We start from the raw sequence: 288358 nt of genomic DNA on the forward strand, positions 1-288358 counted from the left end.
CATCCTAGTGTTATGCCATCAATGCCTGAGATGAGCCAACACTGTTAAATAATGGACACAAATAAATGACCAAATCTGCAATGGCTGAGAGTGTTGTTGGAGATGGATCCATTCCTGATTTGGGCAAAAAATAAAGCATTGAATGTTGTGTCAAACTGCCTTGTATGAACAGTGCCTTTAAAGAAACCTGGCATAGAAACAAGGAGGAGTCAAGTTCCTTTCATCTTTGTGTGCTGGCTGAATGAATGAATGGATAAGACATAACTAAAGAATGGCATTTAGCTTACCTGGACTCCAATGGCCAAGTCTTGCGTCATTCCTTTGTATGTGCACTAACACTGGAGGGGGTGAGACAAAATAGGCATCTATTGGAATAAATAAAAGTCTAGTTTTAGTTTTATATTTTGTACCCTTAAACAAGATCAAATATATTTATATGGCCAGTATTAGACGAGCATGTTCACCGTGTGGGAGTGTGAAATTCAGTAGTGGACTCTGCTCTTCTGACCAGACCACATGGCATTATAATGATTTATAATGTTGTGTGTCTCTGCCCGACCTCAACTGTAATGGTTTGTACTCAAATGCCATCAGTACAAATTATTACAGTTTAGGTTAGGCAGAGACACACATCATTATAAATCTTTATAATGCCATGCGGCCAGTCCACTATGGGAATTCACGCTCCCACATGGAACAGTGAACATTCCTTTAAAACTAGTCTAACGCTACTTTCACACTGGAGTTTCTGGGTCTGCTTGTGAGATCCGTTTCAGGGCTCTCACAAGCGGCCCAAAACGGATCAGTTTAACCCCAATGCATTCTGAATGGATAAGGATCCGTTCAGAATGCATCAGTTTGCCTCCGTTCAGCCTCCATTTCGCTCTGGAGGCGGACACCAAAACGCTGCTTGCAGCGTTTTGATGTCCGCCTGAAGATGCGGAGCCAAATGGATCCGTCCTGACTTACAATGTAAGTCAATGGGGACGGATCCGTATTCACTGACACAATATGGTGCAATTGAAAACTGATCGGCCTCCCATTGACTTTCAATGTAAGTCAAAACGGATCCGTTTGCATTATCATGGTAATGCAAACGGATCCGTTCTGAACGGATACAATCGTTTGCATTAAAGGAGTGGATCCATCTGTGCAGATACCAAACGGATCCGCACCTAACGCAGGTGTGAAAGTAGCTTAACACTATATAAGGCCTACAATAGAGCTAAAAACATGGAGAGAGACAGCCTATTCAAGAGGAAGGAAATAAAAAATGAAAAAACAATTCGATGTATGGGTACCTTTGACTCTCAACATCAAAGAATATATGGGATTCTCAAAAAGCATTGGCATATTCTTAGATCAGATAAAGATCTGAAGGAAATAATACCCAGCAATCCATCAATAACTTATAAAAGGGGGAAAAAAAATATAAACAAAAAATAATTTAATAAATTTAAAAGACATTATGGTACACAGCCATTTTCAAAAAAAGAAATGCAAAAAGACCTGGTTATCCACACAGGGATCTTACCCGTGTGGAGGATGTGTATTTTGCAAGTACATGACCCCCAAAAAAAGAATTTGTAAATCCCCATGATGGAAAGATATTCATAATTAAGGATTACATAAATTGTAGGACTACTGGTGTAGTTTATGCGATACAATGTGACTGTCCTAAAATATATGTGGGCAAGACGATACAGGAACTAAGAAGGAGGATCTCCAAACATCTTAGCACCCTCAACACTAATGATGATACACCCCAAGTAAGGCATATTAATAAATATCACAAAGGTATTCCCCTAGGCCTAAAAATCTGGGGAATACAGAAGGTTAAGTCAGGCCCGAGACATAGATATAGATACCAAGCTTCAACAGGAGGAGGCTAAATGGATATACCGGTTGAAATCCCTGTCACCAAATGGAATAAATGAAGGATTTACCTACTCTCCATTCTTGTAATACAATGTAACGAAAAGAAAAATAATGAAAAAGAAAAATATTAGAATATAAAAAAATAGCATATGAAAAATATTGATAGGAAATAGATATAACTAGTGTAGATAATAAAGAGACCAATTAACACTATAAGGCCTCATGCACACGACCGTTGTGTGCATCCGTGGCCGTAGTTCCGTTTTCCGTGATTTTCTGCGGACCCATTGACTTTCAATGGGTCCGTTGAAAACTCGGAAAATGCACCGTTGTTCATCAGCGGCCGTGATCCGTGTGACCTGTCCTATTTTTTTGACGGACAACGGTTCACGGACCCATTCAAGTCAATGGGTCCGTGAAAGAACACGGATGCACACAAGATTGGCATCCGCGTCCGTGATCCGTGGCCGTAGGTTACTTTCATACAGACTGATCCGAAGATCCGTCTGCATAAAAGCTTTTTCAGAGCTGAGTTTTCACTTCGTGAAAACTCATATCCGACAGTATATTCTAACATAGAGGCATTCCCATAGTGATGGGGACGCTTCTAGTTAGAATATACTACGAACTGTGTACATGACTGCCCCCTGCTACCTGGCAGCACCCGATCTCTTACAGGGGGCTGTGATCCGCACAATTAACCCCTCAAGTGCTGCACCTAAAGGGTTAATTGTGCATATCATAGCCCCCTATAAGAGATCAGGGGCTGCCAGGCAGCAGGGGGCAGACCCCCCCTCCCTCCCCAGTTTTCATTTCATTGGTGGCCAGTGCGGCCCCCCCCTCCCTCCCTCTATTGTATTATTTTCATTGGTGGCACAGTGTGCAGCCTCCCCCCCCCCGCCCCCCCTCCCCCTCCCTCTATTGTATTATTTTCATTGGTGGCACAGTGTGCAGCCTCCCCCCTCTTCCCCCCCCCCCCCCTGCTGCGCTGTCTGTGACCGGCCGGGAGCTCTCCTACTGGTAAGTGACAGATCATTAAGCAATGCGCCGCACAGTCCTGTCACTTACCAGTAGGAGGAGCTCCCGGCCGGTCACAGACAGCGCAGCAGGTAAGTATGATGCTTCTAATATTGCTAAGTAACCATGGCAACCAGGACTGCAGTAGCTTCCTGGTTGCCATGGTTACCGATCGGAGCCCCAGCGATTAAAGTGGGACTCCGATCGGAACTCTCCGCTGCCACCAATGATCGGGGGGGGAGGGGAGGCCGCACACTGTGCCATCAATGAAAATAATACAATAGAGGGAAGGGGGGCCGGGGGGGGCCGCACACTGTGCCACCAATGAAAATAATACAATAGAGGGAGGCCGCACACTGGCCACCAATGAAATTAATACAATAGAGGGGAGGGAGGGGGGGCCGAGGGGGGTCTGCCCCCTGCTGCCTGGCAGCCCCTGATCTCTTACATGGGACTATGATACGCACCTGAGGGGTTAATTGTGTGGATCACAACCCCCTGTAAGAGATCGGGGGCTGCCAGGCAGCAGGGGGCAGTCATGTACACAGTTCTTAGTATATTCTAACTTGAAGCGTCCCCATCACCATGAGAGAATATATGTTAGAATATACTGTTGGATCTGAGTTTCACGATCTAACTCATATCCGACAGTATATTCTAACATAGAAGCGTTCCCATGGTGATGGGGACGCTTCAAGTTAAAATATACCATCGGATTGGAGAAAACTCAGATCCGATGGTATAATAGGGACTCCTGACTTTACATTGAAAGTCAATGGGGGACGGATCCGTTTGCAATTGCATCATATTGTGTCAACGTCAAACGAATCCGTCCCCATTGACTTGCATTGTAAGTCAGGACGGATCCGTTTGGGTCCGCACGGCCAGGCGGACACCAAAACAACTTTTTTTTCATGTCCGTGGATCCTCCAAAAATCAAGGAAGACCCACGGATGAAAAAACGGTCACGGATCATGGACCTACGGACCCCGTTTTTGCGGACCTTAAAAAAACGACGGTCGTGTGCATGAGGCCTAACAATGTAGAAGCTATAGGAATTAACACACAGTGTGAAAATAAAATACTTACCATGGCGAGTGATGTGCGTGCTTCATCCTGAACTGTAGGGGCTGTCCTCTCTCTGGGAGGTGAAGGACGAGCTGTTATTCCAGAAGGAAGTCCTGGTAGGAATCTTAATGATAGAGAAGAACCAGTAAGCCCTGTATAATAAAACAACAATCTTTAGATGGCAGTAAGAAAGAAACGATATTGGACTAATATGAAAAAATTCGGAAAATATGCAAGATGAGTGTTAAAATGTAGATAGTGGAATATATCAACATGTAGCAAAAGCATTGCAAAAGCCATAAAAATCGATCTAATATATGGGACTACTCCATAAAAGGAGATAGCTAAGTCCCATAGAGAAATTTCCCAGAGTGTGGAGAAGTACCCAGCAGTGTTAGAAAGATGTAAAACGGGGAAGAAATCATGTACTAAGTGAAGCGCAAAGTGCAATATACAATAATGCGTAATAAAAATGTGCAATCCTCATGCCGGCATAATGGACAAATTATGGCGAATTTGAATCGGCAAGAGACAAGGACACTTGCTATAAAACACAACCAAAAAAACATCTAAGTCCAAAAGCCTGCGCAATAGATCAAGAGATAGATTTTCCGAATAGAACGTCTGTCCTCGCGCATGCGCGAGGGTATAAGAAGTATCGCGAGGGTACGGAGGAAGTGAAAAATCTTCCTAAGTCCTTGCGCATGCGCGAATACAATTTAGAGATCGCGGGAATAGAACCGGGAGGCATTGAAAAATCGCATGCGCGAGGCCTCGAAGGTACGTCGCGATTTGATTACATAAATAGTCTGCACGACTAAGGACCTATCAAGAGGAAGAAGGCGTGGCATTAAGGAATAGGTACATGACGACCTGGCACATCATTGGCAGTTGGTAACATGTGATCAAATACGAAACTTTAAGAGATGGTCTCCGCCCCCAACACTCACACCTGCACTATCCCCTGAAGACGCTGGTTAGCCAGCGAAACATGTCGGGATGCAGGGTGTATGAGTGTTAAATCTTAGGCAGTGGTAGTGAGGGAGCTCCCCAAAGAGGAGCAAATGTACAGCTATATAGGTGATAATAGAATACAGCAATAATGCAAATAGAGGGGAGAAGTAATAGTGGTAACCAAAACAGTGACAATACGGATTAATATTAAAGAGCAGACTGCACCACTGATTCTCCATATAGTGGCAGTGAGGGAATCTCACCAGAGGAGTGAGGAAATAGCTGTATAGGTGATAATAGCTAAGTGTTACAAGCAAATATAAAGCCATAAATGAATGTGGCAAGCAAAAGTAGGTGAGAACTACAAGTGTTAGATAGTAGAAGTAGAGCTGCCCGCACCACTGATAGTATTAATCAGTCTATGTAGTGTCTATGTATAGATAGAGTTAAATCATGAAAACTGTGTTTTAAAAATAAATAAATAAAAGCAACGTTTTAATTTTTGAAAAAACAGTACATGATCCAAAGACGTATTTGGGTCCAACTGGACCATCAATTAGTTCGCTAAAGTAGCCTAAGGGCTCATGCACACGGAAGTATTTTGTTTCCGTCTCTTTTTTTTTTTTTTGCAGAACCATTCACTTCAATGGGGGCCTAAAAAACCCTGAAATGACTGGGTGCATTCCGTTTCAGTATGTCTGTTCCGCAAACAAATAGAACGTCCTATTATTGTCCGTATTACGGACAAGGCTAGGACTGTTCTATTATGGACCAGCTGTTCTGTTCTGCAAAATACGGTTGTGTGCATGAGCCCTAGGACGTTGTCTAAATGGTTGTTATCTAAATGGTGAAAATGCAAAAAACTTTAATGAGATCCCTCATAGGTGTGGCACATAATGAGAAAACACTGTCTGCAATTTCTTCCAGAAACAGCCTAAGCTGCCATACTAAACAGCCCACATACAAGTGAGCCGCTTGTTCTAGAGAAAAAGACCCTAGTTCCCCTTCCAGACGATGCTTGTTCCTTACTTATAGCAGTGACTTACCTTCCATGTTCTTGCGATACGCAGTCTGTACACTTATCCAGTATTCATCATTCATTTTGCAACATAACCAGTTGCCACCAAATCTATTACAAAAGACAGCATCTCACATTCTGGTTCAGTGACTGTCTGAACACTAAAGTCATGGGCACGACTCGCATCCAGCAATTGTCCTGAAGGAATCCACTGTTCTCAGGTTCATCAATGCTTCTTTTCATTGGTTGCCAGAATAAGATTTAGTGAAAGAGACGTAAATCAGCATAACAGTCTATAAACCCAGCAATGAGTAAGAGTACAACCTGTGCCCAGTATATTATAAATGATAGAAATAGACATTGTCTGCACCAGCTTTATCTAGTCAGGTACTTTACCATGAAGACTATTAGTACTATCTTCTACGTAAACAAGGTGTTATACTGTATGTGCTAAACAATTTGTCATTTAATAGGAAGCTTCTGCTTTTATCTAAGTAATGGCGCATTTACATGGGATTATTATACCATCTAAAGGTATGGGTGAATTCATTGTTTATGCTGTGTAAATTTAGACCTGCTGCCCAGATTCTCTATGGGGACAATCAATCACAGTAGTCATTGCTCATCCCCATACAGTGGAGGTGATTGCTGCATGTAAATCCAGCTCTTACCTCCACTGACAAGTAGGCAGTTATCAAGAAGGAATAGTTCCTTCCCAATAATTGCCTGCTTAGTTGGTGCGTGTAAATGTGCCTTAGACCTATGTAGTCTGCAAATATACAATATCATTATCATTGTAGTCTATCTTGTACTTTACCTGTTGCTGTTTTAAATTCTTTTTCAGCATGGTCAAATATTGTTTCTGCAGAACCCCAGACCTGGGGGTAACTGCATCGGTTTGTAATGTATTGCTTTTATAATGTTCCTGTTATTTCACATCTGGCGCTATACACTTAGTACACCAGAGATGTAGTACAGTTGGCTGTGGATGGCAACTGGAATGGGACATGCCATCTCAAACCTCCCCTCTTGGAAGGAGGAGCAGAGCTAGTTAGGGAGGAGAGTGAAGGACCCTGCGATGCAGCTCCCACTCCTCCGGGCCATGAGGACCACAAAGTCAGCTCATCTGGGAGGACCACTGCTCCAGGGTCCCAGGCTACAGCATATTTGTGTCAGCAAAGTGATCAAGCCATCAAGCTATACAGACTCAGGCCTCTTTCACACAACCGTTTTTTTTTTTTTTCCGTTTACGGGCTGTTTTTTCCAGGACATCCCCCATGACAGCACATGGGAGGATGTCCAATCCAATCTCTGTAGGGACAGGAAGTGAAACAGGTTAAAAGCCCCCCCCCCTTCCCTCCGATCTCCAGTGTCTTCCTGTCCCTACAGGGATGGGCAAGTGAAGCAGGATTTCTCTTAGGAGTCGGGGTGCTTACCTAGGCACCGGGGGCCAGGTCGGGTCGGGGGTCTTGCACTCCCCTCTCAGGCCAGGTCGGGCGGTGCCCCGTACGGCCCCGCTAGCTCCCCCTTCGGGGGTTCTCTAGCTTGTCCCGGCCTGCCTTGGACTGCGGCAGGCGGGACGCTGATGGCGCTTCTCCTCCGGGAGCTCTGGGCTAAGCGGCGCGCTCCTGACGGCGACGTCGCACTTCTCGTGACGCGGCTATGACGTCACTTCCAGGTCAGCCGGAAACAAGATGGCGGCGCCCAACACAAGCGCTGGAGCCGTGGAAGCCCGGTCTCGTGCTCAGGGGTTGACTCCCTCCCCCTGGGGGGTTGAGCCCCCCTTATAAGAACGGAGCAGCGCGGCAGCAGAGGTGGAGGTAAGCCCCAGTGGGGAAGTTTTGAGCTGCTGTGTGTTTGCTTAATCACCATGGAGCCCCAAGCGTCAGCCAAATCTGAGATTGTGTCTGACCCCTCTGCTGCAGCCCATGTAAGTGTCCTTATTCGGTATACCTTGGTGTACTCTCCCCAGTCATTGAGCACGGTTTCTCGGATTTTTTTCCTAGGATAAAAAAAGTTCAGGGCAGTCGGCTCTCCAAGATCCCAAAAAGAGACCAAGAAAATGTGCGACTTGCGGGAAGAGGATGCATATATCTTACAAGAAGCAGTTATGTGCCGATTGCATTGCCAGGTTAATGAAGGAGGAGCAGCCGTCCTTTCTCACAGAACTTAGGAATATCGTTCGTGAAGAAGTACAGGCTACGGTTTCTTCTCTAAACCCTCCGCCACCTCCGTCTCAACCTGACTCCCCTCCCCCAAAAAGAAGGAGGACTCAGGTGGACTCTGATTCTGATAATCAGGAAGTCTCGGACGGAGAGATTGAGGAAGACACCATCTCTGCTTCTGGTTCCTCAGACCACCCTAAAAGTTTTTTATTTTCTACTGAAGACCTAGACGCCCTCCTCCATGCGGTTAGAGATACCATGCAAGTAGAGGAAGCTAGCCCCCCCATATCCGTTCAGGACGAGATGTTTGGGGGGTTAGGGGCAAAAAAGACTCGCCTATTTCCAGTAAATTCCCATCTGAAGGAGATAATTCTGGAGGAATGGAGGGAGGCCTAAAAGAAATTGGTTATGCCTAGGGAATTTAAAAATCGGCTGATTTTTAATCCTGAGGATACTAAACTATGGGATGAAGTTCCCAAAATAGACATTCAGGTGGCTAAAGTCACAAAGAAGACCTCCATCCCCTTTGAGGATTCCTCAAATTTAAAGGACCCTATGGATAGGAAGACGGAGGGTCTACTTAAGAAGGCCTGGGAGTGTTCGTCTGCTCTTATTAATGTCAATATTACTGCCACCTCGGTAGCCAGGTCTATGGGGTTATGGCGGAATCAGCTAGAGAACCACCTTAGACTAAAAACCCCAAGGGAGGACATCTTAGAATCCATTCCCCTTCTTAGGATGGCTACGGCCTATCTGGCGGATGCTTCGGCCGAATCCATTAGAATTTCAGCTAGAAACAGCACCCTGGCGAATACTGCTAGAAGGGCCCTTTGGCTAAGAAGTTGGTCAGGGGATGTAGCTTCAAAGAATAAGCTCTGTTCGATCCCTTTCTCAGGTTCACATGTGTTTGGCCCAGTCCTTGATACAATCCTTGAGAGTGCCGCGGACAGGAAAAAAGGCTTTCCGGAGGAGAGATCTAAGAAGACTCAGTCCTTTCGGAAGGATTCAGGCCAGGGACAGACAGAGAACTTTTCAGGTAGAGGGAAAGGCAAGTCGGGCAGGTGGAGCTACCCCAAAGGTGGGAAGGGGAGGGGGTTCCTTCTCAGACCCAACACCTCCTCGTATCAGAATAAATTACGCCAGACCAGTGGGGGGGAGACTTCGGTTTTTCAGTCATCAATGGTCTCTTGTAACTCAGAACCCCTGGGTACTTCAGACTGTGCGAGAGGGGTACAAAATAGAGTTCTGTCGTCCTCCCCCTCAGAGATTCTGTGTTACCACTCCCCAGTCTCCGTCACTAAAGAACCAGATGGTTCAGGACTTGGAGAAACTTTGCGCAATGGAAGCAATAGTTCTTGTTCCAAGACCCCAACAGGGCAGAGGCCACTACTCCAAACTGTTCTGGGTAAAAAAAAACAGACGGTTCACTAAGAACTATCATAAACCTGAAGTTCCTGAACAGATGGATTTAATATTTCAGGTTCAAGATGGAGTCAATACGTTCAACGGTTCCACTGATTCCAGCAGGGGCATTGATGTGCACCATCGATCTCAAAGATGCCTACTATCATGTCCCCATACATCCAAGCCATCATCAGTTCCTCAGGTTCGCGGTGACGTTAGACGGCATAGTTCATCACTTCCAGTTCCAATGTCTTCCATTCGGGATTTCAAGTGCTCCACGCATCTTTACGAAACTAATAGTAGAGATAATGGCTTTCCTGAGACAACAGGGAATAACAATAGTCCCGTACTTAGACAACTTCCTCCTGACAGCATCTTCAGAGGTCCTTCTGCGGAACCATCTGCAAACGACGTTACGGGTTCTACAAGATTTAGGTTGGATAATCAAATTTAGGTTGGAGAAATCAGATCTCTGCATGAGCGAAAGGAAGATCTTTCTAGGCACCCTTCTGGACTCCCAGAGACAAATGTCCTTTCTTCCAGAATTAAAACGCGACACATTTATAGAAGAAGTATCCTCCTTCCAAAGAAGAAACCTCTGCTTTATCAGAGAGGCCATGCGGATACTAGGCTTGATGACATCCTGTATACAGATGGTCCAGTGGTCCCAGATCCACTCGAGGCCACTACAGGGTCTAGTTCTCACCAAGTGGGACAAGGACCAGAGGTCTCTAGACAGGAAAATCAGGATTCCAATGTCCATAAAAGAGTCCTTGAACTGGTGGATAACTCCCGCTAACCTGCAGAAAGGGGTTCACTGGTTGAGAAGACCTTGTTTGACTGTGGTAACCGATGCCAGCATGTCCGGTTAGGGTTCACACATAGAAGATCATTTCTTTCAGGGTTCATGGTCCCCGGCAGAGAGTCAGCGTTCCTCAAACGTAAGGGAATTAATGGCGGTACTAAAGTCTCTCCAAGCAGCAGAACTTCTCTTAAGAGGGAATCACGTTCAAGTTCTATCAGACAATATAACTACAGTCTGCTATATAAGGCATCAAGGCGGAACTCAGAACCCAGGTCTTCAGGAGGTCTCAGAAAAAATCTTTCTTTGGGCACAGGGAAATATCCCATCTATCTCAGCCCTCCATATCAGGGGGAAGGACAACGTTACAGCAGACTACCTGAGCAGAAGAAGATTCCATCCGGGAGAATGGATGCTGAACAGGCAGGTCTTTCATCAGATCTGCAGGAGATGGGGGTACCCCCAGGTGGACCTTCTAGCCTCCAAAGAAAACGCCCAGGCGTCTCAGTTCTTTTCCCTAGATCCCAGCGGAAATCCTCGGGGGATAGATGCCATGTCAAAACCATGGGACATGGATCTAGCATATGTCTTCCCACCAATCCCGCTTATCCCGGCCACCTTAAGGAAGATCAGCGAGAGCTCGGGGAAGTTCATTTTCATAGGGCCAGCCTGGCCGAAGAGGAGCTGGTATCCCCTGTTAGACAGGCTAAGGGTAGAAGAACCAATATCACTCCCTCTGAGGCCAGACCTTCTCACGCAGGGGTCCCTTCTCCACCCGAATCTAGAGAAATGGAATCTGAAAGCCTGGATCCTGAAAGGAGAATGCTGAGCAGGCAGGGCTTGTCACATGCTGTGATCTCCACATTACAAAAAAGTAGGAAACCAGTGACAAATGCTATTTATAGAAAAATCTGGAGCAGATTTAATTCCTGGCTGGCTGATACACATCCGTCCAGAGCAACTCCTTCCATCGCGCAGATTCTTGACTTCCTACAGAGGGGCTTTGACCTAGGATTACACCCTAGCACGATCAAGGTGCAGATATCAGCCTTATCATCCTTCCTGGACTACCCGCTAGCAGAGCATCGTTGGATAAAAAGGTTCGTAAAGGCTATATCCAGACTAAGACCCACTCTGAGACAGACTGTTCCTCCTTGGGACTTATCTATAGTTCTAGATACCCTCTGTAAGGTGCCGTTTGAACCCTTGGTCACCATTCCGTTAAAATTACTCTCCTGGAAGACGGCCTTCTTGGTAGCCATCACTTCAACACGCAGAATTGGTGAACTTCAGGCCTTATCCATGAAGGAACCTTTCTTAAGAGTCTGCCCGGATCGAATAATCCTTCAGCTAGACCCAGGGTTCCTCCCTAAGGTCGTCTCTACTTTCCATAGGGAACAAGAAATATTCTTACCTTCTTTTAACGCCTCTCCTAGAGATCCGGAAGAGGAGAAATTCCATTGCCTGGACGTCCGTCGGGCAGTCCTTGAATACCTTCGCCGAACAGAACCTGATAGGAAGGACTCAAACCTCTTTGTACAATTTGGTAAAGCAGGAAGAGGGAAGAAAGTGACTAAGAGGACTCTGACACAGTGGATCAAGTCAACAATTGTGGAAGCATATCGGCTTCAAGATAGTCCCTGTCCTATCTCTATCAGGGCACATTCTACTAGGGCAGTCGCAGCTTCCTGGGCGGAGAAGGCGAACGCCTCTATAGATCAGATTTGTCAGGCAGCCACCTGGACAAGTTATAACACCTTTTGTAAACATTACAGGTTGAACCTGGCGTCCAATCGTCAACTTTCCTTTGGGCGTAAGGTTCTACAGGCTGTGGTCCCTCCCTGATGGCTAAGTTGGTAACTCTCCCATGTGCTGTCATGGGGGACGTCCTGGAAATCGGTAGTTAGTCTTACCGGTAACGTTCTTTCCAGGAGTCCAACATGACAGCACTCCTAATTCCCTCCCTAATATGTGATTCAGTGTGATGTTAACATTGCTTATCATATTAGTAATAAAATTGTGTTGCATCCATCCGGTGTAGTAATTTAGAAAACACTGGAGATCGGAGGGAAGGGGGGGGGGCTTTTAACCTGTTTCACTTCCTGTCCCTACAGAGATTGGATTGGACATCCTCCCATGTGCTGTCATGTTGGACTCCTGGAAAGAACGTTACCGGTAAGACTAACTACCGATTTTACTGTCCGTAACGGAACCATTCAGTTCAATGGTTCCGCAAAAAAAATGGAATATACTCCGTATGCATTCTGTTTCCATTTTTCCGTTCCGTTGAAAGATAGAACATGTCTTATTATTGTCCGCAAATCACGTTCCGTGGCTCCATTCAAGTCAATGGGTCTGCAAAAAACACGGAACACATACGGAATGTACTCCGTATGTCATCCGTATCTGTTCCGTTTTTGCGGAACCATCTATTGAAAATGTTATGCCCAGCCCAATTTTTTCTATGTAAGTACTGTATACTGTATATGCCATACGAAAAAATGGAACGGAAACGAAAAACGGAACAACGTATCTGTGAAAAACGGACCGCAAAACACAGAAAAAAACCATACGGTCGTGTGAAAGAGGCCTCAAGGTGAGGGGAAGCACATTAAGACACTATCACCGCAATTCAGAAAAGGCATAGCTAGAAGCCTGCTGTCAGTATATGACGGCAATGTAGCATGCACACACAGGGATAGAGTAGCCCTAAAACTCCCCAGACCCACTATCTCTGCCTACTTGCATGTCACCCTACACGGTGACCCCACAATTGGTCGACGGTCCCTATACTTTGTATGTGAAAGAGTGACACACAAACAGGGAATAAAGAAATAGACACAAGAGTAGTCGTACAGTACCAGCAGGTGCGTATAGCTATAGGGGGTGCAGAGGTAGCAGTCGCTACCGGGCCCAGGAGCCTGAGGGGTCCAAAGACCCTTGCGGTACATAAGAAGACACCAGTATTACAGAAAGTGCATGCTGGTCAAGTTACACCTCTGGCTGGAGGGAAGAGGTAAGGTCAAAAATTTGTTATGGGAAGGCTGAGAGGGCTGCATCACAATGTCGTTTTCCCTGGCAACCGGACACCACTGCCAGGAACAGTGACAGTACCCCCCTTCAGGAGGGGCCAATGGACTCTCAATAGGAGCGAGTTTGTCAGAGTGTGACTCATGAAATCTCTTAGTCAACCGATCATTGATAATGTCAATAATCTCAAACGGACCAATAAAGTTTGGTGCAAATTTTTTTTTATGGAGCCTTAAGACTAATGTTTTTAGTGGATAACCACACTTTATCACCCAGCACAAAATTAACTCCTTGAGACCTCTTTCTGCAGTTTTCCATATAACTGTCACGGTCCCGCCCGTGACAGGGACTAAAAGATCGAAGAGACTGGCTGCACGTGATTGACAGCCTCTTTTAGTTTCACTTTTCTGCGTTGTTTCTGGGGATGACCACACCTCTTGTCTCAGGTGTAGCTTAAGTGGTCATTCTTTCTCCTCTATTTAGTCTGGTCTCACCCATCATGCTATGTGGTTGATAGCTCCTTGTTTGTGGAAGTTCTGGTGTCGGTTCTCCTTGGAGTTCCTGCTCGTCCGCATACTTTTGGAAGTTAAGTGTCTTTCCTTCTTTGTTTGTTGTTTTCCCCTTCATCTGGGAAGGAATAGGCCATCCGTGTCCTGACACTATCTGCAGGGCCCTGTTAGGGTGGGATAGGGCTCATATTACTGCGTATGAACATTCCTACCATCTAGGTCTGTTCATACTGATAGCAGTCAGGGCTCGGCATAGGGACTCACTAGGTGGTGACCATCCCCAATCCCTAGTTTCCAAGCCTAGTACCTTTTCCCTTCTATTCTGTGTTCAGTGTGGAGTATATTTACCACACTGCACCGTGACAATAACACCTCAAAAACTATTCAAGGGTCTGATTCAACTTTTTAGTCTGCCCGTTAGTCTCCAGGTGAAAGGCTGAAGAGAACAAGAGAGTGACACCCAAACAATCGCAAAATGATCTTCAAAATTTTGACACAAATTGAACCCCCCTGTCGGACACAATATTTTCTGGCAATGCCATGGATCTTGGTTTAGCAACCAGCCTCTTAGTGCCCTCAATACCCCGGTGTCTGCTCAGAACAGAATCATGAACCCCTCCGGGATGAAAATTGTACGTGGAGGAATACCCTTGGGTACCTGATTCTGATTGGCGGATATCTCTGAGGCCAGAGAAATAGCGGAAACGACAATGCCTGCAGGTAAAATTAAGACCAGCTCAGACCTCGGGGATTGAGTGACGCAGAAGTTTCTGAACTAGTCATCTGTCTTGATATTCTTGGAACCCAGCCTATAAGTGACAACAAAATCAAAACGTGTAAAGAACAAAGCCCAACATGCCTACCTAGAGTTGAGTCTTTTGGCAGACTCTAGAAATGTCAGATTTTTGTGGTCCGTGAGAACCACTACCTGGTGTCTAGCCCCTTCAAGAATATGGTGCCATTTCTCAAGAGCACACTTAATGGCCAGAAGCTTAGGTTGCCTATATCATAATTAGCTTCTACAGAGGAAAATTTTATGGAGAAATACACACAAAGTTTCAAACAAGTAAACATAGACGTACCCTGAGCCAAAACAGCTCCCACTCCTACCTCAGAAGCATCGACCTCCACAATGAAAGGTCTATCCTGATCTGTTTGGGTAAGAATGGGAGCTTCAACCAAACATGTTTTAAAGGCTAATGTAGCTTCAGGTTTCCAATTGACCATGTCAGCACCTTTCCTGGTAAGGTCAGTAAGGGGTTTGGCAATAACGGAAAACATTTTAATACATTTTCTATAAGAATTTGTGAATCCCAAGAACCTTTGCAAGGCCTTGAGAGAATTAGGTTGCACCCAGTCATTAATTGCCTGAACCTTACTTGGATCCATGTGAAGAGTCTAAGAATATGACATACCCCAAGAATGACACCACTTTGACTCCAAACTGACATTTTTCCAATTTCACAGACAGCAAATTATCACGTAGAATCTGTAAGATGGACTTAACATGTCGAACATGAGAATTCAAATTACGAGAGTATACCAGAATATCATCAAGATAATCAAAACTATTCCATCAAATTCTCTAAACAAATCACTAACAACATTTTGGAAGACCGCAGGAGCATTACTAATGGCATTACCAAGTATTTGAAGTGACCCTACAGGATATTAAAACCACTTCCACTCATCCCCCTCTCTGATGCGGATGAGATTATACGCCACCCAGAGGTCTAACTTGGTGAACCATTTGGATCCCTGGATCTGGTTAAAGAGTATCAGGTATCAAGGACAAAGGATAGCGATTCTTGACCGTCATCTTATTAAGCTAAGTCAATACAAAGTCTACAGGCTGCCTGTTAAATACTGACTAGCTGGGGTCATGGGACGTGGCCAGCATCACATGACCCACGCTGCTGAATACAGCTGAGCACCGAGTGCCCAGCTCGGTGCTCAGACCTCCCCTGGTTGCCGAGGGAACTGACGACGCCGGCCGCACTGAGGAGACGTGCGTGGCCGGTCCGTCCCGCCCCCTATCACCTCGCTCCTGCACAGAGGCGGGACGCCGACGGCGCAGAGGAGAGCGAGTGCCTCGTCGGCGTCCCGTGATACAAGTTAGGTGTTTCAGTTGTGGGAATAAAGGACACATTGCAAGGAATTGCCCTTGTGCAAGTAATTGCAATGTTTCCAGTAGTAGTAGCCAAGTAACAAATCGTGCAGTTGGACCTAGTCAGCTTGGCCATAAAGGGGTTACCTCTCAGCAGCATACACCTCACCAGGTGCTGAGGGGTCAAAATGGCCAATCTAGGCTAGAAAAGAATATTTGACACCCCTGTACTATTTGTTAAACCATTTGTTCCCCATGTATGTCCATGTTATGTGTTTTTATCTGTTTGCATGTGTTTTTTTATGTTGATGGCGGTAGTCCTTGTTTATGAATGTGTTTCACCCTGCTGATTTTTGTAGTTTGCATTCCCCGCTGTGAGTCCAGACGCAGTTGTTTTTCTTTTATTCTTGTGTCTTCTTTGGGTAGAACTGTGTTATACTGTAGACTGATGAAGGCGTTGGTTTGCAGACAGAGAACATTGGTACACGGTGCAGTGTAATGTTATGTTGTGCAGCCAATCCATCAGATCCGGACAGGTAGTGGGGTTTTGTTCAAAGTTTTCGGTAGGGCTGTGTTATACTGTGGACCATGGCAGGTAGTGAGTTGCGGACAGGCAACATTGGCACAAGTGCAACGGATGGGGTCCTACCAGGGATCCCTTAAAGTGAAGGTTGACAGCATCTGGGGTATCCCTTGCCCCTTAGGAGGTTTCTACGAAATATGTCCTTCTTATAGAGCAAGTAAACGTGATGCCAGTTGCAGTTAAGCAACAAGGACATGGAGTACCCTTTGTAAATGGTAATGTTGGTACCCAGGGTAGGATTGCCAGAGTGGTGTAGAGTGGCCTACAGTCTCTGTAGATGTTGTATACATGTGTCACGGTGTTCCTATCTGGACATCTGTGGATCCCAGATTTGGTGTGGTCCGAAGCAGTGCAAAAGGGGGTTGTTGAACTTGGATGATGAATAAGTAGAATAAATGGAGTCCAGACTTTGTAGTAACGTTGAACGCAGCTTTACTCGGCATAAACGGTAATCCAGTTTCCAAACGGTATCTTGGTCATCAGCAGGTATTGGCTTAACTTTGGCAGGCAAATACTTCTCTGCAACAATCTCAGCTCCGCTATGCTAGCTGGAGTAAATAGGAACTTTCCTCTTCTGCTGGAACTTAGTTTAACTGTCTGTAGTCTGTTTCTTACTTTAATCCTAAGAACTTCTTGCACTGGCTTTGGAGAACCTCAAGCTCTAGCTTCAGCTTGGATAAAGGCAATGCAAGCCCAGGAGGGGACAAGCAACCATGTAAACTTCAGAGGCAGGTCCTCTGGGCCTTGCAGATCAGGCAGTGCTCTGCTAGCCAGCATACAACCTCTCCCTACAGAGGGTGGACTAGACACTCACTCACTGACTAACTAAACTCCTCCCTCTCTAAAGAGGCTGGGAGGAATCAGAAGGTTCCTCTCCAGAGAAACTATCTATGCCAATGCTGCTGCCATCTGCTGGTGTACCAGGTAATTACATGAACATAACCAGTTACATGAATGAATATGCACATTATTAGATGACAAGAGGTACATTAGATAATATAAATTAGCACATAGAAAACAGTAGCAAGGCGCCAAAAAGAAGTGGTAATGGCACTCCGGGACATTACATTCCCCAATACTTAAGAGGCAAGCCGCCCTCGGCTTGTGCTCGGGTTATTACCAGAATAAATACCAACAGATATATATACTCTCAGGGTACCAGAAATTTTAAATAAAGTGCTGTATAGTCATAAAATTAGTAACATCTACTGCAGGGTCTCTGCCCGAATGAGTAGGGTGTCTGAGAACAGTTTCCCTCTCAGGTATAACCAGAGAGTCAAAATAGTGTGCATTAAGTGATCATTACAGACTAACTATGTGTATTCTGGCCATGAACACCAAAGGAAGCTCAGGGGTGTCTTTACTCTGTAGTCCCACCACTATGTAATGAAAATGCCCGCAGATAGAAGGGTGCCGTTATCATGTATTCCCTTCCGGCAACAAGGTCTAATTATGCTTTACGCTTTGTCACCTTGAAAATTAAAACAGGTAGCAAATATTATTTTTCCTAAGCCTGGTGCACAAGGCCTTAGGGACTAGGAGGATGAGACAACGCACTCTAATCTCTTCAATAAAGACTTCTTTTAGGAGGAGGAACCTTTTCTCCTACAACTCCAGGAAGATATATTAGCAGCAGGTTACCCTTAACGGTGTTTAGTTTGCTTGGAACATAACCACTTGGCTTAAAGGGATTCTGTGATGACATTTTAGGCCTATAACCTAAACATATGGCCAGGTCCGTCCAAATAGCATGAATCCGAAACTGTACTTATTAAATGTGCCTGTGGCTCTATTAGCACATAAAACAGGTTTTTAGAACCTGTCATTCACCTACCTAAGGTGCCCAAGGGGACGTCGCTTCATACAGGGTGCCCGGCTGCAGCCATCTCCGTCTGGTGCCCAGCGCCGCCTTCCCAGTTGAAATCGCCGCCTTCCTCACCTCAGCCCCGCCTCCGCAATCGTCCGGTCCCTCAGGTTATGCCTAGTGCGCACGCACGGGATCTGGCAGAGGGACCGGATGATTGCGGAGGCGGGGCTGAGGTGAGGAAGGCGGCGATTACACCAGACGGAGATGGCTGCAGCCGGGCACCCTGTCTGAAGCGGCGTCCCCTTGGGCACCTTAGGTAGGTGAATGACAGGTTATAAAAACCTGTTTTATGTGCTAATAGAGCGACAAGCACATTTAATAAGTACCGTTTTGGATTCATGCTATTTGGACGGACCTGGCCATATGTTTAGGTTATAGGCTTAAAATGTCATGACAGAATCCCTTTAAGACAATTAGTTCTACATGTACTTTCTTAGCTTAGCACAATACCACTTGGTTTAAGACCATTAGTTTTATTTGTACTCAGAGGCAAACAATTGTAAGTAATGAAATCGACGGAATGAGGCTCAGCCATAATGGAGTGCGGATTGACTTAGGGGGAAGACCGCAGGATAGTAAAGGGTTAATGTCTGGAAGCTTGGCTAGGGGTAGGTTTAAGGGAGGAAGGGGAGGATTAGCAGATTGGCGGGCAGTATATATTGTTAGTAGGAGGGGCTTCGGGCAGTGATAGAGTAGAGCAAGTGCGTTTCCCACCCTCCCACCCTGTTAGCTGGGTTTATTGGATCGCGGTTGGAAGGGGCTGATTGTTATGGGATCCTGGGGAGCAATTCAATGGTTAAGAGATGCGGGACATGTTGGAGCCTGCATCTCATGTGGTTTGTGAATGCCGAGGATGGGGCTCCTGTTTGGGCTAAAAGGCCTACAGGAGGAGATACTTGGATACTTCAAGGATTTGGTGCTCTTGGGTCGGTGAGTGCGGCAAAGGGTAAGCTTGAAGTATAAGGTGAGACGGTTAAGGAAGATGCCGCTTGTTTGGGTTGCCCTCCAGGATCCTTGTTACGGTGCAGTGGGTCATAACGTTGAAGGTTGTGTTAAAGAGCCTGTTGTTATTATTATTGTTATTATTATTATTATATGTGAATAATAAAGTTCGGCCATCATGGTCAATTTTCTCCAAAGCAAGATGGTGTCGGTGTGGTTATTGAAGGGTTCAGGTTAGTGTGAATAGACAGAGGAAATTCTTCCATCCTTTTAAGTCATCAAGGATAGGACGTGCTTGGAACGTACCAGATGCATTCAGAGGCAGTCTATTGCGAGCAATGAAGTAAGGTGCTGGTGAGACGTATAAATTGTACAATAAGTGCATAGTAAAACATACTGTGGCATCTGCAAAGAAATACACACAATAGGCACAATTTACTTAAACGTTGCTGAAAGGAAAAACGTTAGTGCAAAATAGGTAAGGCACATTTTTAATAATGCAATAAGGCAATAAAAAGTCACTTTAGAGTCTCTTCTTGAAGTTTTGAAGGTAAAGTGCACGGAACTGTCACTTTAAGTGCAATAAAAGGTTCTTGTGATCCAAGGGAAAACAATTGTAATCCATGGGAACAATGTCATTAGTTGTAATCCAAATGAGGTAATAAAGGTAATTGTAATCCACATTGGTAAGAGAGTCATTTGTAATCCATATGTGTAGTAGTATAGCAGCACAGGTCATGAGAACCACAAGCAAAAGCTCCCAAATAACCTGAAAGGGGGGAAAAAGAAAATAAAGGAAGGTGGCGCGGTTGAGCGCAACTTAGAGACAATGACCACTGGGGGGAGTCCTTACAAACATGACCATCTGGGTGAGGACTAAAAACAAGGGCAACCTGTGAAATAAAAACATGTTAAATAATGCCAACAGGTCCTCACCCTTCAGGAACAGTCCACGCCGTGGCTCCCAAAGTCAATATTCTTTTAAATGAAGGTAGAGATAGTCCCGCTCCTACGGACGGGTCCGGACTCCATCAGGACCATGGCCAGATTCCGGCAGAGGTGGGTCCTGGTCCATTGGGAGGTCTCCAACTGGGTTCGGTACAACCTGGTCAGGACCTTGGCTCAGCTCCGCGAGGATCTCCTCAGGTATCGGAGTCAGGGTCTGCGGCCAATAGGAGTAATGGTGCGACATATACTCTTTGTGGGCTTTGTGTACGAGGTCGACGTTTTCTTCGTACATCCAGAAGGGTAGATCCATACTTCCCGGTAGCACTTGGGCATTACGAACCAGGCCCTCTTCCTCACTTTGGTGCACCGTCCGCTCTTTAGGTACCAGGTCTTCAGGCACCGGGGCTCTCAATTGGGAGCACCAAGGAACCAACTGACTGGTGGCGCTGATCCTGATGGGATGCACCTCTCTCAACAGGCGCGGGCGTATCGCAGGGCGAGAGTCCGTATGGCGAAAGACACCCTGTATCCCGTTCCTCCTGAGCAGCGGAGGGAGAGCTCCGGCCGCCTCCGCGTACCTGCCGCCCCAGGGGTAGCCTGTGGCTCTTTCCTCCGGTACCGCTTGCGCTGCAGCTTAGGTGCCAGCATATCATTCTCCTTTTTGGCAAGTACTGGAGATGATGAAGGGGCTCTCACTTAAGGGAGCTTATTCTCCCCGCTCGGGTGAGGTGCTGCCATGTTGTCGTCTTGCTCTCGGGTACAAGCAGGAAATGAAGGAGGGAATTCAAGGGCGGAGCCTCCTTCTCCCTCATCACGTAACAGTCTTGCTGTCTGTAGGCTGGGCTAAGTTCAGCAAGGGGCGTTCCTTCAGTTTCGCGCCTCTGTTGAGCATGAAGAAGCTGCGCCATAGACTGTAAAAATGGCGATTTAACTCTTTCGGTGCCTGCGTGCAGAATTTTGCGCCAGTCGCTCCACAACAAAGTCATTAAAGTCCCTTTCAAAGCAGTTTTTGTAAATATGATAGGCAAATAAAGTTGGTAGGCAAGCAATTTTGTTGGTTGACTCCTGTCCTTTAGTGTAATGGTATGCGGCACACAGTATGGGATCCTGTTCGTGACGCCAATTTGAAGCAACAGACAGGGTCCTACCCGGGATCCCTTAAAGTGAAAGGAGTCCCTGGCCTGTTGTGACGCCACTTGCTTTGCAGCAGGCAGTTGACAGTGTCTGGGGTATCCCTTGCCCCTTAGGAGGTTTCTACGAAATATGTCCCTCTTATAGAGCAAGTAAACAAGACGCCATTTGAAGGTAAGCAATGAGGACATGGAGTCCCTTTTGTAGACGGTAATGTTGGTACCCAAAGTAGGATTGCCAGAGTGGTGTAGAGTGGCCTACAGTCTCTGTAGATGTTGTATACACGTGTCACTGTGTTCCTACCTGGATATCCGTGGATCCCAGATGTGGTGTGGTCCGAAGCAGTGCAAAAGGGGATGATGATGAATAAGTAGAATAAATGGAATCCAGACTTTGTAGTAACGTTGAACACCGCTTTACTCAGCATAAACGGTAATTCAAACAGTTTCCAAATGGTATCTTGCTCATCAGCAGGTATTGGCTTAAAGAGGACCTTTCATGGGTCCAAACATTATAAACTAAGTATCAGGATACGTAGGGGATAGTGCAGGGGTCTAACTGCACTTACTATTTTTCCTGGGCACCGCTTCGTTCGCCCCACTGTGGCCCCCGTTGTATTTTCCTGCACTGTATGCTAATTAATAGCATCGGAGCAATGAGGAGGAGACTGAGTCTTTCTCCATGGGCGTCTCCTTCTCACCTGGTTGTAGCGCTGTCCAATCGCAGCGGAGAGCGTCACAGCCAGGCAGAAAAAATAACTCACCTTTTCCCGGGCTGTGACGCTCTCTGCTGCAATTGGACAGCGCTACAGCCAGAGGAGAAAGAGACGCCCACGAAGAAAGATTTAGTCTCCTCCTCATTGCTCTGATGCTATTAATTAGCATACAAGGCGGGATAATACAATGGGGGCCACAGCGGCAAAACGGAGCGGCGCCCAGGAAAAATAGTAAGTGCAGTTAGATCCCTGCACTATTCCCTACGTATCCTGATACTTAGTTTATAATGTTTGGACCCATGAAAGGTCCTCTTTAACTTTGGCAGGCAAATACTTCGCTTCAACAATCTCAGTTCTGCTATGCTAGCTGGAGTAAATAGGAACTTTCCTCTTCTGCTGGAACTTAGTTTAGCTGTTTGTAGTTTGTTTCTTATTTTAATCCTAGGAACTTCTTGTCCTGACTTTGGAGTACCTCAAGCTCTAGCTTCAGCTTGGATGAAGGAAATGCAAGCCCAGGAGGGGACAAGCAACCATGTAGACTTTAGAGGCAGGGCCTCTGGGCCTAGCACACAACCTCTCCCTACGGAGGGTGGACTAGACACTCACTCACTGACTAACTAAATTCTTCCCTCTCTAAAGAGGCTGGGAGGAACCAGAAGGTTTCTCTCCAGGGAAACTATCTCTGCCAATGCTGCCGCCATCTGCTGGTGTATCAGATAATTACATGAACATAACCAGTTACATGAATAAATATGCACATTCAGGGGCGTAACTACCATAGTGGCAGATGATGCGACTGCTATGGGGCCCCAAAAAAGAGGGGGTCCAGTCGTCCTTTCTTCTACTGGGAGTGAAAATTTGGTCAGGATGCTACTCTGTAAAGGAACAAATTTTAGCAAATGAGACAGTCAAAAAAATTGCCCATGGATGATTGAAAGGGGTTTAGGCGGAAACCCTTCTGTCCTGTGTGAGGGGCCTGGTTTAAGCCTTTCTATGGGGCCCTACTTCTCTATGTATGCCACTGTGCACATTATTAGTAGATGACAAGAGGTACATTAGGTAATATAAATTAGCACATAGGAAACAGTAGCAAGGTTCCAAAAAGAAGTGGTAATGGCACTCCGGGACATTATACAAGGTTCTTTGTGATATTGCACTGTGCACTTACTTTCTGGTCCGGACAGATAACACAGCTCTGGTTGAGATTGGACACAGAGTGATTGACAGCAGAGTGTGGCCTGTATTTTTGTGTTGTGGAGTCCTGAAGAGTCAAGGCATGACCTATGCCATGGATTCTACTGGCCTCCACAAGACAGGTTAACTGGGGTAAATCAGCCTGAGTACACATGGGTAAGACAAGGATACAGTGCCATCGAATAACAAGATGGTGCTTCGTCCACAGCTCCCCTCGGATATCCTAACCTATTAGCGTGGCCTTCCTTATCTGTTGGTGCAGAGGGATGTGAAATCAGAGGATGGGATCCTCTGATGGTTGGGTGTTCAGACACCAGTGTTGGGATAACGAGGGATCCTGTGAGATGAAGGTCAGCCCAATACCTTTCTCTACACTGGGGTCAAAGGTATTGGTGCTGGTATTCGGCACAGAAGATGCCACAGAAGAGCATTGATATCCGCCCTGACACTCTCGTGAGGCTCCAGAGGATCCCACTTGGTTTTGTCAGTCAGCTCAAGCGACTCTTGTTAGACTTCAGTGAAGAAGATGAAATTCTCAAAGGTCTTTAAGAGATGGAGAACTAAGCCACAATCCACCTGAAGCATTAAGGACTAAGATAACGGGGATCTCCCATGCTTTGGAGAAAGACTCGGAGGTGTCCTGGTGGGAGAGCTTGTTCGGATACAGCCAAAAAGACCTTGTCTCCTTGAACGTCACAGAACTGCTCGTTTGGACTTTGCAAGAGAGCACCAAACATGGGACATTCAAAGGTGGAAGAAAGTTTTATTCTCTGATGAGAAAAAATTTAACCTTGATGGTCCTGATGGTTTCCAACATTACTGGCATGACAAGCAGATCCCACCTGAGATGTTTTCTACGCGCCATAGTGGAGGGGGCGCCATAATGGCCTGGGGTGCTTTTTAGTTCAGTGGAACAATGGAGCTTCAGGAAGTGCAGGGGCGTCAAACGGCCGCTGGCTATGTCCAGATGTTGCAGAGAGAATTCCTCATGACTGAGGGCCCTCGTCTGTGTGGTAACTGGGTTTTTCAACAGGACAACGCTACAGTACACAATGCCCGCAGGACAAGAGACTTCTTCCAGGAGAATAACATCACTCTTTTGGCCCATCCTGCGTGTTTCCCTGATCTAAATCCAATTGAGAACCTTTGATGATGGATGGCAAGGGAAGTTTACAAAAATGGACAACAGTTCCAGACAGTAGATGGCCTTCGTGCGGCCGTCTTTACCACTTGGAGAAATGTTCCCACTCACTTCATGGAAACGCTTGCATCAAGCATGCCGAAACAAATTTTTAAAGTGATAAACAATAACGGCGGAGCTACTCATTACTGAGTTCATGTTTGGAAGTTGGATTTCTGTTTTGGGGGGGTTTAGTTTTTTTTTTTTTGGAGGTGTGGTCCTAAACTTTTGATCAGCTGAAAAAACAGCCTGTTTCAGTTTATTCGTTGTTTTCATTAAATTGAATGCTCAAAAAATGTTTTGTCTCACTCCCATTTCTTCTTGTTGCATGTTGAAGCTCTACTTGGAACCTTGTTAAGATCCAGCCATGCTAAATATTCATTTTTGCCATTTTTTAAGTGGTCTTAAACTTTTGATCAGGACTGAATATACAAACCGGATTCCAAAAAAGTTGGGGCACTAAACAAATTGTGAATAAAAACTGAATGCAATGATGTGGAGATGGCAAATGTCAATATTTTATTTGTAATAGAACGTAGATGACAGATCAAACGTTTAATCCGAGTAAATGTATCATTTTAAATATTAGAAGTTGGCACCTCCACATCATTGCATTCAGTTTTTATTCACGATTTGTATAGTGTCCTAACTTTTTTGGAATCCGGTTTGTATATATATATATATATATATATATATATATATATATATATATATATATGGAGGCCCTGAATGGCCAGTGGGGATATATGTTTACATTATATATGTATATATATAATTGTATAGGCCCAATAGGTATCTATAAATATATAGATATGCATATATGCCCCTGTAATATATTATATGCATGTCTATATATACTATATATGCCCCCTAATCGAGGGGGCCCCCCCCCCCCCAGCTGATGAATCCTCCTGCAGGCGCATGCCAGGGGGGAGATGCCGCCCGGATAACTGGATAAATATGTCCAGTTGGGGGCACATCAAAAGACACCGGATCAAAGAGATCCTCTGCCTTTTGCTAAACACCTCTGGCAGGGCCGGAGATGTTTTGCATAACAAGGACAGGGGAATATAGGGCTCCCCTGCCCCCTGTATGCCACGACCGAGATACCCAGTCACTTCAAAGGCCGGAGGATCAAAGCGATCCTCCGCCTGGATGCACGAGCTGGTGGGGTCATGTCATATCACCGTGCCAGCCCATTTGCACTTGCCTGCAGGCTCGGGAGCCAGCGCCGCCGAATTTAAATAGTCCGGCGGTGGAGCGCGCATCAGTTGATGAGATCATATCCTTTTAACCCCTGCATTTCTCTATACCACCAACCCCATATCCTTTTATTAACCCTTTCTCTATATACCCCTGCATTACCCTAACCCCTGCATTACCCTATACCACCAACACCCTATCCTTTTAACCCCTGCATTACCCTATACCACAAACCCCATATCCTTTTAACCCCTGCATTACCCGGTCCCTGCATTTGGCCCTGATTGTATTTAACCCTTTCTACCCTGAAGGGACAGCGTGTAGTTAGGTTTGGTAGGGTGCTGCTATTACGTGTGTGTAAGTGTAAATTTAGATCGATTTTTGGGGTGGAATTGTAGATTGTATTGTGTTAGTGTAGTTAGGTGTATTATAGTGCTGTTAGTGTATTACTGTGTGCATCTATATGTACCGGTATATATTGTGGTAAGGTGAACAGAAAAGTGTATGGTAAAGTCCTGGAAGGGGTGTATATCCCACCCAGCTTCCTCAACTGGGCTTCCTCAACTGGGTGAGGTAAATAAAATCCAGGACAGGTTTTCCCCTAGCCTGAGGGATCCCAGCTAAAGCCAGCTGGGTCCATCAAGGGGAAATAAAGCACAGTCCATGCTGTCAGTCTTGGGAGAGGAATGCCTGGAGAAAGCCTGGGAATCTGGCTGCCCTGCTGGCTAGAGAAGCCGAGTTCTCTGTGTGACCTGTGTTCAATAGGTGAGCTAGGATCTTCACTGTATTAGCCAGGGCCCAGACGGGCAGGTGTTTATTTCAGTTTGATTTATGTTTTGTGGTGCTGGACCTTCACCTTACCCAGTGAATTATAACTGGGGTTGCCTGTATTGCCGGAGTGTGATAAATAAAGCAGCATTTGGACTTTAACCCTGTGGTCTGCAAGAGAATCTGTTGTTGCCACCCAGCCTGAGAGTGTAACCCCTTACAATTGGTGTCGGATGCGGGCAAGCATCCCTGCTGAAAAAGGCAACAGTCGGTTGCTAAGGGCAACGGCGTGACAGTAAATGATTTAATGTCCTGGGTGAAAGCTGCTGCAGCTTTGCAAAGTTCACCAAATACCATGGAGGAAATGATGAAGATGTTGTTACAGGCCAATCTGGAGGAAAGGAAAAGACATGCTGAGGATAAAAAGAGACACGAAGAAGCCTTACGTGTCCAACAACAGGCTAATGCACAGCAGCAAGAAACTAATCGTTTGTTGATGGAGCATATTGCTGCAATAAGAGAGACTGCTGTAACTCCAGCCCCACAAGTGGAGGTAAGCCCCCCAGAGACTTTGAATGTGAGGAGGGTTGTGCAGCGGGCCTTGCAAAAACTGACACTTGATGATGATATCGAGGCCTACCTGACCGTATTTGAGAGGGTGGCGGAAAGAGAGAGGCTGCCAATAGCAGAGTGGGCAGAGGTCCTTGCGCCCTTTTTGTCCGGCGAACCACAAAAGGCCTACTATGACCTCAGAGAGCAGGATGTCCGGGACTATGTCAAATTAAAAATAGAGATCCTGGCTCGTTTGGGCGTTACACCAGCGGTTCGTGCCCGGAGGGTCCACACGTGGAGCTACACCATGGACAAGCCTGCCCGATCTCAGATGTTTGACCTCCTCCATCTTGTACGGAAGTGGCTGGAACCTGAGACTTCTACACCAGACCAGATTGTGGAGAAAGTAATGGTGGATCATTACTTTAGAGACCTCCCAGCGGAGCTGCAATGGTGGGTCGGACATGGAGACCCCAAAACTGCGGATCAGCTCGTAACCCTGGTAGAAAGGTTCCTGTCGACTGACGACTACCTCCGTGACGTCCCTACCGCACCAACACCTCCCCGGAGTGCCCGACCTGTGTCATCTGTGGGTAAGAGAGTTCCAGCTGTTGGGGGGGGTGTTGAAGGGTGCAAGAGGGAATAAGGCTCTAGAGGTTGGGCGTGGGCATAAGGCTGAGTCTCCCGGGCAGTCCGGACCCGGAGAGGTTTTCTTACCTAGAAGACCTGGGGCGACCCAGTGCTGGAGGTGCCGTGAGTGGGGACACATTGCTGCCTATTGCCCTCTGACCTCAGAGCCCATGGAGTGTGCCGGGAGCCGGAGACCGTCGCTGTATGCGGTGCCAGTGTGTGCAGCCTCCCTAGGACTAGAGACTGAGCCGCAGATGTGTACCCTGGTGATAAATGACTGCTCTGTCAGGGCTCTGTTGGACTCCGGTAGTCTGGTCACCTTAGTGCATGCCAGCTTCGTGGCTGGTAATTCATCCATCCATGGGGATGCAAAATCATATCCGGTGGCTTGCGTTAAGCTGGAGACTCCGGCTGGGACTGTATCCTATTAAGTCGGGGTCGTAAAAAGACTTATGCATGATATGATATTGGGCAGCGACTTCCCCTTGTTTTGGAAGTTGTGGGAGAAGAGAAACATTCCTGCAGAATCTGTGCCGTCTCCTTTAAATAATCATTGCTATGAGGGGCCCATTGAATCCAATGGTTAAAAGGAAAAGACTAGGGATGAGCGAACCCGAACTGTATAGTTCGGGTTCGTACCGAATTTTGGGGTGTCCGTGACACGGACCCGAACCCGAACATTTTCGTAAAAGTTCGGGTTCGGTGTTCGGCGCTTTCTTGGCGCTTTTTGAAAGGCTGCAAAGCAGCCAATCAACAAGCGTCATACTACTTGCCCCAAGAGGCCATCACAGCCTTGCCTACTATTGGCATGGCTGTGATTGGCCAGTGCAGCATGTGACCCAGCCTCTATATAAGCTTGGGTCACGTAGCGCTGCACGTCACTCTGCTGATACAAGCGTAGGGAGAGGTTGCTGCTGCGACGTTAGGGCGAGATTAGGCAGATTAACTCCTCCAAAAGACTTAATTCAGTGATCGATCTCCAGCTGTGGATCATTGAAGTGCTGATATTGAATTGCTCACTTTTTTTAGGCTGCCCAGAGCGTTTTTATATCACTTTTTTCTGGGGTGATCGGCGGCCATTTTGTGGCTTGTGGTGCGCCAAAACAAGCTACCACCAAGTGCATTTAACCATCAATAGTGTGGTTATTTTTTGCTATATCCTACATCAGCTGCAGGCTGAGCCTGTGTCACCCAAGTGCATTTAACCATCAACAGTGTGGTTATTTTTTGGCCATATACTACATCAGGTGCAGGCTGAGCCTGTGTCACCCAAGTGCATTTAACCATCAACAGTGTGGTTATTTTTTGGCCATATACTACATCAGGTGCAGGCTGAGCCTGTGTCACCCAAGTGCATTTAACCATCAACAGTGTGGTTATTTTTTGGCCATATACTACATCAGGTGCAGGCTGAGGCTGTGTCACCCAAGTGCATTTAACCATCAATAGTGTGGTTATTTTTTGGCCATATACTACATCAGGGGCAAGTTGAGCCTGTCACCCAGCGCCTAAAAAATAGACCTGACATTTATATTCCTCCAAATCAGTGCTGTTTTAGCTGGTCAAGTTATTTGTAGTGACTGTAAAAGCACAGTTTTTGTTCTGGGTTGAAAAACTATTCCCAAATTTGCCATTCTCAAAATTAGTAGTTTCTGCTATATCAGGCCTACTTTAAATCTATCCCAAAAAGGATATCTTAGATTCAAGGTGCTGATAGTGTCATTCTGAAAAACTTAACACACACGCTACCGTGCAGATACAAGTCTAATTCTGTGATTAAAGGTATATCTGTCACACAGCGCGTAAAAAATAGGCCTGACATTTCTATTCCTCCAAATCAGTACAGTTTTAGCTGGTCAAGTTATATTTAGTGACCGTAAAAGCACAGTTTTTGTTCTGGGTTGAAAAACTATTCCCAAATTTGCCATTCTCAAAATTAGTAGTTTCTGCTATATCAGGCCTACTTTAAATCTATCCCAAAAAGGATTTCTTAGATTCAAGGTGCTGATAGTGTCATTCTGAAAAACTTAACACACACGCTACCGTGCAGATACAAGTCTAATTCTGTGATTAAAGGTATATCTGTCACACAGCGCGTAAAAAATAGGCCTCACATTTCTATTCAACCAAATCTGTACTGTTTTAGCTGGTCAATATATTTGTAGTGACCGTAAAAGCACAGTTTTTGTTCTGGGTTGAAAAACTATTCCCAAATTTGCCATTCTCAAAATTAGTAGTTTCTGCTATATCAGGCCTACTTTAAATCTATCCCAAAAAGGATATCTTAGATTCAAGGTGCTGATAGTGTCATTCTGAAAAACTTAACACACACGCTACCGTGCAGATACAAGTCTAATTCTGTGATTAAAGGTATATTGTCACACAGCGCGAAAAAAATAGGCCTCACATTTATATTCAACCAAATCTGTACTGTTTTAGCTGGTCAAATTACAAACCGGATTCCAAGAAAGTTGGGACACTAAACAAATTGTGAATAAAAACTGAATGCAATGATGTGGAGATGGCAAATGTCAATATTTTATTTGTAATAGAATGTAGATGACAGATCAAACGTTTAATCCGAGTAAATGTATCATTGTAAAGGAAAAATACGTTGATTCCAATTTTCACGGTGTCAACAAATCTCCAAAAAGTTGGGACAAGTAGCAATAAGAGGCTGGAAAAAGTAAATTTGAGCCTAACCAAGAGATGGAATACCAATTAACACTAATTAGGTCAATTGGCAACATGATTGGGTATAAAAAGAGCTTCTCAGAGTGGCAGTGTCTCTCAGAAGCCAAGATGGGTAGAGGATCACCAATTCCCACAATGTTGCGCAGAAAGATAGTGGAGCAATATCAGAAAGGTGTTACCCAGCGAAAAATTGCAAAGACTTTGCATCTATCATCATCAACTGTGCATAACATCATCCGAAGATTCTGAGAATCTGGAACAATCTCTGTGCGTAAGGGTCAAGGCCGTAAAACCATACTGGATGCCCGTGATCTCCGGGCCCTTAAACGACACTGCACCACAAACAGGAATGCTACTGTAAAGGAAATCACAGAATGGGCTCAGGAATACTTCCAGAAACCATTGTCAGTGAACACAATCCACCGTGCCATCCGCCGTTGCCAGCTGAAACTCTACAGTGCAAAGAAGAAGCCATTTCTAAGCAAGATCCACAAGCTCAGGCGTTTTCACTGGGCCAGGGATCATTTAAAATGGAGTGTGGCAAAATGGAAGACTGTTCTGTGGTCAGACGAGTCACGATTCGAAGTTCTTTTTGGAAATCTGGGACGCCATGTCATCCGGACCAAAGAGGACAAGGACAACCCAAGTTGTTATCAATGCTCAGTTCAGAAGCCTGCATCTCTGATGGTATGGGGTTGCATGAGTGCGTGTGGCATGGGCAGCTTGCATGTCTGGAAAGGCACCATCAATGCAGAAAAATATATTCAGGTTCTAGAACAACATATGCTCCCATCCAGACGTCATCTCTTTCAGGGAAGACCCTGCATTTTTCAACAAGATAATGCCAGACCACGTTTTGCATCAATCACAACATCATGGCTGCGTAGGAGAAGGATCCGGGTACTGAAATGGCCAGTCTGCAGTCCAGATCTTTCACCCATAGAGAACATTTGGCGCATCATAAAGAGGAAGGTGAAACAAAGAAGGCCCAAGACGATTGAACAGTTAGAGGCCTGTATTAGACAAGAATGGGAGAGCATTCCTATTTCTAAACTTGAGAAACTGGTCTCCTCGGTCCCCAGACGTCGGTTGAGTGTTGTAAGAAGAAGGGGAGATGCCACACAGTGGTGAAAATGGCCTTGTCCCAACTTTTTTGGGAATGGTTGACACCATGAAATTCTGATTCAACATCTTTTTCCCTTAAAATGGTACATTTTCTCAGTTTAAACTTTTGTTCCGTGATTTATGTTCTATTCTGAATAAAATATTAGAAGTTGGCACCTCCACATCATTGCATTCAGTTTTTATTCACGATTTGTATAGTGTCCCAACTTTTTGGAATCCGGTTTGTATTTGTAGTGACCGTAAAAGCACAGTTTTTTGTTCTGGGTTTGAAAAACTATTCCCAAATTTGCCATTCTCAAAATTAGTAGTTTTTGCTATATCAGGCCTACTTTAAATCTATCCCAAAAAGGATATCTTAGATTGAAGGTGCTGATGGTGTCATTCTGAAAAACGTAACACACACGCTACCGTGCAGATACAAGTCTAATTCTGTGATTAAAGGTATATCTGTCACACAGCGCGTAAAAAATAGGCCTCACATTTCTATTCAACCAAATCTGTACTGTTTTAGCTGGTCAAATTATTTGTAGTGACCGTAAAAGCACAGTTTTTGTTCTGGGTTGAAAAACTATTCCCAAATTTGCCATTTTCAAAATTGTGGTGAACGGGAACAATGAGGAAAACATCTAATAAGGGACGCAAACGCGGACGTGGACATAGTCGTGGTGGTGTTAGTGGACCCTCTGGTGCTGGGAGAGGACGTGGCCGTTCTACCACAGCCACACGTCCTAGTGTACCAACTACCTCAGGTCCCAGTAGCCGCCAGAATTTACAGGGTTATTTGGTGGGGCCCAATGCCGTTCTAAGGATGGTAAGGCCTGAGTCAATTGGGTGGCCGACAGTGCATCCAGCACGTTCACATTATCTCCCACCCAGTCTTCTGCAGAAAGCGCACAGATAGCGCATGAAAACCAAGCCTATCAGTCTGTCACATCACCAGAGGCGTATCTAGTGAAAATGGCGCCTATGGCAAGCACTGAAACTGCGCCCCTGTCAAAATATTTTAAACCCATCTTTCAGATAACCTTAACAAAAAAAAAAACACGATAGCTCTTTTGTAGAACCCCCATAAAAACTTACAGTTACTTGACTTGCCCTTGGGGATCTCGGACGCCACTTCAACACTTTGGCCGGGGGCTCGGCGGAGCTGATGTTGTGCTTTAACCTAATGAGAAAGATTTCATAATAAGGATTTGGAGAAAGGTCAGAGGGATAGCAGAGCAGGGAGAGGCTGGTGCTGCTACTAGGGGGTCATACCATGGGGGAGTAATAAAGCCCACCATAATGCCCCCCCAGTAGTAATAATTCTCCTTATAATATGCAAAACATTTGTAATGCCCCCAGTTGAGCTAATGTTCCCATAATGTGCCAATATAAATACCCCTTCTCAGTGCCCCCGTAGATGACCCCATAGTGGCCCCCCCCTTCCCCATAGTACCCACCATAATGTGTCCCAGTATAAAATGCCCCTATACAGAGCCCCCATATAAAATATCTTCTTTTTTAGCCTCAGTAGATGCCCCTATAGTGCCCCCCAATAATCTGCAGTAAGATGTTGCCCCCATAGATGCCCCCAATCATGTGCCAGTAAATAAGAGCCCCCCCACCATCATGTGCCAGTAGCCAAGAGCCCCCCATATCATGTCAGTAGCCAGAGCCCCCCATATCATGTGTCAGGAGCCAGAGCCCCCATATCATGTGCCAGTAGCCAGAGTGCCCCCAATCATGTGCCAGAAATAAGAGCCTCCCCCCACCATCATGTGCCAGTAGCCAGAGCCCCCCATATCATATGCCAGTAGCCAGAGCCCCCCCATATCATGTGCCAGTAGCCCCCCTTATGTGCCAGTAGCCCCCCTATGTGCAAGTAGCCCTCCTTATCATGTGCCAGTAGCCCCCCTTATCATGTGCCAGTAGCCCCCTTATCATGTGCCAGTAGCCCCCCTTATCATGTGCCAGTAGCCCCCCTTATCATGTGCCAGTAGCCCCCCATATCATGTGCCAGTAGCCCCCCATATCATGTGCCAGTAGCCCCCCTTATCATGTGCCAGCCCAGTAGTCCCCCTTATCATGTGCCAGCCCAGTAGTCCCCCCTTATCATGTGCCAGCCCAGTAGTCCCCCCTTATCATGTGCCAGCCCAGTAGCCCCCCTTATCATGTGCCAGCCCAGCCCAGTAGTCCCCCCTTATGTGCCAGCCCAGTAGCCCCCCTTATGTGCCAGCCCAGTAGCCCCCCTTATCATGTGCCAGCCCAGTATTGTACCTATATAAAAAAATAAAAAAAATAATACACTTATACTTACCTCCAGCAATGCGATGCGATGCAGGCCACCTCTTCGTCTGTGTGTCCCTCGCTATACGGCTCAGGCGACGCGATGACGTCATCGCGCCATCACCGGCCTCTGATAGGCTGCCAGCACTAAGCCGGCAGCCTATCAGAGGAACAGGAGGGGACACACCTCTCCCTCCTCTGCCGCAGCACAGACAGGCATCTGTATTTCCGTCCTGAGGACGGCAATACAGATGACTATGGAGATGAGCGCTTCCGCAATGGAGGCGCTCATCTCCTGCTCTGCCCTGCCGCCGGCCGCGGCCGCCCCCACTTGTCACCAGGGCCGCAGCGCTGGGGTGCGGGGCCCGGGCACCCACTGCACCCCGTGTAGGATCGGCCCTGGTCGCCCCCCCCGCTTGGCGCCTATGGCACTAGCCATGGCTGCCATAGCTTGGATACGCCACTGCACATCACCCCCATGCATATCACGGAAACTGTCTGAGCCTCAAGTTATGCAGCAGTCTCTTATGCTGTTTGAAGACTCTGCTGCCAGGGTTTCCCAAGGGCATCCACCTAGCCCTTCCCCAGGGGTGGAAGAGATAGAATGCACTAACGCACAACCACTTATGTTTCCTGATGATGAGGACATGGGAATACCACCTCAGCACGTCTCTGATGATGACGAAACACAGGTGCCAACTGCTGCGTCTTTCTGCAGTGTGCATACTGAACAGGAGGTCAGGGAGGAAGACTCGGTGGAAGACGATGCAGGGGACGATGAGGTCCTAGACCCCACATGGAATGAAGGTCGTGCCACTGACTTTCAGAATTCGGAGGAAGAGGCAGTGGTGAGACCGAGTCAACAGCGTAGCAAAAGACAAAGAGGGAGCAGTGGGCAAAATCAGAACACCCGCCGCCAAGAGACTCCGCCTGCTACTGACCGCCGCCATCTGGGACCGAGCACCCCAAAGGCAGCTTCAAGGAGTTCCCTGGCATAGCACTTCTTTAAACAATGTGCTGACGACAAGACCCGAGTGGTTTGCACGCTGTGCCATCAGACCCTGAAGCGAGGCATTAACGTTCTGAACCTTAGCACAACCTGCATGACCTGGCACCTGCATGCAAAGCATGAACTGCAGTGGAGTAAACACCTTAAAAACAAAGAAGTCACTCAGGCTCCCCCTGCTACCTCTTCTGCTGCTGCCGCCTCGGCCTCTCTGCTGCTGCTGCCGCCGCCTCGGCCTCTTCCTCCGCCTCTGGAGGAACGTTGGCACCTGCCGCCCAGCAAACATGGGATGTACCACCAACACCACCACCTGCGTCACCAAGCCTCTCAACCATGTCACACGGCAGCATTCAGCTCTCCATCTCACAAACATTTGAGAGAAAGCGTAAATTCCCACCTAGCCACCCTCGATCCCTGGCCCTGAATGCCAGCATTTCTAAACTACTGGCCTATGAAATGCTGTCATTTAGGCTGGTGGACACAGACAGCTTCAAACAGCTCATGTCGCTTGCTGTCCCACAGTATGTTGTTCCCAGCCGCCACTACTTCTCCAAGAGAGCCGTGCCTTCCCTGCACAACCAAGTGTCCGATAAAATCAAGTGTGCACTGCGCAACGCCATCTGTGGCAAGGTCCACCTAACCACAGATATGTGGACCAGTAAGCACGGCCAGGGACGCTATATCTCCCTAACTGCACACTGGGTAAATGTAGTGGCGGCTGGGCCCCAGGCGGAGAGCTGTTTGGCGCACGTCCTTCCGCCGCCAAGGATCGCAGGGCAACATTCTTTGCCTCCTGTCTCCTCCTCCTCCTACTCAGCTTCCTCCTCCTCTTCTTCCACCTGTTTATCCAGTCAGCCACACACCTTCACCACCAACTTCAGCACAGCCCGGGGTAAACGTCAGCAGGTCGTTCTGAAACTCATATGTTTGGGGGACAGGCCCCACACCGCACAGGAGTTGTGGTGGGGTATAGAACAACAGACCGACGAGTGGTTGCTGCCGGTGAGCCTCAAGCCCGGCCTGGTGGTGTGCGATAATGGGCGAAATCTCGTTGCAGCTCTGGGACTAGCCGGTTTGACGCACATCCCTTGCCTGGCGCATGTGCTGAATTTGGTGGTGCAGAAGTTCATTCGCAACTACCCCGACATGTCAGAGCTGCTGCATAAAGTGCGGGCCGTCTGTTCGCGCTTCCGGCGTTCACACCCTGCTGCTGCACGCCTGTCTGCGCTACAGCGTAACTTCGGCCTTCCCGCTCACCGCCTCATATGCGATGTGCCCACCAGGTGGAACTCCACCTTGCACATGCTGGACAGACTGTGCGAGCAGCAGCAGGCCAAAGTGGAGTTTCAGCTGCAGCACGCACGGGTCAGTCGCACTGCGGAACAGCACCACTTCACCACCAATGACTGGGCCTCCTTGCGAGACCTGTGTGCCCTGTTGCGCTGTTTCGAGTACTCCACCAACATGGCCAGTGGCGATGACGCCGTTATAAGCGTTACAATACCACTTCTATGTCTCCTTGAGAAAACACTTAGGGCGATGATGGAAGAGGAGGTGGCCCAGGAGGAAGAGGAGGAAGAGGGGTCATTTTTAGCACTTTCAGGCCAGTCTCTTCGAAGTGACTCAGAGGGAGGTTTTTTGCAACAGCAGAGGCCAGGTACAAATGTGGCCAGACAGGGCCCACTACTGGAGGACGAGGAGGACGAGGATGAGGAGGAGGTGGAGGAGGATGAGGATGAAGCATGTTCACAGCGGGGTGGCACCCAAAGCAGCTCGGGCCCATCACTGGTGCGTGGCTGGGGGGAAACACAGGACGATGACGATACGCCTCCCACAGAGGACAGCTTGTCCTTACCTCTGGGCAGCCTGGCACACATGAGCGACTACATGCTGCAGTGCCTGCGCAACGACAGCAGAGTTGCCCACATTTTAACGTGTGCGGACTACTGGGTTGCCACCCTGCTGGATCCCCGGTACAAAGACAATGTGCCCACCTTACTTCCTACACTGGAGCGTGATAGGAAGATGCGCGAGTACAAGCGCACGTTGGTAGACGCGCTACTGAGAGCATTCCCAAGTGTCACAGGGGAACCAGTGGAAGCCCAAGGCGAAGGCAGAGGAGGAGCAAGAGGTCGCCAACGCAGCTGTGTCACGGCCAGCTCCTCTGAGGGCAGGGTTAGCATGCAGAGATGTGGAAAAGTTTTGTCACCACGCCACAGCTAACTGCACCACCACCTGATACGGAAAGTGTTAGCAGGAGGCAACATTTCACTAACATGGTGGAACAGTACCTGTGCACACCCCTCCACGTACTGACTGATGGTTCGGCCCCATTCAACTTCTGGGTCTCCAAATTGTCCACGTGGCCAGAGCTAGCCTTTTATGCCTTGCAGGTGCTGGCCTGCCCGGCGGCCAGCGTTTTGTCTGAACGTGTATTCAGCACGGCAGGGGGCGTCATTACAGACAAACGCAGCCGCCTGTCTACAGCCAATGTGGACAAGCTGACGTTCATAAAAATGAACCAGGCATGGATCCCACAGGACCTGTCATCCCTTGTGCAGATTAGACATTAACTACCTCCCCTTAACAATATATTATTGTACTCCAGGGCACTTCCTCATTCAATCCTATTTTTATTTTCATTTTACCATTATATTGCGGGGCAACCCAAAGTTGAATGAACCTCTCCTCTGTCTGGGTGCTGGGGCCTAAATATGTGACAGTGGCCTGTTCCAGTGGTGGGTGACGTGAAGCCTGATTCTCTGCTATGACATGAAGACTGATTCTGTGCTGACATGAAGCCAGATTCTCTGTTACGCGACCTCTCTTCTCTGCCTGGGTGCCTGGGCCTAAATATGTGACAGTGGCCTGTTCCAGTGGTGGGTGACGTGAAGCCTGATTCTCTGCTATGACATGAAGACTGATTCTGTGCTGACATGAAGCCAGATTCTCTGTTACGGGACCTCTCTCCTCTGTCTGGTGCCGGGGCCTAAATATGTGACAGTGGCCTGTTCCAGTGGTGGGTGACGTGAAGCCTGATTCTCTGCTATGACATGAAGACTGATTCTGTGCTGACATGAAGCCAGATTCTCTGTTACGGGACCTCTCTCCTCTGTCTGGGTGCCGGGGCCTAAATATGTGACAGTGGCCTGTTCCAGTGGTGGGTGATGTGAAGCCTGATTCTCTGCTATGACATGAAGACTGATTCTCTGCTGACATGAAGCCTGAATCTCTGTTATGGGGACCTCTCTCCTCTGCCTGGGTGCCTGGGCCTAAATATGTGACAGTGGCCTGTTCCAGTGGTGGGTGACGTGAAGCCTGATTCTCTGCTATGACATGAAGACTGATTCTCTGCTGACATGAAGCCTGAATCTCTGTTATGGGACCTCTCTCCTCAGCCTGGGTGCCTGGGCCTAAATATGTGACAGTGGCCTGTTACAGTGGTGGGTGACGTGAAGCCAGATTCTCTGCTATGGCATGAAGACTGATTCTCTGCTGATGTGAAGCCAGATTCTCTGCTATGGGACCTCTCTCCAATTGATATTGGTTTATTTGTATATATTTTATTTTAATTTTAATTCATTTCCCTATCCACATTTGTTTGCAGGGGATTTACCTACATGTTGCTGCCTTTTGCAGCCCTCTAGCTCTTTCCTGGGCTGTTTTACAGCCTTTTTAGTGCCGAAAAGTTCGGGTCCCCATTGACTTCAATGGGGTTCGGGACGAAGTTCGGGTCGGGTTCGGATCCCGAACCCGAACATTTCCGGGAAGTTCGGCCAAACTTCTCGAACCCGAACATCCAGGTGTTCGCTCAACTCTAGAAAAGACCATTAAAAACAATGGTGCCGATAAGGTGCAAAATGAAGATGTCATGGTAACTGAAATATCTGATGAAAATATGGGGTTATGTGACGTACCTGATAATGACACTTTTCCATTGCAGGTGTTAGCTGGTGAAGATGAAGCTTCCCCAACTAAGGAAAATGTGTTGGACTTAGGGGTGTCTCGGGGTAACTTTGGTACAGAGCAGTTGAGAGACCCCACTCTCATGATTGCTCACGAAAATGTTATCGTGATAGATGGTGTACCACAGGTACCAGAAGCTGACCAAAAATTTCCGCATTTTGCCATGAATGGAAACCTGCTGCATCGAGTTAATAAATGCAACAATGAAATTGTGGAGCAGCTTCTGGTGCCAATATAGACGTATGGTACAAGAGCTTGCACATAACCACGTACTTGGGGGTCATTTGGGTGTTAGAAAAACACAGGAGAGGGTACTACAAAGATTTTTCTGGCCTGGAGTATACAAGGAAGTGGAAATATACTGCGGGTTCTGCCCAACCTGCCAGATAAGTGCCCCGACCTCACATTTCCGGAGTCCCTTGGTGCCTCTTCCCATCATTGAGGTACCTTTTGAAAGAATTGCCATGGACTTGGTGGGTCCCATTGTTAAGTCAGCGAGGGGGCACCAGTATATTTTGGTTGTGTTGGACTATGCCACACGATACCCGGAAGCGATACCCTTGCGAAACATGGCGTCCAAAAATATTGCCCGGGAATTATTTTTCATGTTCTCCCGCACGGGGATCCCTAAAGAAATTCTCACAGACCAGGGTACCCCCTTTATGTCGAAGGTCATGAAAGAGTTGTGCAAGTTGTTCAAAATCACCCAGATACGTACCTCGGTGTACCACCCACAGACAGATGGGTTGGTCGAGAGGTTTAACAAGACGCTGAAACAGATGTTAAAAAAAGTAGTAGAAAAGGATGGTCGGGACTGGGACTGCCTCCTGCCATACCTTCTGTTAGGGAGGTGCCTCAGGCTTCTACAGGGTTCTCACCATTTGAGTTGCTATATGGCTGTCACCGAAGGGGTTTACTCGATGTAGCTAAAGAAACCTGGGAGGCGGAGGCTACTCCCTATAAGAGCGTCATTGAACATTTGGCTGACATGCAAGACAGGATAGCGACAGTAATGCCCATTGTTAAAGAACATCTGCAAATAGCCCAGGAGGCTCAAAGCTGAATTTATAACAGGTCTGCCAAGGTAAGGGACTTTAATCCTGGTGACAGGGTCCTGATTCTAGTTCCCACTGTAAAAAGTAAGTTTCTGGCAAAGTGGCAGGGTCCCTACGAGGTTGTGGAAAAAGTGGGCGAGGTGAACTATAAGGTGCACCAACAGGAAGGAGAAAACCCTACCAGATTTACCACGTAAATCTGATTAAGCCATGAAAGATCGGGAGTCATTGGTGGCCGCACAGACCATGAGTAAGGAGGTGTCACCACCAATTCCTCCGGTAAAAATTTGTGAGGCATTGTCAGTACCCCAGAAACAAGAAGTAAAGGAGTTTCTACAGAAAAATAGAGGAAGGTTTTCTGACCTACCAGGCCGTACACACCTGATAGAACATTCCGTGAGAACTGAACCCCACAGTAAGGTGAATCTAAAGCCCTACAGGATACCAGAAGCACGCAGAAAAGCGGTATCCTCTGAGGTCAGGCGCATGCTTGAGTTAGGGTCATTGAGGAATCTACCAGTGAGTGGTCAAGCCCTATTGTCTTAATCCCGAAGCCTAATGGGACTTGGAGATTTTGTAATGATTTCCGGAAGCTAAATGAGGTATCAAAATTCGATGCCCAGAATAGACGAACTAATTGAGAGGCTCGGGAAAGCAACGTACATCACGACCCTTGACCTTACAAAAGGGTATTGGCAGATACCATTATCAGATGATGCAAAAGAAAAGACGTCATTCTCCACTCCAGAGGGCTGTTCCAGTACACAGTGATGCCGTTCGGGTTACATGGAGCCCCTGCTACATTTCAGAGGTTGATGGACCTGATCTTGAAGCCACATCGTGACTATGCTGCCGCTTACCTTGATGATGTGGTCATTTTTTCATCTGATTGGAGAAGTCACCTCTGGAAGGTACAGGCCGTTATAGACTCCATTTGTGATGCTGGCCTAACCATAAACCCTAAGAAGTGTGCAGTGGGTCTAGAGGAAGCAAAATATCTGGGCTACATTATTTGTAAAGGGCTGGTTAAACCCCAGATCAATAAAGTAGAGGTGATACAAGACTGACCTAGGCCCTTAACGAAGAAACAAGTCAGGGCCTTCCTTGGCATGACAGGGTACTACCGCCGGTTCGTACCGAATTTTGCCTCGATGGCAGCACCATTGACTGACTTAACGAAAGGCCCTAAGTCAGTAATGGTGAAGTGGACCCCAGAGGCAGAAAAGGCCTTTCAAAGCCTAAAGTCCGCTCTCTGTCAACAGCCGGTGCTCATTTCCCCGGATTTCAGAAAAGAGTTTCTGGTCCAGACTGATACATCTGAGACAGGCCTGGGAGCGGTCCTGTCACAGGTGATAAATGGGGAGGAGCACTCAGTGATGTACCTAAGTAGGAAGTTGACCCCAGCAGAGAAAAATTATGCCATAGTGGAACGAGAGTGTCTAGCCATTAAATGGGCTCTGGAGTCACTTAAATATTACCTGCTGGGTAGGAAATTTCTGTTGGTAACAGATCACGCTCCTTTAACTTGGATGAAACAAAACAGGGAGAAAAACGCAAGAGTGACCAGGTGGTTTCTCTCCCTGCAAAATTTTAATTTCACGGTTGAACATAGGCCGGGGAAATTACAGAGGAACGCAGATGCTTTGTCCAGGATACACTGCTTGTTGGCTAAAAATATCCAGACCTCCGGTCTGGAGAAGAGGGGGGGGGGATATGTGGTAAGGTGAACAGAAAAGTGTATGGTAAAGTCCTGGAAGGGGTGTATATCCCACCCAGCTTCCTCAACTGGGTGAGGTAAATAAAATCCAGGACAGGTTTCCCCTAGCCTGAGGGATCCCAGCTAAAGCCAGCTGGGATCATCAAGGGGAAATAAAAGCACAGTCCATGCTGTCAGTCTTGGGAGAGGAATGCCTGGAGGAAAGCCTGGGAAGCTGGCTGCCCTGCTGGCCTAGAGAAGCCGAGTTCTCTGTGTGACCTATGTTCAATAGGGTGAGCTAGGATCTTCACTGTATTAGCCTGGGCCCAGACGGGGCAGGTGTTTATTTCAGTTTGATTTATGTTTTGTGGTGCTGGACCTTCACCTTACCCAGTGAATTATAACTGGGGTTGCCTGTATTGCCGGAGTGTGATAAATAAAGCAGCATTTGGACTTTAACCCTGTGGTCTGCAAGAGAATCTATCACCGCCCAGCCTGAGAGTGTAACCCCTTACAATATATATTTATGGTATATAACCATTGATATAAATATATATAGATATAGCATAAATAATTGACTGTAGACTTGTAAATGTTTAATAAATACTTTATTGTTCAGGCACAGTTTATAGTCTTTTGTCGCCGTCGCAATTCAACGCACGTAGTTCAGGAAAAGGTAGAGCAACAGGTAGGATAAAGAATAAATAGGCAGAATCAACAAAAGATGATTTACGTCTATTTATAAATATGAATTATTGATATTAATCCTAAATATTAATAGTTAATATTCCCTTTTACAGTGTACATAGCCTTTAAAGTAAATCCATGTAGAACAATCGCTTGGCTCATCTAAGCATAAGAATAATTACACAGTGTCTATCAGGAGTCTTTTTTGTGCGTGAGATAGAGTCTGGCTCTGGGTAAGGGGCACCTCCTCTTTATGGATGGCATTTTGTAATTCTCTCTTTTTAGACCTGTAATAAATTAAAAGATATTATTAGTGGGACACTGTACATGCACAAATACCAGAAGTACAGAGATGTGTTAGAGAGACATAAGAAGTTAAGAACATTACTTACATGCAACCAATAATTAACCACTACAGGACCACCGTACGCAGGATTGCGTCCTGGCGGCGGCCCTGTTATTCCTCCTGGACCCGCCGGGGCGTCATCTCGCGAGAGGCGAGATTTCCTGTGAACGCGCGCACACAGGAGCGCGAGTTCACAGGAACCGAAGGTAAACGAGTGGATCTGCAGCCTGCCAGCGGCGATCGTTCGCTGGCAGGCTGTAGATGCGATTTTTTTAATCCCTTAAAGGTATATTAGACGCTGTTTTGATAACAGCGTCTTATATACCTGTTACCTGGTCCTCTGGTGGTCCCTTTTGCTTGGATCGACCACCAGAGGACACAGGCAGCTCTGTAAAGTAGCACCAAACACCACTACACCCCCCCTGTCACTTATTAACCCCTTATTAACCCCTTTACACCCCATATAGACTCCCTGATAACCCCCTGTCATTGATCACCCTCCCTGTAAGGCTCCATTCAGACGTCCGTATGTGTTTTGCGGATCCGCGGATCCATGAATCCACGGATCCGCAAAACACATACGGATGTCTGAATGGAGCCTTACAGGGGGGTGATCACCCCATATAGACTCCCTGTTCACCCCCCTGTCATTGATAACCCCCCTGTAAGGCTACATTCAGACGTCCGTATGTGTTTTACGGATCCGCAAAACACATACGGACGTCTGAATGGAGCCTTACAGGGGGGTGATTAATGACAGGGGGGTGATCACCCCATATAGACTCCCTGATCACCCCCCTGTCATTGATCACCCCCCCCCGTCATTGATCACCCCCCTGTAAGGCTCCATTCAGACGTCCGTATGTGTTTTGCGGATCCACAAAACACGGACACCGCGGATCTGCAAAACACGGACACCGGCAATGTGCATTCCGCATTTTGCGGATCCGCACATTGCCAGAACTATATAGAAAATGCCTTTTCTTGTCCGCAATTGCGGACAAGAATAGGACATGTTCTATAGGCTCTACAAAAAACGCAGTGTTCGCCCCATCAGGCCTGATCTTGTGCGCACACTTGCGTTCAGTCCGCCCCACCGCAGAGACAGAATTATTTTTTTATGATCACTGCAGAAACACCGTAAAATCGCTGCGGCGCTTTAAAAAGATCACTTTTGAGGAGCATGGCGAGTTCATAGAAGATTTTTTATATTTTTTTTGGCACAAGTTAGCGGAAATTGATTTTTGTTTTTTTTTGTTTTTTGTTTTTTTCTTACAAAGTCTCATATTCCACTAACTTGTGACAAAAAATAAAATCTCACATGAACTCACCATACCTCTCACGGAATCCAAATGCGTAAAAATTTTAGACATTTATATTCCAGACTTCTTCTCACGCTTTAGGGCCCCTAAAATGCCAGGGCAGTATAAATAACCCCACATGTGACACCATTTCGGAAAGAAGACACCCCAAGGTATTTGCTGAGGGGCATATTGAGTCCATGAAAGATTTAACTTTTTGTCACAAGTTAGCGGAAAGGGAGAAAAAACAAAAAAAATATAAATTTCCGCTAACTTGTGCCAAAAAAAAACAACTTCTATGAACTCGCCATGCCCCTCACGGAATACCTTGGGGTATCTTCTTTCCAAAATGGGGTCACATGTGGGGTATTTATACTGCCCTGGCATTTTAGGGGCCGTAAAGCGTGAGAAGAAGTCTGGAATATAATGTCTAAAAATGCCCTCCTAAAAGGAATTTGGGCCCCTTTGCGCACCTAGGCTGCAAAAAAGTGTCACACATGTGGTATCGCCGTACTCAGGAGAAGTAGGGCAATGTGTTTTGGGGGATTTTTACATATACCCATGCTGGGTGAGAGAAATATCTCTCTAAAATGACAACTTTGTATAAAAAAAATGGGAAAAGTTGACTTTTACAGAGATATTTCTCTCACCCAGCATGGGTATATGTAAAAATACACCCCAAAACACATTGCCCTACTTCTTCTGAGTACGGCGATACCACACGTGTGACACTTTTTTGCAGCCTAGGTGCCCAAAGGGGCCCAAATTCTAAAGAGCACCTTTAGGATTTCACAGGGCATTTTTTACGCATTTGGATTCCAAATTACTTCTCACGCTTTAGGTCCCCTAAAATGCCAGGGCAGTATAACTACCCCACAAGTGACCCCATTTTGGAAAGAAGACACCCCAAGGTATTTCGTGATGGGCATAGTGAGTTCATGGAAGTTTTTATTTTTTGTCACAAGTTAGTGGAATATGAGACTTTGTAAGGAAAAAAATTAAAATAAAAATAATCATAATTTTCCGCTAACTTGTGCAAAAAAACCTAAAATTCTAGGAACTCGCCATGCCAATCACGGAATACCTTGGGGTGTCTTCTTTCCAAAATGGGGTCACTTGTGGGGTAGTTATACTGCCCTGGCATTTTAGGGGCCCTAATGCGTGAGAAGTAGTTTGAAATCCAAATGTGTTAAAAATGCCCTGTGAAATCCTAAAGGTGCTCTTTAGAATTTGGGCACCTTTGCCCACCTAGGCTGCAAAAAAGTGTCACACGTGTGGTATCGCCGTACTCAGGAGAAGTAGGGCTATGTGTTTTGGGGTGTCTTTTTACATATACCCATGCTGGGTGAGATAAATATCTCTGTCAAATGACAACTTTGTATAAAAAAAATGGGAAAAGTTGTCTTTTAGAGATATTTCTCTCACCCAGCATGGGTATATGTAAAAAGACACCCCAAAACACATTGCCCAACTTCTCGTGAGTACTGCTATACCACATGTGTGACACTTTTTTGCAGCCTAGGTGGGCAAAGGGGCCCAAATTCTAAAGAGCACCTTTAGGATTTCACAGGACATTTTTTACACATTTGAATTTCAAACTACTTCTTACGCATTAGGGCCCCTAAAATGCCAGGGCAGTATAACTACCCCAAAAGCGACCCCATTTTGGAAGAAGACACCCCAAGGTATTTCGTGATGGGCATAGTGAGTTCATGGAAGTTTTTATTTTTTGTCACAAGTTAGTGAAATATGAGACTTTGTAAGAAAAAAAAAATCATCATTTTCCACTAACTTGTGACAAAAAATAAAAAGTTCTATGAACTCACTATGCCCATCAGCGAATACCTTAGGGTGTGTACTTTCAGAAATGGGGTCATTTGTGGGGTGTTTGTACTGTCTGGGCATTGTAGAACCTCAGGAAACATGACAGGTGCTCAGAAAGTCAGAGCTACTTCAAAATGCGGAAATTCACATTTTTGTACCATAGTTTGTAAACGCTATAACTTTTACCCAAACCAATAAATATACACTTATTGCATTTTTTTTATCAAAGACATGTAGAACAATAAATTTAGAGAAAAATTTATATAGAAATGTATTTTTTTTAAAATTTTACAACTGAAAATGAAAAATGTCATTTTTTTGCAAAAATTTCGGTAAGTTTCGATTAATAACAAAAAAATTAAAATGTCAGCAGCAATGAAATACCACCAAATGAAAGCTCTATTAGTCAGAAGAAAAGGAGGTAAAATTAATTTGGGTGGTAAGTTGTATGACCGAGCAATAAACCGTAAAAGTAGTGTAGTGCAGAATTGTAAAAAGTGGTCTGGTCATTACGGGTGTTTAAGCTAGGGGAGCTGAGGTGGTTAAGACCTGGGCTACACTGCAACTTTTTGTAGTGCGACTGATTAATTTTAACTATTGAACTACAGCTGCAGTCCACAGGATTACATTGAACTGAATGTATCCATTTGGACTGCAGCCGGGCGTGTAGCTAAAGGCTCATGGGCCCTGGTGCAAGAGTTCAGCTTCGGCCCCCTTTCTCTCAGTGCTTTGCAGCCAGGGGCAGGGGAGCACATAGCCTTCATGCTGCCTGAGGCAAACATTTAAACAGCACCCCCTCCTCCATGCCAAATTCTTGACTTAACCCCTTCCCTCCAGCCTGAGGTGTAACTTCACCAGCATGCACATTATAAATTACTGGTGTTTTCTTATGTGGCACAATGGTCTTTGGGCCCCCTCAGGCTCCTGGGCCCAGTAGCGACTGCTACCTCTGCATCCCCTATGGCTACACCCCTGACTACAGCTGTAGTTCCATAGTTAAAAATCAATCAGTCACACAACAAAAAGTGGCAGTATAGCCCTAGCCTAAAAGTGAATCTATTATTACCACGTGCAGCCCACTACTGCTACATATATGGGCCTCTTTAAGATGCTCACAGTAATGTGTTTCAGCTGGTGTTATTTCACCTGCTGAACAGGACCAAAAGCTACAATTTCAGGGGTTGTTAAAAAGCTGGTGCACTTTGCCAACTACAGCTCTTCCCTGCCCGATTAGCAAAGAGGCACCACATGCATGGGCAGATTTGGCCATAGACCCTACAGGGAAATTTCCCGGTGGGCCAATGCCCAAGGTGCCACTTAATCCCTCCTCTTGGCCATCAGCAAGGTAAAGATCTGATTCTCTCAGCATTAATTAATGTAGGAGCATCAGGCACTTATGCATCTGGCCAGTGGCCGCAGGTGCCCTCCTGAATACAATTATATTGCTGTCCTCAGGATGATTATGCAGCTTCAGGGCTCATGCATACGAATATGTGTCGGTTGTTCCGTGCATTGGGGACCGTGCGGTTTCCCCATTCAACTTGAATGGGTCCGTGATCTGTCCACACCACCAAAAAAATAGAACATGTTCTATATTTTTGCGGTGCGGAGGCACGGTCAGAAACCCCATTGAAGCACTCCATTCCACACAGCACCTTCCGGATTGTGGACCCATTCAAGTAAATGGGTCTGCATCCATGATGCAGTGCACAAATGGCCGGAGCCCTCATACTGTGGTACGGACGGCAGTATATTGTGCTGCACTGTGGTATTTGGCTTTGCTGATGCAGTATTTTGTGCTGCACTGTGGTATTTGGTTTTGCTGGGGTGGTATTTTGTCCTCCACTACGGTATTGCCAGCACCATCTACTTCTGTTGTTCAAGAAAGGGGGAGGGTGAGCACTATATCCTTTTCCGCGCCGACACGGGAGAGAGAAGACTCCCAGAAACACTATAACAAATTTGCAGCGGACGCTTGTTCTCTTCAATTCATATGCTTTTTATTCCAGATAAATGTACAAGTATAAGGACCTGTTTCGGCCCATCCAGCCTTCGTCAGCTGACGAAGGCTGGACGGGCCGAAACGCGTCCTTATACTTGTACATTTATATGGAATAAAAAGCATATGAATGATAAGAGCAAGCGTCCGCTGGGAATTTGTTATAGTACGTCTGTTGTTCCACCTTCTGTCAATTTGGACCCGAATACAACATGAGGACAATTTGGGCCACTTTAAGTTCCCAGTTCGCCCCTGACCAGTTTCAGCTATGACTCTCTTTGGCAAATGTGTTGTGGCCCAGCTCTTATATCATCTTTAGCAAACGTACTCAGCTGGAAGCATATTACATTGCGATGTTGCCACTACTGCAGATACATGCAAAATCAATCACAATTAAAAATACAATGGGCATAAAAAGCAAAACAAGACAAAGTTAAAGCTAGGCTATCATTAGCTACATCACTATGCAACAAAGTAGTGCCAGATAGGGTTAGTTCTCCTGATTCCAACTATGCTGTTGCTCTCATCGCACTAAATCTCGGCACCATTCACAGACTGCTGATTGACGGGGCCAGGCAGTAGGTATGTCATCTCGTCTGACCCTGTCAATCAATGGTTAGAGGAAGGGGTTGGGCAGTGAATGGTGCGGAGAGAGCAACGCCGCCACACTCATCACACTCAAGGCATCGGTTGCATATTTTAAAAAAGCCTATTTTATCTGCAAAAGAGCCACGGATTGCTATAAGAATGGCAGAGTTGGGATCAGGTGAGCTACGCCTATCTGGCACTATGCTGGGTTGCACAGAGATGTAGCTGATTAAAGACACCGTCCAATTAATGCCACCATACAGTGCTTACTTAGAACCCCAACACCAAGTACAATTAATGTTAAAATTAATTAATACAATTACGATTACTGTTACCCCTGTCATTCCAGTGCTATTAAAGCCACCATCCATCCTCAGTACAGTTAATGCCGTTATACACAGTAAAATTTAAATGCAATGAATTTAATGGAAATTGAATAAACGTTTGACTGATGGAATGTTGATTTAACCATAATTGTCAGATTCTAGCTTTGTTAGAAAGATATTGCCATGTACTGTATGATGTCTTATTTTATTTTTTTACATTAGTCATGGAATAACTCCTTTAACAGATATGCTTCTTATTCCAGGGTACACATACCCCTTACCCAGGCTTTGACAACGCATTGCGGTATTATGAGACTTTTCCATGATAATACAATGGCGTTTGGACACAACCAGATTATGATGGGAACCTCTGTGTCACCGATACGGTGTGGGTGGGAACCCCCACACCGAGCACAAGAGAAAAGGATACAGGAACTAGGCCTGGAAACTAGGCTAGAGGAGAAGGTCACATCCTAGAACAACCCTAATCCAAGTCCTGACTAACTTTCAGTATGAACTGACCTCGGAGGTAGGAAAGTTCATACACAGGAACCGAGAACACTAACACAGCCTGTAGGGCCCTGGTATAGTGACAGGACTTGAGACAACCTATTCCTCCACCAGAAGGATGAACAGGAGTCTCCCTCAGGCCTAGATCCAAAAGACAGGGAAATACAACAAACAAAATACAAATAGGGAAGACAACTTTTAACTTCACATGAAGCAAAGGCGGCGCCAGGAGCTCAACCGAGATCCAACAACCAGCTAGCACAGAAACTGAAGCTATAAACCACACCCCCAGAAGGGGTAAGCAGTAATAAATAGGGGAAGTTAAATGACCAAACCACCAAGACCTGCAAGAGGTGTGGTCATTACCAAAACAACACAGACACAAATGATCCACTGTCACCGCCAGCTCTGTGAGAAGGTCTGTTAGACGTTCTTCGCTACCTACCTCTTGCATGACGTTCTTTGTTTTGGTTTCACTTTGTCATTGCCTTTCCTTCTCCTAGCTGTCACCTATTTACACTAATCGTCTCCCTTTATATTTCCTCCCATACTGCCTCACTTTGCGGTTTATACTTCTTCCTGGATGAGTTGTTCACTGCTGGATGCTGCTTCTCCTGATTCCTCAGATAAGTCTGTTTCCTTTATTTGTGTTTCCTTGCTGGCTTGATTGTAGGTGACCCTGACTCCGTCCGTATTAAGTGCAGGGAGCCGGTGGTCGTGTCCCCTCACTATTATAGGGTTTTCAGGTGTCACATAGTATAAGGTACGTGGACATGCAATCGTCTACCATAAAGACCTTTGCATGGGCATAGTAGTCAGGGAGAGCTCTAGGGGTTTTATAGGGCTCACCCATATGCTCCTTAGTTTGGGATCAAGCCAGTCGGATGTTTATTTATAAGTTCCAGCTTTCTGCAACACCATCCGTGACATTATAAACCGCCATAACCGTCTTAAGCATGGATCCGGTTTCAGCCTTGATGGACCGCATGCAAGGTCTTTTGCTGGAGGTAGAAGATCTCCGTAAAACTGTGTCTCAGTTTCAGGTGACCGGATACGTTCTCCGGGAGTATTGAGAATTTTGTTCGCTTTAGAGAGGCTTGCAAACTCCATTTTTGCCTATTTCCCCATTCCTCTGGTGATGAGGAGCAGAGAGTGGGGATCATCATCTCGCTGCTCAGGGATAACGCTCAGTCTTGGGCCTTTTCGCTGCCGGTCGAGGCACGGCCCCTCCGATCGGTGGATGAATTTTTTGTAGCCCTGGGGCAGATATATGATGACCCGGATCGTATTGCTCTGGCTGAATCTAAACTGCGTCTTTTATGCCAGGGTAAACAGTCCGCAGAGATATATTGTTCAGAATTTCGGAGATGGGCAGCTGATTCTGGTTGGAATGATCCTGCACTCCGAAGTAAATTTTGCCATGGTCTTTCGGAAAGATTGAAAGATTCATTTGCTTTTCATGAGAGACCAGCCTTGTTAGAATCTGCCATGTCTCTAGCTGTTCGTATTGACAGGCGTCTTAGAGAGAGAGAGGAGACTACTCCTTCCTGTCATATTCAGTCCAAGGACAGTGGGGCTCTCTCATTCAGTGTGCAGGGGTCTCAGTGTCTTTCAATCCCCTCTGAGGAGGAGGCCATGCAGCTGGGTTTGCTTGCCTCTGATAGTAGAGGATTCAGCTCTCAGAGGAGGGTTTGTTTTTTGTTGTGGGGGTATAAATCCTTTGGCTAATGTTTGCCCCTCTAGGAGATTCATGGAGTTTTCTGAGGGTAATAAAAGAAAAACAAAAAGAAAAAGACCCTCTAAAAACTTTCCATTTGCTACTATTGGCAAGGTTGATGCGGAAATTGAAGGTTTGCCATTTACTTGTAGTTCCCGTTTTCTCCTACCTGCCAGGGTGGCGCTAGACAGCAAGAACATTGTTTGTGAGATTTTTGTAGATAGTGGAGCAGCTGTCAATCTCATTGATAATCAATTTGCAATAACGCATGGTTTCCAGGTATGCACTTTGGAAAAGGATATACCTGTTTTTGCTATCGATTCCGCTTCACTTTCTCAAAGATCGTTAAAGGGCATAGTTCACAATATCCGTTTGACTCTGGGTGACGCTCATGTTGAGGATATGTCATGTTTCATCTTAAGCGGATTACCTACTCCTCTAGTGTTGGGGCTACCCTGGCTCACTAAACATAACCCCACCATTGATTGGCAAGCAAGGCAAATAAATGGTTGGAGTGAGTTTTCCAAAGAGAATTGCCTCACGACGTCTCTTTCAGAGGTTTCTATCAAGACTGTGCCATCTTTTCTCTCTGAATTTTCGGATGTGTTTTCCGAGAGTGGTGTCCAGGAGTTGCACCCGCACCGGGAGTACGACTGCCCTATTAATCTCATCCCAGGCGCCAAACTGCCAAAATCACATTTATACAATCTCTCCCAACCTGAAAGAGTCGCTATGCGTTCTTATATCTCTGAGAGCCTGAGAAAGGGACACATCCGACCCTCGAAGTCACCTGTTGCCGCTGGGTTTTTTTTTGTTAAGAAAAAAGATGGTTCTTTAAGACCTTGTCTGGATTTCAGGGAGCTGAACCGTATCACGATTCGTGACCCACATCCGCTTCCTCTGATCCCGGACCTGTTTAACCAGATTGTTGGGGCTAAGGTTTTTTCTAAGTTGGATTTAAGAGGGGCATACAACCTAGTCAGGGTCAGGGAAGGGAACGAATAGAAGACGGCCTTCAATACCCCTGAGGGTCATTTCGAGAATTTGGTTATGCCCTTTGGTTTGATGAATGCTCCGGCCATCTTCCAACATTTTGTGAACAGCATTTTTCATAATTTAATGGGGAAATTTGTACTGGTGTATCTGGATGACATTTTGATTTTTTCTCCTGATTTCAAGACTCATCGAGACCACGTACGTCAGGTCTTGCTGATTCTGCGGGATAATAAATTGCACGCTAAACTGGAAAAATGTGTGTTTGCGGCTCCGGAGATTCAATTTCTTGGTTTTCTTCTCTCTGTTTCTGGTTTTTTGCAGGGACCCTGAGAAGGTCAGCGCTGCGCTTGATTGGCAGCTTCCTGAGAATCAGAAGGCACTGATGCGGTTTTTGGGTTTTGCCAATTATTACAGAAAGTTCATTTTGAATTGTTCCTCTGTTGTTAAGCCACTCACTGATATGACTAAAAAGGGGGTGGATTCTTCGTGGTCGGTAGATGCGCTTAAAGGCTTTTCTAGTATCAAAGAGAGTTTTGCTTCTATTGTTGAGGTGGACGTTTCTGAGGTGGGTGTGGGTGCGGTCTTATCTCAGGGTCCCTCTCCTGCCAAATGGCGACCGTGTGCCTTTTTCTCAAGGAAACTCTCCTCTGCAGAGAGAAATTACGATGTGGGAGATAGGGAGTTGTTGGCCATCAAATTAGCTTTTGAGGAATGGCGCCATTGGTTAGAGGGAGTCAGACACCCTATTACCGTGTTTACAGACCATAAGAATCTGGCCTACTTGGAATCGGCCAAGCGTCTGAACTCGAGACAGGCCAGATGGTCTTTGTTCTTTTCTAGGTTTAATTTTGTTGTTACGTTCCGCCCTGGGGTTTAAAATGTGAAGGCGGATGCCCTGTCACGTTGTTTTCCGGGAGGGAGGAACTTTGAAGACCCGGGTTCCATTTTGGCTGAAGGGGTGGTCGTCTCTGCTCTTTATCCTGATTTGGAGGCAGAGGTTCAGGCAGCCCAGGCAGAGGCTCCTGATCTTTGTCCCCCTGGGAGGTTGTTTGTGCCTCTTCCTTTACGACACAAGGTTTTTAGGAGCACCACGATACTGTCCTTGCTGGGCACCCGGGGTGCAGAGCCACAGTGGATCTCATTGCTCGGAGATTCTGGTGGCCGGCTCTTCATAAGACGGTTGAGGGTTTTGTGGCAGCCTGCGAGATCTGCGCTCGTGCCAAGGTCCGTCATTCACTGCCATCGGGTTCTCTCCTCCCGTTACCCATGCCTTCCCGTCCTTGGACGCATTTGTCCATGGACTTCATTACGGACCTGCCTCGTTCCTCGGGGAAGACTGTGATTCTGGTAGTAGTGGACCGTTTTAGCAAAATGGCGCATTTCATTCCCTGGGTTACCCAATGCTACCCATTGCTCCAGCTTAGGAGTCCCGGCTCTGACTCCATATATGCATATGTCCATATATGGAGTCAGTGTTATGAACATGAAAGGGGTATTCCCAAGCATTGTGTGTATAAATCTAATTTAGACTCTATTTTTGAAATGTGTCTGTGAGGATTTGAACTCACAACATTCTACATTAAGGGCAAGAAACTTAACCACTGGGCTACAGAGCTCAATGCTAAGCAAGTGCTGAAAAACCACATAGAAGTTTCTCTTGCATAATACAAGAGAAACTTCTATGATGTTTTTCAGCACTGATATAGCATTGATCAGTTACGTTTTTTTCCCTTAATGTAGAAGGTTGTGAGTTTGAATCCCGAGAAACATTTTAAAAATAGAGGCTAAATGAAACTTAAAGGGATTCAGTCACCAGGATTAACGATATTTAGATATTTATACACCCACCTAAAGAATTATTAGGAACACCTGTTCTATTTCTCATTAATGCAATTATCTAGTCAACCAATCACAAGGTAGTTGCTTCAATGCATTTAGGGGGGTGCTCCTGGTCAAGACAATCTCCTGAACTCCAAACTGAATGTCAGAATGGGAAAGAAAGGTGATTTAAGCAATTTTGAGCGTGACATGGTTGTTGGTGCCAGACAGGCCGGTCTGAGTATTTCACAATCTGCTCAGTTACTGGGATTTTCACGCACAACCATTTCTAGGGTTTACAAAGAATGGTGTGAAAAGGGAAAAACATCCAGTATGCGGCAGTCCTGTGGGCAAAAATGCCTTGTGGATGCTAGAGGTCAGAGGAGAATGGGCCGACTGATTCAAGCTGATAAAAGAGCAACGTTGACTGAAATAACCACTCGTTACAACCGAGGTATGCAGCAAAGCATTTGTGAAGCCACAACACGCACAACCTTGAGGCGGATGGGCTACAACAGCAGAAGACCCCACCGGGTACCACTCATCTCCACTACAAATAGGAAAAAGAGGCTACAATTTGCACAAGCTCACCAAAATTGGACTGTTGAAGACTGGAAAAATGTTGCCTGGTCTGATGAGTCTCAATTTCTGTTGAGACATTCAAATGGTAGAGTTTGAATTTGGCGTAAACAGAATGAGAACATGTATCCATCATGCCTTGTTACCACTGTGCAGGCTGGTGGTGGTGGTGTAATGGTGTGGGGGATGCTTTCTGGGCACACTTTAGGCCCCTTAGTGCCAATTGGGCATCGTTAAAATGCCACAGGCTACCTGAGCATTGTTTCTGACCATGGCCATCCCTTCATGACCACCATGTACCCATCCTCTGATGGCTACTTCCAGCAGGATAATGCACCATGTCACAAAGCTCAAATCATTTTAAATTGGTTTCTTGAACATGACAATGAGTTCACTGTACTAAAATGGCCCCCACAGTCACCAGATCTCAACCCAATAGAGCATCTTTGGGATGTGGTGGAACTGGAGCTTTGTGCCCTGGATGTGCATCCCTCAAATCTCCATCAACTGCAAGATGCTATCCTATCAATATGGGCCAACATTTCTAAAGAATGCTATCAGCACCTTGTTGAATCAATGCCACGTAGAATTAAGGTAGTTCTGAAGGCAAAAGGGGGTCCAACACTGTATTAGTATAATAATTCTTTAGGTGAGTGTATGTGCCCATTAGTCGTCATGCAGTGTTTACAATGATCCCTCTGTTTATGCTCTGTGTGCCTTATATTCTTATAAAAAGCGATCTTATTCATATGTAAATCACCTCTGTTAGGAGCCCAAGGGGTTGTCCCACGATCTCCTGGAGCCCAGCCGCGCCCATCGTTCCGGAGCCCAGCACCGCCTACCACTTAATTTATTCCACTATCCCTGACGTCAGTTCTTCTCAGTGCTGTAATCTCGCGCAGAGGGAGCCGGCGCATGCGCAGTTGACTCGTCGAAGCCGGTGCCAGTAGTCTGCATGGGCGCAGACTACATTGTTCAGTGCGCCTGCGCGAGACTACGGAGCAGAGATTACATGACGTCAGGATAGTGCAGTGAATAAATGAAGTAGTAGGCGGTGCTGGGCTCTGGATCGATGGGCGCGGCTGGCATCATATAAATATCTACATATCGTTAATCCTGGTGACAGAATCCCTTTAAATACACAGGGTGTCCCCAACAGTGAAAAATTTGATTTTATTGAGAAACAAAATGGAGCAAAACGTAAAATATGATCAAATAACACCCATATTAACCCACACCAACCTTTTTAACTTGTGTAACCAGTATTTTCTGTTGGGAAAGGTGGCAACCCTAACACCCCCCTCACTCAGGACCTCTATAGGCCCGCTCACTGCAGCAAGCTAAGCCTCATCAGGACTCACTTCGTAAAAAATTATTTTTTTCTTTTCATCGCGATATTCATAACTTTTTTTATAGTTATGTCCACGGAGATGTGGGGGGGGCTCATTTTTTGCGGGACGATCTGTCGTTTTTGACAATACCATTTGGGCTGTGTATGCCTTGATCACTATTTATTCAATTTTCCTGGGAGATAAAGTGATGAAAAATACTCGAAACAGCCTTTTTTTTTTCTATTACGCCATTCAACATATGGGCTAACTTTTTTTTATATCTTAATAGTATGGGTGCTTTCGCATGCGGCTATGCCCATAATTCAATTTTTTTTGTTTCTTTTTATTTTGAGGAATGGGGGTGATTTAACCTCTTAAGGACATAGGGCGTACAGGTACGCCCTTGTGCCCTGGTACTTAAGGACACAGGGCGTACATGTACGCCCTGTGTATTTTCGATCACTGCCGTGCGGCTGGCAGTGATCGGAACCCGGTGCCTGCTCAAATCATTGAGCAGGCACCTAGGCTAAATGCGCGGTTTGCTGCGCGGTTTGCTGCGATTTCTGAAGTTTCTGGTCCCCGCGGTCCCTGACCGCGGGGATCAGAAACTTTATATGCCTAAAAAAAAAGTTTTATTCACCCCCCCCTGCACCCCCGAATGATTTTTATGGTGGCGGGAGGTGCAGGGGGAGGGTTGCGGGCGGTGTGGGCGGTGCGGGAGGCGGGCGGTGCGGCAGGCGGGATCGCGATCCCCCGCCCGCCTCCCCTTGTATAATCGTTGGTGTCTAGTGGGGATACCAGGGTGCCAGCACATTGCTGGCACCCTGGTATAAACGGCTGACATCTGCGATGCGATGTCAGCCGTTTAACCCTTTCCATACAGCGGTCCGTACGGACCGCTGTATGGAAAAGGTTAACAGCGCAGGGAGCTCCCTCCCTCTCCCATCGGGGGGCTGCTGTGCCTTTGCAGCCCCCCGATGGGGAGGGAGAGAGCCCCCAGAGAGCTTCCCGAGAGATCCCCTCCTTACCCTTCCCCGTCTGCGAAGTTCTGAGCAGTACTGAGCAGACGGGGAAGGTTCCCATGGCAACAGGACGCCTCTCAGGCGTCCTGCTGTCCATGGTGCTGAACAGATCTGTGCTGAAAGGCATAGATCTGTTCAGTGTAAGTAAAATACAGTACAGAACAATATATATTGTACTGTACTGTATTATACAGACATCAGACCCACTGGATCTTCAAGAACCAAGTGGGTCTGGGTCAAAAAAAAGTGAATAAAAGTGAAAAAAAAGTAAAAATCAAAAAACACATTTATCACTGATAAAAAATGAAAAAAATTAAATTCCCTACACATGTTTGGTATCGCCGCGTCCGTAACGACCTGATCTATAAAACGGTCATGTTACTTTACCCGAACGGTGAACACCATAAAAATAAAAAATAAAAAACTATGATGAAATTGAAATTTTGCCCACCTTACTTCCCAAAAAAGGTAATAAAAGTGATCAAAAAAGTCGCATGTACGCCAAAATTGTAACAATCAAACCGTCATCTCATCCCGCAAAAATCATACCCTACCCAAGATAATCGCCCAAAAACTGAAAAAACTATGGCTCTTAGACTATGGAAACACTAAAACATGATTTTTTTTGTTTCAAAAATGAAATCATTGTGTAAAACTTACATAAATAAAAAAAAAGTATACATATTAGGTATCGCCGCGTCCGTATCGCCCGGCTCTATAAAAATATCACATGATCTAACCCCTCAGATGACCACCGTAAAAAAATAAAAATAAAAACGGTGTAAAAAAAGCCATTTTTTGTCATCTTACGTCACAAAAAGTGTAATAGCAAGCAATCAAAAAGTCATATGCACCCCAAAATAGATGCCAATCAAACCGTCATCTCATCTCGCAAAAAATGAGACCCTACTTAAGATAATCGCCCAAAAACTGAAAAAACTATGGCTCTTAGACTATGGAGACACTAAAACATTTTTTTGGTTTTAAAAATGAAATCATTGTGTAAAACTTACATAAATAAAAAAAATTGTATACATATTAGGTATCTCCGCGTCCGTGACAACCTGCTCTATAAAATTACCACATGATCTAACCTGTCAGATGAATGTTGTAAATAACAAAAAAAAAAAACGGTGCCAAAAAAGCTATTTCTTGTTACCTTGCCGCACAAAAAGTGTAATATAGAGCAACCAAAAATCATATGTACCCTAAACTAGTACCAACAAAACTGCCACCCTATCCCGTAGTTTCTAAAATGGGGTCACTTTTTTGGAGTTTCTACTCTAGGGGTGCATCAGGGGGGCTTCAAATGGGACATGGTGTCAAAAAAACCAGTCCAGCAAAATATGCCTTCCAAAAACCATATGGTGTTCCTTTCCTTCTGCGCCCTGCCGTGTGCCCGTACAGCTGTTTACGACCACATATGGGGTGTTTCTGTAAACTACACAATTAGGGTCATAAATAATGAATTTTGTTTGGCTGTTAACCCTTGCTTTGTAACTGGAAAAAAAATATTAAAATGGAAAATCTGCCAAAAAAGTGAAATTTTGAAATTGTATCTCTATTTTCCATTAAATCTTGTGCAACACCTAAAGGGTTAACAAAGTTTGTAAAATCAGTTTTGAATACCTTGAGGGGTGTAGTTTCTTAGATGGGGTCACTTTTATGGAGTTTATAATCTAGGGGTGCATCAGGGGGGCTTCAAATGGGACATGGTGCCAAAAAAACAGTCCAGCAAAATCAGCCCTCCAAAAACCAAACGGCGCACCTTTCACTCTACGCCCCGCTGTGTGCCCGTACAGTAGTTTACGGCCACATATGGGGTGTTTCTGTAAACAGCAGAGTCAGGGCAATAAAGATACAGTCTTGTTTGGCTGTTAACCCTTGCTTTGTTAGTGGAAAAAATGGGTTAAAATGGAAAATTAGGCAAAAAAATGAAATTCTCAAATTTCATCGCCATTTGCCAATAACTCTTGTGCAACACCTAAAGGGTTAACGACGTATGTAAAATCAGTTTTGAATACCTTGAGGGGTGTAGTTTCTTAGATGGGGTCACTTTTAGGGAGTTTCTCCTCTAGGGGTGCATCAGGGGGCTTCAAATGGGACATGGTGTAAATAAACCAGTCCATAAAAATCAGCCTTCCAAAAACCAAACGGCGCACCTTTCACTCTACGCCCCGCTGTGTGGCCGTACAGTAGTTTACGGCCACATATTGGGTGTTTCTGTAAATGGCAGAGTCAGGGCAATAAAGATACAGTCTTGTTTGGCTGTTAACCCTTGGTTTGTTAGTGGAAAAAATGGGTTAAAATGAAAAATTAGACAAAAAAATGAAATTCTCAAATTTCCTCCCTATTTGCCAATAACTCTTGTGCAACACCTAAAGGGTTAACAACGTATGCAAAATCAGTTTTGAATACCTTGAGGGGTGTAGTTTCTTAGATGGGGTCATTTTTGGGTGGTTTCTATAATGTAAGCCTCGCAAAGTGACTTGAGACCTGAACTGGTCCCTAGAAATTGAGTTTTTGTAAATTTCGGAAAAATTTCAAGATTTGCTTCTAAACTTCTAAGCCTTATAACATCCCCAAAAAATAAAATATCATTCCCAAAACAATTCAAACATGAAGTAGACATATGGGGAATGTAAAGTCATCACAATTTTTGGGGGTATTACTATGTATTACAGAAGTAGAGAAACTGATAAATTTTTGTTAAATTAGGTATTTTTTGGTGCAAAAAAAATTTTTTTTTTGACTCCATTTTACCAGTGTCATGAAGCACAATATGTGACGAAAAAACAATCTCAGAACGGCCTGGATAAGTCAAACCGTTTTAAAGTTATCAGCACTTAAAGGGACTCTGGTCAGATTTTCAAAAAATGGCCTGGTCCTAAGGTGTAAAAAGGCTGTGTCCTTAAGGGGTTAAATATTATTTTTTTTTTTATATTTTCAAAACTTTTTTAATTTTTTTTTTCTTTTTGTTAAGTCCACCAAGTGGACCACAACTTACAATCATCAGATGTAAATCTCCCCATTAGGGTCCATTCACACGTCCATTGAATGGGTCGGGATCCGTTCCGCAACGTTGCAGAATGGATCCGGACCCATTCATTCTCTATGGGGCCGGAAGAGATGCGGACAGCACACAGTGTGCTGTCCGCATCCGCATTTCCGAAGCGCGGCCCCGATCTTCCAGTCCGCAGCTAACGAAAAAAATAGAACATGCCCTATTCTTTTCCGCAATAGTGGACAAGAATAGGCAGTTCTATGGGGGTGCCGGCCAGGTGTATTGCGGATCCGCAATACACTACGGACATGTGAATGGACCCTTATTCTGTATAGAAATCACTTTATCACAGTTCAGTGCTGCCATCTAGGAGCCTGAATTGGGATATACTAACAATGAGCCTGGAAGCCTAGTACATTTTTGCTTTCCCTGATCTCCTTTGTGGGAAAGCGTGCCTGAAGAGGAATCCCGCGCTTCCAGTTTTTAACACTCTCAGATGCCGTGAGTAAGGGGAACTCATTGCTGTGAGGGGAGGGGGCCATGAGGGTGGTATAGTGACAGGACTTGAGACAACCTATTCCTTCACCAGAAGGATGAACAGGAATCTCCCTCATGCCTAGATCCAATCGACAAGGAAATACAACAAACAAAATACAAATAGGGAAGACGACACTTAACTTCACGTGGAGCAAAGGCAGCGCCAGGAGCTCAACCAAGATCCAACAACCAGCTAGCCCAGAGTCCAGAAACTAAAGCTATAAACCGCACCCCCAGAAGGGGTAAGCAGTAATAAATAGTGAAAGTTAAATGACCAAACCAACAACACCTGCAAGAGGTGTGGTCAGTAGTGCACCTACAGGGGGGGTCCAGCGGGTCTGGACCCCCCCTAGAACAACCAGACATATATATATATTTTTTATCCCTCAGGGCCGCACCGCCGATCACCATAGGCGGTGCGGCCCTGGATGTAATTGCGGCAACGGTGGGGGGGGTGGGCGGGGGGGCAGTAGGAGATGAGCGCTTCCATTGTGGAAGCGCTCATCTCCATATCCATTCTGTGCTGCGTCAGGGGAGGGAGAGGTGTGTCCCTCCCCTGTTCTTTTGATAGGCCTATCAGAGGCCGGCTCAGGCGGCGCGATTACGTCATCATCGCGCTGCCTGAGCCGGGCAGCACACAGCAGGGACACAGGCCGGAAGAGCCTGCATCACATCGCTGCTGATGGAGGTAAGTATCAGTGTTTTCTATTTTTTTATTTTTTTTTTTGGAGAGGGGGGGGGGGGAGCTGGCACTATGGGGGCATCTGACAATTCTTACAGCCCAATTTTTTTTGGGGGTGGCACTCTGGGGGCATTTCTTACTGGCACATTATGGGGGGGGGGGGCCACCATGGGGGAGAGGAGCACTATGGGGGGCATCTGGGGGCTCTAAAGGGGCTTTTTTTTTATTGACACATTATGGTAGGCACTATAGGAGAAAACGGCACTATGGGGCATCTGGTGGCACTATAGGGACATCTGGTAGCACTATAGGGGCATTATTTGGGGGCACCATGGAGGAAGTGGGGGTTCTAAAGGGGACTTTTTTTTCTTATTGGCACATTATGGGGGGCATTATGGCATCTGATGGCACTAAGGGGGCATTTTTTACTGGCACATTATGGGGGGGGGGGGCACCATGGGGGAGAAGAGCACTATGGGGGCATCTGGGGGGTCTAAAGGGGCTTTTTTTTTTTATTGACACATTATGGGGGTAACTATAGGGGCATTATTTGGGGGCACTTTGGGGGCATTATTTGGGGGCACTATGGGGAAGAGGGGGCTCTAAAGGGGCCTTTTTTCTTATTGGCACATTATGGGGGGAATTATGGCATCTGGTGGCACTAAGGGGGCATTTTTTACTGGCACTATAGGGGGGAGCGACACTATAGGGCATTATTTGGGGCACTAAGGGGGCATTTTTTACTGGCACATTATGGGGGGGGGGGCACCATAGGGGAGAGGAGCACTATGGGGGCATCTGGGGGGTCTAAAGGGGCTTTTTTTTTATTGACACATTTTGGGGGCACTATAGGGGAGAACGGCACTATGGGGCATCTGGTGGCATTATTGGGGCATTATTTGTGGGCATTATTTGGGGGCACTATGGGGAAGTGGGGGCTCTAAAGGGGCCTTTTTTCTTATTGGCACATTATGGGGGGCATTATGGCATCTGGTGGCACTAAGGGGGCATTTTTTACTGGCACTATAGGGGAGAGCGGCACTATGGGGCATTATTTGGGGGCACTATGGGGGAGTGGAGCACTATTGGGGCATATGGTGGCACTTAGATGGGGCATTTTTTACTGGCATATTATGGGGGACACTATGGGGAAGGGGGAGAGGAGCACTATGAGGGCATTTACTGGGGCACTATATAGGGGTATTTTATACTGGCATACATTATGGGGACATTAGCTCAACTGCGGGCACTAAGCGGGGGTATTTCATGTACTGTCATATTATAGGGAGAATTATTACTACTAGGGGGTATTAGCTTTACTACTACTGGGGGTCTATGAGGAACATGATTACTAGTATGGGTACTATAGGGGCATTATTACTACTAAGTGTGCTCTGGCAGAGAATTATTTCTATTGGTGGGATTTTGGGGAGCACTGTTACTTTGGGGGGCACCCTGGCACAGTATCAGCTTAGCACAATAATTTTTGGGGGACATTATCTTTATACTATTAGTGTCTGGGCGCAGTTATTTTTTAGAGCACTGTGTGCCAATAATTGTTGAAGGGGGCACTATCTGTGTGGTAGTAGTATTCCCAGGGGTACTGTTTCTGCAGTATAGTATTGGGGACATAGCGGGCACAGTATTGGGGCACTATCTGTGTGGTAGCAGTATTTCCAGGGGGAGTTTCTTTGCAGTATAGTATTGGGGGTGGCAGGAAAGGGTGTTCAGAAGATGATGGAAATGTGGGAAACTAATGTCTGTTTGTTAATCTCTGCAGAGACGGGAGATGGCTGAAAAATCATCATGGCTGTCTGGTCTGAACGGAGAAGATAAAGAAAGAGAACGTCTACAACAAAGGTGACATCACTGGATGTAAGAGGTATGGGGCGCTATGTAGGAGAGGAGATGCTCCGGCTCCTCCCCCTGCCATTTGCAGAAGGAGGATTCAGAGCTGGGTGAGGACGGCCAAAGGGGGCAGCAGGCCACGGGCGGGTGGCAGATGGTGGGGGGAACCACAGGCCTTGAGCAGGATCTGGGGAGGGAGGAGAGCGGAGGAGCTTCCTGGCTGTAGCTTGTTGTATAAGCAGGCAGTGCAGCCAGGACAGACCCTCCCCTCTCCTCTGTAGGATATGTAGAGACAGGCCTCAACTATAGAATTTCAGCTGTACAGTGTTTGTTGGGCGTGGCCTATTATATGTAGGTGGGGCTTTTAATTAGGGGGCGGGGCTAAAAAAATGTTCCATTCCTGCAGAGCTTTTAGAAATGGCCAAGTAAAAGAATCAGCGCAACACACTACAGCCACTCCCTCCCCCCCCCCCCCCCCCCCGCACTACACATGCCACTTTTTTTGCATTTCGGACCCCCCCTAGACAAAATTCCTGGGTGCTCCCCTGGGTGTGGTCATTACCAAAACAACACAGACCCAAATGATCCACAAGGAACCTGTCAGATTAACCCACGTGTTGCCAGTTTCTCTGATCTCCTGGCACCTGTCACGGGAGTGTTCGTGACACTCTGTCCCTTCCTCCAGCAATGTAAGCAGGGAACCAAGTCAGGAAAATTGCTCCCTGGCCCACAGAGAGGACAGACTGAAAAAAGAGTTGCCTGGTTTGGTACTTTAAAAAAAATGGTTGTCCTAGATAATTAAAAATCTCGATCTACGCCTACAATGTCAATGAAATAAAAAGAAAAGTATATACTCACCTGTTTCTACAGCGCCTTTCTCTGCGCTATTGGACCAGTACTCCCGCCGCTGTTTGTTTTCACAGTGGTGACATACCGGGATAGGGCACGTGACCTCTGGAGCCAATCACTGTCCTCACACTTGTAATAACATTGCAGAAAATAATATATTACCTGGCTTCCACTTCTTCTATAGTATCTGGCAACTGTTGGTTAGACGTTTCACTTAAAAATATTGCCGCAGTCCCAGATATAATAGCAGCAACACCATAGATAGTGGGGGGTAATATAGGAGAGATCTCTGACAGCATCAGCACCAAAGGGGCAACAAGCGAGCCCAAGCGAGCTTTCATACCAACAACTCCCATGCCACTCTGTCTACATCAGAGAAAGAAGGCAATAATTAGCAGCAGTCTCAATCCAGTTACATATCCCTCAAAACCAGTCATGCCCTATGCCTCACATTACCTGATAACAGTAGGGAACAGCTCACTAGAGTATATGTAAGCACAGCAAAACGATGAAGCCACGGAACCTTTGCCAAGAATGGCCAACACCAACCGCGCCATCCTCATCTCTGAAAAAGAGAAATGAAACCGTATGATTAAAATATGATTAAAATAATATGACTAAACTGATAACCCTGACAATAGTTAAAATGGTTGTATAGGATTAGAAACAGAAGTCTTGTGCCTAGTACTGCAGAATGAAGTGAATTTTCTAGTCCTGGATAACTCATTTAACCTCAGTTTTGGTAAACCATAACCAAGTTATATCAGGTTCATAAAATACTTTTTTTTTTATCCAGGGACTACATAGTTACATAGTTACATAGTTGATACGGTTAAAAAAAAAAGACATAAGTCCATCAAGTTCAACCAAGGGATACGTGCGGACGTGAATCCCAGAAGGACGTGAGACTCAGATTTCTACACGTTTTCATAAGCATTAATGCTGTTTACTTTTAAGAAATCATCCAAACCCTTTTTAAAACTGTCCACTGTTCCTGCTGTGACCACGTCCTGAGGAAGTCTATTCCACAAATTCACAGTTCTTACAGTAAAGAAGCTTTGACGCTTCTGGAGACTGAACTTTTTCTTCTCCAGTCGGAGGCAGTGCCCCCTTGTCTTTTGAGGTCATTTTACATGGAACAGTTTTTCACCGTATTTTTTGTATGGCCCATTTATATATTTGTATAGGTTAATCATGTCCCCCCTTAGACGTCTCTTCTCAAGACTAAATAAATTAAATTATTTTGATCTTTCTTCATAACTAAGACCTCCATGCCCCTTATCAGTTTAGTCGCTCTCCTCTGTACTTTTTCCAGCTGCAGTGCGTCCTGTTTATGGACTGGTGCCCAAAACTAAACTGCATATTCCAGATGAGGCTGCACCAACGCTTTGTAAAGTGGTAATATTTCATCCCTGCCCCGTGAGTTCATGCCTCATTTAATGCATGACAATATCCTGGTGGCTTTAGAAGCAGCTGATTGACACTGTATGCTGTTATTTGATCTACCTGTAGCTGGCCAGCTAAGACCTGTTGTCACGGCCATGGCTATGACCGTGACTCCTCAACCGCATGCCGTTGTCAGCGGTTTAGTTTGATTGTCAATCACAGGTGAGGGCTGTGGTATTTGCCTCACCTGTGGTTGCCGCTGGCAACGGTATGTATGTGGCAGCATAGCACTCTGAGCTGTATTGTGGCAGCTTGCTATGTTGTGCATGCGGTTGCACCTAGCAATCTTTATGTTAGGTGTGTGTGTGTATGTTATGCACGTTGTATGTCTGTGTACACTCTGAGTTATGTGTGCTGTGCACTGACATCTTTCCTGCATTGTGGTTGCCCGTGGCAACGTTTGGTGATGTGTACATTTGGTGGCAGTGTCCCGGCCTTCGGGCTGACTTCCTGGACATGAGTGCCACCCATGTCGTTGCCTGCGGCAACAGCCACAGTGTGTGTGTTGTTTGGACACTTTCCTTTTAAGTGTGTGTTTCCCTTCTTTGGTGCTGGAAGGGTTAACTCCCTTCCCAGTGTGTTTGTGTTTCACTGGGTGTGTCCGACTGTGGGGTGTGGCTTCTTGGCCTATATAGCCTCACTGCTTTCCCAGGGCTGCAGGTTGCTTCAGCCATGCTTAGCTGTAGCAGCCTCCTGTGTTTTATACCTGCCAGTGAGAGCCACCCCTGTGGTCAAAACCATATGTCAACACCATAATGTCACATTTAAGTTTTATGTCTAGCTATGTGTGATGTCTATTTGATGTTTCCTTGTGATTTTGTGCAGCTATGGATCTGGGTCCCTGTGTGGGGATGCGTTGTGTTCTGCACCCTGCCAGCACAGGGATCCAGTCAGCAAGGCTGTGGCAGGTAGGTGGAACTCCTTGTTCACCTGCCATATCCATAGAGCTGTTTATGTTCCCCCTTTTCCAGCAGCTTGGCCATTGAGACTCCTGCTCCTCCGTGCCTAGGAGGAGTGGATTGTCTTACCCTGCTCCTTAGCCCAGGGACCGGACGGAGGGTCAGGGCTCCTAGGTTCCTGCGCATGGGTCCTCCTACCTTTAAGGTCGGCCCATGCAGATAGGAGTTAGGGTCAGGTTAGGGATGCTGTAGGAGGTGACCTGCTCCCTAATCCTGTTGTCCTGGCCTAGCAGCCATAACTTCATCTGGCATCGCACGGCTGAGGATTTCCCCCATCCTCAGCCGTGACACCTGTCCTAGGTTGCTAATATAGCTTATATGTTTATACAGCTAAACCTGCCAATAACCTTAATACAGTTCCTATGTTTGAGTTATTTACAGTGACTTCATGTTTGGATGTCATATAACTGTTATATGTGTTCACAGAAGCATAAAATATAATATGCCTTTAAGATTCATTAATATAATATAATAGATTATATATATATATATATATATATATATATATATAAAAAGAGGGAAAAAAGGCAGCACTCCACTGGATTAAAACAAAACAAACTTCATTTACCCAAATGCTGTAGCGACGTTTCGGCTCTTACACAGGAGCCTTCCTCAAGCAGGCTGCTTGAGGAAGGCTCCTGTGTAAGAGCCGAAACGTCGCTACAGCCTTTGGGTAAATGAAGTTTGTTTTGTTTTAATCCAGTGGAGTGCTGCCCTTTTTCCCTTTTTTTATGTTTGTTGGGTTGGCTTGTATCCACATTTGGGCCTGTGCACCCTTCTCTTCCAAGTTCCATTGTGACGGTGCTGCCATCCCTCTTTTTTTCTTTTTATATATATATATATATATACAGTACAGACCAAAAGTTTGGACACACCTTCTCATTCAAATAGTTTTCTTTATTTTCATGACTATGAAAATTGTAGATTCACACTGAAGGCATCAAAACTATGAATTAACATATGTGGAATTATATACATAACAAACAAGTGTGAAACAACTGAAAATATGTCATATTCTAGGTTCTTCAAAGTAGCCACCTTTTGCTTTGATTACTGCTTTGCACACTCTTGGCATTCTCTTGATGAGCTTCAAGAGGCAGTCCCCTGAAATGTTTTTTACTTCACAGGTGTGCCCTGTCAGGTTTAATAAGTGGGATTTCTTGCCTTATAAATGGGGTTGGGACCATCAGTGGCGTTGAGGAGAAGTCAGGTGGATACACAGCTGATAGTCCTACTGAATAGACTGTTAGAATTTGTATTATGGCAAGAAAAAAGCAGCTAAGTAAAGAAAAACGAGTGGCCATCATTACTTTAAGAAATGAATGTCAGTCAGTCAGCCGAAAAAATTGGGAAAACTTTGAAAGTAAGGACTATTTGACGATGAAGGAGAGTGATAAGGTGCTGCGCCAGATGACCTGGCCTCCACAGTCACCGGACCTGAACCCAATCGAGATGGTTTGGGGTGAGCTGGACCGCAGAGTGAAGGCAAAAGGGCCAACAAGTGCTAAGCATCTCTGGGAACTCCTTCAAGACTGTTGGAAGACCATTTCAGGGGATTACCTCTTGAATCTCATCAAGAGAATGCCAAGAGTGTGCAAAGCAGTAATCAAAGCAAAAGGTGGCTACTTTGAAGAACCTAGAATATGACATATTTTCAGTTGTTTCACACTTGTTTGTTATGTATATAATTCCACATGTGTTAATTCATAGTTTTGATGCCTTCATAGTCATGAAAATAAAGAAAACTCTTTGAATGAGAAGGTGTGTCCAAACTTTTGGTCTGTACTGTATATATATTGTAGGGGATCGTCTCTTATTCGGGGGTCATTCTCACAATGGACTTCATCGACCACAGGGTTAGGGGCCAAACATTGCTTTTATTTGGCACCTCAGCAAAACCAAAACAAACAATACAAATAAAACACCTGCCCGGCTGGGCTCAAACTAAACATGAGGACTCCCTACCTCACTGAAAGCCCCGTTCACACATGGGAAGAACATGCAGCTTTTCCCAGCCTAACAATCCAGCACTTCCAGGCTGTAACAAAGTCCAGTACCTTTTGGGGAATTGTGGCCCAGAAGTCCTCCTGACTCTGGCCTAGCGACCGTCGATTTCAAGACCTCGCGGAGTCCCCCAAAGTTCAGGCTAACACCTAGCCCCGTGGCCCCTCAGCCAGCTCAGCTGAGCCCACTTGTACAGAGCCTTCCCAGGCCTCTGCTGCACACAGACACTGCAGAGTGAGACACACCCAAGATCCAGTAGCAGGATTAAATAGGATCCCTGGACATGAGCATGCCCTAAGTCCTGGACTGGAACCTGGGGAAACAACACCTCAATGTTCACATTGCCACATATCCCCCTCCTCTGTTCAAACCTGTGGGGGTGAACACATGTACCAACTGGATGCTCGTGATGGCATTATACTGCCATCTTCTGGCTCAACGTTCCCCCTGGAAGAGATGGCCAGCGTCACATGCTTCCCTTTATTTTGCCAGACCCAGGCCATCAGAGCTTGGTTTGTCATAAACACTGCCTTCATACCTAGACTACAGTGTCTAAGGGCCTCCTCCGTCTCCTCTTCGCTGGAGAACTTAGCTTTCTGGCTTGCTTCTTTTCTAGATTTCTTCTTAGGCCCACAACCTTTAACTTCCGCAACCTTTACAGCCGCGTTTTCCACAGGGAGCTCACGTCTCCTCCTTTTGTTGGAGATCCGGCTGGTCAGTTTTAAACCACCCTTCAGCCGCTGTAATGTCACCTGGTGTTCCCACTCACTTTGTTTCTTTATTCTATCACCAGATTGCACTCTTTTTTCTTTAGTCCCCACAGGGGTTACCTCAGGTTTGGCTTCAGTATCAGAGTCTTCTGCTTCTTCCACATCAGCTCCATCAACTGGTTCAGCAGATACATCTTCTATCTTCTTTTCTGCCTCAGCCGGCACCATGGCGCCACCATCTCCAGTCCCATTCTTAACAGGCTCTGCCTTAGACTTCTTGACGTCTTTCAGAGGACTCTCCTCTTCAGGTTTCTCATTTTCCACCTGTTGCTCGAGAGCACGCTTAGATTTCTCCAACTCAAAGACGTTCTTCCCGACGTCATCTTTTGAGCTCATGAGATTTTCCATCTCTGCTCCGAGTTGCCTGTTCAGCCTCTCAAATTTATCTCGCTCCTCAAGCACTTTTCCAAGGGCTCTGGCCAAGGAGAGGGCTTTGGTCTCCTTCTCCCGAGCATCAGCCTCCGCTCGGTCACGTTCTTCGGTATATCGAGGCGATATGTATTTCTCTTCAATCAGGAGCTGGTCAAACTTCTTCTGTTTCTTCTCCAATCTAGACACAGTTTGTCTCTGGTGGTCCAGGTCCACCATTCGATCACGCAACTCTTGATCGAGTTGAGCCATCCTGGCTTCCAAATGTCTTTTCTCCTCCAAGAGAGCAGATTTTTCTGAGGCGCTGTTTAAGACCTCATCAGCCAGCTCATCCCTTTCCTGCTCTGCATGACGTCTGGATCGCTCAGAAGCTACAAGTTCCTCTTGAAGTTGGAGAATTTCCGCTTCTATTTGTGACTCTTCTGGAGTTTTCTGCAGTTGCTCTGCGATTACCGCTAGTCCCTTTGTAAGATAGAGAAACAGCCACTGATTCTTGAATGCTGTTTCTGGGACTGTCATTCTATTTTCTGCCACAAGAGGCTGCTGTTTCCCCACACAGCGAAGTTACTGCCGGATCTAGATATGCAAAACAGATGATGACTCATGCTGCTTTGTGCCAGACTGAGCAGAAAATGGTGACATGAGGAGACATGCTTGTGCTGAGTCTGAATACAGGATCCAGTGCCATCCTCAGGTTTGTGGGACTTGGAGTGGTCAAAGTGACTGTCAGAAGTGACCGATGCCTGTCAGCAATGCAGATGTTGCCAAGGGAGAAAGGATCGGTTCCCGGAAGGTCAGTTGGACCGTGGAATGTGGTTACAGACCCTGTGAGGCCTCATGGTGGATGGAAGGACCAGCAAGTTGGTGTAAGTCCCCATCGGATAAGGACCAGGCGAGAGAGAGAGAGAAAGAGAGAGAGAGACAGAGAGAGAGAGAGAGAGAGATTTGATATGTGTGAATAAAGAGCACATTTTATTTTTCAAGGAGTGCTGCGGATCTTTTTTCTTGTCTTCCGTCCTGAATCGAGGGACCACTGCCTGCACCCTGCGACACTGCTGAAGGGAGTGCTGCCAGATTTTCCTTATGGATATATATATATATATATATAATGTAAAGTAAGCTCAATGACACAGCAGAGACAACAGAAAGCATAGAGTTAAACTGTTGTTGCTAGGCAGGAGTCTTGACCAATCAGAGCCAGCCTCACACACAGCAAGAGTTTTGACCAATCACAGCCAGCCTCACACACAGCCAGGAGCTGCTAGAATCATTAAACCAGAGTAGAAAAGCTGAACAGACATTCACTCCACTAAGAGCTGTGTTTTATGGAAGCAGAGAGGCCAAAATAGAATGGCGCTAGAGGAATTACAGAGTAATAGACAGTCTGGTTAGACTAAAAGTCAGAGATATCAAAATTCTTCTAATGCCACAGCGCAAAAGGCACTTCATAGTGCTGCGCCTGCCACAGTGGAACTATTACCCTCAGAGGGCGAAGTGATAGCGCTCCTCAACTTGCACAGTTAAGAGCGCATTAGAGCAGCGGAGTGCCAGCATATACCGCCGCGCAGCAACTGTTCCCTGAGTGAGCAAGCAAAGACACCTCAGGGGAGCTACCATAAAGGCCATAGAACATGGTGTGCATTAGTCAAACTGCAGCCGACTCTTAAAATGGCAGAACGGCAAAGGCAAAATAGTCAGAGAAAGAGCGCCAACCCTCCTGCGATCCCTAGAGAGAGAAAGAGACACATGGTGGGAGGCCAAAGTCCAGAGCTAGAGTGCCTGCACCGCTATTCACGAAGAGGCCACGTTCTGCAGCCAGCTACTTTCCCGCCACTAGGCCCAAAGCCTGCAGCATCGTATCCAAGCAAGCACATCGCAAGTCAGAACAAAGAATAGCAAGTCAGCACAGAACATCACAAACAGCATATCCAAGCCAGCGCATCACAAGTCTGCACAGAGCATCGCAAGTCTGCACAGAGCATCGCAAGTTATCGCAGAGCATCGCAAGTCAGCACATAGCATCGCATTATCAAGAAAACACACGTCTCCTTTAAGACAGACATTTGTTCCTGCTCTTCAGAATAAGGTCAGAGCTTTCCTTATTACTTATTATTGCATATAGGCTTTTGTATAAAGAGACATTTTTTGTGTTCAGAAATAAGAGACTTGATAGTAAAAACAAAGGACAGTTTGTAGTATATAGACTCTAAAGTATTTTAAGTGAAAGTCATTAATTTCTGCATTTTGTCAGTATTGCATTTAAAGTGAAAGGCATCTTATTATTTGTATTGATTGTTATAGCATTTAAAGTAAAATGTCCGAGCCTAGTATTACCATGCCACTGTTAGAGGATACAAAGATAGATAGAGTAGAGGGGGAAGAGCAAGAGAACCTGTCTGAGGTAGAAGAGTCTGATGCAGCATTAGTCTTGCCTCTAACAAATATAGCCCAAGCAGATGAACTAAGATGTTCATCATGTGCCAGAAAACCGACCCCAAAGATGCTGGAAAATTTGGAGCAAGAAGCAGCGCTGAAAGGAAAAAGTTTTCCAGAAAGTATGATAAGTGGAAATTATACAATAAAGACATTTGTAAAAAGCTAAAGCAAGAAAGTATAATAAGGAACTTGAGTGATATGGTAGAGATGGTAGAAGAATCTGAATCAGAGCTTATGGCAGCATATGTCAACCTGCGGTTGTTTACGACACCTTCCCAGGATATTGCAAGGAACATGGACACATGTCCTGTGGTCACTAAAGATTTGGTAAAGCTCATGAGAGAACTATCATCTGCAGAAAACTATGATGAAGTTAAAGCAAGTAGAATAAATTAGCTTTTTATGAGAGACTATGCTAGGTCCTTAGGTGGTACCACAATCTGAAGTGTGACTTCCTTCGCTAGCAGAAGTGCCACCCACATATCAGAGTCCTCAAATACTTTAGCCAAAAGAAAGGGATTAGATGAACAACTTGCTGTCAAGAGAGCAGAGATTGAGATGGAGGCTGCCATCGAGGCGCAGCGCCAACTGATGGCTGAAAAGGAAGCTGAAAAGGAAGCACAATACCATCAGATGGAAGCTGAAATGGAGGCACAGCGCCATAAAATGGAAGCTGAAATAGAGGCACAGCACCATCAAATGGAAGTTGAATTGAAAAGTCTGGAATGGCAAAAAGAAGTTAAGATCATAGAAGCCATACTCAGAGTACATGAGGAGGATATGAGTCAGAGTAGTCATAGGTTCAAATCTGTACTAAGTGAAAAAACAGACTCCTAGTTTCCTTCATAAGCCCAGGATAATGGAAGGAAATCTCCAGCTTGTAGCGAGGAAATAAGTCATTAGCCTTTCATCCCTGCTCAGAAAAACAAAGAGAGGCCTAGTCCAATGTTAGGAAAAAGGTGTGCGAATTTACCCTCTATCTCTACCGGAAAAGATGAAGAAAGGGACTCACCTAATTCAGAACTAAGTGAGAAAATAGAACTGGATGATTTTATTCCTAGATGCCACGGCAATGCTCAGGAGAATGTTACAACCATTGTCCCAGCAAGACCACAGAGAACAGTCCTAGCTAGACTTCCCATTCCGGAACCTACTGTATTTTCGGGAGACAAACTGAAGTTCATAGAGTGGAAGGCAAGTTTTGAGATGATCATTGAGCATCATTGCTTCAGTCCAGTCGACAAGTTATTCTACCTTCAGAGATATGTTGGTGGAGAAGCCAAGGAAGTTCTTGAAGGTCATTTCTATAGAAAAGTCGAAGAAGCCTACAAACAAGCTTGGGAAAAATTGAATGCAAGATATGGTCATCCTTTCTTAGTACAAAGAGCCTTTAGAGAGAAACTGAATAACTGACATAAAATAGGTCCTAAAGAACACTTCAAACTCAAAAAGTATGGTGACTTCCTGCAAGCATGCAGCAATGCCATCCCACATGTACGAGGACTAGAAGTACTGAACGAATCTCTAGAAAACCACAGGATGCTAACTGAGCTACCTGAAGAAGTGGCTTCTACACTGCGTGCAGAATTATTAGGCAAATGAGTATTTTGACCACATCATCCTCTTTATGCATGTTGTCTTACTCCAAGCTGTATAGGCTCGAAAGCCTACTACCAATTAAGCATATTAGGTGATGTGCATCTCTGTAATGAGAAGGGGTGTGGTCTAATGACATCAACACCCTATATTAGGTGTGCATAATTATTAGGCAACTTCCTTTCCTTTGGCAAAATGGGTCAAAAGAAGGACTTGACAGGCTCAGAAAAGTCAAAAATAGTGAGATATCTTGCAGAGGGATGCAGCACTCTTAAAATTGCAAAGCTTCTGAAGCGTGATCATCGAACAATCAAGCGTTTCATTCAAAATAGTCAACAGGGTCGCAAGAAGCGTGTGGAAAAACCAAGGCGCAAAATAACTGCCCATGAACTGAGAAAAGTCAAGCGTGCAGCTGCCAAGATGCCACTTGCCACCAGTTTGGCCATATTTCAGAGCTGCAACATCACTGGAGTGCCCAAAAGCACAAGGTGTGCAATACTCAGAGACATGGCCAAGGTAAGAAAGGCTGAAAGACGACCACCACTGAACAAGACACACAAGCTGAAACGTCAAGACTGGGCCAAGAAATATCTCAAGACTGATTTTTCTAAAGTTTTATGGACTGATGAAATGAGAGTGAGTCTTGATGGGCCAGATGGATGGGCCCGTGGCTGGATTGGTAAAGGGCAGAGAGCTCCAGTCCGACAGACGCCAGCAAGGGGGAGGTGGAGTACTGGTTTGGGCTGGTATCATCAAAGATGAGCTTGTGGGGCCTTTTCGGGTTGAGGATGGAGTCAAGCTCAACTCCCAGTCCTACTGCCAGTTTCTGGAAGACACCTTCTTCAAGCAGTGGTACAGGAAGAAGTCTGCATCCTTCAAGAAAAACATGATTTTCATGCAGGACAATGCTCCATCACACGCGTCCAAGTACTCCACAGCGTGGCTGGCAAGAAAGGGTATAAAAGAAGAAAATCTAATGACATGGCCTCCTTGTTCACCTGATCTGAACCCCATTGAGAACCTGTGGTCCATCATCAAATGTGAGATTTACAAGGAGGGAAAACAGTACACTTCTCTGAACAGTGTCTGGGAGGCTGTGGTTGCTGCTGCACGCAATGTTGATGGTGAACAGATCAAAACACTGACAGAATCCATGGATGGCAGGCTTTTGAGTGTCCTTGCAAAGAAAGGTGGCTCTATTGGTCACTGATTTGTTTTTGTTTTGTTTTTGAATGTCAGAAATGTATATTTGTGAATGTTGAGATGTTATATTGGTTTCACTGGTAAAAATAAATAATTGAAATGGGTATATATTTGTTTTTTGTTAAGTTGCCTAATAATTATGCACAGTAATAGTCACCTGCACACACAGATATCCCCCTAAAATAGCTAAAACTAAAAACAAACTAAAAACTACTTCCAAAAATATTCAGCTTTGATATTAATGAGTTTTTTGGGTTCATTGAGAACATGGTTGTTGTTCAATAATAAAATTAATCCTCAAAAATACAACTTGCCTAATAATTCTGCACTCCCTGTAGATGGAATCGCTATGTGACTGAACAGTTAGATCTAGGTAAGGACTTCCCATGTTTTAAAGAGTTCTCTGAGTTCATCAATAAGGAAGCACGGATAGCATGTAATCCAGTAACAGCATCTTACGTCTTAAAATCCTTAGAAGAAAGGCCTGTGAGAGATATAAGACACGCAAGAGCATCTAGCTTTCCAACCAACACAGCAGCTAAAGGTCCAGATACCTACGAGAACAAGTACAAAGTCACAGTAAAGAGACAGAACTGACAAATCTTCAGACTACCTTCAAATGTATGTTTTGTGGAGAGAACCACTCCATACACAAGTGCTAACAATTGAAGGAGAAGTGCCCAGATGAAAAGAAAAGGTTTGTACTGGATAACCAACTGTGTTTCGGATGCCTAAGAAAAGGCCATGTTACTAATGAGTGTAAGAAAAAGGCCACATGCAGCGTTTGCAAAGGACGCCATCCTACACCACTACATGAAGAATGTCCAAAGAAAGATAAATCCTCAATACCTAAAGATAATGAAGAAGGAAAGAAAGTATCAGTATTTTCTTGCAGAGTGAGGGAAGGAGAAAGCAACGGCACATCAATGGTTGTACCAGTTTGCATTTCAACTCCTAAAAGGAGGAACAAGAAGGTATACGCCTATGCACTACTGGATGCCCAGAGTGACGTTACCTTCATTGATCAAGAAATCTGCAAGAAATTACAAGTGGCTACAGAACCAGTGAAGCTCAAACTCACCACAATGATGAGGAGAGACACATTAGTGAACAGTCAAGTTCAGAGTTAGAGGACTTCATTCAAAAGTCACATTGATTCTACCTCCAGCTTATACAAAAGACAATATACCTCTAGATCAGGCATGTCCAAAGTACGGCCCGCGGGCCAATTGCGGCCCGCGGCCAGGAGCAAAACGGCCCCCCAGAGGTTTGATTGAATCGTTGGTATTCCGGCCCCACAACCCCTCTCACCAGTCTTCAAAATGCGGATCCGTCTTCAAAATGCGTTCAGTGTTACTATGGCACCCAGGACGCTATTAAAGTCCTGGCTGCCATAGTAGTAGTGGGAAGCGCTCCAGAATGACGTCAGAGCGCCCCATGCGCATGGATGACGTGTCCATGCGATCACGTCATCCATGCGAGATCTCTGACGTCACGAGATCTCGGACGTAAGGCCAGAATATCGGTCTTTAAGTTCATCCCCTGTATCTCAGCTCTGATTTTTTTTGGAAGCCAGGGTCACAGAGTTGTGGGTGGCTGATTCATTTACCCACCGTTTTAGTCACACTTTTCATACATCAGGTGCCCTTCTCTTTGTTTATAGGAGTTTTCCTGTACGTTTATATTGGTGGCCTATCCTTGTACCTCCAATGTTGGAAGCAAATGGGAGCAGTGCTACAGCAACTTTACTAGTTCCAACCACTACACAGGAGAAAGAGCTCTGAATTTCCAGCACCATCTGCAGCTATAAAAAGTACTGGAAAACCCTTTTAAAGTGTTGCTGGATTTTTTAAAATATTTTTAAATGTCCCAGCGACATATGAAAGGTTTTCATTAGTGGGGGTCTGAGTGCCCCCACTGATCACTATAACAAGGAGAGTGAGGCACTCACATTAAGTTGCAGTTTGTTGAGGTCTCCTACCTCCACGGTCACATTACCCCCAGAGGACATTTATTCAGTGTGAAGGTCCCAAATGTAGAAGAAAAAATGTATTAAAACGTTTCTGGCTGCGTTCTAGCGCTGAGTTCCAGGTCCAAACATCATAATCAAAGTCATCACCAATTAACGTCGCCTTTCCTTCTCCCTGCACCTCCACACTTACAGCCACAAGGCCAGGGCGACCATAAAGGCTATTGAGCCTATTTGAGTCTATTGAGTCTATTGAGGAAAAAAAACACACACTTGCAGGCTGGGCTGTGAACGAAAGCAGAAAAGGGGGCATAATCCGAATCAGTGGTAGCAAGCTGTCATACCCTTCATTAACCCCTCACTGTACGTCACTGGGCTAGAATCGGATTATCTGATTGTGCTCCTAGTACTCTCTACAAATAACTTCTCCTTATCTGGCCAATTTTTATAATGGCAACTACAAATAAGAAACGAAAAGTTGACAGTGAGGGACGCCGCTTCCAGGACAGGTGGAAAGTGGAATATTTTTTCACTGAAATACGGAATCACTGTGTTTGTCTAATATGCCAAGAGACTGTGGCTGTTAATAAGGAATTTAATGTCAAGAGACACTACCAGTCGAGACACAGCACATACGACAAGCTAACAGGGCGCGACCGCAGTGACAAGGTGAAGCAACTTGAAGCTGTTTTAATGTCACAACAGCGATTTTTTACAAGAGCCTGTGAGTCAAATGAAAATGCCACAAGGGCTAGCTACGAGGTGGCAACGTTAATTGCTAAAAATTGCAAATCTTTTGCTGAGGATGACTTTATTAAAGAATGCGTTATGAAAATGGTGCAGAATATCTGTCCCGAGAAGAAGTCTGAGTTTTCCAACATTTGCCTGGCTCGTAACACTGTAGCACGGAGAGTAGAAGAAATTTCATCAGATATTAAGAGACAGTTAACGTCAAAAGGAGTTGATTTTGACTTCTTTTCAATAGCCTGTGATGAAAGCACGGACCTCTCCGACACAGCTCAGTTGCTGATTTTTCTGAGAGGGGTGGACGATGAAATGAATGTGACTGAAGAGCTACTTGACCTCCAGAGCCTTAAGGACCAAACAAGAGGAACAGATTTATTTGTTTCTGTTAGTTCTGCCATAGATGACATGAAACTGCCTTGGAACAAAGTTACTGGGATAATTACTGATGGGGCACCTGCCATGGCTGGTGAACGAAGTGGATTATCAACCCTAATCTGTAACAAGGTGATCGAAGAAGGAGGCAAAGCTATTAAACTGCATTGTATCATTCATCAACAAGTTCTCTGTGCTAAACATCTCAAATATGACCATGTTATGAAACCGGTGCTAAAGACCATTAATTTTATTCGCTCTAGAGCCCTGTGCCACAGACAGTTTAAACAGTTTCTACTGGATATCCAGGCTGAATACGAAGATGTTTTATATCATAACGATATAAGATGGCTCAGTCGAGGGTCTGCACTGCAGCGTTTCTACTCTCTCAGAAAAGAAATTGGAGAATTCTTGGAAACAAAGGGACAACCGATGCGAGAACTATCTGTTCCTATTTGGCTGGCTGATTTAGGGTTTCTAGTCGACATAACAAAGTATCTGAATGTACTGAACACGAGTCTTCAGGGCAAAGATGCAGCGGTGAACCAGCTTTATTCACACCTCAAAGCCTTTGGAACAAAGCTGCAACTTTTCCAAAAGCATTTGTCACAAACACCGCCCAATACCATTCATTTTTCAGCGTTGCAGGAAATAATGAACAGTTTTCCACAGGATGATATCGGTGTGCAAACTAGCAGGTATGCAGCAGACATCGTATCTCTTGCTGGGGAGTTTAGACGGCGCTTTCAAGATTTTGCAGCTATTGAAAAGGAGATCACCCTTTTCTCCTCTCCATTTTCAGTTGACCCCGACGATGCTCCAGATCAGCTGCAGCTCGAGCTCATTGACCTGCATTGTGACAGTGAGTTACGCAGTCGGCACCAACAGCTCTCTCTTGTGAAATTTTACAGCCAACTGGATAAGAGCCGTTTTAAAGAGATTCGAATATTGGCAAAGAAAATGCTGAGCTTGTTTGGCTCAACATATTTGTGTGAGAAGACATTCTCTGTTATGAACCTTAACAAGAATCGCATGCGGACAAGACTAAGTGACTCTCACTTGCGTGATATTTTGCGCATCAAAAAAGATTTTTTTCAGTTGAGATGAATATATTGTAAAATCTCAGTTAAAGGGAACCTGTCATCAACTTTATGCTGACCTCACTGAGGGCAGCATAAATTAGTGACAGAAAGGTTGATTTCAGCTGTGTGTCACTCATGAGCTAAAAGTAAGTGGTTCCTGAGAACCAGCTTCATAATCATTGCAGCCCAGGCCTTGAAAAGAGTCAAATCTACCTGAGAAGAGTCCTGGTTATTCCTAATCTCCTGCTCTCTCACCCATTTGCTGATGATTGGCAGTTCTCTCCTAGAGAGAAAGGGAGAAAACTACGTAGAAGTCTGTCAGTCATCTGCAGGTGGGGAGAGCAGGAATTCATGGATAACCAGGACTCTTCTCAGGTGGCTGGGACTCTTTTCCAGGCCCAGTCTGCAATGATTGTGATGTTGGTTCTCGGCAACCACTTACTTTTAACTTATAAATGACAGACCGCTGAAATCAATTCACCTGTCTCTACTTTATTCTGCCTTTAGTATAGTATGGGCGGAATAAAGTTGATAACAGGTTCCCTTCAATGTCAGTTGGTCAATAAGTTATAAATATATTTGAACATATGTGTATACTTGGTGTTATGTTCCTGTTCACATTTTTGGAATGTAAAAGTTAACAGACAACCTTGTAACGTACTGTTTCCGACATATTTCTGCCTCCTGTTTTTTATATTGAAGGCAGAGTGATTTAACACCTGTTTAGATTTGTCATCCAAGTCACAAAATGAAAGGTATGCCGTTTGCAATAAAATTTGCATAAAATAGTTAATTTGCATGTAATTTTAATGGTTCAAAGAATGTTGGGCAAAATGGTCGGCACTCGCACATGTTCACTTTATCAAATCTGGCCCTCCTCGAAAAAAGTTTGGACACCCCTGCTCTAGATTGAGATCGCATGCCTACCTGTGAAACAGCCAATAAATGGGAGCACCTATCTCTCATATCTCATGAAATGTCCCCGCTGAAGGAGTTTGGTGTTGGACTGTTGATAGGTTACGACTGTCCCGAAGCCTTGGTACCACGAAAGGTAATCACAGGAGGAAAGGGTGAACCCTACGCTGTTCAAACTGATCTAGGATGGGGTGTTGTTGGAGGAAACAGCAGATCGCAAAGTCAAGACATGTGACAGGATTGCATCATCGAATATCTGTCCAAAAGTTACCAACTGTAAGTCCAGCAAAAGTAATTTAGTTCATTGAATCCGACTTTGCAGACATAAGTTCTAAAGAAAAGAGTGTATCCCAAGAAGACATAAAGTTTGTACACACTCTAGAAAGTATTCAGCAGAATCAACAAGGTCATCTTGAAATGCCCTTACCTTTTAGAGAACGGCCTCATCTGCCAAATAACAGAAATCTTGCCCTAGCAAGATTGAAATGTTTGAAGAAAAGGATGGTAAGAGATACCAAACTCAAGAATGATTATTTGAAATTCATGGAAGGCATCATCAAAGAAGGACATGCAGAGAAAGTTAATAATCAACCTATTGAAGGAGAAGTGTGGTACATCCCACATCAAGGTGTCTTCCACTCAAAGAAACCAGATAGGATTAGAGTGGTATTTGATTGCTCAGCAAAGTACGATGGTGTTGCATTGAACGATTATCTACTAAAAGGACCAGATCTTACAAACACTCTGCCTGGAGTACTCTGTAGATTCAGAAAGTATCCCGTAGTAGTCATGTGTGACTTTGAAAAGATGTTCCACCAGTTTCATGTGAAGAATAAAGATAGAGACTTCCTGAGGTTTCTATGGTGGGAGTATGGAGATACAGATACAGAGCTAGCACAATATAGAATGAAAGTACACATGTTTGGAGCATCGTCTCCAGGTTGCGCCAATTATGGTATGAAGTACCTGGCCAATTAGAATGAAAAAGATTGCCCATCAGCAGCAAATTTTCAGAAGAAAAACGTTTTTGTAGATGATGGTCTCATAAGTCTAAAGTCCACAGAATCTGCAATCAAACTAGTGAAAGAAAGCCCAAGAGTTATGTGCAAGAGGAAACCTGCGCCTTCACAAATTTATCTCAAACAACAGAGAGGTACTGGAATCCATCAGTGACTCTGAACGTGTAGCAACAATGAAGAATGTAGATCTCAATTATGATCATCCTGCAGTTCAGAACGTACTTGGATTGGGATGGAATGTAGAGAATGACAAGTTCTTCTTTGAAGTATCTATTGAAGAGAAAGTTGCAACTAGACATACCATTCTTTCCACAGTGGCTTCTATATATAATCCATTAGGATTCTTGGCCCTAGTGATCCTCAAAGCAAGAGAAATACTGCAAGAATTATGCAGACAGAAGTTAGGATGAGATGAACCCATACCTGAAAATTTGAGGCCAAGGTGGGAGAGTTGGATAAGAGACTTGCAAAACTTGAGAGAAGTTTGGATACCTAGATGTTTTGTACTTCATGATTTTGGAAAGTACAAGAAAATTTAACTTCATCACTTTTCAGATACCAGTAGTTACGGTTATGGTCAGTGCTCCTACATCAGAGTGATAGGAGAAGAAAAGATACACTGTGCCTTGGTTATGGGGAAGGCCAGAGTTGCACCTACCAGTATTCAGACAATACCAAGACTTGAACTGACAGCAGCCGTAGTTTCAGCATCAGTAAGCAAGTTTCTGAGAGAAGAATTGGAATTAAAAATAGATTAAGAATATTTTTGGACAGACTCACAAGTTGTCCTAGGATACATAAACAACGAAGCTCAAAGATTCCATATCTTTGTTGCCAACAGAGTTTAGAAAATTCGGGAAATAACAAATCCAGAACATTGGGATCACATTGACACAAAGCATAACCCAGCAGATCATGCTTCAAAAGGCCTGAATGTAACAGAATTGAAGAATTCAAATGGGTTAACAGGTCCAGAGATCCTTTGCGAAAAGGAAATCACGTCCAGTAAAGGTTACACAGAATTGTCTATGGGTGATCCAGAAGTAAAAGTTGTACAAACATTGAGCACTGCTGCCAAGTGTCAAGATGACATACTTGAAAGGCTAGCCAGATGTTCAAAATGGAATATGGTCATAAATTTAGTAGCTCAAATTCAACGTTTGGCAAAGGGAATCAGAAAGAAGGAATTGTTGAATGTAAAAGAAAGAATGAAATCTGAAGAAACAGTCATAAGACAGAGATTCTACAGTGAAGAGTTGAAGAGACTTAGTCAAGAACCTCAAGGGATTTCAAACAATCACCCATTGTACAAGCTTAATCTTGTTCTGCAGGATGGTATACTGAAGGTGGGAGGGAGACTGGAAAATGCATCGTTACCTAGCAGAGTGAAGCATCCAGCAATTCTACCCAAAAACTCTACCTTCACAAGATTGATTATTGATCACTACCACAACAAATCCTTGCATCAAGGAAGAAGCTTTACCCAAAGCTGTTTGAGAGAAGGTGGTTACTGGATAGTGAATGGAAGCAAAGTTATAGCAAAGTATATAAGTAAATGTGTAGTCTGCAGAAAGGCACGTAGACCTACCGAAGAACAAAGAATGGCAGATTTACCGGCAGATCGTGTAAACCCATCACCACCATTTCTTTATAGCGGAATTGATTGTTTTGGCCCATTCATCACCAAACAAAACTGCAAGGAGTACAAGAAATATGGACTAATATTTACATGTCTAAGCTCCAGAGCAATTCACCTGGAAATGTTAGAAGATGTCAACTGACGCATTTATCCACGCCTTAAGATGTTTCATAGACATTAGAGGTACCGTCAGAGAGCCTAGATCTGACCAAGAATCTAATTTTGTCGGAGCAAAGAATGAATTGAAAAAAACTCTAAAAGAGATTTATAAAGAAAAAGTAACTGAGTATTTGTTAGAGAAACAGTGTGATTTTCACATAAATGCTCCACATGCAAGCCATACAGGAGGAGTTTGGGAAAGACAAATCAGAACAGTAAGAAATATGTTAAGTTCAGTGTTGAAAAAGAACGCCGGAAGAATGGAGGATGCTTCACTTAGGACCCTGTTCTAAAGTAATGTCTATTGTTAACAGTCGTCCACTTACAGTTGATAACATCAACGATCCAACAAGTTTGGACCCTTTAACTCCCAACCATCACCACCAATCACCAAAGAGGATTTATATGCTAAAAGGAGATGGCGAAGAGTTCAATATCAATCAGATCAGTTTTGGAATAGATATAGGAAAGAGTACTTAGCCAATCTTATGCTAAGAAGTGAAAGGCAAACACCCAGAAGAAATTTCCTAGTTGGTGACATAGTGTTAGTGAAAGAATATTTACCTAGAAGTCAATGGAAGTTGGCCAAAGTTCTAGAAGTTCAAAAGGATGAAGACAAACTAGTAAGAAGAGTGTTGTTACAAATAGGAGACTCAAAACTTGACAAAAAGGGAAAACGTCTCACTACTTCACTCAAGTTGGAACGTCCTATACAGAAGTTAGATAAAAGACACTTGGAAGTTGAGAACCTGATGGAAAATTCCTCAAATTCATTTTCAAGTCCTACCACTAAGAACATAGAATTATAGGTAATTTTGGTGGGAGTGTAGCTGGCCAGCTATAGCCTAAGACCTGTGCTAGGTTGCTAATATAGCTTATCTGTTTATACAGCTAAACCTGCCAATAACCTTAATACAGTTCCTATGTTTGTGTGTTAAAGACAAAAGCAGAGTTATTTACAGTGACGTAATGTTTGAATGTCATATAACTGTTATATATATTGTGTTCACAGAAGCAGATAATATAATATGCCTTTAAGATTCCTTATCAGAGACAGCCTCACACACAGCAAGAGTTTTGACTAATCGCAGCCAGCCTCACACACAGCCAGCCTCACACACAGGAGCTGCTAGAATCATTACACCAGAAAAGAGAAGCTGAACAGACATTCACTCCACTAAGAGCTGTGTTTTATGGAAGCAGAGTGGCCAAAATAGAACGGCGCTAGAGGAATTACAGAGTAATAGACAGTCTGGTTAGACTAAAAGTCAGAGATATCAAAATTCTTCTAATGCCACAGCACAAATCCTTCTCTATAAGTGACTCTCCCAGTGTTACGGTACATCACCTAGGACAGTGGTGGCGAACCTATGGCACGGGTGCCAGAGGCGGCACTAAGAGCCCTCTCTGTGGGCACCCGCATCCTGGAAAAAGTCCATGGTGTACCAATATGTAAACGGAAAATGCAAATGTGATCGCACACTGCATCCAGCACTCTGCCCTCCATGCTGGATGAGACATTGGTTTATATTTTGGCCAAAGCAAAGTAAGCCACTCACCGCGTCAAGGTCGTCTCAATTGAATGGTCCCTAACTCTTGTTCCTACCTGTTCATGGGCCATGACAGCCACATAAAATCCAGGGAATGCAGGTCAGCATGCAAGCCAAGTACACTTTGCTTGTAACCCCGTCCGGTGCCATTACAGCTTTCATCGGATCCAGGGATGCAAGTACCAACATGCATGCTGAACCCATGGCATGCATGTTGGTACTTGCATCCCTGGATCCGATGAAAGCTGTAATGGCACCGGACGGGGTTACAAGCAAAGTGTACTTGGCTTGCATGCTGACCTGCATTCCCTGGATTTTATGTGGCTGTCATGGCCCATGAACAGGTAGGAACAAGAGTTAGGGACCACTCAATTGAGACGACCTTGACGCGGTGAGTGGCTTACTATGCTTTGGCCAAAATATAAACCAATGTCTCATCCAGCATGGAGGGCAGAGTGCTGGATGCAGTGTGCGATCACATTTGCATTTTCCGTTTGTATATGTATTTTGCCATAGTGATCTGCACCTGCAGGCAGGTTGTGCTGACTCAACCCCCCACTTTTTTTCTGTGTACCAATATGACTCTTCCTGCCATTCATCAGAGCAGGGCGCACTATGAACAGCACGAGCAGCATATTGAATGTAGTCAGGCTAAATGATAAAGTACATGGAAGATATACTATATCGGACTGTAGTATTCAGGTTTAATTGTCGTTTGGCACTTTGCAATAAATAAGCGGGCTTTGGGTTGCAGTTTGGGCACTCGGTCTCTAAAAGGTTCACCATCACTGACCTAGGACATATGAAGCACGGAGATTATTACTACCAAAATGCATAACTTTACATTTATCCACATTGAACCTCATTTGCCAAGTTGATGCCCAATCACTCAGAGTTTTCAAGACTAACATTAACCCTTCCAGCCGCAGAGGGTTTTTCATTTTTGTGTTTTCATTTTCCACTCCCTCCCTGCTTTCCAGGGCCATAACTTTTGCCTGGGTAATAGGAACAATCCTATTACACCTTGCAGCACTGACTGGAAATCCAAATTGCCATTATACAGTTCCGCGATTTCAGCAAACCGTTCTTATTAGGGTGCAAGTGCTGATTGATACAGGCATTAACAGGGTTTGTTACAAGGAAATATTTCCACGTCTTATTTGCCCTTGTGCGGTGCACTTATATGTTCTAAAGCATTTTTTGGCTTGTATTAGTGGAAAAAAGGGCTTTTAGCCTTTGTGTGGTAAAGTGCTAAAATTACTGCCCTTTTTGTCATGTATTAGTGGAAAAAGCAAAAATATATTTGCCGCTCAGCGGTGCAGTTATCTGTTCTAAAGCCTTTTGTGGCGTGTATTAGTGGAAAAAGAAAAAATATATTTGCCTCTCAGCGGTGCAGTTATCTGTTGTACAGCCTTTTGGGGCGTGTATTAGTTGAAAAATAAAAATATGTTTGCCGCTCAGCGGTGCAGTTATCTGTTGTAAAGCCTTTTGTGGTGTGTATTAGTGGAAAAAGAAAAAATATATTTGCCACTCAGCGGTGCATTTATCTGTTTATCTGTTGTAAAGCCTTTTGTGGCGTGTATTAGTGGAAAAAAATATATATATTTGCCACTCAGCGGTGCAGTTATCTGTTGTAAAGCCTTTTGTGGCGTATATTAGTGGAAAAAGAAAAAATAAATTTTCCGCTCAACGGTGCAGTTATATGCTCTAAAGCCTTTTTTGGCGTGTATTAGTGGCAAAAGAAAAATATATTTGCTGTTCAGCGGTGCAGTTACCGTATTTTTCGCCACATAAGACGCACTTTTTCCTCCCCAAAAATGGGAGGAAAATGCCCCTGCGTCTTATGGGGCGAATGCTGGCAGTTTAACATCGCTGGATGCGATGTACGGGGCCGGAGGAGGGACTGTGAGGAGGAGCTGGGGGCCGGCAATAGCGGTGGGGCGGTGCGGTTACTGTACTATAGTCCTGCCCCACCGCTCCGGTATACTAAAATAAAATGTATTATTGAATTAAAAGTTATTAAACATGCCCCCCTCACTCCTAATAGTACCGTATATCCGAATTTCTTCTGTATAATGCCAGCAGGCAGGACGGGCGGGCGGCAGCGTAACTCCCTTATGTCACGTGCCTGCGCCGCCTGCTTTATGAATGAAGCAGGCGGCGCAGACAAGTGACGTCACCGAGGGACGAGCCGGCCGCCCGGCCTGCCTGCCGGCATTATACAGAAGAAATTCGGATATACGGTACTATTAGGAGTGAGGGGGGCATGTTTAATAACTTTTAATTCAATAATACATTTTATATTTGTATGCGGCGGCGGCGCGGGGGGGGGATCACACAGAATCTGTGGATGGCACAGTTAAGGGGTGGCGGTCTGTGGATGGCACTGTTATGGGCTGGGGGGGCACTGTGGATGGCACTGTTATGGGCTGGGGGAGGCACTGTGGATGGCACTGTTATGGGGTGGGGGGTCTGTGGATGGCACATATATAACAGTGCCATCCACAGATCCCCCCCTGTAACAGTGCCAGCCACAGATCCCCCCCCTGTAACAGTGTCCGTCATCCACAGATCCCCCCATAAGTGTCCATCATCCACAGATCCCCCCCATAAGTGTCCGTCATCCACAGATCCCCCCCATAAGTGTCCGTCATCCACAGATCCCCCCCATAAGTGTCCGTCATCCACAGATCCCCCCCATAAGTGTCTGTCATCCACAGATCCCCCCCATAAGTGTCCATCATCCACAGATCCCCCCCATAAGTGTCCGTCATCCACAGATCCCCCCCATAAGGGTCCGTCATCCACAGATCCCCCCCATAAGTGTCCGTCATCCACAGATCCCCCCCATAAGTGTCCGTCATCCACAGATCCCTCCATAAGTGTCCGTCATCCACAGATCCCCCCCATAAGTGTTTGTCATCCACAGATCCCCCCATAACAGTGTCCGTCATCCACAGATCCCCCCATAACAGTGTCCGTCATCCACAGATCCCCCCATAACAGTGTCTGTCATCCACAGATCCCCCATAACAGTGTCCGTCATCCACAGATCCCCCCATAACAGTGTCCGTCATCCACAGATCCCCCCCATAACAGTGTCCGTCATCCACAGATCCCCCCATAACAGTGTCCGTCATCCACAGATCCCCCCCATAACAGTGTCCGTCATTTACAGATCCCCCCATAACAGTGTCCGTCATCCACAGATCCCCCCATAACAGTGTCCGTCATCCACAGACCACCATTAGTTCCAAACCCACCAAAAGCACACCTTTTGGTTAAAAAATTTTTTTTTCTTATTTTCCTCCCCAAAAACCTAGGTGCGTCTTATGGGCCGGTGCGTCTTATAGGGCGAAAAATACGGTATATGTTCTAAAGCCCTTTTTTGCGTGTATTAGTGGTAAAAAAAAAAAAGGGCTTATTAGACGTTATTTGCTGAAGTGAGAAAATTACAGACTTTTTTGGGTTGTTTTAATTTCCTATTTATTTATCTGATCTAACAGTATGTCAGACAGAGAAGTGCCAGGCCCTGCAGAGGGGAATGGCAGAGGCCTAAATGTTTCTGGCGCAGGCACAGGTCGCAGCAGAGTAAGGGGGTGTGGGAGCAGGGGTCGCAGCGAGAGGCCTGAGCTCCCAGTGTCATCTAGCGGTCGTGTCTTGACCAGCAACCCAGCGGTTCTTGAATGGTTGACTGGGTCATCCACTTTGTCCCAAGTAACATCAGACACCCCCAGCTAAGAGTCGGTGGGTTCCTCCGACACAACGCTTAGGTGGCATGGCCCGGGAGCAGTCCCTGTGCCCCCACCTGTCCTGAACCTTCCTCTGTCATTTTTAGTTCCCTCAGCGCAAGAAGTATTATATGCTGTAGGTTTGGCTCCACTTTTCAGCGATAATGAGCTACTAGAGGACAGTCAGCGGCTACAGCCCAGCCAAGTTCTGGAGGAGACATCCGCCGCTTCCTCCGGTAGACGAGCAAGTAGTGATGAGAAGAGTGGCGTTGCGAGCGGTCAACCCAGGGACGGTTAAGGAGGACATCAGTGACGTGCAGACAGTACTCGACGATGATGATGATGTAGCTGATCGCACTTGGGAGCCGGGTGACGAAGACGCTTCATCATCATCGGGAGAAGAGGGTGGCAGCTTTCCCGTGAGCCAGCAAGTCGCTAGCTGGGCTGGGTGGCAGCAGTGGAAGGTCAGCAGCCAAACGTGCCCGGGGTAGACCACCTGCTTCGTAGGAGCCTACCTGCCCGGGAAGTAGCAGAGCACGAGTTCACGGAGCCATCGGCGGTAGCAGTCTGACAGTGCATAGTGTTGGGGGTAAAATCACCTACTCGTCGGTGTGGCAGTTTTTTGTTAAGCCGCCGGAGGTGGTGAACATGGCCATATGTAGAATCTGTGGGCAGAAGGTGAAGCATGGCCAGGGTTCCAATGTTGGCACCACGGCCCTGCGTCAACATCTGGAACGTCACCATAAAGTGGCCTGGGAGAACAGTGGCTCCTATGTGGTGGTCCAGCCTGCCACAGCAACAGCTGCATCACCCAGTGGCACGCACCCGGTTTCAGGCAGTCAAGGCTCCACCACCCCAACCGAAGGGAGCTGTCTGTTCCTCCCATCATCTGCTGGTCCTGATGCTCCTGCTCCTCGCCCTCCTACTCCTCGTCAGTCATTCCGTCAGCAATTGATCACCGAAGTGATTGCCAAGAGGCAACAGAATGCGTGCACTCATCCAATGGCGCAGAAGCTGAACGTGCTCCTGTCCAAGTTGCTGGTGCTGCAGTCCCTCCCTTTCCAAGTGGTGGACTCTGACCTTTCAGAGAACTGATGGCTTGTGCCGAGCCGAGGTGGAAAGTCCCAAGCTGTCATTTCTTTGCCAAAAAGGCAGTACCAGCCCTGCACACACATGTAGAACAGAAGGGGCCAGTCCTTGAGCCTGTCGGTGTCTGCCAAAGGGCACAGCAGCGCCGACATGTGGAGCTGTAACTACGGTCAGGGACAATACATCTCCAATATGGCCCACTGGGTGAATGTGGTTCCTGCACAGCCACACCAGCAACTTGGCCAGATGCCGGTTCCGCCTCCACACTGCCACGCCATTGGTTTTGCGACAATGTCCACTTCTGCCTCCTCATCCTCCACTGTGTCCTCAGCCTCCACTGCAGGGACAATTCACAGTGCCCCTCCAGCATACCACATGTGCAGGGCACGGCGGTGTCACGCTGTTCTGCACCTCGCTTGCCTGGGCGAATGGAGTCACGCAGGGGAGGAACTGCTCCATATCCTTCATCAAAAAATAGAATCCTAGCTTTCTACGCGACAACTGAAAATCGGGACCATGGTGACCGACAACAAAAAGAACATTGTGTTGGCGCTGCGCAAGGAGGGCTGAGCCATGTGCCCTGCATGGCACACGTGCTCAATCTAGTTGTCAAGCGGTTCCTGAAGTCTTCTACCCATCTGCAAGACATCCTAAAAATGTCCAGGAAACTTTGCATGCACTTCAGCCACTCGTACACCGCAAAGCACACCCTCCTTGAGCTGCAGCAGCAGAAGGGCATCCCCCAACATAGGCTGATATGCGACGTTTCCACCCGTTGGAATTCCACCCTCCATATGTTGGACCGACTGTACGAAAAGAGAAAGGCCATAAACGATTTCTTGATGATCCAAGCGGACAGGAGTACTCCCCTGTGTAACTTCGATGTCAGCCAGTGGCAGCTCATGCGTGACACCTGCCCTTTGAGGAGGCCATGTTATTTGTCAGTGGCCAGGACTACGGGATGAATTATGTCATTCCACTGCTTCATGTCCTGGAACAGATGCTGGTAAATCTGGCTGGTCAGGGGACTGGAGACGTGGGCCTAGATCTCATGGCCACATGAGCCCTGTGGGGGCTGAACTGGAGGAGGAGGAGGAGGACATTGGAGCACAAGCAATGTGTAGAGAAATGGGTGTTTTTTCTACACAGGTGACCAGGGCCAGACTGGCCTACCGGGATACCGGGAAATTTCCCAGTAGGCCACCGGCCTGCCGCAAGTTTTTTTTCAAAGTACGGTGGCGGCTGACGAAAGCCTCAGGCGGCTGCCACACTGCCCGGGCTGGTGCGTCCATGATTGTGCACCGCCCGGGCGCAGACTGAAGGGAGGGACTGACAGGAGGGAAGCGCCTCTAGTGTAGCGTGGCTGAGCTCTGTTCAGTCCGCGGTACAGGAGCTTTTGTTTCCTGTACCCGGCCGGACTGACAGAAAGTGCTCACTTAGTTTGCACTTCCTTTCAGTCCGGCCAGGTACAGGGAACAAATGCTCCTGTACCGTGGACCGAACAGAGCTCGGCCATGCTACACTAGAGGTGGGAGGAGAAGACAGTGACAAGGTAGGGGAAGGGGGAATGAGAGTGACAAGGGAGGGGAATGAGAGTGACAAGGGAGGGGGGAATGAGAGTGACGAGGGAGGGGGGGATGAGAGTGACGAGGGAGGGGGGGAATGAGAGTGACAAGGGAGGGAGGGGGAGAAGAGAGTGACAAGGGAGGGAGGGGGGAAGAAGAGAGTGACAAGGGAGGGAGGGGGGAAGAAGAGAGTGACAAGGGAGGGAGGGGGGAAGAAGAGAGTGACAAGGAAGGGGGGGAGAAGAGAGTGACAAGGGAGGGAGGCGGGGAGAACAGAGTGACAAGGGAGGAGGGGGTGGAGAAGAGAGTGACAAGGGGGGGGGGGGGAGATTGACATCCATCACAATGCACCCCTTGCACACAATGCATCTCTTACACACACTCAATGCACTTCTTACAGACACACACACTGCATCCATTACATACACAGAAACACATCTTGCAGCCCTTACACATACAAACACAGATTCACACAACGCATTCCGTACACACATTCAGAAACACACAATACATACCTTATACACAAACACAAACTTCTTTCTTTCCCTTACATGAAAACACACTGCAATCCACTACACACACACACTGCATCATATACACAAACTGGTATCCCTATACACTACATTCCATAAGCACACAGATTAGATTCTCTAAAGCAACATATAACACATCCCCTACACACTTCACCCACTGTGAACAAACATCCCAGAGTTATGTTACTAAACTCTTGTCTCCTTGCCACACCTCCACACTATGTCACCTTGCCACTCTGTGGCCTCCTCATGCTGCTGCCACCTCCACACTATGTCACCTTGGCACTCTGTGGTCTCCTCATGCTGCTGCCACCTCCACATTATGTCACCTTGCCACTCTGTAGCCTCCTCCTGATGCTGCCGCCACCTCCAGACTCTGTCATTGGGCCACTCTGTGGTCTCATGATGCTTCCACCTCACCACTATGTCATAGGGCCACTCTGTGGACTTCTCATGCTGTTCCCACCCTCCCCACTTCATGACTGGGCCACTACTTTGCCTTTCGGCTTGGCTGACATCATCATTTATTTGACCCTTCTTCTGATTTGTCAGAAGGAAGGAAAAATGAGACGCACAATGAATCCTGTCTGTGTAGCAGCTGTAAGGCCTGTATGGTCCCATCAGAATTGGCTTGTGATTTGGTAGCCAAAAGCAGGAGTGGGTACAAAACACAGAAGACATGCAAAGATTCCATTCACGTGTCATCTGTTTTGGATCCACTCCTGTTTTTTTTGGCATTAGCAATACGGATGGATTACTGACCAAATGCTGACCGAGTGAAGGCGGATGCTCAACAGACTGGATCCGTTTTTTGTGGGTTATTGTTCTGACGGATCAGAGGAAGGGCAAAATAATCAGTGATGTCAACACAAACTTACTGCTGACACACTTTACACTCTGTCGGGGGGGGGGGGGGGAGGTCTCTACTTGTATAAGAGTTTAATAGAACAGGTTCTGTTGACATCTATGTGGAATCAGCTGACGACGGTGTAAAAGGAGTGCGCTTCTTCTTGACGCTAACATCGACCTGTAAGGTTGAGTTTACACTTGAGTTATTTGGTCAGTTTTGGCCCCGTGACTGCCCAAATAAATGAAGTATGCAGTGATTCTAAGAGCGACGCCTGTCAACTGCATGTCATACGGACTCACAGTATTATTTCACTACCAAAGCAGACTTCCTATGCGTGTTACTGCAAGGCACAGTGTTCTACACTCACTATAAAGGCTCTCTGCAGCCAGGAAATAGCATTTTTTTTACGAAAATCGCCACAAATAAATTTGGATTGAACCAATTTTTTTCCCAAAAATTGGGCGAACCAGTGAATTGGACTTTTAAAAAATTCACTCATCTCTAGTTATAACCATGGAAACGAGCAGTGTATAATGTGTATAAAAAATTAATCTAGCCAGCAAAGGAAGCAATATGGATACTCACAATACATTAGTAAGTACCTTGTATTAACTTTCTCTACACGATAAATGCTAAAGTAAGACAGCCCTTTAATGTCAATGACAGATGAGTTCACCTTTAGGTATAAAAGCATTACATAGCACTGCAACACCAGCCAGCATCAGAGAAGCAGCCTGCGTCACTCGTCGCCCAATGCAGCTCATTAGGATGGCACCTGCCAGCTTAGATGGTAAATCAATGCATCCAAAGACAAACTGCAGCAGGAAAATATCAACACCAAAATTCTGCAAGTCCATGCCAAGTCCATAAAATACAAAACTAGTGGAAAACCTGTAGAGAAGCAAAGTCATAGAACATCTGAAATGAATCACAAAAACAATATAAAGGCATACATAGGCATTCATTTTCAATGAAATACTTGTCCTATTAGTGGCACTAGTATAAGAGTCCAGAGACTGCTACAGGTTATCTGTATGAGGGCAAAAATCAGCTTGTGAAAAATAATCAAAGGCGATGGAAGAAGGTCTATTATGCAATGCATAATATATCTATCTATCTATCTATCTATCTATCTATCTATCTATCTATCATATATACACTGTATAGGCCTAGTCTCAAGCAACATGCTCTCTGGGTTCACACATGGTGTATTTGTTTTAGGATTTCACTTGTGGCTCCCAAAAGCCACCATTAAGTACAGCAGAAAATAAGGGGACGGCTATATGGACAGGTTTTTGGTGCAGTTTTTGAAGTCAAAACTAAGGGTGGATTCAAAAGAGAACTCGTATCTGTCCGTAATACCTTTATCCTTAAAGGGGTTGTCCAGAATTTTTCTATTGATGGCCTATTCTCAGGACATCAGTATCAGATTGGTGGGGGTCCGGAATCCGGCACCTCCGCAAATCAACTGTATGAGGAGAGGGCGTGCACAGTGCGCACGTGCCGTCTCCCTTCTCTCTTCCTGTTCACCGCTGCTTTGCCATAGACAGCAGTGGCAGCGCAGCAAGAGAGAAGGGAGACGGCACGTTGCGCACTGTGCGCGCCCTCTCCTCATACAGTTTATCGTCAGGAGTGCTGGGTGTCGGACCCCCGCCGATCTGATATTGATGATGACCTATCCTGAGGATAATAGATTATCTCCTTTTATGATCCACTCCTGATTTTTGCTTCAAACACTGCATAAAAAACCTTAATGTGTGGCTGTACCCTAAGTGAATGGGTTTTAACAAACCCCATTTACTTAGAGAGTATAACATCTGCAGTACATGCTGCAGTTTTCCAGATCTGCCACATGCCCCATCTGTTGGAGAAATGCTGCAGACTTTCACTGTGGATTTCATCCATTACAATGCAATAAACTATAATCCCCAGCATCCTATCCTAGTCTGCAGAATTGAGAAGTCTGAGGAATCTTTATTGCTGAGTGTGTGTGTGTCATATACTTAGTCCATTATTCACAATGCACACAGTAATAAAATGATTATCGTATTTCTATCAAAAATACTAATAATACTATATTGCATAGATATGAACAATGGTGATTAATAACAGCTGTCAGAAATGGCAGTTTCTTTTTGATGAGAAGTTAATGATCTGACCACCAGATGGCACTATCACTCTACACTAGACATACTGTATCTAGCACTGTAGATTGCCCAGATCATGAAGGTCACTATATGATTGGAGAAGTTGAGCTCTACACACGCACACACACACACACGTACTGTATTTTGTGGTTTTCTATTTAAATTTTTTCCTATGCTCTTATAGACAATAGAAAAAATACACAAAATATCCATTCCCTTACGTCCCACCAGCAGCACAGATGGGGTTAATTGCCACCCTAGAGAGTCAGACCAGCAACGGAAGTCTGCGGCCAAGAGGAAACACCTGGCCTGTTATGATTGCAACACGCCTCTTGATGAGAGTTGCCCCTATTCCAGGTGCGACAGCTGCCGTTCTGGCACCGCTACAGAACCGTCTATGCAGGATATGTACCAGTGGGCTAAGACGTACGTGGACGACTCCATCAAGGGTGTCGTACGCCTTCTAAATGAGAAGTTACCGGTTCCCTCTCAGACTCCAATGGAAGTTGTCGCCCCCACTGACAGACCTATGCCCCTTTCTGTGGGGTCATCTTCCTCGGATGAGGAGGAATCAACTTCATGTTTCTTTCCACCCGAAAAGACACAGAAGCTACTAAAGTCCATCAGGTCGGGGGACCATGATGTCGACATAGGGGAGTCTTCCGATCCCGCCTGCCGGACTCAGCGGGTCTTTAAGGCAGATGAGACCCTTCTTTCTGTGATGCGCACAGAATGGAAAAAGCCAGAAAAAGGCCCAGTCCTCACCCGGAAATTTAAGTTAATGTTTCCGATGGCTAAACCCTTAGTGGAATCATGGGGTTCCATACCTAAGGTGGACATGGCGATAGCTAAACTGTCCAGGCGCACTCTGGTTCCTGCAGACGATGGGTCTAGTCTGCAGGACCCTCTAAATAGGAGGGCAGAGTGCACCCTAAGAAGGGGTTACTCGGCGGCCGCAGCTTCGGCCTCAACCTCCATTGCAGCCACAGAGGTCTCTTCTTTCCTTAGAGCCAGCCAGGCTGAACCAAATCTAAACGGATGTCCACCAGAGTGTCTCCCGAGACGACATCCTGACCGCTTTAAAATACGTCAATCTGGCCATGGATTTCCTGTGCGACACGTCCCAGCTACAGCTGAAATTGGCAGCCAAAACAATGGCTCTAGTGTCTGCTGCTAGGAGACCTCTGTGGCTAAAGCCCTGGAATGCCGACAATGCTTCCAAATATAACCTCTGTGGGCTTCCTTTCGAACCAAACCGCTTATTCGGTTCAGAATTAGACTCCATTATGGAGGGTCTCTCGGATAAAAAGGGAAAAAGTCTCCCCCAACAGCCCTTTCGGGGCAGGGGTAGACCAGCTCGCGGGGGCCGACCAGGATAGCAGGTTGGACGTAGAGACTGGGGGGGGCCGTCTAGAAAGTTCCCTAGACGCTCCCGTAAACCCACCAGGGAGGCAAAGCCCTCCTGACTATGGGCCTCTCAGAGGCTCTTGGATAAACCCTGCTACCCCTGTTGTTACGCCTCTAGATTTTCCCGTACCCCTCCCTCACTTTCCTGTAGGGGGGCGTCTTTCCTTTTTCAAACACGTATGGGCCCAGGAAGTCTCAGATCCCTGGGTCCAAAGCATAGTAGCTACGGGCTATTCCATAGACCTCGTTTCTCTCCCCCCAGAAAAATTCATCGCCGCGCGCAGTTTTTTTCTGGCCAGACAAAGGATCCTAGAGTCCTATATCCAGGACTACATTTCCAAGGGAGCCCTGGAGGAGGTCCGGCAGGGGAGAGGGGCCTAGGGATTTATTCTCCAGTATTCCTGGTACCCAAAAAGACAGGAGATCTCCGGATGATCATAGATTTGAGATTCCTTAATCGTTTCGTAAGGAGAACCATGTTCCATATGGAAACCATAAGGTCAGTCAGCCACCTCCTCAGTCCTGGGGACGTGATGGCTACTCTGGACCTCAAGGATGCTTACCTCCACATCCCGATCCATCCCTCCTCACGGAAATTTCTCAGGATCGTGGTCCAGATTTCAGGAGTGCGCAGGCACTATCAATTTGCCGCCCTCCCCTTCGGAATCTCATCTGCCCCCCTTATCTTCACCAAGGTGGTAGTATCGGTGGTAGCAGCTCTGAGACTCCAGGGACTGACCATTGTCCCTTACCTGGACGATTGGCTCCTTCTAGCCTCTTCAGTCCCTTTACTTTCCCATCATCTTCGTGTCGCAATTTCCTTTCTGCTCCGCTTAGGCTGGATTATCAACTGGCAGAAGTCGAACGTGAGCCCTTCAACTTCTATCCATTATCTAGGATTCGTAGTCGACTCTCTGGAGATGTCCCTCCAGTTGACGCCAGAAAGAGGAGCGCGGATTCAGGACCTGGCAAGGTTCCTTTACGTACCATGACGAGTCTCCATACGGACCCTCATGAAGATGTTGGGGCTCATGTCAGCGGCTGCGGATGCAGTCCCTTGGGCTTTATGGCACCTCCGACCTCTTCAGTCGGAGGTCTTAAACAAATGGAACGGCAGCCCGGAGGGGCTAGATTCCCTGTGCTCCCTATCCAACCAAACCCGGAATTCCCTCAGATGGTGGTTCCATCTACCAGCAGGGAAGTCTATGACCCAACCAGTTTGGCTCATGTTGACTACGGACACGTCCCTTGTAGGCTGGGGCGCCCATTTAGACGGATCCCCAGTTCGGGGATCTTGGTCTCCTCAGGAGCGGCATCTTTCCTCAAATCTCCACGAGATGCGTGCTATCCGGCTAGCCCTCCTTCACTTCGCCCCTCAGATTCGGGGCAAAGCTGTGAAAGTCCAGTCAGACAACATGACTGCCGTGCTTTACATAAACAAGCAGGGAAGCACAAGATCCTTACCCCTTCTTTCAGAAATTGGGGTAATTCTACGGTGGGCAGAGCTGAACCTATCCCATCTATCTGCCACTCATATTCGAGGCTCCCTCAACTTCATTGCAGATCGCCTAAGTCGCGGCTTACCGACCATGGAGTGGTCACTGCACCCGGAGATCTTCAAGCAGCTAGTCCTCAAATGGGGTATGCCAGAAGTGGATCTTATGGCAACCAGGTTCAATACCAAGGTACAGAGGTTCTGTTCCCTATACAGGGAGGACAACCCCCTGGCGATAGATGCTCTGACAATACCGTGGAGGTTCAGGCTGGCTTACATCTTCCCTCCCTTTTCCATGATTCCGAGGGTATTGATGAAAATCCGTCAGGATCAGGCCTCGGTAATAGCCATCATACCATTTTGGCCCAGGAGATCCTGGTTTACCCAGCTCATTCAGATGAGTCGGGGACAATATTGGAAACTCCCCCCGGAGCAGACCCTGGTGTCGTGGGACATGCATCTCTGCCCAGATCTGCACAGATTCAACCTGACAGCCTGGAGGTTGATCAGTCCCTTCCCAGAGTGGATGGGCTCTCTGAGTCGGTCCTGAGGACTTTGTCGCATTCTAGAGCAGAGTCTACCAAAAAGGCCTACTCCCGGATCATGAGGATCTTCACCTCATGGTGTAGTTCCAACCACGTGGCGTCTGCAGATCCGCCCCTCTCTGCGATCTTACAATTCCTCCAGGATGGGTTGGAAAGTGGTCTCTCCCCTTCTACCCTGAAGGTCCAAGTTTTTGCCATCTCGGCCTGTCTCAACAAGCCATATTCTCGGGACCCGCTCATCAAACGCTTCCTTAAGGGAGCAGAAAGATTGAAGCCTACGATACTGAAACCCGTTCCCCAATGGGACTTATCAGTAGTTCTCAAGGGGTTAGCATCTCCCCCCTTTGAACCTTTGGAGGAGGCAAGCTTTAAATTTCTAACACTCAAGGTGGTCTTTCTTCTGGCTATTATCTCAGCCAAAAGAATTTCGGAGCTACAAGCTTTCTCCGCTTTACACCCATACATCATTTTCTTACAGGACAGAGTCCTTTTAAAATTTCTACCTTATTTTAGACCTAAGGTTCCAACTTTTCAAAATATCAATCAGGTAATTTCTCTACCTGTATTATTCTCCGCCTCCTCCTCTGATGTTCCAGTCCGACATCCACTGGACATATCGAGATGCCTCCAGATCTATGTGGATAGATCCAGAGAATTCAGGATAGATGAGAACCTCTTCATCCTGTTTGCCGGTAAGTCTAAAGGCCACAAGGCGTCTAAAACTACTATTAGTCGCTGGATCAAGGAAGCCATTAGGGAAGCTTTCACCTCCCAATCCTTAGATCCTCCGGAGTTTGTGAGGGCCCATTCTACTAGGGCCGTAGCTACCTCTGTCGCGGAGAGAAGTCTTCTCCCCCTAGAGTTGATCTGTAAGGCGGCTTCCTGGAGCTCTGAATCAACCTTCATCTCTCATTATAGAATAGATGCTAAGGTAGCAGAGTTTTCGGCTTTTGGGCAGACAGTTCTTACTTCTGCCGGGCATGAGGACCCTACCTAGGGGATTCTTCTTGCTATCTCCCCATCTGTGCTGCTGGTGGGACGTAAGGGAATCGTTAATTTCTAACGATAATTTGTTTTCCCTTAGTCCCAACAGCAGCACACAAATTTTCCCGCCCTAAGTACCTTTTCTTGATATAAACACGCTGGGCTGGGGGGCGAACCCTTCCCTTTAAGGGAGCTGGAGTTCTTCTATTGGTTATTCTTTAGGCTCATTAAAAATTCCGCCGGTCCTACCAGTCCATGGGGGGCAGTTAACCCCATCTGTGCTGCTGTTGGGACGAAGGGAAAACAAATTATCGTTAGAAATTAACGAATGTGAACTCAGCCCAACAAAGGTTACTCACCAGACCAACATAAGACAAATGGTGACTTTGCGCATCCCGGCGGTGCGGAATAAGTCCAGAGGTGAATGCGCCTGCTTCATATTATTTAACTCAGACTGCATGTGAGAAATAAGAACCTGCACAAAAAGTCAATAGAATCATGTGGATACTGTTCTTCTGTAGTGAATCACTTATATGATTTAAGCAGTTACCCATCACTTAAACAAACTGGGGCAGATTTATCAATGTAATTAGTCTAGTTTTTATGAAGCTTTTCTAACACTTTTTTCTGACAAATACAAAGGTGTCAGAAAAAATAAGGGTTCAGAAGTGCATTGAGAAATTTACGGAAGATTGAAACAACACAAAGTTATGCATCCTGTTGATTATTCTGTTAGACAATGTGGGGGGTGGACAGTAAGGGACACATTTGCCCCTTAAAGTATGTTTAGGTATTGTCAACTGTTATTGCTTGCATTGTGTTTTGCACTGCAAACGAATATAATCCAATGTATTTCATGCACAACTGCAATGTTACTAGCTGCCACAAGATGTCACAACAACATCATATACAAATGGGGCTGAAAACAGGAAGCAGAGCAGTTTGTGGCTGGGACCACATGTAGTGCCTAGGGAGTCTGTGTAGCTGAGATGGCAGACTGTAGGCCACAGAAAGCTGAATCAAACAACGCAAGTCAAACTTCCTCCACAGTTACCAGCAAAGGACTCTAGTTCCCATTTTCCAATAAAGCTGTGGCTTTTTTTTCTTGATTTACCCCTCCTTTGTTGAATTGACTTCTGGTTTTGGCTCTACTTGTCTACTAATCCTTACACCCCTATCATTTTGGTAGGTCTGCTTCTAGCAAGTTTGCACCAGTTCTTCTTGCTTCTAGCAAGTCTTCAACCTTACTCCACACACATAACCTGAGTTTTCCAGGACAAGTAATGTCTTCTCTGGCTTCCCATTACTCAGCGAATCCAATACAAAACATTAACTAATACATGAAAGGTCGTCAACACCCTGCCCTCTCCATGCATCTGTGACCTGATCTCCTGGTGTCAGGGTTCCCCCAGCAACTGGATGCTGCTGCCGTACAGAGGCAGCAGTCGCGGGAACCAGGAGTGCGGCCCGCCCTTCACTGATGTCGGAGCCCTGGGCCAAAGAGGAAGGTGGCTGGGGCTCTCAAACGTCAAGGTGCAGCAGCTTCACCCAACATGCAGGCACGCTAACATCAGCTGCTTTTCCCTGAGTATAAAGGCCGATACTTGTGTGAGATGGGGAAACAGCTATCATTGTTGAACACAACAGCTATCATTATGTGAATTAAATTAAATGTTCTGGACTGACGTTATGCTGTTTGGCCAAAAGATGTCGCCGTTTCCCAGGCACAGCTACTGGATATATAGATATTTACATATTCATGAGAGGTGGAGTTGCCAGGATGAAGGAGAAAGAGGGAGGACACAGAGAGGAGTGAATCTAGTCACATCCAAGCATGGAATCAACATTTTGCGACCACAGCTACAGTCAAGTTAAGCTAATCGCTGTTCAGGACCCGGATTCTGCCCAGGGGACAGAGGACTTCTCCCAGGAGTGCTGATGAGAGCTGAAGAACAAACTACTGCTCTGCGGTACCGCATGTTTGTTGAAGAGACTGCTTGTTTGGTTCGGAGTCATCAGCGGAGACAGAGCAGACCCGGGTCGGTAAGATTGTTCACGCAACTCATTGCAATATTGGCGCCTAGAGATTAGACCAGGCCTGTAGTTAGCTAGTTAGGGCCTCTGCTTCATGTGTCAGACCAAAAAGTATTTCTACGGTTCACAAAAGGACATTGCACAGTTGAGAACTGATAGACGTCTCACCGGCTCAATCCAGCTCAACATGTTGTGCAGGAGTAATACGCAGGCACGTGCCCAAGGACCAGTTACAGTTGCATTGGGGGCTCTAGAGGGTGGCATCAGACAGACAGTGATGGTAAGGCACGAAACCAAGAGAGACACCCTAGAGAAAATATTCTCCCTGCTGGAGAGAGCCCAAGGGGGGCGTGCTAAAGTAGTGCAGTTGCGGAGCCACTTCTTCAACCGACCAAAGCGAGAGGGCGAGACCCTGATGCAGTACTCCAATGCCCTACAGGAGACACTACATGAAATACAGCAGCGAGACCCAGAGGCCATGGGAGCATTCTGGGAGGTGGACCGGCTACTGAGAGACCAGTTCATAGTAGGGCTCTCCAACAAGTTCTTACAAGACAAATTGCAAGAGATGACCTGGACGACAGCCGACATGACATTCTACAGCATCTACCTAGCCGCCGCGGAGAGAGAGGAAGAGCACATGCCTGTGGCGGCGAGAGTAATGACTAGCACCCATGCTACAGGGGACCGGTTGGGGTCTGAAGACTCAGTCCTTAACAGAATTGAGAGAACTTCGGCTGGAAGTGTCCCAGATGAAGGAATCTCCCCTGCCTCCGGGAATGACCTCAGCACTCCGAGCCACTCTACCCAGGATAACTCATGTGCGAGGACACGTCAAAAGAGGACCCCTCTGCTGGGCTTGCCAACAGTACGGCCATATGGCCAGAGATTGCCCCGAACAGATGAAGTCCAAGCCAACGTTAAACTTCTGACTGCCGCAGTAGCTGGGCGTCTTAAGGCGGTACACCAGAAGCTAAGCCCTATGCATGAGGAACATGACCTGTATGCCAGTTATGGAAGCCGAGTTGGAAGGCCAGAAGGTACGCTGCCTAGTTGATACAGGGTCGGAGTGCAGCTGTCACGGGTAGTACGGGGAAGGAAAGAAAACCAAAGGGAACAACAACAAAACAACTACAAACTAGGCCCCAAGCCTAGGGAATAAAGAGGTCACCTCCTAGCAAACCCTGACTCTCTCCCTAAGCTGCTAACCACATGTGCAAATCTCAAAGGTAGAAATGCACATGCACTGGAACCTGAGGCTACTGACACACTGCACCAAACCCTCAGCTTAGGGAACAGGGAAAGAGGCAACTGGCTCCTTCAAACCTGAAGGAGCCAGTGTCTTCCTGAGGCCTAGTCAGGACAGACACAACAAGAAAAGGGAAAGGACTTAGCTTGAGAAGCAACTGGAACAGGAGAATCACCACACAAGCAGAGCACTCCTCAGAAGAACTATTAGCCGCAGGGAAACCAGTGAAAGGCGGAACATATAAAGGGGCCACCTGACTGATAATGAGCAACACCTGTGAAGGGGTGGAAACCTGTCAGCAACAATGAAAACAATAGAGATCTGTCAGATCGACTCCTGAGTCTTCCGTCTATCTGAACTTCTATCTCTGCCAGAGCTGGTGGTGATAGTACCCCCCCTTCTACGGATGACCTCCGGGCACCCAGGACCAACTTTATCAGGGTGGGCTCTGTGAAAAGCCCTCAGCAGCCGACTGGCATTCACATCAGTCGCCGGGACCCACATTCTCTCCTCCGGACCGTAACCCATCCAATGAACGAGGTATTGAAGGGAACCCCGAAGGACACGAGAGTCAACAACTTTGGAAATTTAAAACTCCAGATTCCCGTCAACCATGACAGGTGGAGGTGGCAAGGGAGATGGTACAGCAGGTTCCACATAACTCTTTAACAAAGATTTATGGAAGACATTATGGATCTTCCAAGCCTGCGGAAGTTCAAGGCGAAAAGAAACCGGATTAATAATGGCAGAGATCTTGTATGGACCAATAAATCTTGGACCTAACTTCCAGGATGGCAGCTTCAACTTAATGTTCTCAGTGGTCAACCACACCAAATCACGCACATTCAGGTCCGGACCAGACACATGTTTCTTGTCAGCCATACGTTTATACCTATCGCCCATCTTTTTTAAATTGATTAGATTTTTCCGCCAGATAGATGACAAGGAAGAAGCAAATCTCTCCTCATCAGGAATACCAGAGAACGTACCAAACTGAGGGTGAAACCCATATGCACCAAAAAATGGTGACTTATCAGTATACCCCTAACGACGGTTATTCAAAGCAAATTCAGCCAACGACAAAAATGAGGACCACTTCTCCTCAAATATGTCGCCAGATTCTGGTTAGTGCATTCAGTTTGTCCGTTCGACTGAGGGTGAAAAGCCGAAGAGAAGGACAAACAAATCCCCAGGCAATTACAGAAAGCTATCCAGAATCTGGAAACAAATTGAGTCCCTCTATCAGACACCACATCAGAGGGAATGCTGTGTAATTTCACAATGTTATCAACAAATGCCCGAGCAAGAGTTTTGGCATTGGGTAGACCAGAAAATGGAATAAAGTGTGCCATCTTACTGAAGCGGTCGACCACCACCAAAATCACCGTCATCCCAGAAGAACTGGGCAAATCGGTAATAAAGTCCATGGACAAGTGCGTCCTTGGATGGGATAGAATGGACAAAGGAAGAAGAGATCCTGAGGGCCGAGTATGGTCACTTTGGCACGTGCACAGGTCTCACAAGCTGCCACATAGCCCTCAACACTCTTACGTAAACCCGGCCACCAGAATCTCCGAGAAATATGATCAACAGTGGATCTGCTCCCAGGGTGTCCAGCAAGGACAGTATCATGATGTTCCTTAAACACCTTGTGACGAAGCTCAGAAGGAACAAACAACTTGCTGGGGGACAGGATTCAGGTGCCTCTCCGTGAACTTCTAACACCTCCGCCTCCAGTTCAGGATAGAGGGCGGATACAACCACCCCATCAGCCAAAATTGGACCAGGATCCTCAGTATCACCCCCCCCCCCCCCCAGGGAAGCTACGCGACAAAGCATCCGCCTTGACATTTTTGACCCCAGGGCGAAAGGTGACAATGAAATTGAATCTGGAAAAAAAGAAAGACCATCTGGCCTGCCTTGGGTTCAAACGTTTAGCCGACTCCAGGTAGGCCAGATTTTTATGATCGGTAAATACAGTAATGGGATGAATCGCTCCCTCTAACCAATGACGCCTTTCCTCAAAGGCCAACTTAATGGCCAGCAGCTCTCTATTGCCAACATTATTATTTCTCTCGGCAGAAGAGAGTTTTTTCGAAAAAGAAAGCACAAGGGCGCCATTTGTCAGGAGAAGGACCCTGCGACAGAACTGCACCAACTCCCACTTCTAAAGTGTCCACCTCAACAATAAATGGCTGAGACACATAAGGCTGCATCAAAATGGGAGCAGAAGAAAAACATTTCTTTATAATGGAAAAAGCATGTAACGCCTCTTCTGACCAGACAGAGAAATCCACCCTTTTCTTAGTCATGTCAGTCAGAGGTTTGACAACAGTGGAATTATTCAAGATACATTTTTTGTAGTAATTGGTAAACCCCAAAAACCTCATAAGCGCTTTCTGATTCTCGGGCAGATCCCATTCCAAGACCGCACAAACTTTTTCGGGATCCATGCGAAAGCCCGAAGCGGAAAGCAGGTAACCCAAAAAAGGAATCTCTTGGACAGCAAACACACATTTTTCTATCTTGGCATATAACTTATTCTCCCGGAGGATCAGCAAGACTTGTCTCAAATGATCCTGATGACTCCATGTCAGGCGAATAAATCAATATGTAATCCAGGTATACGACAACAATCCTTCCCTACCAAATGATGAAAAATGTAATTGATGAAATGTTGAAATACTGCCGGGGCATTGGTCAAACCAAAAGGCATGACGAAGTTCTCAAAATTACCCTCTGGGGTATTAAACGCAGTCTTCTATCCATCCCTTTCCTTGATCCTGACCAGATTATCTGCCCCTCTAAGGTCTAATTTAGAAAACACCTTAGCTTCAACAATCTGGTTGAACAAATCTGGGATCAGGGGAAGGGGATAAGGATCACGAATAGTGATGTGATTCAACTCTCGGAAATCTAGACACGGTCTCAATGTCCCAAAAAAGAACCCTGCCGCCATAGGTGACTTAGATGGTCTGATGTGTCCCTTTGCCAAACTCTCAGTAATATACTTTCGCATAGCAACTCTTTCGGGTTCAGACAGGTTATACAACCGAGACTTTGGCAACTTAGGTCTGGGAATCAGATTGACAGGGTAATCATATTCTCTATGAGGGGTTAAGTCCTGATTCACACCCTCAGCGAACACATCAGAGAAATCAGAGAGAAACGGGGGCAACATCTTAATGGATATCCCAGCAAGAGATGTGACGAGACAGTTGTCCATACAGTAATCACTCCAGCCCTTGATCTGTCTCGCTTGCCAATCAATGACAGAATTATGTTTGGACAACCATGGCAACCCTAGCGCCAGAGGGGCCGGCAGACCCTTCATTATAAAACAAGAAATACCCTCAACATGAGAATCCCTCACCCTTAACTGGATATCCTGCACCATGTGAGTCAAAGATGTTTGACAAAGGGGAGCCGAATCAATAGAGAACACTGAGATCTCTTTGTCCAGTGTACTAGATTTAAAACCATGCATCAGGACTAACTGGTAATCCACAAGGTTAACCCCTGCCCCACTGTCCAAAAATACCTCCACATCAATATTTTTGGAATCTAGTGTCACCCTGGCAGGCAGGAGAAAACGGGTACTATCGGTAAAAGAAAAGAGCATGTTCTCAGATTCACCAACTACTCTGCCAAGAGTTAGAGAACAAAACTTATGGGTAACTCCCTCTTTTTTTTATTCTCGCCTACATATTTTACATAGGGACAAACATTAACAAAATGACCCCCTTTACCACAAAAAAACAGAGTCTCTTTCTAGCCCTGAAGTTCTTATCACCAAGGTCTGGAGAGACCCGTCCCAAATGCATAGGTTCCTCTCCAGACATGGTCTCAGGTGTCTCAGTACCCCGAGTGTCAGAGGGGACCGACCTCCCTTCAGGTAATACGTCTCGAGAGAACGGAGTCTTGCACCTTTCCCTCAGACGTCTATCAATTTGTACCGCAAGAGACATGGCAGCCACTAATGAAACAGGATTTTCATGGAGTGCTAGGGAATTTTTTAGTCTCTCAGAAAGCCCCTGACAGAACTGACTCCGGAGGGCAGGGTTATTCCACTCAGAATCAGTTGCCCACCTCCTGAATTCAGAGCAATAGGACTCAGCAGACCGATTTCCCTGATGTAAGCCGCGCAACATAGATTCAGCCAGAGAAACTCTATCTGGGTCGTCATAAATAAGTCCCAGGCCTCCTGAATTCAGAGCAATAGGACTCAGCCGACCGATTTCCCTGATGCAAGCTGCGCAACATAGATTCAGCCAGAGAAACTCAATCTGGGTCATCATAAATAAGTCCCAGGGCTCTGAAAAAACTATCCACCGACCGGAGGGATTGGGATCCGGTCGGCAAAGAAAAGGCCCAGGATTGAGCGTCACCTTTCAATAAAGAAATAACGATCCCCACCTTTTGACTCTCGTCACCAGAGGAGTGATGGCGTAAGCAAAAATAAAGTTTACATGACTCCCTGAACCAAACGAAGTTGTCACTTCCTCCGGCAAATTGGTCCGGGACGGCGATCTTAGATTCAGAGCAGGTCTGGACTCCACTGGCGGAGACAGACACCTGACACCTTGCAACAGTTTCATGGAGGTCTGCTACCTCCATTGACAACCCCTGCATGCGATCCACCAGTGCAGAGACAGGATCCATGACAACACAGAGCAGGGGAAACAGTAACAGTATTTGGCAGCTAATAATGTCACGGGTAGTACGGGGAAGGAAAGACAACCAAAGGGAACAACAACAAAACAACTACAGACTAGCCCCCAAGCCTAGGGAATAAAGAGGCCACCTTCTAGCAAACCCTGACTCTCTCCCTAAGCTGCTAACCATATGTGCAAATCTCAAAGATAAAAAATGCACATGCACTGGAACCTGAGGCTACTGACACACTGCACCAAACCCTCAGCTTAGGGAACAGGGAAAGAGGCAACCGGCTCCTACCAACCTGAAGGAGCCAATGTCTCCCTGAGGCCTAGTCAGGACAGACACAACAAGAAAAAGGCAAGGACTTAGCTTGAGAAGCAACTGGAACAGGAGAATCACCACACAAGCAGAGCACTCCTCAGAAGAACTATTAGCCGCAGGGAAACCAGTGAAAGGCGGAACATATAAAGGGGCCATCTGACTCATAATGAGCAACACCTGCGAAGGGGTGGAAACCTGTCAGCAACAATGAAAACAATAGAGATCTGTCAGATTGACTCCTGAGTCTTCCGTCTATCTGAACTTCAAAGATCTCTCCCAGAGCCAGCGGTGACAGCACCCTTATGCCTTTGGAGTTCTTTGAAAGACACTTTGGACATATGATGGAGCCGGAAGATGGGAGCGTCATCAGGCTGCCGGCTGCCAATAACAGAGAATTGGACGTCCAAGGGATAGTCTGGATGCGGGTCCAACTGTTTATGCAAGACATCGGCAAGAAGGGGGTGGTGCTGGTGGACCATTCGTCTCGGAAAGGAATGGACGTGACACCAATTATAGCTTGCTGCATTTTTAAAGTGCTGCTTTTATAAGTCACACCACACAAAAACAAAAGTTTTAGATTTTAGAAAAACTGACTTTTCTAAAATTAGATTAGTGGTATACGAGTCCCTATCAGATTGAAACTGTTTTAATGGAGTCCAGGAGAAATGGGACTACTTAAAAGTAGCACTAGTGAAGGCAACAGATAATTGCATTAGGCTTGTCAGTAAAAGCAAAAAAAGGAAGAGACCACTGTGGTACTCAGCAGAAGTGGCCAAAATCATTAAAAACAAAAAGATAGCATTTAGTAATTATAAAATAAAAACGAGGATGACAGGGAAATTTATAAGATTAGGCAGAGAGAGGCCAAACAAGTTATAAGAGCTTTTAAAGCACAGGCAGAAGAGAAATTAGCTCAGTCAGTGAAAAAAGGCGATAAGACATTCTTCAGATACATAAATAAAATTAAAAGGAAACTAAAACAAGGAATTAACTAATTAAAAACAAAAGAAGGAAGGTATATGGAAGAAGATGAAGAACTAGCTGACTGCCTCAATGAATACTTCTGTTCAGTTTTTACAAAGGAAAATGAAGGAAAAGGACCTCAGTTAGGAAGGAAGACTAATAAATCTTTTGATGCATGTGTCTTTACAGAGGAAGAGGTTCTAAGTCAGCTGTCTAAAATAATACAAATAAGTCACAGGGGCCTGATGAGATACACCCAAAGCTATTAAAAAAGAGCTAGTGCATGCATGGAATAGCCTTCCTGCAGAAGTGGTAGCTGCAAATACAGTGAAGGAGTTTAAGCATGCATGGGATAGGCATACGGCCATCCTTCATATAAGATAGGGCCAAGGACTATTCATAGAATTCAGTATATTGGGCAGACTAGATGGGCCAAATGGTTCTTATCTGCAGACACATTCTATGTTTCTAGGCATGAATGTGCTGAGAGACCTAGATCATCAACTCTATGCCAAAGAAGGGCTGAAGTATGGCAACAGGCCACCACACACAGGGCAACCGAGAAGGTTCTACAGCAGATGGTGAGGAGCTGTAGTCTGCGAAAGAGCAACCTGTCCGGTCGTCCCATTGGACACGTGAAGGTGCCGCGGAGGACCCCGGTGAAGATCCCACCTTGACAAGAACAAATATTGACACTACCAGGGGGGTGCTGGGCGACAGCTGAATGGATTGGAGGTTCTGATCGAGCTCGCTTACCAAGAGGAAACGCAGACTCGCCCACTGGTAGCCCGGGACCTCTCTATTGTGAAGGATGGATGTGTGCCTGTACGCTGCCTCAACGTTGAGTTAACCATTCCTGGGAATACCTTGCTGGCCAAAGTTTATATGTCCGAAAGGGACATCCTTCGACAAGGGGGCTTCAGCCAGCCTGGACCTATGCTGTAGAGTTTCATCAAAGGACCCCAACAGCGGAGTGGAACGGTCCAGTGATCATGGCCCGGATGGGGGTGGACTGCAAGGCCCTGACTCCAGAACAACAGGAGTTGCTGGAAGACACCCTTTGGGAATTTCAGGAGGCGTTCTCAATACATGATGAGGACTTTGGGTGTGCTTCCGCCATCGAGCACAAAATCCCCACCGGCGTTGCTGCGCCAATCAGGGAACGTTACCGACAAACCCTGCCTAGAATGTACCAGGAGGTGAAAGACATGGTGGCCAGCATGTTGGAGGACTAGGTGATCCAGGAGAGTCAAAGTCCTTGGCCTGCTTCGGTAGTCTTGGTGCAGAAGAAAGACGGGAGTCTCCAGTCCTGCGTGGATTATCTGTCACATCTGTGACAGGTCTCAGAAGGTCTGAAAGATTATCTATGCATTAGTGATCTGACAGCCTCTTTCGGTTTCACTTTGTCTGTGTGTTGCTGGTATGTCCACACGTCCTTTTCAGGTGTGGATCATGTGACTACCTCACCCTATTTAGTCTGACTTTTCCCATCGCTCCTTGCTTGGGATAGCTTCCAAGACCATACCGCTATTTTTGTTCTGATCTGTGCAGCTATGGATACTATGTCTGCACTGGTCGAACAGCTGCAGAAACTGACTTTGAAGGTAGCAGACCTCCGCGCAACTGTCTTGCAGATTCAGAGTCCACAGGCTGCTGGTTCCGGTGGTGGGTCCCAGGCCTGTCCTGAACCGAAAGTGGCTCTCCCGGACAGGTTTTCCGGGGGTAGTGACAATTTTATCTGGTTCAGGGATTCATGTAAATTATACTTTAAGCTGCGTCCATACTCTTCTGAAGATGAGTGTCAACGTGTGGGTATGATTATTTCATTGCTTAAAGAGGATGCCCAATCTTGGGTTTTTTCTCTGCCGACCGGATCACCGTCCCTCCGGTCGGTAGATGAATTCTTCAGAGCCTTGGGTCTCATCTACGATGACCCGGATCGGATCTCTCAGGCCGAGACCAAGTTACGGAGTTTGCAGCAGGGAGAACGTTCTGCGGAGACCTATTGCTCTGAATTTAGGAGATGGGCTACCGATACTGTGTGGAACAATCCTGCTCTCCGTAGCCAATTCTGTCAGGGTCTCTCTGAGAGACTGCAGGACGCGTTGGCCTTTCATGAAAATCCTGTGTCATTGGAGGCAGCTACACTCACCTAAAGAATTATTAGGAACACCTGTTCTATTTCTCATTAATGCAATTATCTAGTCAACCAATCACATGGCAGTTGCTTCAATGCATTTAGGGGTATGGTCCTGGTCAAGACAATCTCCTGAACTCCAAACTGAATGTCAGAATGGGAAAGAAAGGTGATTTAAGCAATTTTGAGCGTGGCATGGTTGTTGGTGCCAGACGGGCCGGTCTGAGTATTTCACAATCTGCTCAGTTACTGGGATTTTCACGCACAACCATTTCTAGGGTTTACAAAGAATGGTGTGAAAAGGGAAAAACATCCAGTATGCGGCAGTCCTGTGGGCAAAAATGCCATGTGGATGCTAGAGGTCAGAGGAGAATGGGCCGACTGATTCAAGCTGATAGAAGAGAAACGTTGACTGAAATACCCACTCGTTACAACCGAGGTATGCAGCAAAGCGTTTGTGAAGCCACAACACGCACAACCTTGAGGCGGATGGGCTACAACAGCATAAGACCCCACCGGGTACCACTCATCTCCACTACAAATAGGAAAAAGAGGCCACAATTTGCACGAGCTCACCAAAATTGGACTGTTGAAGACTGGAAAAATGTTGCCTGGTCTGATGAGTCTCGATTTCTGTTGAGACATTCAAATGGTAGAGTCCGAATTTGGCGTAAACAGAATGAGAACATGTATCCATCCTCTGATGGCTACTTCCAGCAGGATAATGCACCATGTTACAAAGCTCGAATAATTTCAAATTGATTTCTTGAACATGACAATGAGTTCACTGTACTAAAATGGCCCCCACAGTCACCAGATCTCAACCAAATAGAGCATCTTTGGGATGTGGTGGAACTGGAGCTTCGTGCCCTGGATGTGCATCCCTCAAATCTCCATCAACTGCAAGATGCTATTCTATCAATATGGGCCAACATTTCTAAAGAATGCTATCAGCACCTTGTTGAATCAATGCCACGTAGAATTAAGGCAGTTCTGAAGGCAAAAGGGGGTCCAACACCGTATTAGTATGGTGTTCCTAATAATTCTTTAGGTGAGTGTATGTCCCTTGCTGTACGCCTGAGGGAGAGATCTAGGGGTCCTCACCTTCAGAACGTACTGTCCAATAAGGGTACTGCTTCCTTTGACACATATGGTGGAGAGACACTGGTAGTTGCGCCTTGTGATGAGCCTTTGCAGTTAGGAGGAGCTACTCCTGGCAAAAGCTTGGGTCATGTGAAAGGAGTCTGCTTTTATTGTGGCAAGAAGGGACATTTTGTGAATATTTGTCCGTACTTGCAGCATCAAGGTGTAAACAAAAAGAAAAAAACTTTTAATCCTCAAATTACTATTGGTGGTGTGGATGGGGAGCAAGAAAACCTACTTTTGTCTTTTACTGGTACTACCCGTTTTCTCCTGTCTGCCGAGGTGGCGCTAGAGTCCAAAACTGTGAAAATCGAAGCATTTATCGACAGTGGGGCAGGAGTTAACTTGATTGATGGAGAGTTTGTACGCATTTATGGGTTGACTACTAATGCATTAGAGAAAAGTATTTCTGTATTTGCAATTGACTCAGCACCTCTCACCCAAAAATGCCTGTCGCAGGTAGTGAATGACATTCATTTAAGAGTGGGTGATTTGCATCAGGAATCTATCTCCTGTTATGTATTGGAGGATCTGCCTGCTCCGTTGGTGTTGGGCTTACCATGTTTAAGCAAACATAACCCTAACATCGACTGGCAAGCGAGACAGATTCTCGATTGGAGTGATTTTTGCAAGGACAACTATCTTAATGCATCATTCTCTATGGTGACCACTAAAACTGTACCCTCATTCATTTCAGAATTTTCTGATGTTTTCTCTGAGAGTGGTAATCAGGAGTTGCCTCCGCACCGGGAGTATGACTGTCCCGTCAATCTTATTCCCGGAGCTAAATTGCCCAAATCTCGGTTGTATAATCTTTCGGAACCCGAAAGAAAGGCCATGCGAGAGTATATTACCGAGAGTTTAGCAAAGGGACATATTAGACCATCCAAGTCCCCAGTGGCTGCTAGGTTTTTCTTTGTAAAGAAAAAAGATGGTACCCTGAGACCATGCCTGGACTTCCGAGAGCTCAATCGTATTACTGTCCGTGATCCTTACCCCCTTCCTTTAATTCCGGATTTTTTTAGTCAGATTGTCGGTGCCAAGGTGTTCTCTAAGTTGGATCTGAGGGGGGCATATAATCTGGTAAGGATCAAGGAGTGGAATGAGTGGAAGACCGCATTTAATACCCCTGAGGGTCATTTTGAAAACCTGGTCATGCCCTTTGGGTTAACCAATGCTCCTGCGGTTTTTCAACACTTTGTCAATGACATCTTTCATCATCTGGTGGGGAGGTTTGTCGTTGTGTACCTTGATGACATACTAATTTATTCGCCTAATATGGAGACTCATCAGGATCATGTGAGACAGGTGTTACAGATCCTAAGAGAGAATAAGTTGTATGCTAAGATGGAAAAGTGTGTATTTGCTGTACAGGAAGTGCAATTTCTGGGTTACCTGCTCTCATCCTCTGGGTTTCGTATGGATCCCGAGAAGGTCCGTGCCGTGTTGGACTGGGATCGACCCGAAAACCTGAAAGCGCTTATGCGGTTTTTGGGGTTTACCAACTACTACCGTAAATTTATCTTGAACTATTCATCGGTAGTTAAACCTTTAACAGACATGACTAGGAAGGGTGCGAATATTTCTGTCTGGTCTGATGCGGCATTACAGGCCTTTTCTGCTGTGAAAAAATGTTTTGTTTCGGCCCCTATTCTGATGCAACCGGGCGTGACTCAGCCATTTTTTTGTTGAGGTTGACGCGTCCGAGGTATGGGTAGGAGCAATCTTGTTGCAAGGTCCTTCACCTAGTAAATGGCGCCCATGTACATTTTTCTCTAAAAAACTCTCTACCGCTGAAAGGAATTATGATGTGGGGAATAGGGAATTGCTGGCCATTAAGTTGGCGTTCGAGGAATGGCGGCATTTGTTGGAAGGAGCAAGTCACCCTATTACGGTAATTACGGATCACAAGAATCTGGCCTGCCTGGAGTCGGCTAAGCGACTGAACCCCAGGCAGGGCAGATGGTCATTGTTTTTCACCAGATTTAACTTCATCGTCACTTACCGCCCTGGGGTTAAGAACGTCACGGCGGATGCTTTGTCCCGTAGCTTTCCTGGGGGGTGGGGTGAGTCTAATGACCCTAGTCCCATTTTATCTGAAGGGGTAGCCATATCCGCTCTTTATCCTGATCTTCAGGCCAGGGTGTTGGAGGCACAGGAAGATGCTCCAGACTCTTGTCCTCTGGGGAAGTTGTTTGTTTCCTCCGAATTACGTCACAAGGTGTTTGAGGAACATCACTGTACGGTGCTTGCTGGGCACCCTGGCAGCAGATCGACTGTTGATCTCATCTCTCGCAGATTTTGGTGGCCGGGGTTGCGTAAGTGTGTTGAGGACTATGTGTTAGCCTGTGGTACCTGTGCACGTGCTAAGGTGACACATATTCGGCCTTCCGGATCTCTGCTTCCATTGCCCATCCCATCCAGACCTTGGACCCATTTGTCAATGGATTTTATCACGGATTTACTGAATTCTTCGGGGAAAACTGTGATTCTGGTGGTTGTAGATCGTTTTAGTAAAATGGCACACTTTATTGCATTACCTAGTCTACCAAATGCTAAAACTCTTGCACAGGTGTTTGTCGACAACATCGTAAAACTACATGGCTTTCCCTCTGATGTGGTGTCCGATAGAGGGACTCAGTTTGTTTCCAGATTCTGGAAAGCGTTCTGTACTCGTCTGGGTGTAAAATTGTCCTTCTTTTCGGCTTTTCATCCTCAGTCGAACGGACAGACAGAGCGCACTAATCAGAATCTGGAGACTTACTTGAAATGTTTTGTTTCAGAGAATCAGGAAGAGTGGTCTTCATTTTTATCGTTAGCTGAGTTTGCTATAAATAACCGTAGACAGGAATCCACTGATAAGTCGACGTTTTTAGGGGCATATGGGTTCCATCCACAGTTTGGTACATTTTCTGGTGCTCAAAATTCCGGCATTCCTGAGGAGGAACGATTTTCCTCTTCTTTGTCTTCTATTTGGCGGAAAATCCCAAATAACCTGAAAAAGATGGGCAACAGGTATAAGCGTGTGGCTGACAGGAGACGTATGAGTGGTCCGGACCTAAGAGTGGGTGATTCTGTGTGGTTGTCTACAAGAAACATTAAACTTAAGGTACCTTCTTGGAAGTTGGGCCCAAGATTTATTGGTCCATATAAGATCACTGCCATTTTTAATCCTGTAGCCTCTTGAACTTCCTCAGGCATTGAAAATCCATAACATATTTCATAAATCGTTGCTAAAGAAATGTGTCGAACCTGTTGAGCCGTCCTCCTTGCCTCCCGCTCCTGTCATGGTGGACGGCAATTTAGAATTTCAGATCAGCAGGATTGTGGATTCCCGAGTTCTTGTCACGGAACCATGAACCAGACGTACAACAAGGGATAAGTGAAAATAAGAAGGCTTTATTGAAAATAAAGCTGTAAAGCAAAAGTCCAAACGGATGGCGAAACCGAAGCAGAGTCTTTGCGAAGCCAGAGGTCAGGAACCAAAAGGGTAGTCAGACGAAGCCAGGATCAGGAACCAGCAGGGTAGTCAGACGAAGCCAGGATCAGGAACCAGCAGGGTAGTCGGACGAAACCAGGATCAGGAACCAGCAGGGTAGTCGGACGAAACCAGGATCAGGAACCAGAAGCAGCAGCAGTCTAGAAGCATGTGAACACAGGAGGACCAAGCAAGGAACTGAAGCCACAGACCTCCTATATATATGAGCTAGGCATCCAGCTCCTCCCAGTGGGAAGGAGGAGCCGCAGGGTGGGAGGCTTCAAGAAACCCAGAAACCAAGATGGCCGCCAGCACATGTCAAACGAAGGAGAACAGCAAGAAAGTAAGACCATGACAGTACCTCCCCCTCAAGGGCCCCTCCTCCGCGGAGTAAAGAACGGTTTCTGAGGGAAGCGTGCGTGGAAGGCTCGGAGCAAGGCAGGAGCATGGACATCTGCGGAGGGAACCCAGGAACGCTCCTCTGGACCATAACCACGCCAATGGACCAAAAACTGCACCCGACTGCGGACCAGGCGTGAGTCCAGGATATTGCTCACCTCATACTCCTCACGATTACCCACTTGGACCGGACGAGGCCGAGGAACCGAGGAAGTGAAACGATTACACACCAGTGGCTTCAACAGGGAGACATGAAACACGTTGGAGATCCGCATGCCAGGAGGAAGCGCAAGGGCATAGGCTACCGGGTTTACCCTGCGAAGCACTCGGAAGGGACCAACAAAGCGAGGCGCCAGCTTGGGAGTGGGCACTCGAAGGTTGAGGTTGCGGGTGAACAACCATACACGGTCTCCGACCTGGTAGGAAGGAGCAGGCGCTCGTCTGCGATCAGCCTGGAGTCTCTGGCGCTGCACAGAGACCTCAAGGGACTTCTGGATCAGTACCCAAGAAGCACGTAGGACGGAAAGGTGATCCTCCACAGCCGGAATATCCTGGGGAGAGAATACCTCCGGTAACACGGCAGGTTGGAACCCATAATTGGCCATGAAGGGAGACGTCCCAGAGGAAGAGTTCACCGCCGTGTTCCTGGCAAACTCAGCCCAAGGCAGGAGGTCAACCCAATTGTCTTGGTGATCGGAGACATAGCAACGAAGGAATTGCTCCAAGGCCTGATTGGATCGTTCTGCGGCCCCATTGGACTGAGGGTGGTAGGCCGAGGAGAAGGAGAGATGAATCCCCAACTGGGAGCAAAAGGCGCGCCAGAACCTGGACACAAACTGACTCCCCCAATCCGACACAATCTCCTTGGGCAAACCGTGCAACCGGAAGACCTCCCTGGCAAAAATCGTGGCCAACTCTTGTGCAGAGGGTAACTTCTTGAGAGGAACACAGTGGCACATTTTGGAAAACCGATCCACAATCATGAGAATGACCGTATGGCCTCGGGATGCAGGGAGGTCCACAATGAAATCCATCCCCAGGTGTGACCATGGGCGCTCCCCGGTGGCTATGGGTTGCAGAAGGCCCAACGGAAGGTGCCGAGGGGACTTACTCTGGGCACAAACGGAGCATGCCGCTACATATGCGGCGATGTCGGAACGTAGGGAAGGCCACCAGAACAGACGTGAAACAGCCCAGGACAGCTGATTCTTTCCAGGATGCCCCGCGGTCTTGGAGTTATGGTAGGTTCGCAACAACCGAGTGCGCAACTCCTCAGGCACAAAACATCTGCCGTTGGGTCTCCCAGAGGGAGCACCAGATTGAGCCGCCAAAATCTGCTCACCCAGGGGAGAGGTCAGGCTGGTGCGAATGGCGGCCAAGATCTGATTCGGAGGTATGACCGAAGTCGGAATCGACTCCTCCCTGGACAGCTCGGAGTACTGCCGTGATAAGGCATCCGCCCTGATGTTCTTGGAACCGGGTAGGTAGGAGACCACGTAATTAAAACGTGACAAGAACAGAGCCCATCTGGCCTGACGTGGTGTCAATCTCTTGGCCTCAGAAAGGTAGGTCAGATTCTTGTGGTCCGTCAGGATGAGGACCGGAACCACCGAACCCTCGAGCAAGTGCCTCCATTCTTTAAGGGCCTGCACGATGGCCAATAACTCCCTGTCACCAATCTGATAGTTGCACTCCACGGAAGACAGTTTCCGGGAGTAAAACCCACAAGGAAGCAGAGGACCCTCTGGTGTTCTACGCTGAGACAGAAGGGCGCCTACTCCCGTCTCAGACGCGTCCACCTCGAGGACAAAGGGCAACCCAGGGTTGGGATGCGACAGAATCGGAGCCGACACAAAGGCGGACTTTAGAGCCTCAAAAGCTCGGATGGCCTCGAGCGGCCAGACCTGGGAATTACTGCCCTTCCTGGTCAGATCCGTGAGAGGCTTGGCTAGCATGGAAAAGTCCCTGATGAACTTCCGATAATAATTGGCGAAGCCCAAAAAGCGCTGCAGGGAACGAAGACCACTGGGCTGGGGCCACTGTAAGACAGCCGAAACCTTCTCAGGATCCATGGAGAACCCCTCAGCGGAAATGATGTAACCTAAGAAGGTTACCTGGGATCGGTGAAATTCGCATTTCTCAAGCTTACCGAACAGCTTGTTCTCTCGTAACCGTTGCAACACTCGTCTGACATCCAGAATGTGGGCCTCCATGGATTCAGAATATACCAAGATGTCATCCAAATAGACCACCACACACTGCTGCAACAGGTCACGGAAAACATCGTTGATGAATTCCTGAAAGACTGCGGGCGCATTGCACAACCCAAAGGGCATAACCAAGGATTCATAATGACCGGTCCTGGTGTTAAACGCGGTCTTCCACTCATCGCCCGCCTTGATCCTTACCAGGTTATATGCCGCCCTCAGGTCGAGTTTGGTAAAGACCGTGGCCCCTTTAAGGCGATCGAACAGCTCGGAAATCAAGGGTATCGGGTAAGCGTTCTTGATCGTGATGCGATTGAGACCCCTGTAATCGATGCAAGGCCTCAACTCACCGCCCTTCTTTTTCACAAAGAAAAATCCAGCCCCTGCCGGGGACGAGGATTTGCGAATGTGTCCGCGTGAAAGCGCCTCCCTCACGTACTCCTCCATGGCCTCATTCTCCGCTACCGACAGTGGATAGACTTTGCCACGAGGAGGAACGGCACCAGATTGTAACTCTATGGCACAATCGTATGGGCGGTGCGGAGGTAGGGCAACCGCGCGCACCTTATCGAATACATCCCGGTACTCCTCGTATTCAGGAGGCAACAGAGAGTCCGAGGAAGTACACAGCAACTTGACAGACCCATGGATGCAACTAGCCCCACACTGCGGTGACCACGAGAGGATCTCGGCCGATCTCCAATCGAAAGTCGGATTATGCTTCCGGAGCCAGGGGTACCCCAAGACCACCGAGTAGTGTGGAGACGAAATAACCTGGAGGCAGACCGACTCTCTGTGAACGGCACCAATGGCTATCCCCACTGGAAGGGTCTCATGAGTCACGTGTGGCGGCAGAAGGGGTCTGCCGTCTATCGCCTCAAGAGCCAGTGGGGAACCTCGAGCCTGCAGAGGAATGGAATTGGCGGCAGCGAACACATTATCAATGAACAAACCACCGGCACCAGAGTCCACCAACGCCTGGGTCGTCACCGAGCCCCCGACCCAGGAGAGGACAACAGTGATCAGTGGTTTGTCAACACGGGAAACCGGGGACGAGGAGACTCCACCCAAGATCTGCCCCCGACAGGATCTCAGGTGCGAGCGTTTCCCGGACGGTTCGGACATGCCAACCGAAAATGCCCACCGAGACCACAGTACATGCATCGGCCCTCGCGTCTCCGGAGTACCCTCTCCCCCTCGGACAGGCGAGCAAACCCCAGCTGCATGGGTTCACCCCCAGACAAGTCATCCCCAGGAGGCGTGGGAGGAGAGGGAGGCACGGGTGGGACAACAAACGTAGGCGCCAATCTGTTAGAAAACCTCCGCAGGCTCTCCTTAAAGGAAGGTCTCTCCCTGAGTCTGGTGTCAATCAAAATCAGGAAAGAAATAAGAGACTCAAGCTCCACTGGTAGGTCCTTAGCTGCAACCTCATCCTTCAAGGCATCCGAGAGACCATGAGAGAAAGCAGCGACCAGAGCCTCATTATTCCAGCCCACCTCTGCTGCCAGGGTACGAAACTCAATGGCGTATTCAGCTACGGATCGTGAACCCTGTCTGATGGACATAAGGAGCTTCGCAGCAGAGGCAGCACGAGCCGGCACATCGAATACCTTCCGAAGAGAAGCAACAAAACCGGAAAACTCGGCAACCACCGGATTGTTGTTCTCCCATAAAGGGCTGGCCCAGGCCAAGGCCTTGTCCGAGAGCAGCGAGATCAAGAAGCCCACCTTTGATCTCTCAGTGGGAAAGGCATGTGGCAGCAACTCGAAATAAATGCCCACCTGGTTAAGGAAACCTCGGCACTGAATTGGCTCTCCCCCAAAGCGCTGTGGAAGAGGGGCAGAACCGGTCATACCCCGAAACACCGCAGGTGCAACAACAGGTGTCGGGGTAGACTCTGGCGCAACAACCGGAGCGGCAGTAGGAGCGGGCCCAGGAGCGACAACCGACCCATCGGCAACGGGAGCGAAATGAGCCGTGCGTTCAAGCAGGGTTTGCAACGCCACAGCGAACCGACCCAACAGATGATCCTGCTGATCAAGTCTGGCAACCAGCGTGGGTAGCGAGGATGGCCCTGTACCGTCAGAATTCATGGCTTGGTCCTAATGTCACGGAACCATGAACCAGACGTACAACAAGGGATAAGTGAAAATAAGAAGGCTTTATTGAAAATAAAGCTGTAAAGCAAAAGTCCAAACGGATGGCGAAACCGAAGCAGAGTCTTTGCGAAGCCAGAGGTCAGGAACCAGAAGGGTAGTCAGACGAAGCCAGGATCAGGAACCAGCAGGGTAGTCAGACGAAGCCAGGATCAGGAACCAGCAGGGTAGTCGGATGAAACCAGGATCAGGAACCAGCAGGGTAGTCGGACGAAACCAGGATCAGGAACCAGAAGCAGCAGCAGTCTAGAAGCATGTGAACACAGGAGGACCAAGCAAGGAACTGAAGCCACAGACCTCCTATATATATGAGCTAGGCATCCAGCTCCTCCCAGTGGGAAGGAGGAGCCGCAGGGTGGGAGGCTTCAAGAAACCCAGAAACCAAGATGGCCGCCAGCACATGTCAAACGAAGGAGAACAGCAAGAAAGTAAGACCATGACAGTTCTCCGGAGATCCCTCCAGTATCTTGTTCATTGGAGAGGGTAAGGACCAGAGGAGAGGATGTGGGTTCCAGCGACCGATGTTAATGCTAGTCGTCTGGTGAGAGCATTCCACAGAGCTCATCCTGATAAGGTCGGTCCTGCGTGCCCGGAGGTCACCCATAGAAGGGGGGGTCTCAGAAGGTCTGAAAGATTATCTACGCATTAGTGATCTGACAGCCTCTTTCGGTTTCTGTCACGGAACCATGAACCAGACGTACAACAAGAGATAAGTGAAAATAAGAAGGCTTTATTGAAAATAAAGCTGTAAAGCAAAAGTCCAAACGGATGGTGAAACCGAGCAGAGTCTTTGCGAAGCCAGAGGTCAGGAACCAGAAGGGTAGTCAGACGAAGCCAGGATCAGGAACCAGCAGGGTAGTCAGACGAAGCCAGGATCAGGAACCAGCAGGGTAGTCAGACGAAACCAGGATCAGGAACCAGCAGGGTAGTCAGACGAAGCCAGGATCAGGAACCAGAAGGGTAGTCAGACGAAGCCAGGATCAGGAACCAGAAGCAGCAGCAGTCTTAGAAGCATGTGAACACAAGAGGACCAAGCAAGGAACTGAAGCCACAGACCTCCTATATATATGAGCTAGGCATCCAGCTCCTCCCAGGGGAAGGAGGAGCCGCAGGGTGGAAGGCTACAAGAAACCCAGAAACCAAGATGGCCGCCAGCACATGTCAAACGAAGGAGAGCAGCAAGCAGGTAAGACCATGACAGTTTCACTTTGTCTGTGTGTTGCTGGTATGTCCACACCTCCTGTTCAGGTGTGGTTCATGTGACTACCTCACCCTATTTAGTCTGACTTTTCCCATCACTCCTTGCTTGGGATAGCTTCATTTGGTCTTGGAAGAGCTGGAGTGTGGTTCGTGTTGAAGTCCTGTTCATCCTTTATCCTCTGAAGTTAAGTGTTCAGATTGTCGTGTTTTGTATATCCCCCCCCCCCCCCCCGGTTGTTTACTAGGCCTCAGTGAGACGCTTGTTCCTTCACCAGGGAAGGAACGGGTAGTCTCTGCCCTGTCATTATCTTTAGGGCATCTGAGGGTCACCAGGGTTTTCTAGGTTCCCGTGTATGAGTATCTCTACCATCGAGAGGTGTCCATGCGGATAGGAGTTAGGGCCAGGAGCAGGGTTTTATAGATGGTGACCCTTTTCCTTCCCTAGCGGTGAGGCCTAGTGTCTTTCCCCTTCTTTCTTGATTGTCTTTTGGTGTTCTCCCTTACTACATCCGTGACATTATCGGAAGCTGAATGCCAAGACAGTCCGGGATTCCTACCCCCTTCTGTGAATTGAAGAGTCATTGTCTTCCCTGAGTCATGCAATGTTCTTCTCGACTCTTGAGCTGGCCAGTGGGTATTGACAGGTACCGGTGGCCAAGAAGGACAAAGCGAAGATGGCCTTCATCCTACCTATGGGACTCTACGAGTTCAACCAAATGCCATTCGGCCTTTCCAATGCCCCGGGAACATTCCAGCAGTTGATGGAGCACTGTCTGGGAGATCTCAACTTCGAGTCAGTATTAATCTACCTGGACAACATAGTAGTGTTTTGGGCCTCCTTCGAGGATCACCTCCAAAATCTGTGACAGGTCCTAAGACGGCTGCGAGACCACGGGCTCAAGATCAAGCCCAAGAAGTGCCAACTGTTTCAACATCAGATAGAGTATTTGGGACAATTGTTCACCCAGGAGGGGGTAAAGCCGGCCCCCAGCAAGGTGGAGGCCGTCCAGAAGTGGCCCCAGCTAAGTACACTACGAGAGGTGCGGGCGTTCGTGGGACTGGCTGGCTAATTCACTTATTAGGTGGGCCTGTTAAATGAGTTTTTAAGGGGCACTGCAGGGGGCCTGAAGAATCATCCCATCGAGTGGGGACCCCGGCAACAAGAGGACTTTGAAGCAGTGAAGGAGGCACTGACCAGTGCACGATTCTGGCTTATGCACGGTTCGATACCCCATTCCTGCTGTACACTGACGGAAATCTGCATGGTCTGGCGGTTGTGTTATTCCAAGTCCAGGATGGACGTGAGAGAGTCATTGCCTATGGCAGCTGGTCTCTGAGGGAGTCAGAGCGCAACCCTGACAACTATAGCTCCTTTAAACTAGAACTACTGGCACTGGTGTGGACCATGACCGAAAGGTTCGCGGAGTACCTGACAGGTGCAGAGGTGACCGTGATGATGGACAACAACCCGTTGGCACATCTGGAGAATTCCAAGCGCGGTGCGTTCGAGCAGAGGTAGTTGGCTCACCTTTCTAAGTACCAATACTGCATCAAGTTCCGATCAGGTAGGGAGAACGGCAATGCCGATGCACTCTCCCAAGTCCCTGTAGGGTTGTCGACTAAGAGTGCCGATGAAGAGCTAGAGGACACTGAAACTCCTGACCTTGGTCGATTACCCATGTTCCAGCACTTTCAAGTGGGGTGGCATCCAGGATGTCCGTGGTGTTGGGAAAGACATTGGCTAATTCGGAGAGAGTCCAGAATAGCTGTCTGGACCTGTTGAAAGTGAAATAATGGGTCCGGACCAAGATCTGGCCTTAGCCAAAAGAGCGGGCCCGTTTGACTACAGAGGGCCAAAAGTTGTTGAGGCAGTGGGATAAGCTGACTGTTACCCAGGGCCTCCTGTGTTGGACCATATACTTGCAATCAGAGTTGCAGTACCAGCGACAGATTTTCATCCCCATGTCATTGGGACCGGAGGCTGCCCAGGAAGCCCATGAGAGGGGTGCCCATTTTGGGAGCGGTAAAAGTTTAAGTGGCTCCAATGGCTGGTATACTGTCCAGATTTGGCAGACATGGTGGCCGAGGCATTTCTTAAGTGTCGGCCCTGCGGACTGAGTAAGAGTACCGAACAGCGAGCTCCTGTCCAGGCCCTCCGGACCTCAGAACCCTTTGATTGATTACGTACAGATTGGGTACTTTACCTCGGGACATTCATACTGTTTAGTCATTACAGACCCTTTCATAAAGTATGCGGTGGCTGTGCCCACCGGAGACCAAATGGCAGAGTCGGCCGCTGAAGCCGTCTGCAAACACTTTATACAGGTGTTCGGGTGTCAACGGAGGATACATTCAGACCAGGTTGCATGTTTTCAGGGTACTCTCATGAATTAGCTGTACCAGCTGTATGGGATAGAACGTTCTCACATCACCCCGTAATCACCCCCAGGTAAACGGGGCGTGCGAACGGTTCAACCGTACCTTGCTCCAGATGCTGCTGACTCTGGAGGACAGTCAAAAGGCTTGGTGGCTCAAGTATCTACCTGAACTGATGTAAGCCTATAACAACAGGGTACACAGCACCACCGGGTACTCCCCACATATGCTCATGTTTGGGAGAGCCAGACGGGAGATTGAGGATCTCCACATGCTCGATCCGATGGAGCCACCACCGAGAAATACCACCGCATCGGTGCAAGAGCACCGCCGCTGGCTGAGAGCGATCCACAAGGTTGTGTGGGAGCGCCTGGGACAAGCGGTACAGCCTAACTCAAGACCAGTGCAGTGTGATGGTCAAGCCAAATGGCCGTCTGGAAAGTTGGATGGGCGGTGGACCGGAGGGGTCCTCACAAAACTTGCACAGTAACATGTTAAGACGTTGTAATTTTGATCAGCCAGTGTGTGCAGATGAGATGCCTTCTCCTGTTCAGACTACAGAGGAAATTCCCTTAGAGGCGGAGGAGGAGAAATGGTGTTTTGCCCCTGCCCCGGTATCCACAGAGGCTCCAGCCGTGGCAAGCTTGCCACCCAGGAAAAGTGTTGATCGGTCAGCAGCCCCTCTCCCATTAAATGTGCCTGACTTCTCCAGTGCTTCTGAGCCTACCACTCTAGGTAGGTCAACGAGACCCAATGCTGGTGTGCCCCCACAGCGTTATGCCCAGGATTAGTTTATAAGGGGAGGGTTGCCGAGGGCAACAATCTCTAGTGGGGTGGTATGTGAGATGGGGAAACAGCTATCAATGTTGAACACTGTTTATGTGAATTAAATTAAATGTTCTGGACTGACGTTATGCTGTTTGGCCACAAGATGTCGCCCTTTCCCAGGCACAGCTATTGACTGGATATACACATTTCCATATTAATGAGAGGTGGAGTTGCCAGGCTGAAGGAGAAAGAGGAAGTTGCCATTTTGAGAGGACACAGAGAGGAGAGAATCCAGTCACATCCAAGAGTGGGATCAACATTTTGCGACCACAGCTACAGTCATGTGGCCATTTTATTTGTCCCCGCCAATAGGCAAACTGTGCGATTCTTTCTGGTAGCCATTGTAGGGCACCGTGCTGTGCAACACGAGGGTCTCAGCCTGCAGTTTATGTAAATCCATTTTGTGTTTCCAGAGGTTGGGGTTTGCGTTCAGTGTCATATTGCAGTAAAAAGCTGGTTTCAGAGTTGCTTTTCTCGTTCGTGACTTCGCTGTATCCTGGGGAGCCCACCCCGGTACACGGCTTACACCTGCAGTGTGCAGGTGCCAGTAAATTTCTTGTGATCTGGCTCCTCCTACTGTTCCCAGCAATTGTGAAGACTCACCTGGCTGTGATTTTTTGGATTTCAATTTGGCTCCTGGCGTTCTGGTATCGTATTTGATCTCCTGGTTCTGACTCTTTGGCGTGTTTTGGTTTTCTCGTTTGCTTCTGGCATACTTGTACTGTGTTGATCATCTGGCTTTTGACTCTTTTTCCATACAACTACTCTTATTGTGTTTGTGTGTCGGCCTTCACATATTGCAGTATAGGGACTGTTGACCAGTTGTGGGTCACTGTCTAGGGTCATTGTGCAAGTAGGTAGGGATAGTGGGTCCAGGCAGTTTAGGGCTACACTATCCCTGTTTGCATCTGACAGTAGTCGTTATCCTGACACCTGGTACCTTCCCACACAGAATCTCCAGTCTTTACAAGACCTCCTTCTTTACTCTCCTCTTATCTGCTTTTCAAGATTATGCATCCTCCATATGAGAACACCCTACCAAAACATATCCGACTCTCACATACCATGGAACCCTTCAAAAGAAACCTGAAACCCACCTTTTCAGACAAGCCTACAACCTACAGATTAGGTAACCCTTGTTTTAGATAATTCTATGCTAAAAATCAGAAGAAATAAAAGTAATGGATTGTTACCTTCTCTGAAAGCTTTTCCCCCTCTTCTCTCTTTCCATTAATCCAAGCTACTCTTTGCAGATTTCTAAGTGCCTGATGGGTACGGCCACTTATGATCAGCCAGCGGGCAGATTCGGGAACACACCTGCAGCACACACACAATAATTTTTAACTCAGGATCAATGTGACGAAGAGGATATGGTTAAGAGATAATCTGGAACATCGGGAAGATCATCAACTCTTTAGTGGTGTAATGTACTGTATATTAAAAAGAAATGTTTAAAATATCATCTTAAGGCTCTGTTCACATCTGCATTGTGTTTTCCTTTACATATGAAAAATATGATGAACTGTCACATCCCTTGTACAGCAGAAAACAGCGATGCTTGACTTATAACGGACGTGTCTGCTTCTGCCGCGGTTTGTCACTTTATTGGAAAAAATAACAATGCATGCTTGAACATAGCCTAAGTATTATCCCCAAGAGTAACCTCACAATGACAACTCCTTAGCTGTATATGGGCATATAGATGCCTAAGGGTGCACTCACACGTTGGCAAAGCGTGAACCATTTTTTTGTGGACCCATTGTAACAATGCCTATTCTTGTCTGCAAACCAGACAAGAATAGGCATTGGAACAGACATACAGATGTGGACAGCACAGTGTGCTGTCCACATTTTTGTGGCCTCATTAAAATGAATGGGTCCGCATCTGATATTCAAAAAATGTGGATCGGATGCAGATCAAAAATACGGTCATATGAATGAGACTTTACAGTGGGATTAGGAGCCTCCGTCACAGATTTCATAGTTTTCACAGAATAAGCTCTGCATCGTCCAGGTTTTTTTCCCCCATTGAAATCAATAAACACTTCAGTGGATAACAATGGACCCCATTTTAAGTCACTATAGTCCATTGGTTGCCATTAGTGTCCACTGTGTGGTCAGGGAGAAAAATGTTCCTTTGTTATTTAACATATTTATGGGAAAACAGAATAGTTTTATTACAACTTGGACAACCCCTTTAATCTTGGTGGCTAAAAAGAAAATGTGGTAATATCCCATTTTATCCATTCAAGTGAATCGGCTACTATGTAATACATGACTAAGTTGATTAATCTAAAGTGGAAGCTACACATTCTTCTCACCTTCTTGTTTGCACATCTCTACTAGGAAAAATGACAGCCTCCCATTTACTGAATATACTACCTTACCATGAGGTTAAGAAGAAGATGTAGTATGGTGCAGAAACACTAAACTGAAGCCATCGCCAGTCTCGAATCCCATATGCAATTCCTGCCAAAATCAGCTGTCCGCATGTAAAACCATAAGCAAACAGCGTACCAACCAAAGTTCGTCCTTTGGGTGCTGTCCATTCTAGATCTGCAATAGAGAATAAACCGGTTATACTTAATTTCCTACTTATATACAGTGGAGAAAATAAGTATTAGATACAAAAGAAAAACAGAACTTAATATTAGGCACAGAAACCTTTCTTTGCAATTACAGAGGTCAGACGTTTCCTGTAGTTTTTGATCAAGTTTGCACACACTGCAGCAGGCATTTTGGCCCACTCCTTAATACCGGTCTTCTCCAGATCTTTCAGGTTTGGGGGCTGTTACTGGGCTACATTGAGTTTTAGCACCCTACAAAGATTTTCAATTGGGTTCAGGTCTGGAGACTGGATAGACCACTCTAAGATCTTGAAATGCTTCTTACGAAGCCACTCCTTAGTTGTCTTGTCTGTGTGTTTCGGGCAGGGGCGTAGCTAGAAATGACTGGGCCCCATAGCAAAAAAAAATTATGCCCCCCCCCTCCCGGATCTCCCACCCCAACATCCCCACACCACACTATTAAAAGGGATTCTGTCATCAGATTCAACCCCTCTAACCTAAACATATGCTCATGTCCAGACTAATAAGAAGAATCCTAAGCTGGCCTTATTAAACCTCACTGTGGCTCTATTTGCCCAAAAAACAGGTTTTTATAACCTGTCAATCACTTACTTAAGGTGCCCAAGGTGAGGTCCGCTAATACAGGGTGCCCGGCCGCACCCCTTGTTGTCCGTTGCCCAGCGCCGCCTTCCCTGTCTTCAGTGCCGCCTTCTACAGCTCCGTGCCGCCTCCGCAATCCTCCCAGTCCCTCTGCCAGATCCCGAGCCTGCCGCTGCCAGGAGTCCGCACGGGCGCATCAGGCTGAGCCTAGTGCGCAGGCGCGGGATCTGGCAGAGGGACGGGGAGGATTGCGGAGGCGGCGGTGAGCTGTAGAAGGCGGCGCTGAAGACAGGGAAGGCGGAGCTGCGCACCAGACGGCAAGGGGTGTGGTCGGGCACCCTGTATTAACGGACCTCCCCTTGGGCACCTTAAGTAAGTGATTGACAGGTTATAAAAGCCTGTGTTTTGGGCAAATAGAGTTAGAGGGGTTAAATCTGACAGAATCCCTTTAAATAATGCAGCTGCGCCTCCCAGGCTTGAGCAGGTATATGTGCGAATATGGATTAGGGAAGATGCTGAGATCTGGCTGTACCTCACTTTGAGGTACAGCCGGATCTCAGCATCTTCCCTATTCACACATATACCTGCTCAAGCCTGGCAGGCGCAACTGCGCCCGCATTATTTAATAGTGTGGTGTGGTAATGGTTAATGGCATTTTGGCGAAGACACAGCCACCTAATCACAGACCCCTCAGATAGGATTAGGTGGCTGTGTCTTCGCCAATGCCATTAACCATTACCACACCACACTATTAAATAATGCGGGCGCAGTTGCGCCTGCCAGGCTTGAGCAGGTATATGTGTGAATAGGGAAGATGCTGAGATCCGGCGGTAGCTCACACACACAGCTGAAATAACTCCAGTCTCCTCCACTTGTCCACTACACTAGTCTCCAGAGTGACTCCAGTTACAGTACTCCAGTCTCCACATCTCTCCACTGACTGACTCTGCCGCTTCGGTCGGAGACTTAGTCAGACTCAGTCCCACTCCCCAGCCAGCCCTCACCTCAGCCACTTGAAGTTGAACCAACCGAACTGTACCCCGTACTGCGCATGCGCCGCCCGCCGAGCCAGCCAGCCACCGACACTCCAGCAGCTCAACTCGCAGCTTCCCAGTACGTGCCGCTCCTAGTCTGCGACCCCGCCTCCTCCACTTCCGGCGACTGCCTCTCTACCTCCGCCGGCTCCGAGTCCGACCGCCCCCTATCCAGTGCTCCAGACTAAAAAAAATACCTAGTAGCCATTGGCTCCTGAACTGAAAAATTTAGGAGCCAAATTAAATTTTTAGTCGCCGAATCAAAATTTTGGTATCGTAACAACGCTACGCCGATCAGATTGGCGTAGGGTTGTTTCGATACCAAAGTTTTGATTCGCTTTCGTCACCATAAAAAAGTATTGCGATACTCAATACCGTGCAAAAAAAAACACCAAAAAAAGCTGCGTGCATTTTGCATTTTATGAAACGTTCGGCCCATAATAGAACAGTCCTATCCTATTTTTTGGGGTGACAAGGTGACAAAAAATGGCGAATGCTCACCGCATAGGAGAATTTTTTTTTAAATTTAATAGTTTGGACTTTTCGGACACAGCGCTATGTAATATGTTTATTTATTGTTTATACATTTTATATGTAAAATTGGGAAAGGGGGGATTTAAACTTAATATTTTAGGGTACTTTCACACTAGCGTTTTTCATTTCCGGCATAGAGTTCCGTCACAGGGGCTCTATACCAGAAAAGATGTCTTCAGGTCAGTCTTTTTGACTGATCAGGCAAAAGATAAAACCGCAGCATGCTACGGTTTTATCTCTGGCGAAAAAAACGTAAGATTTGCCTGAATGCCGGATTCGGCATTTTTCCCCATAGGAATGTATTAGTGCCGTATCCGGCATTCAAAATACCGGATCCATCCTTCCGGTTGAACCGTGCGATTTTCACGCATGGTTGCTAGGATGAAAGTCTATTCACTGTATTACTTTCCCTTATAACAACATGGTTATAAGGGAAAATAATAGCATTCTTTAATGCAGAATGCGTAGTAGAAGGTCAATATAATAAACATTATATACACCCCAATATAATAAACATTGGTGGAGCAGTGCGCCCCCCCATGTAATAATTATTGGTGGCGCAGTGCGCCCCCCAACACCCCAGTATTATAAACATTGGTGGCGCAGTGCGCCCCCCCAATATAATAAACATTGGTGGCACTGTGCGCCCCCCCAACACCCCAGTATAATAAACATTGGTGGCGCAGTGCGCCCCCCCCAACATAATAAACATTGGTGGCGCTGTGCGCCCCCCCTCCCTAGTATAATAAACATATAAACATTGGTGGTGCAGTGCGCCCCCCCCAACACCCCAGTATAATAAACATTGGTGGCGCAGTGCGCCTTCCCCCCCTCCCTAGTATAATAAACATTAGTGGGCAGTGCCATTGAGGGTTAAAAAAATAATCGCGTAGCAGCCAATCTCCTGTACTTTCTTCAGGACCTGTCAAAGGACCTGTGGTGATGTCACTGAGCTCATCACATGATACATCACATGATCCATCACCATGGTAATGGACCATGTGATGGAGGCTGGAGCTCAGTGACGTCACCACAGGTCCTGAAGAAAGAACAGGAGACCGGCAGCAGCTACGCGATCAATTGGAGGAGGTGAGTTAATTTTTTTTTTTTTTTTTTTAACCCTCATTGGCACTGCCCACCAATGTTTATATGTTTATTATACTGGGGGGGGACGCACTCAATGTTTATTATACTGGGGGGGGGGGCGCACTCAATGTTTATTATACTGGGGGGGCGCACTCAATGTTTATTATACTGGGGTGTTGGGGAGGGGCCGCACTGCGCCACCAATGAAGATAACTGACCTGTTAATACAAATGCAGGAGGCGGGTGCCGGAATCAAATAGCCGACACCCGACCTCTATGACAGGGAGCTGCGATCAGCGGCAGTTAACCCCTCAGGTGCCGCTCCCTGTCATAGAGGTTGGGTGCCACTATTTGATTCCGGCACCCGCCTCCTGCATTTGTATTAACAGGTCAGTTATCTTCATTGGTGGCGCAGTGGCCACAGCCCCTCCCCCTGTCCCTCTTCTTATTGGCTGGGGCGGCAGCAGCACAGGGGGGAGGGAGAGACCATCTGGAGCCCTGCCCCTATCACAGCGCCACGCCTGGCCCACTCGCCACATTTTTTTTATTATTTTATTTTTTTATCCTCAGTCGCGGCGGGCCCCCAGTGGCGTAGGGCCCCATAGCCATTGCTATGGCTGCTATGGCGATCCCTACGCCACTGGTTTCGGGTCATTGTCATGCTGGAAGACCCAGCCTCGACCCATCTTCCATGCTCTTTTATACATCCCACCACTAGATGGAGATAGTACTACTCTGGGATATCCAGCCCAGCTCAGGTCTTATCTGGGGTCAGTTGTTTGTTAGTTTTGAGAGAGTGCAGATCTAGCACTTCTGCTCAGGAGAAAAGTAAAGAAAAGAAAGACTAAAAACCAAAGGATAATAGCCACTATCCAGGCATCAAAGACCTTTGGGAATCCAGGTGAAGGATACTTTAGCCACGGGCAACCTCACCAAATTACTCTGGTTTACAAGGGACCTGAAGCAAAAGTCACCTACCAGAAATACTTATACAGGACCACAGCCTGAGTCAAAAACCCAGCCAAACCTATTAACAGTGGATCAACAGAATTCCTCTAAAGAACAAAAGACTGTATTCTGTCTGGATGTATATGCCGCAACTGGAACCAACTTCAGTAAAAGTTGTGAGTTGTATCCTACCACTTTCTACTTCATTCTTCAATTTAATTACAACTGGTTGTACCACCATTAACGGTACTGGCGTCATGACAAATACCACCAAGGGACCCAGCCGCCACAAGCACCCTAAACACCACTGCCATCAAGGGCACCTCAACCTCCATCTAGGCTGGTGCTTCCCTACCACAGAGCGTGCCCCGGAGGATTTTGTGCTGTCTTCCTCAATAGAGATGTCCCGAACTATTCGCTGGTGAACAGTTCCCGGCGAACATCGCTTATTCGCATTCACCGCGGCGGGCGAACATATGCGATGTTCGGTCCGCCCCCTATACGTCATCATTGAGCAAACTTTGACCCTGTACCTCACAGTCAGCAGACACATTCCAGCCAATCAGCATACCCTCCCTCCCAGACCCTCCCACCTCCTATAAAAAGCAAGGACGGCAGCCCTCTTAGATTCATTCTGAAGCTGCAGTGTCAGTTAGAGCAGGGAGAGTGCTGTTGCTGCTGAATTAATAGGGAAAGCGTTAGCTAGGCCAGTGTTCTGTGTCCACTCCAGTCCTCAAAGACTCATCTGCTGTAAGGACAGCGTCAGCCCTTTTTAGGGCTGGTACATTAGTCTGCTTTTTTTTCTCCTTTTTCTATATATATATATATATTGCAGTTGCCTGCCCGTGTGTGAGAGGCCACAGGCCCACAGACTGTACTGTGTGCACACCACTCATATAGGGTGGCACAGTACCTTGCAGATAAAAAAAGTCATAAAATTTTTCCTCTGTAATATAATTGCAGTTGCCTGCCAGTGAGTGTCAGGCCCACAGACTGTACTGTGCCCACTGTACACCACTCATATAGGGTGCACAGTACCTTGCTGATAAAAAAGTCATTAAAATTTTCCTCTGTAATATAATTGCAGTTGCCTGCCAGTGAGTGTCAGGCCCACAGACTGTACTGTGCCCACGGCCCACCACTCATATAGGGTGGCACAGTACCTTGCAGATAAAAAAGTAATTTAATTTTTCCTCTGTATTATAATTGCAGTTGCCTGCCAGTGAGTGTCAGGCCCACTGACTGTACTGTGCCCACTGACCACCACTCATATAGGGTGGCACAGTACCTTGCAGATAAAAAAGTCATTAAATTTTTTCTCTGTAATATAATTGTAGTTGCCTGCCAGTGTGTGTCAGGCCCACAGACTGTACTGTTCCCACTGCCCACCACTCATATAGGGTGGCACAGTATCTTGCAGATAAAAAAGTAATTTAATTTTTTCTCTGTAATATAATTTCAGTTGCCTGCCAGTGAGTGTCAGGCCCACTGACTGTACTGTGCCCACTGCCCACCACTCATATAGGGTGGCACAATACCTTGCAGATAAAAAAGTCATTTAATTTTTCCTCTGTAATATAATTCCAGTTGCCTGCCAGTGAGTGTCAGGCCCACTGACTGTACTGTGCCCACTGCCCACCACTCATATAGGGTGGCACAGTACCTTGCACGCATAGTACCACTAATCTAAAAAATAATGACAGGCAGAGGCCGTCGGGGTCGTGGTGCTGTGATTTCCTTTGGCCCTAGAATAATGCCCAGTTTTCAGAGGCCACGTACCCTGAACTCGAAAAATTCTGAGGACATAGTTGACTGGCTTACACAGGACACCCAATCTTCTACAGCTTCCGCTCGGAATCTTGACGCACCATCCTCCTCCAGCTCAGCTTCAGGCACCTCTCAAGTTACCACTCGCCCGCCCGCCCGCCGCCACCACCAACACTAGCACCACAGCCGCTTCACTTGATCTGTCAGAGGAGTTATTTACACATCAGTTGGAAGAAATGAGTGATACGCAACCATTATTGCCAGAGGATGTAGATAACAGGGATATGTCTCAGTCAGGCAGCATTACACACATGGACGTACAGTGTGATGATGATGATGTTGTACCCGCTGCGGCTTCCTTTGCTGAGTTGTCAGATACAAGTGAAGCGGTTGATGATGACGATGTGTCCGTGGATGTCACGTGGGTGCCCGCTTGAAGAGAAGAAGAACAGGGGGAAAGTTCAGATGGGGAGACAGAGAGGAGGAGGAGACGAGTTAGAAGCAGGGGGAGGTCGTCGCAAGGAGCTAGTGGCACAGTCAGACAGCATGCATCGGCACCCGGGGTCAGCCAGACAGCACGCCAATCAACGCATGCTGTTGCCACCACCAGAATGCCGTCATTGCAAAGCTCAGCAGTGTGCCATTTTTTTTGTGTGTCTGCCTCTGATAACAGCGATGCCATTTGCAACCTGTGCCAAAAGAAACTGAGTCGTGGGAAGTCCAACACCCACCTAGGTACAACTGCTTTGCGAAGGCACATGATCTCACATCACAAACGCCTATGGGATCAACACATGAGTACAAGCAGCACACAAACTCAAAGCCACCATCCTCCTCCTGGTCCAGCATCTTCAGCCACGTCAACCACTGCTGTCCTCCTTGCCCCCTCTCAACCACCCGCCACTCCGCCTCTCACCTTCAGCAGTTCCTGCTCATCTGCCCACAGTCAGGTGTCTGTCAAGGAAATGTTTGAGCGTAAGAAGCCAATGTCACAGAGTCACCCCCTTGCCCGGCGTCTGACAGCTGGCTTGTCGGAACTCTTAGCCCGCCAGCTTTTACCATACAAGCTGGTGGAGTCTGAGGCCTTCAAAAAATTTGTAGCTATTGGGACACCACAGTGGAAGGTACCCGGCCGAATTTTTTTTTCATAGAAGGCAATCCCCAACCTGTACTCTATTGTGGAAAAGGAAGTCATGGCATGTCTGGCACACAGTGTTGGGGCAAGGGTCCATCTGACCACTGATACCTGGTCTGCAAAGCACGGTCAGGGCAGGCTTATCACGTACACTGCGCATTGGGTAAACCTGCTGACGGCTGCCAAGCATGGAATGCGTGGCTCTGCAGCGGAGTTGGTGACACCGCCACGACTTGCAGGCAGGCCTGCTGCCACCTCCTCTACTCCTCCTACTCCATCCTCTTCGCTAACCTCCTTGGCTGAGTCCTCTTCTGCTGCTGCATCTTGCTCCACATCAACTGCACCCCCCCCAGCTCCCAAGGGGCTATTCCACATCCCGGTTACGGCAGTGTCACGCCGTCTTGGGGTTGACTTGCCTGAAAGCAGAGAGTCACAGCGGACCAGCACTCCTGTCCGCCCTGAATGCACAGGTGGATCAGTGGCTGACCCCGCACCAACCGGAGATCGGCAAAGTGGTGTGTGACAACGGAAGCAATCTGTTGGCGGCATCGAAGTTGGGCAAGTTGACACATGTGCCGTGCCTGGCACATGTGTTGAATCTGATCGTACAACGCTATGTGTATAAGTTCCCGGGCTTACAGGACGTCCTCAAGCAGGCCTGGAAGGTGTGTGGCCATTTCAGTCGTTCCTACACGGCCATTGCGCACTTTTCCGATATTCAGCGGCGAAACATGCCAGTGAGGCGCTTGATTTGCGACAGCCCGACACGTTGGAATTCAACACTCCTAATGTTCGACCGCCTGCTCCAACAAGAAAAAGCCGTCAATGAGTATTTGTATGACGGGGGTGCTAGGACAGCCTCTGCGGAGCTGGGTATTTTTTTTCCACATTACTGGACACTCATGCGCAATGCCTGTAGGCTCATGCGTCCTTTTGAGGAGGTGACAAACCTAGTCAGTCGCACCGAAGGCACCATAAGCGACCTCATCCCATTTGTTTTCTTCCTAGAGCGTGCCCTGCGAAGAGTGCTGGATCAGGCCGTAGATGAGCGTGAAGAGGAAGAGGAAGAGTTGTGGTCACCATCACCACCAGAAACAGCCTTATCATCATCGCTTGCTGGACCTGCGGCAACGCTGGAAGAGGAGTCTGAGGAAGAGGAGTCAGAGGAGGAATGTGGCTTTGAGGAGGAGGAAGACCAACCACAGCAGGCATCCCAGGGTGCTCGTTGTCACCTATCTGGGACCCGTGGTGTTGTACGTGGCTGGGGGGGAAGAACAGACCTTCAATGAGATCAGTGAGGACGAGGAACGGGACATGAGTAGCTTGGCATCCAACCTTGTGCAAATGGGGTTTTTCATGCTGTCATGCCTGTTGAGGGACCCTCGTATAAAAAGGCTGAAGGGGAACGACCTGTACTGGGTGGCTACGCTACTAGACCCCCGGTATAAGCAGAAAGTGGCTGAAATGTTACCAAATTACCGGAAGTCGGAAAGGATGCAGCAGTTCCAAAACAAGTTAAAAAGTATGCTTTACACAGCGTATAAGGGTGATGTCACAGCACAACGGGAATCTAACAGGGGAAGAGGTGAAAGTAATCCTCCTCCTACCATGACCACGCCGGCAAGGACAGGACGCTTCAGACGTGTTGTTGATGGAAGACATGCAGAGCTTTTTAAGTCCTACGCATCGCCACAGCCCTTCGGGGTCCACCCTCAGAGAACGACTCGACCGACAGGTAGCAGACTACCTCGCCTTAACTGCAGATATCGACACTCTGAGGAGCGATGAACCCCTTGACTACTGGGTGTGCAGGCTTGACCTGTGGCCTGAGCTATCCCAATTTGCGATAGAACTTTTGGCCTGCCCCGCTTCAAGTGTCCTGTCAGAAAGGACCTTCAGCGGAGCAGGAGGTATTGTCACTGAGAAGAGAAGTCGCCTAGTTCAAAAAAGTCTAGATTACCTCACCTTTATTAATATGAATGAGGCATGGATCCCGAAGGGACTGACAGTGGGGGATGCATTTGACAAAAAAAAGCCTGATGAGATGCCTTGGGCTAAAAATGGTCCCCACGCTGCTGTATTTAATCTCTGCATGCCAGATGACTTGCGTGACTTCTCCGCCACCAACTAGGGTTCAAGCCGCAATGTTTTAGTACAGGTTCTGCCTGGAAAACATAAATTTTTCCGGCCGCTGCTACAGCAGCAGCTGCAACAATATCTGTTTTTTCAGGCATGTGTACATGCCTAATTTTTCTGGCCTCTGGTGCTGCACTGTGGCTGCAAAAACAAAAGAAAGGCACATACATGTGTCAATTCCCCTTCGTGATCGTTACCTTGTTGTGGTGAAGGGGCTTGCGTATCACAATGAAGCGATCACCTCTATGAGTGTGTTGGCAATGTTGGCACACCCCAGATGATAAGGTCGTTTGCTTCATTGTGAACAGACCAAAAGCGATTGGCTGGATAATTTTTCATAGAAAAAACATAAATTTTCTTTGTGATCATCTAAGGTCATCATTAAAGTCTACTAGGCCAACAATGGGCCCACACTGCAGAATCATTGTTTTCTGGGTCACATAACTGTCACTGAACTACCTCAGCACGACCATAGGCTTTGAAAAACCGCCATCGTCTACAATCTCCCAAACGTGCGCACGAGCACAGTCACAACTACACCAAGATTGACGCATAGAGGAATAAAATTTATGTCATGAGTGTGTCAACTATTGACAACTCTTTGCGGTTGTTTAACAGAACAAAGAGAAAACACAGTCGGCACTACTATGCGGTATGGTATAGATGGTTATCTCTCAGCGTCCATGCAAAAAAATCAAGTTGTCCTCTGCCTAAATGGATAGCCGAATGTCGTCAACAGTAGAGGAAATGAAGAAAACAAGGCGGCACTCGACAAAGCGCTGTTGGAGCGCGAAACGGCTGTTGCCTTTCTTTCTGCTTTGTGACCCGCACCTGCTATGTTTTTGACCGAATAAAACTACGATTTAACGAAGATTAAGGTGAGTGCCGCCTTGTTTTCTTATTTTCCTCTACTGTTGATATCTTTGCGGTTGTTTGCGGTGCGTTAAACAGGGATTTTGATCTGTCAGAGTTTGGTCTGTCACTGTGAAGCGGGTGTAACCCTTACACTACCTGAACGATACAACATCATACCTGATCGTATACGCACACTGGATGTTTTAAAGCATGTTATTCCAAACAATTTAGGAATGCTAGGTGATTTATGCCCTTTATGGATTAAAAACCGACTCTGCGTCAACTACATAATTTTCCATGGGAGTTTTGCCATGGATCCCCCTCCGGCATGCCACAGTCCAAGTGTTAGTCCCCTTGAAACAACTTTTCCATCACTATTGTGGCCAGAAAGAGTCCCTGTGAGTTTTAAAATTCGCCTGCCTATTGAAGTCTATGGCGGTTCGCCCGGTTTGCCTGTTCGCGAACATTTGCGTAAATTCACGGAAAATTTTATGTTCGCGACATCTCTATTCCTCAACACTGTGCTGCCAGCCCAGGGAGGCGTTCTGATAACTGTGAGTAAACCGATGAACTGTACTATTATTTCTCTCATCGGCCCACCGTGCACCTCACGTGTCGCCCCTGCCGTTCTGGCTGGCTGCACATGGCCCCATCCATCCTCCCTTCAATACGGTGCAGTCATACTGTCCCCTTTGCAGAAAAGCACCCCCAAATTTTGATGTTTCCACCCCCATGCTTCACGTTGTGGACGGTGTTGTTGTGTTGTACTAATTCTTCTTCTTCCTCCAAACACGGCGAGTAGAGTTGATACCAAAACATTCTATTTTGGTCTCATCTGACCACATGACTGTCAGGATTTGAACCCAGTAATGCTTCAGTGCCTGGCTGCAGCTCTGTCTACTGAGCCACCTTCACTACTGACTTATTACCTTGTCGGATCTCTTGTACTAGATACATTGCTTCCCAGTTCATTGCTGAACTCTGAACTCTTGGCTCCTCCCATGTACTTCCTTTAAAAGCCATGTCCTGGCTCTGTTTCATTGCCAGATTATTGTGTTCTCTGCCAATATCTTGCTCCTCGCTGTTTCCTGTGAAATCGACGTTATCATCCGCGTACCGACCCATGGCTTGTATCATCCTACTATGCTTGCTCGTGCTCCTTCACTTATCTGTCATCCTCAGCTATAGACCCACGCTTGTCCTGACTTCCATCTGCTTGCTGCCTCTCATCTACCTCTGCATTGCTGCTTCCAGCTACTGGACTCCGAGCCTGAACCTACATCGTTACAGAATAATCTGGCCTAAACATGGAGTCTGCTGTCGCAGCTGCCGTGGCCCCTCTTGTGCAGCAAATTGCTGAGCTCCAAAAGTTTGGTGTCACTTATCAAGACAGGTTCGCAGGTCTACACAACATGGTGAAAGAACAACAAGATGAGATCAATGATTTGCAGAGGCAAATACTGGACTTGCGCTCCCGGGATAGCATCGCTACAGACTCTAGTGCACGCATGCCTTTACCGCAAAAATTCAATGGGGATCGCAGGCAATACAGAGGTTTCCTTAATCAGTGCCGGATCTATTTCCAAATGCAATCCACTGCGTTTCTTTCTGGACGGAAAAAGGTACTGTTTATTATCAACCTCCTGACTGATGAAGCCCTAGCTTGGGCCTCCCCTTATGTGGAACAGGACAGTGACATCCTAAACAATTTTGATGAGTTTATAACTGCTATGAAGCAAGTGTTTGATGATCCTAACCGCTGCGCTACCGCTGAAGCTAAGCTGCACAACTTGCGTCAGGGGAAATGCTCAGTGGCTGAATATACTGCCGAGTTTTGCCGTTGGGTGGCTGACACTACATGGAACCCAGCAGCGCAAAAGAGCTAATTTCGTCGTGGTCTGTCTGAACAGGTGAAAGATGAGCTTGCCAGAGTAGACATCCCTAATGATCTGGAGGCCTTCATCCAGCTATGTATCCGTATTGATCAAAGACTCACCGAAAGAAGGAAAGAGAGACTTGGACAGCTTGGTAATAATGGTGGGGGGCGTTTCTCTGTTAGTCCACCTGTACAGAGGAGTTTTTCTGACACACCTGAACTCATGCAGATAGACAGAATCAGGAAATCTATCTCTATTCAAGAGAAAGAGAGACGGCGTGCTGAGAACCTTTGCCTTTATTGCGGGGATTCTGGGCATGACGCAGTCAACTGCCCTAATAACTTAAAGAGAACTATTGCTGCCACTGATCTAAAAGTGTCCGAACAAATAAACTCCGTCGCTCAGACTGTCTCACCAGTAATTCCCGATGGAAATAAGGTTTGCTCTCAATCCTCTCATTTTGGCATTCCTATCCGTATTCTGCTGCAAGGACGTGACATTACTTGTTCTGCCATGTTAGACTCTGGAGCTGGTGGAAACTTTATGGACATTAAATTTGCTCATAATCACAATATAAAACTGATTAACAAGAGGGCACCGGTTGAGATGGAGACTGTCGATGGCTCACCTTTATCATCTGGGCCGGTGACACATGAGACTGTTCCTCTTGAACTTCACATTGAATCCAATCACCAGGAGACCATCAGTTTTCAGCTAATAGCGTCACCAAAGTTTCCTGTCATTCTGGGCATTCCTTGGTTTGCTGCCCACAGCCCTTCTATCAACTGGGGGTCACTCACTATAACATTCATTTCGGACTTTTGCAACAAACATTGTCTACGGAGTTAGTTCATCACCCAGGAAGCTGAAGTTGAGGAAGTGGCTCCTATGCAATTTGCCAATTTGCCTCCCAATACAGGCAATTTCAAGATGTCTGCGATAAAGAGAATTCTGATCAATTGCCTCCACATCGCCCATATGACTGTCCCAGGACAGGAGGGGCAGCTCTGTTCTTTGTTGAAAAGAAAGACCATAGCCTGCGACCATGCATCGACTATAGGGAACTGAACAAGATTACAGTTAAGAATCATTATCCACTTCCCTTAATCCCTGAGCTGCTTGAAAGACTTCGATCAGCTAAAATATTTACTAAATTAGATCTAAGGGGAGCTTACAACCTCATCCGTGTCCGTGAGGGTGATGAATGGAAAACCGCCTTCAGAACCAGATATGGACATTATGAATACCTGGTTATGCCCTTTGGCCTGTGCAATGCTCCTGCTACCTTCCAGCATTTCATAAATGATGTCTTTAGAGATCTATTGGACGTTTTTGTCGTTGTTTATTTGGACGATATCCTGATCTTTTCAGATGTAGAAGAACACCGCAAACATGTTTGTACAGTGTTTGAACGACTGAGAGACAACAAACTGTACATCAAATTGGAAAAATGTGAGTTTGAACAAACCCAAATTATGTTTTTAGGCTATATAATTTCTCCAGAAGGGCTGAGTATGGACCCTGCCAAGATTAAAGCAGTAGTAGAGTGGCCCACACCAACTAATATTAAAGAGGTTCAAAGATTTGTGGGATTTGCAAACTTCTACAGGAGATTTATTAGAGATTTCTCTAAAGTCATTGCACCAATCACTCAGTTGACAAAGAAAGGCAAACCCTTCTCCTGGTCATCTGAAGCACAGGCTGCGTTCTCCAAATTAAAAACCCTTTTTACTTCTGCACCCATCCTGGTACATCCGGATCCCACACTACCTTTTATTGTAGAAGTAGATGCCTCGGATTACGCTGTGGGAGAAATTCTTTCTCAGAGGACTGGAGATAAGATGCAGCTTCATCCTTGTGCCTATTATTCTCGTCTAATGTCTGCTGCTGAAAAGAATTACGATGTTGGCAATAAAGAACTGCTGGCTATCAAAGATGCATTTTCCGAATGTAGACACCTTCTGGAAGGGGCCAATCATCCTGTGACTGTACTAACTGATCACAAGAATTTAGAATTTCTCCGTTCCGCTAAGAGGCTATCATCTCGACAAGCATGCTGGGCTTTGTTTTTTTACCAGGTTCAACTTTGTGATCTCCTACAGACCTGGATCAAGGAATGACAAGGCCGATGCCCTATCTAGAACTTTGTCCAATCCCTTTGAAGAAAACCAGCCAGACTGTACCATTTTACCTCAAAAGAACTTCCTGGGGGCTACTACACCCAAAGAGTTCCTAACACTTCTTAAAGATGGTTACAGTAGTGACCCACTCCTTTGTAATCCATCAACGGATATTAGTCTAACTTTTCAGAATGGATTATGGACGCATTCTAATTGCATATATGTTCCCGAATGTGCTAGAGTTGAAGTACTTAGGCTAGTACATGATTCTAAACTGGCAGGGCATTTTGGGGCCACGAAGACTGAAGATTAGGGATGAGCGAACCCGAACTCTATAGTTCGGGTTCGTACCGAATTTTGGGGTGTCCGTGACACGGACCCGAACATTTTCGTAAAAGTCCGGGTTCGGGTTCGGTGTTCGGCGCTTTCTTGGTGCTTTTTGAAAGGCTGCAAAGCAGCCAATCAACAAGCGTCATACTACTTGGCCCAAGAGGCCATCACAGCCATGCCTACTATTGGCATGGCTGTGATTGGCCAGTGCACCATGTGACCCAGCCTCTATTTAAGCTGGAGTCACGTAGCGCCGCACGTCACTCTGCTATGATCAGTATAGGGAGAGGTTGCAGCTGCGACGTTAGGGCGAGATTAGGCAGATTAACTCCTCCAAAAGACTTCATTCTGTGATCGATCTGCAGCTGTGGATCATTGAAGTGCTATTATTGACTTGCTCACTTTTTTGAGGCTGCCCAGAGCGTTTTTAGATCACTTTTTTTCTGGGGTGATCGGCGGCCATTTTGTGACTTGTGGTGCGCCAGCACGAGCTATCACCAAGTGTATTTAACCATCGATAGTGTGGTTATTTTGTGCTATATCCTACATCAGCTGCAGGCTGAGCCTGTGTCACCGAAGTGCATTTAACCATCAACAGTCTGGTTATTTTTTGGCCATATACTACATCAGCTGCAGGCTGAGCCAGTTTCACCCAAGTGCATTTAACCATCAACAGTCTGATTATTTTTTGGCCATATACTACATCAGCTGCAGGCTGAGCCTGTGTCACCGAAGTGCATTTAACCATCAACAGTCTGGTTATTTTTTGGCCATATATTACATCAGGGGCAAGTTGAGCCTGTCACCCAGCGCCTAAAAAATAGACCTGACATTTCTATTCAACCAAATCTGCACAGTTTTAGCTGGTCAAGTTATTTGTAGTGACCGTCAAAGCAGACTTTTTGTTCTGGGTTGAAAAAGCATTCCCAAATTTGCCATTCTGAAAATAACTAGTTTGTGGTATTTCAGGCCTACTTGAAATCTATCCCAAAAAGAAAATCTTACATTGAAGTTATTGATAGTATCATTCAGAAAAACCTAAGACACACACTAGCGTGCTGATAGAAGTGTCATTCTGTGATTAAACCTATAACTGTCACACAGCGCAAAAAAAAACAGGTCTCACATCTCTATTCAACCAAATCTGCACAGTTTTAGCTGGTCAAGTTATTTGTAGTGACCGTCAAAGCAGACTTTTTGTTCTGGGTTGAAAAAGCATTCCCAAATTTGCCATTCTGAAAATAACTAGTTTGTGGTATTTCAGGCCTACTTGAAATCTATCCCAAAAAGAAAATCTTACATTGAAGTTATTGATAGTATCATTCAGAAAAACCTAAGACACACGCTAGCGTGCTGATAGAAGTGTCATTCTGTGATTAAACCTATAACTGTCACACAGCGCAAAAAAAAACAGGTCTCACATCTCTATTCAACCAAATCTGCACAGTTTTAGCTGGTCAAGTTATTTGTAGTGACCGTCAAAGCAGACTTTTTGTTCTGGGTTGAAAAAGCATTCCCAAATTTGCCATTCTGAAAATAACTAGTTTGTGGTATTTCAGGCCTACTTGAAATCTATCCCAAAAAGAAAATCTTACATTGAAGTTATTGATAGTATCATTCAGAAAAACCTAAGACACACGCTAGCGTGCTGATAGAAGTGTCATTCTGTGATTAAACCTATAACTGTCACACAGCGCAAAAAAAAACAGGTCTCACATCTCTATTCAACCAAATCTGCACAGTTTTAGCTGGTCAAGTTATTTGTAGTGACCGTAAAAGCAGACTTTTTGTTCTGGGTTGAAAAAGCATTCCCAAATTTGCCATTCTCAAAATTGTGGTGAACGGGAACAATGAGGAAAACATCTAATAAGGGACGCGGACGCGAACGTGGACATGGTCGTGGTGGTGTTAGTGGACCCTCTGGTGAGGACGTGGCCGTTCTGCCACAGCCACACGTCCTAGTGAACCAACTACCTCAGGTCCCAGTAGCCAGCAGAATTTACAGTGATATTTGGTGGGGCCCAATGCCGTTCTAAGGATGGTAAGGCCTGAGCAGGTACAGGCATTAGTCAATTGGGTGGCCGACAGTGGATCCAGCACGTTCACATTATCTCCCACCCAGTCTTCTGCAGAAAGCGCACAGATGGCACATGAAAACCAAGCCCATCGGTCTGTCACATCACCCCCATGCATATCAGGGAAACTGTCTGAGCCTCAAGTTATGCAGCAGTCTCTTATGCTGTTTGAAGACTCTGCTGCCAGGGTTTCCCAAGGGCATCCACCTAGCCCTTCCCCAGGGGTGGAAGAGATAGAATGCACTAACGCACAACCACTTATTTTTCCTGATGATGAGGACATGGGAATACCACCTCAGCACGTCTCTGATGATGACGAAACACAGGTGCCAACTGCTGCGTCTTTCTGCAGTGTGCAGACTGAACAGGAGGTCAGGGATCAAGACTGGGTGGAAGACGATGCAGGGGACGATGAGGTCCTAGACCCCACATGGAATGAAGGTCGTGCCACTGACTTTCACAGTTCGGAGGAAGAGGCAGTGGTGAGACCGAGCCAACAGCGTAGCAAAAGAGGGAGCAGTGGGAAAAATTAGAACACCCGCCGCCAAGAGACTCCGCCTGCTACTGACCGCCGCCATCTGGGACCGAGCACCCCAAAGGCAGCTTCAAGGAGTTCCCTGGCATGGCACTTCTTCAAACAATGTGCTGACGACAAGACCCGAGTGGTTTGCACGCTGTGCCATCAGAGCCTGAAGCGAGGCATTAACGTTCTGAACCTTAGCACAACCTGCATGACCAGGCACCTGCATGCAAAGCATGAACTGCAGTGGAGTAAACACCTTAAAAACAAGGAAGTCACTCAGGCTCCCCCTGCTACATCTTCTGCTGCTGCTGCCTCGGCCTCTTCTGCTGCTGCTGCCGCCGCCTCGGCCTCTTCCTCCGCCTCTGGAGGAACGTTGGCACCTGCCGCCCAGCAAACATGGGATCTACCACCAACACCACCACCTGCGTCACCAAGCATCTCAACCATGTCACACAGCAGCGTTCAGCTCTTCATCTCACAAACATTTGAGAGAAAGCGTAAATTCTCACCTAGCCACCCTCGATTCCTGGCCCTGAATGCCAGCATTTCTAAACTACTGGCCTATGAAATGCTGTCATTTAGGCTGGTGGACACACACAGCTTCAAACAGCTCATGTCACTTGCTGTCCCACAGTATGTTGTTCCCAGCCGCCACTACTTCTCTAAGAGAGCCGTGCCTTCCCTGCACAAACAAGTGTCCGATAAAATCAAGTGTGCACTGCGCAACGCCATCTGTGGCAAGGTCCACCTAACCACAGATACGTGGACCAGTAAGCACGGCCAGGGACGCTATATCTCCCTAACTGCACACTGGGTAAATGTAGTGGCGGCTGGGCCCCAGGCGGAGAGCTATTTGGCGCACGTCCTTCCGCCGCCAAGGATCGCAGGGCAACATTCTTTGCCTCCTGTCTCCTCCTCCTCCTACTCAGCTTCCTCCTCCTCTTCTTCCACCTGCTCATCCAGTCAGCCACACACCTTCACCACCAACTTCAGCACAGCACGGGGTAAACGTCAGCAGGCCATTCTGAAACTCATATGTTTGGGGGACAGGGCCCACACCGCACAGGAGTTGTGGCGGGGTATAGAACAACAGACCGATGAGTGGTTGCTGCCGGTGAGCCTCAAGCCCGGCCTGGTGGTGTGCGATAATGGGCGAAATCTCGTTGCAGCTCTGGGACTAGCCGGTTTGACGCACATCCCTTGCCTGGCGCATGTGCTGAATTTGGTGGTGCAGAAGTTCATTCGCAACTACCCCGACATGTCAGAGCTGCTGCATAAAGTGCGGGCCGTCTGTTCGCGCTTCTGGCGTTCACACCCTGCCGCTGCTCGCCTGTCTGCGCTACAGCGTAACTTCGGCCTTCCCGCTCACCGCCTCATATGCGACGTGCCCACCAGGTGGAACTCCACCTTGCATATGCTGGACAGACTGTGCGAGCAGCAGCAGGCCATAGTGGAGTTTCAGCTGCAGCACGCACGGGTCAGTCGCACTGCGGATCAGACCCACTTCACCACCAATGACTGGGCCTCCATGCGAGACCTGTGTGCCCTGTTGCGCTGTTTCGAGTACTCCACCAACATGGCCAGTGGCGATGACGCCGTTATCAGCGTTACAATACCACTTCTATGTCTCCTTGAGAAAACACTTAGGGCGATGATGGAAGAGGAGGTGGCCCAGGAGGAAGAGGAGGAAGAGGGGTCATTTTTAGCACTTTCAGGCCAGTCTCTTCAAAGTGACTCAGAGGGAGGTTTTTTGCAACACCAGAGGCCAGGTACAAATGTGGCCAGACAGGGCCCACTACTGGAGGACGAGGAGGACGAGAATGAGGAGGAGGTGGAGGAGGATAAGGATGAAGCATGTTCACAGCGGGGTGGCACCCAAAGCAGCTCGGGCCCATCACTGGTAAGTGGCTGGGGGGAAACACAGGACGATGACGATACGCCTCCCACAGAGGACAGCTTGTCCTTACCTCTGGGCAGCCTGGCACACATGAGCGACTACATGCTGCAGTGCCTGCGCAACGACAGCAGAGTTGCCCACATTTTAACGTGTGCAGACTTCTGGGTTGCCACCCTGCTGGATCCCCGGTACAAAGACAATGTGCCCACCTTACTTCCTACACTGGAGCGTGATAGGAAGATGCGCGAGTACAAGCGCACGTTGGTAGACGCGCTACTGAGAGCATTCCCAAATGTCACAGGGGAACCAGTGGAAGCCCAAGGCGAAGGCAGAGGAGGAGCAAGAGGTCGCCAACGCAGCTGTGTCACGGCCAGCTCCTCTGAGGGCAGGGTTAGCATGGCAGAGATGTGGAAAAGTTTTGTCACCACGCCACAGCTAACTGCACCACCTCCTGATACGGAACGTGTTAGCAGGAGGCAACATTTCACTAACATGGTGGAACAGTACCTGTGCACACCCCTCCACGTACTGACTGATGGTTCGGCCCTATTCAACTTCTGGGTCTCCAAATTGTCCACGTGGCCAGAGCTAGCCTTTTATGCCTTGGAGGTGCTGGCCTGCCCGGCGGCCAGCGTTTTGTCTGAACGTGTATTCAGCACGGCAGGGGGCGTCATTACAGACAAACGCAGCCGCCTGTCTACATGTGGCCTGTTCCAGTGGTGGCTGACGTGAAGCCTGATTCTCTGCTATGACATGAAGACAGATTCTGCGCTGACATAAGGCCAGATTCTCTGTTACGGGACCGCTCTCCTCTGTCTGGGTGCCGGGGCCTAAATGTGTGACAGTGGCCTGTTCCAGTGGTGGGTGACGTGAAGCCTGATTCTCTGCTATGACATGAATACAGATTCTGCGCTGACATAAGGCCAGATTCTCTGTTACGGGACCTCTCTCCTCTGCCTGGGTGCCTGGGCCTAAATGTGTGACAGTGGCCTGTTCCAGTGGTGGGTGACGTGAAGCCTGATTCTCTGCTATGACATGAATACAGATTCTGCGCTGACATAAGGCCAGATTCTCTGTTACGGGACCTCTCTCCTCTGCCTGGGTGCCTGGGCCTAAATGTGTGACAGTGGCCTGTTCCAGTGGTGGGTGACGTGAAGCCTGATTCTCTGCTATGACATTAAGACAGATTCTGTGCTGACATAAGGCCAGATTCTCTGTTACGGGACCTCTCTCCTCTGCCTGGCTGCCTGGGCCTAAATGTGTGACAGTGGCCTGTTCCAGTGGTGGGTGACGTGATGCCTGATTCTCTGCTATGACATGAAGACAGATTCTGTGCTGACATAAGGCCAGATTCTCTGTTACAGGACCTCTCTCCTCTGTCTGGGTGCCGGGGCCTAAATGTGTGACAGTGGCCTGTTCCAGTGGTGGGTGACGTGAAGCTTGATTCTCTGCTATGACATGAAGACTGATTCTGCGCTGACATAAGGCCAGATTCTCTGTTACGGGACCTCTCTCCTCTGCCTGGGTGCCTGGGCCTAAATGTGTGACAGTGGCCTGTTCCAGTGGTGGGTGACGTGATGCCTGATTCTCTGCTATGACATGAAGACAGATTCTGTGCTGACATAAGGCCAGATTCTCTGTTACGGGACCGCTCTCCTCTGTCTCGGTGCCGGGGCCTAAATGTGTGACAGTGGCCTGTTCCAGTGGTGGGTGACGTGAAGCCTGATTCTCGGCTATGACATGAAGACTGATTCTGCGCTGACATGAAGCCAGATTCTCTGTTACGGGACCTCTCTCCTCTGCCTGGGTGCCTGGGCCTAAATGTGTGACAGTGGCCTGTTCCAGTGGTGGGTGACGTGATGCCTGATTCTCTGCTATGACATGAAGACAGATTCTGCGCTGACATAAGGCCAGATTCTCTGTTACGGGACCTCTCTCCTCTGCCTGGGTGCCTGGGCCTAAATGTGTGACAGTGGCCTGTTCCAGTGGTGGGTGACGTGAAGCCTGATTCTCTGCTATGACATTAAGACAGATTCTGTGCTGACATAAGGCCAGATTCTCTGTTACGGGACCTCTCTCCTCTGCCTGGGTGCCTGGGCCTAAATGTGTGACAGTGGCCTGTTCCAGTGGTGGGTGACGTGATGCCTGATTCTCTGCTATGACATGAAGACAGATTTTGTGCTGACATCAGTGGCGTTGCGAGGGGGGTGCGGGCCGCACCGGGTGACACCAGTCTGATGGGGTGTCACCCGCCGGCCGCCGGAGTTCTCCTTACTTCTCGCAAGCGCGTCTGCCCGGCCGTCACGTGGTGAAGGGGGTGTGACTGCCTGGTGAGTGGCGCCGCGGCGGATGCACTGCAGGAGCAGCCAGCAGGCCTAGGACTCGAGTCTGGAGCTAATGGATTGGGTGGTGAGTCACGTGACAGCAGTGACTCACTCACACAGCCAGCCAGACCTGCCACTGCCGCGCCTGAGGGAGGAGGAGGTGTGGTAAGTAGCGCAGAGAGCGCATATTGACTTTATATTTATATAAATACCCCATTATAGTATTTATTACATTTAGGGGGGGGGGGGGTTTGGCCTCCAGGTCCAGCCAGGTTAAAGCTTGAACAGAAGGTGGAAATGCACTTTAATGCTCTATGACTCATGGAGCATTAAAGTGCATTTCCTGGAAATGCAGCAAACTACATAATGGAGGGCAGTGTGGGGGCAAATTACATAATGGAGGGCAGTGTGGGGGCAAACTACATAATGGAGGGCAGTGTGGGGGCAAATTACATAATGGAGGGCAGTGTGGGGGCAAATTACATAATGGAGGGCAGTGTGGGGGCAAATTACATAATGGAGGGCAGTGTGGGGGCAAATTACATAATGGAGGGCAGTGTCGGGGCAAATTACATAATGGAGGGCAGTGTGGGGGCAAACTACATAATGGAGGGCAGTGTGGGGGCAAATTACATAATGGAGGGCAGTGTGGGGGCAAATTACATAATGGAGGGCAGTGTGGGGGCAAATTACTTAGTGGGGGGGTGCAAATTACATAATGGAGGGCAGTGTGGGGGGCAAATTACTTAATGTGAGGCAGTGTGGGGGGGCATATTACTTAAAGGGATTCTGCACTTTGTTTTAACTGATGATCTATCCTCTGGATAGATCATGAGCATCTGATCAGCGAGGGTCCGACACCCGGGACCCCCGCCGTTCAGCTGTTTGAGAAGGCAGCGGCGCTATAGCAGCGGCGCGGCTTTCTCGCTGTTTACCGCTGGCCCAGTGACATCACGACTAGTATCAACTGGCCTGGGCGGGGCTAAGCTCTATTCAAGTGAACAGAGCTCAGCCCCGCCCAGGCCAGTGATACTAGTCATGACGTCACTGGACCAGCGGTAAACAGCGAGAAATCCGCGGCTCGCTGCCTTCTCAAACAGCTGAGCGGCGGGGGTCCCAGGCGTCGGACCCTCGCTGATCAGATGCTCATGATCTATCCAGAGGATAGATCATCAGTTAAAAAAAGTGCAGAACCCCTTTAATGTGGGGCAGTGTGGGGGGGCATATTACTTAATGTGGGGCAGTGTAGGGGGCAGTATTACTAATTATGGAACTCTAGAAGGGAATTACTATGGGTGGGACTATGAGGAGCACAATTACTATGGGGGCACTATTATTTCTTCAGGATAGTTTTTGGGGGTATTGGGGAGCACAGCGAGCCGCAGGATAACACTGTGGGGACTCCAGGTTGGGGGATGATGATAGAAAAGTGAGGACACTAAGATGTCTGTGTGTCACACTCTGCAGAGACGAGGCGGCTGAAAGAAGTGTCTGGACCAAACGGAGAAGATGATGACAGAGAAGATCTACATCGGAGGAGACATCACCTGGGAGGCCCTGGATGTGAGAGGTATGTGCTGCTGTATAGTATAGTGTATTTATGTATGTGTACCATGTATATGGTGTATTTATATGTGTGTGTTGGATATATATGGTGTACGTGTCCCGACGCCACGCGCCCGCCGTAGTAGGGAACCTGTTCTCAAAAATTTTAATCCGACCCCCCCAGTTGTCGATCTGCCTGCTAGCACCCCCAACCCCCCTTCCTGTTGGCAATCTGTCTGCTTAGCCCCCCCTCCCACGTCAGCGGTCTGTTTACTATCCAAACCCTCCCCCCCGCATTACCGCTTGGGTCAGTCGGCAGGCTCAGTGAAGGACGTAAGGGGTGTCAGCGGCACCGCGGCGGAGCTTGAAGGACGTCCCCTACGTGACTCATCCTGGGGGGGTGACACCATTTTCTACCGCACCGGGTGACACCAGCCTTAGCAACGCCACTGGCTGACATAAGGCCAGATTCTCTGTTACAGGACCTCTCTCCTCTGTCTGGGTGCCGGGGCCTAAATGTGTGACAGTGGCCTGTTCCAGTGGTGGGTGACGTGAAGCTTGATTCTCTGCTATGACATGAAGACAGATTCTGCGCTGACATAAGGCCAGATTCTCTGTTACGGGACCGCTCTCCTCTGTCTGGGTGCCGGGGCCTAAATGTGTGACAGTGGCCTGTTCCAGTGGTGGGTGACGTGAAGCCTGATTCTCTGCTATGACATGAAGACTGATTCTGCGCTGACATGAAGCCAGATTCTCTGCTATGGCATGGAGAGACTGATTCTCTGCTGACATGAAGCCAGATTCTTTGCTATGGCATGAAGAGACTGATTCTCTGCTGACGTGAAGCCAGATTCTCTGCTATGGGACCTCTGTCCAATTGATATTGGTTCATTTTTATTTTTTTAATTTTAATTTTAATTCATTTCCCTATCCACATTTGTTTGCAGGTGATTTACCTACATGTTGCTGCCTTTTGCAGCCCTCTAGCTCTTTCCTGGGCTGTTTTACAGCCTTTTTAGTGCCCAAAAGTTCGGGTCCCCATTGACTTCAATGGGGTTCGGGTTCGGGACGAAGTTCGGGTCGGGTTCGGATCCCGAACCCGAACATTTCCGGGAAGTTCGGCCGAACTTCTCGAACCCGAACATCCAGGTGTTCGCTCAACTCTACTGAAGATCTTTTATCCCGATCCTTCTGGTGGCCTAGTTATAAAAAAGATGTGAAGAAATATGTTGCCTCTTGTCTGACCTGTGCCAGATAAAAGACTCCCCGATCTGCTCCTCTGGGATTATTACAGCCACTCCCAGTTCCATAACGACCTTGGGGGTCCATTTCCATGGATTTTGTGGTGGATCTACCGCCTTCACACAATATGACCACTATCTTAGTAGTAGTGGACCGTCTCACCAAGATGGCTCACTTTATCCCAGCCAGAGGTGTACCCACAGCGGAACAGACTGCTAATCTGAGGGTTCGCGAAATATTTTGATTGCACGGAATTCCGGATAATGTGGTGTCTGACAGGGGGGTTCAGTTTACCTCGGGATTTTGGAGTAACTTCTGTAAAGCTCTAGATGTTTCTATCAATCTGTCTTCTGCTTTTCATCCCCAGACTAACGGACAGACAGAAAGAACCAATCAGACTCTGGAGCAATACTTGCGGTATTTTGTCAGTTACCTTCAAGACGATTGGATGGATTACCTCCCCACTGCCGAGTTCGCTTATAATAACTCTAAGCACAGCTCCACTGCCCAGATCCCATTTTTCTTGAACTCTGGTTATTATCCGGTTTTTACCCCTAACCTGCCAGTCTCAAACCCTATACCAGCTGTTTCTACTAGAATAACAGCTCTAAAGGAAATTCAGGAAAAGTTGATTGAGACTTTACGGGAAGCTCAGGAACGATACAAAAAGACTGCTGATATACATCGCAGAGCAGCCCCTTCTTTTCAAACTGGTGACAAAGTCTGGCTGTCTACTCAGCATTTGAAGACACATGTTCCTTCCTCTAAATTAGGACAAAAGTATTTGGGACCTTTTCCAATTAACGCTCAGATTAGTCCAGTAACTTTCCGGCTGCAACTCCCTAACGGTATGAGGATTCATCCCGTCTTCCATGTCTCCCTGCTCAAGGCCTTTTGTGAAAACCCATTTCCTGGAAGAATTCTGCCACCCCCACCACCAGTTGATATACAGGATGAAGAGGAATTTATTGTGGACCATATTCTGGATTCTCGTATTCATAGGAACAAGCTTCAATATCTTGTTAAATGGCAAGGATATGGTCCAGAGGAAAATTCTTGGGAACTCGAAGAAAATGTGCACGCCCCCAGGCTAACAAGGGAATTCCATCACAGGTTTCCTCACAAACTAGGTCCTCAGACGTCCAGTGGCCGTCATGGAAGGAGGGGGGTAATGTCAGGATTTGAACCCAGTAATGCTTCAGTGCCTGGCTGCAGCTCTGTCTGCTGAGCCACCTTCACTCCTGACTTGTTACCTTGTCGGATCTCTTGTACTAGATACATTGCTGAACTCTGCTTGCTCGTGCTCCTTCACTTATCTGTCATCCTCGGCTATAGACCCACGCTTGTCCTGACTTCCATCTGCTTGCTGCCTCTCATCTACCTCTGCTTGTGCATTGATGCTTCCAGCTACTGGACTCCGAGCCTGAACCTAGATCGTTACAATGACCTTCTCCCATTCCTTCTCTGGATCATCCAGATGGTCATTGTGAACTTCAAACGGGCCTGGACATGTGCTGGCGTGAGCAGGGGGAACTTGCGTGCCCTGCAGGATTTTAATCCATGACGGCGTAGTGTGTTACTAACAGTAATTTTTGTGAATGTGGTCCAAACCATCTTAAGGTAATTGACCAGGTCCTCCCGTGTGGTTTTGGCTGATTCCTGACCTTTCTCAGAATCATCCTTACCCCACGAGGCAAGATCTTGCATAGAGCCCCAGACCGAGGAAGATTGACAGTCATCTTGTGTTTCTTCCATTTTCTAATAATTAGGCCAACAGTTGTTGCCTTCTTACCAAGCTGCTTTTGGATTGGTTTAGTCAAAGTCCTAATTTAAACCTCAAAAGAGAACAGGACATGAAATGATGAGTGATAAGTTACGGGACAAGCTACCTTAGTATCCAGGGTAGCAGCAATGACAGGGGAGACTCCCCAACCGAAAGGAGCAGTTACAGACATGCTTGAACGCCAGTTACAGTAAAGCCTTATTCACACTAGAGTGAATCAGTATACTGTCCGTGTTTATTCAGATGTCCAGAGAGATCCACAATATCAGTCCATTTAGTGGACTAAATACGCTCATTCAGGTCTATCAGTCTGTGAAAGCTAAAGACCGAACATAGATACCATCCATCCAATGTGTGAGAGAGAATCTAAATCGCACATCCTCACTACTATGCTTTTGATACAACAACTGTTTTAAATTTAAGCAAGATAAACAATGGCTATACAGCACTCTTATCATGAATTTGCTATGCACTATTAGGAGGCATTAGTATACAGTTTGATCAAAGAGCATAGGCCCACTTACCACGACAAGGTCGCCTCCTTTTAAGTGGGGACCTACTCTAACTCTGGCGCGGCGCAGTGCGGCGACCATCGCGCCCCCACACCGCTCCAGTAGCCACACAGCACCCACTGTGCAGAAAAGCCACCAAGGCCCTGGGTCCCATTACTGCACCAGCACGGCACAAAAGCAGTGACGGCCACCGTCCAGCACCGCATGTGAACTGGTGCAAAGAGCTCACCTGTTCACAGCCTCTAAGGAACACCAACTGAGATTTGGTAGGAATTTTAAACCCTATGCAGACTTCTGCAGATTAAAAGTACCTGAGCCGAATGGGGAGGAGTGCTGATCCAGAGAGGGGGAAAAGCAAAGTCTATACAAAGTATCCAATGTGTGAGAGAGAATCTAAATCGCACATCCTCACTACTATGCTTTTGATACAACAACTGTTTTAAATTTAAGCAAGATAAACAATGGCTATACAGCACTCTTATCATGAATTTGCTATGCACTATTACGAGGCATTAGTATACAGTTTGATCAAAGAGCATAGGCCCACTTACCACGACAAGGTCGCCTCCTTTTAAGTGGGGACCTACTCTAACTATGGCGCGGCGCAGTGCGGTGACCATCGCGCCCCCACACCGCTCCAGTAGCCACACAGCACCCACTGTGCAGAAAAGCCACCAAGGCCCTGGGTCCCATTACTCCACCAGCACGGCACAAAAGCAGCGACGGCCACCGTCCAGCACCGCATGTGAACTGGTGCAAAGAGCTCACCTGTTCACAGCCTCTCAGCGTAAGTCTGCATAGGGTTTAAAATTCCTACCAAATCTCAGTTGGTGTTCCTGAGAGGCTGTGAACAGGTGAGCTCTTTGCACCAGTTCACATGCGGTGCTGGACGGTGGCCGTCGCTGCTTTTGTGCCGTGCTGGTGGAGTAATGGGACCCAGGGCCTTGGTGGCTTTTCTGCACAGTGGGTGCTGTGTGGCTACTGGGTCCCATTGCCTGCTGGAGCGGTGTGGGGGCGCGATGGTCGCCGCACTGCGCCGCCCATAGTTAGAGTAGGTCCCCACTTAAAAAGAGGCGACCTTGTCGTGGTAAGTGGGCCTATGCTCTTTGATCAAACTGTATACTAATGCCTCCTAATAGTGCATAGCAAATTCATGATAAGAGTGCTGTATAGCCATTGTTTATCTTGCTTAAATTTAAAACAGTTGTTGTATCAAAAGCATAGTAGTGAGGATGTGCGATTTAGATTCTCTCTCACACATTGGATAGATACCATCCATGTTCTGTCCATTTTTAATGTTAAATTTTTTTTTTTTTTTACTAACCATGGTGAAAAAACATGTTGATACATCCTGAACTCAATCTTTGCAGATGAAAAGAAGTTCAAGTATATGCAAATACAAAAAACACACAAAAAAAAAGTGGAAGTGTCACCATAGATCTTTTAATGACCTCTTGCGGGACAAAATACAAATAAAAGGAAAAAAAAAACGCCCACGCCAAGCAAAACAAAAACATAAAAATAAAAAGCACTAGTTGTCACTTAAAAAAGACATACCGTATAAACAAGTATTAAGGCTGATTTCAGCCTGTATTTGTGGGCAGGGCGTTAGCTCCCTATATATACCTGCCAATTCCTTCCCTCAGGTGGTGTGTCTCACTTGCATCTGTAGAAAGAGCCACACCTAGCTGCCCAGCAAGCTTCACGTCTGTTTTTTCTCTTCAGTACGATTCTCTGCACAGTGCGACATTCCTGAGAGAAGTTTTCGTTCTCAAGAGGAGCCACATCCAGCTGCCGGCACGTGCAAGCATCACGGTTGTTTCAAAAGTTTCGGTTCGCTACACGGTATAGTGCAATACTTAAACTGTTTTTCCGGTCTGTCACCAGGTAAGTACTTGTCCAATGGAGCGTGCCGTATACTTGCGGCCACGGGTCGGTCTCCCCTTCTCGCGGATGGCGTGCGGTTCACGGTGAAACGCACACGTGACCGCCGGGCCTCCACAGGCATGTTCAGCTGAGCGCCGAAGAAATGACCCTCCTGTACACGTCCACCGCTCGCTCTGCCTTCCGGAGCTCCTACGGTGGCAGGAAATGGGCAGTCGGGGGTAGCTATGTTTAGTTAGGGAAAGAGTACAAGTCTAGGTTCCCCTTGAAAGGCACACACGTCCGTCCACTCCAGGCTCGCACTTGGGGACCGCACATCCCAGTCCTAGCAGGGTCGCAGGCACGGGGGTCCCCCTTCCCCTCCCTGCAGCGGCCATGAGCGCGCCACATGTCCATTCGGAAATATCCGCCCCAGTTTAAAAAAAAAAAAAGGGATAATTAAATCATTGCCCCAGCAGAGACGCTATATAGCAGAGGCGGCACAGGTGGGAAGCAGTGGGCATTGTTGCCGGCGTTACGCCAAGCTGCGGCAGCCCAGCTTCCAGCCTGTGTCAGGGGCAATTTTGGTGTGCGTATTTACATATATTAATCAACAGCACATGGGCCAGTAAGCTACTTGGTCCCTGCAGGTCAGAATTGTGTCTCGGCATGGAGGCAGGGATTCTCTGCCAGCAGGTGCCAGGGGTACAAAATTGCGCGTGGCAGGCTCCCCGTTTTCCAAACGCAGATTTGGCTGGGAAGATTCGTCAGTGGCGCGCGATCAGTTTAGTTACCACATATACTGCGTACTTAAATTATCTGTCGCCTGGACCACTCAGGCCAAGATCAATGTTGTACGTCACCTGGATCGTCCAGGCCGTGTTTAATGTTGTATGTCACCTTGATCGTCCAGGCCAACTTTAGCGTTGTATGTCACCTGGATCGTCCAGGCCGAGTTTAACGTTGTATGTCACCTGGATCGTCCAGGCCAACTTTAACGTTGTATGTCACCTGGATCGTCCAGGCCAACTTTAACGTTGTATGTCACCTGGATCGTCCAGGCCGAGTTCAGTGTTGTATGTCACCTGGATCGTCCAGGCCGAGTTCAGTGTTGTATGTCACCTGGATCGTCCAGGCCGAGTTCAGTGTTGTATGTCACCTGGATCGTCCAGGCCGAGTTCAATGTTGTATGTCACCTGGATCGTCCAGGCCGAGTTCAATGTTGTATGTCACCTGGATCGTCCAGGCCAACTTTAACGTTGTATGTCACCTGGATCGTCCAGGCCGAGTTCAGTGTTGTATGTCACCTGGATCGTCCAGGCCGAGTTCAATGTTGTATGTCACCTGGATCGTCCAGGCCGAGTTCAATGTTGTATGTCACCTGGATCGTCCAGGCCGAGTTCAATGTTGTATGTCACCTGGATCGTCCAGGCCGAGTTCAATGTTGTATGTCACCTGGATCGTCCAGGCCGAGTTCAGTGTTGTATGTCACCTGGATCGTCCAGGCCGAGTTCAGTGTTGTATGTCACCTGGATCGTCCAGGCCGAGTTCAGTGTTGTATGTCACCTAGATCGTCCAGGTTCAGCTACCACTGATACCATGTCACATCATTTATCTTGCCTCTGGGTCCCGCCAGGATGAGCCAAATGCTGGGCGACAACTGGACCTTCAATTTAGCCATTGTTGTTTCCACGCCATATGTCATATTGAGTCCGCCACACCCCACTCCAGGCCATCCGGGCTCGGTTCTTAGTTAGGAGTCTCCCGGATGGTCAAGGGGTCTCACGGTCCTTATCCTATCCCCACGGGTACGTTATTCAGTTTACTTTATGTTTCCCCCAGATTCCTAGAAGCGTCTCCGGCCATTATCATTCTAAAAGCAGGCAAAGCCCCGCAAGGAGATGCCCGACGCGGACCCCACGGGTGCCACAATCCCAGCATACAACACCCCAGTGATGGATTAGAATCTCTGATCTCAACAGCAAAACACCTCATAACACAATCATTAGCCCCAAATATGTCCAGGAATTATAAAGCGGGGTTGAAAGCGTTTGAGAGATTTAGACTTCTCTATTCTCAGGGCGGCCGCGACGAAATATCTTACTTACTGGCGTTCATAGCCTTCTGCCATTCCCAACAAAAGCTCTCATATAATACTATCAAATTATACCTAGCAGGCCTTCAACTCCATTTTATGCTCAGTAATCCGGGTTGTTCTTCTATCTTGTCCAACCAGGTCATCAAGGCGGCCCTCAGGGGAATACAGGAAAATGCAAAACAGGCTGCCACCCGCAGACAGCCGGTGTTCGGCAAGCTGTTCAGGGATTTGTCTTCTGCCCTGGACGGCGATCCTTTTTGGCCCTTGACCAGCACGGTAATCCAAGCGGCCATGTTCTAAGTTTTTACGGCTTCCTCCTGCCAGGAGAGTTCACTGGCAGCTCTCCGAGACCCGGAGGTCTTCGCAAAGAACAACTGTCGTGGCACTATAACTATTATGTACTCAGCATTCCATCAACCAAAACAAACCAGACAGGGCCATCCACGGAAATTAAATATTTCCCTACCCGGAATAATTGGTGTCCAGTCCAGATCCTCAATAAATTATTGTCCCTGTTGCAGACAGCGCCTCCTGACAGTCTGCTCCTGCCCTTCAAGAACAAACCCCTCACTTCAAACCAATTCACGTCCCACATCCGCTCTCTGGCGGCAGGTCTGGGGTACGACCCAGGAGCCATTTCGGGTCACTCGTTCCGTATTGGGACGGCATCGTCAGCTTCGAAACACCAAGTCCCCGCTCACGTTATTCGATCCATGGGGCGCTGGAGGTCATCTTGCTTCAACAGATACATTCCGAATCCACACCGGGAAATTTCTCAAGCTTTTCAGTCGTTGGCGTTATAGGTCATGCGGGCTGGAAGAATATGAATAAACCAGTGTAGACAACATAGCGTACTTGTCTTTTTGCCCTCTCCAGGCTTACCCACGCCCGTGGCTTCCGGCACAACTCAGCCATAGTTCAGGTTCGGCATGCCTTACCCACGTCCAAGACGCATTTAGCCCTGCTCATAAGTATTAAGGCTGATTTCAGCCTGTATTTGTGGGCAGGGCGTTAGCTCCCTATATATACCTGCCAATTCCTTCCCTCAGGTGGTGTGTCTCACTTGCCCCTCCCTCCCACCCCTTTTTTCACACACTCCAATAGGGTACGCCCTCTCCAGGCTTACCCACGCCCGTGGCTTCCGGCACAACTCAGCCATAGTTCAGGTTCGGCATGCCTTACCCACGTCCAAGACGCATTTAGCCCTGCCCATAAATAAAAAAGTTAGGACCGATAAACCACCAAGTGCTTTAAATCATGAAGAAGTATCTGGTCATTAAGGCCTTTTCAGAGTTACGGTAATACTTAGCTCCGTTTCCCTGCTTTACACATGCAAACCACCACTGTAAGGGTGCCTGCACACGGCATGGATTACATGCAGAAAAAAACTAAGCATAATACAGCACCAGCAAAGTATAGGAGATTAGACAAATCAAATCTGCAGCATGTCAATAGTTTTTTTTTGTTCAGATTTCAGCCTTTACAGAGGAAGGGTGAGATCTGCAGGAAATCCACATCAAATCTGCACCACAACTAGGATAAATAGTGTGGATTTATGTGCATTTTATGTGCGGTTTTGGTGTAGATTTCTTGCAGATTTTTTGCACCGTGTGCAGGCACCCTTTCCGTTATGTGTGCACTCTCAGGATGAAAATGATCAAACTTGCATTATGAAAATTTGGCATCTCCATAATAATACTGATCCAAATAATATGTTTGGTGTGCCATTTGTACTTCATACAGAATACCTTAAAAATGAATTCAATGAAAATGGAATTGCACATTTTTTCCCCCTATTCCTCTCCACTTTTTATTTTTCAGTTTCACAATAAAATATATGCAGCTTAAAATTGTGCCGTAAAAAGTACAATTGGTCTTACAAAAAACAAGCCATTATATGGCTATACTGTACCTGTTCCTATATCCTGTAGAAGAGATTCTCCCTGTCTCCCTACCTTATTAACAGTGAGCGCTTACTACCTGCTGTCATGTATCTCCCAGTGGCTGGTTGGTTATTCAGTGCAGGGGATACAGCAGGATTGTTCACTGTCAGCACTGGCCACGTGTGAATATAGCAGGGATGTCAGAAGGTATATTTGGTGTACATATGGTAATTAGGCCTGAGTGAATCGAGCTCCAGATCATAGGTCCGAAGTTGATTCGTTCTAACACTTCGCTTTAATGATGTATGGAGCATACAGCATTAAAATGTATTGCTTCCGTGAAGGCAAAAGTCGCAAGAGACATCGGTATTCATTTCTACATCTTTAAAAACATTTCAAATTCGGAATCAGAAGTCGGGTTTGCTACCTTGGTACCAAACCCGACATTGGATTGCTAATTTGAGACAGGTCTCCGTACATCATGAAAATGAACTGTTATGATCTGAAGCTCGATTCGCTCAACACTAATGGTAATGTTCATGGTATATGAGGGAGAAGTGAGGGCAGTTGCTCAGAGCCCAGCTGCCTTCATGGTCAATACTTAATCTGCGTGAGAGACTTATAGGCCATACATGCTCTTATAGGCCATACATGGATATAAATGAGCTCTTAACAAGCTCTGCCTCTAATGCCACCTCACGGAGAGATTAAGGCGGTCTCTCCCCAAGGAGAGATATTACCCCCCAAATCTTCACTTAGGCCTCTCACCCAGTTAAGCCAGTACTCTCTGCTCTGCACTGATGAGGGGCAATCACCCCGAAACAGCTGTCTGCAGATGAGATGCTGGCTTAATTACTATCCAAGTCATGTCTCAAGGCCTATTTAAAGGGTTGAGTATTGACTTATATAAGAGCTGCCTTAGATCTGGTGGCATTGAAGAAGAAAAAATGGCAGTTAAGCTTTAATAAATGAATGCTGCATAAAATATAATAATGACAATCTTCAAATATAGAAAATTGCTGGCACTTAAAACGTTTCCATGTGGTATGACAGGCAAGAAAGCTGTTCACATACTCAAAGAGATGGTATTGAGAACAATTCCAGAGAAAGCCATCCCGCTCATGCACCGGAAGACACAGTAAGTCACAAAACCGGGAAGAAAGGCTGCACATGTGCCAGATACAGCCATCATCAGGCACGAACTGGTCAAAATGGATTTACGTCCAAACCTAATAAAGACAAAATCAATATGTACATATTATATCAATGTATCAACAGGACAAACTTCTCTTTCATCTGTGCTTTGCCACAACGACTTTATTCTTATTTATTGGTTTATTTCTAATTCAGTGCGATTATCGCTAGATACAGTGCTTAGTTGTTGGTACCTATAGTCTCCATAAGACCACATTCACACTCCCATATGTTCTAGCTTCAAGAAGACAGTCCCAGATTGTGCCACTGTCCAAGGATGGTCGGCTGCTGTTCCTGCAGAAGTCATTTGTCACAGAACCCTTCTTTTGGTAACTTTCCTCTTGTGCTAAACATAGGGATATAGTGGAGGTATTCTGGGCATGTAGACTGTCACAGAAGCTCAGTGCCAGTCTTATGGCAAAATGTTTGATATATCTGTCCGTGGCACTAAAATATTTTTTTAAGTCTCAACCTTTTTGCTGGTACTGTACACTGCTGCATATTTGCCATAAGCATATCCGTAGTGTTTACTCCATCTATGGACAGCCCAGAAGAATGTTTTAGTTCTATAGCTACTCACAAATAGTTTCAGTCAGCTAAAGCTAGTTTCACACTAGCGCTTTTATATCCAGTAGGGTGTTCCGGTAGGGAACAGCCTGCCGGATCTCTCTGCATTCCGGGATTGCTGAAAGCTACAGCTGTGCGGTCCGGCCTCATTAACTATAATGGGGACTGGCTGAGATCTGGCCGCAACCCGGCAAAGATGCTGAGAATCGGTCAGACGAAAACCACTGCGCAATTTTCTGTGTTGTGGCCGAATCTCCACTGGTCCCCACTTGGAAAAGAGCCCATGTACAGTTATTTTTTTTTGCACAGTTCCCTTCTGATGTTGTTAGGCTACTTTCACACTTGGGTTAACTCACTAATATTGTAAAGGGTAGGCGACAACCCAAATACTACGTTTCACTATCCAAATGTTGTCGCTAAAATATAACTTTTATTAATACATCATATAAAAAGGATTTCTTCACTAAACATGTAAACACAAAATGTGCACAGGACGTCCTAGGTGGCGTTGTTGCCGGGTATGAGTATGTTGTGTGACACTCACCCCTACACCTACGTCTGTGTGCAGTAAAGGGAGCAGTGGACTAACTGGATATTAGGGGGGAGGTGTGTTGATCGCACAGTAAGCTTCTCCACCTACACTCGCACAACCTCCAACTCCAGTGACTCAGAGTCACTAGCACTGCTGCCCTATGTTAAAGATAAAAATCGCTACAATAGTGTCCCTTCCTATAAGAGCTGCCCCCTCTCTTTCAGGGTGACTAGCCCAGCTTGACGCGTTTCTCTGGCTGCCTCTTTACTGTGCAACCACTTCATCAGGAAGTTTTAGGACACACAAATACAAACAGTGTACTGCATGCTTCCATATACCGCGTGCAGACACGTAGCCTGTGGCTCTGGGACGGCCAGCGCTGCCACTAAAGAAGAGAAAGCCACGCCCGCTAGGCCTGCCAAAGCCACGCGGGAGCCAATGGAACAGCGGCATCGCCGGAGAGCAGGCGCGCCCCTGCCCCGCCTACTTATATCGCTTCAGAGGGCGAAAGGGGAGGTATACATTACAGGAGTGATACAATTTGGAGATCCTTACATAATCCAGTGACAAAATTAGCTCATAAAGCATCCCAGGAGGTCAATCGCCGAGACAGCATCTCAATAAAGGTACCCATAACCGAATATTGTTCATATCACAAAGGGGGCATACAGTATGGCAATAAACAAACCAATGCGGCCACTGCACAGTATGAGAGACTCACATACGCAGTGGCCATCACTGTTGCCAAACTGCTCCATGTCCCTGCATGAGCCGACAACAGTGTCGTGGTCATCACAGATAAAGAATCAGATGCTCATAATGCCACTGCTACTATGACTCGTATAGATCTCTGTGGGCACACATGCTATGCATAAAATATCAGAGAGAGATATGTGGAAAAAGATATATGTGAAGTTCCCAGAGAACAGGGTCTATCTCTGGACCCTGTAGGGTAAAAGTCCATTGAGCTTCTTTACAAAGAAGGAGATTGTCAACATCCCCTCCTCGTGCAGATGTTCTAATATGCTCAATCCCCTGGAAGCTCATGCAGTTGGTCGCATTGGGGTGGTATGTCGCAACATGCTGAGCAATCGGTGTATCAGCTTCGTTGACAATGTCGCGTAAATGTTCACCAATACGGCGTCTAAATTCGCGTTTTGTTTTGCCGACATATTGTAGCCCGCAAAAGCACGTTGCTACATATACCACCCCCGTCGTTCTGCAATTAATGAAAGACCGGATGTCATACACCCTTTTTGTGCTCGTACTTATCACCGTTCTCCCCTTCTTTATGGCTTTGCATGCCACATAGCCACTGCAGCTAATAGTACCCGGTGATCTCTTGGGTAACCAAGTTTCCAGTGCTGGGGTAGAAAAGGCACTGTGTACTAGTTTGTCCCTAAGATTGCCACCTCTGCGATATGTGACAAGCGGGTAATCACCCACTAGATGTCCCACTACCGGATCTGATTGCAGGAGGCCCCAGTTGTCTTTAAGGACCCTCCGTATCTCCTTATGTGCTGTATCAAATGTGCCAATGATTCTAGCTTTGGAATCAGCACTGACAATTTTAGGATGTAATAGACTTTCTCTGTCACATGCAGCCGCATGATGGTATGCCTTTCTGAGTGGTTCTGCTGGGTACCCCCTCCGATTAAATATGGTCCTCAAATCATTTGCAGCAATTCTAAAATCAGCCCATTCGGAACAATTACGCCTTGCCAGTAAATATTGTCCCTTTGGAATACCGCGCTTCAATGGGAACGGGTGACTACTTTCCTATTGAAGCAATGTATTTGTAGACGTAGGTTTCCTGTACATGTTAGTCGTGATTGACCTATCCAGTCCTATCTTAATTGAGAGGTCCAGGAAGGACAATTTGGTATCATGGATTTCACTAGTGAAGTACAGGCCTACATTATTATGATTAAGGGCAGAAACAAATTCCGTGAAGGCAGATGTGGTGTTATCCCATAGTATGAACACGTCATCGATGAACCTCAACCAAAGTGTAATGGACGAGGTCCATCGACTCATACTGTCACCGAAAACAATCTTTCTCTCCCACCAGCCCAGGTAGAGATTGGCAAAGGTTGGGGCAAAGGGACTGCCCATCGCCACTCCCGTGAGCTGGTGGAAGACTTGTCTGTCAAAAAGGAAGATGTTATTCTCAAGGATGAAGGTCAGCAATCTAATGACAAAGTCATTATGTGATCCCTGATGTGCCCCTCTTTCTGCCAAGAAAGCACTCACAGCCTTTATCATGTGGGATGGAGCTGTATAGTGCTTCCACAGCTAAACTGGCTAGGAGCGTGCCCCTTTCGCATACTACGTCATTGAGACGTCTGAGAACGTCCATCGAGTCCCTTACATAGGATGGTAAGCTCACCACGAATGGGCGCAGGATCACATCTACATAGTTGCTGACCTTCTCTGTGAGGCTTCCCACCCCAGACACTATCGGCCTGCCTTTTAGGGGATTCACCCCTTTGTGTATTTTCGGCAGTGTGCGTAAAACACCAGTGTAATGGGGTTTTCTGGTGACAAATAGTTGAATTCAGTCCATTGATTAGTCCTTGTTTCTTAGCCTCACTCAATATCCCTGCCAAATCACTCTTAAGGACATTGGCGGGGTTTGAGCGAAGCTTGGCGTAACATGATTTTTCACTCAAAATACGGAGGCACATTTCCCTATATGTTTCCCATCCCATGACTACTACATTACTGCCTTTATCCGACGGCTTTATCACAATCTCCATGTCACTTTGTAGTGCCATTAGAGCTTCAGATTCATCCGGGGTCAGATTATTTAGCCCCTGTTCATATACACATATTGTCCTTAGTTGCTCCGTCACTGTTGCTAGGAAGGCATCTATGGGAGAGTAGTCACTGACGGGTGGATTTTTTCTAGATACTGGCTTCAAACTGGTGAAGGGACCGGTTCCTATTGGTCTTTGCCCCATATCCCATAAATCTGCCAGCAGGCGCACGTCCGCTAATTCTTCCTCATCTATGCTCAATTTGCGACATTGGTCCCGGTCATGGGTGAGGAAGAATTTTCTCCATTTGAGCTTTCTAATAAAAAGGTTCAAGTCTTTGACCCAGTTAAATGGATTATGTTTACAAACCGGGACAAAAGACAGCCCCTTTCGCAGAAGCTCTCATTCAAGAGCGACTTGACAGATTTATTATTTGCAAGTCCTCCATGTTTCTAAGTGAAGCTATTGGTTCTGTCTGCTTCTCAGAGGGAATTCCGTGCCCAATCCTAAAAAAACACCTCTATCACCCCTGCCAGATCTACCCCTGCCTCGGTTTCTATTTGGTCACCAGCCACGTCCTCTACTTCTGTTTCTGACGTTCGTGTATGGCGCTGATGTACTCTCTGCGTCAATTTCCCCCTCAGACAAGGAGATGTCCGTCTCGCTCTCAGTATTAAGTTGATTCTTTCTACCTGTATAGCTAAAGACGGTAGCTTCCTTAAAATCACGGGTGTCACAAACAAAAAGATTATGTTTCCTTTCCCTGATATAGCCAGTGAATTTTTCAACTGACTGCTGCAGTATTGTTTCTCTTCTTTCAAAATCAGAGGATTGGGTAAACTTTTTCGCTGTCTCTATCTGTCCCTGCAATTCAGTAGTGGTCTTGACCAGAATGTTTTTTTCCTCCTCTAATGAAAGTCTCATGAGACGGAGGGAGGATTCAATGGATTCTTTCTCCCATTTTCTCATGAGATCCTCTGACTTGACCCTCGCATTAGGTAATACCAGGTTACGAAGCCCCCTAGGAACTATTTTGTTCTTTCAATATGTCTCTAGGGTCTGCACCTCCCACCATGAGCGGATGTGATCTTTATAAATTCTCGTCAAGTTTTTAAACACAGAGGAGATACTAGCCGACTGTGTTGCTACGGGTAGTTCCTGTTCAGAAAATGCTTCTCTGGGATTACCCAACCAATTGCTGGAGCTGATGTCACTGGATAAAAAACCTGCCATCACTCATACAAATTATAATGTGACCAACTGCATGAGCTTCCAGGGGATTGAGCATATTAGAACATCTGCACGAGGAGGGGATGTTGACAATCTCCTTCTTCGTAAAGAAGCTCAATGGACTTTTACTCTACAGACTGTTAAGCCCCATGGACTAAATGACTTTATCTCCTATGTTAGTTTTATATAGGTAGATAGAGTATCTGCATGCCATTACTACACATGTTCTCTGGGAACTACACATATATCTTTTTCCACATATCTCTCTCTGATATTTTATGCATAGCATGTGTGCCCACAGAGATCTATACGAGTCATAGTAGCAGTGGCATTATGAGCATCTGATTCTTTATCTGTGATGACCACGACACTGTTGTCGGCTCATGCAGGGACATGGAGCAGTTTGGCAACAGTGATGGCCACTGCGTATGTGAGTCTCTCATACTGTGCAGTGGCCGCATTGGTTTGTTTATTGCCATACTGTATGCCCCCTTTGTGATATGAACAATATTCGGTTATGGGTACCTTTATTGAGATGCTGTCTCGGCGATTGACCTCCTGGGATGCTTTATGAGCTAATTTTGTCACTGGATTATGTAAGGATCTCCAAATTGTATCACTCCTGTATTGTATACCTCCCCTTTCGCCCTCTGAAGCGATATAAGTAGGCAGGGCAGGGGCGCGCCTGCTCTCCGGCGATGCCGTTGTTCCATTGGCTCCCGCATGGCTTGGGCTGGCCTAGGGGGTGTGGCTTTCTCTTCTTTAGTGGCAGCACTGGTCGGCCGCGCTACTGTTTGTGTTTGTGTGCCCTAAAAGCTCCTGATGAAGTGGTTGCACAATAAAGAGGCAGACAGAGAAACGCGTCGAGCTGGGCTAGTCACCCTGACAGAGAGGGGGCAGCTCTTATAGGAAGGGACACTATTGTAGCGATTTTTATCTTTAACATAGGGCAGCAGTGCTAGTGGCTCTGAGTCACTGGAGTTAGGTTGTGCGAGTGTAGGTGGAGAAGCTTATTGTGCGATCAATACACCTCCCCCCTAATATACAGTTAGTCCACTGCTCTCTTCACTGCACACAGACTTAGGTGTAGGGGTGAGTGTCACACAACATACTCATACCAGGCAACAACGCCACCTAGGACGTCCTGTGCACATTTTGTGTTTACATGTTAAGTGGAGAAATCCTTTGTATATGATGTATTAATAAAAGTTATATTTTAGCGACAACATTTGGATACTGAAACGTACTTTCACACTTGCATTGTTAATTCCGGTATTGAGATCCGACAGAGGACCTCAATACTGGAATTAAACAGATCGGTTTGGATTTTGCACATCAGGATGCATCCGTTCCTCTAGGATGCGGTTGTATGAAATCAAAACGAAAAAAACAAACAAAACTGATCCATCACTAAATACATTGAAAGTCAATTCGTGACGGATCTGTTTTTTAAAACATTATTTTCAGGGAGGAATAATTTTTTTCCATTTTTATGACTGGACACAAATCCACAGATTGCAGCAGTTTTGTGTCCGGTCACAAAACGTAAGGTTGACAGAACAGAAAACATCCTGAAATATCCTGAATAGATCTCTTTCCATTCAGAATGCATGAGTGTAGCTGGCCAGCTAAGACATGTCCTAGGTTGCTAACATAGCTTATATGTTTATACAGCTAGACCTTCCAATTACCTTAATACAGTTCCTATGTTTGTTTGTTAAAGACAAAAGCAGAGTTATTTACAGTGACTTCATGATTGGATGTCATATAACTGTGATATATATTGTGTTCACAGAAGCAGAAAAGATAATATGCCTTTAAGATTCATTATATTGATGTGAGGTAAGCTCAATGACACAGCAGAAACAACAGAAAGCATAGAGTTAAACTGTTGTTGCTGGAGAGGAGTCTAGACCAATTACAGCCAACCTCACACACAGCAGGAGTCTTGGCCAATCGCAGCCAGCCTCACACACAGCCTGTGTCTGAAATTACCTAGTAGGAGCTGCTAGAAATTATTATTCACCAGAGAGAGAAGCTGAACAGACATTCACTCCACTAAAAGCTGTGTTTTATGGAAGCAGAGAGGCCAAAATAGGTATTTAAAACCGTTATATAATGTTCCTACTGTTAATATAGTGATTAGAACTGTATACTGAACCAGTTATATGTGTGTTTACTTACAGTTCCACCAATTGCAAACTAAAAAGTTCACAATCCAAATTCAAAATCCATATTGCAATCCAAATTACATACAATACCAGATCATACTTAACCAATCTGCAAATAGTTACTGCTAACTGCATATTTCAAATTGTGACCAAATTCAGCAAGTGAACTTTTAGTTAGACCTCAGATATACCTCTCAGAGAGATCATAAAGTGTTTAAATAACTTAAAGTGAGAGTACAGATACTGAAGAGAGAAATATATCCACCATGTTATGTTGAATGACAAGATTGAACAGTTAAACCACAATCTTATGCATACTGCCATTATGTGATATATTTTCAACACGTGTTATGTACATGGACTATCTGCTGCTGATACCAAAATTCTTCTAATGCCACAGCGCAAAAGGCACTTCATAGTGCTGCGCCTGCCACAGTGGAACTATTACCCTCGGAGGGCAAAGCGATAGCGCTCCTCAACTTGCACAGGAAAGAGCACATTAGAGCAGTGGAGCGCCAGCATATACTGCTGCGCAGCAACTAATCCCTGAGTGAGCAAGCAAAGACACCTCAGCGGAGCTATCATAGAGGCCATAGAACGTGTGCATTATTCAAACTGCAGCCGAATCTTAAAGTGGCAGAACGGCAAAGGCAAAATAGTCAGAGAAAGAGCGCTAACCCTCCTGCGATCCCTAGAGAGAGAAAGAGACACATGGTGGGAGGCCAAAGTCCAGAGCTAGAGTGCCCGCACCACTATCCACGAAGAGGTCACGTACTGCAGCCAGCTAGTTCCCGACACTAGGCCCAAAGCCTGCAGCATCGTATCCAAGCCAGCGCATCGCAAGTCAGCGTATCCAAGCCAGCTTATTGCACGATAGCGTATCTAAGAACAGATTATCGCAAGTCAGCACAGATCATCGCAAGTCAGCACGGTGCATCGCAAGTCAGCACAGAACATTGCATCACATCAAGAAAAGACAAGTCTCCTTTAAGACAGACATTTGTTCCAGCAAACTTCAGATCACAGTATCCTGCTCTTCAGAATAAGGTCTGAGCTTTCCTTTCATTACTTATCATTGCATATAGGCTTTGGCATAAAGAGACATTTTTGTGTTTATAAATAAAGTATAACAAAAGACAGTTTGTATTACACGGACTCTAAAGTATTTAAAGTGAAAGTAATTTATTGCCTGCATCTATTGCTATTGCATTTAAAGTGAAAAGTAATTTATTTCTGCATTTGTCAGTATTGCATTTAAAGTGAAAGGTTCTTTAATATTCGTATTGATTGTTATAGCATTTAAAGTAAAATGTCTGAACCTGATATTACTATGCCACTGTTAGAGGATGCAAAGATAGATAGAGTAGAGGGGGAAGAGCAAGAGAACCTGTCTGAGTTAGAAGAGTCTGATGCAGCATTAGTCTTGCCTCAAACAAATATAGCCCAAACAGATGAACTAAGACGTTAATCATATGCCAGAAAACTGACCACAAAGATGCTGGAAAATTTGGAGCAAGAAGCAGCATTTAAAAGGAAAAAAGTTCGCCAGAATGTATGAGAAGTGGAAATTATACATTAGAGGCATTCGTGGAAAGCTAAAACAAGAAAGTATAAAAGGGAACTTGAGTGATATGGTAGAAGAATCTGAATCAGAGCTTATGGCAGCATATGTCAACCTGCGGTCACTTTCGCCACCTTCCCAGGAAATTGTAAGGAACATGAACACATGTACTGCGGTCACTAAAGATTTAGTAAAGCTTATGAAAGAATTATCATCTGCAGAAAACTATAATGAAGTTAAAGCATGAAGGAGAATGAACAAGCTCTTTATGAGAGACTGTGCTAGGTCCTTAGGTGGAAGCACAATTACAAGTGGGACTTCCTTCGCTAGTAGAAGTGCCGCCCCAGTATCAGAGTCCTCAAGTACTTCAGCCAAAAGAAAGGAATTAGCTTAACAACTTGCCGTCAAGAGAGCAGAAATTGAGATGGAAGCTGCCATTGAGGCGCAGTGCCAACTGGTGGCTGAAAAGGAAGCTGAAATTGAGGCACAGCGCCAACTGATGAAAAGTCTGGAAAGGCAAAAAGAGGTTAAGATCATAGAAGCCAGACTTAGAGTACACAAAGCGTATATGAATCAGAGTAGTCTTAGGTTCAAATCTGTACTAAGTGAAGAAACAGACTCCTATTTTCCTCCATACGCCCAAGAGAATGGAAGGAAATCTCCAGTTCTTAGTGAGGAAATAAGTCATTATCCTTCCATCCCTGCTCAGAAAGACAAAGAGAGACCTAGTCCAGTGTTAGGAAAAAGGTGTGTGAACTTACCTTCTATCTCTAATGGAAAAAATGAAGAAGAGGACTCCGCTAATTCAGAACTAAATGAGAAAATAGAACTGGATGATACTATTCCTAGATGTCACTGCAACGGTCAGGAGAATGTTACAACCATTGTCCCAGCAAGACCACAGAGAACAGTCCTCGCTAGACTTCCCGTTCTGGAACCTACTGTATTTTTAGGAGACGTACTGAAGTTCATAGAGTGGAAGGCAAGCTTTGAAATGATCATTGAGCATCATTGCCTCAGTCCAGTCGACAAGTTATTCTACCTTAAGAGATATGTTGGTGGAGAAGCCAAGGAAGTTCTTGAAGGTAACTTCTATAGAAGAGACGAAGAAGCCTACAAGCAAGCTTGGGAAAAATTGAATGCAAGATATGGTCATCCTTTCTTAGTACAAAGAGCCTTTAGAGAGAAACTGAATAACTGGCCTAAAATAGGTCCTAAAGAACATTTCAGACTCCGAAAGTATGGTGAATTCCTGCAAGCATGCAGCCATGCCATCCCACATGTTCAAGGACTGGAAGTACTGAACGACTATCTAGAAAACCAAAGGATGCTAACTAAGCTACCTGAAGAAGTGGCTTCTAGATGGAATCGCTATGTGACTAAACAGTTAGATCTAGGTAAGGACTTCCCAAGTTTTAAAGAGTTCTCTGAGTTCATCAATGAGGAAGCACAGATAGCATGTAATCCAGTAACATCATCTTAGGTCTTAAAATCCTTAGAAGAAAGGCCTGCAACAGAGATAAGACGTGCAAGAGCAACTAGCTTTGCAACCAACACAGCAGCTAAAGGTCCAGATACCTACGAGAGCAAGTTCAAAGTCACTACAGTCACTACTGGTATCAGTAGAGAGACAGAATCGACAAATCTTCTGACTATCTTCAAATGTGTGTTCTGTGGAGAGAACCACTCCATACACAAGTGCCAACAATTGAAGGAGAAGTCCCCAGAAGAAAAGAAAAAATTTGTACTAGATAACCAACTGTGTTTCGGATATCTAAGAAAAGGCCATGTTACTAAGGACTGTAAGAAAAAGTCCACATGCAGCGTTTGCAAAGGACACCATCCTACGCCACTACATGAAGAACGTCCAAAGAAAGATAAATCCTCAATACCTAAAGATAATTAGGAAGGAAAGAAAGTATCGGTATTCTCTTGCAGAGTGAGGGAAGGAGAAAGAAACGACACATCAATGGTTGTAAAAGTGTGCATTTCAAATAATAAAAGGAGGAACAAGAAGGTATATGCATATGCGCTACTGGATGCCCAGAATGACGTCACCTTCATTGATCAAGAAATCTGCAAGAAATTACAAGTGGCTACAGAACCAGTGAAGCTCAAACTGATGGTGAGAGACACATTAGTGAACAGTTAAAGGGTCAAAGGACTGAGAGTTAGAGGACTTTATTCAAACTTCACATTAGATCTACCTCCAGCTTATACAAAAGACGATATACCTCGAGATCCAGATCGCATACCTACCTGTGAAACAGCCAATAAATGGGAACACCTATCTGTCATATCTCATAAAATGTCCCCGCTGAAGGAGTTTGGTGTTGGACTGTTTATAGGCTACCATTGTCCCGAAGCCTTGGTACCACGAAAGGTAATCACAGGAGAAAAGGGTGAACCCTACACTGTTAAAACTGATCTAGGATGGGGTGTTGTTGGAATAAAACAGCAGATCGCAAACTCAAGACAGGTAACAGGATTGTGTCATCGAATATCTGTCCAATAGTTACCAACTGTAAGTCCAGCAAAAGTAATCAAGATCCTTGAATCCAACTTTGCAGACATAAGATCTAAAGAAAAGAGTGTATCCCAAGAAGATATCAAGTTTGTACACACTCTAGAAGAAAGTATTCAGCAGAATCAACAAGGTCATCATGAAATGCCCTTACCTTTTAGAGAACGACCTCGTCTGCCAAATAACAGAAATCTTGCCCTAGCAAGATTGAAATGTTTAAAGAAAAGGATGGTGAGAGATCCCAAACTGAAGAATGATTATTTGAAATTCATGGAAGGCATCCTTGAAGAAGGACATGCAGAGAAAGTAAATAATCAGTCTAAAGAAGGAGAAGTGTGGTACATCCCACATGAAGGTGTTAACCACTCAAAGAAATCAGATAAGATTAGAGTGGTATTTGATTGCTCAGCAAAGTACGAAGGTGTTGCATTGAACGATCATCTACTAAAAGGACCAGATCTTACAAACACTCTGCCTGGGGTACTCTGTAGATTCAGAAAGTATCCTGTAGCAGTCATGTGTGACGTTGAAAAGATGTTCCACCAGTTTCATGTGAAGAATGAAGATAGAGACTTCCTAAGGTTCCTATGGTGGGAGGACGGAGATACAGATTCAGAGCCAGCAGAATACAGAATGAAAGTATACCTGTTTGGAACAGCATCATCTCCAGGTTGCGCCAATTAAGGTATGAGGTACCTGGCCAATCCAGAATGAAAACGATTGTCCCTCACCAGCAAATTTTCTGAAGAAAAACTTATATTTAGATGATGGTCTCATAAGTCTAGAGTCCACAGAATCTGCACTCAAACTAGTGAAAGAAAGCCAAGAGTTATGCGCAAGGGGAAACCTGCGCCTTCATAAATTTATCTCAAACAACAGAGAGGTACTGGAATCCATCAGTGACTCTGAACATGCATCAACAATGAAAAATTTAGATCTCAATTATGATCATCTTCCAGTCCAGAATGTACTTGGGTTGGGATGGAATGTAGAGAATGACAAGTTCTTCTTTGAAGTATCTATTGAAGAGAAAGTTGCAACTGGACATACCATTCTTTCCGCAGTGGCTTCTATATTTGATCCATTGGGATTCTTGGCCCCAGTAATCCTCAGAGCAAAAGAAATACTACAAGAATTATGCAGACAGAAGTTGGGATGGGACGAGCCCATACCTGAAAATTTGAGGCCAAGGTGGGAGAATTTGTTAAGAGACTTGCAAAACATGAGAGAAGTTCGGATACCCAGATGTTTTGTACCTCATGATTTCGGAAAGTACAAGAAAATAGAACTTCATCACTTTTCAGATGCCAGTAGTTATGGTTATGGTCAGTGCTCCTACATCAGAGTGATAGGAGAAGAAAAGATACACTGTGCCCTGGTTATGGAGAGGGTCAGAGTTGCACCTACCAGTATTCAGACAATACCAAGACTTGAACTGACAGCAGCCGTAGTTTCAGCATCAGTAAGCAAGTTTCTGAGAGAAGAATTGGAGTTGAAAATAGATGTAGAATATTTTTGGACAGACTCACAAGTTGTCCTAGGATACATAAACAACGAAGCTCGAAGATTCCATATCTTTGTCGCCAACAGAGTTGAGACAAATCTGGAAATAACAAGTCCAGAACATTGGCATCACATTGACACAAAGCATAACCCAGCAGATCATGCTTCAAGAGGCCTGAATGTAACAGAATTAAAAAATTTAAATTGGTTCACAGGCCCAGAGTTCCTTTGGGAAAAGGAAATCATGCCCAGTAAAGGTTACACAGAATTGTCTATGGGTGATCCAGAAGTAAAAGTTGTACAAACATTGAGCACTGCTGCCAAGTGTCAAGATGACATACTTGAAAGACTAGCCAGATGTTCAAAATGGAATATGGTCAAAAAATGTAGTAGCTCGAATTCAACGTTTGGCAAAGGGAATCAGAAAGAAGGAATTGTTGAATGTAGAGGAAAGAATGAAAGCTGAAGAAACAGTCATAAGACTCATTTGACAGAGATTCTACAGTGAAGAGTTGAAGAGACTTAGTCAAGAACCTAAAAGGCTTCCAAACAACCACCCATTGTACAAGCTTAATCTTGTTCTGCAGGATGGTATACTGAAGGTGGGAGGGAGACTGGAAAATTCATCGTTACCTAGCAGAGTGAAGCATCCAGCAATTCTACCCAAAAATTCTACCTTCACAAGATTTATTATTGATCACTACCACAACAAATACTTGCATCAAGGAAGAAGCTTTACCCAAAGCTGTTTGAGAGAAGGTGGTTACTGGATAGTGAAAGGAAGCAAAGTTATAGCAAAGTATATAAGTAAATGTGTAGTCTGTAGAAAGGCATGTAGACCTACCGAAGAACAAAGAATGGCAGATTCACCGGCAGATCGTGTGGACCCATCACCACCATTTCTTTATAGCGGAATGGATTGTTTTGGCCCATTCATCACCAAACAGAACCGCAAGGAGTACAAGAGATATGGAGTAATATTTACATGTCTGAGCTCCAGAGCAATTCCCCTGGAAATGTTAGAGGATATGTCAACTGAGGCATTCATCAACGCCTTGAGATGTTTTACAGCCATTTGAGGTACTGTCAGAGAGCTTAGATCTGACCAAGGATCTAATTTTGTCAAAGCAAAGAATGAATTGAAGAAAGCTCTAAAAGAGATTGATAAAGAAAAAGTAACTGAGTATTTGTTAGATAAACAGTGTGAGTTTCACATGAATGCTCCACATGCAAGCCATACAGGAGGAATTTAGGAAAGACAAATCAGAACTGTAAGAAATATGTTAAGTTCAGTGTTGAAAAGGAACGCTGGAAGAATAGATGATGCTTCACTTAGGACCCTATTCTCTGAAGTAATTTCTATTGTTAACACTAAACTGTGTAAAGTAATTAACACTGAAGAGGACAGTATACTACTACAGAGGGACCTGGATAGATTGGAGGCTTGGGCAGATAAGTGGCAGATGAGGTTTAACACTGACAAATGTAAAGTTATGCACATGGGAAGGGATAATGCAAGTCACCCGTACATACTAAATGGTAAAACACTCGGTAACACTGACATGGAAAAGGATCTAGGAATTTTAATAAACAGCAAACTAAGCTGAAAAAAACAGTGTCAGGCAGCTGCTGCCAAGGCCAGTAAGATAATGGTTTGCATCAGAAGGGGCATAGATGCCCGTGATGAGAACATAGTCCTACCACTTTGGAAATCGCTAGTCAGACCACACATGGAGTACTGTGTACAGTTCTGGGCTCCTGTGAACGAGGCAGACATAGCAGAGCTGGAGAGGGTCCAGAGGAGGGCAACTAAAGTAATAACTGGAATGGGGCAACTACAGTAGCCTGAAAGATTATCAAAATTAGGGTTATTCACTTTAGAAAAAAGACGACGGAGGGGAGATCTAATTAATATGTATAAATATATCAGGGGTCAGTACAGAGATCTATCCCATCTATTTATCCCCAGGACTGTGACTGTGAAGAGGGGACATCCTCTGCGTCTGGAGAAAAGAAGGTTTGTACACAAAAATAGAAACTGATTCTTTGCGGTAAGAGCAGTGAGACTATGGAACTCTCTGCCTGAGGAGGTGGTGATGGTGAGTGCAATAAAGGAATTCAAGAGGGGCCTGGATGTATTTCTGGAGCGTAATAATATTACAGGCTATAGCTACTAGAGAGGGGTAGTTGATACAGGGAGTTAGTCTGATTGCCTGATTGGAGTCGGGAAGGAATTTTTTATTCCCCTAAAGTGGGGAAAATTGGCTTCTACCTCACAGGGTTTTTATTTGCCTTTCTCTGGATCAACTTGCAGGATAACAGGCTGAACTGGATGGACAAATGTCTTTTTTCGGCCTTATGTACTATGTTACTATGTTACTAACATCAACGATCCAAGTTTGGACCCTTTAACTCCCAACCATCTACTTCACCTTAAAGGGCTTCTGTCACCCCCAAAACACATTTTTTATTTTTGGGCTTGTTAAAATCCTTATTGAACGAATATTCCCTATATAGGGCTCTTACCTTTTGTCTGTGGCTTCGTTTCCTTAAAAATCGATCTTTTAAAATATGCAAATAACTTCACTTCCAGCAAGTAGGGCGTCTACTTGCTTGTAGCCGCCGCAAAAAACTGCCCCCTCCTCCTGTTGATTGACAGGGCCAGCGAGCGCTCTCCTTCTCCGGCTGGCCCTGTCAGCATTTCAAATCCCGCGCCTGTCGCCTGTCTTCATTCGGCGCAGGCACTCTGAGAGAAGGACGCTCGCCTCCTCAGTGCGCCTTCTCTTTCGGTGATGTCATCGCCGCAGGCGCACTGAGGGAGTGCTGAGGAGGCGAGCGTCCTTCTCTCAGAGCGCCTGCGCCGAATGAAGACAGGCGCGGGATTTGAAATGCTGACAGGGCCAGCCGGAGGAGGAGAGCGCTCGATGGCCCTGTCAATCAACAGGAGGAGGGGGCGGTTTTTTGCGGCGGCTACCAGCAGTGAAGTCATTTGCATATTTTAAAAGATCGATTTTTAAGGAAACGAAGCCACAGACAAAGGTAAGAGCCCTATATAGGGAATATTCGTTCAATAAGGATTTTAACAAGCCCAAAAATAAAAAATGTTGTTACAAATAGGAGACTCAAAACTTGACAAAAAAGGAAAACGTCTCACTACTCCACTCAAGTTGGAACGTTCTATACAGAAGTTAGTTGTTCTACTTGAGAGTGATAAAAGACACTTGAGAGTTGAGAGCATGATGGAAAATTCCTCAAATTCATGTTTAAGTCCTACTACTGAAAACATAGAATTACAGGGAGTGCAGAATTATTAGGCAAGTTGTATTTTTGAGGATTAATTTTATTATTGAACAACAACCATGTTCTCAATGAACCCAAAAAACTCATTAATATCAAAGCTGAATATTTTTGGAAGTAGTTTTTAGTTTGTTTTTAGTTTTAGCTATTTTAGGGGGATATCTGTGTGTGCAGGTGACTATTACTGTGCATAATTATTAGGCAACTTAACAAAAAACAAATATATACCCATTTCAATTATTTATTTTTACCAGTGAAACCAATATAACATCTCAACATTCACAAATATACATTTCTGACATTCAAAAACAAAACAAAAACAAATCAGTGACCAATATAGCCACCTTTCTTTGCAAGGACACTCAAAAGCCTGCCATCCATGGATTCTGTCAGTGTTTTGATCTGTTCACCATCAACATTGCGTGCAGCAGCAACCACAGCCTCCCAGACACTGTTCAGAGAAGTGTACTGTTTTCCCTCCTTGTAAATCTCACATTTGATGATGGACCACAGGTTCTCAATGGGGTTCAGATCAGGTGAACAAGGAGGCCATGTCATTAGATTTTCTTCTTTTATACCCTTTCTTGCCAGCCACGCTGTGGAGTACTTGGACGCGTGTGATGGAGCATTGTCCTGCATGAAAATCATGTTTTTCTTGAAGGATGCAGACTTCTTCCTGTACCACTGCTTGAAGAAGGTGTCTTCCAGAAACTGGCAGTAGGACTGGGAGTTGAGCTTGACTCCATCCTCAACCCGAAAAGGCCCCACAAGCTCATCTTTGATGATACCAGCCCAAACCAGTACTCCACCTCCACCTTGATGGCGTCTGAGTCGGACTGGAGCTCTCTGCCCTTTACCAATCCAGCCACGGGCCCATCCATCTGGCCCATCAAGACTCACTCTCATTTCATCAGTCCATAAAACCTTAGAAAAATCAGTCTTGAGATATTTCTTGGCCCAGTCTTGACGTTTCAGCTTGTGTGTCTTGTTCAGTGCTGGTCGTCTTTCAGTCTTTCTTACCTTGGCCATGTCTCTGAGTATTGCACACCTTGTGCTTTTGGGCACTCCAGTGATGTTGCAGCTCTGAAATATGGCCAAACTGGTGGCAAGTGGCATCTTGGCAGCTGCACGCTTGACTTTTCTCAGTTCATGGGCAGTTATTTTGCACCTTGGTTTTTCCACATGCTTCTTGCGACCCTGTTGACTATTTTGAATGAAACGCTTGATTGTTCGATGATCACGCTTCAGAAGCTTTGCAATTTTAAGAGTGCTGCATCCCTCTGCAAGATATCTCACTATTTTTGACTTTTCTGAGCCTGTCAAGTCCTTCTTTTGACCCATTTTGCCAAAGGAAAGGAAGTTGCCTAATAATTATGCACACCTAATATAGGGTGTTGATGTCATTAGACCACACCCCTTCTCATTACAGAGATGCACATCACCTAATATGCTTAATTGGTAGTAGGCTTTCGAGCCTATACAGCTTGGAGTAAGACAACATGCATAAAGAGGATGATGTGGTCAAAATACTCATTTGCCTAATAATTCTGCACGCAGTGTATAGGTAATTTGGTGTGGAGTGTAGCTGGCCAGCTAAGACCTGTCCTAGGTTGCTAACATTGCTTAGATGTTTATACAGCTAGACCTGCCAATAACCTTAACCCCTTCTACCCCGGGCCAGTTTTCACCTTTCTGCCCAGGCTATTTTTTGCAAATCTGACATGTGTCACTTTATGTGGTAATAGCTTTGGAACACTTTTACTTATCCAAGCCATTCTGAGATTGTTTTCTTGTGACACATTGTACTTCATGATAGTCATAAATTTTAGTCAATATATTTCACCTTTATTTGTGAAAAAATCCTAAATTTACCGAAGATTTTGAAAAATTCCCAAATTTTCAAATTTCAATTTCTCTACTTTTATAATAGATAGTAATATAGTTATTACTTTACATTTCCCATATGTCTACTTCATGTTTGGATCATTTTGAAAATGACATTTTAGTTTTTTGAGGAAGTTAGAAGGCTTAGAAGTTTGTAAGCAAATCTTGGAATATTTAGGAATATTTTCAAAACCCACTTTTTATGGACCAGTTGAGGTCTGAAGTCACTTTGTGAGGCTTATATTATAGAAACCACCCAAAAATGACCCCATTTTAGAAACCGCACCTCTCAAGGTATACAAAACTGATTTTACAAACTTTGTTAACCCTTTAGGTGTTCCACAAGAATTAATGGAAAATGGAGATGAAATTTCTGAATTTCACTTTTTTGGCAGATTTTACATTTTAATAAAAAAAATTCCAGTAGCAAGGCAAGGTTTAACAGCCAAACAAAACTCAATATTTATTACCCTGATTCTGCAGTTTAAAGAAACACCCCACATGTGATCGTAAACTGATGAAAGGGCGCAATGCAGGGCGCAGTAGGAAAGGAACGCCGTATGGTTTTTGGAAGGCAGATTTAGCTGAACTGGCTTTTAGATGTCATGTCCCATTTGAAGCCCCCGTGATGCATCCCTACAGTAGAAACTCAAAAAAGTGACCACATTTTGGAAACTACTGGATAAGGTGCCAGTTTTATTGGTACTATTTTGGGGTACATATGATTTTTAATTGCTTTATATTACGTTTTTTGTGAGGCAAGGTAACACAAAAATGTATGTTTTGGCACCGTTTCTATTTTTAACAACATTCATCGGACAGGTTAGATCATGTGCAATTTTTATAGAGCAGGTTGTTACGGACACAATGATATCAAATATGTCTACTTTCTATGATGTTTGTTTCATTTTTACATAATAAAGCATTTTTGAAAACAAAAATTAGGTTTTTGTATCTCCATTTTCTGAACTCCCTATTTTTTTTATTTTTCTGCCAATCGTCTTTTGCAGGAAGAGTTGATGTTTTTATTAGTACCATTTTTGGGTACATATGATTTTTTGATCATTCATTATTACACTTTATGGGGCAAGGTGACCAAAAAATTGGTTGTTTTGGCTCAGTTTTTTATTTATTTATTTTTACAGCATTTACCTGACGGATTAGGTCATGTGACTTTTTTATAGATCAGATCGTTATGGACGTGACAATACCTAATATGTCTACTTTTTCTTATTTATTTAAGTTTTACACAATAATAGCATTTTTTAAACCAAAATAATGATAGTTTAGTGTATCCATAGTCTGAGAGCCATAACTTTTTAATTTTTTGACCAATTGTCTTAGGTAAGGACTCAATTTTTGCGGGATGAGGTGACGGTTTGATTGGTACTATTTTTGGGGGTATATGCCTTTTTGATCGCTTGGTGTTGCATTTTTTGTGATGTAAGGTGACAAAAATGGCTTTTTTTTTTTGCACAGTTTATTTTTTTTTTACGGTGTTCACCTAAGGGGTTAGGTCATGTGATATTTTTATCGAGATGGTTGTTACGGACGTGGCTATACCTAATATGTATACTTTTTTAATTAAATTCCCTTTAGCAAAATAATAGCAGTTTTGAAGTAAAAAATAATCATATTTTAGTGTCTCCATTGTCTGGGAGTGATAGCTTTTAAATTTTTTGACCGATTCTCTTAGGTAGGATCTCATTTTTTGTGGGATGAGGTGACGGCTTGATTGGTACTATTTTGGGGGGCATACGCATTTTTGATCACTTGCTGTTGCAATTTTGTGATGTAATATGCCAAAAATTGCATTTTTTTTAATTTTTTTTTTACGGTGTTCACCTGAGAGGTTAGGTCATGTGATATTTTTATAAAGCTGGTTGTTACAAGGTTGTTATTTTTTTTATGTATTTCACTTTAACACAATAATAGCAGTTTTGAAACAAAAAAATGATGTTTTACTGTCTCCATGTTTTGAGAGCTATTTTTTTTATTTTTTTTGGGCGATTATCTTAGGTAGGGGCTCATTTTTTGCGGCGGTTTTATTGATACCATTTTGTGGGAACTGTTGTTAAACTGTTATTGCTGGGCAGGAGCCTAGACCAATCACAGCCAGCCTCACACACAGCCTGTGTGGGAAATTCACTAGCAGGAGCTGCTAGAAATTATTATTCACCGGAGAGAGAAGCTGAACAGACATTCACTCCACTAAGAGCTGTGTTTTATGGAAGCAGAGAGGCCAAAATAGGTATTTAAAACAGCTACCGTATTTTTCGCCCTATAAGACGCACCGGCCCATAAGACGCACCTAGGTTTTTGGGGAGGAAAATAAGAAAAAAAATATTTTTAACCAAAAGGTGTGCTGTGTGTTTGGTGGGTTTGGAACTAATGGTGGTCTGTGGATGGCTCTATTACTGGGGATCTGTGGATGACTGACACTGTTATGGGGGGATCTGTGGATGACGGACACTGTTATGGGGGGATCTGTGGATGACGGACACTGTTATGGGGGGATCTGTGGATGACGGACACTGTTATGGGGGATCTGTGGATGACGGACACTGTTATGGGGGGATCTGTGGATGACGGACACTGTTATGGGGGATCTGTGGATGACGGACACTGTTATGGGGGAATCTGTGGATGACGGACACTGTTATGGGGGGATCTGTGGATGACGGATACTGTTATGGGGGGATCTGTGGATGACGGACACTGTTATGGGGGGGATCTGTGGATGACGGACACTGTTATGGGGGGGATCTGTGGATGACGGACACTGTTATGGGGTGGATCTGTGGATGACGGACACTGTTATGGGGGGGGATCTGTGACAGACACTGTTATGTGGGGATCTGTGGCTTGCACTGTTACAGGGGGGGATCTGTGGATGGCACTGTTACAGGGTGAGATCTGTGGATGGCACTGTTATGGGCTGGGGGATCTGTGGATGGCACTGTTAGAGGGGGGATCTGTGGGTGGCACTGTTATATATGTGCCATCCACAGACCCCCCAGCCCATAACAGTGCCATCCACAGACCCCCCCAGCCCATAACAGTGCCATCCACAGACCCCCGCCAGCCCATAACTGTGCCATCCACAGATCCCCCCCCCCCGCCGCTGCTGCTCCAGTATACAAATATAAGATGTATTTTTCAATTAATAGTTATTAAACATGCCCCCTCACTCCTAATAGTACCTTACATCCTAACCGCTTCAGTAGAACCCAGGCAGGCAGGCCAGGCAGGCAGGCCAGGCGGCCGGCGCGTTCCTCACTAACGTCACTTGCCTGCGCCGCCTGCTTCCTTCATAAAGTAGGCGGCCCAGGCACGTGACATCAGGGAGTTACGCTGCCGCCCGCCCGGCCTGCCTGCCTGCATTCTACAGAAGCGATTAGGATGTAAGGTACTATTAGGAGTGAGGGGGCATGTTTAATAACTATTAATTGAATAAGACATCTTATATTAGTATACCGGAGCGGCGGGGCTATACTACACTGACTGCACCGCCCCGCTGCTATTGCCGGCCCCCAGATCCTCCTCCCAGTCCCTCCCCGAGTCCCCGCTCGCTCGTACATCGCAGCTTGCGATGTAAAACTGCAAGCATTCGCCCCATAAGACGCAGGGGCATTTCTCCCCCATTTTGGGGGGAGAAAAAGTGTGTCTTATGGGGCGAAAAATATGGTATATAATGTTCCTACTGTTAATATAGTGATTAGAACTGTATACTGAACCAGTTATTTGTGTGTTTACTTACAGTTCCACCAATTGCAAACTACAAAGTTCACAATCCAAATTAAAATTCAATATTGCAATCCAAATTGCATACAACCATACCAGATCATTCTCAACCAATCTGCAAATAGTTATTGCTAACTGCATATTGCAAATTGCGACCAAATTCAGCAAGTGAACTATTAGTTATACCTCTCAGAGAGATCATAAAGTGCTTAAATAATTTAATGTGAGAGTACAGATACTGAAGAGAGAAATATATCCACCATTTTATGTTGAATGACAAGATTGAACAGGTAAACCACCATCTTATGCATACCGCCATTTTGTGATATCTTTTCAACACGTATTATCTACTTGTACTATCTGCTGCGGAGGCGGCAGTGATATATATGAAGAAGAGTTAATATAGAAGTTATTTCAAGCATTTGGTGTGCTCTTTAAACCTACTGTTTCCATAGAACGGCGCTAGAGGAATTACAGAATAATAAACAGTGTGGTTAGACTAAAAGTCAGAGATATCAAAATTCTTCTAATGCCACAGCGCAAAAGGCACTTCATAGTGCTGCATCTGCCACAATGAGGACTAAACGGAAACGTTTTTTTCCGGTATTGAGATCCTCTGCCGGATCTCAATACCGGAAAACAACGACGCAAGTGTGAAAGTAGCCTTATCTGCCCCTGTGTATTTTGTTCACATCACATGAGACCCTTGTTATAGGTATGTCAAGAGGATTTCATACTCTATACCTGTGTTGCATGGCTCTGACGTATTTCACTATATAGGCAAACTTTGCCCATATGCTTCCATGTTAGGGAAAAACATTTACAGCTCAGTATATATATTTTTTCGGGGGATGTCATGGTCTACTATGCTACCCTATGCAGAGAAATAATACATACTGGAGAATAATAGCCTGACAGATACCAAAAGGATGTGGATTCCTATGGATTCATCACACGTAGGGTTCTAAAATGATGTGAAGAGAGCCTTATCTTCAAAGGGGTTGCTCTAGATGTTATTAAAAAAGACAAAAAGCATGGACACTATTGAAATAATAATAATAATAATAATAAAAATTAAACCTACTGTCCCGAGCCCCCTCTGTCCATGCTCCACCCCTCTTATCCTCGCTGCTGCTACAGCTGTGATACGGCAGAAGACCAACCTGATTTGTTTTATTGAGGAGGTGAGTAGAAGCCTGGACAGAGGGGCGGCTGTGGATGTAGTGTTTCTGGCTTTCTGTTGCAAAGCCATCTGGTACTGTCCATCATAGGTAAAATAAGGTATATAGGCTTGGAAAGTATAGTTTGTAATTCGATTAAAAAAGGGCTGTGTCCATAGAGTTATGGTCAATGATTCCCATTCAGAATGGTCCTGGGTGTTGGAACCAATAAAATTGATCTATAATACAGCGTTGATGCAAAGATGTTCCTTGATGTCTTGAACTGAATCAGCCAGGGTCTGTTTGATATGCAAATTAGGACCATCAAAGGGTTCTTGGGGCGGGACATTGATGAAAGGAAGATCTGCGAGGGCTGTCATGTCCTGGGGAAAGCCCAACCCCCTGCTGGTATTTACTGCCCACACCTGTGTCAGCAAGGACATATATGCTGGGATGGGGCAGGGGTATATGATAGAACTTTCTTCCTGTGTAATTATCTTCACTAACCTAGCTCAAAAGTAGGAGCAATGGTGACCTTGGTGACCTCTGGGACAAGACAAGTCTTTCTGGACTCTACAATCAAGAATGTGATTCGCTGAGACCTGCTGGAGAGGAGTGTTCTGAGTACAGAGGAAAACCCATGGCATGTGTGACTGAGAGAGAGAGAGAATGGTGTAGCTAGTTCAAGGATCCTGACCCCATCTAAACCCCATCTACCATTCCCTTAATTGTATTTAGAATCTAGGTATATCCCTATTTGTAAATCCAACACTGAGTTAAGATACAGTTGTTCTTCATTAATTTAAGGCACCCGCAAAGCAGAGCAAATTCTACACTGGGTTATAAGTGGTGTACCCCAAGGTTCAGTGCTGGGTCCTCTATTATTAAATTTATTTATTAATAGCACTGTTTCTATTTTTGAAGATGATACCAAAGTATGTATGTCTATAAACTACAAGCTGACTTGGACACTAAGGGAATAATTTATTAAGACCTGCATTTTAGACGCCGGTCCTGTGCCAAATTTATGTAGAGGCGCCGGCATCTTCATAACTTCGGCGCATCCACCGTCTGACTAAATCTATGCCAGCTCTATGCCAGCTCTGGTGTAGATTTAGACAATTTTCTACACCTAAAACGTAGAAAATGATAGGCGTAGAAAATGATAAATGAGACGGCCTATCCTTTAATCTCACTTTATATTATTTTGTGTATAGTTTTTGTACAAGAGACCTTTACTTCCAGGCTTACTTTGAGCGGCTCTTCTGAAAACTGACAGAACAACACATTTTCAGTCTGGGTCTGATATAATGCCTCAAGGAGGCACGAAACACTGTGCCTATAGGGCTGTGATACAGAACTGTAGGGATTCTGTGTGTTCCCATACAAGGTGCATACTGGTAGGGGTGGGTTCACATCAGCGTTATGGATTCTGTTATGGCTTTCCATTATAACATGATTATAATAATGGAATATAATGGAATCCAACCTGAGGGGTTAACTGTGCGGATCACAGCCCCCTGTAAGAGATCGGGTGCTGCCAGGCAGCAGGGGGCAGTTATGTACACAGTTCTTAGTAAATTCTAACTTGAAGCGTCCCCATCACCATGGGAACGCCTCTGTGTTAGAATATACTGTCGGATCTGAGTTTTCACGATCTAACTCAAATCCGATGGTATATTCTAACATAGAGGCGTTCCCATGGTGATGGGGACGCTTCAAGTTAAAATATACTATCGGATTGGGGAAAACTCAGATCCGATGGTATAATAGGGACTCCTGACTTTACATTGAAAGTCAATGGGGGACGGATCCATTTGCAATTGCACCATATTGTGTCAACGTCAAATGGATCCGTCCCCGTTGACTTGCATTGTAAGTCAGGACGGATCCGTTTGGCTCCGCACGGCCTGGCGGACACCAAAATGACTTTTTTTTTCATGTCCGTGGATCCTCCAAAAATCAAGGAAGACCCACGGAAGAAAAAACGGTCACGGATCACGGAACAACGGAAATCCGTTTTGCGGACCGCAAAAAAACGGTCGTGTGCATGAGGCCTTAGTTAGAGACTCATTCGATTTTTTGAGTTAAAAGAACCGTGAGTCACTCAAACAGTTTACACTGAGGCTGATGACCAGGCTGCAGCAGTGATAAGGTTAAGGGACAGACTGGCAGTCAGCAGAGAGATAAGAGAAGTGACAGGTCAGAGTTTAGATTACAGGTTGAATTAACCATTTAGGGTCAAATTGGCTTCTCAAGGAGAGATATACAGTACAGACCAAAAGTTTGGACACACCTTCTCATTCAAAGAGTTTTCTTTATTTTCATGACTATGAAGGCATCAAAACTATGAATTAACACATGTGGAATTATATACATAACAAACAAGTGTGAAACAACTGAAAATATGTTATATTCTAGGTTCTTCAAAGTAGCCACCTTTTGCTTTGATTACTGCTTTGCACACCCTTGGCATTCTCTTGATGAGCTTCAAGAGGTAGTCCCCTGAAATGGTCTTCCAACAGTCTTGAAAGAGTTCCCAGAGATGCTTAGCACTTGTTGGCCCTTTTGCCTTCACTCTGCGGTCCAGCTCACCCCAAACAATCTCGATTGGGTTCAGGTCCGGTGACTGTGGAGGCCAGGTCATCTGGCACAGCACCCCATCACTCTCCTTCATGGTCAAATAGCCCTTACTTTCAAAGTTTTCCCAATTTTTCGGCTGACTGACTGACCTTCATTTCTTAAAGTAATGATGGCCACTCGTTTTTCTTTACTTAGCTGCTTTTTTCTTGCCATAATACAAATTCTAACAGTCTATTCAGTAGGACTATCAGCTGTGTATCCACCTGACTTCTCCTCAACGCAACTGATGGTCCCAACCCCATTTATAAGGCAAAAAATCCCACTTATTAAACCTGACAGGGCACACATGTGAAGTGAAAACCATTTCAGGGGACTACCTCTTGAAGCTCATCAAGAGAATGCCAAGAGTGTGCAAAGCAGTAATCAAAGCAAAAGGTGGCTACTTTGAAGAACCTAGAATATGACATATTTTCAGTTGTTTCACACTTGTTTGTTATGTATATAATTCCACATGTGTTAATTCATAGTTTTGATGCCTTCAGTGTGAATCTGCAATTTTCATAGTCATGAAAATAAAGAAAACTCTTTGAATGAGAAGGTGTGTCCAAACCTTTGGTCTGTACTGTATGTTAAAGGCATCCCTTCTTCTGTCTCATTCAGTAGCTATATAACTATTGAGAGAGATGTATTTTTTTTAAATACATTTACACATTTAACCCTCCATTTTAATTATATTATTTACCCCAGTGTTAAATTCACACCCCCTGGATGCTTTAATCATATACATAAATATGATAATTCGGGTCAGGGTAATGAGCCCAGTCATCCACACCATAGAGCAAAGTGTGCAGATACTGCATATGTTTGGAAAATGTAATAAAAAGTTTGTGAAAGAAAAAAAAAAGAAAACCTCCCTGAAATGAGAAGTGCACCTCCCTGAAATGAGTTTTTGCAGGTTGGGATGTCTGGATACGACAGTATATTCTATAGTGATGGGGACGCTTCAAGTTAGAATATACTAAGAACTGTGTACATAACTGCCCCCTGCTGCATGGCAGCACCCGGTCTTTTACAGGGGGCTGTGATCCGCACAATTAACCTGAGGGGTTAATTGTGCGAATCTCAGCCCCTGATCGGGTGCTGCCAGGCAGCAGGGGCCAGATCCCCCTCCCTCCCCAGTATTAAAGCATTGGTGGCCAGTGCGGCCCCCCTCCCTCCCTCCCCAGTATTAAAGGCCATTGGTGGCCAATGCGGCAGATCTGGGTTGAAAACCCAGATCTGAAAAAGCTGTTATGCAGACGGATCCGTTCTGAACGGATGCAAGCGTTTGCATTATAGGTGCGGATCCGTCTGTGCAGATACCAGACGGATCCGCACCTAACGCAAGTGTGAAAGTAGCCTAACTAGTCATTAGTTCATAAAGCACAACATTTCAATGAGCGGTGGGACTAGAAGGGTGTGCTGCTGTGATTTATGCACACTATGTGAGATTACCTGTCAGACAAACTCCCAAGCACGAAAGCTCCAGCCAACACCCCGGCCATGTAAATTGATTGGGCGATCTGTCTCATTTTACGATGGTTACAGACTAGATCCCACTGCAGGAGAGAGAAGAAACTTTATGTCTTATCATACAGACCTAGAATGACTAAATTAGGTAAATAAGCTTGATGGCAATATGGTCTTATAAAGTTAAAAGAAAAAGGTTGTGGAATTTTACAGTATGCCATAGTTTACCTTTAGCCAAAAATAACCCAACAGCTCTCAAAGCTCTTCAATTAAAGGGGTATTCTCATCACATACAATGGGGGAATATCGCTTGGATATGCCCCCATTGTCTGATAGGTTGGGTCCCACCTCTGGGACCCGCACCTACAACGAGAACGGAGTGGGGAGAGCTGTGGTTGGAGTACCCCGGATTTTCCGGGGTCCATCCACTACCAAGCGCTGCTCCCCGCTGCTCCCATAGAAGTGAATGGGAGCACACCGCACACGTGCGACCTCTGCTCCCATTCATTTCTATGAGCAGACAGAAATAGCCGAGCCAGCGCTTGGCTATTTTCGGCGGCCCCATAGAAATGAATGGAGGGTGGCTGCGCATGTGCAGTGCGCCCTCTGTTCATTTCCCCACTCTGTTCTCATTGTAGGAGAGGGTCCCAGAGGTGGTACCCACACCTATCAGACAATGGGGGTATGTCCTAGCTATATGCACCCATTGTCTGAGATGGCAAAACTCCTTTAAATACTTGTATTTACCATGAAATAACAATTTTGGAGCATCTTTACTGAAAACTGTGCATTGACCCTCTGTTATTCCTCCTGAAAAAGCATGTGTTACTGTTGTTTTCATTTGGTACTTGCACTTGTTGATTACAGTTTGTAATATAGTTCACAGCTGTTTACATGGCTGAAATATTCCAGCATTTCTTAATTGAGTCAATATCTAAAAATGTCATCTTTGCACCATGCACTGTACAGTAATCTGATGCAGGAAACTCAACTATCCCATTGCATAGTATGAGTTCAGAGATGTCTGGCAACAAAATTGTTGATTGTTTCCAATGAGACCAGCAGAACTGTGAATGCAGCTCTGGGATATACTACAGGTTGCATCTCATGACCAGTGTGAAATAAGCACTGTCTGATCTCTGGCGTACTCCATCATTTCTTGGGCACTGTAATAGTCTGTGAAGCTTTTCTGCCTATTAACTCAGCACTCAACAGCCAATAGCCTTCTGTACTGTCTACTGTATACAGGTGTAGAGGGCCACATATGTGTGTATGGTCCACTCCAAATTGTTGTGTATTATGATGTTATTTTGCACTATTTCTTTGTCTATACTGCTGAATCCATATTATAGGCTGGTAACATGCACTACATACTTTCACCACTAGAGGTCTCTATCACACCACTTATACACTCACCTAAAGAATTATTAGGAACACCATACTAATACGGTGTTGGACCCCCTTTTGCCTTCAGAACTGCCTTAATTCTACGTGGCATTGATTCAACAAGGTGCTGATAGCATTCTTTAGAAATGTTGGCCCATATTGATAGGATAGCATCTTGAAGTTGATGGAGATTTGAGGGATGCACATCCAGAGCACGAAGCTCCCGTTCCACCACATCCCAAAGATGCTCTATTGGGTTGAGATCTGGTGACTGTGGGGGCCATTTTAGTACAGTGAACTCATTGTCATGTTCAAGAAACCAATTTGAAATGATTCGAGCTTTGTGACATGGTGCATTATCCTGCTGGAAGTAGCCATCAGAGGATGGGTACATGGTGGTCATGAAGGGATGGACATGGTCAGAAACAATGCTCAGGTAGCCTGTGGCATTTAAACGATGGCCAATTGGCACTAAAGGGCCTAAAGTGTGCCCAGAAAACATCCCCCACACCATTACACCACCACCACCAGCCTGCACAGTGGTAACAAGGCATGATGGATACATGTTCTCATTCTGTTTACGCCAAATTCGGACTGTACCATTTGAATGTCTCAACAGAAATCGAGACTCATCAGACCAGGCAACATTTTTCCAGTCTTCAACAGTCCAATTTTGGTGAGCTTGTACAAATTGTAGCCTCTTTTTCCTATTTGTAGTGGAGATGAGTGGTACCCGGTGGGGTCCTCTGCTGTTGTAGCCCATCCGCCCATAAGGTTGTGCGTGTTGTGGCTTCACAAATGCTTTGCTGCATACCTCGGTTGTAACGAGTGGTTATTTCAGTCAACGTTGCTCTTCTATCAGCTTGAATCAGTCGGCCCATTCTCCTCTGACCTCTAGCATCAACAAGGCATTTTCGCCCACAGGACTGCCGCATACTGGATGTTTTTCCCTTTTCACACCATTCTTTCTAAACCCTAGAAATGGTTGTGCGTGAAAATCCCAGTAACTGAGCAGATTGTGAAATACTCAGACCAGCCTGTCTGGCACCAACAACCATGCCACGCTCAAAATTGCTTAAATCACCTTTCTTTCCCATTCTGACATTCAGTTTGGAGTTCAGGAGATTGTCTTGACCAGGACCACAACCCTACATGCATTGAAGCAACTGTCATGTGATTGGTTGTCTAGATAATCGCATTAATGAGAAATAAAACAGGTGTTCCTAATAATTCTTTAGGTGAGTGTATACTGTAGTGCAGACACCGGAAGTTAGAGTGAGTTGAAAGGAGTTGAGATTAGGAGTGGAGGAGTTAGGAGGAAGGAGAGGAGACAGGCTTGTCTCCGTCCTCCTGGGCCTAGCCCAGGGGAACCAAGTTGCCTCAACCATTGATTGAGTCCAAGATTGGGACGGCATGATCCTACACCAGTGGCGTAACTACCGGGGAAGCAAGGGAAGCAGCTGCTTCGGGGCCTGGGCTGCCAAGGGGGCCCGGCGTCCCGGCAGCGTGTGTGACAGTTTATTTTCAAGTTAGTTAAATATCGATGTCTTAATGTCAGGGCCCCTTCACAGCGGCTGACCAGGCCCCCTCGCTAATGTGATCTAATCTTACTGTCTCCTAAAGTCTTCTGATGTGTCTGGGATTCGAACCCACAACCTCCAATGTATCAGTGTATCAGAGGCAAAGCATTTACCCTCACAACCATAAAGGCTGCATTACAACTGATTGAAAAAATATGAGACTTCTACTGTTATAGCTGGCTAAGTGTACATCTATACACATGACAGCTGCCCCAACACACCCAGCACTGCTATATCTCTATATGACAGCTGTCCCAGCACACTCAGCTCTGCTATATCTCTATATATGAACAGCTGTCATGTGTATAGATGTACACTTAGCCAGCTATAACAGTAGAAGTCTCATATTTTTTCAGTCAGCAGCAAGGCAGCTTTTATGGTCTTGTGGTTAAGTGCTTTGCCTCTGATACAGAAGGTCGTGGGTTCGAATCCCAGCAGAAACTTTTCTGAAATACAAGCACTGACTCCATATATGGACATACAGGGCGGGACACAGGAAGAGGCTGCATCACATCGCTGACATGGAGGTAAGTAGAAGTGTTTATTATTATTTTTTAATACCCGACTGTTACTGCCATGGGGGGAGCGGGGAGCACTTGATACTGGCACATAGGGGGGGTTGGCACCTGATACTGGCACATGGGGGGAGGCACCTGATACTGGCACCTGGGGGGGAGGGTTGGCACCTGGTTGGCACCTGATACTGGCACATGGGGGGGAGAGAGGCACCTGATACTGGCACATGGGGGGAGGCACCTGATACTGGCAACTGGGGGGGAGGGGGGGGGGTTGGCACCTTATACTGGCACATGGGGGGGGGAGAGAGGCACCTGATACTGGCACATGGGGGGGAGAGGGGTTGGCACCTGATACTGGCACATGGGGGGGGGGGGAGAGGCACCTGATACTGGCACATGGGGGGGAGAGGGGTTGGCACCTGATACTGGCACATGGGCGGGGAGAGAGGCACCTGATACTGGCACATGGGGGCGGGAGAGGGGTTGGCACCTGATACTGGCACCTGGGGGGGGGAAGGGGGGGGTTGGCACCTGATACTGGCACATGGGGGGGGAGAGAGGCACCTGATACTGGCACATGGGGCGGGAGAGGGGTTGGCACCTGATACTGGCACCTGGGGGGGGAGGGGAGAGAGGCACCTGATACTGGCACATGGGGGGAGGCACCTGATACTGGCACATGGGGGGGGGAGGCACCTGATACTGGCACATGGGGGGAGAGGGGTTGGCACCTGATACTGGCACCTGGGGGGGGGGGGGGGGTTGGCACCTGATACTGGCACATGGGGGCGGGAGAGAGGCACCTGATACTGGCACATGGGGGCGGGAGAGGGGTTGGCACCTGATACTGGCACCTGATACTGGCACCTGGGGGGGAAGGGGGGGGTTGGCACCTGATACTGGCACAGGGGGGGGGAGAGAGGCACCTGATACTGGCACATGGGGCGGGAGAGGGGTTGGCACCTGATACTGGCACCTGGGGGGGGGGAGGGGAGAGAGGCACCTGATACTGGCACATGGGGGGAGGCACCTGATACTGGCACCTGGGGGGGTTGGCACCTGATACTGGCACATGGGGGGGAGAGAGGCACCTGATACTGGCACATGGGGGCGGGAGAGGGGTTGGCACCTGATACTGGCACATGGGGGGGAGAGAGGCACCTGATACTGGCACATGGGGGGAGGCACCTGATACTGGCACCTGGGGGGGAGGGGGGGGGGGTTGGCACCTGATCCTGGCACATGGGGGGGAGAGAGGCACCTGATACTGGCACATGGGGGGAGGCACCTGATACTGGCACCTGGCGGGGAGGGGGGTTGGCACCTGATACTGGCACATGGGGGGGGAGAGAGGCACCTGATACTGGCACATGGGGGGGGGGAGGGGTTGGCACCTGATACTGGCACCTGGGGGGAGGGGGGGGGGGTTGGCACCTGATACTGGCACATAGGGGGGAGGGAGAGAGGCACCTTGATACTGGCACTTTTTTTGTGTGGGGGGGGAGATGGCACTATGATACTGGGACATGTGGGGGGAGGAGAGAGGCACTTGATACTGGCACATGATGGGGGGGCATCTATGGGGACACTTACTGGCACATTATTGGGGGGCATTATGGGGGACACTAGGCCGGCAGCCTATCAGAGGCCGGACACTGAGGGGCATCTACTGGGGCACTATATATGGGGAATTTTATACTGGTACATTATGGGGGGCACTAGCAGGAAGGGGGGAGAGGAGCACTATGGGGGCATTTACTGGGGGCACTATATAGGGGTATTTTATACTGGGACATTATAGGGGCACTATGGGGACATTAGCTCAACTGGGGGCATTACAAGGGGGTATTTTTGCACTGTCACATTATAAGGAGAATTATTACTACTGGGGGGGGGGGTGCATTATGGTGGGCTTTATTACTCCCCCATGGTATGACCCCCTAGTAGCAGCACCAGCCTCTCCCTGCTCTGCTATCCCTCTGCCCCTTCTCCAAATCCTTATTATGAAATCTTTCTCATTAGGATAAAGCACAACATCAGCTCCGCCGAGCCCCCCGGCCAAAGTGTTGAAGTGGTGTCCGAGATCCCCAAGGGCCAAGTAACTGTAAGTTTTCATGTGAAATATGTTTATGTTATACACATATAGCCTACACTGTGCCACACAATAAACAGTATACCGCTACACTGTGCCACACAATATACAGTATACCACTACACTGTGCCACACAATATACAGTATACCGCTACACTGTGCCACACAATATACAGTATACTTCTACACTGTGCCACACAATATACAGTATACCGCTACACTGTGCCAAAGGAGTGGGGTTTACACAGGAGGAAGGAGGTGCGAAGCGCGCTGGGGAGGGCCCTTACAAATATTTGCTGTGGGGCCCAGTCACTTCTAGTTACGCCCCTGTCCTACACTGTAGATTACCCTTCCAGGGTATCTAGTGAATTATTACTCTGAAGACCACAACCTATTCAAATAATGAAGCAGAGTGTTTGCCGTAAGGGAGATCGTCCTGGGGTTGTTTGATCATTGAACTAAAGAATATAGGCGAAGGAAGATAATTGTCGTTTACCAGGTTTTAGTCACCTTTGCATTTGGTGGAGAGATTCTAAGCTACAAGCTACCCATCATAACTAAAGACAGAAAGGCCATCTGTCAGAATACTTATTTACAAAGGATATGAACTACTACTGAAAGGTTGAGAAATAAAAGCAGGATCAGGAACCAAGTACAAGTAAGAACATTACCTTTACTAAAGTGAGCTGGAATTAACCTCTAGCTGGAATTTACCATAAGGCGCCTGCTAATTTGGATTTGCAGCTTTAGGTCCCCTGCACACGAAAGTGTGCACCCCGTGGTCGTGCTGCGGCCCGCAAATTGCGAGCCGCAATGCACGAACACAGTCCGTGGGGCAGCCGCAGCGGATCGCGGACCCATTCACTTTAATGGGTCCGCGATCCGGCCGTTCCGCAAAAAGATAGGACATGTTCTATCCTTTTGCGGAACGGAAGTATGGGACGAAACCCCACGGAAGCACTTCGTAGTGCTTCCATAGGGTTCCGTTCCATGCTTCCGCTCCGCACCATTCCGCATCTCCGTATTTGCAGACCTATTTAAGTGAATGGGTCCGCATCCGTGATGCGGAATGCCCACGGAACGGCACCCGGGTATTGCGGATCCGCAAATGCGGTCCGCAATACGGCAACGGGAAGCACACGTTCGTATGCAGGGGGCCTTACCTTTTTGCCATCTGACAAGTAAAGTTCCTGTTTGGTTTAACTACTGCCTCATTCTTCTGCTCCATTTCTTAATTGCACCTTACGATGCTGGCGTCACGAACTAGGGGCCCAGCCACCAAAGCACCTTAAGCATACCTACTACCATCAAGGGCACCTCAACAAACATCTGGCTGGTGTTCCCTGCAACCGAAAGTGCCCTGGGGGATTTAGTGCTGTCTTCCCATCCACTGCACTGCCCACCCAGGGGACAACTGAACTGTGACTACTACTATCCTCGGCACCTCATCACTAGTACACTCACATACCTATCCCCTGGCATGTTGCACAGGCAATAAAGGAAGAGTGTGTATTTAATATAATCACTTCCATAGAATCCATAGAAGTTTGTAATAATAAATTGCTAGAATTTAATGTTTTTGCAGTTTTTTTCTGCACATTTGAATTATTGTTTTTTGCACCTGCTTTTTTCACAGTTTTTTTTTTGTGTGTGTGGTAAAAATATCAGCTCCATATTAGAAGGTCAATAGGGAATCTGAAATGTAGGACAAAAAAGTGTTATTTTGCTTCTGTCGTTCATTAGGTAGCATAATTTGTCTCTCTGCATTCATTCAAAAACGCAGCATGCTGGAGGTCTGGCATTTTTTCTGGTGTTTTATACATTTCTTTCTCTATAGGGAAAAAGCCATAAAAATTGCAGGTCACTCACTTATATAGAAAAACACGCCACAAAAAAAGGGCAGAAAAGTGTCAGCAAAAAAACGCACCACAAGCTGACCAGGCCTATTTTCATTATTACATTTGTGATTTTTCCTTCCCATGTTCCATTATTTTTCCGTTCACATAGCAATATGAGGGCTTATTTTTGCAGGACAAGATGCATTTTTTAATGCCTTCGTTTAACTTACCATGTATTGTATTGAAAAACAGGCAAAAAATTATTTGTGGGGTAAAATAAAAAAAATAAAAACACCATTCAGCCAAGGTTTTTGGCCTTTTGAAATCACAGCGTTCACTGTGCGCTAAAAATGACATGACGTCCTTATTCTGTGGCTTAATAGGATTGTGGCGATACCAAACTTGTATAGTTAATATTCTGTTTAAAGGGACACTGACAGGCCCGATAAACATATTTAGTTATTCCTATGCAGTCATAGGTCTATTAAAGTGTATTACAATGATATAAGAGTACCCCCTGTCCACATTTTACCATGTAAAAACAACTTTATAATCATCTGTCAATCACCTTCCTTTAAGCCCAAGGGGCGGTTTTTCACATCTCTTTATGCCCAAGGGGCGTTTTTACTCCTACCTTTGTGCCCAGCCGCGCCTCAACTGTCGCTTCCTAGCGCCGCCCAGCTCATTATTATTCACTGGCTGGGCGGCTTTTACAGTCCCCGATCCTCCCGAGCCGACGCAGGCGCAGCAGGAGTCGCTGGCATTGAATAAGGGACGCAGGCGCACTGCGAGTGAGGGTGCCGGGCAAGTTATCCGGCGCACGCACAGAAGGTACAAGTGAGTTCAATGCAGCAGGAGACCCTGGCATTGAACTCACTTTAAAAAAAAATAAAACTTTTGAAAAAAAAATCTACATTTTCTTTACATCTCAATATTCTGACAGCCATAACTTTTTATATTTTGGTCTACAGAGTTGTATGAGGGTTTATTTTTTGCTTAACCTCTTGCGGACACATGACGTACCGGTACGGCATGAGGTCCTGGTACTTAAGGACACATGACGTACCGGTACGTCATGTGTATTTCCAAACACAGCCGCCCGGCGGGAAAATAATAGCATTCTTAATACAGAATGCTTAGTACAATAGGGCTGGAGGGGTTAAAAAAAATAAAAAATAATTTAACTCACCTTAATCCACTTGCTCACGCAGCCCGGCTTCTCTTCTGTCTTCTTCTTTGAGGAATATTATGGTGATGGATCATGTGACGGACCATGTGCTGACCGCAGTGACGTCACCACAGGTCCTTTTCCTGTGCACAGCAAAGATGAAGACAGAAGAGAAGCCGGGCTGCACGAGCAAGTAGATTAAGGTGAGTTAAATTATTTAAAATAATTTTTTATCCCTCCAGCCCTATTGTACTATGCATTCTGTATTAAGAATGCTATTATTTTCCCTTATAACCATGTTATAAGGGAAAATAATAATGATCGGGTCCCCATCCAGATTGTCTCCTAGCAACCGTGCGTGAAAATCGCCAAGCATCCACACTTGCTTGCGGATGCTTGCGATTTTCACGCAACCCCATTCACTTCTATGGGGCCTGAGTTGCATGGAAAACGCACAAAGAGGAGCATGCTGCGATTTTCACGCAACGCACAAGTGATGCGTGAAAATCACCGCTCATGTGCACAGCCCCATAGAAATGAATAGGTCCGGATTCAGTGCGGGTGCAATGAGTTCACCTCATGCATTGCACCCACGTGGAAATCTCGCCCGTGTGAAAGGGGCCTTAGGCATCGGCGCTGCCTTCCGGTGACGAGCCTGTGAGATCCAGCCCCCTAGATCTCACAGGCGGGAAGCTGTATGAGTAATACACACTGTATTACTCATACAGCCAATGCATTCCAATACAGAAGTATTGGAATGCATTGTAAAGGGGATTAGACCCCAAAAAGTTGAAGTCCCAAAGTGGGACAAAAAATAAAGTGAAAAAAAGTTGCAAAAAAAAAGTTTTACGCCCCAAAAATTTTAAGTTTCAAGTAAAAATAAACAAAAACGTCATTTTCCCCAAATAAAGTTAAAAAAAATGGGTAAAAAAATGGGGGAAAAAGACATTAGGTATCGCCGCGTCCATATCGACCGGCTCTGTAAACATATCACATGACCTAACCCCTCAGATGAACACCGTAAAAAAACTGTGCTAAATAAACCATTTTTTTTGTCACCTTACATCACAAAAAGTGCGACAGCAAGCAACCAAAAAGGCGTATGCCCACCAAAATAGAACGAATCTAACGTCACCTCATCCCGCAAAAAATTAACCCCCCACCTGAGACAATCGCCCAAAAAATAAAAAAAAATATGGCTCAGAATATGGAGACACTAAAACATAATTTTTTTTGTTTTAAAAAAGCTGTTGTGTAAAACTTACAAAAATAAAAATAAAAACTGTGCTAAATAAACAATTTTTTTGTCACCTTCCATCTCAAAAAGTGTAATAGCAAGCGATCAAAAAGTCATATGCACCCCAAAATAGTGCCAATCAAACTGTCATCTCATCCCCCAAAAAATGAGACCCTACTTAAGATAATCGCCCAAAAACTGAAAAAACTATGGCTCTCAGAATATAGAAACACTAAAACATGATTTTTTTGGTTTCAAAAATGAAATCATTGTGTAAAACTTACATAAATAAAAAAAAGTATACATATTAGGTATTGCCACATCCGTAATAACTTGCTCTCTAAAAATATCACATGACCTAACCCCTCAGGTAAATACCGTAAAAAATAAATAAAAAAACGTTGTAAAAAATTCCATTTTTTGTCAACTTACATCACAAAAAGTGTAATAGCAAGCGATCAAAAAGTCATACGCACCCAAAAATAGTTCCAATAGAACCATCATCTCATCCCACAAAAATCTTACCTTACCCAAGATAATCGCCTAATTAAAAAAAAAATATGGCTCTCAGACTATTGACATTTGTTTCAAAAATGAAATAATTGTGTAAAACTTACAAAAAAAAAAAAAAAAGTATACATATTTGGTATCGCCATGTCCGTGACAACCTGATCTATAAAAATACCACATGATCTAACCTGTCAGATGAATGTTGTAAATAACAAAAAATAAAAACTGTGCCAAAACAGCTATTTCTTGTTACCTTGCCTCACAAAAAGTGTAATATAGAGCAACCAAAAATCATATGTACCCTAAACTAGTACCAACAAAACTTCCACCCTATCCCGTAGGTTCTAAAATGGGGTAACTTTTTGGAGTTTCTACTCTACTTTTTGGAGTTTCTGCCAAAAAAGTGAAATTTTAAAATTGTATCTCTATTTTCCATAAATTCTTGTGAAACACCTAAAGGGTTAACAAAGTTTATAAAATCGGTTTTTTAATTCCTTGAGGAGTGTAGATTCTAAAATGGGGTCACTTTTTGGAGTTTCTACTCTAGGGGTGCATCATGGGGGCTTCAAATGGGACATGGTGTCAAAAAACCAGTCCAGCAAAATCTGCCTTCCAAAAACCGTATGGCATTCCTTTCCTTCTGCGCCCTGCCGTGTGCCCGTACAGCGGTTTACGACCACATATGGGGTGTTTCTGTAAACTACAGAATCAGAGCCATAAATATTGAGTTTTGTTTGGCTGTTAACCCTTGCTTTGTAACTGGAAAAAAATTATTAAAATGGAAAATCTGCCAAAAATTTGAAATTTTAAAATTGTATCTCTATTTTCCATTAATTCTTGTGGAACACCTAAAGGGTTAACAAAGTTTATAAAATCGGTTTTGAATACCTTGAGGAGTGTAGTTTCTAAAATGGGGTCACTTTTTGGAGTTTCTACTCTAGGGGTGCATCATGGGGGCTTCAAATGGGACATGGTGTCAAAAAACCAGTCCAGCAAAATCTGCCTTCCAAAAACCGTATGGCATTCCTTTCCTTTTGCGCCCTGCCGTGTGCCCGTACAGCGGTTTACGACCACATATGGGGTGTTTCTGTAAACTACAGAATCATGGCCATAAATATTGAGTTTTGTTTGGCTGTTAACCCTTGCTTTGTAACTGGAAAAAAATTATTAAAATGGAAAATCTGCCAAAAAAGTGCAATTTTGAAATTGTATCTCTATTTTCCATTAATTCTTGTGGAATACCTAAAGGGTTAACAAAGTTTGTAAAATCAGTTTTGAATACCTTGAGGGGTGTAGTTTCGAGAATGGGGTCATTTTTCGGTGGTTTCTATTATGTAAGCCTCACAAAGTGCCTTGTAACATCCCCCAAAAATAAAATTTCATCCCCAAAATGATCCTAACATGAAGTAGACATATGGGAATGTAAAGTAATAACTATTTTTGTAGGTATGATTATGTATTATATCGAAGTAGAGAAATTGAAACTTGAAAATTTGCAAATGTTTCAAAACTTTTGGCAAATTTGGTATTTTTTTATAAATAAAAATGAATTTTTTTTACTCCATTTCAACCGGGTCATGAAGTTCAATGTGTGACGAAAAAACAATCTCAGAATGGCCTGGATAAGTTAAAGCGTATTAAAGTTATCACCACATAAATTCCCCTTCAGGGACCCTTGGACCCGGGATTTAAATTATTTCTGGTTCAGATAGCCAAATGGCTAATGGATTCCCGTTTGCGGTCTATTTTAAAATCTAACGTTTATTTACTGTTCTTTAAAAATATATACGGGAAGACAAAAAAAGAAAAAAGAAAATGTCTTAAAATTAGAGTGCACTTGTGCTTGGCAGCAATCAGTATTTCATTTCTTAATGATGACTGCTTGTATTTGCAGTCTCTCTTTCTTCATGTAACTACCACTCCATCCTAAGGAATAATTCCTAATCTACTTCCCTATTCCGGTTTGCTGGAAATATAACCAGATGACAGTTCCCTGTCAATCCTACACCGGAGAACTCTAGTATAAGTAACTATGTTCCTTTGTTCAGCTTAGATGGATAGAGTGTTGCTGTTTGTATCGGCTACACCGGCATTTTCTTTTTTCTTTTTTTGTCTTCCCGTATATTTTTAAAGAACAGTAAATAAACGTTATATTTTAAAATAGACCGCACCACATAAATTGACACTGGTCAGATTTGCAAAAATTGCTTGGTCCTTAAGGTGAAAATGAGCCCGGTCCTTAAGGAGTTAAAGGGGTTGTCCCATGAAAAATATTCTACAGTTTTCAAACCAGCACCTGGATCTGAATACTTTTGTACTTGCATGTAATTAAAATTTTTGCAAAGCCACTGAGTTATTCAATAAAATGTATCTGTATCGCGCCACCTGCTGTTTGTTTTTTATGTTATTTCTTTGTCTGGCTTACTGAGATGGCCGCACATGCTCAGTTCCATCCTTTGACTGCCTCCTGAGCTGTGATAGGGAGAACATGGACACACCCCCTCAGCTGCAGCAGAAGAGACACTCTCCTTGAGCTAAATAGTAGTGTAGAAGCAGCACTGTGCGGTCTCAGGATAATGCGTCTGTATCAATGCAGCAGCCTAACCGTAGGCCCTTGATCCATCAGGCCAAATAGTATACGTGTAGAGAAAGAGATGGCTTCGGCAGCATTCCGCAATATCAAAAATACTTTAATCGTACCTCCAGACACAAATGGCAACGAACGTTTCGACTGTACACCAGTCTTTGTCATGCCTAATGACATAAATTCTGCTAGGCATATATATACCCCCCTCACATAAAATACACACCCCGTTACATCATTAGTGCAAATCACTGCATAATAGGGTACACATGTTCATACTTCAACTTACAGCTAACGACATGTCCATCGAGCTCGTGTAGTTCGCCTCGGCGTTCCCTTATCTGCAATGCGCAGCCGCGTCTCAATCCATTTACAACAAAAGTTCTTTAGACGTTTGAGATTAAAGGCCTTTTTTTCAGTTAGAAATATTGATGTACCTGTCAGTCAACTTGATGTGTCCACTGATACCTTAATGTGTAAAAACTTCGAATTACGCATGTAACACGCCATAGCTTTTTGTGCAATGATGATGTTTAATGCTAAACCTTTTCTTTTCTTTCCCTCATTAGTTGCAGTGCACAGTTATGCCCACTAGGGGTGTACTTAGAAAAGATTGCTGTGTCACACTAGGAACCAAGTTTGGAGAGGACAGTTCCTGAGGGGGAGGGTTTTGTTGGATGTGTGAGGAAGGTTGGAAAAGGATGCTGTGGATGCAGTTCAAGAGAGAGTTACTGGATTGTCTGGCCAGACAGAAGATCAAGCTGTATACTGCACTGGGACCAGAGAGAGAGTGGATTGTTTCTTGGAAGGAGAAAGACTAAATGGTAGTGAGTTGCTGGCATTTTCTGCTCTCAGAGGTAACAGATCTGCACACCATACTAAAGTATTATGAACATTGCATCCAGGAGAGTGTGAGATCAACACAAACTAATACCCTGCATTCACCTCCAGCTGCATTGATATAAGCTGTGTGTCTGGAAGACACTGTGTGGACTCTCCTAATGTATATTTTTTCATGCTGATATTGAAATCTTCACAAGGCAAATGCTTAAGAGCCTAAGGACCCCGTTCTGAATCATATAGCTTAGTAAAGTGCAGGGAATCATAGGTTCTGGACTTGGACACCAGTTAAGGATTTTCCTACACAAGTGAGCTACACTGTCCACCATTGCTATAAATATTTAACCGAGAAGACGGGCCCCAACGCATGCAGCTGCCAACTATTTTCCTTTTTCTTTTCTGCTAACGCTGGGACTATATTTGTGTTTCCTTTGGGTATATTTAAGCGTTGGAAGCCTTCTACAGGGTTTAATATACTCAGCTGTTGTATTTTCATTTGATTAGAGTCAATATCTAACATTTGTTTTACTCTCATCATTTGCAGTGAAACTTGTTATAGAGACACCCTGTGGAGAAAAGTGTAATTGATTGAGATTTTTGTGTAAGAAGCTGTTTGACCGCGCATTGCATGTAATACTGCAGTAATTTTATAACTAGTAATATTCTGTGCAAGTTTGACTGCTTACCATTATTTTGTTTAGGGTCACATTGTTGAAAATAAACGGGCCCATTGTTCATATAAACTGTGTCTGAGTATTGGGGAAGAAAAAGGGAGTTCACCAGAGCAAAGAGAGATCTGAACCTACTATTCCACTTCTAAGGTACACCCACGGGTGCGCTACACGCAATAAAAGTCACTTTGTACCACCGCAAAACAACCATGTGGTTGAAACCTATATCGTTTTTGTCAGGAAACGGATCGATCAATTGAGGGTGGAGGGTACCCACCAGTTCAAACACAACCTATCTCAAGATGAAAGACGGGCTGTTCTTGAACTGGAACATAATAAACAATTGACGATCAAGCCAGCTGACAAGGGGGGCGCCGTGGTCGTGATGAACACCTGTAAATATATTGATGAGATCAAAAGACAGGTAGGAGATAATAATGTTTATGAGATGTTGAGTAAAGATCCGAGGTGGGACATAGCAGATATCATAGGGGTGTTATTGGATGAGGCTCTCAGTCAAGGAATCATTGATGATGAACTAAATAGCTTTCTGCGTGTGAGCCATCCGATCACCCCTGTGATATATGTATTACCAAAGATCCACAAGAGTCTTGTGGATCCCCCTGGCCGACCTATAGTGTCAGGCAGGGGTTCCATCTTTAATCCTGTATCCATCTTTTTGGACAAAGTGTTGCGGATCCACGCGACCACGGCCCCTCCTATATCAGTGATACTGGCCATTTCTTGACAAAGCTGAATTCACTTGACTTGCCGGCGGAGTTTTTGCTTGTGAGTTTTGATGTTGTATCCCTGTATACATCCATTGATCACTCTTATGGTTTAAATGTCGTCGATGTGGCCCTGGCCGGCACAGGGCTCTCTCCTGGGGCGCGCCGGCTGATCCTCGCCCTCCTGGAGGTGGTCCTGAGGAGAAATTATTTTCTCTTTGGGGACACCTTCTACCAGCAAAAGCGGGGTGTGGCGATGGGGTCCAATGTGGCCCCCACCTATGCAAACATCTTCATGGCGGAGGTCGAGGATCGGCTGGTGTATCGCTCCACATTTTTTGAGAGAGTCCTGTGCTGGTGGCGCTACATCGACGACATTTTCCTGTTTTGGATGGGGACTGTACCTGAGTTGGATGAGTTCCATGCGCACCTGAATTCTGGGGTCCGGGACCTGCAGTTCACCGTGATGCATTCTGCCCGTGAGCTGCAGTTCCTTGACGTCCGAATTCAGGTGCACAATGGAAGGATCTGTACTGATCTCTTCCAAAAACCTACAGACAAGAACACCTTGTTAATGTATGATAGCAGTCACCCTCAGAATATGGTAAGCTCCCTTCCGTGGAGTCAATTACTTAGGGTACGTCGCATCGTATCAGATGACACTCTCTTTGAATTTAGGGTGGATGAGATGTGCGATAAGTTCAGTAAGAGAGGTTATCCCACCAAATTGATCAACCGTACCAAGCATAGGATTACATCTATGGAACGTAGTTCCACTTTGGTAAGGAAACCACAAAAACAGGAGACCCCCCGAATTCCATTTGTATCCATCTTTGGGAGTGATAGCGGCAATATAGCCACCATCCTACGACAGGAATGGCAGATCCTGCAGAAAGGATTGCCTGCAGTCACTGAATTTTCAGTTCCCCCAATGATGGCATACAAACGGAGCCCCAACCTACGGGATAGATTGGTGAAGGCGGATATAGGGGGTAAGGACATCGAAAGACAGAAAAGACTAGCACCACTGAGGAATGGTAATTTCCCTTGCCTTTCCTGTTGCAACTGCGGTGGCATCATGAAAGGTGACGGTTTTACACATCCTTACAGTGGTAAACGGTTTAAGATCAAAGGTCACTACACTTGTAAGTCCACAGATGTGGTTTACATGATACAGTGCCCGTGTAGTTTGATCTACGTGGGGGAGACCACGATGGAATTGAGGGAAAGAATTAACAAACACAAAAGCACAATAAGAACAGGTGCACTCGACAAACCAGTTGCAAAACACTTCATTGATTGCAAACATTCCATCAATCAATTGAGATTTCGGGCTATCGATAGCGTGGGATATTTGAGAAGGGGTGGGGACAGGAAGGGAATCCTGAGGAAAAAGGAACTTAAATGGATCCATACCCTTAGGTCCCTTCAACCTTTTGGTTTGAATCTAGAGTTTAATGTCTCATCCATCGATTGATATTTGTCATTGTTTTGTCCTCTTAGTATAGGGACATCATGATTTTAACATACATGTAGCGCATCCCCGGGGGATCAGTCCCCAATCTATATGTCAAAGTGCTATGATGATGGTCCATATGTGATGTATACATGGGATACACTGTTCATATTGCTATGTGTGGTTGCTGGGCACCACACTTGTTATGATATGTATTTTCTCTATGTCTGTTATGATTATGAATATGTACAGTCCGGTCTGATGTCCCTCTATAATCAGGCAATCATCGGTGTGGTCCATATAGTGCACAGACCTGTCCACTTGGGATACGGATAGCACTTATTTAGTTCATAGTAAGCAGCGTTGACCGTGGCGTCATCGTTGTCATGGCGCCGGTGCTTGCGCTGTGTTATCATTGGCTGCGTACCTCATGTGACCCACGCCATTGACGCACGGGCGTGCGCACTTGGGTGAGTGTCGCGGGGTGGACGCGCAGTTTGTGACGTCAGTGGGGGCCTCTGGCAGCTCATTGGCTAGATACACGTGCGCCGCCGGGTGCCATGGCGACGCATGATACTTCCGGGTTGTAAATGGATTGAGACGCGGCTGCGCATTGCAGATAAGGGAACGCCGAGGCGAACTACACGAGCTCGATGGACATGTCGTTAGCTGTAAGTTGAAGTATGAACATGTGTACCCTATTATGCAGTGATTTGCACTAATGATGTAACGGGGTGTGTATTTTATGTGAGGGGGGTATATATATGCCTATCAGAATTTATGTCATTAGGCTTGACAAAGACTGGTGTACAGTCGAAACGTTCGTTGCCATTTGTGTCTGGAGGTACGATTAAAGTATTTTTGATATTGCGGAATGCTGCCGAAGCCATCTCTTTCTCTACACTCTCCTTGAGCTGTCAGCGTGATATAAATCTAGCACAGCAAAGAATGGGGAGATCTCTGGACCCATGTGAGGTACAGGGCTGGTTCTATCTTTGTTAGAAAGACATTGTCATGTACTATATGATGTCTGATTTAAATTTTTTACATTAGTCCTGGGATAATTCCTTTAACAAACTGTACATTTGATTGGTACCATTTTTGGTATGTACGGTATGTCTTTTTGATCACTGATATGAAATTTATTGGAAGGGACAAGATGACTTAAAAATTGCGAATCCCATGTTTTTTATTTTTTTTTCCCGTTATGGCGTTCACAGCACAGGATTTTTTTATATTTTAATAGTTCAGACATTTTTGGACGCAAAAAATATTTTTATATGTATATGTAAAATTGGGAAGGGGGGGGGGGGATTTTAAACGTAACTTTATTTTTCCCCCCAACTTTTTTAAACTTTTTTTTATTAACTATTAGCCCTCTTAGGGGGCTAGAACCTGGGATCTTTTGATCCCTTGTCCCATTCATCCTAATAGAAATCTATTAGGGTAAATAGGATTTTTACACTGTCCCTGCTGCACTGTGCATCGTGCACAGAGCAGCAGGGAACTTACCATGGCAGCTAGGGATGAGCGAATCGACTTCGGATGTATTCTAACAAAGTTTTATGCAAATCGACTTTGGATGTTTCATCTGAAGTCAATTCGCTCATCCCTAATGGCAGTGTCAAGGCAGTGTCCAGGCTGCCGTGGTAACTGATCAGAGCTCCGCAATTTCACTGCGGGGGCTCAGTAACTCCACAGATGCTATGATCAGCATTGATTGTGGCATCTGAAGAGTTAAACGACGGGGTTCAGCAGGATCGTCATTCCCTGTCATTGCAGCTCGGTGCACAGCAGCAGCTGCTTCCATAAAATTGGTCGCTCATAATGCCGTACATGTACGGCATTATACGTTAAGAGGTTAAAGGGGTTGTGCAATAGCATAATATTAATGGCCTATTCTCAGGACTGCTCATCAATATTCAGGAGATAAGGACGAGCAGTTGTAATGACATTGTACCACCGCTACAATGTAGACGGCCCTTCAAACAGCTAATTGGCGGGGGTGCCGAGTTAGACCCTTGCAGATCTGCGATATTGATCACCTATCCTTAGAGTAGGTAATCAATATGATGCCACTGCACGGTCCCTTTAACTTCCACCTATTTGTAATGTTGTATATGTAACACCCAGAGTGGTGTTACTACTACTGCACCCTGCTACTGTCTTTATTGGTCTAACCTCATGTCATCTAATGCATTTACTTCCAGGTCCTCCACACTTCCTAATAATGTTGTTATGTAACTGTTAATGTAAAATACCTGGTTCACCAGCAGGTGGCAGCAAATACGGCAGAGCTGTACTTAGATAGAATGGAACTTTCCATTCCATTCTAACCCCCCTGCCCCCTCCCTCTGTAGTGGAGTGGGCTATTTCCTGCAGGAAGGGTGGGGACCAGTTAGTTGCAGTCTGGTCTTTCCTAGACAGGGGAAGGGTGTGCAGGGGCATGTCTCTGCTGGACGTGCCCACGCCAGCCAGAGCACCTTAAGCAATGCTGGCCATGGAGGCCAAAGCTTGAAGCCTCAGGAGCCAGGAGGAAAGTTCCCTGGCATAACCTAGAGTCAGACTACAAAGAAGAAGTGCAGTATACAGAAGAAGCTGAGTTATACAGCTAGCCTGTCAGTACAGCAGAGTCAGAGAGAAACAGTTATAGCAGAGTTGAGTTTGGCTGCCAGTTTAATGCTAAAGCCTGCTGGAACCAAGACAAAGTCTGAAACTGTTTGAAGAAACGTTTATTCAAAGTAAAGCTGCCATTGAACTTCATCTCAAGGTCTGGACTCAAGTTATTCTTTCCAATTCCTCAATTATTCCCCCCTTTTATTGCTTCGGAGCCAAAGTCTGGGGTCCAGCTGTATCCAGGTAGGAGCACCGTGACACATAAAGAGACATTTAGGCCGCACTATACCACTCATCACCTGGGACGCGATATAGGAGGGCCCTGGGGGGAGGCACCCATTGCATATGCAGGATTATTCCATCTGACATATCCCTGCATGTGACATGGAGGGTAAAAACATTACAGTTTTTTTCACTGAATAAGCATATAGAGAATGTGCAGGATCCAGGTATCAGAATAGTTTCTTTCTTTACCCTGAGGTGCAACTATTTTGTTAATGAGATTCACTGGTGACTCTTCCCCCATCTGTTAGAGATTTAGACCTGGGGCTTGTGCCCTGATCTTTTAATGTGACAAATCTCCTTTTCCTTTCATGCCAAAGGCAAATACACCATATATTCAACCTGTGTGGCTACACAAGGGCCCACATTGAAGCAGCTTAGTATCATCTATTAGGGTGCATTCACGTGACAGTATGTATTTTGCGGTCCACAAAATGTGGATCCGCAAAAATCTGGATGACGTCCGTGTTGCTTCCACTTTTTTTAAGGACCCATTTTAACAACACCTATTTTTGTATGCAAAACAGACAAGAATAGGACATGTTCTTTTTTGTGGGGCTGAGGAATGGACATATGGATGCTGTCCCCATTTTTTTGGGCCTCATTGAAATGAATGGGTCCACATCAGATCCACAATTACTAGTGGTTTGTTAGAGAGCTATAAGGGGGGGGGGGGGGGGGCTAAATACTGTTCTTGCTGGCGGGCCACCTTCAGCCGGTCTGTGAATCTGCCTGCATTTTAGTCTGACTCAATGATAGTGCTTACTGCCACATGAGAACTAAAAAAAACATATTTTAAAGGATGATTAACCATAAAAAAGTATTTACGGTATGTATCTGCGTGGAATTTACATGAAAGGAATACTGGCAATATGGGAAGGAAAGGAACCCAGGCTCACATACCTCAGTGACGATAGTAGAAGAGAAGACACTCCTATCATAGACCCAGCCATCTTTACAAACTTCTTTGTCCTTCTTGAAAGTACCGTTTGTCCAGAAAGAAGGCTCCAAATTTGTGAACCGCATGCAGCTCTTGGCATTTTGATCCTCATCCAGTGGTATGAAGGCAGCCAATTGACTTTGGTTATAAGTAATTGTAGAATTATCCACACCTGGTATCCAACAGCGGTGGGTCGGTATTGCAGCAGAAAAATTTTGGAGAAAGTTATGACAGGCCATAAATAACATGGGGATCAGAAGCACAGTAGTGTTGATCACCTGAAATCTCCCTAGCCCCCCAACAATTTCTAGGAGGTCATTAAACCCCATTCTAGTTCCCTTTCTATATTATATTCTGGACAGTAAAGAAAAAAGAACCTTATGTGCCAGAGCAGTCTTAGCTCCTTCTTCCTAAGAATTCCCACACTGATGCTCTCTACCAATACTGGCACTGTGTAAGAGGTATAAGACGGTGCTGATTGTCCTTGTGAAATTCTGCTCTAATATAATGGGAACTAATCACCCCTCACACTACATCGTCATCTCTGTAAACTTTAATTTTAGGCTGGTTAAAACATTACTAGTTGAAAATGTGACACTAGATTTTCTTTTTCCTTTGGAAAATTCTTCTTTGTATTGAACAATAATATTTCCATAAAAAATAAATACAAAATTATAATTTACATTTCCTTAACCCCCCCATTCACTCTTAAACTCCCACCCCTTTGCGATGTGATCTCCCATCTCCCCTGACAAAAAAGGACGGAACTGAGATAGTAAGAAAGTTGAGGCAGGGAAAATTAAGAATTCCATTCTCCCCATACCTAAAACAGGGCCGGCGCTTCCATAGAGGCAAGGGGGGCAATTGCCCCTGGGCCCCCGAGTCCTTAGGGGCCCCCCGCGCCAGCCCGCAACTAACTTTAGGCAGGCAGGACAGTCAGTATCAGACGGAGATGAGCGCTTCCATTGTGGAAGCGCTCATCTCCAGTCATCTGTATCGCCGTCCTCAGGACAGCGATACAGATGGCTGTGCGGCAGGGGAGGGAGAGGTGTGTCCCTTTCCCTTCCTCTGATAGGCTGCAGGCACTAGACCGGCAGCCTATCAGAGGCCGGCGCAGGCGACGCGATGACGTCATCGCGCCACCTGAGCCCTGAGCCGTACACAGCGCAGGACACAGGCCGGAAAAGGCCTGCATCGCATCGCTGCCAAGGAGGTAAGTATAAGTGTTTTTTTTTTTTTTTTTTTTCTGTACAATACTGGTGGCTACTGGCAAATGATAGGGGGGGCCCTATGGCTAGTGGCACATGATAGGGGGGGCACTATGGCTAGTGGCACATGATAGGGGGGCCCTATGGCTACTGGCACATGATAGGGGGGGGCCGCCTATGGCTACTGGCACATGATAGGGGGGGCCACCTATAGCTACTTGGCACATGATAGGGGGGGCGCCTATGGCTACTGGCACATGATGGGGGGGCCGCCTATGGTTACTGGCACATAAAAGGGGGTGGCCGCCTATGGCTACTGGCACATGATAGGGGGGGCCGCCTATGGTTACTGGCACATGATAGGGGGGGCCGCCTATGGCTACTGGCACATGTTGATGGGGGGCTTAGGCTACTGGCACATGATAGGGGGGCCCAATGGCTACTGGCACATGATAGGGGGGGCCGCCTATGGCTACTCTCCAGTCGCTCATCTCCAGTCATCTGTATCGCCGTCCTCAGGACAGCGATACAGATGGCTGTGCGGCAAGGGAGGGAGAGGTGTGTCCCTTTCCCTTCCTCTGATAGGCTGCAGGCACTAGACCGGCAGCCTATCAGAGGCCGGCGCAGGTGACGCGATGACGTCATCGCGCCACCTGAGCCCTGAGCCGTACACAGCGCAGGACACAGGCCGGAAAAGGCCTGCATCGCATCGCTGCCAAGGAGGTAAGTATAAGTGGTTTTTTTTGTTTTTTTTTCTGTACAATACTGGTGGCTACTGGCAAATGATAGGGGGGGCCCTATGGCTAGTGGCACAGGATAGGGGGGCCCTATGGCTACTGGCACATGATAGGGGGGGCCGCCTATGGCTACTGGCACATGATAGGGGGGCCACCTATAGCTACTTGGCACATGATAGGGGGGGCGCCTATGGCTACTGGCACATGATAGGGGGGGCCGCCTATGGTTACTGGCACATAAAAGGGGGCGGCCGCCTATGGCTACTGGCACATGTTGATGGGGGGCTCAGGCTACTGGCACATGATAGGGGGGCCCTATGGCTACCCGGCACATGATAGGGGGGGCCGCCTATGGCTACTGGCACATGATAGGGGGGCCGCCTATGGCTACTGGCACATATTGATGGGGGGCTCAGGCTACTGGCACATGATAGGGGGGGCCCTATGGCTACTGGCACATGATAGGGGGGCCCTATGGCTACTGGCACATGATAGGGGGGGGCCGCCTATGGCTACTGGCACATGATAGGGGGGGGCCGCCTATGGTTACTGGCACATGATAGGGGGGGCCGCCTATGGCTACTGGCACATGTTGATGGGGGGCTCAGGCTACTGGCACATGATAGGGGGGCCCTATGGCTACTGGCACATGATAGGGGGGCCCTATGGCTACTGGCACATGATAGCGGGGGGCCGCCTATGGCTACTGGCACATGATAGGGGGGGGCCGCCTATGGTTACTGGCACATGATAGGGGGGGCCGCCTATAGCTACTTGGCACATGATAGGGGGGGCGCCTATGGCTACTGGCACATGATGGGGGGGCCGCCTATGGTTACTGGCACATAAAAGGGGGCGGCCGCCTATGGCTACTGGCACATGATAGGGGGGGCCGCCTATGGTTACTGGCACATGATAGGGGGGGGCCGCCTATGGCTACTGGCACATGTTGATGGGGGGCTCAGGCTACTGGCACATGATAGGGGGGCCCTATGGCTACTGGCACATGATAGGGGGGGCCGCCTATGGCTACTCTCCAGTCGCTCATCTCCAGTCATCTGTATCGCCGTCCTCAGGACAGCGATACAGATGGCTGTGCGGCAGGGGAGGGAGAGGTGTGTCCCTTTCCCTTCCTCTGATAGGCTGCAGGCACTAGACCGGCAGCCTATCAGAGGCCGGCGCAGGCGACGCGATGACGTCATCGCGCCACCTGAGCCTTGAGCCGTACACAGCGCAGGACACAGGCCGGAAAAGGCCTGCATCGCATCGCTGCCAAGGAGGTAAGTATAAGTGTTTTTTTTTTTTTTTTTTCTGTACAATACTGGTGGCTACTGGCAAATGATAGGGGGGGCCCTATGGCTAGTGGCACATGATAGGGGGGGCACAATGGCTAGTGGCACATGATAGGGGGGCCCTATGGCTACTGGCACATGATAGGGGGGGGCCGCCTATGGCTACTGGCACATGATAGGGGGGCCCGCCTATAGCTACTTGGCACATGATAGGGGGGCGCCTATGGCTACTGGCACATGATAGGGGGGGCCGCCTATGGTTACTGGCACATAAAAGGGGGCGGCCGCCTATGGCTACTGGCACATGTTGATGGGGGGCTCAGGCTACTGGCACATGATAGGGGGGCCCTATGGCTACTGGCACATGATAGGGGGGGCCGCCTATGGCTACTGGCACATGATAGGGGGGCCGCCTATGGCTACTGGCACATGTTGATGGGGGGCTCAGGCTACTGGCACATGATAGGGGGGCCCTATGGCAACTGGCACATGATAGGGGGGCCCTATGGCTACTGGCACATGATAGGGGGGGGGCCGCCTATGGCTACTGGCACATGATAGGGGGGGGCCGCCTATGGTTACTGGCACATGATAGGGGGGGGGGCGCCTATGGCTACTGGCACATGTTGATGGGGGGCTCAGGCTACTGGCACATGATAGGGGGGCCCTATGGCTACTGGCACATGATAGGGGGGGCCGCCTATGGCTACTGGCACATGTTGATGGGGGCTCAGGCTACTGGCACATGATTGCGGGGCATCTATGAGGGCACATTTTACTGGCACATTATTGGCGGACATCTATGGGGGCACTTCTTACTGGCACATTATTGGTGGCACTATAGGGACATCTACTGAGGCCACAAAGAACGGTTATTTTATATGGGGGCTCTGTATAGGGTCATTTTATACTGGGACACATTGTGGTGGGTACTATGGGGAAGGGGGGAGAGGAGCACTATGGGGTCATCTACGGGGGCACTGAGAAGGGGTATTTTATGCTTACAAATTATGAGGGACACTGAGGGCATCTACTGGGGCACTATATATCGGGCATTTTATACTGGTACATTATGGGGGGCACTATTGGGGAGAGGAGCACTATGGGGGCATTTACTGGGGTCACTATATAGGGGTATATTATACTGGCACATTATGGGGGCACTATGGGGACATTAGCTCAACTGGGGGCATTACAAGGGGGTATTTTTTGCACTGTCACATTATAAGGAGAATTATTTCTACTGGGGGGGCATTATGGTGGGCGCTATTACTCCCCCATGGTATGACCCCCTAGTAGCAGCACCAGCCTCTCCCTGCTCTGCTATCCCTCTGCCCCTTCTCCAAATTCTTATTATGAAATCTTTCTCATTAGGATAAAGCACAACATCAGCTCCGCCGAGCCCCCAGCCAAAGTGTTGAAGTGGTGTCCGAGATCCCCAAGGGCCAAGCCAAGTAATTGTAAGTTTTCATGTGAAATATGTTTATGTTATACACATATAGCCTACACTGTGCCACACAATGTACAGTATACCGCTGCACTGTGCCCCAAAATATACAGTTTCTTCTGTAAAAGTCATCAAGTGTCATGGGGGGGACCCCTTATTGTTTTTCGCCCCAGGGCCCCATTTCACCTAGAACCGGCCCTGACCTAAAACCATTTATCCTCAGAATTTCTTTGTTTGTATAAGATGTTTTCATACCTTTTAGTCTTATTAACGAGATTTAACCAAGTATTCATACTTGGAGCATTAACTGAGAACCAAGCCCGTGCAATCAGAAGCCTTGCCAAAAACATAATTTTAACCAGAAGAGTCCGTTTGTACTTATGGCACCCCACCTTAGAAAGATCACTCAAAATCCAAGACTCTACCGTAAATGGGATCACCACTTATAGTTTTTGGGTAAAATAATTATGTATTGCCACCCAATATTCTTTTAGTACAAGTCCAAAACATATATAAATGATCAGAATCAGGTGAATCACACCGTGGACAATTAGAAGTGTTTCTCAAACCCCGTTTATTAAGCCATAAAGGTGTAATGTAAATTCTGTATAAAATATTAAATTGAACCAATATATGGTTAATATGAGACTCTAATCCCACATTCACCAATATTTTATCCCAATCGTCCAGTTGAATCATTGGGCAATGCCTTCTCCAGGCCTTTTACCCAGGAGAATGCCCATTAGTAAATTGTGCTTTGAGTAAATATTTATAATATTGAGAAATCTTAACCCTCTGTGCTGGCTTGACTGTTAAATCATGCAAAAATGTGGAGGTATATAAAAAAGGATTTATCTTTTTTACTAGCTAGTGCCGAGCATAACTGAAAATAACGAAACCAAGATAGATTAGATATATTTTCTCTTTGTGCTAACTCCAAAATAAAATAAAAAGCCCTTTCCCGACCACCTGTGCAAGATAAAAAATATTGTTCTTTTGCCAATACTGATCCCCAACCAATTTGTCTAAGGCATGTAAATAAAGGTTATGCCAGAGGGGCGTACAACAAAGGGATCCCTTTATTCCCAACCAGTCTCTAATAGTACTCAAGGACTTAATAAATAGCTTCGCAGCAATTCTATATTCTTGTTGGGGGTTAAATAATTGGCCGGATTCCAATAAGGCAAAGATATTATCATGTGAAAAATTCTTCACCAGAGCCCACAAAGTGGGCTCTTCTCCCATTCATAATACAGCCATAGCTGTGATGTTATAAAATAACCCTTGAATCAGGGAAGATTTAATCCTCCCTGTTCCATTGGTTTACTGTATAAGAATGCTCACTCGCTTTCTCCCCCAAAGTAGATCATTAATGATTCTCTCTATCAGTTTAAAAAATGTATCATCAATCCACACTAGGGAGTTCCTGAGGATATACAGTAGTTGGGGCAAAATCGCAATTTTCACCAGATATTCTGTCGGCTCTAGATAAGGGGCGTTGGAGCCAGTGGCGGATCCAGAGCCTGGTCTCGGGAGGGGCACTTCCAGATTATTTTCTGTCCGCCGCCACAAAACAATGGTGCTTATAGAACAGACTACACAGTGTAGAGGTATACTGTACATTGTGTGGCACAGTGTATGCTATATATGTGTATAACAAACATATTTCACATGAAAACTTACAATTACTTGGCTTGGCCCTTGGGGATCTCGGACACCACTTCAACACTTTGGCTGGGGGGCTCGGTGGAGCTGATGTGTTTTATCCTAATTAGAAAGATTTCATAATAAGGATTTGGAGAAGGGGCAGTGAGGTCGCAGAGCAGGGAGAGGCTGGTGCTGCTACTAGGGGGCTCATAACATGGGGGAGTAATAAAGCCCACCATAATGCCCCCCCCAGTAGAAATAATTCTCCTTATAATGTGACAGTGCAAAAAATACCCCCTTGTATAGCCCCCAGGTGAGCTAATGTCCCCATAGTGCCCCCATAATGTGCCAGTATAAAATACCCCTATATAGTGCCCCCAGTAAATACCCCCATAGTGCTCCTCTCTCCCCTTCCTCCTAGTGCCCCCCATAATGTACCAGTATAAAATGCCCCATATATAGTGCCCCAGTAGATGCCCTCAGTGTTCCCCATAATTTGCAAGTATAAAATACCCCTTCTTAGTGCCTCCTGTAGATGACCCCATAGTACTCCTCTCCCCCCTTCCCCATAGTACCCACCATAATGTGTCCCAGTATAAAATGCTACTGTACAGAGCTCCCCATATAAAATACTCCTTCTTTGTGGCCTCAGTAGATGCCCCAATAGTGCCCACCAATAATGTGCAAGTAAGAAGTGCCCCCATAGATGCCCTCCAATCATGTGCCAGTAATAAGAGCAGCCCCATCATGTGCCAGTAATAAGCACCCCCATCATCTGCCAGTAATAAGAGCCCCCCCATCATGTGCCAGTAATAAGCACCCCCCATCATGTGCCAGTAATAAGAGCCCCCCATCATGTGCCAGTAATAAGCACCCCCATCATGTGCCAGTAATAAGCACCCCCCATCATGTGCCAGTAATAAGCACCCCCCATTATGTGCCAGTAATAAGAGGCTCCCCCTTCATTTGCCAGTAACAAGAGCCCCCCCATGTGCCAGTAACAAGAGCCCCCCAATGTGCCAGTAACAAGAGCCCCCCAATGTGCCAGTAACAAGAGCCCCCCCAATGTGCCAGTAACAAGAGGGCCCCCAATGTGCCAGTAACAAGAGGCCCCCCAATGTGCCAGTAACAAGAAGCCCCCCCCAATGTGCCAGTAACAAGAGGCCGCTCCAATGTGCCAGTAACAAGAGCCCACCCAATGTGCCAGTAACAAGAGCCCCCCCCCCCCCCAATGTGCCAGTAAAACTATTGTACATATTTAAAAAAATAAACACTTATACTTACCTCCTTGGCAGCGATGTGATGCAGGCCTCTTCCGGCCTGTGTCCCGCGCTGTACGGCTCAGGCGGCACGATGACGTCATCGCGCCGCCTGTGCCGCCTCTGATAGGCTGCCAGCCCAGTGCCTGCAGCCTATCAGAGGAAGGGGAACAGACACGCCTCTCCCTCCCCTGCCCCACAGCATAGGCATTTGTATCGCTGTCCTGAGGACGGCGATACAGATGACTATGGAGATGAGCGCTTTAATGGAAGCGCTCATCTCCCTGTGCCCCGCCGCCGCCACCCCCCCCACTTCTGAGCAGCTCCTGGATCCGCCAGTGGTTGGAGCCATGTCTTTATTTTATTTAAAATCTCAATTTAGTTATCAATGAGGTCAAATTAAGATGTTAAAGTCTTCAATCTTAGAAGAAATAGTAATCCCCAAATATTCAAGTGAGTCAGGGATCCTCAAATTACTAAGCAACTCCTCAGTAAAAGTTTCTAATCTATCTAAGGGCAGAGGAATAGTTTTAGACCAGTTAATGTCAAGACCTGAAACTTCACCAAAAGAGTTAATAACTCGAATAACCCTCAAAAGTATAGTGTTAGTATGTTGTATGTAAAATAAGACATCATCAGCATATAAAGAAATACGATCTTCTGTTCCCAGTGTACCGAACCCTTGAATCCCAGGATCCTGCCTGACCCTAACAGCAAGGGGCGCAATATAAATATCAAATAACAGTGGAGAGAGCGGACATCCTTGACGATTATCTCTCTCCAAAGAGATACACCTTGCAAGTATCTTATTAATGTTTAACCTTGCCTTAGGGATTTGTACAAAAGCCTAACCATATTTATAAACTTAATACCAAATCCCATCTGCTCTAACACCCTCCAGAGGAATCTCCACTCCACCCTGTCAAAGGCCTTAGAAGCATCCAAGGACAGGATGGAGCGAGAGACCCCCCCAGAGGACTGAATATTAGAAAAAAGGCAATGCAAATGGTAATGAGTACCATTATTATGGATAAACTCATTTTGGTCAGGAGGTAAAATAGATGTAATAACTTTAGACAACCTAGTAGTAAGAATCCTTGAGAAGAGCTTAAGATCTGTATTTAGTAAAGAGATAGGCCTATATGAACCCATATCTAAAGGATCTTTGCCTTTTTTAAGTATTAATACTATTACAGCCTCTGTCTTGGATTACACATGCTGTCCTTTATTGCCCCAGTAAATACCTTCAGGAGACGGGGTAGAACAACCTCCCTATATTTGCAATAAAATTCATATGGGAATCCATCAGATACTGGAGAAGAGTTTCCCGTACAGGCCTCTAGCTCTTGCAAAGAGAGGTCCGAATCAAGGGATTCTCTTTGAATATCTGTAAGGACTGGAAAAGAGATAGGATCCAGATATGAATCAATCGCTTCATCTGAAACACTATTTTCTGATTTACTCTATATATCTGACAAAAAATATTTCACAAAGGTCTCTTTAATGCTTTCCTGATCTTGAATTATTATGCCTTCAGAAGAGCGAATACTAACTACCCGTATTTTTCACCCTATAAGACGCACCGGCCCTAGGTTTTTGAGGAGTGTGAATGACACTATTATGGGGGTCTGTGGATGGCACTGTTATGGGGGTCTGTGGATGGCACTGTTATGGAGGTCTGTGGATGGCACTGTTATGGGGGTCTGTGGCTGACACTGTTATGGGGGTCTGTGGCTGACACTGTTATGGGGGTCTGTGGCTGACACTGTTATGGGGGCATCTGTGGATGGCACTGTTATGGGGGCATCTGTGGATGGCATGACACTGCTATGGGGGGGATCTGTGGAGGACAGATAAATAGCATCTTATGCTATTTGACATCCATAGATCCCCCCATAACAGTGCCAGACACTGTGAATGACCCCCAATACAGGGGCTGGGGGCTGGCATCTACACTAGTTTTTAAATGGCAGTGGGGGCCCAGTGCAGTCATTGTATTCCATTGCACCGGGCCCCGCTCACTGTACTAATGGTATCTACTGTAACTGCAGGCAGGCAATGGTTAACTATAGATATGTTCGATCCAGCACTGATCAGCCTGTACTTACGATCATAGCAGGCTGGAGGCAGGAGGCAGGGCGGGCGGGCACTGGCAGCGTAACTTCCTACGTCACGTGCCTGCGCCGCCTGCTTCATTCATAAAGTGGGTGGAGCATGCATGTGACGTAGGAAGTTACACTGCCAGTGCCTGCCCGCCCTCCCGCCCAGCCTCCTGCCTCCTGCCTCCAGCCTGCTATGATCGTAAGTACAGGCTGCTCAGCGCTGGATCGAACATATCTATAGTTAACCATTGCATGCCTGCAGTTACAGTAGATACCATTAGTACAGTGAGTGGGGCCCGATGCAATAGAATACAGTGACTGCAGCAGGCCCTGCTGCCATTACAAAACTAAAGGCCGGCCCCCAGCCCCTCCTCCCTCCTCGCTGTGCAGCTTGCGGTCGGCGGTGTATCAGTGTAAAAATGTCAGCTTTTGCCCCATAAGACGCACTGCCATTTTCTTCCCACTTTTGGGGGGGGGGGAGTGCGTCTTATAGGGCGAAAAATACGGTATCTTTTTTTTAATACTGATTCGAGATCTACCTAGCTACCATTTTCCCTGGGCAACCTGATTCAGAGAAATACTTTTGCCCTCTAAAAAAAAGCCTTTGCTGGGCCTTATCCAGAAGAAAGTCAGAAAAAGCCTGACTTGTCCTCTGCATCATTTCCGTAGTTTGTTCTGTGTTTTTACTGGAGAACTCATCCATACTAGCTGCCGCTGCTTCTTGTAAATCTCTCTCTTTCTTAGCATAGCTCTTTCTTAGGTTAGAGATGTTACTAATGAACATCCCCCTCATGAAGGCCTTAAATGCATCCCATACCAAATAGGTCCTTGCTGAATTATAATTGGTATCCCAAAAAAATTCTATCTCCTGTTTATTGAATTCATGGTTATCCATTATAAAGATCCAGTGAGGATTTAGTATAAATGGAGGTCTAACACTATATCTATTATCCATCATACATAACTCAATGGAGAGAGGTAAATGATCGGATAAAGACCTAGCCTCATATTTCATACATTTTATATATTTCAGATAGTTTTTATTTATCAGGGCTAAATCTATTCTAGACATCGACCTCCCAGATTTACTAACACAGGAATATAATCGTTTCCCCTTCCCTAGATATCCGTTCCACCACAAAAAAAGGGTATATGGTTCAATCTTCCTTTTCTCGTCCTCCTCCTCCATCATGTCAACATGCTCTGGGGTGGGGAGAGCTTATAGCACCGGGGTGGGGTAGAGCTGATGGCACTTGGGTGAGGGAAAGCTGATGGCACTGGGGTGGGGGAGAGCTGATGGCACTGAGTGGGGAGAGCTGAAGGCACTGGGGGAGTGGAGCTGATGACACTGGGGTGGGGGAGAGCTGATGGCACTTGGGTGGGAGAGAGCTGATGGCACTAGGGTGGGAGAGAGCTGATGGCACTGGGGTGGGAGAGAGCTGATGGCACTGGGGTGGGAGAGAGCTGACGGCACTGGGGTGGGGGAGAGCTGAAGGGACTGGGGGAACAGAGCTGATGGCACTGGGGGAAAGCTGATGGCACTAGGGGATCATGGAGCTGATGGCAGTGGGGGGAATGGAGCTGATGGCACTGGGGCGAACTGATGCACTTGGGCTGATCGACAGGGGGGAACGAAGGGTCTTGGGGACTAATGGCAGGGGGTCTAATGAGTTTTTATAAAGGAAAACGGTCTATTAATTAATTTTTTCTTATTAGAGTACTCTATTAATTGCAAAAATAATCAGTAGAATACTCGATTGCTACAATAATCGTTTGCTGCAGCCCTACCTGTAACGATGCAGAATGTACAGTGGATATAAAAAGTTTAAAAAAATGAGACAAAGATAAATCATTTCAGAAATTTTTCCACCTTTAATGTGACCTATAAACTGTACAGCTCAATTGAAGAAAAAAGTAAAATAATATGGTTGCATCAGTGTGCACACCCTTAAAGGGAGTCTGTCACCAAAATATGATGTTATACACCACTTACATGGCTCTCTAGAACACCTATACATGATTCTAATGGTACCTTTGTAATTTTTTTCTGAGTTTCACCCGCAGGAAAAACGCAGTTTAATCCATATGCAAATGAGGGCTCGCAAGTGCCCGGGGCGGCGTTCTGTGTGTAGGAGCCCAGGCTGCTCTGCCTTCTTTTTACATTACTCCCCAGCCTCTTCCTTGGCCTGCCCTGCAAGTCCCTTGCGTCATCCACAGGACCGGCCGATATTCCGCGCGTGCGCAGTGCACCGCCGGTGAGAGCATGCGCACTGTGATGCCAATTGTGGGCACGGCATCGCTACATGTAGTGCGCATGCGCCAGCACAGGCATGAAACCAGTGACTAGGGGGCGGACCAGAAGCAAACAGGAGGACTGGAGGCCGGCGCATTGCGCACGCGCGGGATATTGGCCGGTCCTGTGGATGACGCAAGGGACTTGCAGGGCAGGCCAAGGAAGAGGCTGGGGAGGAGTAATGTAAAAAGAAGGCAGAGCAGCCTGGGCTCCTACACACAGAATGCCGCCCCTGGGCACTTGTGAGTGCTCATTTGCATATAGATTAAACTGCGTTTTTCCTGCGGGTGAAACTCAGAAGAAAATGACAAAGGTACCATTAGAATCATGGATAGGTGTTCTAGAGAGCCATGTAAGTGGTGTATAACATCATATTTTGGTGACAGACTCCCTTTAAACTAATACTTTGTTGAAGCACCTTTTGATTTTATTACAGCACTCAGTCTTTTTGGGTATCAGCATGGCACATGGCACATTTTGACTTGGCAAGATTTGCCCACTCTTCTTTGCAAAAACACTCCAAATCTGTCAGATTGCGAGGGCATCTCCTGTGCACAGCCCTCTTCAGATCACCCCACAGATTTTCAATCGGATTCAGGTCTGGGCTCTGGCTGGGCCATTCCAAAACTTTAATCGTCTTCTGGTGAAGCCATTCCTTTGTTGATTTGGATGTATGCTTTGGGTTGTTGTCATGCTGAAAGATGAAGTTCCTCTTCATGTTCAGCTTTCTAGCAGAAGCCTGAAGGTTTTGTGCCAATATTGACTGGTATTTGGAACTGTTCATAATTCCCTTTAGCTTAACTAAGGCCCCAGTTACATCTGAAGAAAAACAGCCCCTTGGCATGATGCTGCCACCACCATTCTTCACTGTGGGTATGGTGTTCTTTTGGTGATGTGCAGTGTTGTTTTTGCGCCAAACATATCTTTTGGAATTATGGCCAAAAAGTTCAACCTTGGTTTCATTGGACCATAACACTTTTTCCACATGCTTTTGGGAGACTTCAGATGTGTTTTTGCAAAATGTAGATTGGCTTGGATGTTTTTCTTCGTAAGAAAAGGCTTTTGTTTTTCTACTCTACCCCATAGCCCAGACATATGAAGAATACGGGAGATTGTTGTCACATGTACCACACAGCCAGTACTTGCCAGATATTCCTGCAGCTCCTTTAATGTTGCTGTAGGCCTCTTGGTAGCCTCCCAGACCAGTTTTCTTCTCGTCTTTTCATCAATTTTGGAGGGACGTCCAGTTTTTGGTAATGTCACTGTTGTGCCATATTTTCTCCACTTGATGATGACTGTCTTCACTGTGTTCCATGGTATATCTAATGCCTTGGAAATTCTTTTGTACCCTTCTCCTGACTGATACCTTTTAACAATGAGATCCCTATGATGCTTTGGAAGCTCTCTGTGGACCATGGCTTTTGCTGTGGGATGCGACTAAGAAAATTTTAGAAAAGACCAACTAAAGCAGCTGAACTTTATTTGGGGTTAATGAGAGGTCCTTTAAATGATGGCAGGTGTATGCTGAATCCTATTTAACATGATTTTGAATGTGATTGCTTAATTCTGGACACAGCTACATCCCCAGTTATAAGCGGGTGTGCACACTTATGCAACCACATTATTTTAGTTTTTTTGTTTTCTTCCCTCCACCTAAAAGATTTCAGTTTGTTTTTCAATTGAATGGTTCAGTTTATAGGTCACATTAAAGGTGGAAAAAGTTCTGAAATGATTTATCTTTGTCTCATTTTCTTACATCACAGAAACCTGACATTTTAACAGGGGTGTGTAGACTGTAGGTGCCGCTGTACATGTACCACAGCATCTTAGGGAGTGACTCAGTGCCCCAATAAAAAGCGTAAATTCCCATCTGAAATGCTTTGGTTATATGCCAAAAGTGGCAGAGCTAAGCCTGTGTCCAGTTTACCACTGCCAATTTATCAGAAGGCCAGGTGATTTGAGTGCAAGCTACTGATTAACCGCTTGCCTATCGCACGTTGACTACATACACCCAGATGGTCGGCACTTATCTTTGCACAGACATTTCTAAACGTCCTTGCAGAGATTGCAGCTACTCTATTAGCCTACAGCTAATAAGTGGTAGCCTGCTGTCAGTGACAGAGAAGGCATGGACGGCGTTTCACGGTCCCTGTCTTCCCACCGCTGTATACACAGAGCTTATGTGATCCCTGGGGCTGGGCATCTGCACAAACTGCTGGGTCTCAGCAGACCCAAATCAGCTCTCCAGTGAGGGCATACAGTCTCTCTGAGGGCTGGGTTCCCCCTGTAATTGGAGAGCTTATGTCAGCCCCTGTTACAGAAATATATATATATAAAAAAACAACAACACACTGCTAGACTAGAGCTTCTAGCCCCACCCCAGTGGCCATAACCTGTACACCTGTGCACCCAATCAGTAGCAGGTTCGGCAGTCACTGACAGCCGATCCCCTGCTGTATACGCTGGCATCGGTGAAAACACAGATGCGGGCGCTTTAACCCTCTGTATGCCGCGGTCAGTGCTGACCGCGGCATGCATGGGGTTAGTGGAGGGAAGGCAACCCAATGCCTTCCTCAGGCATCAGGGCTGCCTTCTACGGAAGCCTGTCAGACCCAACCCCCTGGGTCTCACAGGCAAGCAGGCCATCAGTGTGTTACACTGGTAATACACTGACAGCTAGGGATGAGCGAATCAACTTCGGATGTTTTGCATAAAACTTTGTTCCAATACTGTAAGGAGCAGGAGCGCCATACAGTATTAAAATGTATTGGCTCCAATAAGCCAACGTTATTGCTTCGCAAAGTCTCGCGAGACTTCGGGTAATAACTTCATAAATTAATTTGTACTGTAAAAACATTTCCCGAAGCCTGCGCATCATCAGTGTTGCACTTCTGGCATCAGAGGCGTGCAGCGTTCTCTTTGTGTCTACAGAATAACTGCACGCTAAGTATATGGGAGGGCAGTGTTTATGTAACCTTGTGTTCTGCTCTCTTTGCTCATGAGGACATGCCAATATAAGTGAGGGTGGCATTAGAAACGCGTCGAGCAGACGCAGTATCATACAAGGATTTTTGTGGAATTAATACAGTGGCGATTAGGAGTTATTGGGGCTAGTGGTTAGCAGTGGTGTAGGCTTTGCGAGCTAAAAAAATAGGCATAACGATTTAGCAATGGCTCCTTTAGATCTAAGCAAATACAAAAAAGTACACCGCAGCACTCTCATGTCTTCATGAGAGTGCAGCGGTATACTTTTTTGTATTTGCTGTATTGGGGGTGCTACGGACTGGCGCCTGACACCGCATTAACCACCACTGAAGGATCCATTTTGATGTGCTGCTGCACTCTTTTTTTGGTTTTTCCTTTAGATCTAAGGCTACTTTAACATTAGCATTTTTTGCGGATCCGTCATGGATTTTTTTTGTGGTGGGAAAAAAACATCCATTTTTTTAAAATTTTTTAATAGTTTATGCATTTCGACCCTAAGCTGCTCTATTGCACTGCTTTGTAGAAGTTTCAATTAGAGAACATGGTGCACACATAACGCAGTGCGCGCTGTGCTTTCATCAGTGGCCGCACATGGAGAAGGACGTAGTGTCTCTCCCTTCTCACTGTGATGAGGCCGACCACTGCCACCAAACCAAATGTAGAGCTGGCTGAGGAAGGAGAATGGTGGGAACAGAGGGTTGTGTCACTGTGTCACAGCTCCCGGCATTCCTCACCATACAGAGGATGCCGATTCTTCAGGTCACTGTTAGGCTACGGAGCACCATCCTTAGGCCTCTTGCACAAGAAACTTATTTTTTCTGTTTCCGTTCCGTTTTTTGCGTTCTGTATACGGAACCATTCATTTCAATGGGTCTGCAAAAAAAACTGAATGTACTCCGTATGCATTCCGTTTCCTTATTTCTTTTCAAAGATAGGACATGTCCTATTTTCAGTTTCAGTTCAAAGATAGGACATGTCCTATTTTTGTCCGCATTACCGACAAGGATAGTACTGTCTTATTGGGGGCTAGCTGTTACGTTCCGCAAAAAACGGAATGCACACGGAATACAAAATACTGAAAAAGCCACACGGTCGTGTGCAATAGGCCTTAAGAATGTGTCTCTGCCCTTCCCAGGACAACCTGTGCCATGGTTCTTTCAAGAGTCGACGCTTAGGAATGGTGTCATGGGCCATCCCCTCTGCCTGCCGGTTCTCTCCTTACAGTGCACCAGAGAGAAGTAATGTGTGCTTTGCTCTGAAAGTTACCATCTTGTCAGGTGGTGTAGTTTCATATTAGAGCCACAGCCGCAGACCATTGATTTACATCATGTGTGCTAATGCATAAAAAGTGTAATCAGGAAGAATGGTGGTAGTAGTTACAGAGTAAATAGTATAGAGTGCCCCGTAAGGAAGGGAGGAGAATGGTGCGAGTGGAGGTTTCCCTTTTCTTCTAATGTAACTATTATTTACCCCAGTATTGCCATTATGAGACATGTGAGGCACATGGTGTTAATACTTTAGTACCTCCATGTGCCTCACATAAATAGTAAGTACCTTCAAGTACCTCCTCACATATTGGGCAATATGGGGTTATGGTAAGTTACATGATAAAGTTATTTACTATTAATATAAGGCGCATGGAGGTCCAAATTGATGAAACCACATGCTTGACATTAATTGCGGATCTGTAAAACATGGACACTGGCCGTATGTACCCTGCATTGTAGTGCGGACACCCCCCAAAAATACACACTAACCCCATGTTGCCCGGGAATATGGTGTTAATGTGTGGGTATTTAAATTTTTTATTTTTTTGTATGGTATCGAGTATCGCAGTACTTTTCTTTTTTATCGAACTTAAAATTCTGTTATCACAACTGTAATTGCAGTTGATATTGACTAATGCAGCATCAGAGGGATCCGAGCCTGTTCTATCAGGTTTCTGTTGGGAGACTCCTACCATATGAACCTTTGACGTGTATCGGAGCTCAGATGTACTTACTCATTTGGATTTGTAGTGTTTATTCAGCCCTTCTACCCACTTCACACATCGCCACCTTCACGTTATCTTCCTCTGGTCATGTGTTGGCGTATAAAGGTTTTATTTATGTTTCTCGGTAGCAATAACCATTTTGGAATGTTTTAGCTTTAAATTAACCAATATGTTGTATTTTCTTTAGGTTACGGACATTGATTTGCATCAGCAGTAGTTACTGTCTTACAGGATATACAGTGTTTCTGAGAGAATATTTAATGGGGATGTCTGAGTTGAGGAAATGTAGTCAAACAATGACCAGCTTTATCATTTTCCCCACCGTTCTAGCGCCTCCACTCGGGTCTCACCAATCCCTATTTACTTGACTGCAAAGGTAATGTGCTTGTATATACACATGGCTGTGACGGCCCAACTAGGATAATGTGTTCTATATGACGCCCTAATAGAGTTTTACTGGTAGATACACCCTCTAAACCAGGGATTTACAACCTGCGGCCCTCAATACCATTTTGTGTGATCCCCTACTATCTGGTAAAAGACAGGTATGTCTATGTCTTGTGGCTGCTCACATTTCCAGTGTATTGTCCCATTAGATCAGAGTCCTGAAAATATAACCAGACATTTGTGGTATGTGCTGTTCAATATGCAATAAATACACCATTTCAATTAGTAATATTCCTTTAAGTTTATTTTCAACCCCTGGCATTGGTTCAGTCTGACAATGTTGCCACTAACCACAAAAGCGTGTTCCAGTGGTCTAAGAGGGTCAATTACTACAGTTTTCTGGCATGTAGTTAAGGCTGCCGTGCAGCCTGTATTTGTGGGAGGGGCAGAGGCCACGCCTCTTGGCTATATTAACCCCACGCAGGTCAGGGGACGGGACGTGCGGCCAGGTACTTCCGGGTGACGTACGCATGCCTGGTTCCCTGCACGTCCCGTACCGAGGTAAGAGGAGCCTGCCCGGGCTCTGCGCTGGCGGCGGTAGCAGCGGCTCTCCCGGCACGCTACAGGCACTCACCATGTCGGAAGCAGGAGGAGCGGGGGTCGGGGCCGCAGCGTGTCGGGATTCTGGGGGCGGGCTGGATGCCTCAGGCCCGCCGCAGCAAGTCGCGTACACGATGGTCAGCGGTCGGCCGCATGTTACGGTGCTGGGCACGCACGGCGGCTCCGCCCCCTCAGGTCCGCATCACGGGACGGTACGGCTGTACTTCAGCATGGGTACTTGGGCACAGCAGTTTGCTGGTGGCATTCCCTACGCCGGGCGGCTCGTGGCAGGTACCCCCATTGCTGACAAGGAGACGCTAGACCCGAGGTGTTCGTAAATTGGAAGCAAACCTTAAAAAAAAATAAAAAAAAAAGTCATTTATTTCCTATGTAGAGGGGTGTGTTCTGTACATGCCAGCAGAGTATGTATGTTATGCAGAATGTGGGTTCTTGACATGCTTGCAGTGTTGCGGGTTCATGGTGCTGTGGATGGTTTGCGTTCTGCTGGGTACGCATCATGCAGCGCGGTATGGGTGTTATTACGTGCCAGCAGTGTGTGTGTATTATAGAGGGTAGGTTCTTCACGTACGGGAATCGGGCCTGTACTGCAGGTACCGGTGGTATGATGGTGGTCCTCGGGTCAGTACAGTCCCACACCCCTGGTTGGGGTCGTAACGGCGGTGCTATCAGGGCGGTGTTGGTGTATGAGCCGGTGGAAGCTTCTTCATGCATGTTCTGTTCAGATCAGTTGATCCCGCTTATCCTTTTGTACATTGTATATCGCAATCCCTGCCTCTGTTTGTATTTGCTTTACTCACCGATGACATTAACAAATCACAGCTAATATTACGCGTCCTTAGAAACATCTTCTAGCAAAGTTCAGAAGTAAACACTACATTGGCCGTACGTGCTTTAAAACAAAACTTGTCTTTCTGCATGCCGCTGATAACTCACACACGGTCCTGGACACCTTAATCCCTGGTCCCAAGAGCTACCAGGAAATGTTCGCAAGTAAGACACAAAGGGAATCTGCAGTCCAGAAAGACAAGTGTAAAGCAATGTATTAAAGTGTAATAGCGCCAGCTTTCCACCATAGCTGGAGTCTCACACATATACTAACAATAGATGTGTTGTTATTTTTATTTTTTCGTCTAATGGTATTTTATATATATATAGATATATAAGGTGTATCAATTAATACCTTGTTTTTATGTACCCACTATTTCCATCAGGCACGTGGCTGATCGTCATTGGGGAACATTCTGTTGTTCCCCACTCACTGTCCCAGTCTCGCTTCAAGGGTGGCCAAATGTGTGACATTTGCAGGCCTACGTGGTGGTCCTGGTGCTCGCACTGTATTGGTAACCCCGCCGCCGGCCGGGAGTCTGTGGGCGCATGTACAGAGGCGCAGGTACACCAGCACGGGCACATTACTAGGCACGGGGCTGGTTTCATGGGAGCTGTCACCCAGTTACCCTGTTCCCAGTGTTCCACAGATGTGTATTATTGTTATAAATGCTCTACATTACTGAACACAACCTCTTTTAATCTAATGGGACATGATATCGTGTCGGGGATTTTAGCTTATTCACGTGCACATTCGCTCAAACGTATGCCACTGTATACCTACATACCACATAGATTGGCTATTTGGTTCCCATTGGGTAATGTTGTGCAGTCAAGACACAGGTAATATTCAGTATACTTCCTAAACACCACATTTAGTTGTATTGGCGGGTCGGAGAAATACGACACACGGCGGGGAACCTAGACATGAGTTCATGGTGGCACAGTTCTCATTCGGATCATGTGCTTACATTCACGGTAGGATCAGACTTGGTTCCACGGTCCGTGACTTGTAGCGCTCTGGGGCGAAGGGAGTTGGGCTCCATGACCAGACGGTCGTGGTTAGGATGGTTACTTTCAAGCTACAGCCGTGTGTATGCATTTACATTTTTGTCCTATACGCCATTCACTTCTAGAGCAGCGTTCGCGGTTGCATTACATTAATACTCTGTTCCCTTCAGCTTGCATTCATACAGCTGCGTTATACCATGCTCCTCATGCTCATACTCAGAGCTGTGCCCGTACCATGTTTTAGGCACCTCTCACATCCAGAGCTGCATTTACCCACTTGTTCTTGCATCATGGGTTCTACTCTGCTTCCACGTTAAGCGGCATTTCTTTAAGTTCTACATCATGGTTACTCAGTATTCTTGCTAGGGCTATCAGCGCACCGCTCTAATTCTGCTCTTCCGTTAAACATAGCTGCTTCTTTTCAGGCTTAAGTTTCTTTCCTCGGTGGTGGGTTACGCAGGCTGATCTCCTTTACTTCTGGTTCGCATTCACGCAGTTGATCTCCCGCCCCAGTTAACCAAATAGCTCCCTAGCGGACAGTGGGCCGAGAGGAGTAAGTTCCTACTATGTTTTACAGTTGTTCATTTGTTTGTCACGACAAGGGTCTTTTCTTAGCTAACTGCAATGCCTCTGGCTCTGGTTTTTCTCCCATCTGTTTCAATTTCACGGTTGGTTAATGTTTCATTCATGCAAGTGGTTCGGATCACTAATGTCTATGCATTTGCCTTTAGGTCGGGCTCACGTTTAATTGCGTATCATCACGGTAAGGTCTTCTAGGTCGATCCCTTGGCTTCGGGGGGCCTCAGGGCTTCGGGTGCCCGGTGACCGTTTTTTATGTTGTTCGTTAGGGGGCAATATGGTTGTAGGCTGGTTAGCGTCCTAGGTTATTGTCGGAGAGGATCATGGTTATGCGAGTCCCCAAGTCATACTGGTGCTGCATAGTGGTTGTTAATTAATTAAGAGGGACATTAAGCCGCCATATGACTCCGCCATTAGAGTCTCTCATGCATGGCTTCTCCCTTTTAGTGTTACGTATGACTCCGCCATTAGAGTCTCTCACGCATGGCTTAGCCATCTGAGTCTCTCACGCATGGCTTCCCTCTTTTTAGTGTCACTTATGACTCCGCCATTTGAGTCTCACGTATGGCTTCTCCCTTTTAGTGTTACATATGACTCCGCCATTAGAGTCTCTCACGCATGGCTTTTCCATTAGAGTCTCTCACGTATGGCTTCCCCCCCTTTTAGTGTTACATATAACTCCGCCATTAGAGTCTCTCACGCATGGCTGTGCCATTAGAGTCTCTCACGTATGGCTTCTCCCTTTTTAGTGTCACTTATGACTCCGCCATTAGAGTCTCTCACGTATGGCTTCTCCCTTTTAGTGTTACATATGCCTCCACCATTAGAGTCTCTCACGTGTGGCTTTTCCTTTTAGTGTTGCATATGACTCCGCTATTAGAGTCTCTCACGCATGGCTTTGCCATTTGAGTCTCTCACGTATGGTTTACCCCCTTCAGTGTCACATAGGACTCCGCCATTGGAGTCTCACGCATGCCTTCTCCGTTTTAGTCTTCACGTATGACTCTGCCATTAGTCTCTCATGCATGGCTTCTCCATTCTAGTGTTACACATATGAATCCGCCATTAGTCTCTCACGCAGGGCTTCTCCCTTTTAGGGTTACACATGTCTGCCATTAGGGTCTCTCACGCATGGCTTCTCCATTTAGTCTTACACGTATGACTCCGCCATTAGTCTCCCACGCATGGCTTCTTCGTTTTTAGTGTTACACATATGTCTCCGCCATTAGTCTCTCACGCATGGCTTCTCCGTTTTAGGGTTGCACAGGTCTCTGCCATTGGAGTCTTTCTCGCATGGCTTCTCCATTTAGTCTTACACGCATGACTCCGCCGTTAGTCTCACACGCATGGCTTCATTTTAGTGTTGCACATATGTCTCCGCCATTAGTGTCCACGCATGGCTTCTCCGTTTTAGGTTACACATATGACTCCGCCATTAGTCTCTCACGCTTGGCTTCCCCCTTTTAGGGTTACACATGTGTTTTGCCATGAGTCTCTCACGCATGGCTCCGCCACTTGAGTCTCACGTATGGCTTCTCAAAAAAAAAAAAAAAAAATAAAAATACACACACAACAACGCCGGTCGAGGCCGGCTGCGTGGTCCCACAACAAGTAAGTTCCATGTCTTTTCTGTCCTCAGACCCGCTCGCATGGCTCGGTCATCTGTGGCTCGCAATACAATTTCTTGGGGTGGCTCGCACGTGTGGCTTGTGCCATTAGAGTCCCACTCACGTTATTGTTTTCTCTGACTCTTTTATTTTCTAGGTTGTTGGGTTTCATTGTTTTATTTATAAGCAGTCATTTCAAGCCGGCCTTTTGCGGACATCATCTTCTCCCAGGCATGCTTACTTCATCTACAAACTCGGGCTGAGGGTGTTGGTGTCCGGCCTAAGTCCAGGGTATCGGTCCATCTTCCAGTAGGAGGTACAGTAATAAGGCGCAGGTGTACGAAGTCTGTCGTGTCGCCTGACACGGCAAGGCCTATCACGATTACAGGCGCAGCATACATAGTTTATCACGTCCTTAAGCATTTTCTGTCACAACTGCAGGTATTGGGGTATGTCCTGTTCTTAGTACAGGCACATTAGCTCATCAATCGTAATAGCCATGTATTCCTGGGGATGGTTCCCCAGGCCTGGTGGGTTTACACTTCACCGAGTTTGCTACTACGGTAGGACGGCAGGCACCATGTTCTGACTTTTGGCCCTTATTAGGAAGTGTGGCCTGGGGAATAAGTAGAGGTAAGTATTTTGCCACCAGGAACAGTTGGTGCCCGTTCGGGGCCCTTGGTGGATGGTTGGGGTTCATCTGGGCCGGGGGTCGTGGGCTGCGGCCCTCCGGCTGTTGCGGGGCTGTTTCTCCCGCGGTGCCCGGACAGCCGGCAGGTATCTGTCTGCGGCGGGGCGTTGTGGGGGTTGTGGTTGCGGCAGCTGAGGGGTCGCGGCTTGGGATGCCTGATTAGGCACTTCCAACAGTTTCACCATTGTTTGTTTCAGTCTGCAGCTCTCAGGATTCAGACCTTCTCGTATATGGTCATCTGTTAGTCAACATAGGAGTAAATCGTTCCTGGTTCCAGACACTCTTTCAATTGCATCAGCAGTTAACCATCTCCAAGAACGGTGTGGCGGTACACATGACAAGGAGGTAAGGTAGATGGAAATCAATGTGATTTAAGACGGTATATCCCGCACCTCCATCGTGAAGGGTCTTTTCGTTCAAACGGGTGTCGTAACGGTATGTGTATATTTACTCTAAACAGGGTCTGCTTCACTCCTTTCGTATTGGGGCGGTGTCTAAGCACCAGATGCCTCCTCAGGTTATCAGGTGCATGGGTTGTTGGAGGTAGTCGTGTTTTTTCCAGAGATAATCCAAATCCTCCGATCGGGATCCGTGAGGCTTTCTGTTCACTTGCCCTGTAACGGTGCAATGAGTGTTTGACGGCATGGTTGAGTCTCCTTTTTGGCCCCTTTTAGGCCTATCCTCGCTACGGGCTCCCGGCATTTCCCAGCCAGAGGTTAGCTCTAGTTCCTACGTCCAGGGGCCGTCGCCCTGACCACAAGTAGTTAAGGCTGCCGTGCAGCCTGTATTTGTGGGGGGGGCAGAGGCCACGCCCCTTGGCTATATTAACCCCACGCAGGTCAGGGGACGGGACGTGCGGCCAGGTACCCCTCCCTCCCTTCCCTTTTCTTAGCTCTTCCTTTAGGATAGGCCCCCTTTTAGGCCTATCCTCGCTACGGGCTCCCGGCATTTCCCAGCCAGAGGTTAGCTCTAGTTCCTACGTCCAGGGGCCGTCGCCCTGACCACAAATATCTGTTGCAGATATACGCCAGGTCTAAAAAAAAAAGGGGGGGAGAGCAGGGGCGGATTAAGTGCATGATAGGCCCGGGGCTGTCTAACCAACTTGGGCCCCCCCCCCCATTTTAGTTTAGTTATTTTTTTTGTATAAAGAGGCTGCGGTGCTTCATGAGCGCCACAGTCTCTTCTTAGGCCATATGACATCTTCAGACAAAAAAAAAATACCCCAAATTGGGTCCTAAACTGAAAAATTTGGTCGCCAAATTTAAAATACATATAATTGTAATAAAAAAGACATAGAGGAGAATACAGCACCACATACCTCTTACATCCAGTGACATCTCCTGTCATGTAGACCTTCTCTTTCCTCTTCACCTCCATTTGACCCAGACCACCATGGCAAATTCTTTCAGCCGCATCTCGTCTCTACAGTTTGTAGCACAGACACGTTAGATTTCTCAATTCCTCCTCATCCTGGTGTCCCCACAGTGTCATCCTGCTGCCACTCCCAATACTGTGCCCGTTGTGCTCCCCAATGCCCCAGGTACTATACTGCTGAAAAAATAGTGACCCTAATAGACATAATTGGAGTCATTTATCAAACTGGTGTAAAGTAGAACTGGATTTCCAAAAGAGCTGTCAAATATGAAAGGTGGAATCTGATTGGTTGCTATGGGCAACTAAGCCAGTTCTACTTTACACCAGTTTGATAAATTACCCCAAATGTCCCTATAGTGTCCACAGCAATTATAATGTCCCCGAGAGTGCCCCAGTAATAATACCACCCTCTATTGTGCTCCAGGCAATAATCCCTGTATAGTGTCCCCAAAAATAATAGAATTGCCCCTACAGTGCCTCCCCAATAGCAACACCCCCATATAGTAATTTCCACCACACTGCCCCCACATAGTAATTCCCCCATAGTAATTTGCCCCCACACAGTAATTTGCCCCAAACTGCCCCCATATAGTACTTTGCCCCCACACAGTAATTTGCCCCACACTGCCCCTACATAGTAATTTCCCCCACATAGTAATTTGCCCCTACACTGCCCCCACATAGAAATTACCCCCACACAATAGTTTCCCCCCACACTGCCCCCACATAGTAATTTGCCCCTACATAGTAATTTGCCCCCACATTGTAATTTCCACTACACTGCCCCCACATAGAAATTACCCCACACTGCCCCCACATAGCAATTACCCCACACTGCCCCCACACAATAGTTTCCCCCACATAGTAATTTGTCCCCACATAGCAATTTCCCCACACTGCCCCCCACATAGAAATTACCCCACACTGCCCCCCACATAGCAATTTCCCCCACACTGTCCCCACACAATAGTTTCCCCCACATAGTAGTCCCTCCCATAATAATTTGGCCCCACACAGCCCCAAATAGTAATTTTCCCCCACACTGCCCCCACATAGTAATTACCCCACACAATAGTTTCCACCACACTGCCCCATATAGTAATTTGCCCCCACATAGTAGTCCCTCCCATAATAATTTGCCCCCACACTGCCCCCACATAGTAATTTGCCCCCACACTGCCCCATATAGTAATTTGCCCCCACATAGTAATTTGCCCCCACACTGCCCCATATAGTAATTTGCCCCCACATAGTAGTCCGGCTCCCATAATAATTTGCCCCCACATAGTAGTCCCTCCCATAAAAATTTAGCCCCACACAGCCCCACATTCTCCCTCCCATGTACTCGAGGTCCCTTCCCTAATATGTCCTCCTCTGTGTCTCGTCCCCCACATGTCCCCCAAAGTAGGCACATGAAATAAAAAAATTAAAATCGGGAAAAAAAATGAAAAGCTAAATACTTACCGTCCAGGGCCAGGCACTTGATCGCAGACGAAGGCGGGATGAGGCAAGCACACGTCAATGTGCTGTGTCCCGGCACAGGCGCGTGATGATGTCATCACGCACGCCTGCGCCGGGATTTCACTTCACTACCGCATAGGCCTCAGGCCTACTAGGCCTGAAGCCTATGGCGGTGATAGGCGACGGGACAGGGAGCTATGCGCAGGGCCGGACTGGGGATAAAAACCAGCCCTGGAAAAAGTTGCATACCAGCCCCACAGCATTGTGTCCTTATTTACTTGTTTATAAAAGGCGAAAGCATTCATTTTAAAACACGTGTGTAAACACGAATATGAATTTTGCCCCACAATAGCTCTTTTGTAGAACCCCCAGTGTTTATATTATCACAGTAGACCAGCTTTTCCCAAACAGGATGCGATAACGATATGTGATGCGATATTTTAAGGGAATTGTGGTAGAGGTCTATTTGCAGTGTTATGGGGGATCTGTGGATGGCGCTGTTATGGGGGATCTGTGGATGGCGCTGTTATGGGGGATCTGTGGATGACACTGTTATCGAGGGGATCTGTGGATGACACTGTTATGGAGGGGATCTATGGATGACACTGTTATGGAGGGGATCTGTGGATGGCACTGTTATGGAGGGGATCTATGGATGGCACTGTTATCGAGGGGATCTGTGGATGACACTGTTATGGAGGGGATCTATGGATGACACTGTTATGGAGGGGATCTGTGGATGGCACTGTTATGGACGGGATCTATGGATGGCACTGTTATGGAGGGGATCTGTGGATGATACTGTTATGGAGGGGATCTGTGGATGGCACTGTTATGGAGGGGGAAATGGGGATGACACTGTTATGGGGGATCTGTGGATGGCACTGTTATGGGGGATCTGTGGATGGCACTGTTATTGGGGATCTGTGGATGGCACTGTTATGGGGGATCTGTGGATGGCACTGTTATGGAGATCTGTGGATGGCACTGTTATGGGGGACCTATGGATGATGCACTGTTATAGGGGATGTGTGCTATGACACATAAGGCCATGAGGGGGGCCTGCATAAGATGCTATATGTGTGAATGACACACATATAGCATATTATACTGGCCCCTCTCATGGCCCTATGTGTCACAGCATTACTTTATTAATGTCCCCTCATGTGTCCTAAACCCCGCACATAACTGTCTTTGTATGCAAAGTCTTTCTTTACTGCTGAAACAATCGCTCTCCTATTGAAACTCCTATTGATATTGAAAATCACCAGCCTCTCTGTATTCAGCCTCCTACCTGACACACAGCCCTAAACAGCCGGATGACAGCTCTGCACAAGCAGCAGCTAGCAGGCTAAAGGACCTTCCGTGATGTCATGATCATGTGATCAGTCACATGTGTGGGAGGAGTCAGGCTCCGGGCAATGTCTGTGCTGGAGCCTGCTGTTGGGGGCGGGGCCGGGGGATGGGCCCCTCTCTCTGTCAGTCACTCTGTGTAATATACTACACCAGCCAAGGAGCCTCCTCGCTGTCGGCACGGCCGGCAGTATGTGGGCGTTCGGGTCGGCGCTGGGCCCGGGGCTGCCGACCCGAACGTCCCTATTGTAATCCGCCACTGGGGGAGAGGATTAAGAAGGGGACGGGCAGGCAGGCCCATCTCATTTATCACTTTCTATGCCCGTTTTAGGTGTAGAAAATGGTCTAAATTTAAGCCAGCAAGTAAGCTGGCGTAGGTTAGACTGGCGGTGGACGCCGATGCCTCTTCATAACTTCGGCTTAATAAATGACCCTCTAAGTTTTTATCGAACATTATATCAGACCTCACAAAGTGGCTGACCTGCAGTGGTGATCATATTGGCGTTTGGTCTCTCTCCACGGCCTGCCCAACTCGCTCGTGCTCGGATATCAATATCCTGTTGACAGGAGGCACGTGACCTCTGCGGCCAATCTCTGGCCACAACAGTGACCTGCTCCGCTTGCATCTCGTGACCATTTGTCATGAGGGGCAGATCACTGACTGCAGTGGTCATATGCCCCCTTTGTCACGGCACCACACTGTCGTGCATTTTCATAAGTGTACAGTCTTAGGCTACTTTCACACTTGCGTTCGGAGCGGATCCGTCTGGTGTCTGTACAGACAGATCCACTCCTATAATGCAAATCTCTCCCTCCCCTGTATTTAACTCATTGGTGGCCAGTGCGGCCGGCCCCCCCTCCCTCCCCTGTATTTAACTCATTGGTGGCCAGTGCGGCCGGCCCTCCCTCCCTCCCTTGTATTTAACTCATTGGTGGCCAGTGCAGCCGGCCCCCCCTCCCTCCCCTGTATTTGACTCATTGATGGCCAGTGCGGCCGGCCCCCCCTCCCTCCCCTGTATTTAACACATTGGTGGCCAGTGCGGCCAGCCCCCCCTCCCTCCCCTGTATTTAACTTATTGGTGGCCAGTGCGGCCGGCCCCCCCTCTCTCCCCCCCCCCTAATTAAAATGACCGACCCCCCATCATTGGTGGCAGCGGAGAGTTCTGATCGGAGTCCCAGTTTAATCGCTGGGACTCCGATCGGTAACCATGCCAACCAGGACGCTACTGCAGTCCTGGCTGCCATGGTTACTTATTAATTTTAGAAGCATTATACTTACCTGCGAGCTGCTATGTCTGTGACCGGCCGGGCGCTCCTCCTACTGGTAAGTGAAAGGTCTGTGCGGCGCATTGCTTATAGCACAGACCTGCAGTAGCGTCCTGGTTGCCATGGTTACTGATCGGAGTCCCAGCGATTAAACTGGGACTCCGATTGGAACTCTCCGCTGCCACCAATGATGGGGGGTCGGTCATTTTAATTAGGGGGGGGAGGGAGGGGGGCCGGTCGCACTGGCCACCAATGAGTTAAATACAGGGGGGGGAGGGAGGGGGGGCCGGCCGCACTGGCCACCAATGAGTTAAATACAAGGGAGGGAGGGAGGGGGGCCGGCCGCACTTGCCACCAATGAGTTAAATACAGGGGAGGGGGGGCCAGCCGCACTGGCCACCAATGAGTTAAATACAAGGGAGGTAGGGAGGGGGGGCCGGCCGCACCTGCCAGGCACCAGGGGGCAGTTATGTACACAGTTCTTTTAGTATATTCTAACTTGAAGCGTCCCCATCACCATGGGAACGCCTCTGTGTTAGAATATACTGTCGGATCTGAGTTTCACGATCTAACTCAAATTCGATGGTATATTCTAACATAGAGGCGTTCCCATGGTGATGGGGATGCTTCAAGTTAAAATATACCATCGGATTGGAGAAAACTCCGATCTGATGGTATATTAATAGGGACTCCTGACTTTACATAGAAAGTCAATGGGGGACGGATCTGTTTGCAATTGCACCATATTGTGTCAACGTCAAACGGATCCATCCCCATTGACTTGCATTGTAAGTCTGGACGGATCCGTTTGGCTCCGCACGGCCAGGCGGACACCAAAACGCTGCAAGCTGTGTTGGGGTGTCCGCCTGCTGAGCGGAACGGAGGCCAAACGGTGCCAACCTGATGCATTCTGAGCGGATCCGCATCCTCTCAGAATGCATTGGGGCTGTACCGATCCGTTCAGGGCCGCTTGTGAGAGCCTTCAAACGGAACTTACAAGCGGAACCCCGAACGCAAGTGTGAAAGTAGCCTTATATGAAGATATTATAGTCTAAATGTCAATGCCCATTGCCTTTAAGTGTAATCACAGATTGAACCAGAGTCTGATATTTCTCTATAGGATTGAAACAGGCCGAGATGAGGTTATGCTGAGTTCAGTTTAGGTAACATGTTTGTAGGGACATAGAGTGTATTGTCTTTTTAAATTATTGTGAGCAGATGTAGTGTATCTGTTAATACTATAATGGGTCCTACAGACATGTATCTGTGAGAGACAACCATTTGAATAGCAATGTATTATTTTACTTCATTATAAAGTCATTATTGGAGTCTACTTTATAAAAAGCATTGGGTGTGTAAATGTCCCATTCATGTCTTCATAATTATATTCTATATATTCCTGTGTGGTATATTTAAATTTGCAACATATCTTAACCAATGAATTATATAATATGTCATCTACGTGTAACAGCGTGTCTATATATATATATATATATACACTGCTCAATAATAAATAAAGGGAACACTTAAACAACACAATGTAACTCCAAGTCAATCACACTTCTGTGAAATCATACTGTCCACTTGGGAAGCAACACTGAGTGACAATCAAGTTCACATGCTGTTGTGCAAATGGGATAGACAACAGGTGGAAATTATAGGCAATTAGCAAGACACCCCCAATAAAGGAATGGTTCTGCAGGTGGTGACCACAGACCACTTCTCAGTTCCTATGCTTCCTGGCTGATGTTTTGGTCACTTTTGAATGATGGCGGTGCTTTCACTCTACACTGCGTGCAGAATTATTAGGCAAATGAGTATTTTGACCACATCATCCTCTTTATGCATGTTGTCTTACTCCAAGCTGTATAGGCTCGAAAGCCTACTACCAATTAAGCATATTAGGTGATGTGCATCTCTGTAATGAAAAGAGGTGTAGTCTAATGACATCAACACCCTATATTAGGTGTGCATAATTATTAGGCAACTTCCTTTCCTTTGGCAAAATGGGTCAAAAGAAGGACTTGACAGGCTCAGAAAAGTCAAAAATAGTGAGATATCTTGCAGAGGGATGCAGCACTCTTAAAATTGCAAAGCTTCTGAAGCGTGATAATCGAACAATCAAGCGTTTCATTTAAAATAGTCAACAGGGTCGCAAGAAGCGTGTGGAAAAACCAAGGCGCAAAATAACTGCCCATGAACTGAGAAAAGTCAAGCGTGCAGCTGCCAAGATGCCACTTGCCACCAGTTTGGCCATATTTCAGAGCTGCAACATCACTGGAGTGCCCAAAAGCACAAGGTGTGCAATACTCAGAGACATGGCCAAGGTAAGAAAGGCTGAAAGACGACCACCACTGAACAAGACACACAAGCTGAAACATCAAGACTGGGCCAAGAAATATCTCAAGACTGATTTTTCTAAGGTTTTATGGACTGATGAAATGAGAGTGAGTCTTGATGGGCCAGATGGATGGGCCCGTGGCTGGATTGGTAAAGGGCAGAGAGCTCCAGTCCGACTCAGACGCCAGCAAGGTGGAGGTGGAGTACTGGTTTGGGCTGGTATCATCAAAGATGAGCTTGTGGGGCCTTTTCGGATTGAGGATGGAGTCAAGCTCAACTCCCAGTCCTACTGACAGTTTCTGGAAGACACCTTCTTCAAGCAGTGGTACAGGAAGAAGTCTGCATCCTTCAAGAAAAACATGATTTTCATGCAGGACAATGCTCCATCACACGCGTCCAAGTACTCCACAGCGTGGCTGGCAAGAAAGGGTATAAAAGAAGAAAATCTAATGACATGGCCTCCTTGTTCACCTGATCTGAACCCCATTGAGAACCTGTGGTCCATCATCAAATGTGAGATTTACAAGGAGGGAAAACAGTACACCTCTCTGAACAGTGTCTGGGAGGCTGTGGTTGCTGCTGCACGCAATGTTGATGGTGAACAGATCGAAACACTGACAGAATCCATGGATGGCAGGCTTTTGAGTGTCCTTGCAAAGAAAGGTGGCTATATTGGTCACTGATTTGTTTTTGTTTTGTTTTTGAATGTCAGAAATGTATATTTGTGAATGTTGAGATGTTATATTGATTTCACTGGTAAAAATAAATAATTGAAATGGGTATATAGTTGTTTTTTGTTAAGTTGCCTAATAATTATACACAGTAATAGTCACCTGCACACACAAATATCCCCCTAAAATAGCTAAAACTTAAAACAAACTAAAAACTACTTCCAAAAATATTCACCTTTGATATTAATGAGTTTTTTGGGTTCATTGAGAACATGGTTGTTGTTCAATAATAAAATTAATCCTCAAAAATACAACTTGCCTAATAGTTCTGCACTCCCTGTAGTGGCAGCATGAGACGGAGTCTACAACCCACACAAGTGGCTCAGGTAGTGCAGCTTATCCAGGATGGCACATCAATGCGACCTGTGGCAAGAAGGTTTGCTGTGTCTGTCAGCGTAGTGTCCAGAGCATGGAGGCGCTACCAGGAGACAGGCCAGTACATCAGGAGACGTGGAGGAGGCCGTAGGAGGGCAACAACCCAGCAGCAGGACCGCTACCTCCACCTTTGTGCAAGGAGGAGCAGGAGGAGCACTGCCAGAGCCCTGCAAAATGACCTCCAGCAGGCCACAAATGTGCATGTGTCTGCTCAAACGGTCAGAAAAAGACTCCATGAGGGTGATATGAGGGCCCGACGTCCACAGGTGGGGCTTGTGCTTACAGCCCAACACCGTGCAGGACGTTTGGCATTTGCCAGAGAACACCAAGATTGGCAAATTTGCCACTGACGCCCTGTGCACTTCACAGATGAAAGCAGGTTCACACTGAGCACATGTGACAGACGTGACAGAGTCTGGAGACGCCGTGGAGAACGTTCTGCTGCCTGCAACATCCTCCAGCATGACCGGTTTGGCATTGGGTCAGTAATGGTGTGGGGTGGCATTTCTTTGGAGGGCCGCACAGCCCTCCATGTGCTCGCCAGAGGTAGCCTGACTGCCATTAGGTACCGAGATGAGATCCTCAGACCCCTTGTGATACCATATGCTGGTGCGGTTGGCCCTGGGTTCCTCCTAATGCAAGACAATGCTAGACCTCATGTGGCTGGAGTGTGTCAGCAGTTCCTGCAAGACGAAGGCATTGATGCTATGGACTGGCCCGCCCGTTCCCCAGACCTGAATCCAATTGAGCACATCTGGGACATCATGTCTCGCTCTATCCACCAACGTCACGTTGCACCACAGACTGCCCAGGAGTTGGCAGATGCTTTAGTCCAGGTCTGGGAGGAGATCCCTCAGGAGACCGTCCGCCACCTCATCAGGAGCATGCACAGGCGTTGTAGGGAGGTCATACAGGCACGTCGAGGCCACACACACACTACTGAGCCTCATTTTGACTTGTTTTAAGGACATTACATCAAAGTTGGATCAGCCTGTAGTGTGTTTTTCCACTTTAATTTTGAGTGTGACTCCAAATCCAGACCTCCATGGGTTGAAAAATTTGATTTCCATTTTTTTATTTTTGTGTGATTTTGTTGTCAGCACATTCAACTATGTAAAGAACAAAGTATTTCAGAAGAATATTTAATTAACTCAGATCTAGGATGTGTTATTTTTGTGTTCCCTTTATCTTTTTGAGCAGTGTATATATATATATACACTCAGTGCAGTTTCTAGGTAAAATTTCTCTCAGGGCGAGTGTCAAAAAAACTCCCCCCCCCCCAAAAAAAACCGCTCGATAAAATCATATCAGAAGAGTACTTGCAACCGTCTCACCATATATATATATATATTATTTTTTTATGCAAATTGCGGGTCCACAACACACCCGCCCGACACCCCTATAGAAATGCCTATTCTTGTCCGCAGCTGCGGACAAGAATAGGACATGCTCTATCTTTTGCGGAGCTGTGGACCCGAAGATCGGGGACGCGCTCCGCAATTGCGGATGCAGACAGCACACTGTGTGCTGTCCGCATCCATTTCGTCCCCATAGAGAATGAATGGGTCCGCACCCGTTCCGTAAAATTGCGGAACGGATGCGGACCCATTTTGCGGACGTGTGAAATGGAGCTTAACCCCTACACAGTGTAGAGGTATACTGTATATTGTGTGGCACAGTGTAGGCTATGTGTGTATAACATAAATATATTTCACATGAAAACTTACAGTTACTTGGCTTGGCCCTTGGGGATCTCGGACGCCACTTCCACACTTTGGCCGGGGGCTTGGCGGAGCTGATGGGTTTTATCCTAATGAGAAAGATTTCATAATAAGGATTAAGGGGCAGAGGGATAGCAGAGCAGGGAGAGGCTGGTGCTGCTACTAGGGGGTCATACCATGGGGGAGTAATAAAGCCCACCATAATGCCCCCCCAGTAGTAATAATTCTCCTTATAATGTGCAAAACATACCCCCTTGTAATGCCCCCAGTTGAGCTAATGTTCCCATAATGTGCCAATATAAAATACCCCTTCTCAGTGCCCCCGTAGATGACCCCATAGTGCTCCTCCCCCCCTTCCCCATAGTACCCACCATAATGTGTCCCAGTATAAAATGCCCCTATACAGAGCCCCCATATAAAATACCCCTTCTTTTCAGCCTATGTAGATGTCCCTATAGTGCCACCCAATAATGTGCCAGTAATAAGTGCCCCAATAGATGCCCCCCAATCATGTACCAGTAAGATGTGCCCCCAAATCATGTGCCAGTAAGATGTGCCCCCATAGATGCCCCCCAATCATGTGCCAGTAATAAGAGCCCCCCACCATCATGTGCCAGTAGCCTGAGTGCCCCCCTATCATGTGCCAGTAGCCTGAGTGCCCCCCTATCATGTGCCAGTAGCCCCCCTATCATGTGCCAGTAGCCCCCCTATCATGTGCCAGTAGCCCCCTTATCATGTGCCAGTAGCCCCCCTATCAAGTGCCAGTAGCCCCCCTATCATGTGCCAGTAGCCCCCTATCATGGGCCAGTAGCCCCCCTATCAAGGGCCAGTAGCCCCCCTATCATGTGCCAGTAGCCCCCCTATCAAGGACAAGTAGCCACCCTTATGTGTCAGTAGCCTCCTATCATGTGCCAGTGGCCCCCCTTATGTGCCAGTAGCCCCCCTTATGTGCCAGTAGCCCCCCTTATCCCTTATTTGCCAGTAGCCCCCCTTATGTGCCAGTAGCCAGTAGCCCCCCTTATGTGCCAGCAGCCCCCCTTATGTCTGTGCCAGCAGCCTCCTGTCTGTGCCAGAAGCCCCCCTTATTTGCCAGTAGCCCCCCTTATGTGCCAGTAGCCAGTAGCCCCCCTTATGTGCCAGCAGCCCCCCTTATGTCTGTGCCAGCAGCCTCCTGTCTGTGCCAGAAGCCCCCCTTATTTGCCAGTAGCCCCCCTTATGTGCCAGTAGCCAGTAGCCCCCCATATGTGCCAGCAGCCCCCCTTATGTCTGTTCCAGCCGAGCAGCCCCCCTTATGTGCCAGCAGCCCCCCTTATGTGCCAGTAGCCAGTATCCCCCCTTATGTGCCAGCAGCCCCCCTTATGTCTGTGCCAGCCCAGCAGCCCCCCTTATGTGCCAGGATTGTGATTTTTACATATAAAAAAATAATAATAAACTTATACTTACCTTCTCCAGGATGCGATGCAGGCCTCTTCCGGGATGTGTCCCTCGCTGGCTCTGGCGGCGCGATGACGTCATCGCCGCCGCGACCGGCCTCTGATAGGCTGCTGGCCTTGTGCTGGCAGCCTATCAGAGGAACAGGGAGGGGACACACCTCTCCCTGCCCTGCCGCATTACAGACATTTGTATCGCCGTCCTGAGGACGGCGATACAGATGAGATGACTTTGGAGATGAGTGAGCGCTTCCACAATGGAAGCGCAGCGCTCATCTCCTGCTGTGCCCCGCCGGCGCCCCCCTTCTGACAGCGCCCCGGGCGGCTGCCCCAAGAAACGGCCCTGTATACACTCACCTAAAGAATTATTAGGAACACCTGTTCTATTTCTCATTAATGCAATTATCTAGTCAACCAATCACATGGCAGTTGCTTCAATGCATTTAGGGGTGTGGTCCTGGTCAAGACAATCTCCTGAACTCCAAACTGAATGTCAGAATGGGAAAGAAAGGTGATTTAAGCAATTTTGAGCGTGGCATGGTTGTTGGTGCCAGACGGGCCGGTCTGAGTATTTCACAATCTGCTCAGTTACTGGGATTTTCACGCACAACCATTTCTAGGGTTTATAAAGAATGGTGTGAAAAGGGAAAAACATCCAGTATGCGGCAGTCCTGTGGGCAAAAATGCATTGTGGATGCTAGGGGTCAGAGGAGAATGGGCCGACTGATTCAAGCTGATAGAAGAGCAACGTTGACTGAAATAACCACTCGTTACAACCGAGGTATGCAGCAAAGCATTTGTGAAGCCACAACACGCACAACCTTGAGGCGGATGGGCTACAACAGCAGAAGACCCCACCGGGTACCACTCATCTCCACTACAAATAGGAAAAAGAGGCTACAATTTGCACGAGCTCACCAAAATTGGACTGTTGAAGACTGGAAAAATGTTGCCTGGTCTGATGAGTCTCGATTTCTGTTGAGACATTCAAATGGTAGAGTCCGAATTTGCCGTAAACAGAATGAGAACATGTATCCATCATGCCTTGTTACCACTGTGCAGGCTGGTGGTGGTGGTGTAATGGTGTGGGGGATGTTTTCTGGGCACACTTTAGGCCCCTTAGTGCCAATTGGGCATTGTTTAAATGCCACGGGCTACCTGAGCATTGTTTCTGACCATGTCCATCCCTTCATGACCACCATGTATCCATCCTCTGATGGCTACTTCCAGCAGGATAATGCACCATGTCACAAGGCTTGAATCATTTAAAATTGGTTTCTTGAACATGACAATGAGTTCACTGTACTAAAATGGCCCCCACAGTCACCAGATCTCAACCCAATAGAGCATCTTTGGGATGTGGTGGAACGGGAGCTTTGTGCCCTGGATGTGCATCCCTCAAATCTCCATCAACTGCAAGATGCTATCCTATCAATATGGGCAACATTTCTAAAGAATGATATCAGCACCTTGTTGAATCAATGCCACGTAGAATTAAGGCAGTTCTGAAGGCAAAAGGGGGTCCAACACCGTATTAGTATGGTGTTCCTAATAATTCTTTAGGTGAGTGTATATATGAAAAAAGGTTGTAGAAATCCAGCTCCACTTTGATAAAGGAAAATAAATTTATTTTGCTTGCGGTAAAATCTCATCAGTTACAAAAATAGCAGTCTTGTCTACGCGTTTCGGGCTACCAAAGACAAATTTCAGCCCTTCCTCATGACACAGTAAGGCCTCCTGCACACGACCGTTTTTTTTTTAAGGTCCGCAAAAACGGGGTCCGTAGGTCCGTGATCCGTGACCGTTTTTTCGTCCGTGGGTCTTCCTTGATTTTTGGAGGATCCACGGACATGAAAAAAAAGTCGTTTTGGTGTCCGCCTGGCCGTGCGGAGCCAAACGGATCTGTCCTGAATTACAATGCAAGTCAATGGGGACGGATCCGTTTGACGTTGACACAATATGGTGCAATTGCAAACGGATCCGTCCCCCATTGACTTTCAATGTAAAGTCAGGAGTCCCTTTTATACCATCGGATCGGAGTTTTCTCCAATCTGATTGTATATTTTAACTTGAAGCGTCCCCATCACCATGGGAACGCCTCTATGTTAGAATATACCATCGGATTTGAGTTAGATCGTGAAACTCAGATCCGACAGTATATTCTAACACAGAGGCGTTCCCATGGTGATGGGGACGCTTCAAGTAAGAATATACTAAAAGAACTGTGTACATGACTGCCCCTCCCCCCGTGTATTTAACACATTGGCGGCCCCCCTCCCTCCCTTGTATTTAACACATTGGTGGCCAGTGCGGCCGGCCCCCCTCCCTTCCCTGTAGTTAACACATTGGTGGCCAGTGCGGCCGGCCCCCCCTACCTCCCCTGTAGTTAACACATTGGTGGCCAGTGCGGCCGGCCCCCCCATCCCTCCCCTGTAGTTAACACATTGGTGGCCATTGAAAAAAAACGGAAAACGGCACAACGGCCACGGGTGCACACAACGGTCGTGTGCAGGATGCCTAAGACATTAAAAATGAGACCTTTTAAAGGGGAGGGTGCACCTGTCTTCACTAATTGTTTCACAGGCCTGTAACCGCCCCCAGGAAAAGGTGCCACACCTTCAAATAAATCTTCTAAAAATAAAAGAAAAAACACAAAAAAAACATTGAACCATACATATACATAGTAGAAAATTACTATGCAAAGAAAAAAATATATGAGGGGATGCACATAATATTTATGCGAATGCACACAACATTATGTTACTGAAAAATAATGGAGTGTAGTAAAAGTCATGTTGCAAACAGGGAAAAAAGATTTCCTAGAAATATTCTCAGAAAGAGACATGAAATTGTCGCACACAGAAAATAAAGTGTGAATTATTGCTGAAAGGATCAGATCTAGACGTTTATTTAGGCCGTCTGGTTGGCGTGTATTTAAAGAAAAAATCCAGAAAGATTCTCTATTTAGTAATTTCCTTCTATGATCTCCTCCCCGTTTAGGCAAGAAAACTTTTTCTATGCCCTGTACCACCATGTCTGATGTATCCCCACCATGGCAAATAGCAAAGTGCAGACTAGCTGCAGATACATTGCGATTGCCATGGTGGGGCACATCGGAGATGTGTTTCTGTATTCTGGACTTAATTGCATTGATGGTACAACCCACGTTACGTATCGAATGTTAAATTTTTTGCATGTAATTAAATAGACAGCATGGGTTGTATTACAATTAAGATATGCTTTCACTGGGAAAACTCTATTATTTGAGGCTGAGACAAAGGTCTTGGATATTAACATGTGTGTACAGCAAATACACCTGTGGTGTCCACACCTGAAACTCCCCTTGGTCCTAAGCCAGACTGGTTGCAATTTTTTCTCCTCCTGATACAGGCTAGGGCTGACATAGTTTGCGATGGTGGGCGCTCTTCTGGCTGCACATTTAACCCCATCTGCAACTATGTCAGTCCATTCTTTGTCATATGCCAGGACAGGGAAATGTTTTTTTATTATATGGCATATCTGCAAATACTCCGTGCTATATTGAGTCACAAAGAATTTTTTGTTTTTATTTGTCCTGCCACTGGCATTGATATTATCATTTACATTTTTATTTTAATTTTTGTTTATTAATCTTTTTACCTGTATTGCATGGAAAACCCTCTTCTTGTGAGGAATTTTCTTGTCTAGGATAAAGGAGGGATCCCCTTTCAATGGTTGAGACCTGTTGTATAGCCTCCTTTACATGTATGATGCCATAAGCTCTTTTACCCAGTCTATTGGAGATATTTTTTGCTTCATCCCAAAAACTTTTTTCTTTCGTGCAATTCCTTCTTGCACGTATTAATTCCCCCCTGGGTATATTGGCAGTTACGTGTTTTGGATGACAAGATGTCGCATATAGTGTGGTATTCCCTGCCATAGGTTTTCTATAGGTGCCGGTGGAGACCCGACTGGTGGAGGGATCCCCCCTCAGACGCAAGTCCAAAAAAGAAACCACCTGTGTGTCATGGTGGACACTAAAAGAAATAGTGTCCACACAGGAGTTAATGTAACCACAGAAAGATGGTATGGCCGCCACATCGCCCGTCCAAACTAGGATCAGGTCATCGATGTAACGGCCATACCACCTGACGTGGTGCCAGAAGGGGTGGGTGTCGATGAAGAGAAAACACCTCTCCCACCATGCCATGAAAATATTGGCGATGGAGGGAGAGAATTTGGCCCCCATCGACACCCCCGATACCTGGAGATAAAATTTGTTGTTAAACATAAAGAAATTGCGCCTGAGGAGGAAGTCCACCACCATCAGGACATATTCCTGCAAACCTGCAGTAATGTTCCCATATATTTTGAGGAACCAGGTTAGGGATTTTATGGCCAATTCATGGGGAATGTTTGTGTACAAAGACACTACGTCTGCTGTGATCCAAATATAATTGGAGGACCATTCCATATTTTCAATTGTCTGCAAAACAGACGTGGTGTCCTTGAGGAAACCAGGTATTAATGGTATAAGCGGCTGGAGTATGGAATCAACCCATTGTGACATGCGTTCGGAGAAGGATCCAATGCCTGCTACAATTGGCCTAAGGGGAGGTGGAAAAATATCTTTGTGTGTTTTAGGGAGTGCGTGGAACACTGGAATAACAGGGGACATAATATAAATATACTCTGATTCCTTTTGAGTTAAGAAACCTGATTTGGTCCCCAAATCCAGGATATCCCTCAATTCCTTCTGAAAGGAAGGGAAGGGGTTGTCGCATAAAGTGACATATACTGTGGTGTCACTCAGCATGGATTCAATAAGGGTCCTATAAAGACCGCTGTCCAAAACAACAACCCCACCCCCTTTGTCAGATTGTTTTATCACAATGTCCACCCTCGATATATATATAATCAATTAGAATATATATTTTATGCCGTGTGTATCCCACTGATCATATAGACTTTTAAGGTTTAGAAAGTATTGAAGTTGTCTTCCTACTAATTGGATTTCATGAGGAGAGCTGAATGTTATTAGTAGCCATGTGGGCAAGTTAATGAACCCGGATGTCAAGTAAAAGGATTCATTGTCCATTGTCCCTAAGAAGACAGTAGGAGATGGTGACTCCAACATGTCTAGATTAGGGGTAATTAAAGTATCAGGAAGAAACCCTTAACCCCTTAAGGATGCAGGGCGTACCGGTACGCCCTATTTCCCGAGTCTTTAAGGACTCAGGGCGTACCGGTAGGTCCTAACTTTAAATCGGGATTCCGGCGCCGCAGGGGTTAATCGGAACGGGATGCCGGCTGAAATCATTCAACCGGCATCCTGCAACAACGCAGGGGGGGTCATTTGACCCCCCCGTATCGGCGATCGCAGAAAACCGCAGGTGAATTCAGACCTGAAGTTTTCTGCGTTTCTGGTCCATTCGGGTCTCCGGTGACCCGATGAACCGGAAAAAGACTGCGATCGGTGGCGTAATTATACACCACCAATCACAGTCCGTGCATTTGGAGAGGCGGTGCTGGCCCTGGTGCTGAACGCTGCTGTCCAGGGTGCTGATTGGTGCAGTGGAGAGAGGCGCGAGATTCAAACTTCCTGCGCTCCTCTCTCCCCTCCTCTTCCTGTTCTGCACGAGCACCCGGCAGCACTGTCCAGCACCAGCTCCTGCGCCCCCCTAATCGCCATCCATCACCCTCCTGCACCCATCGCCATCCAGGTAGGTTAGGGTCAGTGAGGGAGAGGCACCGTTAGGCAGGGAAAGAAGGGAAAAGTTAGTTTAGAAAAAAAAAAAAGAACTTTTATCTAAAACTTTCTGCGTTCCATCTTTCAGACCCCAGACCCCCCCTGCCACTTGCCCCCACCACCAGCCCCCCTCCCACCACCACCAGCCCCCCACTTCTTTTTTTTTTTCTGCGTGCGCTGACAGGCCGACACTCTTTAGCGTCCGTCCGCTGTTAGCGCATCGCCCGCCCCACCGCTGATCAGCGTTGTACCGCTGATCAGCAAGTTTGAACTTTTTTTTTTTTTTTCCTAAGCCCATATTTTTTGCCTGGACTTTTTAGTACACGAACACCCGTTGCCCCCACACACACGCACATATAAAAAAGGTTTCCACACACGCACATACACACGCACACACACACCCATGGCCCGCCGGATGTTCTCGGCTGAGGAGGCATACGCCCAAATTGCCTCCGACTCCGAGAGCCCCAGTGAGGATGAGGATGACCCCACATTTCTTTTGTCATCCGCATCCTCCTCATCATCATCGGATGACGATGAGCCACCAGGGCGGCGGAGACGCCGCCAGGCGGAGCCAGGGGCCCCACATGCTAGGGATCCTGTGGCCCACCCTAGTACGAGCCGCCCTGGGGTTCGTACTGGTTTCCCGCCCCACCAAATAAGCCCACCAGCGCCCCCTGCCGATGAACTTAGTTGGTGTCCCCCAGTGGACTTTGAGCCCGATATTCCGGATTTTGCTGGCAATCCTGGAATCCAGATTCCCACAGAGGGGTTTACTGAAATTGACTTTTTTAGTTTTTTTTTCAGTAACCCACTGGTGAATCTGATGGTGGAGCAGACGAATCTGTACGCCCAACAGTTCGTCGCTCAAAACCCGGGCTCATTTTTGGCTAGACCCGGTGGCTGGACGCCGGTCAGTGCAGCCGAGATGAGGACATTTTAGGGCCTCGTGCTGCATATGGGTCTAGTCCAAAAACCCAGTGTCAGGCAATACTAGAGTGGGGACGTCCTATACCAGACCCCACTGTACAGTATGGTCATGACACGTCCCCGGTTTGAGGCCATCCGGAAATGTCTGCATTATTCCGATAATGCAGCATGTCCCCCCCGAGGTGATCCTGCCCATGACCGTCTGTATAAGATACGGCCGGTCATCGATCACTTTGGGGCCAAATTTATGGAGGCCTACGTACCTGGAAGGGAGGTCGCGGTTGATGAGTCTCTCGTTGCGTTCAAGGGGAGACTCAGTTTCCGCCAATATATTCCCACAAAGCGGGCGAGGTATGGCGTGAAGCTATGCAAAATTTGTGAGAGTACCTCAGGGTACACTTACAAATTTCATGTGTACGAGGGGCGAGATTCCCGTATTCAACCCCCAGAATGTCCCCCCACTCTGGGTGTTAGCGGGAAACTCGTGTGGGACCTTATGTACCCACTGCTGGATCACGGTTACCACTTGTATGTGGATAACTTTTATACCAGCATTCCCTTGTTCAGGTCCCTTGCCGCCAGATCCACGTTCGCTTGTGGGACCGTGCGGAAAAATCAACGTGGCATCCCTGCCTACCCCCTCCAGGTACCTATCCCCAGGGGTGAGACCCGTGCCCTTACCAGTGGAAAACTGTTGCTGGTCAGGTATAAGGACAAGAGGGATGTCCTTGTACTGTCCACAATCCACGGTAACAGCACCACCCCTGTCCCTGTGCGAGGTACCGCGGCAACGGTCCTCAAGCCCGATTGTATCGTCGACTACAATCGGTATATGGGAGGAGTTGATCTCTCTGATCAAGTCCTCAAGCCATATAACGCCATGCGCAAAACCCGGGCATGGTACAAAAAAGTTGCGGTCTACTTGGTGCAGGTTGCCATGTACAACTCTTTTGTACTATCCCAAAGTGCTGGCAGCACAGGGACATTCCTCCAGATCTATGAGGCAGTCCTCAAGGCCCTGATCTTTTCGGACCGGGAAAGAGCAGGCCGGAGTACCTCGGGAACTGGAGGAGCCCGGATCGTCCCTGGCCAACACTTTCCAGGTGTGGTCCCCCATACTGGAAGGAAGGGACGAACCCCAAAAAAGTGCAGAGTGTGTCGCAGGAGGGGGATACGGAAGAACACCACCACTCAGTGCGACACGTGCCCCGATCATCCGGGCCTCTGCATTATCGATTGCTTCAGGGAGTATCACACTTCCATGGAGTACTAAATTTTTATAATCCCCAACAGTCCACTAGAGAACATAAAAAACTATGGCTCTCAGACTTTGGAGACACGGAAACAATTTTTTTTCCCCAAAAAAATATTAGTTTTAGTGCAGGCATCATCAAACTCCAGATGTTGTAAAACTATAACTCCCAGCATGCCCAGACAACCTACAGCCATCAGCAGGGCATGGTGGGAATTGTAGTTTTACAACAGTTTTAGGATGCCTGCTTAGTGTCTCCAAAGTCTGAGAGCCATACATATTGGGCATCGTTGCGTGCGTAAAAGTCGTCGCTATAAAAATAACTTTTGACCAAACCCCTCGGATGAACAGTGTTAAAAATATAAAATAAAAACGGTGCCAAAATGTTTTCCATTTGAATCCTTTTTTCCGGTAATAAAGCAAGGGTTAACAGCCAAACAAAACTAAATATTTATTGCCCTGATTCTGTAGTTTGCAGAAACACCCCATATGTGGTCGTAAATGGCTATATAGCCGCACGGCAGGGCATAGAACGAAGGGAACTCCATATGGTTTCTGGAAGGCAGATTTTGATGGACTGTTTTTTTTTTTTACACCATGTCCCATTAGAAGCCCCCCCTGATGTAGCCTAGACTAGAAACTCCAAAAAAGTGACCCCATCTAAGAAACTACACCCCTCAAGGTATTCAAAAGTTACTTTACAAACTATGTTAACCCTTTAGGTGTTCCACAAAACTAAATAGCGAATGTAGAACCAATTTTTGAATTAAAATTTTTTGTTACCTTGCCTCAAAAAAGAGTAATATAGAGCAACCAAAAATCATATTTACCCCTAAAATAGTCCCAAAACAACAACCACCTTATCCCGTAGTCTCCTAGATGGGGTCACTTTTATGGAGTTTCTACTCTAGGGGTGCATCAGATGGCTTGAAGGGGTACATGGTGTAAATAAACCAGTCCAGCAAAATCTGCCTTCCAAAAACCATATGACGTTCCCCTTCTTCTATGTCCTGCCGTTTAGCCAAACAGTAGTTTACAACCACATATGGGGTGTTTCTGCAAACTACAGAATCAGGGCAACCCATTTTAAGTTTTGTTTGGCTGTTAACCCATTTTTTCCAGTAATAAAGTAAGGGTTAAAATGGAAAATTTTCCAAAAAATAGAAATTTCAAAATTGTTTCTCCATCTGCCATTAACTCTTGTGGAACACCTAAAAGGTTAACAAAGTTTGTAAACCCAGTTTTGAATACCTTGAGGGGTGTACTTTCTTAGATGAGTCACTTTTTTGAAATTTCTATTCTAGGGGTGCAACAGGGGGCTTCAAATGGGACATGGTATAAACAAAACCAGTCCTGCAAAATCTGCCTTCCAAAACCCATATGGTGTTCCCCTCCTTCTATGTGCTCCCGTTTGGCCAAACAGTAGTTTACGACCACATATGGGGTGTTTTTGCAAACTACAGAATCAGGGCAACCCATATTGAGTTTTGTTTGGCAGTTAACCCTTGTTTTACTCCTGGAAAAAATTTATTATATTGGAAAATTTTCCAAAAAATTGAAATTTCGAAATTGTTTCTCCATCTGCCATTAACTCTTGTGGAACACCTAAAGGGTTAACAAAGTTTGTAAACCCAGTTTTGAATACCTTGAGGGGTGTACTTTCTTAGATGGAGTCACTTTTTTGAAATTTCTATTCTAGGGGTGCAACAGGGGGCTTTAAATGAGACATGGTATAAACACAACCAGTCCTGCAAAATCTGCCTTGCAAAACCCATATGGTGTTCCCCTCATTCTATGTCCTCCCGTTTGGCCAAACAGTAGTTTACGACCACATATGGGGTGTTTCTGCAAACTACAGAATCAGGGCAACCCATTTTGAGTTTTGTTTGGCTGTTAACCCTTGTTTTTTTCCAGGAAAAAATTGATTATATTGGAAAAATGTTCAAAAAATCAAAATTCATAAAATTTATGTCCATTTGCCATGAAGTCTTGTGGAAGACTTAAAGGGTTAACAAAGTTTGTAAAAGCAGTTTTGAAAACCTTGAGGGGTGTAGTTTCTAGAATGGGGTCGTTTTTGGGTGGTTTCTATTATGTAAGCCTCATAAAGTGACTTCAAACCTGAACTGGTCCATAAAAAGTGGTATTTTGAAGATTTCTGAAAAATTTCAAAATTTGCTTCTAAACTTCTAAAAACAGAAGGTGCGGGGACCGCGCTCTAAATAAACAGTTTATGTCAGTTATTGAATCCTACAAAGACAGAGAACTGAAGTCTCATCCAGCTACCAGAGGTAGTATTCGCAGAGACGTATTGTTCATACGAAAGAGTTGTAATCCACCTCCTACTGGTCCGCAGATCTCGTCATGAGTCACCAGCCACTGATTCCAAACACCACACCGAATACCTTCAAGAAGGAACAGAACAGATGGTGCAATACCCTCAGTATCTTTAAAGGTAAGGGGTTTAATTTTTAAGTTACAAGCATGCACATAGAATTGCCCGACCCGGGTTTCGCTATTAGCTTCTTCAGGGGCTGCGGTACAAACGTCTCTGCAAGCCACGAGTAAAAGATCACTTCTACCCCGGAACTAAAACGGACTTCCGTTGTCCAATATCGTGTCAATCAAGCAAAAGATGTCGGATGTCAGACATATACAAAATTTGCAATATAAACAAACACATAAAATCACATAGAATATACAATAACATATAAATATCATATAATACACATATGCAAAATGTATAAATATATATATATATATAAAATATAAAAAATGTAAATATAAAATTTATGAAAATATGTAAAAAACGGTAATAGTATCAGACGAGTCAAGCCATGCAGACTGCTTTTATATCCCACTCGATATTTAATCCTTGTGGCTGTAAAGTGTCCATCTCAAATATCCATTGCGCTTCTTTCTTATTGATTTGTATGGCGGGATTACCTCCTCGCCAATGCCTTTTAACTAATTCTATGCCGCAAAATTTCAAACCACTAGGATCTTTTTGATGAACTCTCTTAAAATGGGCTGAGACACTATGCGTCTCGAGCCCCTTCTTAATATTTCTAATATGCTCTGCCACCCGGACTTTCAGCTTCCTTAGAGTTCTACCTATATATTGGAGCCCACAAGGGCACTCCAACATATAGATGACTCCCATAGACTCGCTTGAGATATTTCCCTTTATCTTTAGTGTAGATGTTCTGGAGGTGGACACAATCTCCTCTATTCTAGATTTTTTCTTTTCTTCCCTGGAGCGGTTTCTGCAGCAGGGGCAGAAACCGCACCAGGTGAAGACACTGCGGGGTTTAGGTTTAATAGGGTCATCTTTCACATAGCTGTGTACAATACTGTTCCTAACAGTAGGGGCTCTTTTAAAAATAAACAGGGTTTTTTTTGGGATGAGGTCTCCAATGATCCAGTCATTTTTCAGGACATTCCAGTTTTGGTGAATAATCTTCCTAATTTGGGGGCAGATAGTGGAATAAGAAGTAGAAAAGGCAAATTGGTATTTGTCCCTTATCTGTTCTGTATGTTCACTAGAATCCTTATTTTTGTTTTTATTTTTAGTTTTATAATTATCTAGCTTCACTTCTTCCCTCTGTTCATACAGTGTTTCCCTTTCATATCCCTTTTCAATGAACCGATCTATAATGATGTTACTCTGTTTCTCATAATCTTCTATGTTGGTACAATTCCTTCTGATACGTTGTAGCTGTCCTTTCGGTACATTGCATAACCAAGGCTTGTAATGGCAACTACTCCTCTCCAGGGACGTGCACAGACATTTTGAAGGGCAGGGGCTTAAAAAAAAAAAAAGGGCACTTGACAAAAATCGAAAAAGTGTTTGTACCACAAAGCTTAGTTGCTTTCTAAAAGTCTTTCCTTGTTCTCCATAAATGTATAGATACAGTAATAATGCATATTCCTTTATTTTTTGTCAATTCTTTTTATTTATTTTTTTGTATATGCAAAAAGAAAAAGGTACATACAGATATGAAATCACAATGTGCAGTCCAATACAATTGAGGCGACTCAGAGTATGCAAATATCACGGTCCAAGCAAGGTAACAATATTATCAGGATCTGCTGATCTAACTTATCACGCCAAGAGAATCTTGTGTCCCAAATCTTGGCCAGGTTCTCTGGGTGTCGGATAACCCCCTGACCAAGGTCCACCGAACTGCTCGTCGGGGTTGGTGCCATACTGGAGGGAGCACAGTATGGGTAATGGTCTGTAATTTAGTTCTATGTGTTTTAGCACTTTATATGCGATTCATATATGGAATGATCTGCTGTTGCCCACTGTGTTTTACGTCCATGTTGAGTTCGCCTTTTCCCTGTACTACTTATTTTTTAATTTATTTTATGTATTGTTCTTGGTAAATAAAGGATTTATGTGAGTGGTCTGGTACTTATTATTTTTTTTTTTTTGTGTAAGGTGTGTCAGATAACAAACTGATGACCATTAATAGTGGTCATAAGAAGTCCCAATGGTAAAAGCCACCTCATAGATAGTCTTCTTGCACTGAGTTCCCTCAGCGCACCGGTGTTCTTGTAAGATCTGCTGCCCATACAGATGACGTGCTCTCGTCAATTCCAGTCTGTCCGTCACACCTGTAATGGAGGTGTGTCTCCATGCTAGCTTACTCATCCGCTGTGAGGAGAGGGTTTGGCAGTGGGTGTGGTCACAGACAAGTTGGCACATTTTCACATGCAGTGAGCGGCTGGCACACGCAGGTGCCGGATTCAAATGGTCTCAAAACGTGCTTCAGCCACAGACATCGCTCAGGTGTGTGAGCAGCTGTATGTAAGCCACAGACATAGCTTAGGTGTATGCGCAGCTATATAGGAAAGACTGTATGGGGCTACAAAGGGGATCGCATACACAACTGTATTGTCAGGGATTGCACTGCCTGTATGGGACTAAAGGGGATGCGCAGGGCCAGCTCATGATAACGGGGATAGCACTGGCTGTTAAAATGGGCTGCCCCTGCACGTCCCCTTCAGCCCCATACAGCCAGTGCTATCTCCGTTATGATGAGATGCCTGCATGGTTAAAACCAGGTACCAAACAACAAGATACAACACATTACCCAGATGTTGAAAGTTTTACACCTGAGAGCACGGTAGAGATCCTTCAAGCAACAAATTAATTACAGAAGAGGTCGTACAGCAGGAGAATTATAGGTAAGCAATTAGAAAAAGGCACGTGAGAAAATAAAAGAACATGCAGAGTCAGAGCATGGTGTGATGGAACACATACAAAAAGATAGCTTTACAATCAGCTTTTGACGTATCTGATGCTTTAGGCAAGGCAAAAAGGGAGAGAGAGAAGCAACAAAACAGAGAACTCTTGACCCGATTAATTGATATAACCCTATATCTTGCACGGCAGGGGAAGGCTTTTAGGGGTGATGACGAGTCTGACACAAGTAGAAACCAGGGCAACTTCCTTGAACTTGTAAAAATGTTTAGCCAGTACGATAGCGTACTTAAGCTCCATTTGGAAAATTTAAAATGCCAGAAAATAGGTAAAAATAGGTGTCAGGTTTCACTCCTCTCAAATAGGACACAAAATGATCTTATCAAAGCACTGGCCACATTCACAAAACGAGAGATTAGGAAAGAAATAGAGGAGGCCACTATATATTCAGTTCTTATAGATGAAACTACTGACGTATCTCACTGTGAGCAGGTGTCTATTGTGGTGCGTTATGTGTACCAAATGGAAATCAAAGAGCGCTTCCTCCAGGTCTGTAATGTGGCAAAAACTACAGGTGAGGAGATGGAGAAAACTGTTCTTGACTTGCTAAAGAACAACAATCTACAGATAGAAAACATGCATGGTCAAGGCTATGACGGTGCTGCCAATATGAGTGGTCAATACAAAGGTCTGCAGTCTAGAATATTGCAACACAACAACAAGGCTCTATATGTTCACTGCCAAGCCCACTTCCTAAATTTGGTCCTAGTTGAAGCTGCCAAATCAAGCATCCACTTCATTACCTTTTTCAACCTGGTACAGAAGCTTTATGTGTTTCTCACCAGCTCTACAAAACGGCACACTGCATTTGTGAAATGTCAAGAAGCCTTGCACCCTGGAGAGCGTGTAATTCAACTGCAAAAGCTCTCAGACACGCGTTGGGCATGTAGAGAAAAAGCCCTAAAGGCCCTCCTTAAAGTTATAAGTTCAGTGGTCAAAGTCCTGACTGATATTACACAGCAGGAGCCTCCTGATACTGCTGCTGGAGATGCCAGAATGTACCTTAAAGCCATAGACTTTGAGTTTTTGCTTTGCCTTGAAATAGCCAGTCCAGTCTTTGAAGTCACTGCACTTGCCTCTGATGCTCTACAGAATTCTGATATAGATCTGTCCACACAGCATATGCTGTTGTCAATGGAGTCAAGGACACCTTGTCCAACCTCAGGACAGAACAGCAGTTTGGAAAATTGTTTAAGAGTGCCTGTGAAAAGGCAGAAGCCGCTGGGATCAGTATTCCCATTGCCCCACCAGGACAGCAAAGACAGAGGAGGGTGCCTGCAAAATATTCCCATAGTACCCACACAGCCATAGAGAGCCACTCCTTCCAGTCCCTAGAAGACTACTATAGAGTGAAGGTATACTATACATTCATTGATGTTCTTTCTCAGGAGCTAGAGAGAAGATTTAGGGGAGATGGCGAGACACAGTCTAATAAAATACTAAGTGCACTTCACAGTTTGACAAAGCCCAACAAATGGATAGGCAAAGAGATAATAGGGCCTGACTCTCTTGAGGCCATTCACACACTATGTGAATTCTATGGAGGTGAAGAGCAAAAGTTAAAAACAGAGCTCAGGGTCTTTTATGCCTCTTTCCAGGACACATCCACTGTGAAGGATATCTTAAAAACTCTTAGAGACAACAATGGTCAGGATATCTTTCCAACTCTGGTGAAAATGATAACAACCTATGCAACAATTCCTGTGTCAACAGCAACAGTGGAGAGGTCCTTCTCCAAGCTCAAGCTGGTAAAAGATACACTGAGAAACCTTTGTTCAGAGGAGAGGCTTTCTGACCTCCTACTCCTGGCTATTGAGAAAGACATTCCCTTAAACCACAGTGAAGTTGTCAACATATACAGGGATATGGCCCCCCGAAGGTTGCTGCTGTAAGGGAGAAATTACTAGAGAATGCAAGTGATGGTGAGTAGGAAATGGGATATGGGTCTACACAGGGGAATCGGGGATAGCATACTGGTGTATTGTTGGGGATATGGGTCTACACAGGGGAATCGGGGATAGCATACTGGTGTATTGTTGGGGATATGGGTCTACACAGGGGAATCGGGGATAGCATACTGGTGTATTGTTGGGGAATGGGGATATGGGTCTACACAGGGGATCGCATACAGGTGTATTGTCGGGGATATGTGGCTACACAGGCAATCACACTGGCTGTATGGGGTTGAAGGGGACGCACAGTGGCAGCTTATGATAATGGGGATAGCACTGGCTTCCAAAATGAGCTGCCCCTGCAAGCCCCCTTAAGCCCCATACAGCCAGTGCGATCCCCGACAATACAGTTGTATGCGATCCCCTTTGTAGCCCCATACAGTCTTTCCTATATAGCTGCGCATACACCTAAGCTATGTCTGTGGCTTACATACAGCTGCTCATACACCTGAGCGATGTCTGTGGCCGAAGCGCTTTTTGAGACCGTTTGAATCTGGCGCCTGCGTGTGCCAGCCGCTCACTGCATGTGAAAACGTGCCAACTTGTCTGTGACCACACCCACTGCCAAACCCTCTCCTCACAGCGGATGAGTAAGCTAGCATGGAGACACACCTCCATTACAGGTGTGACGGACAGACTGGAATTGACGAGAGCACGTCATCTGTATGGGCAGCAGATCTTACAAGAACACCGGCACTACAGCACTGCCGGCTACAGACAACTCCCCCTGACGTCACTGGCCTGTCCCCGCATTCCCAGCCTTACAAAGCGCGCGCTCACACAAGGGGTGAGCCACGCTACAGCCAGCTGTACCAGTCAGCAGTTTTATCGGTATCCTGTCCCTCCAGTCAAGTCCCTCCCACAAATTTTTAGTTTATTATGATATCATTAAAAGTTTTACACCCTGGTATTTCTCAAATAGCCCCGCTAGGAAATCCTTTTTTTTTTATATTCACAATAAATATTTTTAACATTAGTCCTGAAATATTGTTGTTTAAACACAGAAATCTTTTATATATGTACTATATGTTCTTTTTCGTTTGTTTTAACCAGCCATCTGGCCACTCTTGTCGTTGTTGGCGTCCATAAGTTAAACTTTTCTAAGCAAATTAACCTATGTATGCAATGAACTATATATGCATAAATAAATATATAAAATAAGCACAGAGCTCACACGTCCTCCAACATGCTCTGCTCCCATGTATATTCCTTTCAATACAAGTTTGGAACTAACAAAATTTCCTATGAAAAAAAATAAATAAATAAAAATAAAAAATTGTGGTATTGTTCAAGAAAACACTTCTCATTCGCACACACACAACTGTTTCCTACTCACCATCACTTGCATTCTCTGGTCATTTCCCCTGTAAAGCAGCAACCGTCGGGGAACCATGTCCCTGTGATCTGATTCATTGAGCAGTGAGCTTTGTTGCAATACGTGTGAGCTCTGAGCGCCTCAACATGATATGCTCCAATATATATTCCTTGAAATCAAACTTTGGAACTGTCAAAATATTAAACTTTCCTGTGGAAAAACTGACAATAAAAAAGAATTAGTTGTATTGTTCAAGAAAACACTTCTCATTCGCACACACACAACTGTTTCCTACTCACCATCGCTTGCATTCTCTGGTCATTTCTCCCTTACAGCAGCAACCTTCGGGGGGCCATATCCCTGTATATGTTGACAACTTCACTGTGGTTTATGGGAATGTCTTTCTCAATAGCCAGGAGTAGGAGGTCAGAAAGCCTCTCCTCTGAACAAAGGTTTCTCAGTGTATCTTTTACCAGCTTGAGCTTGGAGAAGGACCTCTCCACTGTTGCTGTTGACACAGGAATTGTTGCATAGGTTGTTATCATTTTCACCAGTGTTGGAAAGATATCCTGACCATTGTTGTCTCTAAGAGTTTTTAAGATATCCTTCACAGTGGATGTGTCCTGGAAAGAGGCATAAAAGACCCTGAGCTCTGTTTTTAACTTTTGCTCTTCACCTCCATAGAATTCACATGTGTGTGAATGGCCTCGAGAGAGTCAGGCCCTATTATATCTTTGCCTATCCATTTGTTGGGCTTAGTCAAACTGTGAAGTGCACTTAATATTTTATTAGACTGTGTCTCGCCATCTCCCCTAAATCTTCTCTCTAGCTCCTGAGAAAGAACATCAATGAATGTATAGTATACCTTCACTCTATAGTAGTCTTCTAGGGACTGGAAGGAGTGGCTCTCTATGGCTGTGTGGGTACTATGGGAATATTTTGCAGGCACCCTCCTCTGTCTTTGCTGTCCTGGGGGGGCAATGGGAATACTGATCCCAGCGGCTTCTGCCTTTTCACAGGCACTCTTAAACAATTTTCCAAACTGCTGTTCTGTCCTGAGGTTGGACAAGGTGTCCTTAACTCCATTGACAACAGCATATGCTGTGGACAGATCTATATCAGAATTCTGTAGAGCATCAGAGGCAAGTGCAGTGACTTCAAAGACTGGACTGGCTATTTCAAGGCAAAGCAAAAACTCAAAGTCTATGGCTTTAAGGTACATTCTGGCATCTCCAGCAGCAGTATCAGGAGGCTCCTGCTGTGTAATATCAGTCAGGACTTTGACCACAGAACTTATAACTTTAAGGAGGGCCTTTAGGGCTTTTTCTCTACATGCCCAACGCGTGTCTGAGAGCTTTTGTAGTTGAATTACACGCTCTCCAGGGTGCAAGGCTTCTTGACATTTCACAAATGCAGTGTGCCGTTTTGTAGAGCTGGTGAGAAACACATAAAGCTTCTGTACCAGGTTGAAAAAGGTAATGAAGTGGATGCTTGATTTGGCAGCTTCAACTAGGACCAAATTTAGGCAGTGGGCTTGGCAGTGAACATATAGAGCCTTGTTGTTGTGTTGCAATATTCTAGACTGCAGACCTTTGTATTGACCACTCATATTGGCAGCACCGTCATAGCCTTGACCATGCATGTTTTCTATCTGTAGATTGTTGTTCTTTAGCAAGTCAAGAACAGTTTTCTCCATCTCCTCACCTGTAGTTTTTGCCACATTACAGACCTGGAGGAAGCGCTCTTTGATTTCCATTTGGTACACATAACGCACCACTATAGACACCTGCTCACAGTGAGATACGTCAGTAGTTTCATCTATAAGAACTGAATATATAGTGGCCTCCTCTATTTCTTTCCTAATCTATCGTTTTGTGAATGTGGCCAGTGCTTTGATAAGATCATTTTGTGTCCTATTTGAGAGGAGTGAAACCTGACACCTATTTTTACCTATTTTCTGGCATTTTAAATTTTCCAAATGGAGCTTAAGTACGCTATCGTACTGGCTAAACATTTTTACAAGTTCAAGGAAGTTGCCCTGGTTTCTACTTGTGTCAGACTCGTCATCACCCCTAAAAGCCTTCCCCTGCCGTGCAAGATATAGGGTTATATCAATTAATCGGGTCAAGAGTTCTCTGTTTTGTTGCTTCTCTCTCTCCCTTTTTGCCTTGCCTAAAGCATCAGATACGTCAAAAGCTGATTGTAAAGCACTCTTTTTGTATGTGTTCCATCGCACCATGCTTGTTAAGTGGGCCTCTGACTCTGCATGTTCTTTTATTTTCTCACGTGCCTTTTTCCAATTGCTTACCCCAGCCACTCTCCATGAACTCTTGCTATACTTCTGCTCATTTAGAAAAAGCCGACAGCTGAAGCAGTACATACTGTCTTTGTTAGGTGAATACTCTAACCACAGGTTATTTTCATACCACACTTTCTGAAATGACCTTCCTTCATCATTTTTGGGAAATCTGAGTACAGGTTGACATGGTCCTCTACCAACACACATTTTTACATAACTGGCATTACATGTCAGATAAAAATCTTGATTATGGGCTGGATCGGTTGGATATTTTAAGGATGAAATTTTTGACAAGGCATCTTCTACACTACTCACATCTTCCTCTGCTACATCCTCTTCCATTAATTCATCTGGCCCACCATTAGCCACTGTTTGCCCTATTGTAGCCTTTTCAACACTAACATCGACTTCATTATCATCTTTGTCAGGTGTAGCCTCCAAAGACCTCTCCTGTAATTAATTTGTAGCTTGAAGGATCTCTAACGTGCTCTCTGTTGGGACACTCTCAACATCTTGTAGATGTGTTGTATCTTGTGGTTTGGTACCTGGTTTTTTAAACCATGCATTCAATGATCTACTAATATGGGCTGCTTTCTGGCGTTCTCTCTCCTTCATTTTCCGTATTCTCTCTGTTTTCGGCATTGTGCTGCAGGCATGATTAAAATTAATGGTTGTATCACAACCTACCTGAGAACCTTCTGCATTACACAGTCACAAACATATTTCAGATGAAAACTTACAATTCCTTGGCTGGGCTGTTGGGGAGATCTCAGGCGGTCGGCAGACACTTTTCCGGCGGGGTGACGTGCTCAATGGACTGGAGAAGCAAGCTGATGTGTTTTGTCCTAATAAGAGAGAGATTTCATAATGATCATTTGCAGGAGGGGCAGAGGGATAGCAGAGCAGGGAGAGACTGGTGCTGCTTCTAAAGGGATCAGACCATGATGGAGCAGGCATGAAGCCCAGGAGCCCACCCTAATCCGCCCACCTCACCCCCGTAGTAAAAATTCACATTATATTATTGGACAATAAAAACAATACCCCTTTGTAATGCCCCCAGTTGAGCTAATGTCCTTATAGTGCCCCCATAATGTACCAGTATAAAATACCCCTATACGGCAACCCCAGTAAATGCCCCACAGTGCTCCTCTTCCCCCTTCCTCCTAGTGCCCCCATAATGTACCGGTATAAAAATGCCCCTACATAGTGCCCCAGAAGATGCCCTCAATGTCCCCTATAAGTTTCAAACTAGGGATAGACCGATTATCGGCCGATATTCCTGATTTTGTAAAGTATGGGTATCGGCATATAAACTGCCGATACCACCGATATTGCGTCCACCACACCCGCGCACCTGTCCGAAATGTCAGAGTCACCGCTGTGCCTTTGCGCTGCCAGTGCCAAGTATTGCGGGAGTACAGTAGAGAGGGTATGTGTGTGGGCCTGCCTGAAACACCCCTAAACGGGACTACGTACATAGGCTACGCTGTTACTGCTCCGGCTGGTGGAGGGAAAGTGCGTCATAAACTCATATTCCACAAGTGCACATCCTATTGTATAATCATACATATACAGCTGTGCCATCTGCCATGTACCTACCTACTACATCAGACATACACACATTAATATGTAATTTAAATGTGTGTATGATGTAGTTGTGTTGTAGTATGAGGGTATATAACACACTATATATGTATAAGAGTAAGTATGAGCCCCTTAGCGGTATAATGCAAGTAATGTGTATTGGTATATAAACTAGATTTGTGTTGAAATTTTTTTTTTTTATAAATTAAAATGCACAGAATATCGGCAGAAAAGAACAGCCTGAAAGTTCACAGGATATCGGTATCGGCAATAAAAAAAATCAATAGCGGTCGATCCCTATTGCAAACATCAAATACACATTCTTAGTGCCCCCGGTAGATGACCCCCATTACTGCTCTCCCCCTTTCCCATAGTACCAAGCAATGCAAGCATAGCGTGTCCCAGTATAAAATGCCATTGTACAGAACCCCCCATATAACATATACCCCTATTTTGTGGCCTCAGTAGATGCCCCTATATAGTGCCCACTGGCCACTGCCCACCAATAATGTGCCACTGTACCAGCAAGAAGTGGCCCCACAGACTGCAGGGGTGATTCATGGGCCTGGGACCTGGGTTTGCACTGCAGGCAGCCTGGCAGCACATATCATACCCCCCCCCCCCCCGGTACATTTTTCCCGCCACTACCAGCCTCCATGATGGCAGTGGCAGGCAGCACAAGTAGCCAAAAAGCAGGGGTGCTGGCCTGCTGGGCCATAAAGGCATGATTGTAAACTGAAGCATGGGTGTGCTGTGCAGTGGGTGGGTTTTGCAGGCAGGTAGAGCATCTCCTCTCCTATACACCCTCCCCCCTCCCTGTTTTTTCCCGCCAGCCGCCACTAATGGCCTACCTCCATGACAGTGAGTGTGGCAGGCTCAGTCAGCAGGCCAGGCAGCAGCACAGTAGCCAGAGCACAGAGCGGGGGGCGATCACAGACAGACACATCACACTCACACACTCACACAGACAGTGACTCAGACCGACAGACAAGACAAACACAAGACAACAACCCAGTCACTCAGCACAAGCAAGCACACACAGGAGGAATTAAACTGAGTGAGCAGGGCAGGGCCGCAGGGCAGTGGTATGTCATCAATCATTTTCTTTTTCTTCACTCACCCACACTTGAATCCGGATTCCTGACGGGAGGGGCGGGCGGTGAGGCTCTGAGGCGGCTTGTCAGCAGGGGCAGGACGGGCGGGAGCACACACAGCCAGGCAGCTCTTCTTCTCTGCTCAGAAGACTGCCTGTGCGCGCCGCCCGTACCACGTGACTTGCCGGCGGGTCTGGTCTTGATAATTAACAAAGATTAATGCGCAGCGCACGTGACAGTGAGTGCCAGCATCTGCGCATTATGAAAAAAAAAAAAAGTTCCAATAAAATAAAATTTCTGTAAGAGCGGAGGGCATTTAAGGGGCCGGTGATGAAAAGGGCAGGGGCTCAAGCCCCCTTTCATCCCTATGTGTGCACGTCCCTGCTCCTCTCTATATACCCATTACGGTCAGTCGGCTTGAAATAAGTTTTAGTTATAATTTTACCTTGTTCTAGCCTGATCTCAAGGTCCAAAAAATGGATGGTGTTTCTACTGATATCTTCGGTGAATTTTATATTCCATGCATTAGAATTTATGCATGAAATAAAATCTAACAATCCTTTTTCGGTACCATGCCAGATACCGATGCAGTCATCGATATATCTTTTCCAGAATCGCAGACTACCATTCTCGGTATCTCTCTTTAGGGCAGGGGAGATAGTAAAATGCTCCCAATATGCCATAAAGAGGTTGGCGAAACTGGGTGCGAATTTCGCACCCATCGCCACACCAGAAACTTGTAAAAAATAATAGTCATCGTACCAAAAGATATATCGATGACTGCAATGTATCAGAAGGAATTGTACCAACATAGAAGATTATGAGAAACAGAGTAACATCATTATAGATCGGTTCATTGAAAAGGGATATGAAAGGGAAACACTGTATGAACAGAGGGAAGAAGTGAAGCTAGATAATTATAAAACTAAAAATAAAAACAAAAATAAGGATTCTAGTGAACATACAGAACAGATAAGGGACAAATACCAATTTGCCTTTTCTACTTCTTATTCCACTATCTGCCCCCAAATTAGGAAGATTATTCACCAAAACTGGAATGTCCTGAAAAATGACCGGATCATTGGAGACCTCATCCCAAAAAAAACCCTGTTTATTTTTAAAAGAGCCCCTACTGTTAGGAACCGTATTGTACACAGCTATATGAAAGATGACCCTATTACACCTAAACCCCGCAGTGTCTTCACCTGGTGCGGTTTCTGCCCCTGCTGCAGAAACCGCTCCAGGGAAGAAAATAAAAAATCTAGAATAGAGGAGATTGTGTCCACCTCCAGAACATCTACACTAAAGATAAAGGGAAATATCTCATGCGAGTCTATGGGAGTCATCTATATGTTGGAGTGCCCTTGTGGGCTCCAATATATAGGTAGAACTCTAAGGAAGCTGAAAGTCCGGGGGGCAGAGCATATTAGAAATATTAAGAAGGGGCTCGAGACGCATAGTGTCTCAGCCCATTTTAAGAGAGTTCATCAAAAAGATCCTAGTGGTTTGAAATTTTGCGGCATAGAATTAGTTAAAAGGCATTGGCGAGGAGGTAATCCCGCCATACAAATCAATAAGAAAGAAGCGCAATGGATATTTGAGATGGACACTTTACAGCCACAAGGATTAAATATCGAGTGGGATATAAAAGCAGTCTGCATGGCTTGACTCGTCTGATACTATTACCATTTTTTACATATTTTCATAAATTTTATATTTACATTTTTTATATTTTATATATATATATATTTATACATTTTGCATATGTGTATTATATGATATTTATATGTTATTGTATATTCTATGTGATTTTATGTGTTTGTTTATATTGCAAATTTTGTATATGTCTGACATCCGACATCTTTTGCTTGATTGACACGATATTGGACAACGGAAGTCCGTTTTAGTTCCGGGGTAGAAGTGATCTTTTACTTGTGGCTTGCAGAGACGTTTGTACCGCAGCCCCTGAAGAAGCTAATAGCGAAACCCGGGTCGGGCAATTCTATGTGCATGCTTGTAACTTAAAAATTGTGAGTACAATAAACCCCTTACCTTTAAAGATACCGAGGGTATTGCACCATCTGTTCTGTTCCTTCTTGAAGGTATTCGGGTCCTGTGTTTGGAATCAGTGGCTGGTGACTCATGACGAGATCTGCGGACCAGTAGGAGGTGGATTACAACTCTTTCGTATGAACAATACGTCTCTGCGAATACTACCTCTGGTAGCTGGATGAGACTTCAGTTCTCTGTCTTTGTAGGATTCAGTAACTGACATAAACTGTTTATTTATAGCGCGGTCCCCGCACCTTCTGTTTTTAGCTATTTAGGAGACCGAACCTACTCCCTTAAGGGTACCACTGCTGTGGTCCATTACTTTCACACCAGATAACGTCTATATATTTTCCCTTTCTAAACTTCTAAGCCTTGTAACATCCCCAAAAAATAAAATATCATTCCCAAAATGCTACAAACATGAAGTAGACATATGGGGAATGTAAAGTCATCACAATTTTTGGGGGTATTACTATGTATTACAGAAGTAGAGAAACTGAAACTTTGAAATTTGCTAATTTTTCCAATTTTTTTGTAAATATGGTATTTTTTTATGCAAAAAAATTAACTTTTTTGACCCAATTTTAGCAGTGTCATGAAGTACAATATGTGACGAAAAAACAATCTCAGAACAGCCTGGGTAAGTCAAAGCGTTTTAAAGTTATCAGCATTTAAAGGGACACTGGTCAGATTTAAAAAAAATGGCCAAGTCCTTAAAGGATAACTGTCACATTTAGACCCTAATTTCAATTTTCATATATGTAGTTACTAATAACATGATATTCCAGAATCCGTTACTATTAGACTGACTTACCCCATATTTAATAAGATTCAGCCCTTAGCAACCAGTCTGCATAAAAATGTAATTTCACTATTCAGTTAAGATGGCCGCCACTGCCCTCACCCTGAGGCTAATCCCGCCTGCCCTCACTAGCCAGTAACAATAGCCCCCCAAAAATGTCAGTAACCAGAGCCCTCCCCCTAAAGGGTTAATCTCCTGCAGCACAGAGGGGTCCTCTTACCATATGTTGCTCTCATTTATATACTGAGCAGATGGCAGATCTCCCTTCCCTGCTCTGCGCTGATTCGGCTCTGCATCCTCCAGCTCTGCTGAGTGAGGGAGCGTCTGCCAAGTGCAGGGACAGGGAGAAGTGCACACAGCCCAGGCACTGTTATCAGCTGCTGGGGAGGACCTGGCTTTAATCATTTACCTACAGTCCCTGGCTGTCTGTAATCTGAAATTGCAGGCTGCGTGCTTCTGCGTCCTCCGTCCTTCAACACAGAGGACGGACCTGCATAGCAACCTGATTTTAAGCAGAGGTAAAAGTAGGCAGTAGAGGGAACTAAACTGTTGAATTAAGGGGTAATTGAATACACAGTGAAAAGTTTAAATAGGGCCACCAAGGAGATATTAATCACCACAATCCAATATTCCCAAAAAAAAAATGACAGTTATCCTTTAAGGTGAAATAGGGCTGAGTCCTTAAGGAGTTAATACTGATGTATATTCGAAAGGTTGATAAGGTCATGTTAATATATTATTAGTAGGGATGACCGAACCCGAACATTTTCGTAAAAGTCCGGGTTCGGGTTCGGTGTTCGGCGCTTTCTTGGCGCTTTTTGAAAGGCTGCAAAGCAGCCAATCAACAAGCGTCATACTACTTGCCCCAAGAGGCCATCACAGCCATGCCTACTATTGGCATGGCTGTGATTGGCCAGTGCAGCATGTGACCCAGCCTCTATATAAGCTTGGGTCACGTAGCGCTGCACGTCACTCTGCTGTTACAAGTGTAGGGAGAGGTTGCAGCTGCGACGTTAGGGCGAGATTAGGCAGTGATTAACTCCTCCAAAACACTTAAGACAGTGATCGATCTACAGCTGTGGATCATTGAACTGCTGCTATTCAATTGCTCACTGTTTTTAGGCTGCCCAGAGCGTTTTTCAGTCACTTTTTTCTGGAATGATCGGTGGCTATTTTGTGGCTTGTGGTGCGCCAGCACAAGCTGCCACCAAGTCCATTTAACCATCAATAGTGTGGTTATTTTTTGCTATATCCTACATCAGGGGCAAGCTGCCACCAAGTCCATTTAACCATCAATAGTGTGGTTATTTTTTGGCTATATCCTACATCAGGAGCAAGCTGCCACCAAGTCAATTTAACCATCAATAGTGTGGTTATTTAAATCTATCCGTAAAAGGGTATATTAGATTCAAGGTGCTGATAGGGTCATTCTCAATAACTTCACACACACGCTACTGTGCATATCCAAGTCTAATTCTGTCCGTAAACGTATACCTGTCACCCAGCGCCTAAATAATAGGCCTCAAATTTATATTCAGCTAAATCTCTGGCTATTGCTGTAGCTGGTGAAGTTATATTGTGTCCGTCAAAGCACAGTTTTTGTTCTGGTTTGAAATACAATTCCCAACCTAGCAATTTCCTAAATTAGTGGTTTCTGCTGTATCAGGCCTACTTTAAATCTATCCCTAAAAGGGTATATTAGATTCAAGGTGCTGATAGGGTCATTCTCAATAACTTCACACACACGCTACTATTGCATATCCAAGTCTAATTCTGTCCGTAAACGTATACCTGTCAGCCAGCGCCTAAATAATAGGCCTCAAATTTATATTCAGCTAAATCTCTGGCTATTGCTGTAGCTGGTGAAGTTATATTGTATCCGTCAAAGCACAGTTTTTGTTCTGGTTTGAAATACAATTTCCAACCTAGCAATTTCCTAAATCAGTGGTTTCTGCTGTATAAGGCCTACTTTAAATCTATCCCTAAAAGGGTATATTAGATTCAAGGTGCTGATAGGGTCATTCTCAATAACTTCACACACACGCTACTGTGCATATCCAAGTCTAATTCTGTCCGTAAACGTATACCTGTCACCCAGCGCCTAAATAATAGGCCTCAAATTTATATTCAGCTAAATCTGTCATTACTGCTGTGCCTGTATTAGTGTAATACGGTACCTAAATAGATAGCCAGATAGTGTTAGGTGTCTGTAAAAAAAGGCCTGAATTTGAATTCAATACATTGGGCCAAATAATATTTTTCTTATTGTGGTGAACGGTAACAATGAGGAAAACATCTAGTATGGGACGCGGACGCGGACATGGTCGTGGTGGTGTTAGTGGACCCTCTGGTGCTGGGAGAGGACGTGGCCGTTCTGCCACAGCCACACGTCCTAGTGTACCAACTACCTCAGGTCCCAGTAGCCGCCAGAATTTACAGGGATATTTGGTGGGGCCCAATGCCGTTCTAAGGATGGTAAGGCCTGAGCAGGTACAGGCATTAGTCAATTGGGTGGCCGACAGTGGATCCAGCACGTTCACATTATCTCCCACCCAGTCTTCTGCAGAAAGCGCACAGATGGCGCATGAAAACCAAGCCCATCAGTCTGTCACATCACCCCCATGCATATCAGGGAAACTGTCTGAGCCTCAAGTTATGCAGCAGTCTCTTATGCTGTTTGAAGACTCTGCTGGCAGGGTTTCCCAAGGGCATCCACCTAGCCCTTCCCCAGCGGTGGAAGACATAGAATGAACTAACGCACAACCACTTATGTTTCCTGATGATGAGTACATGGGAATACCACCTCAGCACGTCTCTTATGATGACGAAACACAGGTGCCAACTGCTGCGTCTTTCTGCAGTGTGCAGACTGAACAGGAGGTCAGGGATGAAGACGATGCAGGGGACGATGAGGTCCTAGACCCCACATGGAATGAAGGTCGTGCCACTGACTTTCACAGTTCGGAGGAAGAGGCAGTGGTGAGACCAAGCCAACAGCGTAGCAAAAGACAAAGAGGGAGCAGTGGGCAAAAGCAGAACACCCGCCGCCAAGAGACTCCGCCTGCTACTGACCGCCGCCATCTGGGACCGAGCACTCCAAAGGCAGCTTCAAGGAGTTCCCTGGCATGGCACTTCTTCAAACAATGTGCTGACGACAAGACCCGAGTGGTTTGCATGCTGTGCCATCAGAGCCTGAAGGGAGGCATTAACGTTCTGAACCTTAGCACAACCTGCATGACCAGGCACCTGCATGCAAAGCATGAACTGCAGTGGAGTAAACACCTTAAAAACAAGGAAGTCACTCAGGTTCCCCCTGCTACCTCTTCTGCTGCTGCCGCCTCGGCCTCTTCCTCCGCCTCTGGAGGAACGTTGGCACCTGCCACCCAGCAAACATGGGATATACCACCAACAACACCACCTGCGTCACCAAGCATCTCAACCATGTCACACGGCAGCGTTCAGCTCTCCATCTCACAAACATTTAAGAGAAAGCGTAAATTCCCACCTAGCCACCCTCGATTCCTGGCCCTGAATGCCAGCATTTCTAAACTACTGACCTATGAAATGCTGTCATTTAGGCTGGTGGACACAGACAGCTTCAAACAGCTCATGTCGCTTGCTGTCCCACAGTATGTTGTTCCCAGCCGGCACTACTTCTCCAAGAGAGCCGTGCCTTCCCTGCACAACCAAGTATCCGATAAAATCAAGTGTGCACTGCGCAACGCCATCTGTGGCAAGGTCCACCTAACCACAGATACGTGGACCAGTGAGCACGGCCAGGGACGCTATATCTCCCTAACTGCACACTGGGTAAATGTAGTGGCGGCTGGGCCCCAGGCGGAGAGCTGTTTGGAGCACGTCCTTCCGCCGCCAAGGATCGCAGGGCAACATTCTTTGCCTCCTGTTGCCTCCTCCTCCTACTCAGCTTCCTCCTCCTCTTCTTCCACCTGCTCATCCAGTCAGCCACACACCTTCACCACCAACTTTAGCACAGCCCGGGGTAAACGTCAGCAGGCCATTCTGAAACTCATATGTTTGGGGGACAGGCCCCACACCGCACAGGATTTGTGGCGGGGTATAGAACAACAGACCAACGAGTGGTTGCTGCCGGTGAGCCTCAAGCCCGGCCTGGTGGTGTGCGATAATGGGCAAAATCTCGTTGCAGCTCTGGGACTAGCCGGTTTGACGCACATCCCTTGCCTGGCGCATGTGCTGAATTTGGTGGTGCAGAAGTTCATTCGCAACTACCCCGACATGTCAGAGCTGCTGCATAAAGTGCGGGCCGTCTGTTCGCGCTTCCGGCGTTCACATCCTGCCGCTGCTCGCCTGTCTGCGCTACAGCGTAACTTCGGCCTTCCCGCTCACCGCCTCATATGCGATGTGCCCACCAGGTGGAACTCCACCTTGCACATGCTGGACAGACTGTGCGAGCAGCAGCAGGCCATAGTGGAGTTTCAGCTGCAGCACGCACGGGTCAGTCGCACTGCGGAACAGCACCACTTCACCACCAATGACTGGGCCTCCATGCGAGACCTGTGTGCCCTGTTGCGCTGTTTCAAGTACTCCACCAACATGGCCAGTGGCGATGACGCCATTATCAGCGTTACAATACCACTTCTATGTCTCCTTGAGAAAACACTTAGGGCGATGATGGAAGAGGAGGTGGCCCAGGAGGAGGAGGAGGAGGAAGAGGGGTCATTTTTAGCACTTTCAGGCCAGTCTCTTCGAAGTGACTCAGAGGGAGGTTTTTTGCAACAGCAGAGGCCAGGTACAAATGTGGCCAGACAGGGCCCTCTACTGGAGGACGAGGAGGACGAGGATGAGGAGGAGGTGGAGGAGGATGAGGATGAAGCATGTTCACAGCGGGGTGGCACCCAACGCAGCTCGGGCCCATCACTGGTGCGTGGCTGGGGGGAAACGCAGGACGATGACGATACACCTCCCACAGAGGACAGCTTGTCCTTACCTCTGGGCAGCCTGGCACACATGAGCGACTACATGCTGCAGTGCCTGCGCAACGACAGCAGAGTTGCCCACATTTTAACGTGTGCGGACTACTGGGATGCCACCCTGCTGGATCCCCGGTACAAAGACAATGTGCCCACCTTACTTCCTGCACTGGAGCGTGATAGGAAGATGCGCGAGTACAAGCGCACGTTGGTAGACGCGCTACTGAGAGCATTCCCAAATGTCACAGGGGAACAAGTTGAAGCCCAAGGCGAAGGCAGAGGAGGAGCAAGAGGTCGCCAACGCAGCTGTGTCACGGCCAGCTCCTCTGAGGGCAGGGTTAGCATGGCAGAGATGTGGAAAAGTTTTGTCACCACGCCACAGCTAACTGCACCACCACCTGATACGGAACGTGTTAGCAGGAGGCAACATTTCACTAACATGGTGGAACAGTACGTGTGCACACCCCTCCACGTACTGACTGATGGTTCGGCCCCATTCAACTTCTGGGTCTCCAAATTGTCCACGTGGCCAGAGCTAGCCGTTTATGCCTTGAAGGTGCTGGCCTGCCCGGCGGCCAGCGTTTTGTCTGAACTTGTATTCAGCACGGCAGGGGGCGTCATTACAGACAAACGCAGCCGCCTGTCTACAGCCAATGTGGACAAGCTGACGTTCATAAAAATGAACCAGGCATGGATCCCACAGGACATGTCCATCCCTTGTGCAGATTAGACATTAACTACCTCCCCTTAACCATATATTATTGTACTCCAGGGCACTTCCTCATTCAATCCTATTTTTATTTTCATTTTACCATTATATTGCGGGGCAACCCAAAGTTGAATGAACCTCTCCTCTGTCTGGGTGTCGGGGCGTAAAAATATCTGACAGTGGCCTGTTCCAGTGGTGGGTGACATGAAGCCTGATTCTCTGCTATGACATGAAGACTGATTCTCTGCTGAGTCGCTGACATGAAGCCAGATTCTCTGCTATGGGACCTCTCTCCTCTGCCTGGGTGCCTGGGCCTAAATATCTGACAATGGACTGTTCCAGTGGTGGGTGACGTGAAGCCTGATTCTCTGCTATGTTACCTCTCTCCTCTGCCTGGGTGCCTGGGCCTAAATATCTGACAATGGACTGTTCCAGTGGTGGGTGACGTGAAGCATGATTCTCTGCTATGACATGAAGACTGATTCTCTGCTGACATGAAGCCAGATTCTCTGCTATGGGACCTCTCTCCTCTGCCTGGGTGCCTGGGCCTAAATATCTGACAATGGACTGTTACAGTGGTGGGTGACGTGAAGCATGATTCTCTGCTATGACATGAAGACTGATTCTCTGCTGACATGAAGTTAGATTCTATGTTATGGGACCTCTCTCCTCTGTCTGGGTGCCGGGGCCTAAATTATATGACAATGGACTTGTCACTACCAGAGTTTTGAGACGTTCTCACAACTCTGTTTCTCCACCCCTGTGATGATGCCACTACTAGAGCTTGGAGGAGTCCTCCCAGCTGTTCCTCCTGCGTTTGATTTCCCTGCCTTTAAATCACCCCTCCTCCTTTCTAGGGTGTGGATTATAGTTCTCATTTGAGTTGTAGCTCTTGCTTGAGTATCTTCACTTGTTAGCTATCATTTCACTGGACCTGTGTTCTGCTGCAGCAAGCACTCCGGATATTGCCAGCTGTCTTTGGATCCGTCTTCTCTGCGGCTGCAGCTCCTTCAGCTATGTGTGCAGACATTGTTGTGTACCTGTTTATTTTCTGACTGGATCTGAGGCGGCCACGGTTCCCTCCATATACTGAGCAGGGCACCGGTGGCCGTGCCCCTTCCACTATTGTAGGGGTTACAGTGGTCATCAGTCTTAGGTACGTGGGAATGCCCCGTTCCACCATTTGGATCCGGGCATGTGCTTTAGCAGCATAGGGAGAGCTTTGAGGGTCTGACAGGGGTCACCCTTTATCCTCCCTAGTTTGGGTCCGGTCAGTAGCTCTATTAACTGTGTATGCTCTTGTTGCTCACATACAGCCGTGACATTATAATCCACCAAAACCGTCCTTTTTGACATGGATCCGCTTTCTGGCCTGGTTGACCGCATGCAGGGTCTTTCTTTGGAAGTAGCGGATCTCCGTCAATCTATGTCTCAGCTTCAAGCATTGGGCTCTGCTCCGGCTCATGGAGTCTGTTGCGAGCCAAAGGTCTTACTTCCGGAAACGTTCTCCGGGGGCAGTGAGAATTTTGTTCGCTTCAGAGAGGCACGCAAACTCCATTTTTGCTTGTGTCCCCACTCCTCTGGTAAGGAGGAGCAGAGGGTGAGGATTGTCATCTCCCTGCTCAGGGGTAATGCTCAGACTTGGGCTTTTTCGCTGCCATCAGGGGATCCCTCCCTTCGATCCGTGGAAAGATTTTTTGTGGCCCTGGGGCAGATATATGATGACTTGGATCGTGTTGCTCTGGCCGAATCTAACTTACGTGTTTTATGCCAGAACAAACTGTCTGCGGAGCTTTATTGTTCTGAATTTCGGAGATGGGCAGCTGATTCAGGTTGGAATGATGCTGCACTCCGGAGTCAGTTCTGTCATGGTCTCTCAGAGAGATTGAAAGATGCGTTTGCTTTCCATGAGAGACCAACGTCCTTAGAGTCTGCCATGTCATTGGCGGTACGCCTTGACAGGCGTCTAAGAGAAAGAAACGAGACCTCTCTGTCCAGCCATTGTCAGTCTAGGGGCAGTAGTGCGGACTCATTCAGTGTGCAGGGGCCTCATCCTGTCTCGCTCCCCTCTGAGGAGGAGCCCATGCAGCTAGGTCGACTTGCCCCTGATAAAAGAGGATTTAGTCCTCAGAGTATGGTGTGTTTTTGTTGTGGGGGCATAGCTCATTTGGCAAATGTTTGTCCGTCTAGGAGATTCTTGAACTGTACTAAGAGCAATAATAAGAGAAATACCTCAAAAGGTAAATCATCAAATTCTGCTTCATCTGCTACTTTGGGCAAAGTTGATGTAGGAATTGATGCTTTTCCTCTGACCTGCAGTTCCCGTTTTCTCCTGTCTGCAAGGGTGGCGCTAGAGAGCAAAGTCATTTCTTGAGAGATTTTTGTCGATAGTGGAGCGGCCGTCAATCTTATTGACACTCAATTCGTAGCCATGCATGGTTTTCAGGTTTGCACATTAGAAAAGGATATACCTGTTTTTGCTATTGACTCTGCTCCACTCTCACAGAGATCCCTGAAGGGCATTGTTCACAATATCCGGCTAGCTGTAGGTGACACTCATGTGGAGGATATATCTTGTTTTGTCCTTAACGGATTGCCTTCTCCTCTAGTTTTGGGGTTACCCTGGCTCACTAGACATAACCCCACTATTGATTGGCAAGGAAGGCAAATAAATGAGTGGAGTGACTTTTGTAGAGAGAATTGTCTCACAGCGACTTTTGCAGAGGTGTCTACTAAAACTGTGCCATCATTTCTCTCTGATTTCTCGGACGTGTTTTCCGAGAGCGGTGTTCAGGAGCTACCTCCTCACCGGGAGTTTGACTGTCCCATTAACCTCATTCCCGGCGCCAAGCTGACAAAAGCACGCCTCTACAATCTCTCACAACCGGAAAGAATCGCAATGCGAACCTATATCTCCGAGAGTCTCGATAAGGGGCATATTCGTCCCTCAAAATCACCTGTTGCCGCAGGGGTTTTTTTTGTTAAAAAAAAAGATGGCTCTCTGAGACCTTGCCTAGATTTTAGGGAGCTGAACCGTATCACGATTCGCGATCCCTATCCCCTTCCTCTGATCCCGGACCTCTTCAACCAAATTGTTGGGGCCAAGGTTTTTTCCAAATTGGATTTGAGAGGCGCGTACAACCTGGTCAGGGTCAGAGAGGGGGATGAATGGAAAACGGCCTTTAATACTCCTAACGGGCATTTCGAGAATCTCGTTATGACTTTCGGCCAGATGAATGCTCCGGCCGTCTTTCAGCATTTTGTTAATAGTATTTTCTACCATTTAATGGGGAAATTTGTATTGGTGTATCTTGATGATATTTTGATTTTTTCCCCTGATGTTCAGACCCATCAGGATCATCTTTTTCAGGTTCTGCAGATTCTGCGGGAAAATAAATTGTACGCCAAGCTGGAGAAATGTCTTTTTATGGTATCGGAGATTCAATTTCTGGGTTTTCTCCTCTCTGCTTCTGGTTTTCGCATGGATCCGGAGAAGGTCCGTGCTGTACTTGAGTGGGAGCTTCCTGAGAATCAGAAGGCATTGATGCGCTTTCTGGATTTTGCGAACTATTACAGAAAGTTCATTTTGAATTATTCGTCTGTTGTCAAACCCCTTACTGACATGACAAAAAAGGGGGCGGATTTTTCCTCTTGGTCGGAGGAGGCGCTTGCAGCTTGTTCTAAGATTAAAGAGAGTTTTGCGTCTGCTCCCGTCTTGGTGCATCCCGATGTTTCCTTACCTTTTATTGTTGAGGTGGATGCTTCCGAGGTGGGTGTGGGTGCGGTTTTGTCCCAGGGCCCTTCTCCTGCCAAATGGCGACCCTGTGCCTTTTTCTCTAAAAAACTCTCCCCGGCAGAGAGAAACTATGATGTGGGAGATAGGGAGTTGTTGGCCATCAAGTTGGCTTTCGAGGAATGGCACCATTGGTTGGAGGGGGCCAGGCACCCTATCACCGTTTTTACCGACCATAAGAATCTGGCATACTTGGAGTCGGCCAGGCGTATGAATCCGAGACAGGCCAGATGGTCTCTGTTCTTCTCCAGATTCAATTTTGTCGTTACATTCCGCCCTGGGATCAAAAATGTGAAGGCTGATGCTCTCTCTCGCTGTTTTCCGGGAGGAGGAAACTCCGAGGACCCGGGTCCCATTTTGGCGGAGGGGGTAGTTGTTTCTGCTCTATATTCCGATTTGGAGGCCGAGGTCCAGGCTGCCCAGACTGAGGCACCTGCCCGTTGTCCTTCTGGGAAGTTGTTTGTGCCTCCTGAGCTACGTCACAAACTCTTCAAGGAGCATCATGATACTGTTCTTGCTGGTCACCCCGGGAGTAGAGCCACGGTAGATCTCATTGCTCGGAGATTTTGGTGGCCGGCTCTTCGTAAGTCGGTGGAGGGTTTTGTGGCTGCTTGTGAGACGTGCGCTCGCGCTAAGGTCCCTCGTTCACGGCCTTCAGGTTCCCTTCTCCCGTTACCCATACCTTCCCGTCCTTGGACACACCTGTCCATGGACTTTATCACGGATCTTCCTCGTTCCTCAGGGAAGTCGGTGATCCTGGTGGTGGTGGACCGTTTTAGCAAGATGGCTCATTTCGTGCCTTTCCCTGGTTTACCCAATGCTAAAACGTTGGCGCAAGCTTTTGTCGACCATATTGTTAAATTGCACGGCATTCCCTCTGATATTGTTTCCGATAGAGGCACGCAGTTTGTGTCCAGGTTCTGGAAGGCTTTCTGTTCTCGCCTGGGGGTTCGGCTGTCCTTCTCTTCTGCTTTTCACCCGCAGTCGAATGGTCAGACTGAGCGCCTCAATCAGAATCTGGAGACATATTTGCGCTGTTTTGTGGCAGAGAACCAGGAGGATTGGTGTTCATTTCTCCCTCTTGCTGAGTTTGCTCTGAACAACCATCGTCAGGAATCTTCTGATAAGTCACCATTCTTTGGTGCATATGGGTTCCATCCGCAGTTTGGGACATTCTCGGGAGGGGCTCTTTCTGGTTTACCTGAGGAGGAGAGATTTTCCTCGTCTTTGTCTACCATTTGGCAAAAGATTCAGAGTAATCTTAGAAAGATGAGTGAGAAGTATAAGCGTGTGGCTGATAAGAGACGTGTGCCTGGTCCGGACCTGAATGTGGGTGTTCTGGTGTGGTTGTCTACAAGAAAATATTAAACTGAAGGTTCCCTCCTGGAAATTGGGTCCCAAGTTTATTGGGCCTTATAAAATCTTGTCAGTCATCAATCCTGTTGCCTTCCGTCTTGATCTTCCACGGGTTTGGAAGATACATAATGTATTTCACAGATCTCTCTTAAAACCATATGTCCAGCCCACGGTACCCTCCTCTTTGCCTCCTCCTCCGATTTTGGTTGATGGCAATCTGGAGTTTGAGGTTTCCAGAATTGTGGACTCTCGCATTGTCCGCGGTTCTCTTCAGTACCTCGTTCATTGGAAGGGTTATGGTCCTGAGGAGAGGATGTGGGTTCCGGTGTCGGACATTAAAGCCACTCGCCTCATCAGGGCATTTCATAGGGCTCATCCTGAGAAGGTGGGTCCTGGGTGTCCGGAGTCCACCCGTAGAGGGGGGGTACTGTCACTACCAGAGTTTTGAGACGTTCTCACAGCTCTGTTTCTCCACCCCTGTGATGATATCACTACTAGAGCTTGGAGGAGTCCTCCCAGCTGTTCCTCCTGCGTTTGATTTCCCTGCCTTTAAATCACCCCTCCTCCTTTCTAGGGTGTGGATTATAGTTCTCATTTGAGTTGTAGCTCTTGCTTGAGTATCTTCACTTGTTAGCTATCATTTCACTGGACCTGTGTTCTGCTGCAGCAAGCACTCCGGATATTGCCAGCTGTCTTTGGATCCGTCTTCTCTGCGGCTGCAGCTCCTTCAGCTAAGTGTGCAGACATTGTTGTGTACCTGTTTATTTTCTGACTGGATCTGAGGCGGCCACGGTTCCCTCCATATACTGAGCAGGGCACCGGTGGCCGTGCCCCTTCCACTATTGTAGGGGTTACAGTGGTCATCAGTCTTAGGTACGTGGGCATGCCCCGTTCCACCATTTGGATCCGGGCATGTGCTTTAGCAGCATAGGGAGAGCTTTGAGGGTCTGACAGGGGTCACCCTTTATCCTCCCTAGTTTGGGTCCGGTCAGTAGCTCTATTAACTGTGTATGCTCTTGTTGCTCACATACAGCCGTGACAGGACTGTTCCAATGTTGGGTGACGTGAAGCATGATTCTCTGCTATGACATGAAGACTGATTCTCTGCTGACATGAAGCCAGATTCTCTGCTATGGGACCTCTCTCCTCTGCCTGGGTGCCTGGGCCTAAATATCTGACAATGGACTGTTCCAGTGGTGGGTGACGTGAAGCCTGATTCTCTGCTATGGGACCTCTCTCTTCTGCCTGGGTGCCTGGGCCTAAATATCTGACAATGGACTGTTCCAGTGGTGAATGACGTGAAGCCTGATTCTCTGCTATGACATGAAGACTGATTCTCTGCTGACATGAAGCCAGATTCTCTGCTATGGGACCTCTCTCCTCTGCCTGGGTGCCTGGGCCTAAATATCTGACAATGGACTGTTCCAGTGGTGGGTGACGTGAAGCCTTATTCTCTGCTATGGGACCTCTCTCCTCTGCCTGGGTGCCTGGGCCTAAGTATCTGACAATGGACTGTTCCAGTAGTGGGTGACGTGAAACCTGATTCTCTGCTATGACATGAAGACTGATTCTCTGCTGACATGAAGCCAGATTCTCTGCTATGGGACCTCTCTCCTCTGCCTGGGTGCCTGGGCCTAAATATCTGACAATGGACTGTTACAGTGGTGGGTGACGTGAAGCATGATTCTATGCTATGACATGAAGACTGATTCTCTGCTGACATGAAGCCAGATTCTATGTTATGGGACCTCTCTCCTCTGTCTGGGTGCCGGGGCCTAAATTATATGACAATGGACTGTTCCAATGTTGGGTGACGTGAAGCATGATTCTCTGCTATGACATGAAGACTGATTCTCTGCTGACATGAAGCCAGATTCTCTGCTATGGGACCTCTCTCCAATTGATATTGGTTAATTTTTATATATTTTATTTTTATTTTAATTCATTTCCCTACCAACATTTGTTTGCAGGGGATTTAACTACATTTTGCTGCCTTCAGCCCTTTCCTGGGCTGTTTTACAGCCTTTTTAGTGCCGAAAAGTTCGGGTCCCCATTGACTTCAATGGGGTTCGGGTTCGGGACGAAGTTCGGGTCGGGTTCGGATCCCGAACCCGAACATTTCTGGGAAGTTCGGCCGAACTTCTCGAACTTGAACATCCAGGTGTTCGCTTAACTCTAATTATTAGGTATTTAGAATTAATGTTGAAGTTGTTATGTGGTACAACAGTGCCATCTAGAGGTAGATGGACGATATTATATTATTTTATAACTTGTTTTCTCCAGCATATCAAGGGTTAAGATTACATCATAAAAGTATTAACATATGTTACACCCTCCTCAATTGATTGGGAGATCATAATCCAGGAGATGGTAATGTAAAATATCAGGGAGGATAAATATTGCTGGAGAGGAACATAGAGGGAGATCAAACCAAAAGATCAAAACCATCAGATCAAAACCATCAGATCAAACCATCAGATCAAAACTATCAGATCATAAGAAAGGATATCAAAAGAAACTTGAATTATATTTTGACTACTAAAGAACTCCTGAGAACTGGTCCCATCCGAAACTCTGTCCATCCTTGACTTGGTAACGTATGTTATATTTTTGCTTGTGATATTATTAAGATATTCCTCTCAGCATATAGTCAAGAGTTCCCATACTGTGGGAACGTATAGTGTTAAACACCTCCCTAAATGCTAGTTGTCCTCTTAGCAAAGATGCATATTGCTAATGGGAGATTAGACATTGTCTGAGTAGAGGAAAAACTCTGGGAAATTATATTTCCATAGTCTGATTGCTGAGTGGGATATAATATCATATTAATGTCATTTATATTTTTGATTGTCATAGGCTGAGACAGAGTCAAGGGACAACATTTATTGTTCTTGTATTAATCTGTATTTTGTCATGTTATAACCTGTTGGTAAACAGAAAATCCTGAGCTTCTCTTGATGTATTAATTATTGGTCTGTTTGATAAAGATATAGCATTTATTTCTTATCATAGGTAACTTTTAATAATTCTGTGCTGGTGAGAAAGTGATAGTGGGTTACACCACCATCTAGTGGTGGTTTGTTGGTACTGCATCGATTTGTCTATCCATTGATCTTGTGTCTGTTTTATATTGGATTTTTACTCATTTATAAATAAATTATTACATATATTTTACATAATTGATTGCCCCTTTGTTTTCATTAATTGCATAAATTAAATTTTGAGTCTCAAGATAAAAGAAAAGGCGTTATGTCCGCCTAGTGGATTTCCTGACTGATTTCCCTATTTTATTATTTTTTTAATTTATTTTTTTATATAAAATATTTATATTTTATATAAAAGATATACCTTGACATATATGGAGGCCCCAGCGAGAACTTGAGATTTTTCTATAAATTATTTATGAAAATAGTGAAAAATTCTACACTTCTTCTTAGCTTGTCAGATTGTTATTGTTATCTGTATTGATTATTGATTATTGATCAGAATCATGAGTGTAACAGGCAGCGACCCAGGTAATAGCCAGGCTATAGCAGATAGTCCATCTGACCCAGGACAGATAATCTCTAAGGTTATTAAATATGTTTATTCCCGTTTGAAGTTAGATAAAAATATAGATGAATGGACTAATGAGCTGCAGGAAAGAGCCTATGAAGAACGTGGGGATATATGGAAGTTAGGTGGCATGGTTGATAGATACCTGACATATATGGATTTGGCAAATGATAATACCAAGAGGGACCAACACCTCTTATGTGCATTGCCACCAGTTTTGTATGCATTATTGGCGGTCAGTACTCTTTCTAAAGATAGGTATGAGTCTACACTGCGTGCAGAATTATTAGGCAAATGAGTATTTTGACCACATCATCCTCTTTATGCATGTTGTCTTATTCCAAGCTGTATAGGCTCGAAAGCCTACTACCAATTAAGCATATTAGGTGATGTGCATCTCTGTAATGTGAAGGGGTGTGGTCTAATGACATCAACACCCTATATTAGGTGTGCATAATTATTAGGCAACTTCCTTTCCTTTGGCAAAATGGGTCAAAAGAAGGACTTGACAGGCTCAGAAAAGTCAAAAATAGTGAGATATCTTGCAGAGGGATGCAGCACTCTTAAAATTGCAAAGCTTCTGAAGCGTGATCATCGAACAATCAAGCGTTTCATTCAAAATAGTCAACAGGGTCGCAAGAAGCGTGTGGAAAAACCAAGGCGCAAAATAACTGCCCATGAACTGAGAAAAGTCAAGCGTGCAGCTGCCAAGATGCCACTTGCCACCAGTTTGGCCATATTTCACAGCTGCAACATCACTGGAGTGCCCAAAAGCACAAGGTGTGCAATACTCAGAGACATGGCCAAGGTAAGAAAGGCTGAAAGACGACCACCACTGAACAAGACACACAAGCTGAAACGTCAAGACTGGGCCAAGAAATATCTCAAGACTGATTTTTCTAAGGTTTTATGGACTGATGAAATGAGAGTGAGTCTTGATGGGCCAGATGGATGGGCCCGTGGCTGGATTGGTAAAGGGCAGAGAGCTCCAGTCCGACTCAGACGCCAGCAAGGTGGAGGTGGAGTACTGGTTTGGGCTGGTATCATCAAAGATGAGCTTGTGGGGCCTTTTCGGGTTGAGGATGGAGTCAAGCTCAACTCCCAGTCCTACTGCCAGTTTCTGGAAGACACCTTCTTCAAGCAGTGGTACAGGAAGAAGTCTGCATCCTTCAAGAAAAACATGATTTTCATGCAGGACAATGCTCCATCACACGCGTCCAAGTACTCCACAGCGTGGCTGGCAAGAAAGGGTATAAAAGAAGAAAATCTAATGACATGGCCTCCTTGTTCACCTGATCTGAACCCCATTGAGAACCTGTGGTCCATCATCAAATGTGATATTTACAAGGAGGGAAAACAGTACACCTCTCTGAACAGTGTCTGGGAGGCTGTGGTTGCTGCTGCACGCAATGTTGATGGTGAACAGATCAAAACACTGACAGAATCCATGGATGGCAGACTTTTGAGTGTCCTTGCAAAGAAAGGTGGCTATATTGGTCACTGATTTGTTTTTGTTTTGCTTTTGAATGTCAGAAATGGATATTTGTGAATGTTGAGATGTTATATTGGTTTCACTGGTAAAAATAAATCATTGAAATGGGTATATATTTGTTTTTTGTTAAGTTGCCTAATAATTATGCACAGTAATAGTCACCTGCACACACAGATATCCCCCTAAAATAGCTAAAACTAAAAACAAACTAAAAACTACTTCCAAAAATATTCAGCTTTGATATTAATGAGTTTTTTGGGTTCATTGAGAACATGGTTGTTGTTCAATAATAAAATTAATCCTCAAAAATACAACTTGCCTAATAAATCTGCACTCCCTGTATAATGGGTACAAAAATATATGTATCCAAGATGGAATCAGAACTAAAATCCGCAGAAGCAATGATCAAAGACTTAGAGTACAACCTTAGTCACAGCCATGATGCATACCAAAAGGCAAAAAGTGATTTAGAGGATTTATATTTTCAGTATTCCAAAATTAAACAGACAGACGGATCAGCCCATAATATAGTCAATGCTGAAAGGGATCCATCTAACACTGTGAGATCTCTTGACCCTCCATTTCTTACTCCCCAATATCCAGACATGTCATCACATGCTCTTAAAGCAGACCCCATCCAAGACACTCAGCAACCTGAAAGTGTTGGCGTAATTACACAGACAGGAGGCATTAACCCAATTAAGTCGGGCATTCCAAACTGTAACCACCTTACTAGGTGCCAGTAATATGGAAGCCCCTAGAAGTGTGTCTCCTCATATTCCCCTGGATAGACATGTTAGGGTTAGGGTTAAATCACCTGTGCAATATGTGTCTTATGAAAGTGGGGAAAGCGCATGTGAGTCTGATAGTGATGTGGGAAAGCGTGTGTCTTACTCCCTGCCACGCAGGCAGGTGTTTGCTCACAAAGAGGATCAGGGTCCCAGGCGACCATCATATGCTGAGGTGGTCTCTAGGAAGAAAAATTACCAGTATTCAGAAAAGGATCAAAGTTCATCCAGCATAATTAAGTTTTTAAATACCACTGTGTCCAAGTTCTCTAAGAAAGGTTCTTCTCAGATAGCGAATCACCTAGAACTGTATGAATCCACTATGGATTCTTTAAAATTTTACTCTGATGCTGACAGGATCAGATTCCTTCCATGGGCGTTTGATGATAAGTATCGTCATTACTTTACCTCTTTTAGGGAGAGAGGAATTCAAGATTGGCCAAGTATTTTGCATGAAGTTAAACTGGAATTCGGACCTTACCGAACCATTACTGCTGCAAAACGGGACATATATAAGCTTACATGTAGGCCCAATCAAAGTCCCCGTGAATTCCTTTCTGTCCTTAAAAATGCCTATGGGTTAGCATATAGGTCCCCAAACTGGGAATCTGAAGAGTTTAAGCAGTTGTTCTATGATGCTATGCCAACCCAGATCAAACTTAGCCTAACCAGAGATCTGGATATTGAAGCTCCTTTGGATAGGTTGGTGACGGCTGGAACCACGCTGTATAATATCAGTAAATGCCATGAAACAGGTGAGAGAAGATTTAAAAAGTCCCCAGAGCAAAATATAGCTGAAGCTAAGGTAAACCCTGGCTTGGGATTTGAAACACAGCCACGTAAGTTCCTTCAGTCTACAGGACCTGTCCAACAAACCCAGCAACAACAGGTAAGACCCAAGCAAACCAAGCCCCAAAATCCCAACGCGTCAGAGGGGGATAATTCTGGTGCTGGGAGGTCTAACTACCGTCCATATTACAATAATGGTCCCAAGGGATATAGGTCCTATTACAATAGGGATTCCCAGGGGTACAGGTGCTGGAATAACAGGCCCAGACAGAGGGAAGATAGGCAGGATCCCTCAAATTCACCTAGGAGTAGGTCACCCACCAATAATCAGGGCGCCCCACAAAACCAAAATATACGCAAACCAAACAGGTTTGATCAGCTGGCAGAACAAGTGGCCCAATTGAATGACATTGTGAGAAAGTTGTCCCAGGTATCCCCAGGAAAACAGCCTGAACCTTTTTTAGGGGCAACTCCAGGTCCCAGCTCAACATCATAAAGCAGATTGGGCCAGGTCAGAACCCAGGCCACTGCAAGGCTATTAAGATGGATGTGAAAGAATCTGACGTGATTACTAATACCATTTCTCCTTGCAGTACCTCTGACCCTGAGATTGGGGCCAGGGAGGAGGTGTCTAATATTTTATTTGTCTTGCAGTCTAATCGTGTCGATCCCTGCCACCATGCGTCTATTCCAGAGTGTGTTCCCATCATTCCAGCCTCTAGTCATGAATCAGCTGTAAACTGTGATATAATCCAATTTTCCCCAACGGTGGGGGCTGACGCTGCTCCTCCAACTTCTCCTGTGAGACACAGGAATGCAGAGGTCACGAAGCTGCAGAGAGGTCAAACCCTCCAGAGGAATCATATGAGTAAACATTCTAATTTCTTGTGTGATTTATTTCAGATTGAAGGACGATATTTTGTGGAGTCATATCTCCAAAATGAACTTATCGGACCAATCAATAGTTTACTCAACACCGGATCACAGGCCACTATCTTATCATATAGTTATTTCCAAAAGATTCTGGATTTAACAACAAAGAAGCCAAGATTAAGATCATTTGATGGCTCTTTGAGAAGTGTAGGTGGAGACGCTTTACAGGTAAAAGGTACATCATGGTTGACATTTAGAATTGGCAAAAAGACCATTAGACACCCCACATTGATTGTGGATCTTCCATATGATCGGCTGATCATAGGAATTGACCTTAAGAAAAGGTTGAGTACCATAATAGACTTCATTAATAAAGCAGTCTGGAGACCTTGCCCATTGCCTATGAATTCTCTTGCAATGCACAAGCACAACGCAGTTGTCACGTGATTGAAGAGAGGCCTAACTCGATTGAAGTTCATTTCAGGAATAATCAAACGCCGGATGTCACGATCCTGAAAAATGGTAAGCCCGAGGAAGTTGTCAACGGTGCCGCTCACATCATTACCATCCAGAGGGACAGAATCGAAAAGGTAACCTTGGATGATGATGTATTGACTATTTCTCTTGAAGGAGGAAATCACAAAGTCGCGGACCTGACCAAACATACTCAATCCATGGTACGGATTGAAAGGGTCAATGATAATTTATTGATTCCCATACAGGTGAACAATATAGCCCGGGTGAAATATGCCAAATTGGATCTGAAATCCGAAGCCAGCTACATAAGCTTAGGATTCTTAAAACAGGTCACTAATCCTAAAATGATTAAAAGTTTCTCTCCACAGGAACAATGGGTTCATGATCTGGATGGAGATTCCGAAAATCATAATGTGGTTGCAAGATGTCTTTTGTCTATCTCCCTAGGAAGTAAGACCACGGAACACGTTTTCATTGTGATAAATGAACCACGATACCAAATGTATATAGGTAACGACCTTCTACACCGATTTGCTGTACAGATTGATCTGGTGAATAAAACCTTATGGTCCAGATTACCAGGAAACCCAGAGGGATTCCAGAATGTAGAGCAGGCTTTGAGAGGGGGACAACAGATGCCCTATGCCGTAAGTATTGAGGTTGCTGAAGAGGTTGAAATCCCTGAAGGATGCAAACCGTTTCTTCTCCCCATTTAAGTGAAGAAGGGACAGAAACTGAAGAATGCAGCCTTGATCTGTTTATCCAACCGGATGCAACAACTCGGCCTAAAGGTAAAGCCTACTCCCATGATAAACGTCCATCAGGTTCCATTACAGATGGTAGTCCATAACATTACTCCCCATAGCATATCCCTACACAAGGACACCATAATTGGTCTAGCTATGGATTCAAAATACTTGACCTTTGGATTCCAGAATGATGTCATTGGACTTATTCCTGATGAATACCTAACAGAAGAACAGGTAGTAGAACAAAGTTTTTCTTCAACCCCTGAGGGCTTATCCAATATACACTCTGTTTATACGGATGGAGTAGAGTTAACACTCCTGTTTTCTGAGATTTCTGAGTTGTGTTATCTAATCTAAGCAAACACCTTCAATTGCTTTTCAATGGCTTTTGTCTCAAGATAACGCGATGAGTTAAGAAATTTGAGTTAAGAGCTGGAGTGCTATCCCTGCTACATCTCTACTTTCAGCTCCGAAGAAGGTACATGCCACATCGAGGAAACATCATTGGTTTTCAACCATGAAATCGATGAGAAGGAGTACGAGTCCTGCCAACAAGGAAAGGATAAGGTACGCTATACCCAGAATGACTTAACCAGTGAGCTTGAAGAAGCTTATGAGTTAAGTCAGCCTGAAATCTTTTCAGAATTTCAGTGGCGTGTGGAAGAACAAGTCTCTATAGCTGATGCATGCTCCGATGAGTCAGAGCGTCAACAGATAAAGGAGCTCTTCACAGAGTTCCAGGACATGTTCGCCAAGGATTCTTATGACTGTGGAGAAACAGACATACAGTACATGTTGCAAGAATCCAGACAGATCCCGATGCACCCCCTGTTTTTGTCAAACAATACCGACTTCCGCTGGCGGCTTACGAGTCACTATCTGAAATCGTCAAGAATCTAGAAAGGAGGGGCATTATCCGTCCAATACATAGCTCATTCAATCATCCTATACTTGGAGTCCTCAAACCCAATGGTCAATTTAGTCTCTGCTCGGACCTAAGACAATTAAACAAACGTGTTTACATGTCCGGATGGCCCGTGCCGTATATTGACCAATGTTTGGCACAAATTCAAGGATCGAAAATTTTCACCGCCCTTGACTGTGCACAAGGATATTGGACTATTAAAATTGACGAGAGGGATCAGTACAAACTGGCCTTCACATTTGGAAAGCAACAATATGCATGGACCCGACTGCCCTTCGGGTACATAAATGCAGGCCATGAATTTGCTGTGTTCATGCATAAGGCAATGCCTGATGCCACTGAAAGAGGTACCTTATCCTATGTGGATGACATCCTAATCAAAAGCACGACTTTTGAGAAACACATTGTAGAACTGAGGCATATACTAACCCAGCTGAGGAAAGCTGGTGTGAAACTTTCTTTTCAGAAGGCTCAATGGTGTCGTGCCAAGTTTAATTTCCTAGGTCACGAAATCACTGCTGATGGAATCAACCCACAGAAGAAGAAGGTGGAAGCAGTGATCAACACCAAGTCACCTACAAATCTCAAGGAATTGAGATCATTCTTGGGCATGATGAACTATTCACGTAAGTTTATAGATAATTATGCCGAAATTACAAAGCCTCTTTTGCAGTTACTAAAGAAAGGAGTAAAATGGGAATAAAGTGAGCGTCATGAGCAAGCTGTGAATGAACTCAAGGCCAAACTTATCCAGGCTCCATGCCTTGCCTATCCAGAAGGGGGAAAACCTTTCTTCGTGGAAACAGGTTTCACTGACAAAAGCATGAGTGCAGTCCTTTTCCAAAAACTGGAAAACCGGAACAAAATCATTGCCTATGCCAGCAAGTCCTTGTCACCAGTAGTGGTAAAATTCAAAAGCTGTGAGAAAGCCTTACTGTCAACTGTGTGGGCTTTACAATATTTCAGGAGTTTTATCCAAGGTGAAAGAATCATTGTGGAGACTGCACACCAACCGCTGCAATACTTGCAGAGTGATCGGATAAGGGATGGAAACCTGTCAAATAGCAGGATAACCGCCTGGACGATGTCCTTAATGGGATGGCCATTGAAGATCAGGTATAAACAAAATAATAAAAACCCAGTTGCTCAAGGATTAGCAGAACTCCATGATTGTACCAATGCGGAACATAAAGGTGAGTCACAGGAGAATAATTTCCAAGAGGAACAATCATCATCCCTATATAAATCTTACGAAGAGGAGTACTGCAAATCATTACCATGTGTATATGTAGACGGCTGTTCCTTCCATACCGATGTAGGATCCGAACGCACGCTGGTTGCAGGTGTCGGAATCGTGTGGAATAATATGTTCCCAGAGATATCCATTGGATACAAAATTGGTTCCAAAAGCAGCCAGGTTACAGAGCTTACTGCTGTGTACAAAGCCGTACAAATGGCTATCGAATATGATGTTAAGGAGTTTGTAATCATCACAGATTCTGATTATATTCGTAACAGCTTTGTGGAGTACTTTCCCGGATGGAAAAGATCCGACATGATGAGAAGCAACAACAAGCCAGTCAAGCATGGTAAGATGTTTTGTAAAATCGACGTGATGGTTATTACCCACAGTCTTACAATTTACTGGAAAAAGGTAAAGGGTCATTCAAAGTATACAGGTATGGATAAGGAAGGGAATGACCTAGCGGATTCCCTCGCCAAGCATGCAGCCATTGACGGAGAGGTCTTTGACGTTGATGACCTCATGGGAACTATCCAAGTGGACGCAACGACAAGGAGTCAGGCCCAAAAGGGAACTGAAGCTAATGTGCTACAATGGAACCAAGATTCCCCTAGTGAGGATCTCATTGCAAGCCAAAAGGGGGATCCATTTATTGGTATCTTTTATAAACACATTGAAGATCCACAGAAATGTCCCATAAACACGGAAGACTAAGATGGCAAAGAGGAGTTATGGATTTTGATGAAGGGTAAGTCCCAATTCTCATTACAGGATGGATTGCTGATAAGGACCTCAAAGAACGGTATCACCCAATGGGTAGTACCCGCAGCGTATCGAGGTTTGATGTTACAACATGCCCATGATGCCCCAACAGCTGGACATCGAGGTGAGAAACTAACATACGAGTTACTACGGGACTACGCTTATTGGCCACATATGTTACAAGACGTGCAAACATATTGTCAAGGATGTCTAATATGCCCTCAATTCCAGCCACAAGGACCCACTCATCAGGCACCGCTGATGAAAAGGGGGATGTCCATGCCATGGTCAGACATCCAAATTGACTTCATTGGACCAGTA

General features: G+C 46.1%; 2 protein-coding genes across 2 annotated transcripts; one reads left to right on the forward strand and one right to left on the reverse strand.

The window, feature by feature from the left end:
* Nucleotides 1–8216: 8216 nt before the first annotated feature.
* LOC120980039 (lamina-associated polypeptide 2, isoforms alpha/zeta-like) lies at nt 8217–12485 on the forward strand. The gene is made up of 2 exons (XM_040408907.1): nt 8217–9136; nt 12421–12485. The coding sequence occupies exons 1-2, from the start codon at nt 8509–8511 to the stop codon at nt 12483–12485; spliced, it is 693 nt and encodes a 230-aa protein (XP_040264841.1). The 5' UTR covers nt 8217–8508.
* A 29582-nt stretch (nt 12486–42067) lies between these two features.
* Nucleotides 42068–207049, reverse strand: LOC120980918 (solute carrier family 22 member 6-A-like). Its single transcript, XM_040410296.1, has 10 exons — nt 206532–207049; nt 186108–186211; nt 158979–159133; nt 125558–125726; nt 124364–124487; nt 98380–98495; nt 92119–92333; nt 63896–64004; nt 63602–63805; nt 42068–42449 (listed from the first exon to the last, which is right to left on the reverse strand). Exons 1-10 carry the CDS (start codon nt 206895–206897, stop codon nt 42341–42343), a joined length of 1671 nt encoding a protein of 556 aa, XP_040266230.1. The 5' UTR covers nt 206898–207049; the 3' UTR covers nt 42068–42340.
* Nucleotides 207050–288358: the final 81309 nt, after the last annotated feature.

The sequence above is a fragment of the Bufo bufo genome, chromosome 10 (genome assembly GCF_905171765.1).
Source record: "Bufo bufo chromosome 10, aBufBuf1.1, whole genome shotgun sequence".
Lineage (NCBI taxonomy): Eukaryota > Metazoa > Chordata > Amphibia > Anura > Bufonidae > Bufo > Bufo bufo.

Coding starts and splice junctions, on each gene's coding strand:
- LOC120980039 (XM_040408907.1), top strand. CDS start 8,509: ATGCCTAGGGAATTTAAAAATCGGCTGATTTTTAATCCTGAGGATACT. Junction 9,137..12,420: donor ACAGACAGAGAACTTTTCAG/GTAGAGGGAAAG, acceptor CTGTCCCTACAG/AGATTGGATTGGACATCCTC.
- LOC120980918 (XM_040410296.1), bottom strand. CDS start 206,897: ATGGGGTTTAATGACCTCCTAGAAATTGTTGGGGGGCTAGGGAGATTT. Junction 186,212..206,531: donor CTTCTACTATCGTCACTGAG/GTATGTGAGCCT, acceptor TCTCTCCTGCAG/TGGGATCTAGTCTGTAACCA. Junction 98,496..124,363: donor GGGAAAAGCTTTCAGAGAAG/GTAACAATCCAT, acceptor CTTTTTGTGCAG/GTTCTTATTTCTCACATGCA.